The 288,358-nt window shown below is 39.7% G+C and overlaps 11 protein-coding genes, 1 long non-coding RNA gene and 6 pseudogenes across 14 annotated transcripts; 8 read left to right on the forward strand and 10 right to left on the reverse strand.

The window, feature by feature from the left end:
* Positions 1-4,873: 4,873 nt before the first annotated feature.
* ZSCAN16 (zinc finger and SCAN domain containing 16) lies at positions 4,874-21,214 on the reverse strand. 2 transcript variants are annotated; one of them, XM_061398653.1, is made up of 5 exons: positions 20,416-21,214; positions 17,600-17,806; positions 16,375-16,844; positions 14,745-14,883; positions 4,874-7,412 (listed from the first exon to the last, which is right to left on the reverse strand). In XM_061398653.1, exons 3-5 carry the CDS (start codon positions 16,759-16,761, stop codon positions 7,399-7,401), a joined length of 540 nt encoding a protein of 179 aa, XP_061254637.1. In that variant the 5' UTR covers positions 16,762-16,844; positions 17,600-17,806; positions 20,416-21,214; the 3' UTR covers positions 4,874-7,398. The 2 variants fall into 2 exon arrangements, with proteins under 2 accessions (XP_061254637.1, XP_061254636.1); XM_061398652.1 differs by lacking the exon at positions 4,874-7,412 and adding an exon at positions 10,310-10,966.
* A 71-nt stretch (positions 21,215-21,285) lies between these two features.
* On the reverse strand, positions 21,286-48,832 carry ZNF165 (zinc finger protein 165). Its single transcript, XM_061397749.1, has 8 exons — positions 48,091-48,832; positions 41,433-41,915; positions 40,770-40,908; positions 37,864-38,775; positions 29,590-29,910; positions 29,083-29,144; positions 27,200-27,311; positions 21,286-25,807 (listed from the first exon to the last, which is right to left on the reverse strand). The coding sequence occupies exons 2-8, from the start codon at positions 41,841-41,843 to the stop codon at positions 24,783-24,785; spliced, it is 2,982 nt and encodes a 993-aa protein (XP_061253733.1). The 5' UTR covers positions 41,844-41,915; positions 48,091-48,832; the 3' UTR covers positions 21,286-24,782.
* A 5,418-nt stretch (positions 48,833-54,250) lies between these two features.
* LOC133236004 (putative olfactory receptor 1F12P) lies at positions 54,251-55,255 on the reverse strand. Its single transcript, XM_061397750.1, has one exon. The coding sequence runs from the start codon at positions 55,253-55,255 to the stop codon at positions 54,251-54,253; it is 1,005 nt and encodes a 334-aa protein (XP_061253734.1).
* Positions 55,256-71,836: 16,581 nt separating this feature from the next.
* On the reverse strand, positions 71,837-137,754 carry LOC133236583 (uncharacterized). Of its 2 annotated transcripts, none has more exons than XR_009732932.1 (3): positions 137,726-137,754; positions 72,278-72,325; positions 71,837-72,114 (listed from the first exon to the last, which is right to left on the reverse strand). It is a non-coding gene; the product is annotated as an uncharacterized LOC133236583 (long non-coding RNA). The 2 variants fall into 2 exon arrangements; XR_009732933.1 differs by lacking the exon at positions 137,726-137,754 and adding an exon at positions 87,246-87,255.
* Positions 80,605-81,558, forward strand: LOC133235937 (putative olfactory receptor 2B8; annotated as a pseudogene).
* LOC133235938 (putative olfactory receptor 2B8) lies at positions 100,149-102,724 on the forward strand. The gene is made up of 2 exons (XM_061397712.1): positions 100,149-100,162; positions 101,785-102,724. The coding sequence occupies exons 1-2, from the start codon at positions 100,149-100,151 to the stop codon at positions 102,722-102,724; spliced, it is 954 nt and encodes a 317-aa protein (XP_061253696.1).
* LOC133235939 (putative olfactory receptor 2B8) lies at positions 115,647-116,600 on the forward strand (annotated as a pseudogene).
* On the reverse strand, positions 125,272-126,291 carry LOC133235940 (olfactory receptor 2G6-like; annotated as a pseudogene).
* Positions 137,755-138,008: 254 nt separating the features above from the next.
* On the reverse strand, positions 138,009-173,656 carry LOC133236005 (BOLA class I histocompatibility antigen, alpha chain BL3-6-like). Its single transcript, XM_061397751.1, has 6 exons — positions 173,621-173,656; positions 172,891-173,092; positions 171,998-172,273; positions 139,090-139,106; positions 138,642-138,715; positions 138,009-138,222 (listed from the first exon to the last, which is right to left on the reverse strand). The coding sequence occupies exons 1-6, from the start codon at positions 173,654-173,656 to the stop codon at positions 138,126-138,128; spliced, it is 702 nt and encodes a 233-aa protein (XP_061253735.1). The 3' UTR covers positions 138,009-138,125.
* On the forward strand, positions 155,743-156,725 carry LOC133235941 (putative olfactory receptor 2B8). Its single transcript, XM_061397713.1, has one exon. It carries the CDS (start codon positions 155,751-155,753, stop codon positions 156,723-156,725), a length of 975 nt encoding a protein of 324 aa, XP_061253697.1. The 5' UTR covers positions 155,743-155,750.
* On the reverse strand, positions 165,757-167,127 carry LOC133235943 (olfactory receptor 2G6-like). The gene has a single exon (XM_061397714.1). It carries the CDS (start codon positions 166,796-166,798, stop codon positions 165,854-165,856), a length of 945 nt encoding a protein of 314 aa, XP_061253698.1. The 5' UTR covers positions 166,799-167,127; the 3' UTR covers positions 165,757-165,853.
* An 8,184-nt stretch (positions 173,657-181,840) lies between the features above and the next one.
* LOC133235944 (putative olfactory receptor 2B8) lies at positions 181,841-182,794 on the forward strand (annotated as a pseudogene).
* A 12,196-nt stretch (positions 182,795-194,990) lies between these two features.
* Positions 194,991-195,944, forward strand: LOC133235945 (putative olfactory receptor 2B8; annotated as a pseudogene).
* Positions 195,945-205,582: 9,638 nt separating this feature from the next.
* Positions 205,583-206,527, reverse strand: LOC133235946 (olfactory receptor 2G6-like). The gene has a single exon (XM_061397715.1). It carries the CDS (start codon positions 206,525-206,527, stop codon positions 205,583-205,585), a length of 945 nt encoding a protein of 314 aa, XP_061253699.1.
* An 18,186-nt stretch (positions 206,528-224,713) lies between these two features.
* Positions 224,714-225,651, forward strand: LOC133235947 (putative olfactory receptor 2B8; annotated as a pseudogene).
* Positions 225,652-231,239: 5,588 nt separating this feature from the next.
* On the reverse strand, positions 231,240-232,175 carry LOC133235948 (olfactory receptor 2W3-like). The gene has a single exon (XM_061397716.1). It carries the CDS (start codon positions 232,158-232,160, stop codon positions 231,240-231,242), a length of 921 nt encoding a protein of 306 aa, XP_061253700.1. The 5' UTR covers positions 232,161-232,175.
* A 30,963-nt stretch (positions 232,176-263,138) lies between these two features.
* LOC133236006 (olfactory receptor 2B2-like) lies at positions 263,139-264,227 on the reverse strand. Its single transcript, XM_061397752.1, has one exon. The coding sequence runs from the start codon at positions 264,099-264,101 to the stop codon at positions 263,139-263,141; it is 963 nt and encodes a 320-aa protein (XP_061253736.1). The 5' UTR covers positions 264,102-264,227.
* Positions 264,228-284,574: 20,347 nt separating this feature from the next.
* Positions 284,575-286,317, forward strand: LOC133235949 (putative olfactory receptor 2W6). The gene is given in 2 exon segments (XM_061397717.1): positions 284,575-284,925; positions 284,928-286,317. Coding segments are annotated over 2 exon segments (984 nt in total). The 5' UTR covers positions 284,575-284,792; the 3' UTR covers positions 285,779-286,317.
* Positions 286,318-288,358: the final 2,041 nt, after the last annotated feature.

Here is a 288,358-nt window from a genome sequence, read left to right on the forward strand (position 1 = left end):
CTACAATTCAGGAGACTTGGGTTCAATCCCTGGGTTGGGAAGATCCCCTGGAGAAGGAAATGGCAACCCATACCAGTATTCTTGCCTGGAAAATTCCATGGACGGAGGAGCCTGGCAGGCTACAGCCCATGGGGTCGCAAAGAGTCAGACACGACTGAGCGACTTCACTTAAGTTTAGGATTATGACGTAATCTATGACATAAACTTAAGTTGTAGACCCTATTTCCAATACCACAAATTTAGAAAAACCCAAATTCAAATCCATGTTCTTTCCTTATACACCCTTACAATTTTAACTTTTTAGACTACATAGGATTTGGGGGCGGTGGTTGTGGATGCTGGCCTAAAAAATCAAACAGCCAATTATTTTAACAGCAAAATGGGTTTGTGCAGGAAAAGCAGAGAATTGCTATTTGGGTCACGCAAAGCGTGGTGTTTCAGAGGCAAGATCAAGAAACAAAGGGAAGATCAACTTTATTAGTTTGGGGGAGGGCTGTCTTGAATAAAAGTTCGCTGGAGAAGAAGGAGGTTATGGCCGTTTCTTATTAGCTTCAAGCGGTGGTCACTGCATTGCCACTGGGGCAGGGAGGGCTCTTCTTAAAAGCAGGTGATGAAATTCCCTTGTGAAAAATGTCCTCTCGTATCAGAAGAAAAGTTATATTCTTGTCATAAATAAGTTGCGACAGACAGACTTTTATACAAAGAATTCCATATAAGCTGAAATGGACCTTGTTAAATATTTATTTTCCTTATTCTTACTGGTTATGCAGGCTGTAATACTAGTACATGGGTGAGAGCTCTCCTTCAGGGCTTCCTGACTCCATTTTAAAGGAGGTTTTCCTTGATTTATTTTCACATGAAAAATGTCTTACTTTTGTTGCTGTTTTGGTCCCCCGTTTTTATTCCTTTAACATTTTTTTCTAACTATCCATTTATGCTGGGTTTTCAGGTGCCCCTCCAATCTTCATCTTAATTTTCCCTCCTTATCTGATCCTGCTGATAGCCACCACCACCAATGTTTCTATCCAGTCTCCAACCTTAACTTAAAAATATCTTGTCTGTCCTCAAGACTAAGCCTTAGTAGTTTTGATTTGCTTGTAAGAGTTTTGTCAGCTAATCATCACAATAAAACAAATAACAATAAACACAGAAGTTACAGTGTTTCAACTCTTTCAAAACACTTTGGTTATTTCATAGTTTTTGCTTCCCACCAGAGATGAAAACTGAAAATAACTGTCAACAGATTAGAACTATGCTGTTCGTTTTTACATTAAAAAACAATTTTTTAAAATAAAAGTTGTACACATAGGTAGTAGAAATGAAACAGTGTTGTAACCTAAGCAAAGATTTCTCATAAGGCACTAATAATAACAGATAAAATTGCTAAATTTGACTTCATCAAAATTTAAATTTTCTGCTCAGCAAAAAGCACCATTTAGAAATGAAAAATGGAATGGAAAATATTTAGGATGAAAATATTCCATTTAGAATGGAAAATATTTTTTCAATACATATTTCTGACAACTGGTATTCAGAATATATAAAGAACTCTTACAGCTCAATCATAAGAAAACAATGGTAAATAGGCAAAAGTTATGGACACACACTTTACCAAAGAAGATATATGAATTATCAATAAGTTCATGAAAAGGTACTCAAAATCATTATTCATCAAGGGAATATAAAATTAAGACCACCACACATCGATTCAGTTCAGCTCAGTTGCTCCTTCTCCTCCTGCCCCCAATCCCTCCCAGCATCAGAGTCTTTTCCAATGAGTCAACATCCATTAGAATGGCTAAAATGAAAATGACTGACAATACTGAGTGCTAAAAAGGATATAGGACAGCAAGGAAATCCAACCAGTCCATCCTAAAGGAAATCAGTCCTGAATATTCATTGGAAGGACTGATGCTGAAGCTGAAACTCCAATACTTTGGCCACCTGATGTGAAGAACTGACTCATTGGAAAAGACACTGAAGAAAGATTGAAGGTAGGAGAAGGGGACAACAGAGGATGAGATGGTTGGACGGCATCACTGACTCAATGGACATGAGTTTGAGTAAACTCCAGGAGTTGGTGATGGACAGGGAGGGCTGGCATGCTGCAGTCCATGGGGTCGCAAAGAGTCAGACACGACTGAGCAACTAAACTGAAGTGAGGATATGAAGCAACTGAACTCTTATACACTGCTAGTGAGAATGTAAAATGGTACAACTAGTTTGAAAAATAGCAATTTTTAATAAAGTTAAATAATGCCTACATTATAGCCCAGTAATTTCACCCCTGGGTGTTTTTACCTAAGACATAAAACCATAAGTCCATAGCAGCTTTATTCATAATTCATAATTATTCATAGTAGGCCCAAATTAGTTCATCAAAAGGAGAACAGAAAATCAAATACTGTTATGATCATACAACAGAAACTAAACTGATCATACAGTCAGAAACTGAAAGCAGCTACTGATAGATAAGGCTTTCCTGGTGGCTCAGATGGTAAAGAATCTGCCTGCAATGAGGGAGACCTGGGTTTAATCCCTGGGTTGGGAAGATCCCTTGGAGGAGGGCGTAGCAACCCACTCCAGTATTCTTGTCTGGACAATCCCCATGGAAAGAGGAGCCTGGTGGGCTATAGTCCAAGGGGTCACAAAGAGTCAGATACAACTCAGCAACTAAGTACAGCACTGATAGATGAACAACATGGATAAATCCAAAAATATTTGTTATGTTGGTTTATTTCTTTTTTTGGAGCAATGGACCAAAAAAAGTAGAACAACAGACAAAGGAAGATAGACCTTCCATTAGTCCAACACTCCTAAAGGAACCCTCCTCATCCTTCCTTTTGAGCCCTCTTGGCTTCCCTATTTTATACTTCCAGGCTCCTCCTTTTGGTTATACCCAGTGCAAAGTAGGGCTTGTACCCACCACCAATAAATGAAAGGGAATGCCATTGGGCATATACTCAAGGCTGAGTGACAATTATGTTATATGACAGTAAGTTCTGTTGTTTATGTCTTCCCATAATTCTATCTGTTATAATCAGATGCAGAATATTCATGAATCCTTAATTGGCTCCCAAGAGGCAGGTCAGGTGGTCTGGTATTCCCATCTCTTTCAGAATTTTCCACAGTTTTTTGTGATCCACACAGTCAAAGGCTTTGGCATAGTCAATAAAGCAGAAATAGATGTTTTTCTGGAACTCTCTTGCTTTTTCCATGATCCAGCGGATGTTGGCAATTTGATCTCTGGTTCCTCTGCCTTTTCTAAAAGCAGCTTGAACATCTGGAAGTTCACGGTTCATGTATTGCTGCAGCCTGGCTTGGAGAATTTTGAGCATTACTTTACTAGCGTGTGAGATGAGTGCAATTGTGCGGTAGTTTGAGCATTCTTTGGCATTGGCTTTTTTGGGATTGGAATGAAAATGGAGCTTTTCCAGTCCTGTGGCCACTGCTGAGTTTTCCAAATTTGCTGACTTATTGAGTGCAGCACTTTCACAGCATCATCTTTCAGGATTTGAAATAGCTCAACTGGAATTCCATCACCTCCACTAGCTTTGTTCATAGAGATACTTTCTAAGGCCCACTTGACTTCACATTCCAGGATGTCTGGCTCTAGGTGAGTGATCACACCATCATGATTATCTTGGTCGTGACAGAACTGGACATGGAACAACAGACTGGTTCCAAATAGGAAAAGGAGTACGTCAAGGCTGTATATTGTCACCCTGCTTATTTAACTTATATGCATAGTACATCATGAGAAACATTGGGCTGGAAGAAGCACAAGCTGGCATCAAGATTGCCGGGAGAAATATCAACAACCTCAGATATGCAGATGACACCACCCTTATGGCAGAAAGTGAAGAGGAACTAAAAAGCCTCTTGATGAAAGTGAAAGAGGACAGTGAAAAAGTTGGCTTAAAGCTCAACATTCAGAAAAATAAGATCATGGCATCTGGTCCCATCACTTCATGGCAAATCGATGGGGAAACAGTGTCAGACTTTATTTTTGGGGCTCCAAAATCACTGCAGATGGTGATTGCAGCCATGAAATTAAAAGACGCTTATTCCTTGGAAGGAAAGTTATGACCAACCTAGATAGCATATTCAAAAGCAGAGACATTACCTTGCCAACAAAGGTCTGTCTAGTCAAGGCTATGGTTTTTCCAGTAGTCATGTTTTTGGATGTGAGAGTTGGACTGTGAAGAAAGCTGAGCACTGAAGAATTGATGCTTTTGAACTGTGGTGTTGGAGAAGACTCTTGAGAGTCCCTTGGACTGCAAGGAGATCCAACCAGTCCATTGTAAAGGAGATCAGCCCTGGGTGTTCTTTGGAAGGAATGATGCTAAAGCTGAAACTCCAGTACTTTGGCCACCTCATGCGAAGAGTTGACTCATTGGAAAAGACTCTGATGCTGGGAGGGATTGGGGGCAGGAGGAAAAGGGGACAACAGCAGATGAGATGGCTGGATGGCATCACCGACTTGATAGATGTTGAGTTTGAGTGAATTCCAGGAGTTGGTGATGGACAGGGAGGTCTGGCATGTTGCGATTCATGGGGTCGCAAAGAGTCCGACCTGACTGAGAGACTGAACTGAACTGAATGGCCTAAGGTTACTTGGGGAAGTCTCTGGTCATTTGTATCCACTGTGTACCTAGGACCCATGTACAGGAGTTGAAATGTCTCTGTGGTTATTTTGTAGCATATCTGTGAACTCTCCTGGATGTGTCTGGGATGGAGTTTAGAGATCAGATTGCATCCCTTTCAGCCAGGCCTCCCCTCCAGTTACTCATGTCTAACTTCCTACCTATCATGTTGAATAAAAGTAGCCTTGTGTGAGCATTTAAGTAAAATTAATATCAAGATTAATATCTGTGGTGACAGAAGATAAAAAAATGTTTATTATGGGTTGGCGTTGTAGTTACATGGTTGCACATATTATAAAAATTCATTGAGTTGCACATCTGATTTGTGGATTTTGCTAATAAAAAGACATTTTAAAAAAGTAAATAAAATTAATAGTACTCTGAGGCTTACGGTGTGATAAACACAAGGCCTCACTCTTCCCTTTTGTTATCAATATCTATTCCCCAGAGGCAACCACTTTAACTCCTTCCGTTTACTTTTTTATTAACCTCCACATTTAAAAATAACATAACACTACCATTTCTTGAATTTTTCAGGTACAGATATATTATCTATTGACTATGAAAAATAAACTTTTAACCCTTTTAAATCACTACTAGAATTAGCCACACCAGGGTTTAGAACATATTTTAAACTTCCTGAGTCACTAGGTCCAACAGCAATGAAAGACCCACCAGAACACAAAAAAATGTTAAGACTCTGGTCACTCATACTTTCGTTGTTTGTATAAGCAGATGACATGTTTCTAATAAGACTCCAAACATTTTCCACACCTAGGGCCTCAAGGTGTTCCTGCATGTTCCATAGTTGTTCTACATTTTAGTTTCAGAAGCATCACTTCATATAGTGTACGGAATAGCATATTCTCAAATATTTTGGTCTCATGACTCCTTTTATATTCTTAAAAACTAGTGAGGACTCCAAAGAGTTTGTTTACATGGGTCATATAAAACAAGATTTTGCTGTGTTGGAAATTAAAGCCAAGGAATTAAAGTTTTTCTTTAAAGTAACAGTAAGGTACCCATTACATGTTAGGTAACATATTTTATGTTACTTTAATATTTTATGAAGTTTATCTGTATTTTCCAAAAAAGTAAAAGGGGTGGAATCATTTGACATTTCTGCAAATCTCTTTAATGTCTGACTTAATAGAAGATGGCTTGATTCTATCTGCTATTTCACTCAGTATCACACTTTTGCTCATACTGACCCTTCTGGTAGAAGTACATTTCCTACTACTCTGCACTTAACTAAACTCTGTCCATTCTTCAAGGTCTGGCTCAGATTTTACTTTAATCAGAAAGCCTTCTCTAGGAATCCAAAAATGAGGTGTGTAAAACAGCGAAAATGAGAGAAGGTACGGAATAGAAGAACATTACTTATTTCAAGTTCATGTTGGAAAGATGACCTACTTCCTTTCCCTCTCAAGAACCCACTTAAATGACGGAGTTCTTGGATCCCTCAGACGGTTCTCCGCTTCCTCCACCCGGGGTCCTAAGCTCCTTCCCAGGTCACCCTCAGTGCTTCTGGATCCGGGAAAGACCGGCCCCTTTCCTCGCGCTCTCACGCGTCCTGGCCACTTCCGGTAGCTAAAGGTTCCAGAGCTCCCGGGGCCGGCTTCTGCGGCCAGGTAAACGGCACTGTGAGCTGGGCCCAGTGCCAGGGGCTGGAAACCGCCGGGAGACGAGGGCTGGCGGGTGACTGCCCAAGTGAGGGTGACGCGGATGATGTTCTCCGTCGGGTGGGACCGTCCGGGCTGGAATTGGGTTAGGTATTTAAGGAGCAGTTCAGAATTAGGGTAATTGTTAGCATTACGGGAAAACACATACACAACAGCAACAGTTGCTGCAGTGAATTCATGAAGATAAAATACCACTCAACTAGTTTAAGCAGCTTTGAGGGGAAGAAATGCTGAACATGATGCATTTTGATGAACAAAAAGACTTAACAATAGTTAAGAATACTTAAGTATTATTGGCCTAGCCTAATACTAACAGTATTTACTATGTGCAGGTACTGTTCTAAACCCAAGACATTTGGTCCCTTGTGTAATTCCTACTTTTTGAGGTAGACAGCATGTTACCACTGTTTTACAGATGGGGGATATGAGGCACAGAAAATGGATATGCCAAGGTCATATAATTAGAAACAGGAAAAGCAAAGATTCATACCCAGGCAGTCTTCTCTTAACCTCTGCTCTACTGCCTTTCACTGATAACCTGATTTTACCAGTTTAGGAAATGTGCAATCCAGAAGAAAGTTTGTACTGAGACATGTTATTATAGCAGTGTTCTGAATCAGGTTTGTTGACAATTTCTGTCTAGACAAAGAGCTTAACAAAGGGTGCCTTCCACAGAGAGTTTTAAGGAGAAAAGTATACAGATTTTCATTTCACAAATTAATTAGGCCCCTACACAATTTCAGAGTCCTTTTTCCTGTTCCATTTCTCTCTAGATTCTTCTCTGTTCTTATTTTGTTTCTACTAAGTTAAATCATTTGAAATTGCTGATATTTGACTGTACAAAAATGGAATTTCAAATGTTTAACCCAGTATTTAAACATCTTCTTGCGTGAGAATTTAGGGGGTGTATACCATTCTTTTCTTTTAGCAAATTGTTCTGGCTTTATCTCCAAAATATACCTTGAATCTGTTTATTTCTCTTCATGTCCACTTTGGTCAGTGCCACTGCCTTCTCTCATCTGGGTTACTGCAGTAGGCTCTTGACTGGTTTTCTTACTTCTTCTCTTTCCTCACTCTTGGTTCCCTAAAGGGCCAGAAGGGTTTTTTAAAAAGATAAATCAGATCATGTCTTTCCCTTCCAGTGGTGCCCCATGCTTAGAATACATATCCCCTGCTCACCTCTTTAGCCTAACTTTATACATTTCTTATAAGCTAGTGCTTTAGACCCAGTGACTTTCTTTCATTTCCTGTAAACACATCAGATTCATTCCTACCATACAGGCTGTATTAGTTATTCGCTTTTCCTGGCATGGTCTTCTGCAGAACTTCCCAAGGCTGGACATTTATATTTCAGTTAAAATGTCAGCTGTCCGGAAAAGCCTTTTCTGATTACTTGTAGTAGTCAGTCACTCTGTTTCAGTTCATTGTTATATATTCCACATACCATTAATGCTCTTTGATATGTCTTGTCTCCCTTTACTGTAATGTAGGCTTATATAAGTAGGGATCTTATCTTGCTATAGCCCCAATACCTAGAAGAGAGGGTTGGAACACAGCATGCACTAAGCAAATACTTATTAGATTAACGAATAAAAAGAAATAGGTATAGTCTTTGGCACAGCAGAACTTAGCTGTACAGAATTGAGGTGGTTTGGAATACAGTAGTGAATTGGACCTGCCCTGAGAATGAGATCTTGATCAGTGTTTTCCAATAAATAGGAATGTAATGTGATCCACCTATGTAATTTTAAGTTTTCTAGTAGCCACATTAAAAATGTTAAAAGACAGATGAAATTAATTGTATTATATTTTATTTAAACCAGTATGTCCAAAATATTATTTTAAAATCTAAACTTATAAATGAAAGTTAATACCTTTTTTCATTCTAAGTCTTTGAAAGCCAGTGTTTACACTTATTACACATCTCAATTGTTATTAAATTTTCATTGGAACTACTTGATCTATATTGAGATGGCATAAAATTCAGTGGAAAAAATAGATTCCTATACACAAATTACTCTAAACATACTTAAAGGTTTTCCAATATCTGAATTGAGTATCAGTTTTTAAATTTAAATTAAAGTGAAAAAAAATTTAGTTCCTCAGTTGCATAGCCATCTTTCAAGTGCTAAATAGCCACATGTACGTAGTGGCTAATGTATTGGACAGCACAGATAGTTAAAGGATAAAATGTCTGTTCATTGTTGGATCAAAAGGGGCAAAGGAGAGGGTAGTATCAGAAGTATGGTAGAGGGAAGAAGGTCTAGAAAAATGCAATTGTAAGCTCTTTATACAGGTCATATTTGAGGAGATTCCTCTGATGCTCAAAACTAAGTGAGGTATGGCTTCCTAAAGTAGACTACTTTAGCATGTGTGCTGCATAGATTTTAGGTATTCTGGGAATCATTTTGTGGGGTAGAAAAATGGTCTAGCAGTGCTGGTCATATATATTTCTAAATTGAATCTTATATGATGTGGGACAGTCATGGAAATCAGATTATTTTCCTACACAGCAGTGATTCTTCAACTAGGCTGGTGGGGTAGGGGAAAGGTTTTGCCTTTCAGGGAATATTTGCATCTCTTAAGAAGTTTTTGCTTGTCACAAGTTGGGGCTGCTGGTGGCCTCTAGGGGTAGAGGCCAGGCAAACTGCTAAACATCCCATAGTGCAGAGACAAATTCACAAGGAATCGTCTGGGTGAAAATGTCAGTAAAACCAAGGTTGAGAAACTGTGCTCTAGAGGATTTGAGTAAGAAAGACTGAGAGATCTATTCTTTTAGAACCTTAATCTCTCGCGATATTACTAAGAGGAGAACAGGTTGTTTTGAAGCATTTCAAAGTTTCTAGTAGGTTTTCACTGTTGATGGACTTTTTGGTTAGACTATAAATAATTTCATGCTCAGGATGAGACTGTGGACTCAATAAAGATAACATAAATAACATGTGCATGTATGACTCAATGACCTTGGGATAAGCTATCTGTTCACCTTTGCATGACTTGTGACATGTGCCCCACAGTTTCAAATATAATTGATGTCAATATTAGAATTGTCACCCTTTTCTCTTCCCCATCACCATCTCTTATCTTTGTTCCTTTCCTTATACCTTTATTCCTTTTTTATCATTCTCTTTTCATTCCATCCCTTTCTGTTCTATCTTGTTTCCTCTCTCTTCACCAATGCCTGTGCATACCTCTGACATCTCCTCCTCCCCAACCGTCAACCATTTCTTCCCTTCATAGCTATTGCTTCCCCATTCAGAATCACCAGTTTAACCACCACCCCCACCTGTGTCTGAAAGAACTGTCCCCATATTCCCTTTAGGTGCCTCTTAACTGTCACTGTCTGTTCTACTAGTTCATGAAAACTACAAGTTCTTGCCTCCCTCCAAAAATGATGGGAGAAGTGATACATGTTTCACAACAATTTGAGAAACTGCCTTCCATGTTTAGGGTTCTTTTAGAAGAGGTGCCATCATTCCACGATGGCTTTCTGCTAGAACCCAGTGATTCTGGATTACAGTGTCTAACATATAACATCTTCATTTCCAGAAACTGTGGCTGTGATTGGACTCAGAGCTCTTCTTTCCAAATGGTCGTCTCCTCATCAATTTTTTGTGGGTTTCTACAGACTTACTAGGGCACTGACTAATCCTTCATGGTACTAACAACTTAGATCTCCTTTAATACCATGCCTCCTTTGCCTTATGGCAGCAGTTATCTCAGGTCCCACTGGACTTTCTTTTATTGCCACTATCACTCCAGGCTGTCTCTGCCCTGAAATCTTTCTGTACCTCCCTGACTCTTATCCTTGCCCTCTGGTCAAGATCAGATGTAGACACTGTGGTAACAATCTGGAATCAGCATCAGACTGAAAAAGGGTAGCATGGTCTCAATGCTCCAAACTACTTTTCACGTTAAGACTTTGAGGGTGTACAACTCTAAGACAAATTTAGAAATAAAAGGAAATTTTACTCAGGTAGATTCTTTGGTGCCAGAGCAATTTTTAATGATGATTGAAGCTTTGCCTACATTTAGGATACTCAAGGTCTCCAAGGTAGATTTCTCTGATAACTAATTTGGCCTGAGTGGCTAAAGAACTTTTGTTACTTACACCATATTAGTAGAGTTTATTTGCTGTATGAATTCTTTGATGTCTAATAAGGGCTGAACTTACACGGAAGGGCCTCCCACACTCATCACATTCATAGGGTTTTTCACCTGTGTGGATTCTCTGATGCTGAATGAGACCTGTGCGCCCACTGAAATCTTTCCCACATTCTTTACATTTATAGGGTTTCACCCCACTGTGTACTCTATGATGTCCAATGAGATGTGAGCGTTGAATGAAAGATTTTCCACATTCATCACATTTATAGGGCTTTTCTCCAGTGTGTGTTCTCCTGTGTTTACTAAGGTCTGAGCTATGACTGAAACTTTTTCCACAGTCATCACATTTATAGCATCTTCTTTTCCTCTGTTGCCACTTGAAAATGCCCTCACTTTCAAAAGCATCTTTGGATTCAGGATACTGAAGAATATCTTTGTTAAGTCTGTCATTTATCTTCCCAAAGAATTCCATGTCTTTGGATTTATCTTCCTTCTGGGACAACTCTTCAGTGTTAGTCTTGGTTTCATCACCTGTAACAAATGTACAGTATACAAATAGGTCCTATTCTAGGTTTGAGAAGCAAGAAACCCATGGAATAAAGAACATGTAAATATTAAAAATGTTATAAAAATGAAAAATCACATACAATGCACAAATTAGATAAATGGCACCATCAAAACATATATGGGCAATATAGGGAAGAAATTTACAAAGAGGCCACTAAGAATGACATCAGAATTATTATTTGGGAATAAACTAGGAGGAAAAGAAAAAGCAAAAATGTGGACAAGGCAATCACATGCAAACGCAGAGTGGTAAATGGGAACTCCAGATACACCAATGATAATTAAGAAGGATAAACAGATTAGAAAACAAAGAAGGTGAGGGAGGTACTTTGGGAGAAATTTAAGGAGTCTGAAACATAGGTAGTAAGTGGGAGTAAAACCAAGTAAAAGTGATTGGAGAGGGTAATGGGATGAGGGATTTGAGAGGAATGTACTGAGTAGGAACCATCGAGGGAGCAAAGTGTGCATAAATAATAGCTAAAAGCGGAGAGAAAACATGGTCAGGATAAATAGAGGGAGGAAGATAAGCAGGAAGTGACAGTAGATGGTCTGGCATATGTTCTGGGTTGAATCCTTTCTTCTGAAACTGATGTCCTCGCTATCATCTCGTCTTGTCTAAATCCTAGCTTGGTGGTTCTCAAACTTTATTGTGCATCAGAATCATCTGGATGGCTTAACAAAACAGATCGCTGGGCTCCCTACCACCAGGGCTTCTGATCTGATAAGGCTGGAGTGCAGCCCAGGAATTTGCAGTTCTTGGTATGATAGATACTGCTGGTCTAGAGACCACACTTTGAGAGCCACTGACCTACCTATTATTCAAGGTCCATCTCAAATGCTGTCTCCTCCAGGAAGTCTTCCCTAACCTCCTAAATTGGATGTGCTCTTTTCCCTCTTCCCAATCCCATATCCTCAATCCCAAGCTTAGCATGGAACTTGACACACAGCAAGTAGTCAATAAATTTTATAAGTAAGTAGGTGTTTTAATGATTTGGAGGGGATAATCCTATGTGGTCTAATGTTGGATGTCATCTGTTTGGTTATGCTGAAACCTCCATCTCAACAGGTCTAGGAATCCCAACTGTGCAACAATCATTTAATCACATGGTTTACAGTGGTCCACTCGGCATGACGGGAGAAACAGCAAGAACTACCAGAACATTTCAGTGCCTGGGCTGGGTATGGAAAACACTGGCTCTGGACTGAGTGAACTCCACTTTTCACTGTCATCACAATATCCTCTTGCTACCAAATCTTCCTCAAATTTTACCTTCTTCTTTACAATACATATTTTTAATCAGGCAATAGATTTTTTTTTTAAGTTTGATTATTTGCTCTAAAATAATATTGTTTTGGAATCTAAATACCATTTTATCTCTGGCTAGAATAAAAGGACTGGATTAGAGCCAGAAGGTCAAGATTTCAGTCCTGGCTCTACTGAAAACTCTTTAAATGTTGGCAGATCATAACCATTTGGTTCCATATCATCTCTGTACCCTCCTCCTTACCTATTGTTTGATTAGATGAGGAAATGTATGATAAAGCATGTGGAAAATTATAATGTGTGGCAGAAGTATTGCTAAGTTAGTAGGTTAATGATCATTAAACAAATCATGGAAATTAGAGATACCACCATACCATTAAGAAAGTGTTTTCAAACATCAACACCTTGGCTCAGTTGCTGCTTTTACATACTGGAGGCACTGACAGTTGGTTTTTGGTGGCTTACTGATGAAGATGAGTTTTTTTTCTTTTTTTTTTAAAGAACACAAAGAGTTTGCACCTGTGGTCAGTTACTACCTTCAGAGGAATCTACCAGTCTTTAGGATGAATCTCTCTCGCATGACTTCAAGAAAAGTCTGGAGAAAATCCCTCACCAAGACTTCAAAGAATTACAAAAAAATATATAGGGTTAGCAATTCAAATTATAACCCTCTCCATTATATCTGCAATTAAACAATGTAAAGAAAATTGTATGGAAACTGTCAAATGTGAACTTTACTCATCTCAGGGACCTGCAGTTTACTTGGCCAACTGGAATTTCAGGGCTCTGTTGATGTATCTTTTCTAATTGCCAGCTAATCCCAGGCTAATATGATATAAGGTGATCCTGTTTCAGAGACAAGATTAGGACTATTTCATTTTTGCATCTTCTGCCAGGGCTATTCTTCCAATTTTATTTTGGTACATCCATGAATTGCCTTATCACTCCAGATGAGCCCAGTCCTGCTGGTCACTGGGATGAGGATATGTCCATAAAAATCATCTGATTACCATATGTACAACTTGGTTGACAGTATAGAGGGAAAGGACACGGTTAAATGCCGAGTGAAGTGAAACAGGAACAAAGTTAGGGAGACTATCACTTCTACCAGAGAGTCAGTGTTGTGGGTTAATAGCATATCCAAAAAGTTTCCTTTGAAATACCTGACAATGTGTTAGAAAGAACTGCAAGACACTCAGTTCTCCAAGTTCTCTCATATATGAAGATAATTCTGTATTAAATGACCTCACTTATAATTCCAAGTTATGTTTACAGAGCTGAGTTTCATTATCCTAGCCAACAGATAATATTCATAATCTTGCTGATATGGATAGAATGAAAATTTTAAAACAAGATCCTGCATAAAAAGGTCTATTTAATAATAAATTTATTTTAAAAGACACTGGCTTTATTGGGTTATTACTATGATGGTTTTAAAATATTGTTCTGGACTAGTAGGCAGGAGCCCCAGCTCTCCCTGTGACTCCTATGGAAACTTGGAAAAGTCATAGCCACTGTGGGTATATCTGTTCAATTGTAAAATGAGGATTTGGACCAGATATTATATTATTTTAATAAAGTTGAGAGGCATTTCTTCAAATGTATTTCCTGTGATTTCTACAGGGTTTGTGTGTGTGTGTGTGTGATAGTTGTTTTGTTCTTCCCTTGTCTGTTTTTTGGTGGGGAGCCTGGTTGGGGGGTATATAGATTAAAAAAGTTGCCAGGGTGGTACTTTAGAAAAAAGTCATATTCACACTGTTCAATGCAGACAAAATGGACTTCCCTAAGAATCCACAGGCCTCACAGGATAGCTAGATTTCATGAGGCATCTTTCAGCTGATTAGAATTAGAAAATACAATTCATATTTTAACTGCATAGTATTCTCTTGAAATGGAATATTTTGGTAGCAGCACATACGTAAACCTCTACAATTTTAGGTATAGTATGTGTGTATTTTTCTGGACTTACACTAATGAGAAGCAGAGTGAAACTGTCCAGAAGTATTTGTATAAAAACATAAGGAAAGACCATCTAGAATTTAAAGTTTTGCACAGACAAGCCATTAATCATCATAATAATAACCTGTGTTATACACAATAGAATTTAGCATGTTGACATGTTATTATTGTGTACTATTTTATAAGTGCATGTCCTGTCATCTCCCAAAGGTGAGGAGAGAAACTTATTATATGGCTTCTTACAGAACATAAGTGAAGATTCCATAAAGTTAAGCTTACTAAAGCTTATTAAAATGGTCTGAATCTTTCAGCTTCTACCTCCTGAAACTCCTGCCCATAAGACTCATTAAAAAATAGCACCTAAGTCTAATGATAAGGTCAAGGGAGGAAGGGAGATAAAATCTTCCACAATGAAGTGAAGGACAAGCAGAAAAACTTAAAAAGGAGAAGAAGAAAATGAAGAAGCTCATCTCTAAGGAACCAGCTCTTCCTTCATATATACAAACGCCTGTACATTACCATTCCTTTGGGCCTCCCCAGATTTCTGCTCCTGACAGGTCTTCTTGGGATGAAGCTGGATAGTCAATGACTCATGTGGCCTTCTCAAGGGGGCCAACTTGTCCAAAAGTGCGTCCTGTCTTTCTGAATTGCCTGGAACCTGGGAAAAATGAAGTATGTTTGGTGCAACCACAAAATCACAAAAAGTAGATTTTGTGAAAGAACAGAAAGAACTTCAGAGCTAGATCAGAAGAAATGTGCCAGGAACCAGGGCCACAGAAAAGAGGACAAATTATCATTTAACTGCAAATGGCAATAATGACTAAAAACGAGACAGAGGCTAATCTACACTTCAGGACACTGGAGAGTAAAATTCAGTGTCTCTAACAGTGATCTGCAGAGGCCCAGAATCATAGTCTTGGGACTTGAGATACCTTAAATATCATTGAACTCAACTTCCACCAAATGGGGGCATTCCTTCTAAAACTAGGAGAAGGAAATGGCAACCCACTCCAGTACTCTTGCCTGGAAAATCCCATGGATGGAGGAGCCTGGTTGGCTACAGTCCATGGGGTCGCGAAGAGTCGGACACGACTGAGTGACTTCACTTTCACTTTTCACTCTCATGCATTGGAGAAGGAAATGGAAACCCACTCCAGTGTTCTTGCCTGGAGAATCCCAGGGAGAGAGGAGCCTGGTGGGCTGCTGTCTGTGGGGTTGCACAGGATCGGACACGACTGAAGCAACTTAGCAGCAGCAGCAGCTTCTATAACTGTGTGGTCCAGGATGATAGCCACTAGTCAAATGTGGTTACTGAGCACCTGAAATATAGCTAATACAAATTGAGATATATAAAATACATACAAATTTTGAAAACTGAAAAAAAAGAATGTAAAATACCTCATGTTTAATATTGATTGCATGATTACATATTTTTGGTAAATATATTTCACAAATGTGGGTACTAAAAATTTAAATTACATATATGCTCATATTTAATTACCATATATTAAATGTATATTTAATTATAGGTATTAAATGTGAATGGGTCACAGACAGTGCTGTTCTGCAATATCCTTGTTATCTACTTGAACCCCTCCTCGAAGGGGAGTTTTTTATTACAAGGTAGCCTATTTTATGTATGTGCTGTGCTTAGTCGCTCAGTCATGTTCCACTGTTTGCTACCCCGTGGACTGTAGCCCACCAGGCATCTCTGTCCATGGGGATTCTCCAGGCAAGAATACTGGAGTGGGTTGCCATGCCATCCTCCAGAGAATCTTCCCAACTCAGGGACTGAACCCAGGTCTCTCCTGCATTGCAGGCAGATTCTTTACCATCTGAGCCACCAGGGAAGCATTTTGTGTATAGGTAACCATGAATATTAGAAAATTCTTTGTTTTCCTCTGACACCTATTTGCCTTCCTATAGCTTCTCACTGATCCTAGCCTTCCAAACTGACAGAATTGGCCTAGTGTCTCTTTTTACTCAGTCACACTTTAGTTATTTGACACGGGTAGTGCCAGTCCCTAAGCCTTGTTCTTCCCTAGGGTAACATATTAAAATATTTTCAGGTATTCTTGCATATGCCTTTTGCCTCCGCTGGGTGCATATACCCTGAATACTCATAGGCAAATGATTACCGCCTTCCCACCTGCTTTCGAGGTTCATCAAGCTCTCTCTCCAGATCCTCCAGCACAATCACCGCCTCCTCTCCAGTCTCCGGATGGTGTGCCTGCACCCATGCTTGCAGGTCCCTGGGGAGAATGCTCAGGAATTGTTCAAGCACCAGCAGGTCTAAAATCTGCTCTTTTGTGTGGCATTCTGGCCTCAGCCACTGGCGGCAAAGGTCCCAGAGCTGGGTAAGAGCTTCACGGGGTCCAGGTGCATCCCGATAGCAGAGCTTCCTGAAGTGCTGCCTGAAGAGTTCCCTTCTGTGAGGACTGGACTTTTGTGAGATGGAGTCCTGTCCCCTGTAATGGTCTTCTGCTTTAACTATTAGAAGTCTTTTTTGTTCTTCAAGTTCCAGAAATGTGGTCATTCTGGGCTGTTTTTCAGGAGATTAATCCTCTATCTGGGACTGAGTCAAGGGGAATCTCTCAGAATCTTGTCTCAGAGAAAAACCTATTGCCATAGAGAAATGACAATAACTGCTGTGAACACAAACACTAATAAAAGGAAGCTACCAGAGCTGAGTAAACAATCTGTTGCTCAGTCATGTCCGACTCTTTTCAACCCCATGGACTGTAGCCCACCAGGCTCTTCTGTCCATGAGATTCTCCGGGCAAGAATACTGGAGTGGGTTGCCATTCCCTTCTCCAGGGGATCTTCCCTACCAAAGGATTGAACCTGGATCTCCTGCATTGCAGGCAAATTCTTTACCGTCTGAGCCACCAGAGAAGCCCAAACAGTCTGATATGAGGCTGTAAATAAGAACACTGAAGCAGGAGCATGAATTTGAATCTGGGCTGTTGTGTAATTTAAAGCAAGTTACTAGATCCTCATCTGTAAAAATTCTCAGGTTTCTCATAGGGTTGATGTGTAAACAAGTAGGCAAAGCCCTTGGCCTGGCAGCAAGCATTGAGTAAACGCTGAGTATTTGTTAAGAGGCTTTTTCATTCCACAACCTGAGGTGGACCGGTCCGTAGGATTCAGTGGTTGTGGGGGTACATGCTCCAATTTAGGAAGAGGGTTATAAGAGTACCCTCGCAGAGCAGCTCACAATCAGTGTTCCCCTTTAGCTCCGTCCTCCGGGCATGTAAGCCCTAGTCCTCCCTCGTAGCTGTTTGAAGAGGCAGCCTGGAAGGGGGAGGTGTAGGGAGGGGGTTGCTGCCTACAACTGTGCCCTGTCCCCTCCTCAGGAGCCGGGAGAGACTCACCTCACGCCTGGAGAACAGCTAGCGTTCTTTGGGGCGGCACGAACAAAGACTGACTGACCAATCGACGCTCCGCTGCTTTCAGCCAGGCACTTCCGGGCCGCTCTAGGAAGCCTCGCCTCGGTGGAGCTAGTCAGTTCTAGCTCGCGGAGGACCCCACTTGTGAACATTTGATTTATGGGACTTCAGCGCTGGCTGAAGTTTTCTTTGCTTTAAAAAAAAAAAAAAATTCCCTCTCAAATTTTTTGACTCAATTATTAAACAATATGAATATGTAATGCATTCACAGCGTTCAATATTTATAAAGAATTATGACCTATAGTGGAAACGAATCTGAAAAATGTGTGTGTGTATATATGTATATATATATATATATATATATATATATATATATGTAAATAACTGAATCACTGCTATACACCTAAAATTAATACATTGTAAATTACACACACACACACACACACACACACACACACACACGGTAGCAGTTCTGCAACTTTTTTTCCTTCTACTAATTGATTCTGGATTTTGTACATAAAAGACTTCTTTCATTTTGCTCTTTTTTCTTTTAAAGAAAAATAATCACATAGGGTTCAACTATGCCATAATTTATTAATAATGACCCTGTTGGTGGTTATGTAGGTTGTTTTCTTTTTCAATAAATTACTCTGCACATAACTTCTTGTGTATAAGGGTATATCCATAGTATATATTTCTAGAGCTAAGAATTTACTAGAGCACAGAGTTGGAGCATTTGTATTTTTGTTACTGCCAAATTACTAATCTTGGAACCCACTTGTGATGTTAACCTATACTTGTCAACATGTTACAAAATATTTTGATCTTTATTAATATGATGGGTAAGAAAGCTTAGGTGTTTTTTTTCCTTCTTCTCTTTCTTTCACAAATATTGCTTATTCACCTACCACGCCAGGCAATGTTCTGCAAGCTGGAACTTTAGTTTAAAGCAGAACAATGCCTTTGACTTCATGGAATTTATAATTCGGGGGATGGGGGGGGGGCGGCAGAAAGGATGGGGAGTGAGGCAGGCAATAAACAAGAAAAATATATTGTTAGGTGGTAGATGTTAGTACTCAGGAGAAAATAAAGAAAATATGGAGTTTGGGATGAGAATGAAGTAGTAATGCAATTCTAATAGGGTGGTCACCAAGGACCTCACCAGTACACTGACTTCTGAGCAAAGACTCAGGAAGATGAGTAAATGAGCCATCAGAGGCAAAGGTGTTTCTGGGAGAGGGTTAGAAAATGCAAAGGCTGAGAGTGAACTGTGTTTGAAATAATCTAAGAACAGGAAGGAGATTTCTGTGTCTGGAGCTGAAGGAACAAAAGGGTGTTGGGAGTAAAGAGAGAGAAATGTGATTGTCGGTGAGTCTAAGGATATTACTTTGTACTCCAAAAGGAGAAGCCATTCAGAATTTCTGAGCAGAGGAGTAGCATGATCAGACTTAGGCATTAAAAAGATTTCTCTGCCTGCTGTCTTAAAGATGAACTTGTAAGTGTGAAACTACTGCTACCTTGGAGTGGGGAAGTGTGGCATAAAGACCCTAAAGACATAACTGAAAAGTCACGAAGAGAAAGATAAATAGAACTTGTGATGTAAAAATTTAGAATTTTTGAATGGGGGAAAAAAACCCCCTAAAATATAAGCTCAGTGTGTGTGTGTGTACACACACACACATATATATATAAATATAATATGCCACACATCTCAAAAGACACAGGGCTGATTTTCCTAATAAGCAAAGATCCCTGAAAAAGAAAAGAAAACAAGCCAATAGAAAAATTGGCAAAGGACATAAGTCAGCATTTTTAGAACAGTTTTTGATCGACAACAATGACTGTTAAAACGTATTCAAAATTGATAAAGAATTTACATTAAAACAATGAGATTTCTAAAATCCTGAAGATTATGAAAGACAAAGATTGATAATATTCAATATTGAGAAGTATGTGGAAATAGAGGCACTGTCAGTTGTGTATTTTTGGAAGGCAAGAGCTGTTAAAATTAGTATGTCCATACCTCTTGATCCAGCAACTTAGCTTTGAATTATCCATATAAAATAGTTTTACAAATGTTTGAACATGTACACAAACATTTTTTATATTGGAAAACCCAAACATCTAACATTTGGGAATTTTAATTTCTACATGCTCAATCATTTTTAAAAGTAAAAACTACAAGATGCTAAAGGCATATGAGTAAACAAATAAACAGTATATGATCTGATCATTTTTGTAAAATAATCATCTTCAGTGTGTTCTCAATGATTATCACTTGGGGTAAACTTACAGAGAACCAGCACTTTTTTTTTATACACTATATTTAATTTTTTTTATAAAAGCCTAATACTAGTGTAAACAGAAAAAGATAATTTTTTAAAACCTTATTTTTCACAACTTACAAATAATTTTCCTGTTTGCAATATCTCTTTTCTCTGAAACTCTTTGTCTGATAAGTTATTCTGTAAAAGAACGTAACTCCTTTAAGATGAAAATCAGATCCAACTTCCCTGTGCTTCTGAAGGGTAAATATAAGTAATCAAGTAAACCTAGGTGGAACATTTAGAAAGGGTGTAAAATGAATTATCAGGTAAGCTTTATAAAATTTAGACAAAGGATAACCCTTGCTCTGCATAATATGTCTCGCATAGCCAATTGAGCAAGTAGAAAACCTAGAAAATGCTTAAGTATTTTTGTTTCCCCTTCAGTGCATGACGGACTATTAGCATGTCTCTCCTTCCTTATTTAATGTTTGTTCTATCAAATTCTTTTACCAGGTTTTCAAACACAAACCTCACCTCAGGCCATGAACTTCCTGAGTAGGTCTGAGTATTCTTCAGATACCCCTGGCTTCAGTCACTCGTCAGCTTCAGAGAATCAACTCACCAGTCCTTTGGAGCACTGGCTGTGGTTGAGTGGTTGAACACCAAAATGAGGCTTCCATCCATTGTCACCGATATCCTGTTAAAATCCTGTCTCTGCTGTTGGCTTAGGTATGTCCTTCCTCTATTGGGATAAAGCCTCTCTGACCTCTTTACCAAGACATAAGCAGACAGTTTCTGTATGACAAGGAGAGCCTTCCCTCTTCCCCCTCTAGTTTATCTCCCAGAAAGACTAACAAACAAAACAAAGCAAAATAAAAACCCAGAGAAAACAATAGTTGACAACTAAAAAAAATCAGTACTTGGTAGATATATACACTCACTTGCTTTCACTGTTTAAACAGAAACAAAATGAACTAAGAATTCAACTCAAGAAATCAGAAAAAGAACGAGGAAGAAACCCCCAAGGAAAAGGTTAGAGAAGAAATCAAAATAAAAGGAGAAGTAAATCAATTAGAAAATAGAAAAAAGTCATGTTAATAAATAAATCTAAGAATGAAATCATTGTAAACAAGCCCATAAAAACAACAAACCCATGGTAAATCCAACTGAGAGAAAAATTATCAATGTTTCCTCATCAGATAATATCAGTATCTCCTCATCAAATAATAGCAGGTGAGGAAATAAGTATGCTACTGAAATTTTTAAAAATCTTAATGAAAAACCATTAGTTCCAAAATTCATTCAAGAAATTTATAAATCTAAGTCAATACTAAATAACTGAAAAACAAACAAACAAACAAAAACACAAACACAAAACTATTAAAGAATCATCTCCAGGAAGGCTCAGATATTCTGTAGCACTTTAATTTTTTAAAAGTTTACATGTATAGATGAATTCTAACTTTTCCATTTGGAATATAAAAGAAATAGAAAGAAAAGGAATCTATTTTCATCACCTATATGCAGTTACTGTTGACATTTTGTTGTCATTTACTTCCAATTTTTGCTATTTTAAATGTTTAAAATAGTTGTGTGACCTTATTCTATAAACATTTTAGTAGGCTGCTTAACTGTAATAAAACTTTTCATTTAAAAAATTATATGTAGACATTGTTTGATATAATAGTGCTTATAGAAGAGATGGAAAGTTTACATGAGATATATAATAAGGTGCCTGGTACAGTGTCTGGGACACTGGCGTTCAACAAATGGTAGCTACTATCGTTACAGTTTGTGAAGGGCTTTTCCTTTTCCAGATATTATTTAATTCATAATGGGTATTACTCTCAACATGCTTTTTCCTCCTTAATGGAATAGGCAAGCCTGGAGGCAGTAGGAGTGTTAAGTGGCAAGATCCTGGATATTGTCTGAAAATAGAGTCAAGATAATGATTTGTGGTTGGTTAGGTGAGGGGGAGGGGCTCGCCTGGTGGCTCAGAGCTAAAGAATCAGCCTGCCAATGCAGGAGATGCAGGTTTGACCCCTGAACTGGGATGATCCTCTGGAGAAATGGCAATCCACTCCAGAATTACTGCCTGGAAAAACCCCAGAGACGAGAGCAGCCTGGCAGGTTACAGTCCATGGGGTCCCAAAGAGTTGGATACGACTTAGTGACTGAACAACAATGCATCCCAGAGAGGCCAAGTATTTATTATTGGTCTTCAAGAGAATCCTTCTGCTTTGTTGGTTTTGCTAAGAAAGTACAGTCCAGGCTGAGCAGAGTTCAACAAGTTGGGGCTTAGAGTGTGGTAAAGAAAAGAGAAGTGTCTCATGTCTCATATCTCAGAGACCCACACAGGGCCAGGATCCTGAGTGATTCGTAAAGACATTAGTGAATACAGGTTCAGTTCTTTCATATGAGGGATTTGGCCTACATGGCATGGAAATAAAGGATTGATTATTACTCTAAAGTCACTGGGAGATCCATGATCAAAGCAAGTACACCAGCCTCTGCAAATCCTCAATCTCCCCTTCATGTTTCTTTACAGATTGCTTTTTCACTTATGTTTTCATTGCTTCCATTTCCTGTTTGAAATTTTTGTAAAGTCTCTGACCTTTCCTCTTTTCCTGTAACTTCTCTTTGCTGCTTTCCTTCTCTCAGTTTATCCCTGTCTTTTCCTTTAACTGCTTTTTCTTTTCACCCCTCCCCACTTGCCCATTCAGACCTTAACCCACAGCTTTCCCACAGCTGCTTCTATTACTGAATGCTTCACATTTCGACAGTTCTCTTCCCCAAATGATCTCTACTTTTGGACCTGCATTTTTTCAGTTTTTCACTTAAATGTCGATTCTCTTCATATGTGTTTTTGTTTTTCATCTCACCTGATTAACTGGTCTCTAAGAATTTGGTTTGTTGTTTTTGTTGTTCAGTCGCTCAGTTGTGCCTGACTCTGCGACCCCATGGGCTGCAGCACACAAGGCCTCTCTGTCTTTTACCATCTCCTGGAGCTTGCTCAAACTCATGTCCATTGAGTCGGTGAAGACATCCAATCATCTCATCCTGTCATCCCCTTCTCCTCCTGCCTTCAATCTTTCCCAGCATCAGGGTCTTTTCTGAGTCAGCTCTTTGCATCAGGTGGCCAAAATATTGGAGTTTCAGTATCAGTCCTTCCAATGAATATTCAGGGGTGATTTCCTTTAGGATTGACTGGTTTGATCTCCTTGCAGTCCAAGGGACTCTTACAAGAGTCTTCTCCAACACCACAGTTCAAAAGCATCATCAATTCTTCGGCACTCAGCCTTCCTTATGGTCCAACTCTTACATCCATACATGACTACTGGAAAAACCATAACTTTGACTAGACGGACCTTTGTCAGCAAAGTAATGTCTCTGCTTTTTTATATGCTGTCTAGGTTTGTGATAGCTTTTCTTTAGAAGCGATTATTATTGACTTTCAATAGATTACCTATGCCGCTGCTGCTAAGTTGCTTCAGTTGTGTCCAACTCTGTGCGACTCCATAGACGGCAGCCCACCAGGCCCCGCCGTCCCTGGGATTCTCCAGGCAAGAACGCTGGAGTGGGTTGCCATTTCCTCCTCCAATGCATGAAAGTGAAAAGTGAAAGTGAAGTCGCTCAGTCGTGTTTGACTCTGCAGACCCCATGGACTGCAGCCTACCAGGCTCCTCTGTCCATGGCAGGAGAAGCATTTTCATTTCCTCTGTCCATTTTCTAGGCAAGAGTACTGGAGTGGGTTGCCATTGCCTTCTCTGAGATTACCTATAAATTCTATCTAAAGAAAAATTTAAAGTGGCTTTCCTCTACCTTCAGGTGCTCAAAAGTTACATTTTAAAATTTATTATTTAATCTAAATCTTCAAACTGTTAGCAGAAAATCTTCAGAGAAATCTTATTTGGGAGGCCAATATATAAAACTAATTAAAGTGAAGCTGTTTTGTTGGTAAGGGACCTAGAGCCCTGAAGCCTCCTTGAGAAACCCTTAAGGCAGTGGTAGGGGTCACACAGGCAAAATGAACGAAGGGAGGTATGTAAGACAGTAGGAAGCTGTGCGGCAGTGGGGACCATGTCTCGCTAGACAATAGTCAGCTTTAGTCAATTGTTCTCACATGGGAATCTGGTGCCTGTGTTGCCACATCATGCATTTTTCTGAGAGAATCTGGAAAGTCAGATTTTATGTAAAATCTCTTTAAGTAGTGGCAATAATTTTATATTACCAAGAGATAATCATACTTTGTGAGAAAAATCCATGCACAGGCTAAATAGAACTCATTGGCCTGTTTGCTCTCTCTGGTTTAAGATGTGAAAGGTCACTGGGAAATTGCAAGATAAATCTTGCTCCACCACCCCTAACCTATCCTACCCATGCAAGTCATAGTTCATTCTAATATCACAAAATGGCTTTTGTAGTACACAATATTTTTAGTGTATATAATTCATAGGCTAATACATTTTATCAAGCTAACCAAAAACTCATTTTTTTTTAAAGTGTAGATCAGATATTAATTCTAAATTCATACTTTAGCCAAAAAAAAGGGGAAGAATGGAAAGGGAAGGAGAAAAGAAACAGTAGTAATCTCTAAAATCTCGTTATATGTCTAACAGAACATTTAGATTGCTAGAGCCACTTGCTTCAGAGAAGAAAAGTTTCAGAATAATGAAATGAACCCTTCCAATGTCCTAGTTCATCACATGATGTGCTTAGTGGCAGAACATCAGTGTCTTGTTTGGTAAACCGTCAGGTGCTTGTCTATTGCAGCTTCTATAAGTATTTCCGAGTGACTGCTGAAATTGAATAGTGATCACAGAGTTCCCTACATCTAGCTGTGCTTTTTTGATGTCCCATAGGAATGAGCGTAGATGGAAAATTCTACATAACTCTGGACATTACCAGGGCTTCTCTTCAGTGTGGATTTGCTGATGTACAATGAGGTGTGAGCTCTGCCGGAAAGCTTTTCCACACACATGGCATTCATATGGCTTCTCTCCAGTGTGGATTCTTCGGTGTCCCAGAAGATGCGAGCTATAGCCGAAAGCTTTCCCACACACATCACACTCATAGGGCCTCTCTCCACTGTGCATTCTCTGGTGTCCAACAAGAGCTGAACTATGACTGAAAGCCTTTCCACACTCATCACATTCATATGGTTTCTCCCCACTGTGGCTTCTCTGGTGATGGAACAGGCCTGAGCTCTGGCTGAAGCTTTTCCCACACTCATTACACTGGTATGGCTTCTCTCCAGTATGAACTCTCTGATGTTGTATCAGATGTGAGCTCAGACAGAAAGCTTTCCCACAGTCGTTGCACTGGTATGGCTTCTCTCCTGTGTGGGTCCTCTGGTGTCGAATAAGGCCCGAGTTGTAATGAAAAGCTTTCCCACAGTCATTACACTGGTATGGTTTCTCTTCTGTGTGGGTCCTCTGGTGTCGAATAAGGCCTGCGCTGTAATGAAAAGCTTTCCCACACTCATTACATTGGAAAGGTTTTTCTCCAGAGTGGATCCTTTGATGCTGAACAAGATGTGCCCTGTAATAAAAGCCTTTCTCACACTCATTACACTGATGTGGTTTTAACTGGCTATGTATTCTCTGATGGTCAGTAAGCTGTGAGCTCTGAATGAAAGTTTTGCCACATACATTACACGAATAGGATCTCTCTCCAGGGTGGATTCTTTTATGTCTAATGAGGCTTGACTTTAGAGTGAATCTTTTCCCACATTCATCACACTTGTATTTCCTCTCATTTGAAGTGTTTCTCTGATATCTTTCCATCCATCCTTTATGTTCTTGGGTTTCTCCACATTCAAAAGCCTCTCCATTGATTTGGTCTGATAACTTTTCTTGGGATTCCGTATCTACAGTAAGTTCCTGCTTTATATCCAGTTCTTCTTTCTTTATTCTTATCATATCACCTGAAGTAAAAAACACGGTATTCAAATGTCACTGAAATATATAGGAAATAAAATGAAACATTTATTAGACATACACAGCTTCAATATACTAACAAAATGATTTCACAACATTTGAAGAGGAAATTGGGAGATGGCAAAGGAAGATTAGCAGCCACTGGACGGGGAGGGAGTGATTCAAGAAAAGAGTGGAGAAAAATCAGGGAGGATGAAGAGGGATCCAATGAATAATCACTGTAAACAGTAGAAGAAGATCTCAGATAAGAGTGGGTTCATCAGGGAGGCCACAAGTTGGGTAGAGAGGGATGAAAGAGCAGAAACTGTGGCAGTAACAAAACAAGACAGGAAGCCAGCAGTGGCAGGTATCAAGATGAAACCATGAAACAACTTTGTGCACAGTGTGCTGAGGAATAATGGGAAGACCTTTAGGAATATTAAAACATGAGAGATCAGCCAAAGAGAAGTATCACACATCCAAACATGCAGAACAAGGAGATTAGACTTTAGACACACAGGGTAAAAGAGACAGAAATTGCTTTAGCTCCCAGAGACATTATTACTCTTCTTACAAAGAACACTGGAATCTGTCAAACCTGAAACTACACTCTATGGGTTATTTGAGACTGAGATTCTCAAGAAAACAGCACTAACACAGAGAAGGTTCTTTAGCAGACCCTAGCCTCCCATCTGACCTTATCTAAGGAAAGCATGATCCCATAATTCCTTTGCCTGTCTTTACTACAGAAGTTCCTCTGAGTAGAGTCCCAACAACCCCTACTCTTTCAGGGTGAGAGATGTGGCCACTTCCTCAATGATCAATAGTTTCTGAAAAATAGGTGAGAGATTATCCCATTCAAGCCATGTTCTCCTTGCAGTAATCACATTTTTAGGGCCCAGAGTAAAGGGCAGAATTTATAACCATGTAGAAATGATGCAGGGAAAAGTGGTTTGCTTTGTGTGACAAAGGTGCTAAATGGAGGAAAGGACAGCTTGGAGACAGTCACACTGGCCATCTTTCAAACCCACCAATTTCCTTCCCACTTGATTTTGCACATGCTCTTCTGGCCTATAATGCTTTCTACCTCTACTATTCACTTGGTTGATTCCTATTCTACTTTTAGGATTAGTTACTGTGTTATTTTCTTAAAGAGACCTCTGACTTCTCTCCCCATATACAATCTATCACAGCATAGTTATTTGTGTGGTTATTTGTTTAATGCCTCTGTCATCAGATTGTTGTAAGCTCCACGAAAACAGATCATGTCCACTTTGTTTATTACACCCAGTGCTTTGTACAGTGCCTGGAATATAACAGGTACTTAATATACATCTGCTGAATAATGAACAATTCTATGGTCTTCAGGGGAGCTATATGACCTACGTGTCAACACTAACCACAATCCTGTTGGTGTTGAGGGTCCTGAAGCTGGATTTCCATGGTGTGAGGCTGGAGATATGCTGCTTTCTTAGCTGGATCCAGAGGTACCGATGTCTCAGAAAGCACTTCCTGTGTTCAGGTGTGGGTTGAAACCTGAGGATAAGCAAGCTCATTTAGGCAACTGAAGGGCCCAAAGAGTAAATGATCCCCAGAGATCCCAAAAGGGACCAGCCTGGATGCCCACTTCCCAACTCTGTCCCCACTGAGCACAGGGCCCTTTCCTATCTGCTGGCCTGATTAATCTAACTTCCTCTCCAGATTTTCCAGCATAGCAACTGTCTCCTCCCCACTCTCTGGACTGCTTCTGTATCCAGTCCTGCAGTTCCTCAGGCAGTATGGTTGAGCTGTGCCAGCACCACCAAGTCCAACGTCTGCTCCTTGGTGGGTATCTCAGGCCTTAACCGCTCATAGCAGAATACCCAGAGCTGGCACAAGACCTCAAAGGGCCAAGGAGTCTCTTGGTAGCAGAACTATGGGAAGCGGTGGTGGAATAACTCCTGGTTGTTTTGGCTGCTCTCTTTTGGGCCAGATCTCTTATTCCCAGCATGCCCTTTTTTATTAGTTACTTCAAAGAGCCCTTACTGACTCTTCAGGAACCTCTAGTAGGAAAACAGTGGCCATTCTTGCTCCAATGGGCCAAGAGGAGGATTGTTGCTACAAGTGTTATCCTTTAGGGCACACTCCTGGGGTTACAGAAACCACAATTAAAATTAAAAAATAGGAAGGCTGATTCAACATTTGAGCTCACACACTAAGTTTAATCTTTCTGTTCTAGAAGAAAAAGGAAGCTCAACCCCAAATTAAAGAGAATTCAATAAAGAAAATGTAAAAAATAAAAGTTTAAGGCAATTCATACCTTTTTCTAAATAGGAGAAGGAATGTTTGTCAAGAGACAGCATTTTTGACAATACTGGGAATATTGTTGGATGCCTTATATCCTCCAAATAACAGCAAAACAATTAGTTGATATGACCAAGCTAAGTTTATTCTTATGAGAGATGGAGAGCACTTTGATAGTCTTGCTAGTACCTCCTAGGGGAGAAGGCAATGCAGAATATTTATGAGGTTTGGGGGGCTTACAGCAGATCTTTCAAGGCAGGATAAGGATTGGGCAAGGATAGTAATACAGTAGTATAGGTGAAGATTTTCAGTTGAAGGTTTTGAAAAGTCTAAATCCTATATATTGAAAGTTGAAGTGTTTGATGTTCACATAAATGGACTGAGGGGCAAGTTGTTAAAACACATAATTATCAGCAACTCTTTTCGGGCAAGTAAAGTTATGTTGATAAAGAAACAGAATAGTGAAGTCACACTTAGGGAAGACAGTTGAATACTAAAATTATGTTAGTGTAGGTAGCAGGCTGTGTGGGTGTAGACGCTTTCAGTTTTTCATGTAATAGACTTAAGCAGGGCCTATGGGTTTAGGGAAATGTGGACTAACACTTGATTAGCATGGTGGGCAGTGATTAAGAGCATAGGCTTTGGATTCCAAAAGACCTCGGCTTGAATCCTGTCATGTTTTCTAATATGTGGTAGCTTAACATCTCCAAATTTTTCCCTTCTGTAAAAATACCTTAGAAGCTTTTAAACAGTGTTTTATTTTGAAATGTTAAACTTAACTAAAAATTTTTCAAAAAAGGTACACAACGGTCCCTATAACCCTCACTCAGCTTCCCCTAATATTAACATCTTATATAACCACAGCACAATTCCAAAACCAGAAAAATGTTACAATGCGATTAACTAAACAGCAGACCTTATTATATAGCGTCTTTTTGAGAATAAATTAAATTCAGTGCCTGGCACTTGGTAAGACCTCAGTTTAGAGTGCTGGAGTTACCACTGTGACTTGGTCACCCAGCCGCTGGCTCCAGGCATGACGCCTCGAGCTGAGGTACACTTCTAGGGTTCAGGACACATAACAGAGGACCACGCAAGGAGGCCCTCTAGTGCCTTCTCTGCACCTAGCATCTTTTACTCACTGGGCAGCTTTGGTAAACACCTCCACTTTCCCAGCCATAGGAGAAAGACTGTTTCAGGAATAACTCAAGATAAAGGATATGGAGCCCGCTTACAAGTGTTGTCTTCTACTAGTTTAAATCTTCGAGCGAATAAGACAATATAGTAAGTTAACCAGCCAGACTACAAACCCCTTTCCAGTTTACCGCACCGGCACATCACGGTGGCCCAGCCTCGGAAAGTGTTGACTGTCTGTGTATCCTTTAAGCCACAAGGACCTGGCTGATCATAAAAGGCTTCCGGGAGTAGGCGGCCGAGTTGGACAAACGGATGGCCCCCATAGAACTCGTGTTAACATCAGTGAGCCAGAAGTCCGAGTCTTACAAACTTTCTGGAGCGCCGGCCGGCAGCGGGGCGGGCTCCTGTGGAGTCTCCGCCGGCACTTCCAGCGCCGGCAGAGCAAGGCAGTGACTCCCCCGACCCGCGCCCGACCGACCTGGGGGTCCCGCCGCGACGTCCGGCTGTCTTCCCGCCAGTCTTATCCCGGCCCAAGGGAGGCGGCCGCACTTACCGATCCTGCACCTCGGAGCCTCAGACCTGCCGCCAGCGGAAGTGCGTCCGCGAACCCTGCCCGGCCGTGCGCCCCCGCTTCCGGCGGCTTCAGAGGAAAGGTCCGAGCCGTTTAGTGTGGCCGAGACCCGCGCGAGGTCTGCACATGGGGACACCCATGTCTGTGGCGTTTTGATTCATAACTCTCCTCCTCTTAAAAAGAGGATCTTAACGCCAGCTCCGCGGCTTTGAGTTCCTAGGCCCTGTCCTGTTCGGGGCGGCGGGCGGGGACATTCCCTTGCGTGCTTCCCCTCCGACCACCACTTCTCGGTTCCTATTCACTGACCCGAGTACTCGCGTCCTCCCTGCCAGCCTACCTCTCTCGACAGCATCCGCCACTCCGTCCCGACCTCCATCAACTTGAATATATTTACCAGGCAGACACATCGCTCAACCAGAATGTGTCCGCAGCATTGCCATCAGCACAATCGCTCAGTCTTGACCCGCAAGGAGAGGAAAGGAAAGAAGGATTAAGGCTGATTGATGAATACGGTGTTGTTCGTTCAATTTACAACCCGGAAACAAGCAAAGAGCAAAGTGATCTGCCCAAGTTTGCACAGCCAGGGACAGGATGCGCACCACGCATGCGTGACCCAGACCTGTCTTGGGATCCCTACAACGTGGCCACAGTGAGGGCTGCAAAGCCAGAGACCACTGCTGCTCAAATTAAAATGACAGTTTTCAGGCTTAATGTGTGACATTTAAAAATGAAGCTGTTACAGGGCTCTTTCAGCTGTATGCAATGTAATGTTGCTTAGGAGCTGTTCAGTACTATAATAGGCACCAGGAGTACAGCGAAAGTATATGAAGGAGATGGTTCTTGGCCTAAGAAGCTTACAGTCCAACTGGGGACACGGACTAGCTAGTGCTTAGAAACCTCTGATATAGAGTTGGGCAAGTTGTATTGGAATCCTATGTTCTCCGGATTATTAGCTGAACTTTAATAAACCCATTTCTTCTCAAATTAGAGATACTAGTAATTCGCAGGAGTACTGTTGTCAGGTTGGTTTCTTTCTCTGGACGGACTAAAGAGTTCAAAGCAACAGGCAAGTTACAGCTCAGTTCAGCTCAAGCAGATAGATGTTTTATTAGACACAAACTCTCAAAACACAGGAGCAGGTCGCCTCCACATACTCCTTATGTATTAGCTGTTCAGTCATGTCTGACTCTTTGCAACCCCATGGACTGTACCTGCCAGGCTCCTCTGTCTATGGAATTCTCCAGGCAAGAATAATGGAGTGAGTTGCCACTCCCTTCTCCAGGAGATCTCCCAGACCCAAGGATCTAACTCAGGAATCTGCACGGCAGGTAGATTCTCTACCATCTGTGCCATTAGGGAAGTGCATATTCCTTGGCTTCCCCTCTTTTGTATTTCCTGTCTCTTCTTTTGGTTATGCCCTGTGCAAAATAGGACTTGTACCTGCCACCAATCAATGAAAAGGAATGCAAATAGGCATATGCTCAAGGTCAATTGACATTTGCAAGTTATATAACAGTACATCTGTTTTATCTGTCTTCCCATAATTCACTCTGTTATAATCAGATGTATATATGTGCAGAATATTTATGAACCCTTAATGGGCTGTATATTGTCACCCTGCTTATTTAACTTATATGCAGAGTACATCATGAGAAATGCTGGGCTGGAAGAAGCACAAGCTGGAATCAAGATTGCTGGGAGAAATATCAATAACCTCAGATACGCAGATGACACCACCCTTATGGCAGAAAGTGAAGAGGAACTCAAAAGCCTCTTGATGAAAGTGAAAGTGGAGAGTGAAAAAATTGGCTTAAAGCTCAACATTCAGAAAATGAAGATCATGGCATCTGGTCCCATCACTTCATGGCAAATCGATGGGGAAACAGTGTCAGACTTTATTTTTGGGGGCTCCAAAATCACTGCAGATGGTGTTTGCACCCATGAAATTAAAAGACGCTTACTCCTTGGAAGGAAAGTTATGACCAATCTAGACGGCATATTAAAAAGCAGAGACATTACTTTGCCAACAAAAGTCCGTCTAGTCAAGGTTATGGTTTTCCCAGTCGTGATGTATGGATGTGAGAGTTGGACTGTGAAGAAAGCTGAGCACTGAAGAATTGATGCTTTTGAACTGTGGTGTTGGAGAAGACTCTTGAGAGTCCCTTGTACTGCAAGGAGATCCAACCAGTCCATCCTAAAGATCATTCCTGGGTGTTCATTGGAAGAACTGATGTTGAAGCTGAAACTCCAGTACTTTGGCTACCTCAGGCAAAGAGTTGACTCATTGGAAAAGACCCTGATGCTGGAAAGGAATGAGGGCGGGAGGAGAAGGGGATGACAGAAGATGAGATGGCTGGATGGCATCACCAACTCGATGGGCATGAGTTTTGGTGAACTCCGGGAGTTGGTGATGGACAGGGAGCCCTGGCGTGCTGCAATTCATGGGGCCCCAAAGAGTCGGACAGGACTGAGCCACTGAACTGAACTGAACTGAATGGGCCCCTAACTGCATAAAGTTTCTCAAGGAAGTCTTTATGGTTAGTTTGTATCCACTGTATACCTAGGGCACTGTGCAGGAATTGGAAAAATCTCTGTGGTTATTTTGTAGCATATCTGGAGCTCTCCTGGGTGTGTCTGGGAAGGGGTTTAGAGGTCTCTACAGGATACTTAACTGAACTGAACAGGATACTAGTTTGTATCCTCTTCAGCAAGGGCAACCCTCCTGTCACGAATTAGGAAATATTACACTGCAATGTTACAATGCAACATGTAGTAACATGCTGTTTTCATAAGAATTACAATAAAAACCATTTAGTAATTTGCTTTCTTACCTTTAGGCAAGAATCCTTATTATTTTATTCTAGGCAGTGAGTGAGTGAACTCCTTGAAACTACTGGAAAAAAGTCAGACTCTTCATTTTTGTTATTCCTGCACCCTTGTCTTAAACAGAGTGGCAATTCATTTGTTGCACAATAAAGTTTAATTGTTGTGAGTGGCACAGAGAATGAGTGCTTCAAAACTTCTTTGGTAGACAACACAAAAGGTTTCTTTAAGAAAATTAGGACCCCAGGGAGAGAACAGAATCTTCTGGAAAAATCCAACAGCTGATGGGATGTAACTTGTACAGAATGCTTCCACTCTGCAGGCTTTTTCAGTTGGTAAATGGAGTAGGAAATAAGTGTTGAGGGGAAATTTTTTCTTTCTACATTTCTAAGTTCTTTGGTTGGTCTTATACTTGACATAAAACATTCTCAGGAGAAAAATCAAATTTTGTATGTATAGGAGCCCTGAAAATAAGAGGGGCTTATATGCCATCCTGACTTAATGAATGGAATAGGGGTCTGGGCTTCAAAGGGCAGGAGGGTAATTTACAGGATAAGAAAAGCAGATGTTTGGTAACTCGGTGTTTGCTGTGCCATATATATATAGGTCTTTCTGATTTAAAAACTCATCTCTGGTAATAACTCTTTTTTTTTTTTTTTAGCATAAGCTCCCTATCTAAATTCTTTCAAGTAGTTAAGGGAGAGGTAAAAGTATTTCCTGAGTCTTCCAGGTTGATAGATTTCAACTCAAAATAATTCACATTCCAAAGTGGCACAGGAGAAGGCAATGGCAACCCACTCCAGTACTCTTGCCTAGAGAATCCCATGGACAGAGGAGCCTGGTAGGCTACAGTCCATGGGGTCACTAAGAGTCGGACATGACTGAGCGACTTCACTTTCACTTTTCACTTTCATGCATTGGAGAAGGAAATGGAAACCCACTCCAGTGTTCTTGCCTGGAGAATCCCAGGTACAGGGGAGCCTGGTGGGCTGCCGTCTATGGGGTCGCACAGAGTCGGACAAGACTGAAGCGACTTAGCAGCAGCAGCAAAGTGGCACATTTCAGAGTAGTCTTGTTCTCTCGTTCATACTCACTTTGAGTCTTGCTGAATTCCCACAAATTATGGGTCCACTGGAATTCTGTGCTCATGGGGGATTACAAATGCTACATGTGAATGGGGGCAAATCCTCTGCTCAGGCACATGCTCTGTTGTCCTACAAGTTAAAAGATAAAGTTAAGAATTTCAAGACTGTGACAACAGGGCATTAAACCAAGCTCATGACTTTCTGAAAGCAGGATATTTCTGAGCTCTAAGGCACTGTGTGACTGCATAAGTCAGCTTTGAAGCTAGTACCACACATCTAGCAGACACAGTGGGGAACCTTACAAGGGAGAAAATTGTGGAGCAGGCTTCAAAGAGATGGGTGACAAATGTGGGAAAAATTTCACCTGGAATTCACAGGTTCTGGTTACAGCCTGGAAACAAGATATGGTAGGATTGTGACAGACTTAATGAATGAACTAGAGTTAATACCGTTGAAAGGCATCTTAGAGAACAATTCCCAGGGCACAGAATAGAGAAAGAGTGAACACAGTCTTATTCCATCCTCAAGAGGAAGTAAAAACACAGTGACTATCATATCCAGTCAGGGTGAGTAGAGACTTGCATTCTGCAACCTGCTTCCATGGTAGTATGGATGCTTCTCTCTCTGGCTAGGACTTTCATTCCCTCATGTTCCCCTATTTAATCACACTTGCGGTCCTGTTTCATCAAGTTCTTTCTTTAAATCCTCCAATATGATCACTGGCTCCTTGTCATCCTTTGGCTGATGTTCTGACATCCAGGCCTGGTGCTCCTGGGGCAGGCTGATTAGGAACTGCTCCAGCAGTAGCAGCTCCAGGATCTGTTCCCTGGTGTGGCATCATTCATTGATGGCAAAGTTTCCAGAGTTGGTTCAGAGCCTCACAGTGTTAAGGTGCCTCCAGGTAACAGAAATGCCTAAGTTCTGACTAGCAGCTACCTCCTGGTTGTTACATTTCCTCCCATGTTGCCTATATTCATGGCCCCGAGTGTTGCCCTCTTCTTTCACTGTCGGAGACTTTTCTGTTCCCTTTGATATTTAATAGAGAAGACTGCAGCCAATGCAGCTTCTCTTATTGCACAGGCTCTAGGGCATATAGGCTTCAGTAGCTGTAGCATGTAGGATTGGTAGTTGTGGGGCACAGGCTTAGTTGTTCCGTGGCATGTGGGACCTTCCCAGACCAGGGATTGAACTGGTGTCTCTTGCATTGCAAGGTGGATTCTTAACCACAGGACCATCAGGGAAGCCCTGGTGCCATTTCTAAGGTGAAATACATCATTATTAATTTAGAGAAATGCCTACTGAAATCTTTAGCTGAGGTGAAAGACTAGTCATCTTGAAAACCACCGAATGAACCACTAAAATGTTAATTCAGTGAACCATTAAAATGTAAATTCAAAAGGAAAACTGACAATTCTGGTGAACTGTCACATGTGACAGAAAGCATAAACTAGGTAAGACAGACACTACAACTTGTAATATGGAAACAATGTGAAGCTTGGCCACAAGTGATGAGATTAAAAATACCAAATCAAGCATGTTGATGTTCTCCACTACAAATAAATCTACAGATAAGATTTCTGATCATGATCAGTAAGTGATCAAATTATGTCCAGATGTTTGCTAGCAACATAAACAGGTCTGCATGCTTGTGTGTGAATACACACTCCCCACTGACAAGGTGCCTCTGCCAACATCACTGGAAGACAGAACTTCCTATAGCCGTTGCTGGAGGGAGAGGAGGACAGAAGCAAAGGAGGAGGGTCTTCTTTCCTTCCTCTCCCAGGAGCCTCTGCACGTGTGCATGTGTGTATGTGTGTGTGTGTGTGTGTGTGTGTGTGTGTGTGTATGTGTGTGTGATTTGGGGTGGTGGGTGGGAAAGCGGCTGTGTATTCAAAGTTTCGGCCCCTACCTACAGCTGCTGGCCTCATCTCAAAGCATCTTATAGCAGCCCTGAGGGAAGTTAAACCTTGGGAAACAGGCTCTTACCCCTTTCCAGGCCTGGGCCTGGCAAGCCCGCCAGAAGCCTGCTAACCCTGGGCACAGTGGCTACTGCCTGGCCTCTGTAGGAAGAAGCTCTTGGTGGTTGTTTCCTGGGGCCTCCAGGGCAAAGTCAGCCCAGGCTACCAGGTCCCCACTGCCACCATGATTTTGAAATGTATCACCAATTAGTCTTCTAAAAGGATGATATAGAAACCCCTTCCCCCCAGCTTTGAAGTTGTGTTGCTATGCGGCAAGACTTGTGGGATCATAGTTCCCTGACCAGTGACTGAATGAGGCTGCCCCAAGTGACAGCTCCCAGCCCTAACCACTGGACAGCCAGGTAATCCCCCAGTACTGTATTTTCTGATTTTATATCCATAGTCATATTGTCATTGACATAGTCAAGGTTAAGAACTAGGGCTCTGGAATAATATATATGTTTATATCCTGCTTCCACTGTTTACTATGTATTCCTGTGTCTGCTACTTTACAGCTCAGTTTTCTCAACTATAAAATGGGAAATAAAATAGAAAATATAACCACATGTACAGTCATGTGATAGGATGCATCAGCATAGTGCCTGTAAAAAGAAATTATGAGTTCAACATTACCTTAAAACAAAATACTGGGTTATCTAGATCCTATAGTTCAAGGTCATTGAAACACAATTGCTATTCTTATAAAGCCTCTTTATGGAAAATTTTGTTCTTTAGATTATCATATTTCTAACGTAAAGGTTCTGTTTCTAGTTAGTTTTCATATAAAAACATGAAATTTAATATTTAGACCTCAAATGTTTTTATTTCTCACATTAGTGAAAAGGTACCTCATCAAACAGGTAAAATAAGTAAAGCAGGATTCACCTTTATATCCTGAAATCATTGATAGAGCTCCAACTTGTTGCAGATTCCTCTCCACTCTTTTCTCAGATACCAACCCTTTCTATACTCTCCTCCCGGGCTTTTCTGGAGAGAGCAGCTAGCTGCAATGAAATAGTTTCAGGACTTAGTTTTGTAGTACTAACTTCCTCAGCCCTCTTCCACAGTTGTTAGTAGCCAGAAAACCCTATTTCTGCCAAGAGAGCTCCCCAGAACTACACTATCCTCCCACTCCAGGAAGGTGCCCCAAACCTCCACAGCATGGCAGTAAAGTCCTGGTTATGCTACTGTGTATGTCCTCCAAATTCGAAGGTTTAGTTCAATTTGAGCACCTTTCCTTACCTCTAACCCCAGCTCTTGCCTAATTTGTTTCTACTCCCTCCCTGTCTTCCTTCAATCTCAGGATTATGGCCTCTGTCCTCCAAATTCAAAGGTTTAGTTCAATTTGAGCACCTTTCCTTACCTCTAACCCCAGCTCTTGCCTAATTTGTTTCTACTTCCTCCCTGTGTTCCTTCAATCTCAGGATTATGGCCTCTTGCTTTAAGTGCTCTTCTGGTTGTGTGCTTCCTGGTATGACCACTGGACATAGAGTCTGGCTTACATATTGGAATGCCACCATTGCATACCTCCTCGTTTTTGACATGACTAATTTAGTTTTGTTGTATCTTCATTTTTTAAAGGAATACTTTAAAAGCACTGTTCTGCAGTACCTTGCTCAAACTATTCCACTTTGAGGCTTGGCCTACCTCTTCTCATGGAGAATCATTAACTAGAGTTAATAATAATGATCAGGCTCTTTTTACCTGAATCTTCTTTCCCCCACACTGTAATTCTGGTTATTTCCCAAGAGTCCTCTTTTTCTATTTTCATTGCCATAGACAAACTAATTTATTTGTTATTGTTTTGTCTCTAAGTTGTATTTGACCCTTTTGCGACCCCATGTACACTAGCCCACCACACTCTGCTATCCATGGGATTTCCCAGGTAAGAATACTGGAATGGGTTGCCATTTCCTTCTCCAGGGGATCTTCCTGACCCAGAGATTGAACCTGTGTCTCCTGCACTGGCAGAAAGATTCTTTATTACTGAGCCACCAGGGAAGCCTGACTTATTTATTAGCCTCCCCCAAATTTTGCTCTTCTGGTTTGACTTTAGCAAGCAGACACATGGCAGTAAAGATTATATGCAGAACAGCAAGCTGAAAATGAGAGAGAAAATAAAGAGATACTGGTCTTTCAGTCATTCATCTCAACTGATATTTATTATTTACTCAATATTTTTCCTGTTCTATTTCCTTATGAATTTAAGTTCTTTACATGAATAGGTTTTCCCTCGTGAATTCTCTGATGTTGACTAAGGTGTGAGCTCTGACTGAAGGCTCTTCCACACTCACTGCATTCATAGGGTTTCTCTCCAGTGTGGGTTCTCAAGTGTCGAATAAGGTGTGAGCTCACTCTGAAGGTTTTCCCACATTCACTACATTCATAGGGTTTCTCCCTGGTATGAATTCTCTGATGCAGGATAAGATGTGAGTTCAGGCTGAATGCTCTCCCACATTCTTTGCATTCAAAGGGTCTCTCCCCAGTGTGAATCCTCTGGTGTCTAATAAGATCTGAGCTCCCCCCAAAGCCTTTTCCACACTCATTACATTCATAGGGTCTCTCTCCAGTGTGGATTCTCTGATGCCTAATGAGCTTTGAGCTGTGTCTGAAAGCTTTTCCACACTCATTACACTGATGGGTCTTCTCGCCAGTGAAAACTGCTGCATGTTTAATAAGGTTTGGGTTCTTGAGAGACTTCCCATATGGGTGAATTTTTTCTCCAGCATAAATTCTCTGATGCTTAATAAAATCTGAATTCCATTTGAAACTTTGGTCATAGGTACTGTGTTTACAAGATTTTTGGTGTGTAAATTCATTTGAGTTCAGATTTAAGTTTCTCTCACAGCCATCATGGCTTATTATTTCACCTCTAAGTGTATTTTTGTGGGTGAGGATTTTACTGAAAGCAGCATCCTGAGCAGATGATGATTTCTGAGACTCCCCTGAGTCTTTTTCCTGCTGCCTCTTTATCTTGCTTGCAGACTTACAGATGTCTTGAGGCTCAGCAGATCCTTCTGACACAAATTCTGAAATTCTTCCTGATACAATTTTCTGCGATTCCATTTTCTCATAAATGTCCAGCTTTGGCATGGATTCACTGTTTTCACTCTTGTTATCTAAAAAAATGATGAAAAAATAAAGAGGAAAATACCTGTTTGCTGAACTAAAAGAAGGTAAAACTTGGAGATACACCCAAGATAGTGACAATAATCATAGGAGCCAAATAATCATAGTTACATAGTAGCCATTATTTGGCTACTCTAAAAATGTGACCTTTCAAATGAGAGGAGTGATGGATGAGGATAGAAGAGAAAGAATAATTGGTAAAAGCATATGTATGCAGTAGTTGGCAGAGAGAGGAAACAGACATGTGAGATGAGCAGACAACAGTAGAGAAGACCAGGAAGAGGATCATCACCAGCAAGAATGGAGGTGGGGGGAACAAAGTAAGGAGAACTATGAAATGTGACTGAGAAGGATCTTGGGGAACTTTAGGTCTATATTTCTACTGTTAGAGGGTGAAAGGGAGGCACCATATTAAAGAAGGTATATGAGGACATAGATGCATAGAGAAAAATAAAATTATAAAGACTCTGAGGTATGCATATGTGGTGGGGAAAACCTCCATCCATCTATTATCCAATCCATCTTTCCATTTCTTCTTCATCTTTCATGGATAGTCAAATTCTTTCATTTCTGCTAAATGTCCCCTATATACCTCCCTTTCTTTACATTTCTGTTACTCCAGAACCTCACCACTTCCGATTCAGATAACTGTAACAGCCTCCTTTTGTTTCACTCAGAGCTATTCTTCCTTGTTAATTGCTAAGTTGCTTCAGTCGTGTCCAACTTTGTACGACCCCATAGATGGCAGCCCACTAGGCTCCCCCGTCCCTGGGATTCTCCAGGCAAGAACACTGGAGTGGGTTGCCATTTCCTTCTCCAATGCAGGAAAGTGAAAAGTGAAAGTGAAGTTGCTCAGTCGTGTCTGACTCTAGCGACCCCATGGACTGCAGCCTACCAGGCTCCTCCGTCCATGGGATTTTCCAGGCAAAAGTACTGGAGTGGGGTGCCATTGCCTTCTCTGGCTATTCTTCCTAGTCATCCTAAATACCCTCACCAGACTAATCGTCACTAAACCTTGTCATTCTTACACCCTACTTAGAAATCCTAATCTCCTCTACAACACATCTGAGCTCTTCAGACTCATTTATGATCTAGTTCTCACAAATCCTACCTTCTAGCTCATCAATCTATACTGTACTCATGACTCTATATTAAACCATATTAAACTGGAATTAAAGCTGCCCCTCTTTTTATAGGGTTTCCTTTGTCTAGAATAAGCTAGGATAGGAGAAGGGGTTAGGCAGTACTGGTCTTAGGATGGGAAAATTTACAGTTTTAGATGAGATGGATGGAAATGTTTCCAGAACAAACTCGAAAGCAGAAATTGGGTAATCTTAAAAATTACTGTAATTTATTCTTAGGTTTATTTTTGGGACCATATGCACCTAAAGTGATACTGAGTCCTTGAACCTTTTAAACAATGAGTTTTAGAACAGCAAAGAGGAGTCTATGGAGGTAGTCAGCTCAAGTATGGCCAACTTTCTATAAAAGCATGAGGGCTTCATGAAACCAAAAGTAAAATAAAAAGGCAATAATATGGATCTTGTTTTATGTATCTGTGAATTATATTCTATTTATGAGTGTATTATCACATATTTGTCTTTTTTCCTATCATTATATCTGCTTTCCTATTAACATGTTTATTTCTATGCATGTGTTTCTTTCACTTTTGCTTCTTTTTTCATTCCCTGACATTTTCTCAACCCATTCATTTTCTTTCCGTTAATTAGCTCATAACATGAAAACATCTCATGTTTTAGAAATATTCTAAAAGAACAAATGAAAAAGGAGACATTCTGGATAAAAAACAAAGTTCTTTCTCTCTTATTTTGGATGGCCAATGACACAAAAGGAAAAGAGTTCTCTATTTCTTATTAAGTAATAAAGGAAAGGACCATCTACAGTTACTAAAAATAGTCTGAGAAGGGAGGTTTACTGTCCTAGCACTTCAGGGACATGCACCACATAGAGTATTGCTCCTTACCACAGTCCAGTAGGAGCTGGGGTTCTGAAGAACCATGAAGGGCCGTGGTGTCCACTGGCTGGAACGGGACACTAAGTGCTGGCCCAGGAGATGCCACTTTTCTCCTGAATGGTTCTTGTCCATGTCCACAGACTGGAATCTGAGAAAAACAAAGTACATTTGGGCTTATGAGAGAATCCCAGTTGGAATTAAACATCTTCCCAAACCAAAGAGAATCTTGCAGAGTTATACAAAACTGGGGAAGGAAGAATTAAGTCTGCCTCAATTGTAAAAGGTAGCATAGTATCTAGCAGAGAGGGAAGGAGCCATAAATAAACACTAAACTAAATAAGAGTTCCTACAAAGCTCACTTTGGGAGCCTGGTGCCTCAGATGGTAAAGGGTCTGCCTGCAATGCAGGAGACCCGGGTTCAATCTCTGGGTTGGAAGATCCCCTGGAGAAGGAAATGGCAACCCACTCCAGTACCCTTGCCTGGAAAACCCCATGGACAGAAGAGCCTGATAGGCTACAGTTCATGGGGTCGCAAAGAGTCGGACACAACTGAGGGACTTCACTTTCACTTCTTTTTCATAAAGCTCACTAGATATTCAGTCTCAGGTCCTTTTCTCCCTATGTGGGACTCCATCCATCCTGGAGGTCTTAGATCCCCCAACCCCTTTGTACCTGGAGTACAGCTTCATCAGTGCCTCTCTCTAAATCTTCCAGTAGGGTCACTGCTTCCTCTCCACTCTCTGGATAACGTTCACGCACCCAAGCCTGCAGATCCCCTGGCAGGATAGCCAGGAACTGTTCCAGAATTAGCAGCTCCAGGATCTGCTCCTTGGTCTGGGTTTCTGGCTTCAGCCACTGACAGCAGAGCTGCCGGAGCTGGCTCAGTGCGTCTCGGGGCCCGGGAGAATCCTGGTAGCAGAACTGCCGGAACAGCCGCCGGCAGAGCTCCTGCCTGAGGGGATCATTCCTCTGTAAGCAAGCACCCTGCCTCCAGACAAAATCTTCCTCTTCCATCTTCACTATCAGAAGTCCTTCATCCTCCTGAAGGTTCTGAGCTGTAGCTTTCTTTGATTCAGTTGCCATCTTGAAATAAACTGTATTATCAGAATCCCGCTTCTGCTCTGTGAAGAGCCTTTTTTAGTTTTAAGAACTCTCCTGAGGGATTAAAAAGATTACTATTACTGTTCAGGAAGACAAAAGATCACATCATAGAAACAGTCATTCTCCATTATACAAAAATTGGCTGGGCATTTAAAAGCACTGAAATACCTGTTTTGTGGACTTACAACTGTTACATAATTTCCACCTAAAACCAGCTTAAAATTTAATTTTAAAAATAAGATAATTTAAATTACAGACATTAAATATAAGACAGTATAAATATAAGGCAACTTTGTCACATGCAATTAAATTATATATTACTCATAAAGAAAATAACCATCAAAAAAGAGAAAAATGACAGAAGTGCTCAGTAAGTTGGGGATGGAAAACAGCACAGTAGGTTTCAATGGTCAGCAAAAGCTTAATTAAAAAACTAACTTCTGATGAATGGATAGAATTTGACTAGGATGTTGGGAGAGAGAAACAGGAAATTACAAGCAAGGAACACCTTGAACAACTGGTTAATGGTAGGAACACAAGTGGGAAGGCAAAATGTCAGTAGGTTTGCATAAATAAATTATAGAGACAAAGGTTCTGTTGAAGGAAGATTCAAATGTCAAGCTCATGAATTCAGTTTATCTTTTATGCACTGGGGAGCCAGTGAAAGCTTCTGAGCAGAATGGCCTGATAAACGCTGTTTGTGGAGATAAATATATTGTTCATCTTTAGGATGGACCATAATAGGACAGAAATATAAAGAGGCAACTGCCCTCAAAGTGTGGGGAAAACACAGGCTTAGAATGTTATAATTATTCAGAACACTGAACTAGGATTACTAAGACATTTCTTAAATAATAAAAATCAGGCAACTTTCCTTAAAGGCCGAGGTTAACAATTTCAGTGTAATGAGCTTCTTCTCTCAAGTTCTTAGATAAATCTGTTTCCTTTTGTCTCAACAATTCTCTCTGCCTTCTGAGTTTAATGGCTCAGTCCATGTCCTAGATATTGAGGCCTATTAGATTACCAATAAAGCATAATAAACTGCACCAAGACCTGCTTATCAATCTTTTGTGAATCTTATCGTTAGATATCAGTTCCTCAAGTCCTAACAGCACTTGGGAATGGTCTGTTTTGCATCTGAACTGAAAAACTGAATAAAGTAATTCAGAAGTGAAGCCCTAGTGAAAGGCAAATATCCATCTTTCAGGTCCTTCTACTAAACATTTCACCAAGCTGACTACTGATTGTTGCACAAACATATACTTTATTAAGACCTTATAACGGCAAAGCATTGGGCTAGAAGTTATATGGCAGTGATTTCTAAGAAAGTCTGAATTCAGAACTGGGCTCATTGCCTGTCATGTGAGAACTTTGTTAGAAACAGATTCCTTGGCCTTCTGCCTATGGTGATGCTGATCTGGTTAATACGGGATATGCCAGGATTTTCTGTATTCTGATGTACAGATATAAGGAATTTTAAAAATAGTGTTTGAGTTTCCAAGGAGTTTGCAAAAGAGTTGGAAAGAAATGACACAAAACACATATGGATATGCAACATTTAAATAACAAAACCTGCTTCACATGACACACACTGAAAATGTTTGATAAATGTTGAAAGCTGATGTACTGAACAGATTGTATGGTAGAGACACTGAATAGCTTAATAGTTCCGAGGTAGAGGGAGAATGTGTGTGTATGTGTGCAAATATTTCCTACAGGTAGTGGGGCTTAACCTGTAACAATAAAGGATAAGAAAAATCCAGAAAGGCAAAAAGGAAGGGAGAGTAAAGAGCTGAGAAAGTGTGAATGAACAGCAGATTGATAGTGAGACCAGCTTACAGGGTGTAACTGGAGTGACTAAGAATTCTAAAACCTCTGAGAAAGAATTCATTAACTTGACTTTGAGTTCTAGGTTCCTAACACATAACATCTGTGGATAAAACACATATCATCTTGTATTATTTTCAATGTTTTTTTATGGATTGGAGCCCCATGAAGTGAAGGACCATGCATTATTAATATTTATTCTTAAGTTCTCACTTTTGTTGATTTATTGGATAAAAGGGGAAATTAAGAAGTTTGAGTTTCCTATTGCTTTGTATATTGCATATTTTAGATGCTAATGAGACGTCCACTTACAAAAACATTTCCAAAAGATATTAAGAGATTTAATGGAAAGAAGTTAGGAATGGAAATACAAGTTTAGATAAGATCCATGGAAAGGGAAGTTAAACATAAAAATTGAGGTTATTCTCCGAGAGTATGAAATGAGGCTCACAGGCTCAGACTGAATCTTGGAAAACAAGAGTCTGAGTGGGTGTAAATGAGGTAAAAATTTAGCAATGACAGAGGAGGAAAGTGGGAGTGGGGTTTGGAGCTATGATGTATGTTTCAATTCTTATTAATTTATTGGGACATTCTTTTGCTATAGAGAGCTAATTTAACTTCTTGTTATGTTTTCTAGACGTGTTAACTGTTTACCAGCTAGTGCTGGATCATCAAAAAAGGAAAAGAGTTCTAGAAAAACATCTATTTCTGCTTTACTGACTATGCCAAAGCCTTTAACTGTGTGGATCACAATAAACTGTGGAAAATTCTGAAAGAGATGGGAATACCAGACCACCTGACCTGCCTCTTGAGAAACTTATATGCAGGTAGGGAAGCAACAGTTAGAACTGGACATGGAACAACAGACTGGTTCCAAATAGGAAAAGAAGTACGTCAAGGCTGTATATGGTCACCCTGCTTATTTAACTTCTATGCAGAGTACATCATGAGAAATGCTCAGCTGGAAGAAGTACAAGCTGGTATCAAGATTGCTGGGAGAAATATCAATAACCTCAGATATGCAGATGACACCACCCTTATGGCAGAAAGTGAAGAAGAACTAAAAAGCCTCTTGATGAAAGTGAAAGAGGAGAGTGAAAAAGTTGGCTTAAAGCTCAACATTCAGAAAATGAAGATCATGGCATCTGGTCCCATCACTTCATGGCAAATCGATGGGGAAACAGTGGAAACAGTGTCAGACTTTATTTTTTTGGGCTCCAAAATCACTGCAGATGATGACTGCAGCCATGAAATTAAAAGACGCTTATTCCTTGGAAGGAAAGTTATGACCAACCTAGATAGCATATTCAAAAGCGGAGATATTACTTTGCCAATAATGGTCTGTCTAGTCAAGGCTATGGTTTTTCCAGTGGTCATGTATGGATGTGAGAGTTGGACTGTGAAGAAAGCTGAGGGCCGAAGAATTGATGCTTTTGAACTGTGGTGTTGGAGAAGACTCTTGATAGTCCCTTGGACTGCAAGGAGGTCCAACCAGTCCATCCTAAAGGAGATCAGTCCTGGGTGTTCACTGGAAGGACTGATGCTAAAGCTGAAACTCCAATACTTTGGCCACCTCATGCGAAAAGTTGACTCATTGGAAAAGACCCTGATGCTGGGAGGGATTAGGGGCAGGAGGAGAAGGGGATGACAGAAGATGAGATGGCTGGCTGGCATCACCGACTCGATGGACATGAGTTTGAGTGAACTCTGGGAGTTGGTGATGGACAGGGAGGCCTGGTGTGCTGTGATTCATGGGGTCGCAAAGAGTCGGACACGACGGAGCAACTGAACTGAACTGGCCTAATACTTTATGGGCATTATCTCATTCTACAACATATGTTACCCCTTCAGATAGCTGAAAGTTTTGTCTTCAGATGTTTAATCACTTCTTATCCACTTAAAACAGCCCACAACTCTAGATAAAAATAATCTAATTTGCAAGGATTTTATATATTCTCCCTAAAGCTGGGTTTCAAATGTCTTAATAACCTCAAACTAGTAAACATTTTTTGAGCATCTAGTGCTTTACAATCACTGTGTAGGAGGAGCGTTACAAAGACTAGCTAAGCAAGTTCAGTTCAGTTCAGTTGCTCAGTCGTGTCCGACTCTTTGCAACCCCATGAATCACAGCACGCCAGGCCTCCCTGTCCATCACCAACTCCCGGAGTTCACCAAAACTCATGTCCACCGAGCCGGTGATGCCAGCCAGCTATCTCATCCTCTGTCATCCCCTTTTCCTCATGCCCCCAATCCCTCCCAGCATCAGTCTTTTCCAATGAGTCAACTCTTCACATGAGGTGGCCAAAGTATTGGAGTTTCAGCCTTAGCATCAGTCCTTCCAAAGAACACTCAGGACTGATTTCCTTTAGAATGGACTGGGTAAATCTCCTTGCAGTCCAAGGGACTCTCAAGAGTCTTCTCCAATACCACAGCTCAAAAGCATCAATTCTTAGGTGCTCAGCTTTCTTCACAGTCCAACTCTAACATCCATACATGACTACTGGAAAAACCATAGCCTTGACTAGATGGTCTATGTATGTTATATGTTGTATGTATGTTTGTATGTTGGCAAAGTAATCTGCTTTTGAATATGCTATCTAGGTTGGTCATAACTTTCCTTCCAAGGAGTAAGCGTCTTTTAATTTCATGGCTGCAATCACCATCTGCAGTGATTTTGGAGCCCCCCAAAATAAAGTCTGATACTGTTTCCACTGTTTCCCCATCTATTTCCCATGAAGTGATGGGACCAGATGCCATGATCTTTGTTTTCTGAATGTTGAGCTTTAAGCCAACTTTTTCACTCTCCTCTTTCACTTTTTTTTTTTCCCCTCTTTGACTTTCATCAAGAGGCTTTTTAATTTTTCTTCACTTTCTGCCATAAGGGTGGTGTCATCTGCATATCTGAGGTTATTGGTATTTCTCCCGGCAATCTGGATGCCAGCTTGTACTTCTTCCAGTCCAGCGTTTCTCATGATGTACTCTGCATAGAAGTTAAATAAGCAGGGTGACCATATATAGCCTTAACGTACTCCTTTTCCTATTTGGAACCAGTCTGTTGTTCCATGTCCAGTTCTAACTGTTGCTTCCTGACCTGCATATAGGTTTCTCAAGAGGCAGGTCAGGTGGTCTGGTATTCCCATCTCTTTCAGAATTTTCCACAGTTTATTGTGATCCATACAGTTAAAGGCGTTGGCATAGTCAATAAAGCAGAAATAGATGGGAACTACCCCACGCCCGAGGTCAGGGGCGGCAGCCTAGAGGAGCTAAGTAAATATATAAACAAATATTACAACAGAGTAAGGAGTAATTTAGGCTTCCCTGGTGGCTCAGACGGTAAAGTGTCTGCCTGCCCTGCCGGACACCCGGGTTCGTTCTGGGTTGGGAAGATCCCCTGGAGAAGGAAATGGCAACCCACTTCAGTACTCTTGCCTGGAAAATTCCGTGAACTGAGGAGCCTTGTACGCTACAGTCCATGGGGTCGCTAAGAGTCGGACACGACTGACTGACTTCACTTCAAGGAGTAATTAGTTACATTGGAGGTTTGGTAAAGAGAGTAAGGAGTAATTAGTTACGTTGGAGAACTGGTAAAGTGGAGGTTTCCTGCTGGATGAATAGTAGGTTCTTGTTGGATGGGTAGCTTCCGGGTGTGTACGATGAGTTATAAGTATGAGGTGTGGGGGGCTATACCTCCAGTAGAGGTCACAGAGTGGAACAGGGGATTCACAGTGCGTAATGACGAAGGCTCTCACAGCCCCTTATGTTTCTCACACTGAGGCACTTTCCGGTCTTCCAACTAACTTTCCTGTTTTGCTGTCTGGTCTCTCATTCGAAAACGCGATACTCGTTTCAATATTAGTTTCTAGGCATCCCCAGCACACAGGAAATGCACAGGAAATACTAAATATTTACTGTGTGAATAAATTTCTTGAGGATGCCGGAGCTGTCCCACTTTTCGTACAAAAAGGCGGGTTACTTCTCCCAGAAGGAGAGCAGGAGTCTGGGGCGGACCCTGGGACAGTTTCTTCTGGCAGAACGCAGTCGACCCGAGACAGATGCCACCCTTCCCCGCCTCGCCCAACTGGGTCAGGCCACTTCTTTTCCCAGTGACCCCAAAATCTCAGCCAGCCGGAAGGCCCGCAGTCCCCCAGACCACGCCTTCGCAGCGCTCACGATGACGTCACGCGCGGCGGGGTAACTATGGAAACCCCTATCCATTCCAGATATAGGCCGGCGCAAACGCTTTCCCAACGCCAAACCTAGTTCCACATTTCCTCGGGATTCCTCTAAGGTCCCAGGCCCAGAGTGTCACAGGGCTGTTGCAATCCCGAAGGGAACATGATAGGGACTGGGTGTTTAAAGGAGACAAAGGACCGGACACCTGGGTCCCCAGACCCGGACTCACCTCTTCCACAGGGCTGGTTCCGATCGGACACTTCCGGTGGAAGGACGGCGCTGCACGACTTCTCAAGGCTTCCTTTCACAGAGACTTTTGAGGCTGCGCAGAAGGAGACGGGCTGACTTTGGACTGCACTTCCCAGAAGCCTTCGGGTATCCTCAGGGTCTGGGACTCCATTTCCCAGGCGTCTTCGCCAGTCTTGGAGCTCTCGGAGCTTGGAGGGGATGTTTTTTCTCCTTTCTGTAGCAGTAAGCTTGCCTTTACATCTCATGTGAGCCTCATCCTTAACTTTTTAATGGGCCCATTTCAGTCTCAGTTCAGTTCAGTCGCTCAGTCGTGTCCGACTCTTTGCGACCCCATGAACCGCAGCACGCCAGGCCTCCCTGTCCATAACTAAGGAGTCTACCCAAACCCATGTCCATTGAGTCTGTGATGCCCCATCCAACCATCTCATCCTCTGTCGTCCCCTTCTCCTCCTGCCCTCAATCTTTCCCAGCATCAGGGTCTTTTCATATGAGTCAGCTCTTCGCATTAGGTGGCCAAAGTATTGGAGTTTCAGCTTTAGCATCAGTCCTTCCAATGAATACCCAGGACTGATCTCCTTTAGGACATTTCAGTCTAGACCCCGAAATGAAAGCTCACGCAGCAGGGAAACGGTTCAAACGGTTCAAACTTTGGATTTACAGGAAACCTTTTTTCCGAATCCTTGTTTTATCCCCCCGGGTGCAACGCAGATACATCAAGTCTATAAGAACTAGAATATGACAGTAACTTAACTTTTACAACAACTCTTTCTCTTGTTTCCTTCTGTATCTCCTGTGATCTGAGTTAATCACTATTACAAATTTTGTGTCTAGTCTCAGTGAACTCCGGGAGTTGGTGATGGACAAGGAGGCCTGGCGTGCTGCGATTCATGGGGTCGCAGAGAGTCAGACACGACTGAGCGACTGATCTGATCTGATTTATTGAAAAGATAGTTCTGTTTGGTGCATACTCATGAACGAAAAGTATATGCTTTTAATTTTAGTTGGTTTTGATCTAAAAGGCATTGTCTCAAAGATACTCTGATATTTGTTTCTTTTCATTCAATATGTTATTAAGATATAACCATATTGTTGAGTTAAAGTCATATTCATTACTATATAATATTCCAGTTGTGAGGATAGCATTGTGTGTATATATATATATATATATATATATATTTAAATCAGAATATGGCTATGACAATAGTAACAAGTTCGTTTTATTTTTTAGATTTTACATGTGTGATATATACAGATGTATATTTTGCATACATATTATATATTATCTTTCTCTGATAAAAGATATATATTATCTTTCTCTGTCTGACTTATTTTGCTAGCATAGTTCTCTCCAAGTCTATCTACCTTACTGCAAATGATAAAAAAATTTCATTATTTTCTATGGTTGAGTAGTATTCCATTGTATTTGTATAGTCTTTATATATTTATCTATTGATGTGCACTTAGAAAGCATCACTACAAACAAAGCTAGTGGAGGTGATGGAATTCCAGTTGAACTATTCCACATCCTGAAAGATGATGCTGTGAAAGTGCTGCACTCAATATGCCAGCAAATTTGGAAAACTCAGCAGTGGCCACAGGACTGGAAAAGGTCAGTTTTCATTCCAATCCCAAAGAAAGGCAATGCCAAAGAATGCTCAAACTACTGCACAATTGCACTCATCTCACATGCTAGTAAAGTAATGCTCAAAATTCTCCAAGTCAGGCTTCAGCAATACGTGAACCGTGAATTTCCTAATGTTCAAGCTGGTTTTAGAAAAGGCAGAGGAACCAGAGATCAAATTGCCAACATCCACTGGATCATTGAAAAAGCAAGAGAGTTCCAGAAAAACATCTGCTTCTGCTTTATTAACTATGCCAAAGCCTTTGACTGTGTGGATCACAATAAACTGTGGAAAATTCTGAAAGAGATGGGAATACCAGACCACCTGATCGGCCTCTTGAGAAATTTGTATGCAGGTCAGGAAGCAACAGTTAGACCTGGACATGGAACAACAGACTGGTTCCAAATAGGAAAAGAAGTACGTCAAGGCTGTATATGGTCACCCTGCTTATTTAACTTCTATGCAGAGTACATCATGAGAAATGCTGGACTGGAAGAAACACAAGCTGGAATCAAGATTGCCGGGAGAAATATCAATAACCTCAGATATGCAGATGACACCACCCTTATGGCAGAAAGTGAAGAGGAACTCAAAAGCCTCTTGATGAAAGTGAAAGTGGAGAGTGAAAAAGTTGGCTTAAAGCTCAACATTCAGAAAACAAAGATCATGGCATCCAGTCCCACCACTTCATGGGAAATAGATGGGCAAACAGTGGAAACAGTGTCAGACTTAATTTTTCTGGGCTTCAAAATCACTACAGATGGTGACTGCAGCCATGAAATTAAAAGACGCTTACTCCTTGGAAGGAAAGTTATGACCAACCTAGATAGCATATTCAAAAGCAGAGACATTACTTTGCCAGCAAAGGTTCGTCTAGTCAAGGCTAGGGTTTTTCCTGTGGTCATGTATGGATGTGAGAGTTGGACTGTGAAGAAGGCTGAGTGCCGAAGAATTGATGCTTTTGAACTGTAGTGTTGGAGAAGACTCTTGAGAGTCCCTTGGACTGCAAGGAGATCCAGCCAGTCCATTCTGAAGGAGATCAGCCCTGGGATTTCTTTAGAAGGAATGATGCTAAAGCTGAAACTCCAGCACTTTGGCCACCTCATGTGAAGAGTTGACTCATTGGAAAAGACTCTGATGCTGGGAGGGATTGGGGGCAGGAGGAGAAGGGGACGACAGAGGATGAGATGGCTGGATGGCATTACTGACTCGATGGACATGAGTCTGAGTGAACTCCGGGAGTTGGTGATGGACAGGGAGGCCTGGCGTGCTGCGATTCATGGGGTCACAAAGAGTCGGACACGACTGAGCGACTGATCTGATCTGATTGATGTGCACTTAGGTTGATTCCACATCTTGGCAATTATAAATAATGCTGCTATGAATATTGAGGTGCATGTATCTTTTCTAATTAGTGTTTTTTTTTTTTTTTTTTTGATTTGTTTGTATATAAATCCAGAAGTGGAATTACTGGGTCATATGGCAATTTTTAGATTTTTGAGACGGCTCCATACTCTTTCCCACAGTGCCTGCACCAGTTTACATTTACACCACCAACAGTGTACAAGGGTTTTGTTTTCTCCGCATCCTCATGGTTTTTGTGCAATACCACATTCTTTTGATTTCTGCAGCTTTGTAGTTTTTTCTGAAGTCTGAGAGGGTTATGCCTCCAGCTTTGTTCTTTTTCTCAGCATTGCTTTGGCACTTCCGGGTCTTTTATGGCTCCATATACATTTTAGGATTATTTGTTCTATTTATATGAAAAATTTCATGGGTAATTTGATAGGGATCACATTAAATCTGTAGATTGCTTTGGGTGGTGTGACCATTTTAATAATATTAATTCTTCCAATCCAAGAGCATATGTTTCCATTTCTTTCAGTTTCCTATATTGATAGTCTGCTTCTCCAACCCTTCCAGCAATTTTATGAATTCCTGATGAGTTCATAATGAACAGTACTTCTTCATTAAGCTTTCTATTTAATTAAGAATAATTGATTTCTTATTTGCAACCAGTATATCTGGTACCCACAAAGATCTCTCAAGAGACAGGGAATTGTAAACTGGTTGATTTTTGCTGTTGCTTCTGTCTTTGCACGAGTGCTATTTGCATTGATCTTTACATGCTCCAACAAATTTTTCTGATCTATCTCTCATCATAAAGGAGTAAAAATGACAAAGGTAATTTATAGAAGGTCTTCTTATCATAAGTAAATACATGTTTATAGCAGGATGTCTTTTAAGAAAAAAACCTGTATCTTTAGCTCATCTTTATCTTTTTATCTTTATTTCTGTCTCTCAGTGATCACATCATAAAAATGATTGAACATTTTTAAAAACCAGCTTTGAGGAAATATTTTGGATGGTATGACTTAAAATATGGGACTTATGGCCTATGGAACAATGCTCTTTGCAGGGCTTTGGGGAACATTATGTACACAGAAAATGTTAAATCAGATATGATTTTTAAATCAAAATTCACAAGGGCATATGCTTTCTATTACTGGCAGGGTCTACTCATATAGGCAACTCTATGCATATCAGAGTTAATAACCACACAAAGTTTTAAAATTTAAATTGATAATTAATAGCCACCCAGGTAATTTTTTGTAGAGCATCATGAAGATATATAGGTATACACGTAGACAACAGATATAAATCTTACTTTTAACACAAAGGAATAAAGACTGATTATAGGAAATGCATGCAATATAGCTGTAAAACATGAATAAAACATTGGGATGAGAAATAATCCATCCCCCATTCTCACCAATCCCAATATGGACCCTACACTGCATTAAGGTTAATTTATTCAATACATTTGCTCATACACACCGTGGTCCTCCTTACCTAAAGTTCTTCCTCATATATTTTGAATATTTTCATTATTCCTTTGTAAAACTCATCTGTGGTTAAGACCCAGATTAAAGTACTGTCTTTTCACTGAAGCCTTACTTGACCTCTTTATTAATATCTTTGTTTTTCTTACCTCAACTTGTAGTCATGGTTTGAAACTTTCATTACATAGCCCATTTATTCTCTACTGTTTTTCATGAATGACAATGTAATTACCTATTCCTGTCTACTCTAGGGCAGTCCTAGGGAAATTTTATGTTTTCCCCATGGTATATTCCTGCATTAATCCTAGACATATGGGATGTCTTAATGATTCATTTTAATGCTGATTGCATATTTGTATTGTGATCTTCAGAGACTTAAATATTTGCCAACATTATTAATATCTTAGGGAACTCAAGTGGATAAGTCCTATGATCATGTCATTCCTAGAGTTTGTAGCAAAGTGAGGTAGGTGTCAAGTTTAATTAGGTATTCTGTAGTTCAGTTCAGTTCAGTCGCTCAGTTGTGTCTGACTCTCTGCAATCCCATGGACTTCAGCGCACCAGGCTTCCCTGTCCATCACCAACTCCCGGATCCTCCTCAAACTCTTGTCCATTGCATCGGTGATGCCATCCAAACATCTAATCCTCTGTCGACCCCTTCTCCTCCTGCCATCAATTTTTCCCAGCATCAGGGCCTTTTTAAATGAGTCAGTTCTTTGCATCAGGTGGCCAAAGTATTGAGAGTTTCAGCTTCAGCATCAGTCCTTCCAATGAATATTCAGGACTGATTTCCTCTAGGATTTACAGGTTGGATCTCCTTGCAGTCCAAGGGACCCTCAAGAGTCTTCTCCAACACCACAGTTTAAAAGCATCAGTTCTTCAGTGCTCAGCTTTTTTTATAGTCCAACTCTCACATCCATACATGACTACTGGAAAAGCTATAGCTTTGACTAGATGGACCTTTGTTGGTAAAGAAATGTCTCTGCTTTTTAATATGCCGTCTAGGTTGGTCATAACTTTTCTTCCAAGGAGCAAGCATCTTTTAACTTCATGGATGCAGTCACCATCTGCAGTGATTTTGGAGCCCCCCAAAATAGTCTGTCACTGTTTCCACTCTTTCCCCATCTATTTGCCATGAAGTGATGGGACCAGATACCATGATCTTAGTTTTCTAAATGTTGGGTTTTAAGCCAACTTTTTCACTTTTCTCTTCCACTTTCATCAAGAGGCTCTTTAGTTCTTCTTTGCTTTCTGCCATAAGGGTGGTGTCAACTACATATCTGAGGTTATTGATATTTCTCCTGGCAATCTTGATGCCAGCTTGTGCTTCATCCAGCCCAGCATTTTGCATGATATACTCTTCATATAAGTTAAATAAGCAGGGTGACAATATACAGCCTTGACATACTCCTTTCCTGATTTGGAACCAGTCTATTGTTCCATGTTCAGTTCTAACTGTTGCTTCTTGACCTGCACGCAGATTTCTCAGGATGCAGGTCAGGTGGTCTGGTATTCTCATCTCTTGAAGAATTTCCCAGTTTGTTGTGATCCACACAGTCAAAGGCTTTGGTGTAGTCAATAAAGCAAAAGTAGGTATTTTGTAACAGCTTTTCAATTATGAGAATGAAAATAATGATCTCATTAGGATTTACCACCTGTTGAACTCAGCCAGAATGAATCACTGGGAGAAGATTTTGCTCTGGCCTAAAATCTTCTTTAAAGCCCCCTTTAGCTCATTGTTCCTTAGACTGTAAATGAAGGGATTGACCACAGGGACTATGACCATGAAGATTATTGATGCTGCTGTGTCTTTTTCAGTTGAACTGTTAGATGAGGAACTCATATAGACCCCTGTGATTGCTCCATAGAAAAGAATGACCAAGGCAAGGTGAGATCCACAGGTGGAGAACACCTTGAATTTTCCTTTGACAGAAGGAATTTTCATCACAGCAGAGATAATGAGGCTGTAGGATGCCAGGATACACACTGAGGGTACCACAAAGATTAGCCCCACCACAGCAAGAACCAAGAACTGATTAAGACTGGTGTCAGAACAGGATAGAGGGAGGAGAGCATTGATATCACAGAAGAAATGGTGGATGACATTGTTAGAGCAGAAATGCAGACGGGTCATCATAAGGGTATGCAAGAGGGGGTTCAAAAAGGCAATCACCCAAGGTCCACCCACGAGGGAGATGCAGAGGTGCTGGGTCATAATGGTGGAGTAACGCAAAGGGTGACAGATGGCCACATAACGGTCATAGGCCATCACCGTGAGAAGGAAATTGTCCATGTTGGCAAACATCATACAGAAATACATCTGAACCAGGCAGCCAGGATAGGAGATGGACTGAGTCTGTGTTTGGATGTCCAGGAGCATCTTGGGTACTGTAGATGAAGGAAGGCAGAGGTCCACCACAGACAAAGTGGCGAGGAAGAAATACATGGGAGTGTGGAGGCGATGGTCTGAGGAAATGGCCAGCAAGATGAATATGTTTCCAAACAGCCCTGCTAAGTAGAGACACAGGAAAAGTGCAAAAAGCAGCTCTTGTTGCTCTGGCCAACTTGAGAAACCCAGGAGGAGAAATTCAGAGATGCTAGTTTGGTTTTCCCTTTCCATTACTTGAATGTGTCTGCATGAAGACCAGAGGATGACTTTTTTGGGGGCTGCAACTTGCGGCATGTGGACTTCCCCGACAGAGATCAAACCCGTGCCCCCTGCAACTGGACCACCAGGGGAGTCCTAGAGGATGAAATATTTCTGACAGAAAAAAAAAGTTCCCTTCTCATTTTTTACATACTCACCTAGTCTTGTCTCATTTACTAAATATTTTCTCTTTAGGCCATCCTATTTCCTCTCTGATGCTCTCTACCAAGCCTCAGTGGACTTTGTGTGTTAGTCACAGTCATGTCCGACTCTTTGTGACCTCATGGACTGTGGCCTGCCAGGCTTCTTTGTCCATGAATTTCTACAGGCAAGAATACTGGAGTGGGTTGCCATTCTGTTCTCCAGGGGATCTTCCCAACCCAGGGATTGAACCCGTGTCTCTTGAATTGCAGGCAGATTCTTTACCATCTGAGCCACGAGGGAAGCCCGAGGTCAGTGGACCTTAGGCATGACCATCCATTTCTTCAGTTGATTTACTTACTGGAACGTTTCCTCCTCTGAGGTTTCTGAGGATCTCTGTATATCCCCCCACCGTAGGCAAAGGCTCTCTTCCTACTGTCCATGTTGATACCAACTGTTGCACATTCTCCATTTTGTGTGGCTGCCTGTCAGCTGTGTGTTAGAACATATCTGTGAGTCTGACACACTAAAGGACTCCATGCCAAACATGGAGATATAAATGATGAATATTTTACAGTTTTTTGTCCAATCCCATATGAACCATTGTTCTTGGAAATAAGTCAGACATCTACCATTTAGGATTCATAAGATGTAAACAAACTATTTTGTCTTTTTAAGATAAAAAGAAAAAATATAGTAATGTGCTTGACAAGTGTAAAAAGTTAAACCTCAAAAAATTAGTTTACCTGAACACTGTGAGAAACAGGAAAATATTTATAAATAATTTTAAAAGTTTTATAACACATGTAGTTATAGAATACACTGTTCTTCTTTAGTAGATAAGGCTAAAGAGGAACACATAGAAAAAGTTATGCCCAAATGTGGCTGATTTAAAAGATTCCCTTTTAACAGTTTTGTAATATTTTAACTATAACTACAAAAAAAAAGGCTTCATGTTTATAAAGTGTTGTTAATATTTGTGCTCCTGCATTTCTTGGAGTTGTAGAAAACACGAAATAATAGAAGACAAAGCTCCTAACCCAAGAAACTTGAAATCAGTTTGTGGATGGAAAATACTGTCATTAAATAATTAATAAAATTAAATAATTGTCATAGAAAATAATTCAGAGGACAAATGTTCACATATACATGTGAATAATTTCAGAAGAATGGAGTACTCTCCAAGAGACAGAAAAAATCCTGGAGAGTGTGAGCTCTGAGGTTGGCCACAGTGAAACGAGACCCCAGGTCACGTAACCTCTCTAAATCTTAATTTTCTTATATATAATAATGGCACCTACCTTAAAGGTTGTTGTGAAAATGAAATTAGTTGGTGTATGCAAAGGTTTTAGCAAATAGTGATTACTCAATAAATGCAAACTATGGTTGACAGCCAAACTAGGGGTAAAGCAGGTTTCTTTCTTGTCTTCACAATGGCGATTTTAAATCTTTCTTCTCAAACTTTTTACTCCAACACGTCCCTTCACATCAATTACTTCACTTACTGTCATTTCACAGAAAATAGAAGCCACTGCTAGATGGATGTGCTTGACTTCTTGACACGATGCAGGAAACTTGTCTGCATCTCCGTTTATCCTTCCTTTCCCCCTTCCCTCCTTTTACAAAAAAGCGTTATCTTTCTTTCCTGAAAAGATTGATACCTCCACATATGTACCCCGCCTTTCCCACTTCTCTTAAAACTCCCTTCTCTTTTCTATAACTTCAGTGTTCTCCTGCTCTGTTGGACTCATACTTTCAGCTTCAGTTTCTTCCATCTTCTACATCCCTTTCCAGATCCATGACTACTTCTGGCTTCTTCCTGACTCTCTCTTCCCTGACTCAACCCCTCACATAACTGACTTCCTCACATCCTACTTATTTCACATCTCATGTCATTCTGTCTACTGCCCCAGGAATTTCAATGAATTGCTCTGCCAAGTCTTGAAAGAATTCAGTGGACACTTCTCAGTCCATGTGTTTTTAGACTTCTTAGAATTCTCTCCTAGAGAACTTCTATTCCTCTTTGAATTAATTTTCAGATTTCCTCTAATCTTCCTGGCTATTTCTTTCCAGTCGTTTTGCAGAATTTACTTCTTTTGACAATCCCTGAAATATTGGCATGTCTTTGGTTTTCATCTTACGCCTTGTTTTCTTTTCATCCTACAGATATTCGTGGATGAGTCTATTCACTCCCATGGGTTTCATACTATCTGTATGCCAATCTCTCCCAAATTTGTTTCTCTAGTGCACCTCTCATATTCAGGCTCATATTCCCAGTGCTCTTTGAATGTCAACTTGGATATCATAGACACTTGTATCTAAGATTTCCCAAACTGAATCCATCAAATTCTCCTCCCTGCTTGAAGACTGTTCCTCTCTTCATGTACCCTTTATCAATAAATAGTACCACAGTGTATCCAGTTATTCAAGAAAAGAAAACTTGGCAGTCATCCCAGGACTTCTACCTTTCGTTAACCTGTGCATCTAATCAATTCTTAAGTCTTGTTGTTATTGCTTTTGGGGAAGAAGAACCTTATTATTAAATAAATATATTTTTACATCTACCACAAATTAACACACTGTTTTAGGCATTGAAAAACAGTGGTGACAAGAAAGGCATGGTCTCTACCCTTAAGGAGCTTTCAATAAAAGCCAGAAAATTTAGAATTATCCTTGAGTCACCCAGCGCATGACCAAGCTCCATTGATTCTCACTTTTCGCACACTCATACTCCTTTTCTTCATTCCTAATTATACTGCCGATGTCAGACTTTCATCATCTCTCATCTGAATACACTTGTAATAAACTTAAAATTCATTTTACTTCCTGTAGTCTTCCTCCTTTCAAGTTTTCTTTCATATTTCCTAACGAATACCACTCTAATGGCAGAAAGTGAAGAGGAACTAAAGAGCCCCTTGATCAGGGTAAAAGAGGAGAGTGAAAAAATTAAGATCATGGCATCCAGTCTCATCACTTCTTGGCAAACAGGAGGGGAAAAGTTGAAATAGTGACAGATTTTCTTTTCTTGGGCCCCAAAATCACTGTGGATGGTGACTGCAGCCATGAAATTAAAAGATGGTTGCTCCTTCGAAGGAAAGCTATGACAAACCTAGATGGCAGATTAAAAAGCAGAGACCTCACTTTGCTGACAAAGGCCAAATAGTCAAAGCTATGGTTTTTCCAGTAGTCATGTACAGATGTGAGAGATGGATCATAAAGAAGGCTGAGAACCAAAGAATTGATGCTTTTGAATTGTGGTGCTGGGGAATATTCTTGAGAGTCCCTTGGACTGCAAGGAGATCAACTAGTCAATCCTAAGGGAAATTAACTCTCAATATTCATTGGAAAGAGTGGTGCTGAAGCTGAAGCTCCAACCTTTTGGCCACTGGATTTGAAGAGCCGACTCACTGGAAAAGACCCTGATTTTGGAAAAGATTGAGGACAGGAGGAGAAGGGATTGACAGAGGATGTGATGGTTGGATGGCATCACTGACTCAATGGACATGAGTTTGAGCAAACTCCAGAGATAGCAGAGGACAGAGGAGTTCATGTGGTCACAAAGAGCTGGAAACAACTTACTGAGTGAACAACAACAAAAGAATTATCTTTCTAAAACAAAAATTTCCTCACTTTCCCTTCTTAAGAACTTCTAGTTGTTTTCCATGGCCTTCAACTCCAATTCCAAATTCCTCATTATGGCATAAAAGATTCTTCATAATCCTTTTCTTACCTCTCTAGCACTCTCTCTTGCCATGCTCAATTTCTCGTCCTTAGAATTTCCTAACATACAGTGAAAGTTTATGTCTATCTGGCTTTTCTTGTCTTGAAATTCTCTGACTGCCCCAACTGAAATTTTCCTCAAGATATTCTCTATTCCATTGCCCTTCATTTTTCTTCATGTCATTCATTACTATTAAGAATTTTATTATTTCTTAAAAAATAATTTCTTATTGATTTTCTAACTGCATCGATAAAATAGATGATTTATAAGATCAGGAAATTTGTCTTTTTTTTTTTTTAAATCACTGTGCCTCCTGAAGGCATACTGGAGGCAATCAACATGTATTTGTTGAATGAATGAATATACTTCTTAAAGATTTAGGAAGTTCTTTCATATATCAGATAGAAGTATGTGTTCTCAATGCATATTTTATAGTGACTTTTATTTATATAAAATATACACTATTCAAATATATATGGGCTTCCAAGGTGATTCAGTAGTAAAGAATCTGCCTGCCAATGCAGGAGATGTGGGTCGGATCCCTGGGTTGGACAGATCCTCTGGAGGAGGAAACGGCAACCCGCTTCAGTATTCTTGCCTGCACAATCTCATGGACAGAGAAGACTGATGGGCTGCAGTCCATGGGGTCCCAAAGAGTTGAACATGAGTGACCAACACACACATGTAAATATATATGTGTTGTACTTAGTTCAGTCATGTCCAACTCTTTGCAACCTCATGGACTGTAGCCCACCAGGCTCCTCTGTCCATGGGGATTCTCCAGGTAAGAATACTGGAGTGGGTTGCCATGTCCTCCTCCAGGGGATCTTCCCAAGCCAAGGATGGAACCCAGATCTTCCACATTGCAGGTGGATTCTTTACTGTCTGAGCCACCAGGGAAGATCTATAAATATAAATAATTATGTATTTGTTCTTTTGTTTTTGTGATTCTTTTTCACTTGTAAGATACTTTGGAGAGCACGTGGCCTGGATTTTATTCAGATTTTATATTTGTATAGGGAAACTCAGTTTTATAAGCCAATACTTCTACTTGCCTATGAAGACAGACTGATTTTGGGGTAGAATGAGCTGCATGCCAGAGAATGCAAGACAACACATCTCTGATTCTACTATTGGTATTTAACCCACCCCATTGTCTTATGTCTTAGCCAAAAGGATGAGAGTGTGTGGCAGAAACTAAAGAAAATGGAGGGATTCTGTTAAACTAATTTTTTAATGATTGATTAATAAAATTGAATGGAAAGAGAGAGGTGTTCTACATACAGATAGGCAAAATGGAGAGAGGCATTGGTGCTTTGGACTCCAGAGAACACAGAGCTCATGCAAGAACTTCTGGGGAATTGCCAGAAATAATTAAAGCAATTTTCCTTAGACTGCAGGGATTGTAACAGTAGATGAAAAAACAACCTGTTGTTTATTATCACTCTTGGGCTTCAGGCTGATACAGTTTCAGGAAACACAGGATAGAGTTGTATCATATCACTTGGCATTGCTCTTGCCACATAGGGGGCATTCAACAACGTTCACTGGAAAATTGTTCTCTAATATCTGTGGAGACTACAGCATTTCACCATGGAATATCAAGTGGGCAAAGATGGAGGGGAAGGCAGGCTCTGAGCTTTGCAAGAAGCAGAAGGAAGAAAATTATTAAAAGTCCTTCTTGGGAGGTTTCTTCTCTCTGTAATTTCCCTCACCTCTACATCTGGCTGGCACAAAAGAAATCTCTGCTTTTATCATTTGCCACCGTTTCTATCTAGAGTCCCCAGAAAGTTCTCACATGGACCCTTTCCCCTCACCCTGGTGGATAGAACCCTCTATTTTCTTTCCCTTCTGATCTAAGTCGCTCATCACTACTGTTCTGCCAGTGCCTGCTTTGACAAAAATGATGCTATGTCAGGCACCAATGCTCTCAGAGCTGCCAATGTGACTAATGTTGATGCAGCCCTGAGTTTTCTGGGTCCCCAAACACCAATGACTTTCACCACTTTGCACATAAAGTGTAGAAGGCCTCTCTACCTTGACAGTAGCTACTTCTAGTGTGTAGATCCTTCTCTTCAGCTTAAAGAGAAATCTCCAAGAGAAAATGGCCCTGTGATTATCTCCATCCTTGCATCAAAGTCCCTGCCCTTTCACTCAGGGGTCTTTGAGGGGTGGTGGGGGATGGCCAGGTGAAGTAGGGTTAGTTCTTGGGCAGAGAAGATATGAAAATTTAAAATTTAATCTATTTCCACTTCAAGCTGTGTGGACTGAGCAGCAAAGGAAACCTATCTTCAGCTTGGGAAGGAAAAAGTAGATTTGCAGAAAGAGATAGAGTCACATATTGCTCATTTTCAAGTCTGACTCATTTCTTTTTTTTTTTTTTTTGACTCATTTCTTAATGGCTTTGACCAATTAAAGTTTATTGCACTTACCAGATGCTCATATTAGTAACCTTCTGGGATGAGACTTTTTCTTCCAAGTCAGCCTCCAGGCTAATGGGAAAAACAAAAACAGGAGAATGTTGCATTTCCCGCCCCCCCAGATGTATAAGGATGAGAGATGGAATGGTTCTTGCGGAACATATGTCTGGCTTAGTAAGAATTGCAGTGACCACAATGTGGGTTTCCCTACATTGAAATTTATAGCTCTTTGTAGACTCTGGGAACCCAATCTTGACAAGCTCCCTCCACTCTAGAAATAGTTACTTATCCCCTTGTGGGTTTCCCAGTGGCAACCCTGGGGATAATGTACCTGACAGACAATTCTCCAGGAGATTCAGGGAATTATAAGATGTGGAAGTTGTTTATAGCCTTTCAGGAAGGATTGTAACACATCATTCCCTGAAGAGGCCCCGAGACAACAAATATCAACTATTACATGAATAACAAATAACCTTTTCTGGCATGAGTTGACATTCACTAAATATAGGCTTTATCTTCCCTGCCTGCAGCACTCTATCAGCAATACTGACTGTCCTTGGACTTAAAATTCGTGATCTATCAATGTTGCCTGAGATAAAAAAGGACCCATCTGGGGGCAAAGGAGGTGAGACATCACATGGTCAGGACTCACTTGTCTTACCAGATATCCATCCCTGCGAAGCACTCAGCTAATGTAACAGTGGAATGGTCTCTCTCTCTTTTTAATTTTGTTTATTTTTGGCTGTGCTGGGTCTTTGTTGCTGCACGTGGGCTTTCTCTAGTTTCAGAGAGCAGGGGCTACTCTCTAGCAGTGGTATATGGGCTGCTCACTGCAGTCATTTCTTTTGTCATGGAACAGGGCTCCAGAATAAGCAGGCTCAGCAGTCGTGGCCACAGCCTTAGCTGCCCCATGGCAAATGAGATATTCCCAGACCAGGGACTGAACTGGTATGTCCTGCATTGGCAGATGGATTCCTAAGTACTGGACCACTAGGGAAGCCCCTGGAAGGGCCTTTTAAAGCCTCAGGTAATGTGTGAGCTTAGAGGTAACACCCAGAAATGTGTGGATGCTGTACTCCAAGAGCTGTATATGCACTGAAAAATGACCAACATACAGCTGTGTTTTCCCACTGCTGTAATGTATGTGGGTGTCCATTGCTCTGATGCTTTCTCATCCTGGCCCTACCCTGGCCTCTCCTGGTGGCCCTCTCCTCAGGGGATATAAGAGACAGGACTGTTCACCCTCTGCACACAAGTAAGAAGAGGCTGAGATAATGAGTGTTGGGAGAAGTTATCCTCATCCTCTTGGGAGAAATAAGCAGGAGCCACGTGCCTCTTCCTTCCCAAGATTCTCCCTTACTAAACATGTCAGGTACTGTTTTCAGGTATTTACATAAATTAATTTAAATCTCATAAGAGTCCATGAGATAGGGACAGCTCTCAAGCCCATTTTGCAGACAAGGAAACTGAGGTCTCTGGGAGCTTGACTTACTGTCAGTTGGTTGAGCCATGATTCTAATGAAACAGTCTGACCACTGAGTCCGAGTGTGTACTTACTCTGTTGTGCTGACTCCCATAGACTGTCCACCTGCCTCACTAAGGGTCACATCCTCTGGGCTCTGACAGCTTCCCTTCCCCTCTGGGCTCTGAGACTGGTGGGGAGTCTGTTGTGTTTCCCACACTCACTACAGATGGTCCCAGGGTCTGAAGTGACAGGAGAGTTGGGCCTATGTTGGCTGATGGAGTGTGTTCGCTGGAGTTGGGGGAAGTGGGGCTCACATCTGGGCTGTGGGCCATCAGTGGTGTTTGCATCTGGGTGTGAGCTGGGCTCTCCAGATGCTGAAGGGGGAAGACCAGCAGGCGCCGTGCAGGGTTTCCTCATCACTGTGCTATTTCATAGCCTGAAACACAGCCTCCTGTGGACCTGAGGTCCCAGGGGTGTTCACTCTTCCCCTTCCCATCTCACTGCCCTGACTGCTCTTCTTCCAACTGACTCCCTGGGAACATCTCTCCAAGGAGGGGTCTGGCCACATCCCTGCTCACCAGCACTTCCTCCCACCCTGCCTGCTGCTCCCTTCCAGGGTCTCCTGGATGGAGCGAGAGGAAAGCAACTAGGATAGCCAGAGAACTTGACATTATGCTGTAAAGAGAAAGCAGTGTGTGTGTCTTCAAGAAAGGCAAGGGCTGCCTGAGGGGAGAACACTAAGTGGCTTCCTCTGAGCTGTTAGACTGGAGGCCTTAGTATTCTGCTGGATGTTGGTAGGGGGCTGACCTCAGTTTCGTGAAACAAAGATGTTTCCATCCCAGCTGCTTCCTTCATCAGAGATTGCAAGCAGGGAAGACAAGTAGAAAGTCAGCCAGCAAGATGGGGTTTTGTTCTTCTGTGATCTAATCCCAGGAGTCATGTCCCTGTTGCCATATTCTACTGGTCAGAAGCAGGTCACAGCTCCCACCCACACTCAGGGGAGGAGAGTCCACAAGGTGTGGACCCAGGAGGCAGGGACACTTGTGTGCATCTCAGAGTCCATCTGCACAGGGACTTTCCAGGTCAGAGAAGCAGGAGCACGAGGTGGTGAGCCCTACACCCTGGACGTGGTCACACATGGGTTGCACAGTCACTAAACAATCTTTGTCACTGTGGGTCCACCTTGAGTAGGATAATCTGCAGAACTGATACAGTAAATCTGTGTTCAAACATTGAGAAACTTCCAGAGCGTTTTTCCAAAGTGGCAGCACCATTTTATATTCCCATCAGTATGTTTCATGCTTCCAATATCTCTACAGTTCCCAGGTGGCTCAGTGGTAAAGAATCTGCCTGCCAAAACAGGAGATGCAGTTTCGGTCTCTGGGTTGTGACGACACCTGGAGGAGGAAATGGTTCCGTTCAGCTCATTTCAGTTGCTCAGTCGTGTCCGACTCTGCAACCCCATGAGCTGCAGCACACCAGCCCTCCCTGTCCAATACCAATTCCCAGAGCCCACCCAAACTCATGTCTACCCATTCCTATATTCTTGCTGGGATAATGCCATAGACAGAGGAGTCCGGTGGGCTATAATTTATGGGGGGGCAAAGAGTTGGACACTACTAAGTGACAGAGCATGCATGCAGGCAATATCTCTACATCCTCCCTGAGGATATGAATCCTGGTTTCTGGATTTTCAGGGAGGGGATGCCTCTTAGCTCCCCACGCGAATAAGCTCTGGCTTATATTTACTGTTATAGTTCATAAACTTGAGAAAATCAGAGGTAAGATTTTTCCAGATTTGGCTAACACCCTATGGATAAAAACATATTTTCTCTCTGGAGACTGCCCACACTTATATTTTGGCCTAAAAAAATTATTTCCTTCATATTGTAGTTATGGAAACTTTTTATACTTTATTACTTTTATTTTGTTTCCCTGGAAGTTCAGTTCAGTCACTCAGTCGTGTCCGACTTTCTGCGACCCCACGAATCGCAGCACACCAGGCCTCCCTGTCCATCACCAATTCCTGGAGTTCACTCAGACTCAACGTGCATCGAGTCAGTGATACCATCCAGCCATCTCATACTCTGTTGTCCCCTTCTCCTCCTGCCCTCAATCCCTCCCAGCATCAGAGTCTTTTCCAATGAGTCAACTCTTCGCATGAGATGGCCAAAGTACTGGAGTTTCAGCTTTAGCATCATTCCTTCCAAAGAAATCCCAGGGCTGATCTCCTTCAGAATGGACTGGTTGGATCTCCTTGCAGTCCAAGGGACTCTCAAGAGTCTTCTCCAACACCACAGTTCAAAAGCATCAATTCTTCGGTGCTCAGCTTTCTTCACAGTCCAACTCTCACATCCATACATGACCACTGAAAAAACTATAGCCTTGACTAGACTAGACTAGACTCTTCCCTGGAAGAGGCAGCCTTAAAACCATGCCCACCATGTTACTGGAAATGGAATCTCTATGACCTATTTTTTCACCCTTGCTATTTTTCTGGTGCCAGGGTAGGTCCCTGTGTACAAGTCCACCTCAACAAATGATATTTTTATCTCTTCTGTGAGCCAGTGCTCATTTCTGAGATATTTGCTATCAGGTCACAATAAGAAACATATAGACATTGAAAGTGAGTGTAAGCAAGTAAACTTCTACCTTATTTCAATCCACACTGGTAATTGTCAGCATCAGATACTGACACAGGTTTTTTTTAAGCCAAGATTGAGGCTTTATCTCAGCAAGCACAGTTAGTAGCTGCTGAGAATGAAAAGTTCAAGGTGAAGCTGTCTCAACCATTCCAGAAAACACACAGACTCCAAGAAGGGAGTGAACAGAAAGAGGTTGTTGAAACAGATGTGGCAGATGTGGAAGTGAAGGGTGTAGAACTGGTCATGTCACAATCAAATGTGTTGAGAGCAAATGTTGTCCCAGCTCTGGGGAACAACAGTAATGATATTGTAAATGCTAATATGGAATTAACCATCTGAAAAGAGGACCTTTTTTGGTGTTTCAAAAGAGTAACTGCAGCTGGGTTTGAAATTTGTACTGTTTCTATCAAAAACATTTTGGCTTCTTGTTGGATGAAAAAAATATATATATAATTGGATTTGCTAAGATAGTTGAATCATTAGTTCTCCATGGACCAAGTCCCCATGGTTCAGGTAGACTTGTATTCAGGCACCTGAAAAATAGCAGGAGTGAAAAAGCAGGTCACGGAGGGTCCATTTCCAGTAATATGGTGGGCTTGGTTTTAAGGCTACCTCTTCCAGGGAAACAAATAAAAGTAATAAAGTATAAAAAGTTTCTATAAGTACAATACAAAGGAAATAATTGTTTTGGCCAAAATATAAATGCGGTAGTTTGGTGAAATTAGTAGTTTGGTGTCTGAACTAGTAATTTTTTAAGACTTTGATGCGGGTCACAAACTGATAAACTGATAAATATTATGGATATTTTCTCAGTAAGATGTTCATGTACAAAGGAATATAAAGCAATATAAAATATCAGTATACACACACACACACACACACACACACACACGGGCTTTCCCGGTGGCTCAGCAGTAAAGAAACTCCCTGCAATGCAGGAGCTGCAAGAGATGCGAATATGGTCCCTGTGTTGAGAAGATCCCCTGGAGGAGGACATGGCAACCCATTCCAGTATTCTTACCTGGAGAATCCCATGGACAGAGGAGCCTGGTAGGTAACAGTCCATAGGGTTGCAAGAGTTGGACACGACTGAAGTGACTTAGCAGATAACCCATGAAGATCCATAGATGTTGGATTTTTAATCCTAGAAAGAGACAAAGGCAAGAAAAGGACATTCTGAGTAATCATTTCATCATTCAAAAATGGACTTCACTTATCTAGAAGCTGGATCCCATCACAGAACATTAGAGAAGTGAAAGATGTCATATGGTAATCACTCATTCATCCACCCATGCCCAAGTCCCTAGAATGTACTAGATCAAGTTCTGGTCTAGATCACTGGTCCAAATACTGAAATTTGTCACTTTTTCCCCATCCCTTACCCTTTCCCCTGGGACTTCCCCGGTGGCTCGGTGGTAAATAATCTGTAATGCAGGAGACCTGGGTTCAATCCCTGCGTCAGGAAGATCCCTGGGAGGAGGAAATGGTATCCCCACTCCAGTATTCTTGCTTGGAAAATCCCATGGACATAGGAGCCTGGCAGGCTACAGTCCATGGGGTCACAAAGAGTCAGACCTGACTTAAAGATTAAACAATGAAAACCCTCACCTCTACCTTCAAATCTATACCTACTTCCCAACTGAAGGGAATTTCACATGTAAACATTTTGGTCAGAGTCTGAGATTACCTACCTCCATGAAGGAGAAAAACTTGTTTCCTAAACATTTCTGCAGGTGGACATGGCACTAGGCTCCTCCAGTCACATGGACTCCAAATAAGGACACAGTGAGACAGAGAGAACTAAGATCATGGCATCTGGTTCCATCACTTCATGGCAAATAGATGGGGAAACAGTGGAAACAGTGAGACTTTATTTTTTGGGGCTTCAAAATCACTGGAGATGATGACTGCAGCCATGAAATTAAAAGATGCTTGTTCCTTGGAAGAAAAGTTATGACCAACCATGACAACTTATTAAAAAGCAGAGACATTACTTTGCCAACAAAGGTCCATCTAGTCAAAGATATAGTTTTCCCAGTAGTCATGTATGGATGTGAGAATTGGAGTATAAAGAAAGGTGAGCAGCGAAGAATTGATGTTTTTGAACTGTGGTATTGGAGAAGACTCTTGGGAGTCCCTTGGACTGCAAGGAGATTGAACCAGTCCATCCTAAAGGAAATCAGCCCTGAATATTCACTGGAAGGACTGATGCTGAAACTCCAATACTTTGGCCACCTGATGCAAAAACTGATTCATTTGAAAAGACCCTGATGCTGGGAAAGATTGAAGGCGGCCAGAGAAGGGGACGACAGAGGATGATATGGTTGGATGGCATCTCCAACTTGATGGACATGAGTTTGAGTAACCTCCGGGAGTTGGTGATGGACAGGGAGGCCTGGCGTGCTGCAGTCCGTGGGGTCACAAAGAGTCGGACACGACTGAGAGACTGAACTGAACTGAACTAAGACAGAGAGGCTGGCATCACACTGAAGGTTTTGATCTGCACAGCATGAATCGTGGTAGTGTTATTGAGTTGCCAAGGGCAGCAGAGACAGCAGGCCTAGCACCAGAGTCCATCCTCCAGCTAAGGGAGTGTCTGTTTTGTGAACAGTGGCTTCTGCTCCCCGTGCAGGGGCGGTGGTTCCCATGTGGTTCCCCACCTGGGAGAGACTGTGGATGCTGAGCTGGCTATGAATCCTCAGGCTGTTCTGTGACTTTTCCTGAAATAAAATGACAAATCTCACTCTCTTTCTCTCCTTTGCAACAAATTTTGAAATCCTTTTTCTTTTCACAAAGAACTTTATAAGAATATCACGTAGGGAAACTTTCAGAGATTTTTTTCCTGTGCTTTATTGAGATATGACTGATATAAAATATTGAGTAAGTGTACAACCTGTGATTTGATACTTTTCTCTATTGCACAATGATCAGCAGCAGAACTTTAGCTTATACCTGTATGATGTCACATAATTACCATTTTTTTGTGGTGAGAGCATTTAGATCTGCTCTCTTAGCAACTCAGAGACTTTATGATATCAGACTACTTTATAAAATGTCCAGCTGCCTATCCTGCTTAGAAGAGAAAACATGTATCTCCCAGAAAATGTCTTGACTTTTTCTTCCCATTTAAATGTGGATTTAAGCCCTTCCCCATCCTGGTCACTCTGATCACAAGCCTCAGTGGATCCAAACCTGACTAAGCATGAGGACTGCTTGTCAGGCTTCTTAGAAAATACTCAGGTCTCCTCCTAGACCCAGCTTCTCAGAGTGTTGGGCATGGAGTCCAGGAATCCCTTATGAACAAGTCCTACAGGGGAGGCTGATGCACAGCCATGTGGGAATCCTGGTCTATACCCTCACTACTAAATATGTGATCTGAAAGTCAGCAGCATCAGCTGCAAACTTGTTATGAATGTAGATTCTCAGGCTCTACTGCAAACTGTCTAGATTTAATGAGAGGTCTAGGTGAGCACCAGCATCTCCAGCTTGGTCACCTCACCATTTCCTACAGTTTCCTTTAGTGCATCACTCACCCTTCACCTCCTGATTATGTGTAACAGCCAGACTGAAGCTTCTAAAGAGTAGTCACTATGGATTGTGTTCTGTGAAAAGCATCGTATGAATCCACATCTTACTCAGACAACATCAACACCCTTGTAATATCATCTAGGTCTATATGATCTGGTGAAATATGGGATCTAATCTCAATTCCTCATTTCTCCAGCCGCACTTGCCTCCTGGCTCTTTCTTGAACATAGACACTCTCCTGCCCTCGTGCATTTGCACAGGAGATTCCCCTGCCCAGAGAGAACTTCCTCTGACATCTGTGTGGACATTCCTTCATGTCCTTCACATCTTTATTCAATGGTCACCTTCTCAATAAGGCCCACACTAACCACATGATTGAAAGAGCCACCTTCCTTGTCCCTACACACATATGCTTCCTCAAAACACTTCCTAACCTCTAAGGCAAACATTCCCTCACTTACTAGGCTCACTCTGCCCCTTCTCACCAGAACACACTTCACAAGGCCAACAAGGTGTGTCTGTTGTTAGTTCACTGAGGTTTTCTAATAGTGTGTCATTTCTCTGGCACACAACAAGTATCAGTTGAATGAATGATCAGTGTGGATTGCCTCCTTATTCTAGAGACTGTGTCTTTATTAATGTGACCTCAGGTCATGTGCTCCCTCTTGGCCGCTACAGCACAACGTCCATTCACATTGATGTCAGTGCTGCCTGTATTTTCCCCACAAGGGCTGATGTCCCATCCCTCCCACAAAGATCAGTCTGCACTCTACACATAATGATATTTTCTCTTCAGCAAAGATGATGTCAAATGTATTCTTTTTAATGGCTGAGTAATACTCCATTGTGTATATGTACCACTGCTTTCTTTATCCATTCATCTGCTGATGGACATCTAGGTTGCTTCCATGTCCTGGCTATTATAAACAGTGCTGCGATGAACATTGGGGTACACGTGTCTCTTTCCCTTCTGGTTTCCTCAGTGTGTATGCCCAGCAGTGGGATTGCTGGATCATAAGGCAGTTCTATTTCCAGTGTTTTAAGGAATCTCCACACTGTTCTCCATAGTGGCTGTACTAGTTTGCATTCCCACCAACAGTGTAAGAGGGTTCCCTTTTCTCCACACCCTCTCCAGCATTTATTATTTGTAGACTTTTGGATCGCAGCCATTCTGACTGGTGTGAAATGGTACCTCATGGTGGTTTTGATTTGCATTTCTCTGATAATGAGTGATGTTGAGCATCTTTTCATGTGTTTGTTAGCCATCTGTATGTCTTCTTTGGAGAAATGTCTATTTAGTTCTATCAGTTCTAATGAGGTGGATGAAACTGGAGCCTATTATACAGAGTGAAGTAAGCCAGAAGGAAAAACACCAAATACAGTATACTAATGCATATATATGGAATTTAGAAAGATGGTAACAATAACCCTGTGTACAAGACAGCAAAAGAGACACTGATGTATAGAACAGTCTTATGGACTCTGTGGGAGAGGGAGAGGGTGGGAAGATTTGGGAGAATGGCATTGAAACATGTAAAATATCATGTATGAAACAAGATGCCAGTCCAGGTTCGATGCACGATACTGGATGCTTGGGGCTAGTGCACTGGGACGACCCAGAGGGATGGTATGGGGAGGGAGGAGGGAGGAGGGTTCAGGATGGGGAACACATGTATAACTGTGGTGGATTCATTTTGATATTTGGCAAAACTAGTACAATTATGTAAAGTTTAAAAATAAAATAAAATAAAAAAAAACAAAAAAGAAAAGATGATGTCAGGTTTATAGGTCCTATATTCCAACCTACTGTGAATCTATTAGATACTGCTTTATAAATCCCCATGAGCTTTGATTGAAGCCAGCACTAGGATTACTAGATCTAAGGGCAGAGAGAGGGACCAAGCTGCAGAGAAGGTAGAAATCCAGCAAGAATTAAGACAAGATGTGAAACAACTGGGTCCGTCCTCTATGCTAATCCCCAAATCTGGTTCCTTATAAAGGATGCAGAAAGAATGGGAAGAGGAATCCAGGAAAAAGTCTTAGAGCTGGGAGAGATGAGAATTTCTCTCTTGATACCACTGAGATCCTGTGTGCAGGGACCCCTTCGTCTTGTGAGGATAATCATTAATGAAAATGACTCCTGCTGCTGTCAGAGATGAGGACACCCAGGGCAGAATGAGACCAGAACTCTACACATGAAAAAGAACAGTCATTATTCAGAAATAAACTAAATAAGCAAAATATAAGCATATAAACACAAAGAAAGGCAGGACCTAGCATAAGCTAGGCTGACCTGATTATGGGACGTCTTCACTGCCTATGGTCCTAGAGACAGGACAAGGCCCAGGTGAGTTCTGAGTTTACAAGAACACAGGTCCTGGTGGGGCAGGGAGCGACTGAAAGGACAAAGACAAAGCAGCTGAGAAGATGACCCAAGCAAGACTGACCACATCAAAGCCATGATACACTGACCACCAACTGGGCACAGGCCCCGACTATGCTCAGCTCCTCACAGCCTCCTCCTGTCCCTCTTGCAACAGACTGAGCACAGCAAGCATAACAATTCTGGAAGATTCTCAGTGCTTTCATGTACTTCCTCTCTCAAACTTTAGAATCCTCTCTCTTGCTATCCCTACAAACCTTCACAGCACCAGTTAGAAAAAACATTCATATAAATAGATTTTATTTTCAAAGGAAATATGACATAATTACTCAGTGCACACGAAGTGAAGACAGCGATGGAGAGGGTCCAGCTCTGTCTCTGCTGGAACAGGACAGTGGATCAGAGAGGAGAACACAGGTCAGGGTGGGGAGGGGGTGTAATGGGCAGGTGTGACCAGTCTCCCACCTCCTCACATTATGCTAATAGGAGCACAGACACATTCAGATGCAGCTGCAGAAAGAGGGGTCTGGGGATCTGACATCACAAAGTGGGACCGAGCATCACTCAGTCCCCACAAGGCAGCTGTCTCACACTGTGAGAGAAAAGAATCAGGAAGCAGTTCAGATCAGTCATGTAAGGGCTGACATTCTCCACAGCCCCCAAGATGCTCACATGTCCCACTCAGAGACCCCCACCACCCAGTGTGTCCTCTCTGCCCCAACCCCTCTCCCAATCTAGACGCCCCAGGGTCTCACCTTTAGGAACCGTGAGAGACACATCAGAGCCCTGGGCACTGTCAACGCCTGGGGGAGAAGAAAACCAGGATGTGGTCAGAACTGACAGGAGAGAAACTAGAGAAGGAATTTTGAGGAGGGTCAGTCCCCCATAGCCTTCTGTCTGCACCCTCACAAGGGTCTCAGGAATCACATCCCTTCTGTACTTACTTGCACCCTGAGTGTAGCTCCCTGCTTTTTCACCTGCAAGAAAAAAATATCATGTGAGAGGCCATAGAGAAGACTGAGTCATGAGGTCCTAGAGGAAGCCCCTAGTTCTGGACCCCACAGAACTTTCTGGAACTGTGACCAAAATCCAGGACAAAATCAGGAGAATGAAGAAAGGTGCTGTTGGGGTGACTGCACCAACTACCCTTCTGGAGGTCTGTCCTCAGCAGGGACCCTTCCCTCTGATCTTCATGTGCTGAGAGACAGGCCCCGAACTGGAATTACAAGGTGAAAAATCTGTCTTTCATTTTCACATGTACTTTACAAAAGGGTCAGTGTTAGCATGGAGCTCAGACTCCACATATGTGTGTGGAGGGTACTTTCCAATAACCAGGCAAGTAAACTTTTATCTGGATTTGAAACTCCCAGTGAGACAAGAAAACTCAGATACCTCCGTCCCTTCCCTACCTAAGCGCTTCTTCCTCCATATCCCAGCCCCAGCCACCACAGCCACCACGAGGAGAACCAGGCCAACAATGATGCCTATGTTGGGGACGGCGGGCTGAGGAGGTTCTGTAGAGGAAAGAGAAGGGGCCCAGCATTCATGTTTGAGTCCAGACCTTGCTGAAGGGGTCCAGAAAGGCTTCAGGTTTATCTGAGAAGAAGCTCCACCCCAGCCTCCTCCCTACCCCAGGGTGAGTGTCTCCTAAAGCCCCTTGTGCTGCACTTTGCACCTGTATCTCTGCTCCTCTCCAGAAGGGCCTACCAGAGCTGCCCATTTCTGGATGTTTCCATTCCCTGAAGGCCTGGTCTCCACAAGCTCCATGTCCTGGGTCTGGTCCTTCACATCATGCTGCCAGGTCAGTGAGATATCAGGGTAGAAGCCCAGGGCCCAGCATCTTAGGGGGACCTCATGGTCAGAGATGGGGTGCTGGGTCACATGTGTCTTTGGAGGATCTAGGGTGAACTTCCGATTGTTCAAGCTGGTTTTAGAAAAGGCAGAGGAACAAGAGATCAAATTGCCAACGTCCGCTGGATCATCAAAAAAGCAAGAGAGTTCCAGAAAAACATGTATTTCTGCTTTATTGACTATGCCAAAGCCTTTGACTGTGTGGATCACAATAAACTGTGGAAAATTCTGAAAGAGATGGGAACACCAGACCACCTGACCAGCCTCTTGAGAAACCTATATGCAGGTAGGGAAGCAACAGTTAGAACTGGACATGGAACAACAGACTGGTTCCAAATAGGAAAAGGAGTACATCAAGGCTGTATATTGTCACCCTGCTTATTGAACTTCTATGCAGAGTACATCATAAGAAACGCTGGGCTGGAAGAAGCACAAGCTGGAATCAAGACTGCTGGGAGAAATATCAATAACCTCAGATATGCAGATGACACCACCCTTATAGCAGAAAGTGAAGAGGAACTAAAAAGCCTCTTGATGAGAGTGAAAGAGGAGAGTGAAAAAGTTGCCTTAAAGCTCAACATTCAGAAAACGAAGATCATGGCATCTGATCCCATCACTTCATGGGAAATAGATGGGGAAACAGTGGAAACAGTGTCAGACTTTATTTTTCTGGGCTCCAAAATCACTGCAGATGGTGATTGCAGCCATGAAATTAAAAGACGCTTACTCCTTGGAAGGAAAGTTATGACCAACCTAGATAGCATATTCAAAAGCAGAGACATTACTTTGCCAACAAAGGTCCGTCTAGTCAAGATAATGGTTTTTCCAGTGGTCATGTATGGATGTGAGAGTTGGACTGTGAAGAAAGCCGAATGCCGAAGAATTGATGCTTTTAAACTGTGGTGTTGGAGAAGACTCTTGAGAGTTCCTTGGACAGCAAGGAGATCCAACCAGTCCATTCTAAAGGAGATCAGCCCTGGGATTTCTTTGGAAGGAATGATGCTAAAGTTGAAACTCCAGTACTTTGGCCACTTCATGCGAAGAGTTGACTCATTGGAAAAGACTCTGATGCTGGGAGGGATTGGGGGCAGGAGGAGAAGGGGATGACAGAGGATGAGATGGCTGGATGGCATTACTGACTGGATGGACGTGAGTGAGTGAACTCCGGGAGATGGTGATGGACAGGGAGGCCTGGCATGCTGCGATTCATGGGGTCGCAAAGAGCTGGACATGACTGAGTGACTGAATTGAACTGAACTGATGAAGGATGAATCAGAAAATTCCCATTTAGTGTTACCTCCATGGGTCCCTGAAGCAGCATCCTGTGACCATCCTGAGAATAAACAGGACAGAGGGTTTGAAAAGAAGCAGCACAAACACCAGACACCAGCCTGGACTTGGAGGTCGGGGCATGTTCCCGAGTCCTTGGAAAGTTCTGGAGTCACGGTGAGAGCCAAGGTAGGGGGTACCATGTAAGGGAGTGAATACAGAGTAATGGTCCTGACTTGGGTGGAGGCCGAATGACTCAGAAAAGCTGGAGTCAGGCCTCTAAACACGTTCTCAGGGTGAGAACTGGCATCAGAGACAGTCATGGTTCACAAGATGGCACCCAGGGTGAAGGGGCACCACTGACCAGTTATTTCAGGGATAGTTTCCTGCTTCTTCCTCAGAGAGACTGGATTCCTTAATTGTCCTTCAGAGAAGTGGGGCCACTGACAGGTCACTGTCTTGTACAGAATATGAAAACCTGGGTGGATTTCTCCCTCTTCTGATGAGAAGCCGGGGCCCTATTTCTACAAGCACCCATTTTTTTCTCCTCGTTGGAACCCAGGTCCAGCCTGAGGGAAGATCAGGGAGGCCTCGTGCCCCTTGTACCTGTGTGCAGCAGCGCATCCTTCCTGTTCTCCAGGTGTCTGTGGAGCCACTTTATGCAGTCGCCCTCCAGGTAGTTCCTACTGTGACCTGTAGCACTGCCCTGCTGAAGCTTGAGCTTGGAGGTCTGAGCCACCCTGTCCACTGCGGTCCAGGAGCACAGGTCCTCGTTCAGGGCAAGGTAGGTAATCATTGCCATCATAAGCAATCTACCAGAACCTGAGGCAATAACTTTTCAAATATGCAATTATACTTCTTTCAGGAGAAGACTGGGAGATGGGTGTTTCTGTCTGTTCTCTCCACATTTAATCCTGGGTGGGCGGGTGCAGGTAGCCAGTTACAGGCTGTTTCTTTTTTGCTACTGTCCTGTTGGACCCAGTAACGCAAGCCACTGAACCAGGTGATCAAGGAGTGTGCCCTCTGGCAGCAACCACAACACCTGGGCAGCCATACGTGTGCACAAGCTCCTTTCACAGAGACACGGGTGACCTGGGGTGGGACAGAGGGAGAGCATGATGATGGCACCTGTTGGCTTCTCAGGAGTTTGGTGAAGATTACAGTTGACCCCTAGGTATGTGTTAGAAGTCTTAGCTTTTAAGATAAGGAAATAGGCTTCTTTCAGGGACAAGCTGGAGGTTTCAGTCTGTGTCTGTATGCTATGCCCTGGAGAGATAGCCACAGTGAGTCTGGGTGAACCTGTTTCTTAGTTCATTACAGCCTCATGGATTTCATGGACACAAACTGCATTGACTTTCAGAGGTATGTTTTGGAGGCCTACATCTCCAAATTTCACATCCACCATGACCACTGAAAACTCTGTAGCCTTGACTAGACGGATCTTTGTTGACAAAGTAATGTCTCTGCTTTTTAACATGCTATGTCTAGGTTGGTCATAACTTTCCTTCCAAGGAGTAAGTGTCTTTTAATTTCATGGCTGCAATCACCATCTGCAGTGATTTTGGAGTCCAGAAAAATAAAGTCAGCCACTGTTTCCACTGTTTCCCCATCTATTTCCCATGAAGTGATGGGACCAGATGCCAGGATCTTCGTTTTCTGAATGTTGAGCTTTAAGCCAACTTTTCACTCTCCACTTTCACTTTCATTAAGAGACTCTTTAGTTCTTCTTCACTTTCTGCCATAAGGGTGGTGTCATCTGCATATCTGAGGTTATTGATATTCCTCCCGGCAATCTGGATTCCAGCTTGTGTTTCTTCCAGCCCAGTGTTTCTCATGATGTACTCTGCATATAAGTTAAATAAGCAGGGTGACAATATACAGGCTTGACGTACTCCTTTTCCTATTTGGAACCAGTCTGTTGTTCCATGTCCAGTTCTAACTGTTGCTTCCTGATCTGCATACAGGTTTCTCAAGAAGTTGACCTTTACTATATTTACCTTAAAGATTAGGTAGACACTGCCTAATTGGTTAAAAGACACTGCCTAATTGGTTAAAAGACACTTAGTCCTTGGAAGGAAAGTTATGACCAGCCTAGACAGCATATCAAAAGCAGAGACATTACTTTGTCAACAAAGGTCCGTGTAGTTAAGGCAATCATTTTTCCAGTATTTATATGGATGTGGGAGTTGGACTATAACGACAGTTGAGCACAGAAGAATTGATGCTTTTGAACTGTGGTGTTGGAGAAGACTCTTGAGAGTCCCTTGGACTTCAAAGAGATCCAACCAGTCCATCCTAAAGGAGATCTACCCTGGATATTCATTGGAAGGACTGATATTGAAGCTCCAATATTTTGGCCACCTGATGTGAACAGCTGACTCATTTTAAAAGACCCTGATGTTGAGGAAGATTGAGGCAGGAGAAGGAGGGGATGACAGAGGATGATGAGATGGCTGAATGGCATCATCAACTCAATGGACATAAATTTGGGTAAGATCCGCGAGTTGGTGATGGACAGGGAGGCCTGGGGTGCTGCGGTTCATGGGGTAGCAAGGAGTCGGGCACGACTGAGCGACTAAACTGAACTGAACTGAATTGGTAACTCTGTGCTCCCTAAAAGTTGGTTATGAATATTAGATAAAAATTAATTTGCATCTAAAATTAAGTAACTGATGAATTCTTATTTATATATGGAGATTTTTTTTTGCAATTGTATAAAAAAGTGTCAAATGTTTAGTAACATACCTAAGCCATTAAAAGAGGAGAGCTAAGATAAGTGGGAAGTTTAGGGAATTATCTGGGCTCTGTCATTTATGAGAAGTTATAAAAGAGGCAGATTAAGTTTCCTCTTACATTCTCCTTGATATTCATTCCCCCTGAGGATTGTCATCTCTGGGCAGCTAGGCAACATCAGCTAATTAATGGTACAGGACAAACATTCCCCAGAGACTTCAGCCAGGTAAACCATTTTCACCAGACCAGTTTTGCTGCAGTTTCATACCAATCTCATGCTTTCATAATGAGCTCTCCATCATAGAGCCAAACATTATATTCAGAAGTAATCCTGAGAGTTTGAAATTGCCTTCCTATGTCATCCTACCGGCTAGGCACAATGCCGATCTTGTGTGTGTGAAGTATTGTGTGAAGGTATTTGAAGTCATCAAGAGAAAGCATCTTCTTGCTTAAGGAAAACTTAAAGATATTCCAATGCTGATAGAGTCAGTTTATGCACTCACTGCATGCAACCTGCATCCTTAGTCTGCATACCCAGGTTCCAATGCCCAGGACTGTATTAAAGGTAGGCACTGGAAATGAGGTAGGGAACCAGCTTAGGACACTCACATAAGGTGAATAACACTGAGAGGACTGGAACTCGATCTCTGTGGCACTTTAAGAATTGGTAAGTTAGCTTGTTTTCAGTTGCAAGTGTTCTTTAAAGGTTACATCAAGTAATGTACATGTCAGTTGGTAAAAGAAAGGAAATTCCTATAAAAATTCATCCACTTTAAGAACTTAACTGTTCCTTGTGGAAGCCAACATTTTGTTCTTAGACATTTCATCCTATTGTAGTGTATTCATTATGTCTCAGTATGGATATATGGAGCAATTTAAATTCAGGATATTTGGCTGTCATAAAATATGTCCTTCAGTAATTGAATAATAGCATATATGTGAATGTGAACATATTAGACTATACACTTTCATTTTTTCCTCAGCTCCTATTTTCTCTGAAATTACAGAATGTTTCTTAAAGTGTATTGTCAATATCTGTAGTTTTTAAATGTTCATTTTCTCAAAGAAATGAATGTATGTAATTGTCCAAATGCTACTTTGATAATGACAACAATGAAGGTCCATTTTGTGGTTATTGTGTCAATGCATTTTTGAATTTACTGTTAATGAAAAACGATTATTCTTCAGTTGAGGAGAAATACCAATTTGAGAGGAGAAACATGGGCCAGAAAAGGTGATCTGAATGTTTAATTTATTGGTGAATTAGGCAAATAACAAGGTGATGTGTAATGTACACTGGTGACTGTCCTTCCGTCCTTGCACACACTTATGAATGGACTGTAAATTTTGTATGAATGGACTCTCATTTTTTATGAATGCTTTCAGTGTCCAGCTCAGATATTTTCTACTGGCTGCTGCACTGATCCACACCATATTTGTCATGAGTATTGACTGATAGTTTCACAGCCCTTTCCTTCTTTAGAATATTGCCATCAGTTGAATGGAGCCACACTGCCAGAAGTTCTGAATGTGTTTGGGGCAGCTTGTCGTCAATGACAGACTGGTGGGATTTATAAAAGGCTGCCTTTTTGTCAAGGTGGAACTAAATCTGACACAACCCATGCTCCACAGCTTGTTATTCTGTGTAGTAGTAACTAGTCATATCTAAATAAATAGGTATTTAAATTTAAATTTACCTGAATTAAAATTAAATTTAAAATTCAGTTCTTTATCTGCCCTGCTTGAAACGCTCAGGTAGCAGCGTGTGGGTAGCAGTGATTGTGTAAGTGAAGACACAATATTTTTATCAGCAGATGGCTCTATTTGGAGAGTCCTTTTCCAGCTTTCTATGGGATCACGTTCATGCTATTCCATCTGAGATCACATCTCTTGCTTAACACATTTGTCTGCTCTGTTTTGCTTCCCTGATTCTCTTTGTCTTGAGGACTTTCACTCAATAAACAGCATGCAAAGGAATTCCCATTTCAGTCTCTTTTCCCCAACCTGGCCAAACTCTGTCCATAGTGATTGGAAGTGTTATTTCTGAGACTGTGATAGATCCATTGCCTCCTCATTTATGTGTTTTTCATTGTCATTAGAATGTTGATAGTGAATAATCCTATCTCCTGCAGGAATTCCAGGCATTTTAGTTGTTGGTAATATATGACACTGAAATCAGCAGAAAGAAGAGTAAGTTCTGATCACTGGAGTTTGAAATTCTGTTGTGAAGTGACTACTTTTGTTGTTTAGTCACTAAGTAAAGTCCAACTCTTTTTGACCTCATGGACTGTAGCCTGCCAAGATTCTCTACTGAAGTGGGTTCCATTTTCTTCTTCAAGTTATCTTCCCAATCCAGGGACTGAACCTGCCTTTCCTGCATCTCCTGCATTGGCAGGCGGTTTCTTTACCACTGAGCCAACAGGGGAGCCTGTGAACTGCTTATGCACAGTGAATAAATTTTTGGAGTTCTTGTTAAATTGGTATAGTAATTTTAGGTATCTCAAAGACAAAAGTTAAGCACTGTAATCAAAAGTAGTGTTTTCAGGCTCTGAGCAATTTATTTTTTACTACTATACAAAAAGACAAGGATATAGCATTCACAAATATAATGCATTAGGAGTAGAGATAACTTTTGCCAGAATATATTTATGAGGAAGTATCTTAGTGATACATTGAATGTAATATAATCCTTTGTGTAAGTACATTCTAGCTCATAAATTTCTATATCTGAATACATTTTAGAGATCATTTTGTATTATTCTATTACATGTGAGGTATGTGCAAATCAAGTCATGTAGAATTATGAGATACATATTTAAAATAAACTTTCTCCCTTTGTCTACATTTTCTTACTGTTTCTAATCACTCTCCCTTAATTTTCCCTCATTTCCACTTTCTCTAAGATGTACATAAATAATCATCATGCTTTCATCCTATTAAACTCAATCTAAAACAGGCATTTTATATCTATGATTGATGCAAACCAAGGTTCATTACTTGATTTTATTATTATTATTTTCTTATATTAATTTCAATATATGTTTTGTGAATAGTAAAGAACTAATTGATTTAAGATATATCAATTTCAATGAATACATCATTTATTCAAATAGTTGCATATAAAATCACATGACCATGTCTTTGAACATGATAGATTTTCCTCTTCATCTCTGCACTTTTTTGGAAGATAACTTTAATAAATTGCTAAATGCTTGGTTTGACAGGAGCCATGTGCTAACAAAGGATGGAACAGAAAAATGAAAGTTCTTTTGCTGGATTTATCTTACTGGGCTTCTCTGACAGGCTTCAACTTGAGCTCATCCTCTTTGTGGTCCTTTTGATCTTCTACATCTTCACTTTGCTGGGAAACACAACCATCATTGCATTGTCCTACTTGGACCCACGTCTTCACACCCCGATGTACTTTTTCCTCTCTAACCTGAGCTTTCTGGATATGTGCTACACCACCAGCATTGTTCCCCAGTTCCTATTTAATCTCAGCAGAGCAGACAAATCCATCTCCTTTGGTGGCTGTATAGTTCAAATGTACATCTCTCTGGCGTTGGGATGTACAGAATGTATTCTCCTAGGAGTTATGGCATTTGACCGCTATGCAGCTGTTTGCAGGCCCCTTCACTATACAGTAATCATGCACCCCCGTCTGTGTGCCCTGATGGCTTCTGCTTCATGGGTCACTGGTTTTGTCAACTCCTTATTGCAGACAGTGCTCATCTTCCTTTTACCTCGTTGTGGGAGAAATAAATTAGCCCACTTCTTTTGTGAGATCCCTCCTTTTCTCAAACTTGCCTGTGTTGACACCACTATGAATGTGTATGTGACCTTCTTTGGCAGTGTCATCATTCTTCTCACACCTGTTTCATTAATCATGTTCTCCTATGGTCGGATTGTCAGGGCGGTCTTAAGAATAAAGTCCACTGCAGGGCAAAGAAAAGCATTTGGCACATGTGGATCCCACCTCACGGTGGTCTCCCTGTTCTTTGGCACAGCCATCTATGTGTATTTTCAGCCCAGCAGCAGCGACTCCCAGGATCAGGATAAGTTCATGTCTCTCTTCTACACTGTCATTATTCCCATGACCAACCCCCTCATATATACACTGAGAAACAGGGATGTGAAGGGAGCGATGAAGAAGATGCTTTGGAAGAACTCTTACTCCGGATGATGGCTGAAGAGGACAGTTTAATGGAAAGACTTTGAATGCCAGAACTATTCAGATATATATGTGTGTGCCCCATGAGTCATCTAAAATTTCCTTCGGGAACTCTGCAGGGCATTTGTTTCCTTCATTCCCTTTGAAAAGTGAGTGTTCAAATTCTAGGTTCATGTATTCATTTCAATTTCCAGAGACACAGATTCAGTGTTCCAACAGCATCTGTTTGTAGTTATTGTTTTTTAAGTTCCAGGGTTTTTCTTGTTTGCACTCCCTTTTAGGTACATATTTCCACATCTATTTCCAAAATGACATATGAATATACTACATGAAATCACAGCCAAAATAAGAACAGGAAACCACTGCAATGATGTAAGGAATATTAACATTTTATCATTTCCTAAGAATTGTTACTGCTACAATTCAGATGCCAAAGGGTAGATATCAGTTAGCTTCTTCTGTATAACAAATCACTTCGAAACTTAGTTGCTTAAAACACCAACCATTAATTTATCTCACCATTATGTGTGTCAGCATTTGGGCTAAGTTTAGCTGGACAGTTCCTCTAGTCTTGGCTGCTGCTACACTCCTAAGTCACTTCAGTCGTGTCCGACTCTGTGCGACCCCATAGACGGCAGCCCACCAGGCCCTGCCGTCCCTGGGATTCTCCAGGCAAGAACACTGGAGTGGGTTGCCATTTCCTCCTCCAATGCATCAAAGTGAAAAGTCAAAGTGAAGTCACTCAGTCCTGTCCGACTCTTAGTGACTCCATGGACTGCAGCCTACCAGGCTCCTCGGTCCATGGGATTTTCCAGGCAAGAGTACTGGAGTGGGGTGCCATTGCCTTCTCTGACTCACTGAAATGCCTACAGTAGGCTTCTGGGTCTACTTAGGGCTTCCTGATCTAGATTGCCACGGTTGTCATGGCTTCCATCTCTTTGATGTGGTCTCTTATCTTCCAGTATGATGGCCTGGAATGTTCATACGGGAAAGGCTGATTTCCAAGTCCTTGTGACTGATTTATTGTTTAAGATATGGCTGCTCTCCTGCTTGCCTGTCCCGTCTCTCTTTGTGCATTGTTTACCTCCATAACTAGTAACTGTTAGGGTATGTTCTTTGTTCCACTTGGAGGGTCTAGGAGGTCACAGTGTATTTCCATAGCCTCTTTCCCAGTCAACAATAAGTAGGGCCTTCCCTGGTGGTCTAGTGGTAGAATCCTGCTGCCAATGCAACAAACAGAATTACATTCCTGGTCCAGGAAGTTCCTACATGATGCGGAGCAACTAAGGCCATGTGCCACAGCTACCCAGCCAGCTCTCTAGATCCCATGAGCCACAACTACTGAAGCTGGCATGCCCTAGAGCCCGTGGTCCCCAACAAAAGAAGCCACAGCAAAGAGAAGCCCTTGCACCGCAGCTAGAGAAAGCCTGCATGGAGCAATGAAGAGCCACAACAAAGACCGAGCACAGCAAAAACAAAAGAAAAAGTCCAATCAGTGGGAGGTCTTTCCTGTTGGCCAGGTGGTTAAGAGTCCTCGCTTTCACTGCAGAGGTTGAGGGTTCCATCCCTGATCAGGAACTAAGGTCCACATGCCACGCAGCAAGGCCAAACACTAAAAAACAAAGAAAACAAATCAGTAAGTGGGGACACGGAGGGGTCTGTCACCAGCAAGGGCCGTACATGGGACCGCTCAGATTCAGAGTGAAGATTTGACTAATGGAAAATGGGAGCTGATGAGCAGATTATTTTTCCTTTCTTCTCCTGGGCTGGGGATCTGTTGGATGTCTCCTAAGACATGCTTCAAGGGGACAAAGGTGATTGAGCACCCAGTTACTCCATACTAATGGCAAATTTGATAATGTATCCTTGACAAGCCCGCTTTTCTTCCGCTTGTGTTTCCTTTCTTTCACTCCTGATGCTGTATCTCATTCTGCATTAAGTGCTTGTGCATAAATCTTTGTTTCAAATTCTCTTTTCTGGGAAAGCCTAGGCTATGACCAAGAGTCTGGGGGCCTATAAAAATGTTCTGGTCATAAATAAGAATTTTGGAGTTTTTGACTTGCAAAGACATTTGCACCTGTTACCAACCCTTTGAAGTTGGGCCCTAAAAATGGTCCTTCTGCTGGGTGTTGATCATGTCAATAGAACAAGACAGCGTTCAGCTCAGAAGCAAAGGAAGGAACTTCCCTGGTGGCCTAGTGGCTAAGACTCTGCACTCCCAGTGCAGGGGACCTGGGTTTGATCCTTGCTTGGGCAACTAGGTCCTACTTGCCACAACTAAGATCTGCCACAAACAAGTAAATACATAAAGATAAATAATATTAAAAAAAAAGTAGAAGCAAAGGGAAGTTTTATCCTTTACTCATAAAATGGAGAAATGGGAGCTCACCATCTAGAGTATGCCCTCTGCTGGACAGCCCATCTTCAGGTTGCGTAATTGGGGTCTCTCATCACTGGGAAGCAGGTCGCAGGGTTCTCCCTGGGCAGGCACACCTGCGCTGCCTGTGGCTCCACACCCCAGTGCCAGGTGCAGCGTCTCTGCACACGGCCTGCTACCGCCATCTAGAATTTGTCATTCACAGCCCTTCTGCACACAGTCCCCTGAGCTGAAGTTTAGGGCACAATGCCTCTGTACCAGGTACCCTATGAGAAAGTGAAACAAGACTAAGCACCAAGGAAAAGACAAAAAAAAGGTTAGAGTTTATTCAGTTCAGTTCAGTCACTCAGTCGTGTCCGACTCTTTGGGACCCCATGAATCGCAGCACGCCAGGCCTCCCTGTCCATCACCAATTCCTGGAGTTCACTCAGACTCACGTCCATCGAGTCAGTGATGCCATCCAGCCATCTCATCCTCTGTCCTCCCATTCTCCTCCTGCCCCCAATCCCTCCCAGCATCAGAGTCTTTTCCAATGAGTCAACTCTTCGCATGAAGTGGCCAAAGTACTGGAGTTTCAGCTTTAGCATCATTCCTTCTAAAGAAATCCCAGGGCTGATCTCCTTCAGAATGGACTGGCTGGATCTCCTTGCAGTCCAAGGGACTCTCAAGAGTCTTCTCCAACACCACAGCTCAAAAGCATCAATTCTTCGGTGCTCAGCTTTCTTCACAGTCCAACTCTCACATCCATACATGACCACTGGAAAAACCATAGCCTTGACTAGACAAACCTTTGTTGGCAAAGTAATGTCTCTGCTTTTGAATATGCTATCTAGGTTGGTCATAACTTTCCTTCCAAGGAGTAAGCGTCTTTTAATTTCATGGCTGCAGTCACCATCTGCAGTGATTTTGGAGCCCAGAAAAATAAAGTCTGACACTGTTTCCACTGTTTCCCCATCTATTTCCCATGAAGTGATGGGACCGGATGCCAGGATCTTCGTTTTCTGAATGTTGAGCTTTAAGCCAACTTTTTCACTCTCCACTTTCACTTTCATCAAGAGGCTTTTGAGTTCCTCTTCACTTTCTGCCATAAGGGTGGTGTCATCTGCATATCTGAGGTTATTGATATTTCTCCCGGCAATCTTGATTCCAGCTTGTGTTTCTTCCAGTCCAGCATTTCTCATGATGTACTCTGCATATAAGTTAAATAAGCAGGGTGACAATATACAGCCTTGATGTACTCCTTTTCCTATTTGGAACCAGTCTGTTGTTCCATGTCCAGTTCTAACTGTTGCTTCCTGACCTGCATACAAATTCTCAAGAGGCAGGTCAGGTGGTCTGGTATTCCCATCTCTTTCAGAATTTTCTGTAGTTTATTGTTATCCACACAGTCAAAGGCTTTGGCATAGTCAATAAAGCAGAAGTAGATGTTTTTCTGGAACTCTCTTGCTTTTTCCATGATCCAGTGGATGTTGGCAATTTGATCTCTGGTTCCTCTGCCTTTTCTAAAACCACCTTGAACATCAGGAAGTTCACGGTTCACGTATTGCTGAAGCCTGGCTTGGAGAATTTTGAGCATTACTTTACTAGCGTGTCAGATGAGTGCAATTGTGCGGTAGTTTGAGCATTCTTTGGCATTGCCTTTCTTTGGGATGGGAATGAAAACTGACCTTTTCCAGTCCTGTGGCCACTGCTGAGTTTTCCAAATTTGCTGGCATATTGAGTGCAGCACTTTCACAGCATCATCTTTCAGGATTTGAAATAGCTCCACTGGAATGCCATCACCTCCACTAGCTTTGTTCGTAGTGATGCTTTCTAAGGCCTACTTGACTTCACATTCCAGGATGTCTGGCTCTAGGTCAGTGATCACACCATCGTGATTCTCTGGGTCATGAAGATCTTTTTTGTACCGTTCTTCTGTGTATTCTTGCCATCTCTTCTTAATATCTTCTGCTTCTCTTAGGTCCATACCATTTCTGTCCTTTATCAAGCCCATCTTTGCATGAAATGTCCCCTTGCTATCTCTAATTTTCTTGAAGAGATCTCTAGTCTTTCCCATTCTGTTGTTTTCCTCTATTCCTTTGCAATAATTGCTGATAAGGCTTTCTTATGTCTTCTTGCTATTCTTTGGACCTCTGCTTTCAGCATTTATTACCCATATTCTATTTTCATTTTCTGGCAACTGCTAATGGTCAGTACTCCTGGGAACCAAAAGAATGAAGGACATTACATGAGGAGAGATTTTAGAGAAAGAAGACTGAAGACCAAGGTTTGAGGCACCTAACATTTAATGATTGGGTAACGGAGAATTTTAAGACTCTTCATGAGATTGGGAGGAAAATCCAGAGACGTGACAGGAAAACTCTATTAGTTGAATTAAAAGCTAAGCTTCTATAAGAAGAAGACCCTGAAAATCCAGTAGCTTAAAGAAGAGTCTTTCTCTGTCTACCACTGTCTTTGTCCCCTGCTTTCTCCCTCTAGCAGTGGTGTAGCTTGTCAACAATTGTGGAATATTTCTCTTCCACCTTATTCTTAGTGGCTCCCAACATTTGAAGGTTTGTCAAGACCTCTTAATGTTCTAAAGCAGAGGATCTCAGTCAGCATCTAGGTGGAGGCTGATTGGAAGGTGGCCCATCAGGGGATAACTTCAAATATGTAAGTATACTGCTGACAGCTTACAGTGAATAATGTCAGATTCATGATCTCCAAAGAAGAAGATTTAACCTCGGGACCAGGGACCAGGCTTGATCACTCAAGAGCTTTTGTATATACTACTAAAGAGCTTTTGTATAGCTTTTGTATATACTATTAAAGTATAGTAAGGGACAGAGGAAGCTTCTGACATAGACATCAGAAGGGGGATGGAGAGTGCTCCCTTGCTAGTATTTAGCAGGATGCTTTATGTCTGTTAGAAAGCTATTGATCAGATAAGAGACACCTGAAGGCTGACGGAGTTTCACCAGGCCCCTCTCCCACAATATGCATTTTTGAGATAGGATGACAGGAGGTGTGTCATCCCTCAGCCATAAAACAATTGATACGAATACTGGTTTGTTGAGTGATTATCAGCCAAATGTTAGTCTTAGGTGGAACCATTTAGAAGAAAGGCAAATTCCAAAGCAAAAAAAAAACATGGTTTCATTAACATAGTTTAAGAAAAACATTTCCATAAGAAAAATGCATTCGTTAACTCAAGGTTTGAGAAAAGTTAAATTCAGGTGGAACAAGGTGTCATGGCAACAGAGAATTCTAAGAGAAAAAAAGTCTGACACTTGTAGTTTGTTTCCTCCTGCCTCTTGAGCGAGAGAGGAAAAATGTCTGACACTTGCAGCCTGTCCTCCATTTGGAGACCCCTGGCCTTCCTGCTTTTTACCCTTTCACCTGTTTCAGGAGAAGACTGGGAGATGCGAGTTTCTGTCTGTTCCTTTCACATTTAGCCCTAAGTGGGAGGAGAGGGGGAAGTGCGGGGCACAGGCAGCCAGTTAGGAGCTGTTCCTTAGTTTGCTACTGTCCTGTTGGACCCAGGAACGCAAGCCCTGGAGGGGTCTGGGCTACAGGATAAGGAGTGTGTCCTCTGGCAGCAGCCACAAAACCTGGGCGGCCACACAGGTGCACAAGCTCCTTTCACAGAGACACGGGTGACCTGAGGTGGGACAGAGGGAGAGCACGATGATGGCATCTGTTGGCTTCTCAGGTGTTTGGTGAGAATTGCAGTTGGCCCCTAGATATGTGTTAGAAGTCTTAGCTTTTAGGGTAAGGAAATAGGCTTCTTTCAGGGACAAGCTGGAGGTTTCAGTCTGTGTCTCTGTGCTGTTCCCTGGAGAGAGAGCCACAGTGAGCCTGGGTGAGCCTGTTAAGAACTGTTTCTCAGTTCCTTATAGCCTCATGGATTTCATGAAGACAATCTTCATTGGCTTTCAGAGCTCTATGTTTTGGAGGCCCATGTCTCAGGTGTTGTCTTCAAAGTTAGGGTCCCAGGTGTGGGACACTTTGTTCCTCCGGGAGAAACCGACAGTGGTGACTTTCCACCTGTTTCTATACTGTGGCTCCAAGGGTGGGTTTCATATAGAGATTTTTTCTCTGCCTCTTCTAATGATTTATTTATGTTTTATCTTCTAATGATTTTAGTTTGGGCTTTTCTTATTCACCTTGTGTATAGGATTCACCCAGCTAGTTTCCACATTCCTTTTCATAGAAGTTTTTCTGTGTAAAACTGTAGATTCATTGTGTCCATAGGAGGGGAGGAGATCTGGAGCCAGTATGTCATGAGTGAACAGGAACCTTCTACCCTTTTGAACAGCTTCCTCTCTCCTTTCCTCTCTCTTTGCCATTCTTGTTGCTTTGTGTCTCTGTCTGTCCCTTTTTTCCTCATTCTCTAGTTCTTGTTCTATTCAAGTCTGTTTTCATTTTGAAATAATTGCAGATTGATGGGAAAGTCCAAAGTTAGTAGAGAGAAGTCTTGGATACATTTGATCTATTTTCTCCCAGTGATTTTATATTATATAACTATGCTGTGCTGTGCTTATTTGCTCAGTCATATCTGACTCTTTGCAAACCCATGGACTGTAGCCTGACAAGCACCTCTGTCCATGGGGATTCTCCAGGCAAGAATACTGGAGTGGTTGCCATGCCCTTCTTCATGGACTCTTCCCAATCCAGTGATCAAACTGAGGTCTCATGCACTTCAGGCATATTCTTCACCATCTGAGAGATCAGGGAAGCCCAAGAATACTGGAGTGGGTAGCCTGTGCCTTCTCCAGGGGATCTTCCTGACTCAGGAATTGAACCAGAGTCTCCTCCATTGCAGGCGGATTCTTTACCAGCTGAGCTACCAGGGAAGCCCATTATACAACTATAATACCAATTAAAAACTAGGAAACGGACATAGGTACAATGTGTGTGTTTAAGTCTATGTAATTTTCCCCCCGTTTAGTTTCCTGTATGTACCATCACAATCAAGATATGGATTTATCCTATCACCACACACATCTCCTTTGTGATACACTTTTATAGTCACTTCTAGTCCCTCCCTTCCCCTGAAAGTGAAAGTCACTCAGTCAGCATCGGACTCCTTTTGACCCCCTCTACTATACAGTCCATTTAATTCTCTAGGCCAGAATACTGGAGTGGGTAGCCTTTCCCAAGCCTCTGTATTGCAGGTGGATTCCTTACTAACTGAGGGTCCTCTGTATTGCAGGGTCCTCTGTATTGCAGGTGGATTCTTTACCAACTGAGCTATCGGGGAAGCTCCCCCCATGGCCCCCACCCCAAACCCTCTGTAAAACCATCCCTAACTCCTGGGCAGTACTAATTTGGTCTCCGTCTTTATTATTTTGTTATTTCATGGGTGTTATATAGATGGGATCATATTTCACCTATTAACATAGACTTATTTTCATACAACATAATATCATTGAGATTTATCCAAGATATTGTGTGTATCAACAGATTATTTTTTTTATTATTATGTAGTTTTCCATGGTATGTGTGCACCATCATTTGTTTAGAATATTTTAGTTGTTTTCATTTTTTTGCTGTTACAGATAAAGCTGTTATGAATACTTGTGCACAGGATTTTGTGTGGAATAAAATTTTCTTTCTCTGCCATAAGTGCCCAAGAGCATGATTACTGGGCTGTATGGCAAGTGGATATTCGGTTTTTAAAGAAACAGCCAAGCTCTTTTATCAAGTAGCTGCACCATTTTATATTCTCATTAGTAATGTATGAGTGATTCAACTTTTCCACAATCTCACCAACATTTGGTTTTGTTCCTATATTTTTGATTTTTGTTGTTCTAGTAGGTAGGTGGTGATATGTCTTCATGGTTTTAGTCTGCATTTTGCTGATGATTAGTGATGCTAAACATGTTTTCATGTTTCATCAAGACATCTTCACCATCTGTATATTTACATTGGTGAGTTATCTGCTCAAATGTTTTTTAATTGAGTTATTTTCTTATTGTAGAGTTTTGAGAGTTCATTGTATATTCTAGATATGAGTGTTGTCTATGAGAAGCAGTTTGAAAATATTTTCTTCCAGTGTTTAGCTTATCTTATTATCCTATTAACAGCATCTTTAATAATGATTTTATTTTGATAAATCGTCACTTGTAGATTTTTAAAAAAATAGATCATGCTTTTGTTGTATTATATTGCAATATAAAACAAGAATTTTGAAAAACAACATAGAAAAAAAAGCATGTAATTTCAAGTAAGCATTCCTAGATAATGTCAAATTATTAACCAAAGTTATTTTGCCAATTAATATTTGCAGCAGCAAGATTGAACTGGGAAGAAGTGTTAATAGCAGGTCTGTGATTCTCTCCATCTCTGGACACCCTTTGCCATATTGGTGTTTCCTCGGCCTCCTTATAAATATTATGTTGGGATTTAAATAGTGGAGAGATTACTGAGAAACTTCTAATTAAGACTATTTTAAGAAAGAGATAGTTTCTCCTTATGCATAGGATATTATTAAAAAAAGGATTTATGCTTATATGGGAAATGGCTGGCTATAAAATGTAGTTAATTATTGAAGTTCTCTGTGCTTTTCTGACTAATAACGTATAAAAACCAAGATGCTTCAAACCTAAATAGCTCTCTCTGAGATAGCTTATACTACTAACTAGCAGTGCTCTATTACTCTTAAAAAAAATATGTTCTAGTGGGGAAAAAGAGATTTTATAATTTTTGAAGCTGCATTTGATGGTTAGGCCAAAGCCTTCCATAGACAGATATTAAGCATTCCTGTCTTTTCCTTGTATAGTCAAGTGTATAAGTTGTTTTGAAATTGATTGATTTTCAAACTTCAATACACACAATATCCTTCAAGTTTCTCTTCAATTTACTTTAGCAGTTATAGCTATCTTGTTTAACTCAGTCATTTGTATAGTAAATGCAAAGATGAGTTGAACTGAAGGAAATCATGGCAGTTCCATTTAAAAATTCAATAGTTTTTCTGTTTGTTTAAGTAAATTATTGCAACTCTTGGTAGAAATTGAACAATGTCCTAGAGGAGATGATATTTTTCCTTAGCCACATTAGAAGTTTGGGAGTAAAATGTGGGTGTTGCTGTTTAATATATTACCTTAAAGATTAGAATCTGCCTAAACTTTAACTCTGTAATCTCTTAGAAGTTGGTTATAATTTGCTGTATAACTCAGGGACTCAACCCCAGGCTTTGTAAAACCTAGAGGAGTGAGATGGGGAAGGAAGCTCAAGAGGGAAGGGACATAGGTATACCTATGGCTGATTCATATTGCTATTTGGCAGAAACCAATACAATAGCATAAAGCAATTCACCTTTGATTAAAAATAAATAAATTTAATTATATAAAAAAGAAAAAAACAATTTGATTATGAATATTAGGTGAAATTAATTTACCATTAAATTTGAGTAACTGAGTTCTTATTTCTATATGCAGAATTTTTTTTTGCAATTGTGTGAAAAAATCTCAAGTATTTAGTAAAATATCTAAACCATTAAAAGAGGAGAGCTAAGATAACTGGGAAGTCTAGGGAGTTATCTGACCTCCGTCATTTATGAGAAATTATAAAAGAGGCAGATTAGGTATCTTCTTGTATTCTCCTTGATACTCATTTTCTCTGAGGATTGTCATCTCTGGGCAGCTAGGCAATATCAGCTAATTAACAGTACAGGACATTCATTCCCCAGAGACTTCAGCCAGGTAAACAGTTTTCACCAGACCAGTTTTACTGCAGGTTCATACCAATCTCATGCTTTCATAATGAGCTCTCCATCATAGAGCCAAGACAGTATATTCAGAAGGAATCCTGAGAGTTTGAAATTGCCTTCCTATGTCATGCTACCAGCTAGATACAATGCTGATCTTCAGTACCCTCTGAAGGTATTTGAAGTTATCAAGAGAAAGCATCTTCTTGCTTAAGGAAAACTTAAGGATATTCCAATGCTGATAGAGTCAACTTATGTACTCATTTCATACAGCCCGCATCCTTAGTCTACATACCCAGGTCCCAATGCCCAGTAGTGTATTAAAGGCAGACACTGGAAATGAGATAGGGAACGAGCTTAGGACACTCACATAAGGTGACTAAAACTGAGAGGACTGGAACTCGATCTCTGTGGTACTTTAGGAATTGGTAAGTGAGTTTGTTTTCAGTTGCAAGTGTTCTTTAAAGGCTAAATTGAGTAACATGCATGTCAATTGGCAAAAGAAATAGAAGTTCCTATAGAAATTTATCAAATTAAAGAACTAAACTTAAGTGTTATGGCAGCCAACTTTGTGTTCCTAGACATTTCATCCTATTGTAGTATATTCATTATGTCTTAGTATGGATATATTGACGGAGAAGGCGATGGCATCCCACTCCAGTACTCTTGCCTGGAAAATCCCATGGATGAAGGAGCCTGGTGGGCTGCAGTCCATGGGGTCGCTAAGAGTCGGACACGACTGAGCGACTTCACTTTCACTTTTCACTTTGATGCATTGGAGAAGGAAATGGCAACCCACTCCAGTGTTCTTGCCTGGAGAATCCCAGGGACGGGGGAGCCTGGTGAGCTGCTGTCTATGGGGTCACGTAGAATCGGACATAACTGAAGCGACTTAGCAGCAGCAGCAACAACAGCAGCATGGATATATTGAACAATTTAAATTCAGGATATTTGGCTGTCGTAAAACATGTCCTTCAGTAATTGAATAATAGCATATATGTGAATGTGAAAGTATTAGACTATACACTTTCATTTTTTCCCCAGCTCCTATTTACTGTGAAATTACAGAATGTTTCTTAAAGTGTATTGTCAATATCTGTAGTTTTAAAATGTTCATTTTCTCAAAGAAATGAACATATGTGATCTTCCAAGTGGTAGTTTGATGATTACAACAATGAAAGTCCATTTTGTGGTTATTGTGTCAATGCATTTTTGAATTTATTGTTAATGAAAAATGATCATTCTTCAATTGAGGAGAAATACCAATTTGAGAGGAGAAACGTGGGTCAGACAAGGTGATCTGAATGTTTAATTTATTGGTGAATTAGGCAAATGACAATTTTCTGATGGCCTTGCACTGAGGTGATGTGTATTGTACACTGGTGACTGTCCTTTCATCCTTGCCCACACTTATGAATGGACTCTACATTTTGTATGAATAGACTCTAGGTTTTGTATGAATGCTTTCAGTGTCCAGTTCAGATCTTTTCTACTGGCTGGTAGGTGCACCAGTCTACACCATATTTGTCATGAATATTGACTGATAGCTTCACAGCCTGTCCCTTCTTCAGAAAATTGCCATAAGTTGAATGGGAGCCACATTGCCAGGAGGTCTCCTGATCTTGGTTGGGTCAGCTTGCAGTCAATGACAGATCCTTGGGATATATAAAAGGCTGCCTTTTTGTTAAGGTGAAACTGCATCTGACACAATGGATGCTCCACAGCTTGTTATTCTGTATACCAGTACCTAGTCACATTTAAATGACTAGGTATTTAAATTAACCTGAATTAAATTTAAATGTAAACTTCAGTTCCTTAGCTGCCACCCTTGAAATGCTCAGTCAGCAACATGTGGGTAGCAGTGATTGTATTAGTGAAAATAGAATACTTTATATCCGCAGATAGTTCTGTTGGAGAGTCATATTCCAGCTTTCTCTGGGATCAGGCCTATGCTATTCCATTTGGATCACATCCTTGCTTAGTAGCATTGTCTGCTCTATTTTGCTCTTTAATTCTCTTTATCCTGAGAACATTCGATCAATAAACAGCTTGCAAAGGAATTCCTACTTCAGCTTCTCCTTCCCAACCTGGCCAAATGTTGTCCATATTGATTAGAACTGTTATTTCTGATACCATGATAGATCCATTTGCTGCTCATTTGTAAGTCCTTCATTGCTATTAGGGACCAGTCCTAATGTATCAGAGTTAAGCTGAGACAGAAGGACTATTAAAGCAAAAGTGATTCAGTTACAGCTCTGAGGCTGCAGGGGTTTTGTCTGCACCTTTTCAGGATTCCTTGAGGAACTGGATAGGGTAGAGTTTGAACTTTAAATTTATCAGTGAATGTTGCATAATTTGAGATATTTTAAAGAGACATTATCTTGAGATCTTTTGTCTTTAAAATGGTTTGTGCACCAAGTAGTTAGTTTTCTTTAAATACTTATATTCTTCCACTAAAATTTCAGTTATATTATGTGTCAGTAATATACAGTTATTATAATTGTAAATATACCTCTAGCACTGATGTGTGTCTGTATTAAGCATTTAACCTCTCTCATTTGATGCCTCTTCTCTTAATTAGTATAGTGGAATTGTGTTCTTGTGAGATATAATTTTCTATTATATTCTTTTAAAAAATAATTGTTATGTAAGATGTCATCTTTTATTGTAGAATCTGTTAATTTTACCTACTTAATATTTTCTATAGATACATACATATATGATTTTTTCAATTATTTCTCATTTGTATCCAAATATTTATTGATATGTAGCTTGTATAGCGGAATTTGCCTATTTCATGTCATATCATGATGGTTACCAAGGAAAGTATTTGTTGTTCCTGTAGCTAGGATGAATGTGTTTAATATTTCTAGTTTTTATTATTTATGTTATTTATTTTATTATTTATGTAGTTTGTCTCATACTACTCAGTATTCCTTATTGCGTTAGGTCAGTTGATATGTATTTTAACATAGATGATGATTCTCAATTAAAAAGCAGAATTCTTTAAATGTGGTAGCAAGGAAATAAAAATTTCCCATTTAACCTTAGCCAAGAAATATTCCTTACCTTGAATCATTGCCTTCTGTGGTGGTGCAAACAGCTTTAGGAAGGGTGGGTGCTGAGTAGGGAAGGAGCAAGGGATTGGTCAGCAGAATGTACTCTTGAGATCATTGTGATGATGCGTCTTGCATATTGAAGTTTCCCATGTCTGATTTACTCAGGAAAGGATAACTTCCTGAATTTCTTTAGAGAAAAAAAATTTAAAGAAGACAAATATGACATTGGTATCCTAATTACCTTCCAGTGTAATATACACTTGGACTGGAACCATTGTAACATACAAAGACAATTATATTCTTTTTTTCTGTTTTAGTTGGTGTTACTTTTGTTTGTTGTTGTCTGATATTAAATTTTTCATCATAAAATCATTCATTTTTATACCTGTCAGATACTCGGTCATTTAGCATCCTTTTTCTAATAAATGAATATTATTCTGTATAGTTGCACATGGTTTGAACCACTTCATCTTGACAGGATTTTGTCTTATATCAATTGCCTTATAGATATGATGATAAAATATATCATTGTCTTATTACCCTGGTTCATTATTGTATTGGTGTTTTCCTTTGATGAATTAACATTTTATATTTTCTCTTAACTTTGGTGAATGCTTCCTTTATTAGGTACATTTAGAAAAGTTTTCCAGCAGTTCATCTAGGATGAATGTGTCAGTATTTGTATATATGTTCATGAGACTGAGCCATAGGTTGTATTTGCTTTTCTGAGCAGGTGTGAGTCAGGGAACATATCCTGTCATTGCACATTTAGACTATCTGTCAAAATTTTACAATTCTGTTATAAATTTTTTTCTGTATAGACTTCTGTTGTGGATACCACAGATCACATTCTTATAAGCGATGAATGATACTGGATGCTTGGGGCTGGTGCACTGAGGGGATGGTATGGGGAGGGAGGAGGGAGGGGGGTTCAGGATGGGGAACACGTGTATACCTGTGGCGGATTCATGTTGATGTATGGTAAAATTACAATACAATATTGTAAAGTAATTAACCTCCAATTAAAATAAATACATTTATATTAAAAAATAATATAAAATAAGAATCAGAAAGAAATCAAAGGAAGAATGAAATCTTATGAAATTGTAAACTCTGCTATTGGCAGTGGTGTCCCCTGAATTTTAATATATTCATGTCTGGCAATAAAGCAATGTGTTTCCTAAAAACACAAACTTTGATATCCAAGAGACCTAATTTTTGTTTACAAATTTAGGATTTTAATAATCTTGGCTAAGCTGCTTACCCACTTTAATCTATCTCTTCAAATATAGAAGGGTAACAGTAATAAATGTCAAACTGTTTTGGAGATAGTTGAGATTATGCATGTAAAAGTTGTAGTGCATATCAAACAATCAACAATACCAACAGTGCTGGCATTATTACTATTATTTTCAAAACTATTTCTGTATTTACTCATTTAATTTTTGACTGCACTGGATCTTGGGTGCTGCTCACAGGCTTTCTGCAGGTGCAGCGAGCAGAGGCTACTCTCTAGCTATGGTGCGCCGGCTTCTCAGTGTGTTTTCTTCTCCTGTTGTGGAGCACGAGCTTCAGTAGTTGTGGTGCAGGAGACAGTAGTTGTGGCGGATGGGCATAGCTGCCCCGCGCATGTGGGATCATAGTTGTCCTGCTCATGTGGGATCTTCCTTGACCAGGGATCAAACCTGTGTCCTTTACATTGCATGGCAGACTCTTCACCACTGGACCACCAGGGAATTCCAGCATTATTAGCTGTAAGTAGTATATCATTCCAGCCTTCAAAACTTGGATACTTCAATTTTTCAAACTTTATTTAATTAAGTATTGTTTTTGGAGGTGTGTGAACACTATAGTGCTCTTCCGTACTGTTTTGTGGTTGAGAGTTAAGTTAGATTAGCATAATCCTTCTCATATATGGTGTATTAAATTTCTATTATGTGTTCTTTTTATATTTCAAACCATCTGATCTTTTTTTTCTTTCCTTACCACTAAAGTATGGGACATGGAGGACATTTACGCTATTGATGAAGGAATATTCCCCAGGGCCCCTCCACCACTACCTCTTCTTTCATTTGACTCTTTGTGGTTGTTGTTCAGTCATTCAGTCAGGTTGGACTTTGCAACCCCAGGAATTGCAGCATGCCAGGCTTCCCTGTCTTTCACCATCTCAAGTTCATGTCCATCGAGTCAATGATGCCATCCAACCATCTCATCCTTTGTCGATCCCTTCTCCTCTTGTGCTCAATCTTTTCCAAAATCAGGGTCTTTTCCAGTGAGTTGGCCTTTTGCATCAGGTGGCCAAAGTATTGGAGCTTTAGCATGAGCATCAGTCCTTCCAGTGAAATTCAGTGTTGATTTCTTTTAGGATTGACTGGTTGGATCTCCTTGCAATCCAAGGGACTCTCAAGAGTCTTCTCCAATAGCACAATTCAAAAGCATCAATTCTTTGGTGCTCAGCCTTCTTCATGGTTCAATTCTCACATCCATACATGATTACTGGGAAAACCATAGCTCTGAGTGTACGGACCTTTGTTGGTAAAGTGATGTCTCTGCTTTTAATACACTGTCTAAGTTTGTCACTTTTCTTTCAAGGAGCAAGTGTCTTCTAGTTTCATGGCTGCAGTCAGCATCTGTAGTGATTTTGGAGCCCAAGAAAATAAAATCTGTCATTGTTTCCACTTTTTCCCCATCTATTTGCCGTGAAGTGGTGGGCCCAGATGCCATGATCTTAAGTTTTTTGAATGTTAAGTTTTAAGCCAGCCATTTCACTCTTCTCTTTCACCTTCATCAAGAGGCTCTTTAGTTCCTCTTCACTTTCTGCCATCAGGGTGGTATCATTTGCATATCTGAGGTTGTCTATATTTCTCCCAGCAATCTTGATTCCAGCTTGTGAGTCATTCAGACTGGCATTTCACATGATGTACTCTGTATATAAGTTAAATAAGCAGGATGACAATACACAGTCATGAATGTACTCCTTTCCCACTTTTGAAGCAGTCTACTGTTCCATGTATGGTTCTAACTGTTGCATCTTGACCTGCATATGGGTTTCACAGGAGACAGGTTAGGTGGTCTGCTATTCCCATCTCTTTAAGGATTTTCCACAGTTTGTTGTGGTCCCACAGTCAAAGGCTTTAATGTCGTCATTGAAGCAGAAGTAGATTTTTTGGGGAATTCCCTTGCCTTTTTTTTTTTTTTTTGACTTCCCTGGTGGCTCAGATGGTAAAGCGTCTGCCTACAATGCGGGAGACCTGGGTTCAATCCCTGGGTTGAGAAGATCCTTTGGAGAAGGAAATGGCAACCCGCTCCAGTACTCTTGCCTGGAAAATCCCATGGACAGAGGAGCATGGTAGGCTACAGTCCATGGGGTTTTAAAGAGTCAGACATGACTGAGTGAATTTATTTACTTACTTACTTATTTGCTTTTTTTATGATCCAACTAATAATGGCAATTTGATCTCTGGTGTGATTCCCAGGTGGCACTAGTGGTAAAGAACCAGCCCACCAATGCAGGAGATATAAGAAATGTGGGTTTGATTCCAGGGTTGCGATGATCCCGTGGAGGTGGGCACAGCAACCCACTCCAGTATTCTTTGCCTCGAGAATCCCATGGATAGAGGAACCTGGAGGGCTACAGTGCATGGGGTCACAAAGAGTCGGACATGACTGACTAACACTTTCACACTTTTCCCTTTACTCAGTTTTTATTAACATTTCTTTTATGACAATTTTGTATCAGTTTCTTTCACACAGCAGTGGGTCTACACCCAATTCAGATTCAAATTTTGAAAGCCTTAGAAGAATTAAAAATGTACTAGGTACCTAATCATTTTAATACAATAGAACTGAATTATATACTTTCTTATGCTGCTTAAGTTAATGGATGATCATGAAAAATGAAAGTGAAGTCAGTCAGTTGTGTCCAACTCTTTTCAACCCTTTGGACTGTAGCCCACCAAGCTCCTCCATCCATGGGATTTTCTAGGCAAGAATACTGGAGTGGGTTGCCATTTCTTTCTCCAGGGGATTTTACCGACCCAGGGATCAAACTGAGGTCTCCTGCATTGCAGGTAGACTCTTTACCATCTGAGCCACCAGCGAATCCCAATGATCATGTTTATGCAGTAATAAGTAGTTGGATGAATATGATAGTCAGTTAACCTTAGAGCTGGTATTGTGTTCAGTTTGGTGTAAGTAATGTTTTAAGATAGCTCCCAGAAAGGTGCATATGTAAAATTCAGATCAGATCAGATCAGTCGCTCAGTCGTGTCCGACTCTTTGTGACCCCATGAATCGCAGCACGCCAGGCCTCCCTGTCCATCACCAACTCCCGGAGTTCACCCAGACTCACGTCCATCAACTCAGTGATGCCATCCAGCCATCTTATCTTCTGTCATCCCCATTTCCTCCTGCCCCCAATCCCTCCCAGCATCAGAGTCTTTTCCAATGAGTCAACTCTTCGCATGAGGTGGCCAAAGTACTGGAGTTTCAGCTTTAGCATCATTCCTTCCAAAGAAATCCCAGGGCTGATCTCCTTCAGAATGGACTGGTTGGATCTCCTTGCAGTCCAAGGGACTCTCAAGAGTCTTCTCCAACACCACGGTTCAAAAGCATCAATTCTTCGGAGCTCAGCCTTCTTCCCAGTCCAACTGTCACATCCATACACGACCACAGGAAAAACCATAGCCTTGACTAGACAAACCTTTGTTGGCAAAGTAATGTCTCTGCTTTTGAATATGCTATCTAGGTTGGTCATAACTTTCCTTCCAAGGAGTAAGCGTCTTTTAATTTCATGGCTGAAGTCATCATCTGTAGTGATTTTGGAGCCCAGAAAAATAAAGTCTGACACTGTTTCCACTGTTTCCCCATCTATTTCCCATGAAGTGGTGGGACCGGATGCCATGATCTTCGTTTTCTGAATGCTGAGCTTTAAGCCAACTTTTTCACTCTCCACTTTCACTTTCATCAAGAGGCTTTTGAGTTCCTCTTCACTTTCTGCCGTAAGGGTGGTGTCATCTGCATATCTGAGGTTATTGATATTTCTCCTGGCAATCTTGATTCCAGCTTGTGTTTCTTCCAGTCCAGCATTTCTCATGATGTACTCTGCATACAAGTTAAATAAACAGGGTGACAATATACAGCCTTGACGAACTCTTTTCCCTATTTGGAACCAGTCTGTTGTTCCATGTCCAGTTCTAACTGTTGCTTCCTGACCTGCATACAAATTTCTCAAGAGGCTGATCAGGTGGTCTGGTATTCCCATCTCTTTCAGAATTTTCCACAGTTTATTGTGATCCACACAGTCAAAGGCTTTGGCATAGTCAATAAAGCAGAAATAGATGTTTTTCTGGAACTCTCTTGTTTTTTCTATGATCCATCGGATGTTAGCAAATTGATCTCTGGTTCCTCTGCCTTTTCTAAAACCAGCTTGAACATCAGGACGTTCACAGTTCACATATTAACTTAATGTAAATGAATGTTCTTAGATGTGTATAACACCAAAATGTGCTTTTCTTTATTTCTTCTCTTGTATTACCAATACTTTTAGTATTATCTATCTTTGACCTGTCACTGCATTGACAGTGCATCTGTGTTTGTATGTATTTATGGCACCCCACTCCAGTACTCTTGCCTAAAAAATCCCATGGACACAGGAGCCTGGTAGGCTGCAGTCCATGGGGTCGCTAAGAGTCAGACACGACTGAGCGACTCACTTTCACTTTTCACTTTGATGCATTGGAGAAGGAAATGGCAACCCACTCCAGTGTTCTTGCCTGGAGAATCCAAGGGATGGGGGAGCCTGGTAGGCTACCGTCTATGGGGTCACACAGAGTTGGACACGACTGAAGTGACTTAGCATAGCATAGCATAGCATCTATTTAATTATTTATCATAAGGAGTGTTGTAAAGCATTATACTTTGTGCAGATTACACAGTTGGATATCTTTTGAAAATATTTATCTTGATTAAAATGTTGATAGTGACTAATCATATCTTCTTTAGGAATTCCAGGTGTTTTAGTTGCTGGTAACATGAGAAAATGAAATCAGCAGAAAGAAGAGGTAAGTTCAGGTCACTGGATTTTGAACTTCTGCTGTGAGCTGACTATTTTTGTGGTTTAGTCACTACGTCATGTCTGACTCTTTACGACTCTATGGACTATAGCCCACCAGCTTCTCTGTACTAGAGTGGGTTGCCATTTTCTTCTCCAGTGTATCTTCCCAAAACAGGGACTGAACCAGCATTTCCTGCATCTCCTGCAGGTTCTTTACTGGTGAGTCATCAGGGAAGCTCATGAACTGACTATGCACAGTGAATAAAGTTTTGGAGTTCTTATTAAATTGGTGTCATAATTTTAGTTATCTCAAGGGCAAGCGTTAAGTACTGTAATTGAATGGTGATTTTTCAAACTCTCAACATTTTATTTTTTACTACTATACAAAAAGATTGGTGTATAGCATTCACAAATATAATGTATTAGGATTAGAGAGATAAAAATTTTGTCAAAATGTTTGCATGAAGCACTATTAGTGATACTTTGAATATAACACAATCCTTTGTATAAATATGTTCTAGCTCATAAATTTCTATATCTGAATGCATTTTAGAGATTATTTTCTATTATTCAGTTACATGTGAGGTATGTACACATACAGTTATGTAGAATAATGAGATACATATTTAAAATAAACTTTCTTCCTCTGTCTACATCTTTCTTACTCTTTCTAATCACTCTGCCTTGATTTTCCCTCATTCCTACTTTCTCTAAAATTTACATATATAATGATCATAATTCAATCCTATTAATCTCAATCAGAAAAGACATATTATATCTATGGTTGATGCAAACTAAGATGCATTATTTGATCTTATTATTTTATTTTCTTGTATTGAATATCAATATATAACATTTTGTGAATAGTATAGAACTAATTGATTAAAGATATATCAATTTCAATGAGTACATCATTTATTCAAATAGTTGTATATAAAATGCCATGGCCAAGCATTTGAACATGATAGATTTTCCTCTTTAACCCTGCTCTTTTTTGGAAGATATCTTTTATAAATTGCTAAATGCTTGGTTTGACAGGAGCCCTGTGCTAGCAAAGGATGGAACAGAAAAATGGAAGTTCTTTCACTGGGTTTATCCTACTAGGTTTCTCTGACAGGCCTCAACTTGAACTAGTCCTCTTTGTGGTCCTTTTGATCTTCTACGTCTTCACTTTGCTGGGAAACACAACCATCATTGCACTGTCCTACTTGGACCCACGTCTTCACACCCCGATGTACTTTTTCCTCTCTAACCTGAGCTTTCTGGACATGTGCTACACCACCAGCATTGTTCCCCAGTTCCTATTTAATCTCAGTGGAGCAGACAAATCCATCTCCTTTGGTGGCTGTGAAGTTCAGTTCTTCATCTCTCTGGCGTTGGGATGTACAGAATGTATTCTCCTAGGAGTTATGGCATTTGACCGCTATGCAGCTGTTTGCAGGCCCCTTCACTACACAGTAATCATGCACCCCCGTCTGTGTGCCCTGATGGCTTCTGCTTCGTGGGTCACTGGTTTTGCTATCTCCTTATTGCAGACAGTGCTCATCTTCCTTTTACCACTTTGTGGGAGAAATAAATTAGACCACTTCTTTTGTGAGATCCCTCCTTTTCTCAAACTTGCCTGTGTTGACACCACCATGAATGTGTATGCAACCTTTTTTGCCAGTATCATCATTCTTCTCACACCTGTTTCATTAATCATGTTCTCCTATGGTCGGATTGTCAGGGCCGTGTTAAGAATAAAGTCCACTACAGGCCGGAGAAAAGCATTTGGCACGTGTGGATCCCACTTCACGGTGGTTTCCCTGTTCTTTGGCACAGCCATCTATGTGTATTTTCAGCCCAGTAGCAGCGACAACCAGGATCAGGAAAAGTTCATGTCTCTCTTCTACACTGTCATTATCCCCATGACCAACCCCCTCATATATACGCTGAGGAAGAGGGATGTGAAGGGAGCGATGAAGAAGGTGCTTTGGAAGGACCCTGACTCCAGATGATGGCTGAGGGGGACAGTTTAATGGAAGGACTTTGAAGGGCAGAACTACTCAGATATATATGTGTGCCCCATGAGCCATCTAAGATTCCTTTGGCAACTTTGAAGGGAATTTGTTTCCTTCATTCCTTTTGAAAAGTGAGTGTTTAAATTCTAAGTTCATGTACTCATTTCAACTTCCAGCGATGCTGATTCAGTGTTCTGACAGCATCTGTTTTGAGGTTATTGTTTTTAAAGTTCCAAGGATTTTTCTTGTTTGCACTCCCTTTTAGGTACATTATTCATCATCTATTTGCAAAAAGATATGTGAAATTATTACATGAAAACATAGCCAAAATAAGAACAGGAAACCACTGAAACACTGTAAGGAATATTAACATTTTATCATTTCCTAAAAATTGCTACTTCTACAACACATGTATTCTGATGCCAACAGGTAAATTGGCACCTACAATTGATGAGCTTTTCCTATATAACAAATCACTTCAAAAATTAAGTTGCTTAAAACACCAACCATTAATTTATTCCACAATTATGTGCATTGGCAATTTGGGCTAAGCTTAGCTAGACAATTCTTCAGGTCTTGGCTGGACTCACTCAAATGCCAGCAGTTAGCTTCTGGGTTGACTTAGGGCTTCCTGATCCAAGACTGTCCCAGTTGGCATGGTTTCCATCTCCTTGATGTGGTGTCTTGTCTTCCAGTAGGATGGCCTGGAATGTTCATATGGTGAAGGCCGATTTCCAAGTTCTTGTGACCCATTAATTGTTCAAATTATGGCTACTCCCCTGCTTGACTGTCCTGTCTCTCTCTGTGCAATGTTTACCTTCATAAATAGTAACTGTTAGGGTCTGTTCTTTGTTCCACTTGGAGGGTCTAGGAGGTCACAGTCTATTTTCTCTTTCCCAGTCAACAATAAGTAGGGCCTTCCCTGGTGGTCTAGTGGTAGAATCCTGCTGCCAATGCAGCAAACATAAGTTACATTCCTGGTCCAGGGAGTTCCTATATGATGAAGAGCAACTAAGGCCATGTGCCACAGCTACCCAGCCAGCTCTCTAGATCCCATGAGCCACAACTACTGAAGCCGGCATGCCCTAGAGCCCGTGGTCCCCAACAAGAGAAGCCACAGCAATGAGAAGCCCTTGCACCGCAGCTAGAGAAAGCCTGCATGGAGCAATGAAGAGCCACAACAAAGACCGAGCACAGCAAAAACAAAAGAAAAAGTCCAATCAGTGGGAGGTCTTTTCCTGTTGGCCTGGTGGTTAAGAGTCCTCGCTTTCACTGCAGAGGTCGGGGGTTCCATCCCTGATCAGGAGACTAGATCCACATGCCATGCAGCATGGCCAAACATTATGAAACAAAGAGAACAAATCAGTAAGTGGGGACACAGAGGGGTCTGTCACCAGCAAGGGCCCTACATGGAACTGCTCAGATTCAGAGTGAAGATTTGACTAATCGGAAATGGGAGCTGCTGAGCAGATTATTTTTCCTTTCTTCTCCTGGGCTGGGGATCTGTTGGATGTCTCCTGGGACATGCTTTAGGGGGACAAATGTGATTGAGCACCCAGGTACTCCATACTAACAGCAAATTTGATAATGTATCCTTGATAAGCCCACTTTTCTTCCTCTTCTGTTTCCTTTCTTTCACTCCTGATGCTGTATCTCATTCTCCATTAAGTGCTTGTTCACAAATCCTTGTTTCAAGTTCCTTTTTCTGGGAAGGCCTAAGCTATGACATAGAGTCTGGGGGCCTATAAAAATCATCTGGCTCATAAATACAAACTTTGTCAAAGATATTTGCAACTGTTACCAACGCTTTGAAGTTGGGCCCTAAAAATGGTCCTTCTGCTGGGTGTTGATCTTACCAATAGAACAAGATGGAGTTCAGATCAGGAGTAAAGGAAGGAACTTCCCTGGGGACCCAGTGGCTAAGACTCTGCACTCCCAGTGCAGGGGACCTGGGTTTGATCCTTGCTTGGGCAACTAGGTCCTGCTTGCCTCAACTAACACGTGGCACAGCCAAATAAATACAGAAAAATAAATAAATACTTTAAAAAAGTAGAAGCAAAGGGAAGTTTTATCCTTTAGTTGTAAAATGGAGACATGGGAGCTCACCATCTAGAGTATGCCCTCTGCTGGACAGCCCATCCGCAGGTTGCGTGATTGGGGTATCTTATTGTGAAGTGCGTGGCCGGGTTCTCCCTGGGCAGGCACGGCTGCCCTGCCTGTGGCTCCACACCCCAGTGCCAGGTGCAGTGTCTCTGCACACGGCCTGCTACCGCCATCTAGAATTTGTCATTCACAGCCCTTCTGCACACAGTCCCCTGAGCTGAAGTTTAGGGCACAATGCCTCTGTACCAGGTACCCTATGAGAAAGTGAAACAAGACTAAGCACCAAGGAAAAGACAAAAAAAAGGTTAGAGTTTATTATCCAGATTCTATTTTATTTTCTGGCAACTGCTAATGGTCATTACTCCTGGGAACCAAAAGAATGAAGGACATTACCTGAGGAGAGATTTTAGAGAAAGAAGACTGAAGACCAAGGTTTGAGGCAGCTCAACAGTTAATGATTGGGTAATAGAGAATTTTAAGACTCTTCATGAGATTGGGAGGAAAATCCAGAGATGTGAGCGGAAAATTCTATTAGTTGAATTAAAGCCTAAGCTGCTATAAGAAAGACCCTGAAAATCCAGTGGCTTAAAGAAGAGTGTTTCTCTGTCCTCTGCTGTCCCTGTTCCCTGCTTTCTCTCTCAGGCAGGGGTGTAGTTTGTCAACAATTGTGGAGTATTTCTGCTCCACCTTATTCTTAGTGGCTCCCAGCATTTGAAGGGTTGTCAAGATCTCTTAATGTTCTAAAGCAGAGGATCTCAGTCAGCATCTAGATGGAGGCTGATTGGAAGCTGAACCATCAGGGAATAACTTTTCAAATATGTAAGTATACTGCTGATAGCTTACAGTGAATGATGTCAGATTCATGATCTCCGAAGAAGAAGATTTAACCTCGGGACCAGGGACCAGGCTTGATCACTCAAGAGCTTCTGTATAGCAGAGTTTGATTAAAGTATAACAAGGGAGACAGAAAACTTTTGAGATAGACATCAGAATGGGGACAGAGAGGGCCCCCTGCTAGTCTTTAGCTCTGCGTTTTATGTCTGTTAGAAAGCTATTAATCGGATAAGAGAGACACCTGAAGGCTGACAGAGTTTCACCAGGCCCCTCTCCCACAATATGCATTTTTGAGATAGGATGACAGGAGGTGTGTCATCCCTCAGCCATAAAACAATTGACATGAATACTGGTTTGTTGAGCGATTATCAGCCAAAAGTTAGTCTTAGGTGGAACCATTTTGAAGAAAGGCAAATTGCAAAGCAAATATATGGCTTCATTAACATAGCTTAAGAAAAACATTTCCATAAGAAAAATGCATTGGTTAGCTCAAGGTTTGAGAAAAGTTAAGTTCAGGTGGAAGAGGTGTCATCAGGGCAACAGAGAATTTTAAGAGAAAAAAGTCTGACACTTGTAGTTTGTTTCCTCCTGCCTTTTATTTATTTATTTATTTTTTTATGATTTGGTTCTGTTAAAGTTTCTTTCTTTCTTTTTTTTTTAAATTTTATTTTATTTTTAAACTTTACAATATTGTATTGGTTTTGCCAAATATCGAAATGAATCCGCCACAGGTATTCATGTGTTCCCCATCCTGAACCCTCCTCCCTCCTCCCTCCTCCCTCCCCATACCCTCCCTCTGGGTCGTCCCAGTGCACCAGCCCCAAGCATCCAGCATCGTGCATTGAACCTGGACTGGCGACTCGTTTCATATATGATATTATACGTATTTCAATGCCATTCTTCCAAATCATCCCACCCTCTCCCTCTCCCACAGAGTCCAAAAGACTGGTCTATACATCTGTGTCTCTTTTGCTGTCTCGTATACAGGGTTATTGTTACCATCTTTCTAAATTCCATATATATGCGTTAGTATACTGTATTGGTGTTTTTCTTTCTGGCTTACTTCACTCTGTATAATAGGCTCCAGTTTCATCCACCTCATTAGAACTGATTCAAATGTATTCTTTTTAATGGCTGAGTAATACTCCATTGTGCATATGTACCACAGCTTTCTTTATCCATTCATCTGCTGATGGACATCTAGGTTGCTTCCATGTCCTGGCTATTATAAACAGTGCTGCAATGAACATTGGGGTACACGTGTCTCTTTCCCTTCTGGTTTCCTCAGTGTGTATTCCCAGCAGTGGGATTGCTGGATCATAAGGCAGTTCTATTTCCAGTTTTTTAAGGAATCTCCACACTGTTCTCCATAGTGGCTGTACTAGTTTGCATTCCCACCAACAGTGTAAGAGGGTTCCCTTTTCTCCACACCCTCTCCAGCATTTATTGCTTGTAGACTTTTGGATCGCAGCCATTCTGACTGGTGTGAAACGGTACCTCATAGTGGTTTTGATTTGCATTTCTCTGATAATGAGTGATGTTGAGCATCTTTTCATGTGTTTGTTAGCCATCTGTATGTCTTCTTTGGAGAAATGTCTATTTAGTTCTTTGGCCCATTTTTTGATTGGGTTATTTATTTTTCTGGAATTGAGCTGTAGGAGTTGCTTGTATATTTTTGAGATTAGTTGTTTGTCAGTTACTTCATTTGCTATTATTTTCTCCCATTCTGAAGGCTGTCTTTTCACCTTGCTTATAGTTTCCTTTGTTGTGCAGAAGCTTTTAAGTTTAATTAGGTCCCATTTGTTTATTTTTGCTTTTAAAAGTGAAGTTACTCACTTGCGTCCGACTCTTTGCGACGCCATGGACTGTAGCCCTACCAGGCTCCTCCTTCCATGGGATTTTCCAGGCAAGAATACTGGAGTGGGTTGCCATTTCCTTCTCCAGGAGATCTTCCTGACCCAGAGATTGAACCCGGGTCTCCTGCATTGTAGGCAGAGGCTTTACAGTCGGAGCCACCAGGGAAGTCCTGCCTCTTAAGGGAGAGAGAAAAAATGTCTGGCACTTGCAGCCTATTTCCTCAGTTTGGAGACCCCTGGCCTTCCTGCTTGTTACATCTCACCTGTTTCAGGAGAAGAGTGGGAAATGCGAGTTTCTGTCTGTCCTTCCATATTGAGCCCTAAGTGTGTGTGTGTGGCAGGAGGGGCACAGGCAGCCAGTTAGGAGCCTTTCCTTAATTTGCTACTGTCCTGTTGGACCCAGGAACGCAAGCCCTCGAGGGGGCCTGGGCTACACGATAAGAGTGTGTCCTCTGGCAGCAGCCACAAAACCTGGGTGGCCACACAGGTGCACAAACTCCTTTACAGACAATGGTGACCTGGGGCGGGACAGAGGGAGAGCACGATGACGGCACCTGTTGGCTTCTCGGGTGTTCGGTGAGGATTGCAGTTGACCCCGAGATATATGTTAGAAGTCTTAGCTTTTCAAATAAGGAAATAGGCTTCTTTCAGGGACAAGCTGGAGGTTTCAGTCTGTGTCTCTGTACTGTTCCCTAGAGAGAGAGCCACAGTGAGTCTGGGTGAGCCTGTTAAGAACTGTTTCTCAGTTCTTTGTAGTCTCATGGATTTCATGGACACAATCTTCTTTGGCTTTCAGAGCTCTATGTTTTGGAGGTCATGTCTCAGGTGGAAGTCTTCAAAGATAAGGTGCCAGGTGTGGGACACTTTGTTTCCCTGGGAGAAACTGGCAGTGATGACTTCCCTCCTGATTGTATATTGTGGCTCCAAGGATGGGGTTTATGTAGAGATATTGTCTCTGCCTCTTCTAATGATTTATTTATTTTTTTATCTTCTAATGATTTTAGTGTGGGGTTTTTGTTATTCACCTTGTGTATAGGATTCACCCAGCTAGTTTCTGCATTTCTTTTTGAAGTTGTTCTGTGTAAAACTGTAGATTCATTGTGCCCATGGGAGGAGAGGAGATCTGGAACCAGTACGTCATGAGTGAACAGGAATCTTCTCCCGCTTTGAGCAGTTTCCTCTCTTGTTCTCTCTCTCTTTGCCATTCTTGTTCTTTTGTATCTCTGTCTGTCCCTCTTTTTCTCATTCTCTAGTTCTTGTTCTATTCAAGTCTTTTTCATTTTTAGACAATTCATTTTGAAATAATTACAGATTGACGGGAAAGTCCAAAGTTAGTAGAGAGAAGTCTTGAAAATTTGATCTATTTTCTCCCAGTGATTTTATGTTATATAACTGTGCTGTGCTGTGCTTAGTTGCTCAGTCGTGTCTGACTCTTTGCAACCCCATGGACTGCAGCCTCCCAGGAACCTCTGTCTATGGGGATTCTCTAGGCAAGAATACTGGAGTGGTTGCCATGCCCTCTTCCAGGGAGTCTTTCCAACCCAGTGACCAAACTGAGGTCTCCTGCACTGCAGGCAGATTGTTTACCCTCTGCACCACCAGGGAAGCCCAAGATTACTGGAGTGGGTAGCCTGTCCCTTCTCCATGGGATCTTCCTGACTCAGGAATCGATCTGGAGTCTCCTGCTTTGCAGATGGATTCTTTACCAGCTGAGCTACCAGTGAATCCCATTATACAGCCATAATACGATTTAAAAACTAGGAAACTGACATAGGTACAATGTGTGTGTTTAAGTCTATGTAAATTTTTCCCCATGTAAATTCCTGTAGCTACCATCACAATCAAGCTAGGGATTTATCCCATCACCACACACATCTCCCTTGTGATACCCTTTTATAGTCACTTCTAGTCCCTCCCTGCCCCTTAAAATGAAAGTTGTTCAGTCATATCCAACTCTTTAGACCCCCTGCTCTATACAGTCCATGGAATTCTCTAGGCTGGAATACTGGAGTGGGTAGCCTTTCCCTTCTCCAAGGGATTCTTCCCAACCCAGGAATCGAACCCGGGTCCTCTGCATTGCAGGTAGATTCTTTACCAAGTGAGCTATTAGGGAAGCATCCCCTCTCCTGAACTCTCTGTAAAACCATCCCTAACTCCTGAGCAGTACTAATTTTGTCTCTGTCTCTATTGTTTTATTATTTCATAGGTGTTATATAGATGGGATCATATTTCACCTATTAACATAGACTTATTTTCATTCAACATAATACCCTTGAGATTCATCCAAGATGTTGTGTGTATCAATAGTTTATTCTTTTTATTGCCAAGTAGTATTCCATGGTATAGATGTACCATCATTTGTTTAGAATATTTTAGTTGTTTTCAGCTTTTTCCTGTTACAGATAAAGATGCTATGAATACTTGTGCACAGGTTTTTGTGTGGAATAAATTTTTGTTTCTCTGCCATAAATGCCCAAAAGCATGATTACTGGGCTGTATGGCAAGTGCGTGTTCAGTTTTTAAAGAAACAGCCAAGTCTTTTATCAAGTAACTGCATCATTTTATATTCTCATTAGTAATGTATGAGTGATTCAAGTTTTCTGCAATCTCACCAACATTTGGTATTGTTCCTATATTTTTCATTTTTGTGGTGGGTGGTGATATGTCTTCATGGTCTTAGTCTGCATTTTGCTGATGATTAGTGATGCTAAACATGTTTTCATGTTTCATAAAGATATCTTTACCATCTGTATATTTACATTGGTGAGTTATCTGCTTGAAATGCGTTTTAATTGAGTTATTTTCTTACTGTAGAGTTTTGAGAATTCTTTGTACATTCTAGATATGAGTATTTTCTATGATAAGCAGTTTGAAAATATTTTCTTCCAGTTAGTAGCTTATTTTATTATCCTCTTAACAGGGTCTTTAATAATGATTTTATTTTGCTGAATCCTCATTCGTAGACTTTAAACAAAAATAAGATCTTGCTTTTGTTGTATTATATTCCAATATAAAACAAGAATTTTGAAAAACAGCATAGGAAAAAAAAGCATGTAATTTCAAGTAAGCATTCCTAGATAATGTCAAATTATTATCCAACATTATTTTGCCAAGTAATAGTTGCAGCAGCAAGATTGAACCAGGAAGAAGTGTTAATAGCAGGTCTATGACTCTCACCTGGAGAAGGCAACGGCACCCCACTCCAGTACTCTTGCCTGGAAAATCCCATGGACGGAGGAGCCTCGTAGGCTGCAGTCCATGGGGTTGCAAACAACTGGACACGACTGAGCGACTTCACTTTCACTTTTCACTTTCATGCATTGGAGAAGGAAATGGCAACCCACTCCAGTGTTTTTGCCTGGAGAATCCCAGGGACAGGGGAGCCTGGTGGGCTGCCGTCTATGGGGTCGCACAGAGTCAGACACGACTGAAGTGACTTAGCAGCAGCAGCAGATTCTCTCCATCTCTGGACACCCTATGCCATATTGGTCTTTCCTAAGCCTCCTTATAAATATTATGTTGGGATTTAAATAGTGGTGAGATTAGTGAGAAAATTCTAATTAAGACTATTTTAAAGAAGAGATAGTTTCTCTCTATGGGTAGAATGTTATTAAAAAAATGAATTTATGCTTATATGGGAAATGGCTGGCTATAAAATGTAAGTTAATTATCAAAGTTCTCTGTGCTTTTCTGACTAATAATACATGAAAACCAAGATGCTTCAAACCGAAATAGCTTTCTCTTAGATAGCTTATACTACTAACTAGCAGTGGTCTATTACTCTGAAACAAAATGTGTTCCAGTGGGGAAAAGAGATTTTATATTTTTGAAGCTGCATTTGATGGTTAGGCCAAAGCCTTCCATAGACAGATGTTAAGTATTCCTGTCTTTTCCTTGTATAGTCAAGTGTATAAGTTGTTTTGAAATTGATTGATCTTCAAACTTCAAAACACACAATACCCTTCAAGTTTCTTTCAATTTACTTTAGCAATTATAACTATCTTAATTAACTCAATCATGTGCATCGTAAATGGAAAGATGAGTTGAACTGTAGAAACCCATGGAAGTTCCATTTAAAAAGTCAATAGTTTTTCTGTTTGGTTAAGTAAATTATTGCAACTCTCTGATAGCAATTGAACAATGTCATAGAAGACTTGATATTTTTCCTTAGCCACATTAGAAGTTTGGGAGTAAAATGCGGGTTTTGCCATTTAATATATTATCTTAAAGGTTAGAATCTGCCTAAACTTTAACTCTGTGATCTCTTAGAAGTTGGTTATAATTTGCTGTATGACTCAGGGACTCAAACAGGGCCTCTGTAAGACCTAGTGTGGTAGGATGTGGAGGGAGGCACAAGAGGGAAGGGACATAGGTATACCTATGGCTGATTCATATGATGTTTGGTAGAAGCCAACACAATACTGTAAAGCAATTCTCCTTCAATGAAAAATAAATACATTTAATTATAAAACAAAGAAAAAAAGAATTTTAAAATGAATATTATGTGAATTTTAGGTGAAAATTATGAATATTAGGTTATGAATATTAGGTGAAAATTAACTTATATTTAAAGTTAAGTAACTGAACGAGTTCTTATTTATATATGCAGTTTTTTCTTTTTTTGCAATTGTGTGAAAAAATCTCAAGTGTTTAGTAAAATACCTAAGCCATTAAAAGAGGAGAGCTAAGATAACTGCAAAGTCTAGGGAGTTGTCTGACCTCTGTCATTTATGAGAAGTTACAAAAGAGGCAGATTAGGTATTCTCTTGGATTCTCTTTGATATTCATTTTCCCCGAGAATTGTCATCTCTGGGCAGCACGGTGACATCAGCTAATTAACAGTATAGGACATCCATTCCTCAGAGACTTCAGCCAGGTAAACAGTTTTCACCAGACCAGTTTTACTGCCATTTCATACCAATCTCATGCTTTCATAATGAGCTCTCTGACACAGAGCCAAGGCATTATATTCAGAAGAATCCTGAGCGTTTGAAATTGCCTTCCTATGTTATCCTACGAGCTAGACAGAATGCCGATCTTCAGTACCCTGTGAAGGTATTTGAAGTTAAGGGTTCAGGATGGGGAACACGTGTACACCTGTGGCAGATTCATGTTGATATATGGCAAAACCAATACAATATTGTAAAGTTAAAAAAAATATCATAAAAAAAAGAAAGCATCTTCTTGCCTAAAGAAAACTTAAGGATATTCCAATGCTGGTAGAGTCAACTTATGTACTCATTTCATACAACCTGGGTCCTTAGTCTACATACCCACGTTCCTATGTCCAGTACTGTATTAAAGGCAGGAACTTGGAAATGAGGTCGAGAATGAGCTTAGGACACTCACATAAGGTGAATAAAACTGAGTGGACTGGAACTTGATCTCTGTAGCACTTTAGGAATTGGTAAGTTAGCCTGTTTTCAGTTGCAAGTGTTCTTTAAAGGTTACATCGAGTAATGTACATGTCAGTTGGCAAAAGAAACAGAAATTCCTATAAAAATTCACCAACTTTAAGAACTTAACTGTTCCTTATGGAAGCCAACATTTTGTTCTTAGACATTTCATCCTATTGTAGTATATTCATTATGTCTCAGTATGTATATATGGAAAAATTTAAATACAAGATTTTTGGCTGTAATAAAACATGTCCTTCAGTAATTGAATAACCGCATATATGTGAATGTGAAAATATTAGACTATACACTTTTACTTTTTCCTCAGCTCCCTATTTTCTGTGAAATTACAGAATGTTTCTTAAAGTGTATTGTCAATATCTGTAGTTTTAAAATGTTCATTTTCTTAAAGAAATGAACATGTTTACTTTTCCACACACTAGTTTTGCAGTTACAACAATGAATGTCCATTTCGTGGTTATTGTGTCAATGCATTTTTAAATTTACTGGTAATGAAAAATGATCATTCTTCAATTGAGGAGAAATACCAATTTGAGAGGAGAAACGTGGGTCAGAAAAGGTGATCTGAATTTTTAATTTATTGGTAAATTAGGCAAATGACAAGGTGCTGTGTAATGTACACTGGTGACTGTCCGTCCTTGCACACACTTATGAATGGACTCTACGTTTTGTATGAATGCTTCCAGTGTCAGCTCAGATCTTTTCTACTGGCTGGTGCACCAGTCCACACCATATTTGTCACAACTATTGACTGATAGCTTCAGAGCTCTTTCCTTCTTCAGAAAATTGCCATCAGTTGAATCAGAGCCACATTGCCAGGAGGTCTCCTGGATGTGTTTGGGGCAGCTTGCAGTCAATGACAGACTCGTGGGGTATATAAAGGGCTGCCTTTTTGTTAAGGTGGGACTGCATCTGACACAATGCATGCTCCACAGCTTGTTATTCTGTATAGTAGTAACTAGACTCATTTAAATGATTAGGTATTTAAATTTACCCGAGTTAAAGTGAAATTTAAAATTCAGTTCTTTCTTTACCTCACCTGAAATGCTCAGGTAGCATTGATTGTGTAAGTGAAGACAGAATATTTTTACCAGCAGATAGTTCTATTTGGAGAGTTATTTTCCAGCTTTCTATGGGATCAGGTTCATGCTATTCCATTTGAGATCAATCCTTGTTTAGCACATTTGTCTGCTCTGTTCTTCTTCCTTGATTCTGTCTTGAGGACATTCACTCAATAAACAGCAAAGAAATCCCCATTTCAGCCTCTTCTCCCCAACCTGGCCAAACCCTGTCCATACTGATTAGAAGTGTTATTTCTGAGATTGTGATTGATCCATTTCTTCCTCATTTATATGTTCTTCATTGCCATTCAAATGTTGATAGTGAATAATCCTGTCTCCTATAGGAATTCCAGGCATTTTAGTTGTTGGTAATATGTGAAAATGAAATCAACAGAAAGAAAATGTAAGTGCAGGTCACTGGATTTTGAACTTCTACTGTGAACTGACTACTTCTGTTGTTTAGTTAAGTCATGTCCAGCTCTTTGCGACCCCATGGACACTATCCCACCAGGATTTTCTGTACTGAAGTGGATTGCCATTTTCTTCTTCAAGGTATCATCCCAATCCAGGGATTGAATCCATGTTTCCTGCGTCTCCTGCATTGGCAGGCGGTTCTTTACCACTGAGCCAAGAGGAAAGCCCATGAACTGACTATGCACAGTGAATACATTTTTGGAGTTCTTGTTATATTGGCATAGTAATTTTAGGTATCTTAAGGGCAGGAGTTAAGCAGTATAATTGAAGGTGATTTTTCAGGCTCTGAGCAATTTACTTTTTAGTACTATACAAAAAGACCAGGATATAGCATTCACTAATATCCTGTAGTAGGAGTCGACTAACTATTCTGCCCAAATGTTTACATGAGGCAGTATCATAGTGATACTTTGAATGTAATATAATCCTTTGTACAAGTACATTCTAGCTCATAAATTTCTATATGTGAATGCATTTTAGAGATTATTTTGTATTATTCTATTCCATGTGAAGTGAAAATCATTCAGTCCTGTCTGACTCTTTGCGACCCCATGGACAATATATTCCACGGAATTGTCCAGGCCAGAATAGTGGATTGGTTAGCCTTTCCATTCTCCTGAGGATCTTCCCAACCCAGGGATAGAACCCAGGTCTCCTGCATTGCAGGCGGATTCTTTACCAGCGGAGCCACAAGGGAAGCCCCTATTACATGTGATGTATGTGCATATCCAGTTATGTAGAATTATGAGATACATATTTAAAATAAACTTTCTTCCTTTGTCTACATCTTTCTTACTCTTTCTGATCACTCTCCCTTGATTTCCCTCATTCCCACTTTCTGTAAAATGTACATATATAATGATCATACTATAATCCTATTAAACTCAATCTGAAAAAGGCACTTTATATGTATGATTGGTGCAAACCAAGGTTCACTATTTGATTTTATTATTATTATTTATTATTTTCTTATATTAATTATCAATATATAACTCTCTATATAACTTTTTGTGATAGTATGGAGCTCAATTTCAATAGGTACATCATTTATTCAAATAGTTGCATATAAATCACATGACCATGTCTTTGAACATGACAAATTTTTCTCTTTATCCCTGCACTTTTTTGGAAGATACCTTTAATAAATTGCTAAATGCTTGATTTGACAGGGGCCATGTGCTAGCAAAGGATGGAACAGAAAAATGAAAGTTCTTTCACTGGGTTTATCTTACTGGGCTTCTCTGACAGGCTTCAACTTGAGCTCGTCCTCTTTGTGGTCCTTTTGATCTTCTACATCTTCACTTTGCTGGGAAACACAACCATCATTGCATTGTCCTACTTGGACCCACGTCTTCACACCCCGATGTACTTTTTCCTCTCTAACCTGAGCTTTCTGGACATGTGCTACACCACCAGCATTGTTCCCCAGTTCCTATTTAATCTTAGTGGAGAAGACAAATCCATCTCCTTTGGTGGCTGTATAGTTCAAATGTACATCTCTCTGGCGTTGGGATGTACAGAATGTATTCTCCTAGGAGTTATGGCATTTGACCGCTATGCAGCTGTTTGCAGGCCCCTTCACTACACAGTAATCATGCACCCCTGTCTGTGTGCCCTGATGGCTTCTGCTTCATGGGTCATTGGTTTTGCCAACTCCTTATTGCAGACAGCGCTTGTCTTCCATTTACCTCGTTGTGGAAGAAATAAATTAGACCACTTCTTTTGTGAGATCCCTCCATTTCTCAAACTTGTCTGTGTTGACACCACTATGAATGTGTATGCAAGCTTCTTTGCCAGTGTCATCATTCTTCTCACACCTGTTGCATTGATTGTGTTCTCCTATGGTCGGATTGTCAGGGCTGTCTTAAGAATAAAGTCCGCTGCAGGGCAGAGAAAAGCATTTGGCACGTGTGGATCCCACCTCACAGTGGTCTCCCTGTTCTTTGGCACAGCCATCTATGTATATTATCAGCCCAGCAGCAAGAACTCCCAGGATCAGGACAAGTTCATGTCTCTCTTCTACACTGTCATTATCCCCATGACCAACCCCCTCATATATACGCTGAGGAACAGGGATGTGAAGGGAGCGATGAAGAAGCTGCTTTGGAAGGACTCTGACTCCAGATGATGGCTGAGGAGGACAGTTTAATGGAAGGACCTTGAACGCCAGTGCTCTTTAGATGCATCTGTGTGTCCCGCACGAGTCATCTAAAATTCCCTCTGACATTTCTGAAGGGAATTTGTTTCTTTCATTCCCGTTGAAAAATGAATGTTCAGATTATAAGTTCATGTATTCATTTCAACTTCCAGAGATGCTGATTCAGTGTTCTGACAGCATCTGTTTTGTAGTTATTGTTTTAACAGCTCCAAGGATTTTTATTTGCACTACCATTTGGGTACATTGTTCCATATCTATTTGCAAAAAGACATGCATCTATATTACATGAAGCCCAAATAAGAACATAAAACCACTGAATCACTATATGGAATATTATTAATAATATTTTCTAGGAGTTACTAGAAGATACCATTCATTCTCTTATTTGGATCATGTCTCTACGAAAATTCCATAGTTTGATGGTTTGATCAGATGTTTTTCACTGATGTAGGTGGAGCACTTGTGGGGAAAATAAAGTTGAATCTCAAAGAAAATCTTGCTGCATTAACCCCGGTAAAGCCATTCAGACATCAGGTGCAACTGTAACCTCAGCAGTGCAGCCGCCATATTGTGTACGATCATTTCAGAGAAGGCCGCGCCTAGGACTCACTGAGCGAAGGGTATGATGCACTGCTGGCAGTGACACTGGTCGCCCTTTGTTGGTAAGAACACCAGGTAGTTCTTACATGCCTTTTTGTTCACAGCAGGAGAAAAACACTGATGTGAGGCACAAAGTTGGTTACTTTAATTTTGTGAACCACCTAGTTCCTCTGTTAAATGAGATTTTTAAATGAGGAATTTGCGAGGGCATTATATCTGAGCAGCATATGACCCAAGTTCTACTGCATATTCTACACATTTTACCTCCTGTGATGCAGCAAAAATTTCAAAGGGTAAAATATGTTTAGATTATTCTCGTCGTGCCATTTTATAAATTCTTTGATTTAGGCATCAATTGGTTAAGACCTTAGAATCTCTCCTCTGCCAAACTTCCTGTGAATTTTGGATTTAGTGAAGTATAAAACTATTGGAAATGGCCCCTGATTCCCAGGAAATCCCATGTTTTGTGGAGATGTCCTCAGACCCATCAGAAGGAAATTGAAAAAACAAATATTGTGTCTATTAATTTAAAAATACATGCCTAAGCTTTAGTAGTAGCTGTGTAATTGTGAAATAACTGTCACAGAGTTCTGAATTATGAATAACAAAATAAACATTCCAGAGAAAATTAATCTGACATTCTAGCTCTTAGATCCCCACTCAAGTTCAGTTTACAGCATATATTTATTTTCAGGTATAGATTCTGTTTTTTTTTGTGTGTAAGTTAAGCGTCTCTGTATGTTCTCTCCAGAGGTTTGAGCTTTGACTGTGCCATCATCACAGAAATATTTATGATTTTTGGTAGATTTCCCCAGCATGTACCACTAGGCAAGTAAGTGCATTTGTGTCTCTCAGTGGAGACAAAAGCATGACAACTATCACACAGTTCCCTCTCCTAGCAGCTAACCATCCTCCTGGGCCTTGAACCCTCTCAGCCAATTTGCCTGAGAAGTGGTCTTGCAAGCTGGATATGGCAGTGTGGGTAAATTATATACAGGGTCAAGATTCTATCTATATTCCTAACACACCACACTCTTCACCCTTGAGTTAAATACTTGTGAAACCAAGGATTTTGACCCCACAGTAATGCTGAACATATACCTGATAAAAAGCAGTTTGGAGTGCTCTGTACTCTGAATGGTGAGAAATTTCCGCCTCTCCTTATTACTCAATCAGGTCTTGATAGTTATGCCCAAATAGTCCTCAGTGATACTTTCTTTGGTGCAGAAACCTTCAAGGTCACATAAAGTCACAAAGCCTATTTTCCTGAGTGAGTAGCTACTTGTCTGCTCCTAAGGACTGCCACCAAACAGATTTATTTGTTTTAAGCAAATGCTTGAGTGTCATTTGGATGTGTATATTACTTCAGAATAAATTACAGATAAAAAAAGATATCTAGATCCCAGGCTGCACTAAAAAAAAAAAAAAAAAAAAAAAGATCACTTAAAAAATACCATGTACCCAAAGTTCAGTTCTGTTTTATAATTTTTTCAAATGATATCTACCTTTCCAAGCTTTCCCTCTTTAGTTCCCAGAACAGGAATTGAACCCATGGCCCCTGCAGTAGAAGCGTGGAGCCTATACCCTGGAACGCTAGGGCATTCACTCCTTTTGAATTCTTAATATCTGTGAAATGGCTGCAGTGGGTGTATCCAGGCCTTGGCTAAATTATTTGATCCCATCTGGAGTTCAGAACTGTCAATACGCCCAAGAGCAAGTCATAATCTTTCATCATTTTTGCCTTCTGAGGAACACAAGGTGAACACAGTGTGCTTAGGTAAGGTGTCACCTTGGAAGCCTGAAGTGTCAGTCAGACTCCCATGAAACACAGTTCTTAACCAGCACCAGATTGACAAACAATTAGAAAATAATACAAAACAAGAGCAACAACATGTGCAATGTCTGTGAGGCCCCAAACCAGTCAGACACTGCTTCCTGAACTTAGGTTTTTAAAATGGAATACATAAAATAAATGAGGGACTCTCACTTGTTTAACTTGTATCGTACAAGTCAGCAAAGGAAGGCTTGAGAGTTTCTCACCTGATATGTGTCCTTACCTGTATAGTCATGTTCTGGCTTTTAGGATTTTTATTCATTAGAACAACTGTAGTCTGTATACTGTAAACAGACCCTATCCACCCTGCTAAAAACATGAGTAGAATGGTAATCAGCCTATAGTGACCCCTGTAATATCCTCATTTATCTCCTAGTCAGTAGATTTCAGTGTTAACTGTTTGTTTGCCCAGGGTTCTGCTCTAACCAGGGTCACTGAGGATGGAAGAACAGATTATAGTTTTCTGTCAACTCTTTCCTCTGTAGGTGTGCTCTTTTCTGATGCCTGTTTGTATTATGACTGAGAGCTTCTTCCGTCTTTTAAGTATTGTAGCATAGTTCAAACTTGATATGGCAGACTCGGAACCACAGTGTATGGAAATGTCTTGTGGACGTGGTTTCCTGGGAAGGGGTGCTCTGTGTAAATGCAGAAATGAAAAGTTGTACGTCTCCTGAATCAGAGGGTTTAGGGGAAGGTGTCCCTGAGGCAGCTATAGGGATTGGGTATTCATGCTCCTTTTAAACAATCTATTCTACTGATTTATATTGTTTGGTGGATTCTTTTAACCATTTTGTAGTGAATTAAATCCACAATGTCTTTAGAAGTTGCAAATTCTTCTAATTAGGCGACCATTTCTGAGGATAATTTTAACCTCTTTTGAGAGTAAAACTCTTCAGTTGTGAAAAGTGAAAGTAGCTCCATCATGTCCAGCTCTTTGTGACCTGATGGAGTGTAGTCCATGAGGCTCCTCTGTCCATGGCATTCCTCAGGCAAGAATACTGGGTTTGGTTGCCATTTCTCCAGGGGATCTTTCTGACCTAGGGATCTTTCTTGGGGGTTGAACCTGGGTATCTTGCATTGCAAGCAGATATTTTACCCTCTGAGCCACCAGGGAAGCTGTTGCTGTACCTGTAGCTTTAGTCTCACTGAAGCATCCTAGGCATTTCCAGTGATTAATGTATTGGGGATACTCAGGATCAATGCAATGTCACTGTTAGTTGTTAAAACCTTTCTCAGGAGCCCAGTCCTGATTTTGTGTTAGCCTGTCATAAGTAGTGCTTACTAAATATTTTTCAGTCCTTATTTCCTGCATTTTAGGATTGTTCAATAGTCTCCCAAGATTCTCTTTGGAAAGTTTCTTAATGATGCATCCACTCAATGAGAATTCTGTTTGGTTTAATATAAATAAAGTGAGCACCATAGTCATCAATGTGTCGTTGTTATCACGAGATCAACCTCTCTCTGAGTTTACTCCCCATCTTGGAAAAAGCCTCCAGTACTTCCCAAAGAATATTTCTCCTCATATTCACCGCCCCCACCCAGCATGTTCTATTTTTGTTTCTATTTGGCTTTAAATAACACACATTACTAAGTGATTACACACAGCCAGATGTACACATCCACAAACACGCACTCTGTATGCAACCACTTTTAGATCGATCTCTTAACTCTTTCCTGAGGATGAACAGTAGAAGGAAATGTTTTCTTTAGCTTATATCACTTAGAAGATACAGGTTTATATATGGTGTAATTTCAGTGTTTTCTGAAATAAGTACAAATACACACAAGTCAATGTGGTAATTTTTTATTCCTGCAAGTCACATTAGAAAGAAAACTGATAGAATTTGCTGCACTAAGGAGCTTCATGGAAGAGATCATGCTCCTTTTGCTGTTATGATGGATACACAAAATGTTCAACTTTTAGAAGTGCCATTCTTTCAGGCTCTGGATTGAAATTGGGATCACAAAGAGAGGGCAGTCTTTGTACATAGGCTAGAGTATTTTCCTTTATTAACTATGTAGAAATTTTTGTCTTAAACAATAGTGAAATTCTGAGTTAGGAGAGGAAAAATAAGTAGGATGAAAGAAATGAATAATAACTCTTATTTTCATTTATTTTCCTCTATATCTAATGAGATATAAATTGAGCTAGTTTAAAGAGTACAACGTATGATTTGATAAACCTGTATATGGTAAAGGGATATCTACATAGTGTTAGCTAAGATCTTTATCTTGTCAAATATTTATTCCCCTTAAAAATTTAAAAAAGTTTATTTTTTTGACTCCTCAGAAATTATTAATTTTTAGCTGGAAGTTTGTACCTTTTTGCCAATATCTCCTCATTTCTTCTACCTCTTTGGCCCTGGTAACCACCATTCTTCCCTCTGTTTGTAACAAGTTCAGTTTTTCTGATGCCACATGTATGTGAGATCATACAGCATTTGTCTTTCTCTTCTGCCTTATTTCACTGAGCATAATGCTGTCATGGTCCATCCATGTTATTGCAAAGGGTAATATTTCATTCTTTCTCATTAATGAGTAATATTCCTTTGGATATGCATAGAACTTTTTCTTTAGCCATTCACCTCTTTGGTCACATATGTTTTTTCCATATCTTATCTATTGTGAAAAATGGGGCATTGAACATGGGAGTGCAGATAGTGATTTCATTTTATTTGGTGTACCTAGAATTTGGATTGCTGGATAATATGGAAGTTCTATCTTTAGTTTTTTTTTGATATCTTAATATTATTTTTCATCGTGGCTTACCATCTTACATTCCCATCAACAGTACATAAGTGTTCCTTTTCCAACTTCACCAACTGTTGTTATCCTTTGTTTTTAATAATGGCTATTCTTTTATTTTCTTCCAGCTTCGTTGAGGAATAATATTTTCTTCTAAAAGTTTTATGACTTCATGTCTTATATACAGTATTGCATAAGTTTGTTTTGCCATCAAACCATTTCATTTTCTGTCATTCCCTTCTCCTCCTGCCCTCAGTCTTTCCCAGTGTCAGGGTCTTTTCAAATGAGTCAGCTCTGCGCATCAGGTGGCCAAAGTATTGGAGTTTCAGCTTCAACATCAGTCCTTCCAATGAACACCCAGGACTGATCTCCTTTAGGATGGACTGGTTGGATCTCCTTGCAGTCCAAGGGACTCTCAAGAGTCTTCTCCAACACCACAGTTCAAAAGCATCAATTCTTCTCTGCTCAGCTGTCTTTATAGTCCAACTCTCACATCCATACATGACTACTGGAAAAAAGATAGCCTTGAATACATGGACCTTTGTTGACAAAGTAATGTCTCTGCTTTTTAATATGCTTTCCAGGTTGGTCATAACTATCCTTCCAAAGATTGAGGGCAGGAGGAGGCGTGGACAACAGAGGATAAGATGGTTGGATGGCATCACAGACTCAATGGACATGGGTTTGAGTGGACTCCGGGAGTTGGTGATGGACAGGGAGACCTGGTGTACTGTGGTTCATGGGCTGTCAAAGAGTCAGACACGACTGAGCGACTGAACTGAACTGAATTGAACTGAAGATGTATAGAATAGTGATTTGAGTTACATACATACATACATACATCATGAAATGATGATCACAATATGTGTGTGTGTATATATCGTTTTTCAGATTCTTAACCTTTATCGAGTACAAAAATAGTTACAAAATATTGACTATAGTTTCCTCTGCTGTACAGTTGGTCCTTGTTCTATTCAGCTTTTATCTTGTCTTCTAGAGATACAAGAGATACAATCTTCTCCTGGGTTTTGACAGAAAGTCTCAGAAGTCGTATGTTCTCAGCCCTGAAAGTCTCTTGGAGCTTAAGTTCTGCCCCTCAAAGACATCTAGCTTAGCTACTTAGCCAAATAGCAACCCACTCTAGTATTCTGGCCTGGAAAATCCCATGGATGTAGGAACCTGGTAGGCTACAGTCCACAGGATCACAAAGAGTGGACACGACTGAGCTCCTTCACTTTCATGAAGCTTCAAAATTTGGCAACTGCCTTACCGAAGAGAACTATGTGTTAGAGAAAGGACCCCTTACCCTAGTGAGTTTTTGTTTCCTAAGCACAATGGAGTAGCAGGATAGATTATTCCATATTTTTGAAACTTTCGTCTGCCTTTCTGGCTTCCCGGGGAGTCCTCTGGAAATAGAAATGTCCACTGGAAACATCTGGCCACGTATTTAAGTCTCTTTAAGTTTTCAGCTTGTCATGCTAGCCTTACATGAGTGTTTGGCTTTTCATGTTTTCGTGCCAAAGTCCCTCTCTATGGGCCATGCTCAATCCTCAATTCACACTCACACTCTTCAAATGCTCTATGAGAAAAAAAAAAGGCAGTTGTCCTTCAGCTCACCTCAGAAGTGTTCAGTGCTTTCTGCTACTCATGTCTATATCACCCTCATCACTTTCACAACTTTATAATGGCTTCAAAAATATGGCTGCTAAAGTTAATTTGACCTTTCCAAGTACAATTGTTTCTCAGTATTGGCCAGGGGTTGTTTCAGGCACTTCCTCCCACCCGCTCCTATACCAGAAAAGCTGTATGCTCAAATCCTTTATGGAGAATGACAGATCAAATGGATCCATGTTTGGTTGAGTCTGTGGCTAAGGAGGAGTGACTGGACTTGCAGTGGGAACTGTGTTCAGCTGTAACCTAATGCATCTTATTGGGAAATGCAGTTCACAAAAGGTTACCTTGAATGAAATGATAAATTTTCAGCATTTATTTTCTGAAAAGGAAAAATGTAAGCATCTAGATGACTATAGAGTATGGAACTTTTGTGCCAAAAGATGATATGGTTATCAGTGAAGCTAGCTGTCATGGTTTAAAAGAAAACTCCGAGGGGTTGATATAAAAAACCCATATCTTCTGTATTACAAAAAATGTAATCAGAAATCACTCATATTCAGTACAAGCTGAGGTAAGAATAGTACAGACCTCAACAAGTCATTAATCTATTTTCACTTAAATAAAGAAAAATCCTTTTTCTATTATTTCATTAGGAGTATAATGCATGAAAAACCATCCAACTTACCATTATTAAATAAGAACTATTTAAGAAGAACATATTTGCACAAAGGCACATTGAGCTTACCAGACAATTATTTCTGTTTTTACATTGTTTTATAAATTCCCTTTAGTATCTGCCCTTCTATCATATGCTATTAAATACTGAAAAATCTGTAGTAAGTGAAAATATTTTTGGCTACTAGTAAATTATGCATTCTTGTATGCTACATTATACAAATACAGACATACAAACAAATATTCACAATAAATGTCTTTTTCAGTCAAGATAAACTTAATTCAATGCAATATAATACCCAGTAGTAGAAATTTCATCTGAAAATTATCAGTATGATTTTTGTCTCAAGACCTGGTCACTAAGTATCTACATGGAATGAAGAGACCAGAGAGACTCACAGGACACATGATCTTGAATTGAGATCTTCGTTAAATTGAGATCTTCAAGACAAGGTTCATCTGAGTTGGCCCGAAATTGCTAATATCTAAACACTTTAAATCTATTAAAGATGGTCAATGGATAGAAGAAACTTAGATCACTTAGAAGATAAACCCAAATTTTATTTTATGTGAAAGTAACAAAAATACTTAATGTGATCATTTAGAATCAAAGTATTCTGCTAATATCTGGTTTATTTGAAACTTTTAAGAAGTAAATGATTTGAAGTCCAGCATCCATACAGAAAGTGCAGGTACTTTAAATTTCAGGTTTGATAAATTTTCACAGATTGAATATTTTATATCACCAACATCCAGATCAAGAATCACAACCTGACCAGAACTCCAGAATGCCCCTCCCCCACATATCTTCCAAGGAAGAACTCCCAGTCCCCAGGGGAACCACTGTTTTGACTTTCAATACCAGAGATTCATTGTACCTTGGTTGAATTTTATGTAAATGGAATCATACTGTAGGAATTATTTTGTATCTAGTTTGCTCACTGTAAATCATGTTTGTAGGAATCATTCATGTTTTTGTATGTTTAATTATTGTTCATTCCCATTATTGTGTAGTACATGATATACCATAGTTTATTTTTAGAATTTCTTATTTAACATATATTCTCCCTAACAAAAGGTTTAGCTCAATGGTTTAGCCTCTGTCTCACTGATACGTCTCAAGTATCTAGAACACAGTCTCGCACATGGTTGGTGCTTTATAAGGATGTGTTTAAATTAACTAGTTTTTACTCTCAGAAGTGTTCCTTTGCAGAACTTCCTGGGCCTGCAAGCACTGCATTAACTCTGCCTCAAGTCTAGGATTCTCCTCATTTGTCTCCTTAGTGCCTCTTTGACTTCCTTGTTTCTCAAAGTGTAAATCAGGGGATTAAGCAGGGGAGTCACCAGAGTATAGAACAGTGCAATGCTTTTGTTCACATCCTGTGAATAGCTGGAAGGAGGCTGAAGGTACATGGAGATGAGCGTCCCAAAGAAAATAATCACTACCATTAGGTGAGAACCACAGGTTCCAAAAGCCTTCTGTCTCCCTTGGGCCGACTTTATCTTCAGGACTGCACGGGTAATGTGACCGTAGGATACTAAGATGAGTGACAGGGGCACCACCAAGAAGAAGGTACTGACAGCAAAGACTTCAGCCTCATTGACAGAGGTGTTGGTGCAGGCCAGTTTCAGCATCACTGGAACTTCACAGAAGAAATGGTCCACTTGGTTTTTACCACAGAGGGGAAGAGTCATGGTCAGTGCTGTCTGGACTACAGAACTGCCAAAGCCTGTAAGCCAAGCAGTTACAACCAGCTGCAAGCAAAGCTGGGGATGCACGATCACCATGTAGCGGAGGGGATGGCACACAGCTACATAGCGGTCATAGGCCATGACAGACAGGAGGACACACTCTACTCCCCCGAGTCCCAAGGCAATGAAGAGCTGGGCCACACAGCCGCCATAGGTGATGGTCTTGTCCTTCCCCTTAAAGTTGGCCAGGGTCTAAGGGACAGTGCAAGTAGTCAAACAAAGATCCATAAAAGAGAGGTTGGAGAGGAAGAAGTACATAGGGGTGTGGAGGTGAGGATCCATGGTTGACAAAAGCATAATGGCGCCATTGCCTAAACAGCTCAAGAAGTAGATGATCAGGATGACCGCAAAGAGAGCCGTTTCCAGCTGGGGCTGGTTGGAGAAGCCCAGGAGAATGAATCCAGAGAAGGCGCTGTCGTTAGCTCTTTCCATTGTACTCCGCTTGTTGGAGTTAAGAGAACTCCATACTGTTAAGCTGTTTGTTTAATCCACGTCTTTCCCCCTGAGTAAGTAGAGTTTGTGAGGAAGCTTGAGGCCTTTTCACAGTTACTCTTGTTGACAAACAAGGGGGTGCTAGAGAGTTATATGTAAGAGTACCTTCTGTGTTTCAGGCACTGACCGAAGCAGTTTCTATGCAATTTGTCACAACAACTCTGTGAGCTTGGCATTATCATGATTTCTGCTAAATATGTGAAGGAACTGAGGGTTAAAGAGGTGCAGTGATTTTACCAGAGTGATGTACTTAGTAAATCACAGAGGCAGGATTCCAACAGACTCTAAAATATGAGTTCTTAACTGCTGGGGGTACTGTCTTTATGATATATGAACTACAAAGATAACTCAAGAGTTTCTCAAAAATTAAATCTAGATGTTCGAAATAAGTTACAAATATGTACTGCGTTAGTCCTTCTTTGGACGATTGAAATATTTAGACTGGCTTTCTTGCTTCTGCTTTGTGTAGAGAAAAATATTTCTTTCTGAAAATGCACAGATAATAAAATTTACTATGAACAATTTTATTGAAATGGGAACAATATATTTTAATAAGTAAAGTCATGGAGCCTTTGATATGGAGTCTGTAATCATGTCTATTGATTGGAAAACTTTTATTGGAAGTGATTTAGAATTCACTGTATCCATACTGTATGTTCCAGAGGACTAAGCCTGAGAAACTCTCATTGTTACCATTTTCAGTGAAAACTCAGCAAAGCATCAATGTTTTTTTGTTTTCTTTCTTTATGTCTTTTAAAATTGCTTAATATGATAGAGCAAATACTCTTTTTCAACCTTTTGTGTGCACTTCCTATAAATTCAGACCTCACATTAATCATTCTCTTTTTGATAAAATCATCTGGTCTCATTTTAGAAATCAACCTCTGTCTGTCTGTGTGTCTCTCTGTTTCATAGACGCACGCACCACATACAAATCATGATGCAAATTTAATAGTAAATAATACCTAAGAGGAGAAATATCCCATAACAGTACCACAGCCTGGAAAAGAGTTTAGTATGTATAGTAGATTCACAAAATAATTTTGTCAAGGAAGTGATAATGTGAAAGAAGTTTCAAAACTATAAGGGTTTTAGAAACTGAATTTAGGAGTTATAGCCTTCTTGCATATTGCCAAAAGAATTATCCTTCCTAAAAGAATTGCCTCACTTCCCTTCTCGAAAACTTCCAGTGGTTTTCAATTGCCTTTAACTAAAATTCCAAATTCCTCACTATGGCATACAGGAGCCCTCATAATCCTTTTCTTACCTCTCTAGTATTTTCTCTTGCTATTGTCAATTTCCCATCTTTAGAATTTTTATTTTTAATTTATTCATTATTTATTTTTGGCTGTTTTGGGTCTTCACTGATGTGTTTGGGCTTTCTCCATTTGCAGTGCATGGGTTTTTCTTTTTGTGGAGCATGGCGTCTGGGGCATGCAGTCTTCATTAGTTGTGATGCATGGGCTCAATAGTTGTGGTTCCTGGGCTCTAGAGCACAGGCTCAGTAGCTATGGTGCACGAGCTTCATTGCTCTGAGGCACGTGGGAACTTCCTGGATCACAATCGAACCCATGTCTTCTTCATTGGCAGGCAGATTCTTATTCACTGAGCCACCAGTGAAACCCTCTCATCCTTAGAATTTCCCAACATTAATACCTGAACGTTCATGTCTATCTGGTTTTTCTCCTTTTGAAATTTTCTGACCACCCCAACTAAAACTCTGCTCAAGATATTTTCTATTGCTTTGCCCTGCTTTTTGTCTTCAGATCACTCATTACTATCCAGAATTTTCCTGTTTCTTAAAAAAATTTCTTATTTATTTTCTAATCTGCATCAGTAAAATGACAGATTTATAAGATCAGGAAATTTGTCTTTTTAAAACAAAATCATTATATGTGCAGAATAGTGCCAGACATACAGCAAACCATTGACATGTATTGTAATGCGTGCAGTTGAATCAACATGTAGTGTATGAATACGTTAATATACTTAAAGACTTAGGAAGTGTTTTCTTATATCAGGTAGAAATAAGTGTCCTCAGTGTTTATTTCATAGTGGTATTTATCGCAGGCTATGTGGCAGTTGAGATTATGTATAAAATGTATAATAAATATATAAAATATCATGCTATGTAAATATAGTATATATAAATATCTCTGAATATAAACATTTATGTATTTATTGTTTTTGTTTCAAGACCCTTTTGTGCTTGTAAGATACTTTGGCAATCCCATGGACTGAATCTTTTTTACCTTTCTGTATGGAAATCCAGTTTTATAAACATAGACTTATATTTGCCTCTGGAGAGAGACTGGTTTTGGGGTAGAATGAGATGCACGCCAGAGGATGCCAGACAACACCATCTCTGATTCTATTACTGATTCTTCACCAGCCCCACTGTCTTGTGTCTTAGCCAAAGGGATAGAGAGTCTGGTGGCAGAAGCTAAAGATAGTAGAGGGCCTCTCTTGGGCTATTTTTTCAGTGATTGAGTGACGGAACTCAAGGGAAGAGAGAGGTATTCTACACGGAGATAGGCAAAGTGGAGAGAGGCACAGGTGCTTTAAACTCCAGAGATCACAGAGCTCATGTAAGAACTTCCTGGGAACTGCCAGAAACAGTTCATTTTGGCCAGACTACAGGGCTTGTTGTTGTTTAGTCATTAAGTCGTGTCTGACTCTTTGGTGACCCTGTGGACTGTACCTGCCAGGCTCCTCTGTCCATGGGATTTCCCAGGCAAGAATGCTGGAGTGGGTTCACCATTTCCTTCTCCAGACGATCTTCCTACCCAGGAACTGAACCAGTGTCTCCTGCATTGGCAGGTGGATTCTTTAACATTGAGTCACCTGAGAAGCCCTAGGTGGGGTTGAAATAGTAAATAAAAATAGTAGATAAAACAACAGCCTGTTGTTTATTATCACTCTTGGGCCTATGGGCTGATACAGTCTCAGGAAACACAGGCTGGAGTTGTGTCCTGCCACTTGGCATTGCTCTTGCCACATAGGGGGACATTCAGAAATGTTTGCTGAAAAAGTGTTCTCTGACACCTGTGGAGACTTTAGCATTTCACCATGGATATCAAGTGGGCAAAGATGGAGGGGAAGGCAGGCTCTGAGCTTTGCAAGAAGCAGAAGGAAGAAAATTAAGAAAAGTCCTTCTTGGGAGGTTTCTTCTCTCTGTACTTTCCCTCAGCTCTACATCTGGCTGGCACAACAGAAATCTCTGCTTTTATTATTTGCCACCGTTTCTGTCTAGAGTTCCCTGAAAGTTCTCACATGGACTCTGTTCCTGGTGAGAAGAACCCTCTATTTTCTTCCCCTTCTCATCTAAGTTGCTCATCACTACTGTTCTGCCAGTGCCTGCTTTGACAAACTGATGCTATGTAGGGCACCAGTGGTTTCAGAGCTGCCAATGTGACTAATGTTGATGCAGCCCTGAGTTTTCTGGGTCCCAAAATGCCAATGACTTTCATCACTTTGCACTTAAAGTGTAGAAGGCCTCTCTACCTTAAAGCAGCTACTTCTAGTGTGTAGATCGTTCTCTTCTACTTAAAGAGAAATGTCCAAGAGAAAGTGGCCCCTGTGATTATCTCCATCCTTTCATCAAAGACTCTGCCCTTTCACTCAGGGGTCTTTGAAGGGTGGTGGGGATGGCCAGGTGAAGTATGGCTAGCTCTTGAGCAGAGGATATATTAAAATTTAGAATTTAAGCTACTGTCACTTCATGCTGTATGAACTGAATAACCAAGGAAATCTGCCTGCGGAGAGAGAAGGAAAAGTACATTTGAGAAAAAGGAAGAGAGTCACACAGTGCTCATCTTCAAGTTTGACTCATTTCTTAACAGCCTTGACCAGGTAAAGGTCATCGTACTTACCTGATGCTCATATCAGGATGCAAGTGTCTTCTGGGAAGAGCCTTTGGCTTCCAAGTCAGCCTCCAGCATAATGGGAAAAATAAAAGAAAGAGAATGTTTCCTTTGCCTCCAGATGTACAAGGATGAGAGGTGGAATGATTCTTGAGGAGTGTATGTCGGCTTAGTGAGAACTGGAGTTACCGCAGGACTTCCTTACATTGAAATTTACAGCTTCTCTGTAGCCTCTGGGAACCCAGTCTCCCTTAACACCAGTAATAGTTACTTATCCCCATGTGGGTTTCCCAGTATCAACCCTGGGGATAATGTACATGACAGACAATTCTCCAGGAGATTCAAGGAATTATAAGATGTGGAAGTTGTTAATAGGCTTTCAGGAAGGGTATTAGCACATCCTTCTCCCAACAGGCCCTGAGACAACAAATACAAAACATTACATGAATAGCAAATAATCCTTTCTGGCATGGGTTGACTTATCCCCTAAATGTAGGCTTTATCTTCCCTGCCTGCAGCACTCTGTCAGCAATACTGTCCTTGGACTTAAAGTTCGTGATCTATCAATGTTGCCTGAGATAAAACAGGACCCATTTGTTGGTAAAGGAAATGAGACAATGCACATGGTCAGGACTCACTTGTCTTATCAGATATCCATCCCTAAGAAGCACTCAGCTAATGCAACAGTGGAATGGTCTCTCTCTCTTTTTAATTTTGTTTATTTTTGGTTGTGCTGGGTCTTTGTTGCTGCACGTGGGCTTTCTGTAGTTTCAGAGAGCAGGGGCTACTCTCTAGCTGTGGTATGCGGGCTGCTCACTGCCATCTCTTCTCTTGTTGCAGGTCAGGCCTCTGGAGTGTGCAGCTCAGCAGTTGTGGCCAAAGGCTTAGCTGACCCACGGTTTGTGAGATCCTCCCAGACCAGGGACCAAACTGGTGTTCCCTGCATTGGCAGGCAGATTCCCAACTATTGGACTACCAGGGAAGCCCCAGGAGGGGCCTCTTAAAGCCTCAGCTGATGTGTGAGCTTAGAGGTAACAGCCAGAAATTTTGGGATGCTGTACTCCAGGATGTTGGATATTCAATGAAAAATAACCAATATACAGCTGTGTGTTCCCACTGCTGTAATATTCCTGTGTATTGCTCTGATGCTTCCTCATCCTGACCCCACCCTGGCCTCTCCTGATGCCCCTCCTCCCTCATGGGAGATAAGGGAGATAAGAGAAAGGACACTCCTCCTCTGCACAGGAGTTAAGAAGAGGCTGAGTGAGAGTGTTGGGAGAACTTGTCCTCTTCCTCTTGAGAGAAAGAAAGAGGAGCCACATACCTGGGCTCTCTTCCTTCCCAGGATTCACCCTTAATAAACGTGTCAGGTACTGTTTTCAGGTATTTACGTAAATTAACTTAAATCTGATAAGAGTCCATGAGATGAGTCCATGGGACAGCTCTCATGCCCATTTTGTAGACAAGGAAACTGAGGTCTGTAGACAAGGAAACTGACCCTCAATTGGCTGAGCCACGACTCTAAGGAAACAGTCTGACTGCTGAGGCCAAGTGTGTCCTAATGTTTGTGTTGACTCCCGTACACTGTCCACCTGCCTCACTAAGGGTCACCTCCTCTGGGCTCTGACAGCTTCCTTTGCCCTCTGGGTTCTGAGACTGGCAGGGAGTCTGTTGTGTTTCCCACACTCACTACAGATGACCCTTGAGGTCTGAAGTGACAGGAGAGTTGGGCCTATGTTGGCTGATGGAGTGTGTTCACTGGAGTTGGGGGAAGGGGGCTCACATCTGGGCTGTGGGCCGTCAGTGGTGTTTGCATATGGGTATGAACTGGGCTCTCCAGATGCTGAAGAGGGAAGACCAGCAGGCGCCGTGCAGGGTTTCCTCATCACTGTGATATTTCACAGCCTGAAACACAGCCTCATGTAGACCTGAGGTCCCAGGGGTGTTCACTCTTCTCCTTCCCATCTCACTGCCCTGACTGCTCTTCTTCCAACTGACTCCCTGGGAACATCTCTCCAAGGAGGGGTCTGGCCACATCCCTGCTCACCAGCACTTCCTCCCACCCTGCCTGCTGCTCCCTTCCAGGGTCTCCTGGATGGAGCGAGAGGAAAACAACTAGGATAGCCTGAGAACTTGACATTATGCTGTAAAGAGAAAGCAGTGTGTGTGTCTTCAAGAAAGGCAAGGGCTGCCTGAGGGGAGAACACTAAATGGCTTCCTGTGAGCTGTTAGACTGGAGGCCTTAGTATTCTGCTGGATGTTGGTAGGGGGCTGACCTCAGTTTCTTGAAACAAGGATGTTTCCAGCCCAGCTGCTTCCTTCATCAGAGATTGCAAGCAGGGAAGACAAGTAGAAAGTCAGCCAGCAAGATGGGGTTTTGCTCTTCTGTGATCTAATCCCAGGAGTCATGTCCCTGTTGCCATATTCTACTGGTCAGAAGCAGGTCACAGCTCCCACCCACACTCAGGGGAGGAGAGTCCACAAGGTGTGGACCCAGGAGGCAGGGACACTTGTGTGCATCTCAGAGTCCATCTGCACAGGGACTTTCCAGGTCAGAGAAGCAGGAGCACGAGGTAGTGAGCCCTATGCTCTGGACGTGGTCACACATGGGCTGCACAGTCACTGAACAATCTTTGTCACTGTGGGTCCACCTTGAGTAGGATAATCTGCAGAACTGATACAGTAAATCTCTGTTCAAACATTGAGAAACTTCCAGAGCATTTTCCAAAGTGGCATTGGCATTTTATATTCTCTCCAGCATGTTACATGCTTCCAATATCTCTACAGTTCCCAGGTGGCTCAGTGGTAAACAATCTGCCTGCCAAAGTAGGAGATGCAGGTTCGATCTCTGGGTTGGGACGACACCAGGAGGAGGAAATGGCTACCCATTCCTGTATTCTTGCCAGGATAATCCCATGGACAGAGGGATCAGGTGGGCTATAGTTTATGGTGGGGGCAAAGATTTGGACATATTAAGTGACTGCGCACACTCTCCTTGAGGATATGAATCTTGGTTTCTGGATTTTGAAGGAGTGGATGCCTCTTAGCTCTCCACACAAATAAGCTCTGGCTTATATTTCCTGTTATAGCTCATAAACTTGAGAAAATCAGAGGTAAGGTTTTTCCAGATTTGCCTAACACCCTAAGGATAAAAACAAATTTTCCCTCTGGAGTACTGCCCACATTTATATTTTGTCCTAAACAATTATTTCCTTCATATTGTAGGCATGGAAACTTTACATACTTAATCACTTTTATTTTGTTTCCCTGGAAGAGGCAGCCTTAAAACCAAGCCCACCATGTTACTGGAAATGGAATCTCCATGACCTGTTTTTTTCATCCCTGCTATTTTTCTGGTGCCAGGGTAGCTTCCTGAATACAACTCCACCTGAACTAATGAAACTTTTCTCTCTTCTGTGAGCCAGTGCTGGTTTCTGAGATGTTTGCTATCAGGTCACAATAAGAAACATACAGACATTGAAAGTGAGCATAAGCAAGTAAACTACTTTATTTCAATCCACACTGGTAATTGCCAGCATCAGAATCTGGCATAGTTTTTTTTTTTTTTTTTTTAAAGCCATGATTGAGGCTTTATCTCAGCAAGCAGTTAGTAGCTGCTGAGAATGAAAAGTTCAAGATGAAGCTGTCTCAACCATTCCAGAAAACACCCAGACTCCAACTGTACAAGAAGAGTGTGAAGAGAAAGAGGTTGTTGAAACAGATGTGGCAGACGTGGAAGTGAAGGGCATAGAACTGGTCATGTCACAAGCAAATGTGTCGAAAGCAAACGTTGTCCCAGCACTGAAGAACAATAGTCATGATATTGTCAATGCTAATATGGAATTAACGATGTAACCATCTGGAAAGAGGACCTTCTTTGGTATTTCAAAAGAGTAACTGTAGCTGGGCTTGAAATTTGTGCTGTTTCTATCAAAAAAGTTTTGGCTTCTTGTTGGATGAAAAAAAAGAAAAAATGTCATTGGATCTGCTAAGATAGTTGAATCGTTAGCTCTCCGTGGACCAAATCCCCATGGTTCAGGTAGACATATACTCAGGCCCCTGCCCTGGCACCAGAAAAACAGCAGGAGTGAAAAAATAGGTCATGGAGAGTCCATTTCCAGTAATATGGTGGGCTTGGTTTTAAGGCTTCCTCTTCCAGGAAAACAAATAAAACTAATAAAGTACAAAAAGTTTCCATAACTACGAGACAAAGGAAATAATTGTTTTGGCCAAAATATAAATGGGGTAGTTTAGTGAAGTTAGTAGTTTGGTGTGTGAACTAGTAATTTTTTAAGACTTTGATGGGGGTCACAAACTGATAAACTGATAAATATTATGGATAATGTCTCCAGTAAGATATTCATGTACAAAGGAATATAAAGCAATATAAAATATCAGTATACACACACAAAGACACACACACATGGGCTTTCCTCTTTGCTCAGCAGTAAAGAAACTGCCTGTAGTGCAGGAGCTGCAAGAGATGGGAGTATGGTTGCTGGGTTGGGAAGATCCCCTGGAGGAGGACATGGCAACCCACTCCAGTATTCTTGCCTGGAGAATCCCATGGACAGAGGAGCCTGGTAGGCAACAGTCCATAGGGTTGCAAGAGACATTCATGACTGAAGTGATTTAGCACACATGCATGTATGTATATATCGAACCCATGCAGACTTATAGGTACTGGCTTTTTAATCCTAGAAAGAGACAAAGGCAAGGAAAAGACATTTTGAGTAATCATGTCATCATTCAAAAATGGACTCCACTTATCTAGAATATAAACTAAGTGGACAGAAGCTGGATCCTATCACAGAACATTAGAGAAGTGAAGATGTCATAAGGTAGTCCACTCATTCATCCAGCCAAACTCAAGTGCCTAGAATGTACTAGATTAAGTTCTGGTCTAGATCACTGGTCTAAATACTGAAATTTGTCACATTTCCCCCATCGCTTACCCTCACCTCTGGGACTTCCCCAGTGAATCAGTGGTAAATAATCTGTCTGTAATGCAGGACCCGGGTCCAATCCCTGGGTCAGGAATATCCCCTGGAGGAGGAAATGGTGTCCCCATTCCAGTATTCATGCTTGGAAAATCCCATGGACATAGGTGCTGTGCAGGCTATAGTCCATGGGTCCCAAAGCGTCAGACATGACTTAGAGACTAAACAATGACAACCCTCACCTCTACCTCCAAATGTATACCCGCTTCCCAATTGAAGGGAATTTCACACTTAAACATTTTGGTCGGAGTCTGAGATCACCTCCCACCATGAAGGAGAAAAGCTTGTTTCCTAAACATTTCTGCAGGTGGACATGGCACTAGGCTCCTCCAGTCATATGGACTCCAAATAAGGACACAGTGAGACAGAGAGAACTAAGATCATGGCATCTGGCTCCATCACTTCATGGAAAATAGATGGGGAAACAGTAGAAACAGTGGCTGACTATTTTTGGGGGGCCCTAAAATCACTGCAGATGGTGACTGCAGCCATGAAATTAAAAGACACTTGCTCCTTGGAAGAAAAGTTATGACCAACCTCGACAGCTTATTAAAAAGCAGAGACATTACTTTGCCAACAAAGGTCCATCTAGTCAAAGCTATGGTTTTTCCAGTAGTCATGTATGGATGTGAGAGTTGGACTATAAAGAAAGCTGAGTGCAGAAGAGTTGATGCTTTTAAACTGTGGTGTTGGAGAAGACTCTTGGGAAACCCTTGGCCAGCAAGGAGATTGAACCAGTCCATCCTAAAAGAAATCAGTCCTGAGTATTCATTGGAAAGACTGATGCTGAAACTCCAAAGCTTTGGCCACATGATGTGGAGAACTGACTCATTTGAAAAGATCCTACTGCTGGGAAAGATGGAAGGTGGGAAGGGAAGGGGATGACAGAGGATGAGATGGTTGGATGGCATCTCCAATTTGATGGCCATGTATTTGTGTAATCTCCAGGAGTTGGTGATGAACGGGGAAGCCTGGCACGCTGCAGTCCATTGGGTCACAAAGAGTTGGACACGACTGAGCCTTGAACTAAAGTGAACTGAGACAGAGAGGCTGACACCATGCTGAAGGTTTTGACCTGCACAGAGTAAATGGCGGTAGTGTCATTGAGTTGCCAAGGGCAGCAGAGACAGCAAGCCTAGCACCAGAGTCCATCTTCCAGCTAAGGGAGTGTCTGTTTTGTGGACAGTGGCTTCTGTTCCCCGTGCAGGGGTGGTGATTCCCATGTGGGTCCCCACCTGGGAGAGACTGGATGCTGAGCTGGCTATGAATCCTCAGGCTGTTCTGTGACTTTTCCTGAAATAAAATAAAACCACAAATCTCACTCTTTCTCTCCTTTGCAACAAATTGAAATCCCTTTTCTTCCCATGAAGAACTTGATAAGTCTATCATGTAGGGAAACTATCAGAGACTTTTTCCTCTCTGCTTTATTGAGATATGATTGATATAAAATATTGAGTAAGTGTACAACCTGTGATTTGATACTTTTCTCTATTGCACAATGATCAGCACCACAACTTTAGCTTACACCTGTATAATGTCACATAATTACCATTTCTTTTTTTGTGGTGAGAGCATTTAGATCTGCTCTCTTAGCAACTCAGAGACTTTATGATATCAGACTACTTTCTAAAATGTCCAGCTGCCTATCCTGCTTGGAAGAGAAAACATGTATCTCCCAGAAAATGTCTTGACTTTTTCTTCCCATTTAAGTGTGGATTTAAGCCCTTCTCCATCCTGATCACTCTCTGATCACAAGCCTCAGTGGATCCAAATCTGACTGAGAATCAGGACTGCTTGTCAGCCTTCTTAGAAAATACTCGGGTCTCCTCCTAGACTGAACATCTAAGAGTGTAGGGCACGGAGTCCAGGAATCCCTTATGAATAAGTCCTAGAGGGGAGGCTGATGCACAGCCATGTGGGAATCCTGGTCTATATTCTCACCAGTAAATCTGTGATCTGAAAGCCAGCAGCAACAGCATCAAACTTGTTATGAATGTAAATTCTCAGGCTCTACTCCAGACTGTCTAGATGTTGTCTAGACCAGCATCTCCAGCCTGGTCACTGCACTATTTCTTACAGTTTCCTTTAGTGCATCACTCATCCTTCACCTCCTAATTATGTACAGCAACCAGACTGATGCTTCTAAAGGGCAGTCACAATGGATTGTCCTCTGTTTACACCATCTTACGAATCCACATCTTACTCAGAGAACATGAACACCTTTCTAATATCATCTAGGTCTGTATGATCTGGCAAAACATGGGATCTAATCTCAGTTCCTCATTAGGCCAGCCACACCTGCCTTCTGGCTCTTCCTTGAATGCAGACACTTTCCTACCCTCGTGCATTTACACAGGAGACTACCCTGCCCAGAGAGAACTTCCTCCAGACATCTGTGTGGACATGATGTGGTCAGAACCCACAGGAGAGAAACTAGAGAAGGAATTTTGAGGAGGCCCCCATGGCCTCCTGTCTGCACCCTGGCAAGGGTCTCAAGAACCACATCCAATCTGTACTCACTTGCAGCCTGAGTGTAGTTCCCTCTTTTTCACCTGCAAGAAGAAAACATCAAGTGAGAGGCCATAGAGAAGACTGAATCATGAGATCCTAGAGGAACCCCCTAGTCCTGGACCCCACAGAATTTTTTGGAACTGTGACCAAAATCCAGGACAAAATCAGGAGAATGAAGAAAGGTGCTGTTGAGGCGACTGGACCAACTGCCCTTCTGGAGGTCTGTCCTCAGCAGGGACCCTCCCCTCTGATCATCACGTGCTGAGAGACAGGCCCCCAACTGGAATTACAAAGTGAATAATCTGTCTTTCATTTCACATGTACTTTACAAAAGGGTCATTGTTAGCATCAGCTCAGACTCCACATGTGTGTGTGGAGGGTACTTTCCAATAATTAGGCAGGTAAACATTTACCTGGGTTTGAAACTCCCAGTGAGACAAGAAAACTCAAATCCCTCCGTCCCTCCCCTACCTGAGCGCTTCTTCCTCCAGATCACAGCTCCAGTTCAGTTCATTTCAGTTCAGTTGCTCATTCGTGTCCGACTCTTTGCGACCCCATGGACTGCAGCATGCCAGGCCTCCCTGTCCATTGCCACCTCTCGAAGTTTACTCAATTTCATGTCCATTGAGTTTGTGATGCCATCCAACCATCTCATCCTCTGTCATCCCCTTCTCCTCCTGCTTTCAATCTTTCCCAGCATCAGGGTCTTTTCATATGAGTCAGTTCTTTGCATCATGTGGCCAAAGCATTGGAGTTTCAGCTTCAGCATCAGTCTTTCCAAGGAATATTCAGGACTGATTTCCTTTAGTGGACTGCTTGGATCTCCTTGCAGTCCAAGGGACTCTCAAAAGTCTTCTCCAACGCCATAGTTCAAAAGGATCAATTCTCCGGTGCTCAGCTTTCTTTATAGTCCAACTCTCCAGTTACCACAACTCCAATGACCATGAGTAGAACCAGGCTAACAATGATGTTTATGTTGGGGACAGGGCTGAGAAGGTACTGTGGAGGAAAGAGAAGGGGCCCAGACTTCAGGTTTGAATCCTGTTCTTGCTGAAGGGGTCCAGAAAGGCTCCAGCTTTATCTGAGAAGAAGCTCCACCCCAGCCTCCTCCCTACCCCATCTCAGCGTGAGGGTCTCCTGAAGTCCCTTGTGCTGCACATGGCACGTGTATCTCTGCTCCTCTCCAGAAGGGACCACTAGGGCCGCCCACGTCTTGAAGGTTCCATTCCCCGAAGGCCTGGTCTCTACAAGCTCCATGTCCTGGGTCTGGTCCTCTGTGTCACACTGCTAGGTCAGTGAGATCTCTTCAGGGTAGAAGCCCAGGGTCCAGCACCTCAGGGGGACCTCATGGCCAGAGATGGGTGATGGGTCACATGTGTCTTTGGAGGGTCTGTGGAGGATGAATCAGAAAATTCCCATTTAGTGTTACCTCCATGGGTCCCTGAAGGAGCATCCTGTGACCATCCTGAGAATAAACAGGACAGAGGGTTTGAAAAGAAGCAACACAAACACCAGACACCAGCCTGGACTCGGAGGTCTGGGCATGTTCCCAAGTCCTTGGAAAGTTCTGGAGTCAGGGTGAGAGCCAAGGTAGGAGGTACCATGTAAGGGAGTGAGTACAGAGTAATGGTCCTGACTTAGGTGGAGGCTGGATGACTCAGAAAAGCTGGAGTCAGGCCTCCAAACATGTTCTCAGGGTGAGACCTGGCCCTGAGAGACAGTCATGGTTCACAAGATGGTACCCAGGGTGAAGGGAAACCGCTGACCAGTTATCTCAGGAATGGGTTCCTGCTTCTTCCCCAAAGAGACTGTCCTTCAGACAAGTGGGGCCACTGGCGAGTCACTCTCTTGTACAGAATATGAAAACCTATGCAGATTCCTCCCTCTGCCGACAGGAACTATCTACTCCTTGTGTGAAGTCAGGTCCAGCCCGAGGGGGGATCAGGGAGGCCCCACGCCTCTCGTACCTGAGCACAGCAGCGTGTCCTTCCCGTTCTCCAGGTGTCTGTGGAGCCACTTTACACAGTCACTGTCCAGGTAGTTCCTACTGTTCCCCGAAGCACCGCCCTGCTCAAGCTTCAGCTTGGAGATCTGAGCTGCTGAACAGGTCCTCGTTCAGGGCAAGGTAAATCGTTGCCGTTGTAGGCAATCTACCAGAACCCGAGGCAATAACTTTTCAAATATGCAATTATACCTCTTTCAGGAGAAGACTGGGAGATGGGTGTTTCTGTCTGTTCCCTCCACATTGAGCCCTGGGTGGGCGGGTGCAGGCAGCCAGTTACAGGCTGTTTCTTTTTTGCTACTGTCCTGTTGGATCCAGAAATGCAAGCCACTGAACCAGGTGATCAAGGAGTGTGCCCTCTGGCAGCAGCCACAACACCTGGGCAGCCATACGTGTGCACAAACTCTTTTCACGGAGACACCAGTGACCTGGGGTGGGACAGAGGGAGAGCATGATGATGGCACCTGTTGGCTTCTCAGGTTTTGGCGAGGATTGTAGTTGACCCCTAGATATGTGTTAGAAGTCTTAGCTTTTAAGATAAGGAAATAGGCTTCTTTCAGGGACAAGCTGGAGGTTTCAGTCTGTGTCTGTGTGCTATGCCCTGGAGAGATAGCCACAGTGGGTCTGGGTGAGCCTGTTTCTTAGTTCATTATAGCCTCATGGATTTCATGGACACAAACTTTGTTGACTTTCAGAGAATTTTGGAGGCCCATGTCTCAGGTGTAAACCTTCAAAGTGAAGGTCCCAGACGTGGGACACTTTGTTTCTCAGGGAGAAACTGGCAGCGGTGACTTCCCTCCTGATTGTATATTGTGGCTCCAAGGGTGGGGCTTAGGTAGAGATTTTGTGTCTGCATCTTTTAATGATTTACTTGTTTAACTCCTAATGATTTTAGTGTGGGGTTTTTCTGTGTGTAGGATTCACCCAGCTTTTCTACATTTCTTTTAGAAGCAGTTTTCTGTGTATAACTGCAGATTCAGTGTGCCCCTGGGAGGAGGGGAGATCTGGAGTCTGTATGTCATGAGTAAACAGGAACCTTCTAGCCTTTTGAGCAGCTTCCTCTCTCCTCTCTCTCATTGCCGTTTATGTTTTGATTTGTGTTTCTGTCTGTCCCTCTTTTTCTCATTCTCTAGTTCTTGTTTTATTCAAATCCTTAAAAAAAACTTTTTATTTTGAAATAGTTGCAGATTAACAGGAAGGTCTAAAGATAGTATAGAGAGGTCCTGGTTACCTTTGACCTTTTTCCCAAAGGTTATACATTATATAACTATAATACAATTTAAAAGTGAGGAAACTGAATTGGTACAACATATGTATAGAGTTCCATGTAATTTTTTTTCACATGTAGATTCCTGTAGCTGCAATCATGATCAAAATGTGGAATGACCCCATGACTACTCACATCTTCTTTGTGATACCCCTTTATAGTCACACTCCCTTCCTCCCCTCCCCTGCACTCTCCATAACCATCCCTCATTCCTGGGCACCACTAACTTGATCCCATCTCTATTATTTTGTCATTTTGTGGATGGGATAAAGCTGGGATCATATAATATTTAACCTATTAAGATAGACTTATTTTCATTCAACATAATACCCTTGAGATTCATCGAAGATGCTGTCTGTATTAACAGCTTATTCCTTTTTTATTGCCAAGTGGTATTTCATAGTTTGGATGTACCATCATTTGTTTAGAATATTTTAGTAATTTTCAGCTTTTTGCTATTACAGATAAAACTGCTATGAATAATTGTGCACAGGTTTTTGTGTGGAATACATTTTTTTTCTCTGTCATAAATGCCCCAAAGTGTGATTACTGGGCTCTATGGCCAGTGTGTATTGGATTTTAAAGAAACATCCAAGCTCTTTTATAAAGTAGATGTATCATTCTTATTAGAAATGTATGAGTGATTCAGTTTTTCCACAATGAATCCAACATTTGATATTTTCCCCATATTTTTCATCTTGGTTGTTCTAGTAGGTAGGTACTCTTAATGGTCTTAATATGTGTTTTCCTGATGGTTAGTGATGCTAAACATCTTTTCATGTGCTTATTTACCATTTGTGAATTTGCATTGTGGAGCTATCTGCTCAAGTGTGTTTTAACTGAGTTGTTTTCTATTGCAGAGTTTTGAGAGTTGTTTGTATATTCGAGATATGAGTGTTTTATATGATAAGTAGCTTGAAATGTTTTCTTCCAGTCTGTATCTTAACTTATTATCCTCTTAACAGAGACTTTAACAGACCAATGCTTTTTATTTGGATGAGTCCTCATTTGTAGATTAAAAAAAATAGATTATGCTTTCAGTGTATTATATTCCAATATAAAATAAGAATTTTAAAAAGTAGCATAGGAAAAATGCATGTAATTGCAAATAAGCATTTCTCAGTTCAGTTCAGTCACTCAGCCGACTCTTTGTGACCCGATGGACTGCATCACGCCAGGCTTCTATGTCCATCACCAATTCCCGGAGCCTACTCAATCTCATGTCCATCTCGTTGGTGATGCCATCCAAACAACTCATCCTCTGTGGTCCCCTTCTCCTCCCCTCTTCAATCTTTCACAGCATCAGGGTCACCTTCCAGTGAATATTCAGACCTGATTTCCTTTAGGATGGACTGGTTGGATCTCCTTGCAGTCCAAGGGACCCTCAAGAGTCTTCACCAACACCACAGTTCAGAAGCATCAATTCTTCAGCGCTCAACATTCTCTATAGTCCAACTCTCACATCCATACCTGACTACTGGAAAATCATAGCTTTGACTAGATGGACCTTTGTTGGAAATGTAATGTCTCTGCTTTTTAATATGCTGTCTAGGTTTGCCAGAACTTGTCTTCCAAGGACCAAGCATCTTTTTATTTCATGGCTACAGTCACAATCTCCAGTGATTTTGGAGCCCCCCAAAATACAGTCTTTCACTTTTTAAATCATTTCCCCACCTATTTGCCATGAAGTGATGGGACCAGGTGCCATGATCTTAGTTTTCTGAATGTTGACCTTTAAGCCAACTTTTTCACTCTTCTCTTTCACTTTCATCAAGAGGCTTTTTAGTTCTTCTTTGCTTTCTGCAATAATGATGGTATTATCTGCATATCTGAAGTTATTGATATTTCTCCCAGCAATCTTGATTCCAGCTTGTACTTCATCCAGCCCAGCTTTTCTCATGATGTATTCTGCATATAAGTTAAATAAGCAGGGTGACAATATACAGCTTTGACGTACTCCTTTTCCTATTTGGAACCAATTTGTTGTTCCATGTCCAGTTCTAACTGTTGCTTCTTGACATGCATACAGATTTTCAGGAGGTAGGTCAGGTGGTCTGATATTCCCATCTCTTGAAGAATTTCCCACAGATTGTTATGATCCACAGAGTCAAAGGCTTTAGAATAGCCAAAAAAGCAAAAGTAGATTTTTTCTGGAACTCTCTTGCTTTTTCAATGATCCAGCGGATGTTGGCATTGTTGATCTCTGGTTCCTCTGCCTTTTCTAAAACCAGCTTGAACATCTGGAAGTTCACGGTTACTGTTGAAGCCTGGCTTGGAGAATTTTGAGCATTACTTTGCTAGCATGTGAGATGAGTGCAATTGTGCGGTAGTTTGAGCATTCTTTGGCATTGCCCTTCTTTGGGATTGGAATGAAAACTGACCTTTTCCAGTCCTGTGGCCACTGCTGAGTTTTCCACATTTGCTGGTATATTGAGTCTAGCACTTTCATAGCATCATCTTTTAGGATTTGAAATAACTCATCTGGAATTCCATCATCTCAACTAGCTTTGTTCGTAATGATGCTTCCTAAGGCCCACTTGACTTCACATTCCAGGATGTCTGGCTCTAGGTGAGTGATTACACTATCGTGATTAATCGGGTCATGAAGATCTTTTTGTACAGCTCTTCTGTGTATTCTTGCCACCTGTTCTTAATATCTTCTGCTTCTGTTAGGTCCATACCATTTCTGTCCTTTATTGTGCTCATCTTTGCATGAAATGTTCCCTTGGTATCTCTAATTTTCTTGAAGAGATCTCTAGTCTTCCCTATTCTATTGTCTTCCTCTATTTCTTTGCACTGATCACTGAGGAAGGCTTTCTTATATCTCCTTGCTATTCTTTGGCACTCTGATTCAAATGGGTATATCTTTCCTTTTCTCCTTTGCCTTTAGCTTCTTTTCTTTTCACAGCTATTTGTAAGGCTTGTCAGACAACCAATTTACCTTTTTGCATATCTTTTTCTTGGGGATGATCTTGATCACTGCCTCCTGTACAATGTCACAAACCTCCGTCCATAGTTCTTCAGGCACTCTTTCTATCAGATCTAATCCACTGAATCTATTTGTCATGTCCACTGTACAATTGTAAGGGATTTGATTTAGGTCATACCTGAATGGTCTGGAAAAGGTGAGTTTTCATTCCAGTCCCTAAGAAAGGCAATGCCAAAGAATGCTCAAACTACCACACAATTGCACTCATCTCACATGCTAGTAAAGTGATGCTCAAAATTCTTCAAGCCAGACTTCAACAATATGTCAACCGTGAACTTCCAGATGTTCAAACTGGTTTTAGAAAAGGCAAAGGAACCAGAGATCAACAATGCCAACATCCGCTGGATCATTGAAAAAGCAAGAGAGTTCCAGAAAAAATCTACTTTTGTTTTTTTGGCTATTCCAAAGCCTTTGACTGCGTGGATCACAACAATCTGTGGGAAATTCTTCAAGAGATGGGAATATCAGACCACCTGACCTACCTCCTGAAAATCTGTATGCATGTCAAGAAGCAACAGTTAGAACTGGACATGGAACAACAAATTGGTTCCAAATAGGAAAAGGAGTACATCAAAGCTGTATATTGTCACCCTGCTTATTTAACTTATATGCAGAATACATCATGAGAAAAACTGGGCTGGATGAAGTACAAGCTGGAATCAAGATTGCTGGGAGAAATATCAATAACCTCAGATATGCAGATGACACCACCCTTATGGCAGAAAGTGAAGAGGAACTAAAGAGCCTCTTGATGAAAGTGAAAGAGAAGAGTGAAAAAGTTGGCTTAAAGGTCAACATTCAGAAAACTAAGATCATGGCATCTGGTCCCATCACTTCATGGGAAATAGATGGGACACAGTGGAAATAGTGGCTGATTTTATTTTTGGGGCTCCAAAATGACTGCAGATGTTGAATGCAGCCATGAAATAAAAAGACACTTACTTCTTGGAAGAAAAGTTATGACCAATCTAGACAGCATATTAAAAAACAGAAACATTACTTTGCCAACAAAAGTCCATCTAGTCAAGGCTATGGTTTTTCCTGTGGTCGTATATAGATGTGAGAGTTGGACTGGGAAGAAGGCTGAGCGCCGAAGAATTGATGCTTTTGAACTGTTGGAGAAGGCTCTTGAGAGTCCCTTGGACTGTAAGGAGATGCAAACAGTCCATCCTAAAGAAAATCAGTCCTGAGTGTTCACTGGAAGGACTGATGTTGAAGCTGAAACTCCAATACTTTGGCCACCTGATGCAAAGAATTCACTCATTTGAAAAGACCCTGATGCTGTGAAAGATTGCAGGAGGAGGAGAAGGGGACTACAGAGGATGAGATGGTTGGATGGCATCACTGACTCAATGGACATGAGTTTGAGTAAACTCCTGGAGTTGGTGATGGACAGGGAAGCCTGGCGTGCTGCAGTCCATGGGGTAGCAAAGAGTCGGACACGTCTGAGTGACTGAACTGAACTCATCTGAACAGTCTAGTGGTTTTCCCAACTTTCTTCAATTTCAGTCTGAATTTGGCAATAAAGAGTTCATGATCTGAGCCACAGTCAGCTCCTGGTCTTGGTTTTGCTGACTGTATAGAGCTTCTCCTTCTTTGGCTGCAAAGAATATAATCAATCTGATTTTGGTATTGACCATCTGGTGATGTCTATGAGTAGAGTCTTCTCTTGTGTTGTTGGAAGAGGGTGTTTGCTATGACCAGTGTGTCCTCTTGGCAAAACTCTGTTAGCCTTTGACCTGCTTCATTTTGCGCTCCAAGGCCTAATTTGCCTACTTCTCTTAACTTCCTCCTTTTGCATTCCAGTCCCCTATGATGAAGAGGACATCTCTTTTAGGTGTTAGTTCTTGTAAGTCTTGTAGGTCTTTATGCTATGCTATGCTAAGTCACTTCAGTCGTGTCCAACTCTGTGCGACCCCATAGATGGCAGCCCACCAGGCTCCCCTGTCCCTGGGATTCTCCAGGCAAGAACACTGGAGTGGGCTGCCATTTCCTTCTCCAATGCATGAAAGTGAAAAGTGAAAGTGAAGTCGCTCAGTCATGTCCGACTCTTAGCGACCCCATGGACTGCAGCCTAACAGGCTCCTCTGTCCGTGGGATTTTCCAAGCAAGAGTACTGGAGTGGGGTGCCATTGCCTTCTCCAGTAGGTCTTTATAGAACCATTCAACTTCAGCTTCTTCAGCATTACTGCTTGGGGCATAGACTTGGATTCCTGTGATATTGAATGGTTTGCCTTGGAAGTGAACAGGGATCATTTTGTTAGTTTTGAGATTGCATCCAAGTACTGCATTTTGCACTCTTTTGTTGACTCTGATGGCTGCTCCATTTCTTCTAAGGAATTCTTGCTCACAGTAGTAGATATAATGGTCACTGAGTTAAATTCACCCATTCCAGTCCATTTTAGTTAGCTGATTCCTAAAATTTTGATGCTAACTCTTGCCATCTCCTGTTTGACCACTTCCAGTTTGCCTTGATTCATGGACTTAACATTCCAGGTTCCTATGCAATTTTGCTCTTTTCAGCATTGGACTTTACTTCCATCATCTGTCACATCCACATCACATTCTAGATAATGTCAAATTATTATCCAACATTATTTTTCCAATTAATATTTGCAACATCAAGATGGAAATAGGAAGAAATGTTAATTGCAGGTCTGTAATTCCCTTCATCTCTGGACACCCTATGCAATACTAATCTTTACTTGACCTCCTTATAAATATTACAATGGAATTTAACTAGTAGAGAGATTACTGAGAAAATTCTACTCTTAGAGTATTTTAAGGAAAAGATAATTTCTCCCTATGGGTAGAATGTTATTTAGAAAAAACTAGCATTTATGGTTCTATGGGAAATGCTTGGCTATAGCATGTAAATTAGTTATAGAAGATCTGTATACTTGTCTGATTAATGGCATATAAAACCCAAGATACTTCAAATTTAAATAGCTTTTCCTGAGATAGCTTATACTACTAATTAGAAGTTGTCTATTAGTTTGAAAGAAAATGTGTTCTAGTGGGGAAAAGAGATTATATATTTTTTGAAGCTGCTTTTGATGGTACAGCTAAAGCCTTCCATGGACTGATGCTAATTAATTCTGCCTTTTGCCTGTATAGTTAAGTGTATAAGTTGTTTTGAAATTAATTGATCTTCAAACTTCAAAACACACAATATCCATCAAGTTTCCTTCAGTTTACTTTAACAATTATAGCTATCTTGTTTAACTCAGTCATGTGGAAATAAATGCAAAATTGAGTTGAACTTAAACAAACCATGGAAGTTTTATTTAAAAAGTCAATAATTTTTCTGTTTGTTTATGTAAATCATTACAACTTTCAGATAGAATTTGAATAATGTCATAGAGGATTGGTAGTTTTTCCTTAGCCATATTAGAAGTTTGGGAGTAAAATGTGGTGGCTGACTTTTAATATATTTACCTTAAAGATTAGATAGGAACTGCCTAATTGGTAACTCTGTGATCCATTAAAAGTTGGTTATGAATATTAGATAAAAATTAATTTACTTTTAAAATTAAGAAACTTAATGAATTCTTATTTATATATGGATAATTTTTTTTTGCAAAGGTAGAAAAAAATCTCAAGTGTTTAGTAAAATATCTAAACAATTAAAGAGGAGAGTTAAGGTAACTGAGAAGTCAAGGGAATTATCTGACCTCTGACAATTATGAGAAGTTATAAAAGAGGCAGGTTAGGTATCCTCTTGCATTCTCCTTGATATTCATTTTCCCTGAGGATTGTCATCTCTGGGCAGCTAGGTGACATCAGCTAATTAACAGTTCAGGACATACATTCCTCAGAGACTTCAGTCAGGTAAACTATTTTAACCAGACCAGTTTTACTGCAGTTTCATACCAATCTCATGCTTTCATAATAAGCTCTCCATCATAGAGCCAAGACATTATATTCAGAAGGAATCCTGAGAGTTTGAAATTGCCTTCCCATGTCATCCTACCAGCTAGACACAATGCTGATTTCAGTATCGTGTGAAGATATTTGAAGTTATCAAGAGAAAGCATCTTCTTGCTTAAGGAAATTTAAGGACATTCCAATTCTAAGTTAGCAGAGTCAACTTGTGTACCCATTTCATACAACCTGCATCCTTAGTCTATAGACCCAGGTTCCAATGCCCAGTACTGTATTAAAGGCAGGAACTGGAAATGAGATAGGGAACGAGCTTAGGACACTCACATAAGGGGAATAAGACTGAGAGGACGGGAACTCGATCTCTGTGGTACTTTAGAAATTGGTAAGTGAGTTTGTTTTCAGTTGCAAGTGTTCCTGAAAGGCTAAATTGAGTAACATACATGACAGTTGGCAAAACAAACAGAAACTCCTATAGAAATTCACCAAATTTAAGAACTCAACTTAAGTGTTCCTTATGGAAGCCAACTTTGTGTTCCCGGGTCTCAATATGGATATATGAAACAATTTAAATTCAGGATATTTGGCTGTCATAAAACATGTCCTTCAGTAATTGAATAATAGCATATATGTGAATGTGAACTTATTAGACTATACACTTTCACTTTTTCCTCAGCTCCTATTTGCTGTGAAATTGCAGAATGTTTCTTAAAGTATATTGTCAATATCTGTAGTTTTAAAATGTTCATTTTCTCAAAGAAATGAACATAAGTAATCTTCCAAATGCTGATTTGACAGTTACAACAATGAATGTCCATTTGTTGGTAATTGTGTCAATGCATTTTTGAATTTATTGTTAATGAAAAATGATCATTCTTCAATTGAGGAGAAATATCAATTTGAGAGGAGAAACGTGGGCCAGAAAAGGTGATCTGAATGTTTAATTCATTGGTGAATTAGGCAAATGACAATTTTCTGATGGCCTTGCACTGAGGTGATGTGTATTGTACACTGGTGACTGTCCTTTCATCCTTGCACACACTTATGAATGGACTCTACATTTTGTATGAATGGACTCTAGGTTTTGTATGAATGCTTTCAGTGTCCAGATCAGATCTTTTCTACTGGCTGGTGGGTGCACTGGTCCACACCATATTTGTCATGAGTATTGACCGATAGCTTCAGAGCCCATTCCTTCTTCAGAAAATTGCCATCATTGAATGGGAGCCACATTGCCAGGAGGTCTCCTGAACTTGGTTGGGGCAGCTTGCAGTCAATGACAGATCCTTGGGATATATAAAAGATTGCCTTTGGGTCAAGTGGAGCTACATCTGACACAATGCATGCTCAACAGCTTGTTATTCTGTATACTAGTAACTAGTCACATTTAAATGACTAGGTATTTAAATTAACCTGAATTAAATTTAAATTTAAACTTTCATTCCTTAGCTGCCACCCTTGAAATGCTCAGTCAGCAACACGTGGGTAGCAGTGATTGTATTAGTGAAGATAGAATACTTTTTATCAGCATAGTTGTTGGAGAGTCCTGTTCCAGATTTCTCTGGGACCAGGCTTATTCTATTCCATTTGCGATCACGTCCTTGCTTAGCAGCATTATTTGCTCTATTTTGCTCTTTGATTCTCTTTATCCTGAGAACATTCGATCAATAAACAGCTTGCAAAGGAATTCCTACTTCAGCCTCTCCTTCCCAACCTGGCCAAATGTTGTCCATAGTGATTAGAACTGTTATTTCTGATACCATGATAGACCCATTTGCTCCTCATTTATAAGTCCTGCATTGCCATTAGGGACCAGTCCTAATGTATTGGAGTTAAGCTGAGACAGAAGATTATTAAGGCAAAGGTGATTCAGTTATGGCTCTGAGGTTGCAGGGATTTTGTCTGCACCTTTTCAGGATTCCTTGAGGAACTGGATAGGGTAGAGTTTGAACTTGAAATTTATCAGTGAATGTTGCATAATTTGAGATCTCTTAAAGAGACATTATCTTGAGATCTTTTGTCTTTAAAATGTTTGGTTTGCACAGCAAGAAGCTAGTTTTCTTGAAATACTTCTTCCACTACAATTTGAGTTATATTATTGTCAGTAATATACAGTTATTATAACTGTAAATATACCTCTAGCACTGATATGTGTCTGTATTAAACATTTAACCTCTCTCACTTGATGTCTCTTCTCTTAATTAGTATAGTAGAATTGTGTTCTTGTGACATATAATTTCTATTATATTCTTTTAAAAATAATTGTTATGTAAGATGTCATCTTTATTTTGTAGAATCTGTTCAATTTTACCCACTTGATATTTTCTATATATACACACATATACTTTGATTTTTTCATTTATTTCACTTTTGTATCCAAGTATTTATTGATATGTAGCTTGTATAGCAGAATTTGCCTATTTCATGTCATATCATGATGGTTACCAAGGATAGTATTTGTTGTTCCTGTAGCTAGGATGAATGTGCTTAATATTTCTAGTTTTTATTGTTTATGTAGTTTGTCTCCTACATATCAGTATTCCTTATTACGTTAGGTCAGTTGATATGTATTTTAACATAGATGATAATTCCCAATTAAAGAGCAGAATTCTTTAAATGTGGTAGGAAGGAGATAAAAATTTCCCACTTAACCTCAGCCAAATAATATTCCTTACCTTGGAACATTGCCTTCTGCGGTTGTGCAAACAGCTTTAGGAAGGGCGGGTGCTGAGTAGGGAAGGAGCAAGGGATTGGTGTGACCCAGGCCAGCAGAATGTACTCTTGAGATCATTGCGATGATGCATCTTGAAGTTTCCCATATCTGGTGTCCTCAGGAAGGGATAATTTCCTGAATTTCTTTAGAGAAAAAATATTTAAAGAAGCAAATATGACATTGGTATCCTAATTACCTTCCAGTGTAATCTCCACTTGGACCGGAATCATTTGTAACATACAAAGACATTACATTCTTTTTTTCTGTTTTAGTTGGTGTTGCTTTTGTTTGTTGTCTGACATTAAATTTTTCAGTCTAAAATCATTGATTTTTAGACCTGTCAGATACCTGGTCATTCAGCATCCCTTTTCTAATAAACGAATATTACTCTGTATAATTGCAAATGGTTTGAACAACTTCATCTTGACAGGATTTTATCTTTTGTCAACTGCCTTTCTGGTCCTTATTGATATGATGATAAAATATATCATCATTTTATTACACTGGTCCATTTTTGTATTGGTGTTTTCCTTTGAAGAAATAACATTTTATATTTGCCCTTCACTTTGGTGAATGCTTCCTTTATGAGGTACATTTAGAAAAATTTTCCAGCAGTTCATCTAGGATGAATGTGTCAGTATTTGTATATATGTTCATGAGACTGAGCCATAGGTTGTATTTGCTCTTCTGAGAAAGTGTGTCAGGGAATATATCCTGTCATTGCACATTTAGACTGTCAAAAATGTATAATTCTATTATAAATTTTTTTCTATATAGATCTGTGAATACCACAGACCACATTCTTATAAGAAATCAAAGGAAGAATGAAATCTTATGAAATTGTAAACCCTGCCATGTGCAGTGGTGTCCTCTGAATTTTAATATATTCATGTCTGGCAATAAAGCGATGTGTTTGCTAAAAACACAAACTTTGATATCCAAGAGACCTAATTTTTGTTTACAAATTTAGGATTTTAATAATCTTGGCTAAGCTGCTTAACCACTTTAGTCTATTTCTTCAAATATAGAAGGGTAACAGTAATAAATGTCAAACTGTTTTGGAGATAGTTGAGATTATGCATGTAAAAGTTGTAGTGCATATCAAACAATCAACAATACCAACAGTGCTGGCATTATTACTATTATTTTCAAAACTATTTCTGTATTTACTCATTTAATTTTTGACTGCACTGGATCTTGGGTGCTGCTCACAGGCTTTCTGCAGGTGCAGCGAGCAGAGGCTACTCTCTAGCTGTGGTGCGCCGGCTTCTCAGTGTGTTTTCTTCTCCTGTTGTGGAGCACGAGCTTCAGTAGTTGTGGTGCAGGAGACAGTAGTTGTGGCCGATGGGCATAGCTGCCCCGCGCATGTGGAATCATAGTTGTCCTGCTCATGAGGGATCTTCCTTGACCAGGGATCAAACCTGTGTCCTTTACATTGCATGGCAGACTCTTCACCACTGGACCACCAGGGAATCCCAGCATTATTAGCTACAAGCAGCATATCTTTCCAGCCTTCAAATTTTGGATACTTTAATTTTTCAAACTTTAAATGTGAGAATTTTTAATTAAGTATTGTTTTTGGAGGTGTGTGAACTAGTGCTCTTCCATACTGTTCTGTGATTGAGTGTTAAGTTAGATTAGCTTAATCCTTCTCATACATGATGTATTAAATTTCTATTATGTGTTCTTTTTATATTTCAAACCATCTGATCTTTTTTTTCTTTCCTTACCACTAAAGTATGGGACATGGAGGACATTTACACCATTGATGAAGGAATATTCCCCAGGGCCCCTCCACCACTACCTCTTCTTTCATTTGAGTCTTTGTGGTTGTTGTTCAGTCATTCAGTCAGGTCGGACTTTGCAACCCCAGGAATGCAGCTTGCCAGGCTTCCCTGTGTTTCACCATCTCAAGTTCATGCCCATTGAGTTAATGATGCTATCTAACCATCTCATCCTCTGTTGATGCCTTCTCCTCCTGTGCTCAATCTTTTCCAAAATCAGAGTCTTTTCCAATGAGTTGGCTCTTCCCATCAGGTGGTGAAAGTATTGGAGCTTCAGCATCAACCTCAGTCCTTCCAGTGAACATTCAGTGTTGATTTCCTTTAGGATTGACTGGCTGGATCTCCTTGCAGTCCAAGGGACTTTTGCAGTCCAAGAGTCTTCACCAGTACCACAATTCAAAAGCATCAATTCTTTGGCACTCACCCTTCTTCATGGTTCAATTCTCACATCCATACACGACCATAGTTCTGAGTGTACGGACCTTTGTTAGTAAAGTGATGTCTCTGCTTTTAATACACTATTTAAGTTTGCCACAGCTTTTCTTTCACGGAGCAAGGGTCTTTTAATTTCACGGCTGCAGTCACCATCTGTAGTGATTTTGGAGCCCAAGAAAATAAAATCTGTCATTGTTTCCATTTTTTCCTCATCTATTTGCCATGAAGTGATGGGCCCAGATGCCATGATCTTAAGTTTTTTGAATGTTAAATTTTAAGCCAGCTTTTGCACTCTCCTCTTTCACCTTCATCAAGAGGCTCTTTAGTTCCTCTTTGCTTTCTGCCATCAGGGTGGTATCATCTGTGTATCTGAGGTTTTCAATATTTCTCCAATCAGTCTTGATTCCAGCTTGTGAGCCATTCAGCCTGGCATTTCACATGATGTACTCTGTATATGTTAAATAAGCAGGATAACAATACACAGGCATGATGTACTCCTTTCCCAATTTTGAAACAGTCCATATTCCATGTTTGGTTCTAACTGTTGCTTCTTGTATGAAACCTGCATACAGGTTTCTCAGAAGACAGGTTAGGTGGTCTGGTATTCCCTTCTCTTTAAGAATTTTCCACAGTTTGTTGTGGTCCAACAGTCAAAGGCTTTAGTGTAGTCAGTGAAGCAGAAGTAGAATTTTTGGGGTATTTCCTTGCTTTTTTATGATCCAACTAATATTGGCAATTGGATCTCTGGTTCCTCTGCCTTTTGTAAATCCAGCTTGTACATTTGGCTCTTACTTTTCCTTCATTAATGGGCTTCCCAGGTGGCACTAGCGGTGAACAACCTGCCTGCCAATGCAGGAGACAAAAGAAGTGTGAGTAGAAATGTGGGTTCAATCCCTGGGCCAGGAAGATCCCCTGGAGGGGGGCATGGCAACCTACTCCAGTATTCTTGCCTGGAGAATCCCAAGGACAGAGGAACCTAGTGGGCTACAGTCCACAGGGTCACAAAGAGTTGGACGTGACTGAGTGAGTAACACTTTCACACTTTTTCCTTTACTCAGTTTTTATTAACATTTATTTTATGACAATATTGTATCAATTTCTTTCACACAGCAGCGGGTCTACACCCAATTCAGATTCAAAGTTTGAAAGCCTTAGAAGAATTAAAAATGCACTATGTGCCTAATCATTTGAATGCAATAGAACTGAATTACATACTTTCTTATGTTGCTTAAGTTAATGTATGATCATGAAAAAGTGAAAGTGAAGTCGGTCAGTTGTGTCCAACTCTTTTCGCTCCTTTGGACTGTAGCCCATCAGGCTCCTCTGTCCATGGGATTTTCCAGGCAAGAATACTGGAGTGGGTTGCCATTTCCTTCTCCAGGGGATCTTACCAATCCAGGGATCAAACAGAGGTCTCCCGCATTGCAGGTAGACTCTTTACCATCTGAGCCACCAGGGAATACCAATGATCATGTCTATGCAATAATAAATAGGTAGATGAATATGGTAATCAGCTAACCTTAGGGCTGGTGTTGCATTTGGTTTGATGTAAGTAATGTTTCAAGATAGCTCCCAGAAAGGTGCATATGTAAAATTAACCTAATGTAAATGGATGTTCTTAGATTTTTATAATACCGAAGTGTACTTTTCCTTATATCTTCCCTCGTATTATTAATACTTTTAGTTTTACATCCTATCTTTGACCTGTCATTGCACTGACAGTGCATCTGTGTTTGTATATATTTATCTATCTAAATATTTATCATAGGGAGTGTTGTACACCATTACACTTTGTGCACAGATTACACAATTGGATATCTTTAAAAAATATTTATCTTGATTAAAATGTTGATAGTGACTAATCATATCTTCTTTAGGAATTCCAGGTGTTTTAGTTGCTGGTAACATAAGAAAATGAAATCAGCAGAAAGAAGAGGTAAGTTCAGGTCACTGGATTTTGAACTTCTGCTGTGAACTGACTATTTTTGTTATTTAATCACTATGTCATGTCTGAGTCTTTATGACTCCATGGACTGTAGCCCACCAGTTTCTCTGTACTAGAGTGGGTTGCCATTTTCTTCTCCAGTGTATCTTCCCAATGCAGGGACTGAGCCCACATTTCCTGTATCTCCTGCATTAGCAGGCATGTTCTTTACTGGTGAGTCATCAGGAAAGCCCATGAACTGACTATGCACAGTGAATAAAGTTTTGGAGTTCTTGTTAAATTGGTGTAGTAATTTTAGTTATCTCAAGGGCAAGCGTTAAGCACTGTAATTGAATGGTAATATTTTCAAACTCTCAACAGTTTATTTTTTACTACTATACAGAAAGATTGGAGTATAGCATTCACAAATATAACATATTAGGAGTAGAGAGACAACAATTCTGCCAAAATGTTTGCATGCAGCACTCTTAGTGATACTTCAAATGTAATATAATCTTTGTATAAGTACATTCTAGCTTATACTATTCTATATCTGAATGCATTTTAGAGATTTTTTGTATTATTCAATTACATGTGAGATATATACACATACAGTTACGTAGAATAATGAAAAACATGTTTAAAATAAACTTTCTCCCTCTGTCTACATCTTTCTTACTCTTTCTAATCATTCTGCCTTGATTTTTCCTTACTTCCAATTTCTCTAAAATGTATATATATAATGATTGTACTTCAATCCTATTAATCTCAATCTGAAAGACATATTATATCTATGATTGATGCAAACCAAGTTTCATTATTTGATCTTAGTATTTTATTATTTTCTTGTATTAAATATCAATATATAACTTTTTGTGAATAGTATAGAACTAATTGAGTTAATATATATCAATTTCAATGGGTACATGATTTATTCAAATAGTTGTATATAAAATCCTGTGGCCATGCCTTTGAACATGATAGATTTTCCTCTTCAACACTGCTCTTTCTTGGAAAATACCTTTTATAAATTGCTAAATGCCTGGTTTGACAGGAGCCCTGTGCCAGCAAAGGATGGAACAGAAAAATGGAAGTTCTTTCACTGGGTTTATCCTACTAGGTTTCTCTGACAGGCCTCAACTTGAGCTCGTCCTCTTGGTAATTCTTTTGATTTTCTACATCTTCACTTTGCTGGGAAACACAACCATCATTGCACTGTCCTACTTGGACCCACGTCTTCACACCCCGATGTACTTTTTCCTCTCTAACCTGAGCTTTTTGGACATGTGCTACACCACCAGCATTGTTCCCCAGTTCTTGGTTAATCTCAGTGGAGCAGACAAATCCATCTCCTTTGGTGGTTGTGTAGTTCAAATGTTCATCTCTCTGGGTTTGGGATGTACAGAATGTATTCTCCTAGGAGTTATGGCAATTGACCGCTATGCAGCTGTTTGCAGGCCCCTTCACTATACAGTAATCATGCACCCTCGTCTGTGTGCCTTGATGGCTTCTGCTTCATGGATCATTGGTTTTGCCAATTCCTTGTTACAGACAGTGCTCATCTTCCTTTTACCACTTTGTGGGAGAAATAAATTAGACCATTTCCTTTGCGAGATCCCTCCTTTTCTCAAACTTGCCTGTGTTGACACCACCATGAATGTGTATATGACCTTTTTTGGCAGTGTCATCACTCTTCTCACACCTATTTCATTAATCATGTTCTCCTATGGTCGGATTGTCAGGGCCGTGTTAAGAATAAAGTCCACTGCAGGGCAGAGAAAAGCATTTGGCACGTGTGGATCCCACCTCACGGTGGTCTCCCTGTTCTTTGGCACAGCCATCTCTGTGTATTTTCAGCCCAGCAGCAGCGACTCCCAGGATCAGGACAAGTTCGTGTCTCTCTTCTACACTGTCATTATCCCCATGACCAACCCCCTCATATATACACTGAGAAACAGGGATGTGAAGGGAGCGATGAAGAAGGTGCTTTGGAAGGACTCTGACTCCAGATGATGGCTGAGGAGGACAGTTTAATGGAAGGACCTTGAACGCCAGAACTATTCAGAGATATATGTATGCCCCATGAGTTATCTAAAATTTCCTTTGGCAACTCTGCAGGGAATTTGTCTCCTTCATTCCTGTTGAAAAGTGAATGTTCGGATTCTAAGTTCATGTATGCATTTCAACTTCCAGAGATGCTGTTTCAATGTTCTGACAGCATCTGCTTTGTAGTTACTGTTTTAACAGCTCCAAGGATTTTTATTTGCACTCTCATTTGGGTACATTGTTCCACATCTATTTGCAAAAAGACATGCGTTTATATTATATGAAGCCCAAATAAGAACATAAAACCACTGAAACACTGTAAGGAATATTATTACTAATATTTTCTAGGAGTTACTAGAAAATAACATTCATTCGTTTATTTGGATCATGCCTCTACTGAAATTCCATGGTTTGATGATTTGATCAGACGTTTTTCACTGATGTAGGTGGAGCACTTGTGGGGAAAATAAAGTTGAATCTCAAAGAAAATCTTGCTGCATTAATTTTGGCAAAGCCATTCAGACATCAGGTGCAACTGTAACCTCAGCAGTGCAGCCGCCATATTGTGTAGGATCACTTCAGAGACAGCCGTGCCTAGGAAATGGCACCCCACTCCAGTACTCTTGCCTGGAAAATCCCATGGACAGAGGAGCCTGGTGGGCTGCCGTCTACGGGATCGCACAGAGTCGGACACGACTGAAGCGACTTAGCAGCAGCAGCAGCACCAGCAGCAGTAGGACTCACTGAGCGAAGGGTATGATGCACTGCTGGCAGTGACACTGGTAGCCCTTCGTTGGTAAGAACACCAGGTAGTTCTTACATGCCTTTTTGTTCACAGCAGGAGAAAAACACTGATGTGAGGTACAAAGTTGGTTATTTTAATTTTGTGAACCACGCAGTTCCTCTCTAAAATGAGATTTTTAAATGAGGAAATTTTAAGGGCATTATATCTGAGCAGCATATGACCCAAGTTCTACTGCATATTCTACACATTTTACCTCCTGTGATGCAGCAAAAGTTTCAAAGGGTAAAATATGTTTAGATTTTTCTCGTCATGCCATTTTATAAACTCTTTGATTTAGGCATCAATTGGTTAAGACCTTAGAATCTCTCCTCTGCCAAATGTCCCATGTAATTCGGATTTAGTGAAGTATAAAAATATTGGAAATGGCCCCTGATTCCCAGGAAATCCCATGTTTTGTGGAGATGTCCTCAGACTCATCAGAAGGAAATTGAAAAAACAAATATTGTGTCTATTAATTTAAAAATACATGACTAAGCTTTAGTAATAGCTGTCTAATTGTGTAATAACTGTCACAGAGTTCTGAAGTACGAGTAACAAAATAAACATTCCAGAAAAAAATTAATCTGCCATTTTAGGTCTTAGATCCCCACTCAAGTGCAATTTACAGCATAAATTTATTTTCAGGTATAGATTCTGTTTTTTGGTGTCAGTTAAATATCATGAACAGTGTATTTTTCTCTGGAGGTTAGAGCATTGATTGTGCTATCATCACAGAAATATTTATGATTTTTGGTAGATTTCCCCAGCATGTACCACTAGGCAAGTAAGTGCATTTGTGTCTCTTAGTGGAGACAAAAGCATGACAACTATCACACAGTTCCCTCTCCTAGCAGCTAACCATCCTCTTGGTCTTGAACCCTCTCAGCCAATTTGCCTGAGAAGTGGTCTTGCAAGCTGGACATGGCAGTGTGGGTAAATTATATACAGGGTCAAGATTTTATCTATATTTGTAACAGCACCACACTCTTCACCCTTGAATTAAACACTTGTAAAACCAAGGATTTTGACCCCACAGTAATGCTGAACATACACCTGATAAAAAGCAGTTTGGAGTGCTCTGTACTCTGAATGGTGAGAAATTTCCCCCTCTCATATTACTCAATCAGTTCTTGATAGTTATGCCCAAATAGTCACTTACAAATCCCTCAATGATACTTTCTTTGGTGCAGAAACCCTCAAGGTCACATAAAGTCACAAAGCCTATTTTCCCGAGTGAGCAGCTACTTGTCTGCTCCTAAGGACTGCCACCAAACAGATTTATTTGTTTTAAGCAAATGCCTGAGTGTCATTTGGATGTGTATATTACTTTAGAATAAGTTACAGATAATAAAGGTATCTAGATCTCAGGCTAAAATAATTAAAAAAAAATCATTTAAAAGATACCACATACTCAAAGCTCAGTTCTATTTTGTAAATTTTTCAAATGATATCTACCTTTCCAAGATGTCCCTCTTTAGTTCCCAGAACAGGGATTGAACCAATGGCCCCTGCATTAGGAGCATGGAGCCTATACCCTGGAACGCTAGGGCATTCACTCCTTTTGAATTCTTAATATCTGTGAAATGGCTGCAGTGGGTGTATCCAGGCCTTGGCTAAATTATTTGATCCCATCTGGAGTTCAGAACTGTCAATACGCCCAAGAGCAAGTCATAATCTTTCATCATTTTTGCCTTCTGAGGAACACAAGGTGAACACAGTGTGCTCAGGTAAGGTGTCACCTTGGAAGCCTGAAGTGTCAGTCAGACTCCCATGAAACACAGTTCTTAACCAGCACCAGATTGACAAACAATTAGAAAATAATACAAAACAAGAGCAACAACATGTGCAATGTCTGTGAGGCCCCAAACCAGTCAGACACTGCTTCCTGAACTTAGGTTTTTAAAATGGAATATATAAAATAAATGAGGGACTCTCACTTGTTTAATTTGTATCGTACAAATCAGCAAAGGAAGGCTTGAGAGTTTCTCGCCTGATATGTGTCCTCACCTTTGTAGTCATGTTCTGGCTTTTAGGATTTTTATTCATTAGAACAATTGTAGTCTGTATACTGTAAACAGACCCTATCCACCCTGCTAAAAACATTAGTAGAATGGTAATCAGCATATAGTGACCCCTGTAATATCCTCATTTATCTCCTAGTCAGTAGATTTCAGTGTTAACTGTTTGTTTGCCCAGGGTTCTGCTCTAACCAGGGTCACTGAGGATGGAAGAACAGATTATAGTTTTCTGTCAACTCTTTCCTCTGTAGGTGTGCTCTTTTCTGATGCCTGTTTGTATTATGACTGAGAGCTTCTTCCGTCTTTTAAGTATTGTAGCATAGTTCAAACTTGATATGGCAGACTCGGAACCACAGTGTATGGAAATGTCTTGTGAATGTGGTTTCCTGGAAAGGGGTGCTCTGTGTAAATGCAGAAATGAGAAGTTGTATGTCTCCTGAATCAGAGGGTTCAGGGGAAGGTGTCCCTGAGGCAGCTATAGGGATTGGGTATTCATGCTCCTTTTAAACAATCTGTTCTACTGATTTATATTATTTGGTGGATTCTTTTAACCATTTTGTAGTGAATTAAATCCACAATGTCTTTAGAAGCTGCAAGTTCTTCTATTTAGGTGACCATTTTTGAGGGTAATTTTAACCTCTTTTGAGAGTGAAACTCTTCAGTTGTGAAAAGTGAAAGTCACTCTGTCGTGTCCAACTCTTTGTGACCTGATGGAGTGTAGCCCATGAGGCTCCTCTGTCCATGGCATTCCTCAGGCAAGAATACTGGAGTGGGATAACATTTCCTTCTTCAGGGATCTTCCTGACCCAGGCATCTTCCTTGGGGGTTGAACCTGGGTATCTTGCATTGTAAGCAGATACTTTACCCTCTGAGCCACCAGGGAAGCTGTTGCTTATACCTGTGGCTTTAGTCTCACTGAAGCATCCTAGGCATTTCCAGTGATTAGGTTATTGGGGATACTCAGGATCAATGCAATGTCACTGTTAGTTGTCAAAACCTTTCTCAGGAGCCCAGTCCTGATTTTGTGTTAGCTGGTCACAAGTAGTGCTTAGTAAATATTTTTCAGTCCTTATTTCTTGCATTTGAGGATTGTTCAATAGTCTCCCAAGATTCTCTTTGGAAAGTTTCTTAATGATGCATCCACTCAATGACAATTCTGTTTGGTTTAATATAAATAAAGTGAGCACCATAGTCATCAATGTGTCATTGTTATCATGAGATCAACCTCTCTCAATTTACTCCCCATCTTGGAAAAAGCCTCCAGTACTTCCCAAAGAATATTTCTCCTCATATTCCTCCCCAGCATGTTCTATTTTTGTTTCTATTTGGCTTTAAATAACACACATTACTAAGTGATGACACACAGCTGGATGTGAACATCCACAAACACGCACCCTGTATGCAACCACTTTTAGATCGGTCTCTTGACTCTTTCCTGAGGATGAACAGTAGAAGGAAATGTTTTCTTTAGCTTATATCACTTAGAAGATACAGTTTTATATATGGTGTAATTTCAGTGTTTTCAGAAATAAGGACAAATACACACAAGTCAATGTGGTAATTTTTTATTCCTGCAAGTCACATTAAAAAGAAAATTGATAGAATTTGCTGCACTAAGGAGCTTCATGGAAGAGATCATGCTCCTTTTGCTGTTATGATGGATACACAAAATGTTCAACTTTTAGAAGTGCCATTATTTCAGGCTCTGGATTGAAATTGGGAGCACAAAGAGAAGACAGTCTTTGTACATAAATAAAGTTAGAGTATTTTCATTTATTAACTACGTAGAAATTTTTGTCTTAATCAATAGTGAAAATCTGAGTTAAGAGAGAAAAAATAAGTAGGATGAAAGAAATGAATAATAACTCTTATTTTCATTTATTTTGTTCTATATCTAATGAGAGACAAATTGAGCAAGTCTAAAGAGTACAAAGTGTGATTTGATATACCTATATATGGTACAGTGATTACTATTTAGTGTTAGCTATGATCTTTATCTTGTCAAATATTTATTCCCCTTAAAAATTTTTAAAAAGTTTATTTTTTTGACTCCTCAGAAGCTAATTTTTGGCTGGAAGTTTGTACCTTTTTGCTAATATCTCTCCATTACTTCTATCTCTTTGCCTCTGGTAACCACCATTCTTTCCTCTGTTTGTAACAAGTTCAGTTTTTCTGATGCCACATGTATGTGAGATTATACAGTATTTGTCTTTCTCTTCTGACATTTCACTAAGTATAATGCTCTCAAGGTCCATCCATGTTGTTGCAAAGGGCAGTATTTCATTCTTGCTCATTAATGAATAATATTCCTTTGGATATGCGTAGAACTTTTTCTTTAGCCATTCAACTCTTTGGTCACCTATTTTTTTTCTGTATCTTGTCTTTTGTGAAAAATGAGGCCATTGAACATGGGAGTGCAGATAGTGATTTCATTTTATTTGGTGTACCTAGAATTTGGATTGCTGAATAACATGGAAGTTCTATCTTTAGTTTTTTTCGTATCTTCATATTATCTTTCATAGTGGCTTACCAACTTACATTCCCATTAACAGTACAAGGTGTTCCTTTTCCAACTTCACCAACTGTTGTTATCCTTTATCTTTTTAATGATAGCTATTCTTTTACTTTCTTCCAGCCTCATTGAGGAATAATATTTTCTTCTAGAAGTTGTATGACTTTATGTCCTTTATACAGTATTGCATAAGTTTGAGATGTATAGAATAGTAATTTAAGTTTGAGATGTATAGAATAGTGATTTGAGTTACATACATCATGAAATGATGAACACAATGTGTGTGTGTGTATATATTGTTTTTCAGATTCTTAACCTTTATCAGGTACAAAAATAGTTACAGAATATTGGCTATAGTTTCCTCAGCTGTACAGTAGGTCCTTGTTCTATTCAGCCTTTATCTTGTTCTCTTCTAGAGATACAAGAGATACAATCTTCTCCTGGGTTTTGACAGAAAGTCTCAGGAGTCTTATTTTCTCAGCCTTGAAAGACTGTTGTAGATTAAGTTCTGCCCTTCAAAGACATCTAGATTAGCTATTTAGCCTCTGCTTCATGAAGCTTCAAAATTTGGCAACTGCCTTACCGAAGAGGACTATGTGTTAGAGAAAGGACCCCTTACCCTAGTGAGTTTTTAACAACAGACTGGTTCCAGTTAGGAAAAAGAGTATGTCAAGGCTGTATATTGTCATCCTGCTTATTTAACATATGCAGAGTACATCATGAGAAACGCTGGGCTGCAAGAAGCACAAGCGGGAATCAAGATTGCTGGGAGAAATATCAATAACCTCAGATATGCAGATGACACCACCCTTATGGCAGAAAGTGAAGAGGAACTAAAAAGCCTCTTGATGAAAGTGAAAGAGGAGAGTAAAAAAGTTGGTTTAAAGCTCAACATTCAGAAAACTAAGATCATGGCATCTGGTCCCATCACTTCATGGGAAATAGATGGGGAAAGAGTGGAAACAGTGTTGGACTTTATTTTTTTGGGCTCCAAAATCACTGCAGATGGTGATTGAAGCCATGAAATTAAAAGACGCTTACTCCCTGGAAGGAAAGTTATGACCAACCTAGATAGCATATTGAAAAGCACAGACATTACTTTGCCAACAAAGTTCCGTTTAGTCAAGGCTATGGTTTTTCCAGTAGTCATGTATGGATGTGAGAGTTGGACTGTGAAGAAAGCTGAACGCCAAAGAATTGATGCTTTTGAACTGTGGTGTTGGAGAAGACTCTTGAGAGTCTCTTGGACTGCAAGGAGATCCAACCAGTCTGATTCTAAAGGAGATCGGTCCTGGGTGTTCTTTGGAAGGAATGATGCTAAAGCTGAAACTCCAGTACTTTGGCCCTCTCATGTGAAGACTTGACTCATTGGAAAAGACTGTGATGCTGGGAGGGATTGGGGGCAGGAGGATAATGGGACGACAGAGGATGAGATGGCTGGATGGCATCACCAACTCGATGGACCTGAGTTTGAGTGAACTCCGGGAGTTGGTGATGGACAGGGAGGCCTGGCGTGCTGTGATTCATGGGGTTGCAAAGGGTCGGACACGACTGAGCGACTGCACTGAAATGAACTGAAGCACAATGGAGTTGCAGGATAGATTGTTCCATATTTTTTAAACTTTGTTCTGACTTTCTGGCTTCCCAGGGAGCCCACTGGAAATAGAAATGTCCACTGGAAACATCTGGCCACATAGTTAAGTCTCTTTAAGTTTTCAGCTTGTCAGTTTAGCCTTACATGAGTGTTTGGCTTTTCATGTTTTCATGGCAAAATCTCTCTCTATGGGCCATGCTCAATCCTCATCTGACAATCAAGCTCATCAAATGCTCTATGAGAAAAAAAAAGGCAGTTTCCCTTCAGCTCACCTCAGTGTTCAGTGTTTTCTGTTATTCATGTCTACATCACCCTCATCACCTCACAACTTTCTAATGGCTTCAGAAATATGGTTGCCTTTCCAAGTACAATTAATTTGGCCTTTCCAAGTACAATTGTTCGTCAGTATTGGCCAGGGGTTGTTTCAGGCACTTCCTCCCACCCACTCCTATACCAGAAAAGCTGGATGCTCAAATCCTTTATGGAGAATGACAGATCAAAGGGATCCATGTTTGGTTGAGTCTGTGGCTAAGGAGGAGTGACTGGACTTGCAGTGGGAACTTTGGTCAGTTGTAACCTAATTCACCTTATTGGGAAATGAAATTCACAGATGGCTACTTTGAATGAAATGATATATTTTCAGCATTTATTTGCTGAAAAGGAAAAATGTAAGCATCTAGATGATTATAGAGTATGGAACTTTTGTGCCAGAAAATGATTATGTTATCAGTGAGTCTAGCTGTGATGGTTTGAAAGAAAACTCCAAGGGGTTGATATAAAAAAATCATATCTTCTGTATTACAAAAAATATAATCAGAAATCACTCATATTCAGTACAAGCAGAGAAAAGTATAGTACAGACCTCAACAATTCAGCAATCTATTTTCACTTAAATAAAGAAAAATCCTTGTTCTATTATTTCATTAGCAGAATAATACCTGAAAAACTGTCCAATTTACCATATTAAATAAGAAATATTTAAGAAGAACATATTTGCACAAAGGCACATTGAGCTTACCAGACAATTATTTCTGTTTTTTATATTGTTTTATAAATTCCCTTCAGTATCTGCCCTCTTATCATATGCTATTAAATACTGAAAAGTACTAAAATCTCTGGTAAATGAAAATATTTTTGGCTACTAGTAAATTATGCATTTTTGTATGCTACATTATACAAATAGAAATATACAAATATTCACAATACACATCTTTTTCAGTCAAGATAAACTTAATTCAAGGCAATATAATTCCCAGTAGTAGAATTTTCATCTGAAAATTATCAGTATGATTTTTGTCTCAAGACCTGGTCACTAAGTATCTACATGGAATGAAGAGACCAGGGAGACTCACAGGACACATGAACTTGAATTGAGATCTTCATTAAATTGAAGTCTTCAAGACAAGGTTCATCTGAGTTGTCCAGAAATTGCTAATATCTAAACACTTTAAATCTATTAAAGATGGTCAATGGATAGAAGAAACTTAGATCACTGAGAAGATAAACCCAAATTTTATGTGAAAGTAACAAAAATACTTAGTGTGATCATTTAGAATCAAAGTATTCTGCTAATATCTGGTTTATTTAAAACTTTTAAGAAGTAAATGATTTGAAGTCCAGCATCCATACAGAAAGTGCAAGTACTTTAAGTTTCAGGTTTGATGAATTTTCACAGATGGAATACTTTATATCACCAACATCCAGATCAAGAATCACAACCTGACCAGAACTCCAGAATGCCCCTCCCCCACATATCTTCCAAGGGAGAACTCCCAGTCCCCAGGGGAACCACTGTTCTGACTTTCAATACCAGAGATTCGTTGGGTTGAATTTTATGTAAATGGAATCATACAGTAGGAATTATTTTGTATCTAGTTTGCTCACTGTAAGTCATGTTTGTAGGAATCATTCATGTATTCGTATGTGTAGTTATTGTTCATTCCCATTATTGTGTAGTACATGATATACCATAGTTTATTTTTAGAATATCTTATTTAACATATATTCTCCCTAGCAAAAGGTTTAGCTCAATGGTTTAGTCTCTGTCTCACTGATACATCTCAAGTACCCAGAACACTGTCTTGCACATGGTTGGTGCTTTATAAGGATGTGTTGGATTAAATTAACTAGTTTTTAGTCACTCAGGAGTGTTCCATTGCAGAACTTCCTGGGCCTGCAAGCACTGCTTTAACTCTGCCTCAAGTCTAGGATTCTCCTCATTTGTCTCCTTAGTGCCCCTTTGACTTCCTTGTTTCTCAAAGTGTAAATCAGGGGATTAAGCAGGGGAGTCACCAGAGTATAGAATAGTGCAATGCTTTTGTTCACATCCTGTGAATAGCTGGAAGGAGGCTGAAGGTACATGGAGATGAGTGTCCCAAAGAAAATAATCACTACCATTAGGTGAGAACCACAGGTTCCAAAAGCCTTCTGTCTCCCTTGGGCCGACTTTATCTTCAGGACTGCACGGGTAATGTGACCATAGGATACTAAGATGAGTGACAGGGGCACCACCAAGAAGAAGGTACTGACAGCAAAGACTTCAGCCTCATTGACAGAGGTGTTGGTGCAGGCCAGTTTCAGCATCACTGGAACTTCACAGAAGAAATGGTCCACTTGGTTTTTACCACAGAGGGGAAGAGTCATGGTCAGTGCTGTCTGGACTACAGAACTGCCAAAGCCTGTAAGCCAAGCAGTTACAACCAGCTGCAAGCAAAGCTGGGGATGCATGATCACCATGTAGTGGAGGGGATGGCACACAGCTACATAGCGGTCATAGGCCATGACAGACAGGAGGACACACTCTACTCCCCCGAGTCCCAAGGCAATGAAGAGCTGGGCCACACAGCCGCCATAGGTGATGGTCTTGTCCTTCCCCTTAAAGTTGGCCAGAGTCTGAGGAACAGTGCAAGTAGTCAGACAAAGATCCATAAAAGAGAGGTTGGAGAGGAAGAAGTACATAGGGGTGTGGAGGTGAGGATCCATGGTTGACAAAAGCATAATGGCGCCATTGCCTAAACAGCTCAAGGAGTAGATGATCAGGATGACCGCAAAGAGAGCCGTTTCCAGCTGGGGCTGGTTGGAGAAGCCCAGGAGAATGAATCCAGAGAAGGCGCTGTCGTTAGCTCTTTCCATTGTACTCCGCTTGTTGGAGTTAAGAGAACTCCATACTGTTAAGCTGTTTGTTTAATCCACGTCTTTCCCCCTGAGTAAGTAGAGTTTGTGAGGAAGCTTGAGGCCTTTTCACAGTTACTCTTGTTGACAAACAAGGGGGTGCTAGAGAGTTATATGTAAGAGTACCTTCTGTGTTTCAGGCACTGACTGAAGCAGTTTCTATGCAATTTGTCACAACAACTCTGTGAGCTTGGCATTATCATGATTTCTGCTAAATATGTGAAGGAACTGAGGGTTAAAGAGGTGCAGTGATTTTATCAGAGTGATGTACTTAGTAAATCACAGAGGCAGGATTCCAACAGACTCTAAAATATGAGTTCTTAACTGCTGGGGATACTGTCTTTATGATGTATGAACTACAAAGATAATTCGAGTTTCTCAAAAATTAAATCTAGATGTTCGAAATAAGTTACAAATATGTACTGCCTTAGTCCTTCTCTGGACGATTGAAATATTTAGACTGGCTTTCTTGCTTCTGCTTTGTGTAGAGAAAAATATTTCTTTCTGAAAATGCACAGATAATAAAATTTACTATGAACAATTTTATTGAAATGGGAACAATATATTTTAATAAGTAAAGTTATGGAGCCTTTGATATGGAGTCTGTAATCATGTCTATTGATTGGAAAACTTTTATTGGAAGTGATTTAGAATTCACTGTCCATACTGTATGTTCCAGAGGACTAAGCCTGAGAAACTCTCATTGTTACCACTTTCAGTGAAAACTCAGCAAAGCACCAATGAGTTTTTGTTTTCTTTCCTTATGTCTTTTAAAATTGCTTAATATGATAGAGCAAATACTCTGTTTCAACCTTTCGTGTTCACTTCCTATAAATTCAGACCTCACATTAATCATTCTCTTTTTCATAAAATCATCTGGTTTCATTTTAGAAATCAACCTCTGTCTGTCTGTATGTCTCTCTTTTTCATAGACACACACACCACACACAAACCACGAGACGATATTAATAGTATATAATACCTATGAGGAGAAATATCTCATAATAGTACCATAGCCTGGAAAAGAGTTTAGTATGTATAGTAGATTCACAAAATAATTTTGTCAAAGAAGTGATAATATGGAAGAAGTTTCAAAACTGTAAGGGTTTTAGAAATGGAATTTAGGGGTTATAGCCTTCTTGAATATTGTGAAAATAATTATCCTTCCTAAAAGAATTGCCTCACTTCCCTTCTCGAAAACTTCGAGTGGTTTTCAATTGCCTTCAACTCAAATTCCAAATTCCTCACTATGGCATACAGGAGCCTTCATAATCCTTTTCTTACCTTTCTAGTATTTTCTCTTGCTATGCTCAATTTCCCATCTTTAGAATTTAAAAAAAAAATTTAAGGGGGATGGTATGGGGAGGTTGGGAGGGAGGAGGGTTCAGGATGGGGAGCATGTGTATATCTGAAAAAAACAAACAAACAAAAAAAAACATCAAAAAAAAATTTATTTATTCATTTCACTTATTGTTGGCTGTGGTGGGTCTTCACTGATGTGTTGGGGCTTTCTCCATTTGTAGTGCATGGGTTTCTCTTTTTGTGGAGCACGGTGTCTGGGGCATGCAGTCTTCATTAGTTGCGATGCATGGGCTCGATAAGAGTGGTTCCTGGGCTCTAGAGCACAGGCTCAGTAGTTATGGTGCACGAGCTTCGTTGCTCTGAGGCATGTGGGATCTTCCTGGATCACAATCGAACCCATGTCTTCTTCCCTGACAGACGGATTCTTATTCACTGAGCCACCAGGGAAACCCTCTTATCCTTAGAATTTCCCAACATTAATACCCGAATGTTCATGTCTGTCTGGTTTTTCTCATTTTCAATTTCTCTGACACCACAACTAATACTCCCCTCAAGATATTGTCTATTGCATTGTCCTTTATTTTGTCTTCAGATCACTCATTACTATCCAGAGTTTTCCTTGTTTCTTAAAAAAAAAAAATCTTATTTCTTTTCTAATCTGCCTCAGTATAATGACAGATTTATAGATCTGGAAATTTGTCTTAACAAAATCATTATATGTGTAGAACAGTGCCTGACATACAGGAAACAATCAAGATGTAATGTGTGCAATTGAACAGTTGAATCAACATGTAATGTATGAATACATTAATATACTTAAAGACTTAGGTAATTTTTTCTTATAGAAATATGTGTCCTCAGTGTTTATTTCATAGTGATTTTTATTCCAGGCTATGTGGCCATTGAGATTATGTATAAAATGTGTAATAAATATATAAAATATATGCTATGTAAATATAGTATATACAAATCTCTCTGAATATAAACATTTATGTATTTATTGTTTTGGTTTAAAGACCCTTTTGTGCTTGTAAGATACTTTGACGATCCCATGGACTGAATCTTTTTTGCCTTTGTGTATGGAAATCCAGTTTTATAAACGTAGACTTATATTTGCCTCTGGAGAGAGACTGGTTTTGGGGTAGAATGAGATGCACGCCAGAGGATGCCAGACAACACCATCTCTGATTCTATTACTGATTCTTCACCAGCCCCACTGTCTTGTGTCTTAGCCAAAGGGATAGAGAGTCTGGTGGCAGAAGCTAAAGATAGTGGAGGGCCTCTCTTGGGCTATTTTTTCAGTGATTGAGTAACAAAACTCAAGGGAAGAGAGAGGTATTCTACACGGAGATAGGCAAAGTGGAGAGAGGCACAGGTGCTTTAAACTCCAGAGAACACAGAGCTCATGCAAGAACTTCCTGGGAACTGCCAGAAACAGTTCATTTTGGCCAGACTGCAGGGATTGTTGTTGTTTAGTCATTAAGTCGTGTCTGACTCTTTTGTGACCCTGTGGACTGTACCTGCCAGGCTCCTCTGTCCATGGGATTTCCCAGGCAAGAATGCTGGAGTGGGTTCACCATTTCCTTCTCCAGACGATCTTCCTACCCAGGAACTGAACCCTTGTCTACTGCATTGGCAGGTGGATTCTTTAACATTGAGTCACCTGGGAAGCCCTAGGTGGGGTTGAAATAGTAAATAAAATAGTAGATAAAACAACAGCCTGTTGTTTATTATCACTCTTGGGCCTATGGGCTGATACAGTCTCAGGAAACACAGGCTGGAGTTGTGTCATGCCACTTGGCATTGCTCTTGCCACATAGGGGGACATTCAGAAATGTTTGCTGAAAAAGTGTTCTCTGACACCTGTGGAGACTTTAGCATTTCACCATGGGATATCAAGTGGGCAAAGATGGAGGGGAAGGCAGGCTCTGAGCTTTGCAAGAAGCAGAAGGAAGAAAATTAAGAAAAGTCCTTCTTGGGAGGTTTCTTCTCTCTGTACTTTCCCTCAGCTCTACATCTGGCTGGCACAACAGAAATCTCTGCTTTTATTATTTGCCACCGTTTCTATCTAGAGTTCCCAGAAAGTTCTCACATGAATTCTGTTTCTGGTGAGCAGAACCCTCTATTTTCTTCCCCTTCTCATCTAAGTTGCTCATCACTACTGTTCTGCCAGTGCCTGCTTTGACAAAGTGATGCTATGTCGGGCACCAGTGGTCTCAGAGCTGCCAATGTGAGTAATGTTGATGCAGCCCTGAGTTTTCTGGGTCCCAAAATGCCAATGACTTTCACCACTTTGCACTTAAAGTGTAGAAGGCCTCTCTACCTTAAAGTAGCTACTTCTAGTGTGTAGATCTTTCTCTTCTACTTAAAGAGAAATGTCCAAGAGAAAGTGGCCCCTGTGATTATCTCCATCCTTTCATCAAAGACTCTGCCCTTTCACTCAGGGGTCTTTGAAGGGTGGTGGGGGATGGCCAGGTGAAGTATGGTTAGCTCTTGGGTAGAGGACATATGAAGATTTGGAATTTAAGCTACTGCCACTTCATGCTGTATGGACTGAATAACAAAGGAAACCTGCCTGCAGAGAGAGAAGTAAAAAGTAGATTTGAGAAAAAGGAAGAGAGTCACACAGTGCTCATCTTCAAGTTTGACTCATTTCTTAACCAGGTAAAGGTCATTGTACTTACCAGATGCTCATATCAGAATGAAAGTGTCTTCTGGGAAGAGCCTTTGGCTTCCAAGTCAGCCTCCAGCATAATGGGAAAAATAAAAGAAAGAGAATGTTGCCTTTGCCTCCAGATGTACAAGGATGAAGAAGGAAATGGCAACCCAGTATTCATGCCTGGAAAATCCCATGGACCAAGGTGTCTGGTGGGCTACAATCCATGGGGTCGCAAAGAGTCGGACATGACTGAGCGACTTCTGTGTTCTGTGTACAAGGATGAGAGATGGAATGATTCTTGTGGAGGGTATGTCTGGCTTTGTGAGAACTGGAGTGACCACAGGACTTCCTTACATTGAAATTTACAGCTTCTTTGTAGCCTCTGGGAACCCAGTCTCCTTCAACTCCAGTAATAGTTACTTATCCCCATGTGGGTTTCCTAGTATCAACCCTGGGGATAATGTACCTGATAGACAATTCTCCAGGAGATTCAGGGAATTATAAGATGTGGAAGTTGTTAATAGGCTTTCCGAAAGGGTATTAGAAAATCCTTCCCCTAACAGCGCCTGAGACAACAAATATCAAAGATTTGGTTCAGTTCAGTTCAGTTGCTGAGCCGTGTCTAACTCTTTGCAACCCCAGGGACTGAAGCACGCCAGGCCTCCCTGTCCATTGCCAACTCCCGAAGTTTACTCAAATTCATGTCCACCGAGTCAGTGATGCCATCCAACCATCTCATGCTCTGTTGTCCCCTTCTCCTCTTGCCTCAATCTTTCCCAGAACCAGGGTCTTTTCAAATGAGTCAGTTCTTCACATCAGGTGGCCAAAGTATTGGAGTTTCAGCTTTAGCATCAGATCTTCCAATGAATATTCAGGACTGATTTCCTTTATTGGACTGGTTGGATCTCTTTGCAGTCCAAGGAGTCTTAAGAGTCTCCTCCAACACCACAGCTCAAAAGCATCAGTTCTTCAGCACTCAGCTTTCTTTATAGTCCAACTCTCCAGTTACTACAATTTCAATGACCACGAGTAGAACCAGACTAACAATGATGTCTGTGTTGGGGACGGAGGGCCGAGAAGGTACTGTGGAGGAAAGAGAAGGGGCCCAGACTTCAGGTTTGAGTCCTGACCTTGCTGAAGGGGTCCAGAAAGGCTCCAGCTTTATCTGAGAAGAAGCTCCACCCCAGCATCCTCCCTACCCCATCTCAGCGTGAGGGTCTCCTGAAGCCCCTTGCACTGCACATTGCACGTGTATCTCTGCTCCTCTTCAGAAGGGACCACTAGGGCTGCGCACTTCTGGAAGGTTCCATTCCCCGAAGGCCTGGTCTCTACAAGCTCCATGTCCTGGGTCTGGTCCTCCATGTCACACTGCCAGGTCAGTGAGATCTCTTCAGGGTAGAAGCCCAGGGCCCAGAACCTCAGGGGGACCTCATGGCCAGAGATGGGGTTATGGGTCACATGTGTCTTTGGAAGGTCTATGGAGGATGAATCAGAAAATTCCCATTTAGTGTTATCTCCATGGGTCCCTGAAGCAGCATCCTGTGACCATCCTGAGAATAAACAGGACAGAGGGTTTGAAAAGAAGCAGCACAAACACCAGACACCAGCCTGAGCTCGGAGGTCTGGCATGTTCCTGAGTCCTTGGAAAGTTCTGGAGTCAGGGTGAGAGCCAAGGTAGGAGGCACTATGTAAGGGAATGAATACAGAGTAATGCTCCTGACTTGGGTGGAGGCCGAATGACTCAGAAAAGCTGGAGTCAGGCCTCCAAACATGTTCTCAGGGTGAGACCTGGCCCTGAGAGACAGTCATGGTTCACAAGATGGCACCCAGGGTGAAGGGGCACCGCTGACCAGTTATCTCAGGGATAGGTTCCTGCTTCTTCCCCAAGGAGACTGGATTCCTTAATTGTCTTTCAGAGAACTGGGGCCACTGGCGAGTCACTCTCTTGTACAGAATATGAAAACCTGGGAGGATTCCTCCCTCTTCTTACAGGAACCGGGGCACTGTTTCCACATTGACCTCACTTTCTTCTCTTCGTGGGAAGCCAGGTCCAGCCCTAGGGGGGACCAGGGAGGCTCCACGCCCCTCGTACCTGTGCGCAGCAGTGTGTCCTTCCCGTTCTCCAGGTGTCTGTGGACCCACCCCCCGCAGCCCCCCTCCAGATAGTTCCTACTGTTCCCCGAAGCACCACCCTGCTCAAGCTTGAGCTTGGGGATCTGAGCCTCTGCATGTGCTGTGGTCCAAAAGCACAGGTCCTCATTCAGGGCAAGGTGATTGTTGTTGTCACAGGCAATCTACCAGAACCCAAGGCAATAACTTTTCAAATATGCAATTATACCTCTTTCAGGAGAAGATGGAGATGGGTGTTTCTGTCTGTTCCCTCAACATTGAGCCCTGGGTGGGTGGGTGCAGGTAGACAGTTACAGGCTGTTTCTTTTTTGCTACTCTCCTGTTGGACCCAGAAACGCAAGCCACTGAACCAGGTGATCGAGTGTGCCCTCTAGCAGCAGCCACAAAACCTGGGCAGCCATATGTGTGCACAAATTCTTTGCACAGAGACACCAGTGATCTGGGGTGGGACAGAGGGAGAGCATGATGATGGCACCTGATGGCTTCTCAGGAGTTTGGCGAAGATTGCAGTTGACCCCTAGATATGTGTTAGAAGTCTTAGCTTTTAAGATAAGGAAATAGGCTTCTTTTAGGGACAAGCTGGAGGTTTCAGTCTGTGTCTGTATGCTGTGCCCTGGAGAGATAGCCACAGTGAGTCTGGGTGAGCCTGTTTCTTAGTTCATTATAGCTTCACGGATTTCATGCACACAAACTTCATTGATTTTCAGAGGTATGTTTTGGAGGCCCATGTCTCAGGTGTAAGTCTTCAAACTGAGGGTCCCAGACATGAAACACTTTGTTTCTTAGGGAGAAATTGTTGGTGCTGATTGCAGCCATGAAATTAAAAGACACTTACTCCATGGAAGGAAAGTTATGACCAACCTAGACAGCATATTAAAAAGCAGAGACAGTACTTTGTCAACAAAGGTCTGTCTAGTCAAGGCTATGGTTTTTCCAGTGGTTATGTATGCATGTGAGAGTTGGACTATAAAGAAAGCTGAGAGCCAAAGAATTGATGCTTTTGGACTGTGATGTTTAAGAAGACTCCTGAGAGTCCCTTGGACTGCAAGGAGATCCAACCAGTTCATCCTAAAGGGGATCAGTCCTGGGTGTTCATTGGAAGGACTGATGTTGAACCTGAAACTACAGTACTTTGGCCACCTGATGTGAAGTACTGATTCATTTGAAAAGACCCTGATGTTGGGAAAGATTGAGGCAGGAGAGAAGGGGACGACAGAGGATGAGATGGTTGGATGGCATCACTGACTCAATGGACATGGGTTTGGGTGGACTCTGGGAGTTGGTGATGGACAGGGAGGCCTGGCATGCTGTGCTTCGTGGGGTCACAAGGAGTCGGACACGACTGAGTGACTGAATTGAATTGAAATTGATTTTCGTGTGGGGTTTTTCTTATTCACCTTGTGTGTAGGATTCACCCAGCTAGTTCATGCATTTCTTTTCAAAGGAGTTGTTTTGGGTAAAACTGTAGATTAGGTGTGCCCAAGGGAGGAGGGGAGATCTGGAGCCTGTATGTCATGAGTAAACAGAAACCTAGTTTTTTTTAATTTTATTTTATTTTTAAACTTTACAATATTGTATTAGTTTTGCCAAATATCGAAATGAATCCGCCACAGGTATACCCGCGTTCCCCATCCTGAACCCTTCACGCTCCTCCCTCCCCTCCCCTCCCTCTGGGTCGTCCCAGTGCACCAGCCCCAAGCATCCAGTACCGTGCATTGAACCTGGACTGGCGACTCGTTTCATATATGATATTATACATGTTTCAATGCTATTTTCCCAAGTCTCCCCACCCTCTCCCTCTCCCACAGAGTCCATAAGACTGATCTATACATCAGTGTCTCTTTTGCTGTCTCGTACACAGGGTTATTGTTTCCATCTTTCTAAATTCCATATATATGCGTTAGTATATTGTATTGGTGTTTTTCTTTCTGGCTTACTTCACTCTGTATAATAGGTTCCAGTTTCATCCATCTCATTAGAACTGAGAAACCTAGTTTTTTGGGCAGCTTCCTCTCTCCTTCTCTCTCTTGTTGCCATTTTTGTTTTGCCTTGTGTTTCTGTCTGTCCCTCTTTTTTTCATTCTCTAGTTCTTGTTCTATTCAAGTCCTTTTTAAAAAAACTTTTTATTTTGAAATAGTTGCAGATTAACAGAAAGGTCTAAAGATAGTATAGAGAGGTCTTGGGTACCTTTGACCTTTTCCCCAATGGTTATATATTCTATAACTATAATACAATTTAAAAGCGAGGAAACTGACATTGGTACAATGTATATATAGAGTTCCATGTAATTTTTTCATGTATATTCCTGTAGCCATCATCATGCTCAAAATATTTAATTACCCCTTGACCACTCACATCTCCTTTGTGATACCACTTTATAGTCACACTCATTTCCTCCCCTCCTCTGCACCCTCCATAAATCATCACTCACTCCTGGGCACAACTATCTTGATCCCCATCTCTATTATTCTGTCATTTTGTGGATAGGATATAGATGGGATCATATAATATTTAACCTATTAAGATAGACATTTTCATTCAACATAATACCCTTGAGATATTGTGTGTATTAATAGCTTATTCCTTTTTTATTGCCAAATAGTATTTCATAGTTTGGATATGCCATCATTTGTTTAGAACACTTTGTTTTCAGCTTTTTGCTGTTACAGATAAAACTGCTATGAATAATTGTGCACAGGTTTTTGTGTGGAATACATTTTTGTTTCTCTGTCATAAATGCCAAAGAGCATGATTACTGAGCTCTATGGCAAGTGTATATGTGGTTTTTAAAAGAAACATCCAAGCTCTTTTATAAAGTAGATGTATCGTTTTATATTCTGATTAGCAATGTATGAGTGATTCAGTTTTTCCACAATGATGCCAACATTTGGTATTGTTCCGACACTTTTTGTCTTGGTTGTTCTAGTAGGTAGGTAGTGATATCTCTTCATGTTCTTAATCTGCATTTTCCTGAAGGTTAGTGATGCTAAACGTCTTTACATGTGCTTATTTACCATTCATATATTTGCATTGGTGAGTTATTTGCTGAAATGTTTTTTCATTGAGTTATTTTCTTATTGTAGAGTTTTGAGAGTTGTTTGTATATTCTAGATATGACTGTTTTGTAAGATAAGTAGCTTGAAAATATTTTCTTCCAGTTTGTAGCTTATCTTATTATCCTCTTAACAGAGTCTTTAACAGACAAATGCTCTTTATTTTGACGAGTCCTTATTTGTACAATGGCATTGAAACATGTAAAATATCATGTATGAAACGAGATGCCAGTCCAGGTTCGATCCACAATACTGGATGCTTGGGGCTAGTGCACTGGGACGACCCAGAAGGATGGTATGGGGAGGGAGGAGGGAGGAGGGTTCAGGATGGGGAACACATGTATACCTGTGGTGGATTCATTTTGATATTTGGCAAAACTAATACAATTATGTAAAGTTTAAAAATAAAATAAAATTAAAAAAATAGATTATGCTTTTGGTGTATTATATTCCAAATCAAAATAAGAATTTTACAAAATAGCATAGGAAAAAAGCATGTAATTGCAAGTAAGCATTTCTAGATAATGTCAAATTATTATCCAACATTATTATGCCAATTAATATTTACAGCAACAAGATGGAAATGGGAAGAAATGTTAATTGCATGTCTGTAATTCCCTCCATCTCTGGACACTGTATGCAGTACTAATCTTTACAGTTGAGTAAATATTATCATAGAATTTAACTAGTAGAGAGATTACTGAGAAAATTATAAGAGTATTTCAAGGAAAAGATAATTTTTCCCTGTGGATAGAATGTTATTAAAAAAACTGGAATTTACGGTTCTATGTGAAATGCTTGGCTATAGCATGTATATTAGTTAAAGAAGATCTGTGTGCTTGTCTGACTAATGACATACAAAAACCAAGATGCTTCAAACCTAAATAGCTTTCCCTGAGATAGCTTGGACTACTAGCTAGTAGTTGTCTATTACTCTGAAAGAAAACATGTTCTAGTGGGGAAAAGAGATTATGTACTTTTTGAAGCTGCCTTTGATGGTTAGGGCCAACACCTTCCATGGACAGATACTAATTGTTCCTGCCTTTTGCCAGTATAGTCAAGTGTATAAGTTGTTCTGAAATTAATTGATGTTCAAACTTCAAAACACACAAACCCATCAAGTTTCTTTCAATTTACTTTAACAATTATACCTATCTTGTTTAACTCAATCATGTGGAAATAAATGCAAAGACGAGTTGAATTTAAACAAACCATGGAAGTTCCATTTAAAAAATCAATATTTTTTATGTTTGCTTATGTAAATCATTACAACTTTCAGATAGAAATTGAACAACATCATAGAGGACAGGTAGTTTTTCCTTAGCCATATTAGAGGTTTGGGAGTAAAATGTGGTGGTTGACCTTTAATGTATTTACCTTAAAGATTAGGTAGACACTGCCTAATTGGTTAAAAGACGCTTGCTCCTTGGAAGTAAAGTTATGACCAACCAAGACAGCGTATTAAAAAGCAGAGACATTACTTTGTCAACAAAGGTCCGTCTAGTCAAGGCTACGGTTTTTCCAGTAGTCATGTATATCCATACATGATATGGATATGAGAGTTGGACTATAAAGAAAGCTGAGTGCTGAAGAATTGATGCTTTTGAATTGTGGTGTTGGAAAAGACTCTTGAGAGTCCCTTGGACTGCAAGGAGAATCAACCAGTCCATCCTAAAGGAAATCAGTCCTGGGTGTTCATTGGAAGGACTGATGTTGAAGTTGAAGCTCCAATACTTTGGCCACCTGATGCGAGGAGCTGACTCACTTGAAAAGACCCTGACGTTGGGAAAGATTGAAAGCAGGAGGAGAAGGGGATGACAGAAGTTCGTGATGAGCAGGGAGGCCTGGTGTGCTGCTGTTCATGGGGTTGCAAGGAGTCGAACACGAATGAGCGACTGAATTGAACTGAAGTGAATTCGTAACTCCGTTATCCATTAAGAGTTGGTTATGAATATTAGATAAAAATTAACTTACATTTAAAATTAAGTAACTGAATGTGTTCTTATTTATATATGGATATTTTTTTTGCAATTGTATGAAAAAATATCAAGTGTTTAGTAAAATATCTAAATCATTAAAAGAGGAGAGTTAAGGTAACTGAGAAGTCAAGGGAATTATCTGACCTCTGTCAATTATGAGAAGTTATAAAAGAGGCAGATTAGGTATCCTCTTGCATTCTCCTTGATATTCACTTTCCCTGAGGATTGTCATCTCTGGGCAGCTAGATGACACCAGCTAATTAACCATACAGGACATACATTCCTCAGAGACTTCAGTCAGGTAAACTGTTTTCACCAGACCATTATACTGCAGGTTCATACCAATCTCATGCTTTCATAATGAGCTCTCCATCATAGAGCCAAGACATTACATTCAGAAGGAATCCTGAGAGTTTGAAATTGCCTTCCTATGTCATCCTACCAGCTAGGCACAATGCTGATCTTTAGTACCCTGTGAAGGTATTTGAAATTATCAAGAGAAAGCATCTTCTTGCTTAAGGAAAACTTAAGGATATTCCAATGCTGATAGAGTCAACTTATGTACTCACTGCATGCAACCTGCATCCTTAGTCTACATACCCAGGTTCCAATGCCCAGTACTGTATTAAAAGCAGGAAGTGGAAATGAGATAGGGAACGAGCTTAGGACACTCACATAAGGGGAATAAGACTGAGAGGACAGGAACTCGATCTCTATGGTACTTTACGAATTGGTAAGTAAGTTTGTTTTCAGTTGCAAGTGTTCTTTAAAGGCTAAATTGAGTAACATACATGTCAGTTGGCAAAAGAAACAGAAACTCCTGTAGAAATTCACCAAATTTCAAAACCAAACTAAGTCTTCCTTGTGGAAGCCAACTTTGTTTTCCTAGACATTTCATCCTATTGTAGTGTATTCATTATGTCTCAGTATGGATATCTGGAGCAATTTATTCAGGATATTTGGCTGTCATAAAACATGTTCTTCGGTAATTGAATAATAGCATATATGTGAATGTGAAAATGTTAGACTGTACACCTTCATTTTTTCCTCAGCTCGTATTTCTGTGAAATTACAGAATGTTTCTTAAAGTGTATTGTCATTATCTGTAGTTTTAAAATGTTCATTTTCTCAAAGAAATGAACAAACGTAATCTTCCAAATGCTAGCTTGATAATTACAACAATGAAGGTCCATTTTGCAGTTATTGTGTCAATGCATTTTTGTATTTCTGTTACTGAAAAATGATCATTCTTCAATTGAGAAGAACACCAATTTGAGAGGAGAAATGTGGGTCAGAAAAGGTGATCTGAATGTTTAATTTATTGGTGAATTAGGCAAATAACAAGGTGATGTGTAATGTATGGAGAAGGCAATGGCACCCCACTCCAGTACTCTTGCCTGGCAAATCCCATGGACGGAGGAGCCTGGTAGGCTGCAGTCCATGGGGTCCCTAAGAGTCAGACACGACTGAGTGACTTCACTTTCACTTTCCACTTTCATGCATTGGAGAAGGAAATGGCAACCCACTCCAGTGTTCTTGCTTGGAGAATCCCATGGACTGAGAAGCCTGGTAGGCTGCAGTCCGTGAGGTCGCACAGAGTCAGACACAACTGAAGCGACTTGGCGGCGATGGTGTAATGTATACTGGTGACTGTCTTTCCATCCTTGCACACACTTATGAATGGACTAAATTTTGTATGAATGGACTCTCATTTTTTATGAATTCTTTCAATGTCCAGCTCAGATATTTTCTACTGGCTGCTGCACTGATCCACACCATATTTGTCATGGGTATTAACTGACAGCTTCACAGCCCTTTCCTTCTTTAGAAAATTACCATCAGTTGAATGGAGCCACATTGCCAGAAGTTCTGAATGTGGTTGGGGCAGCTTATAGTCAATGACAGACTGGTGGGATTTATAAAAGACTGCCTTTTTGTCAAGGTGGAACTAAATCTGACACAACGCATGCTCCACAGCTTGTTATTCTGTATAGTAGTAACTGCTGCTGCTGCTGCTGCGTTGCTTCAGTCGTGTCCGACTCTGTGCAACCCCATAGATGGCAGCCAACCAGGCTTCCCCTCCCTGGGATTCTCCAGGCAAGAACACTGGAGTTGGTTGCCATTTCCTTCTCCAATGCATGAAAGTGAAAAGTGAAAGTGAAGTCACTCAGTCATGTCCGACTCTAGTGACCCCATGGACTGCAGCCTACCAGGCTCCTCCGCCCATGGGATTCTCCAGGCAAAAGCACTGGAGTGGGGTGCCATTGCCCTCTCCGATAGTAATAACTAGTCACATCTAAATAAGTAGGTATTTAAATTTACCTGAATGAAAATTAAATTTAAAATTCAGTTCTTTATCTGTCCCACTTGAAAGGCTCAGGTAGCAGCATGTGGATAGCAGTGATTGTGTAAGTGAAGCACAATATTTTTATCAGCCGATAGCTCTATTTGGAGAGTCCTTTTCCAGCTTTCTATGGGATCACGTTCATGTATTCCATTTGAGATCACATCCTTGCTTAACACATTTGTCTGCTCTGTTTTGCTTCCCTGATTCTCTTTGTCTTGAGGACATTCACTCAATAAACAGCATGCAAAGGAATTCCCATTTCAGCCTCTTTTCCCCAACCTGGCCAAACTCTGTCCATAGTGATTAGAAGTATTATTTCTGAGACTGTGATAGATCCATTGCCTCCTCATTTATGTGTTTTTCATTGTCATTAGAATGTTGATAGTGAATAATCCTATCTCCTGTAGGAATTCCAGGCATTTTAGTTATTGGTAATATATGACACTGAAATCAGCAGAAAGAAGAGGTAAGTCTGGTTGCTGGAGTTTGAAATTCTGTTGCAAAGTGACTACTTTTGTTGTTTAGTCACTAAGTAAAGTCCAGCTTGTTTTGACCTCATGGACTGTAGCTCCCCAGGATTCTCTGTATTGAAGTGTGTTCCATTTTCTTCTTCAAGTTATTTTCCCAATTCAGGGACTGAACCTACCTTTCCTGCATCTCCTGCATTGGCAGGCGGTTTCTTTACCACTGAGCCAACAGGGAACCCTGTGAACTGCTTATGTACAGTGAATAAATTTTTGGAGTTCTTGTTAAATTGGTATAGTAATTTTAGGTATCTCAAGGACAAAAGTTAAGCACTATAATTAAAGGTGATATTTCAGGCTCTGAGCAATTTAGTTTTTACTGCTATACCGAAAGATCAGCATATAGCATTCACAAATATAATGCATTAGGAGTAGAGATAACTATTTTGCCAGAATGTATCTATGAGAAGTATCTCAGTGATATATTGAATGTAATATAATCTTTTGTAAAACTACATTCTAGCTCATAAATTTCTATATCTGAATGCATTTTAGAGATCATTTTGTATTATTCTATTACATGTGAGGTATGTGCAAATCAAGTTATGTAGAATTATGAGATACATATTTAGAATAAACTTTCTCCCTTTGTCTACATTTTCTTACTCTTTCTAATCTCTCTCCCTTGATTTTCCCTCATTCCCACTTTCTCTAAGATGTACATAAATAATCATTATACTTTCATCCTATTAAACTCAATCTAAAACAGGCATTTTATATCTAGGATTGATGCAAACCAAGGTTCATTACTTGATTTTATTATTTTTCTTTTCTTATATTTATTTCAATATATAATTTTTCTGAATAGGAAAGACCTAATTAATTTAAAATATATCCACTTTAATGAGTACATAATTTATTCAAATAGTTGCATATAAAATCGCATGACCATGTCTTTGTTTTTTTTTTTTTTTAATGTCTTTGAACATGACAGATTTTCCTCTTCATCTATGCACTTTTTGGAAAGATACTTTTAATAAATTGCTAAACACTTGATTTGACAGGAGCCATGTGCTAACAAAGGATGGGACAGAAAAATGAAAGTTCTTTTGCTGGATTTATCTTACTGGGCTTCTCTGACAGGCTTCAACTTGAGCCAGTCCTCTTTGTGGTCCTTTTGATCTTCTATGTCTTCACTTTGCTGGGAAACACAGCCATCATTGCATTGTCCTACTTGGACGCATGTCTTCACACCCCGATGTACTTTTTCCTCTCTAACCTGAGCTTTCTGGACATGTGCTACACGACTAGCATTGTTCCACAGCTCCTATTCAATCTCAGCGGAGAAGACAAATCCATCTCCTTTGGTGGCTGTGTAGTTCAAATGTTCATCTCTCTGACGTTGGGAGGTACAGAATGTATTCTGCTAGGAGTTATGGCATTTGACCGCTATGCAGCTGTTTGCAGGCCCCTTCACTACACAGTAATCATGCACCCCCGTCTGTGTGCCTTGATGGCTTCTGCTTCGTGGGTCACTGGTTTTGCCAACTCCTTATTGCAGACAGTGCTTGTCTTCCTTTTACCTCGTTGTGGGAGAAATAAATTAGCCCACTTCTTTTGTGAGGTCCCTTCTTTTCTCAAACTTGCCTGTGTTGACACCACTATGAATGTGTATGTGACCTTCTTTGGCAGTGTCATCATGCTTCTCACACCTATTTCATTAATCATGTTCTCCTATGGTCAGATTGTCAGGGTGGTCTTAAGAATAAAGTCCACTGCAGGGCAAAGAAAAGCATTTGTCACATGTGGGTCCCACCTCACGGTGGTCTCCCTGTTCTTTGGCACAGCCATCTATGTGTATACTCAGCCCAGCAGCAGCGACTCCCAGGATCAGGACAAGTTCGTGTCTCTCTTCTACACTGTCATTATCCCCATGACCAACCCCCTCATATATACGCTGAGGAACAGGGATGTGAATGGGGCAATTAAGAAGGTGCTTTGGAAGGACTCTGACTCCAGATGATGGCTGAGGAGGACAGTTTAATGGAAGGACTTTGAACGCCAGAAACTATTCAGATATATATGTGTGCCCCATGAGCCATCTAAAATTTCCTTTGGAAGCTCTGTTCATTCCCTTTGAAACATGAGTGGTCAAATTCTAAGTTTTTGTATTCATTTCAACTTCCAGAGATGTGGATTTGGTGTTCTGACAGCATCTGTTTTGTAGTTATTGTTTTTTAAAGTTCTAGGGTTTTTCTTGTTTGCACTCACTTTTAAGTACATTATTCCACATCTATTTGCAAAATGCCATATGAATATATTACATGAAATTACAGCCAAAATAAGAACAGGAAACCACTGAAATGCTGTAAGGAATATTAACCTTTATCATTTCCTAAGAATTGTTACTGCTCCAACACATGTGTTCAGATGCCAAAGGGTAGATATCAGTTAGCTTCTTCTGTATAACAAATCACTTCAAAATTTAGTTGCTTAAAACTTTAATCATTAATTTATCTCACAATTATGTGCATCAGCATTTGGGCTAAGTTTAGCTGGACAATTCTGGTCTCTGCTGGACTCACTCAAATGCCTTGCAGTAGGCTTCTGGGTCTACTTAGGGCTTCCTGATCTAGATTGCCACAGTTGTCATGGCTTCCATCTCTTTGATGTGGTGGTCTCTTATCTTCCAGTACGATGGCCTGGAATGTTCATACGGGGAAGGCTGATTTCCAAGTCCTTGTGACCAATTTATTGTTTAAGATATGGCTGCTCTTCTGCTTGCCTGTCCTGTCTTTCTTTGTGCATTGTTTACCTCCATAACTAGTAACTGTTAGGGTCTGTTCTTTGTTCCACTTGGAGGGTCTAGGAGGTCACAGTGTATTTCCATAGCCTCTTTCCCAGTCAACAATAAGTAGGGCCTTCCCTGGTGGTCTAGTGGTAGAATCCTGCTGCCAATGCAACGAACAGAATTACATTCCTGGTCCAGGAAGTTCCTACATGATGCGGAGCAACTAAGGCCATGTGCCACAGCTACCCAGCCAGCTCTCTAGATCCCATGAGCCACAACTACTGAAGCTGGCATGCCCTAGAGCCCGTGGTCGCCAACAAGAGAAGCCACGGCAATGAGAAGCCCTTGCACCACAGCTAGAGAAAGCCTGCATGGAGCAAGGAAGAGCCACAACAAAGACCGAGCATAGCAAAAACAAAAGAAAAAATCCAATCAGTGGGAGGTCTTTTCCTGTTGGCCTGGTGGTTAAGAGTCCTCGCTTTCACTGCAGAGGTCAAGGGTTCCATCCCTGATCAGGAACTAAGGTCCACATGCCACGCAGCATGGCCAAACATTAAAAAACAAAGAGAACAAATCAGTAAGTGGGGACACAGAGGGGTCTGTCACCAGCAAGGGCCCTACATGGAACTGCTCAGATTCAGAGTGAAGATTTGACTAATGGGAAATGGGAGCTGATGAGCAGATTATTTCTCCTTTCTACTCCTGAGCTGGGGATCTGTTCGATGTCTCCTAAGACATACTTCAGGGGGACAAATGTGATTGAGCACCCAGTTACTCCATACTAATGGCAAATTTGATAATGTATCCTTGACAAGCCCGCTTTTCTGCCTCTTCTATTCCCTTTCTTTCACTCCTGATGTTGTATCTCATTCTGCATTAAGTGCTTGTGCATAAACCTTTGTTTCAAGTTATCTTTTCTGGGAAAGCCTAGGATATGACCAAGAGTCTGGGGGCCTATAAAAATGTTCTGGATCATAAATACAAATTTTGAAGTTTCTGACTGTCAAAGACGTTTGCAACTGTTACCAACCCTTTGAAGTTGGGCCCTAAAAATGGTCCTTCTGCTGGGTGTTGATCGTGCCCATAGAACAAGACAGAGTTCAGCTCAGAAGCAAAGGAAGGAACTTCCCTGGGGGCCCAGTGGCTAAGACTCTGCACTCCCAGTGCAGGGGACCTGGGTTTGATCCTTGCTTGGGCAACTAGGTCCTGCTTGCCACAACTAAGATCTGCCACAGTCAAGTAAATACATAAAAATAAATATTTTAAAAAAGTAGAAGCAAAGAGAAGTTTTATCCTTTAGTCATAAAATGGAGAAATGGGAGCTCACCATCTAGAGTATGCCCTCTGCTGGACAGCCCATCCTCAGGTTGTGTGATTGGGGTCTCTCATCACTGGGAAGCAGGTTGCAGGATTCTCCCTGGGCAGGCGCAGCTGCACTGCCTGTGGCTCCACACCCCAGTGCCAGGTGCAGCGTCTCTGTGCACGGCCTGCTGCCGCCATCTAGAATTGTGTCATTCACAGCACTTCTGCACATAGTCTCCTGAGCTGAAGTCTGGGGCACGATGCCTCTGTGCCAGGTACCTTATGAGAAAGTGAAACAAGACTAAGCACCAAGGAAAAGACACACACAAAAAAAGGTTAGAATTTATTACCCAGATTCTATTTTTATATCCCGGCAACTGCTAACGGTCATTACTCCTGGTAACCAAAAGAATGAAGGACATTACATGAGAGATTTTAGAGAAAGAAGAAGACTGAAGACCAAGGTTTGAGTCAGCTCAACATTTAATGATTGGGTAATAGAGAATTTTAAGACTCTTCATGAGATTGGAAGGAAAATCTAGAGATGTGAGAGGAAAACTCAATTAGTTGAATTAAAGGGTAAGCTGCTATAAGAAGACCCTGAAAATCCAGTAGCTTAAAGAAGAGTCCTTCTCTGTCTACCACTGTCTCTGTCCCCTGCTTTCTCTCTCAGGCAGGGATGTAGCTTGTTAACAATTGTGGAATATTTCTGCTCCACCTTACTCTTAGTGGCTCCCAGCATTTAAAGGTTTGTCAAGACCTCTTAATGTTCTAAAGCGGAGGATCTCAGTCAGCATCTAGATGGAGGCTGATTGGAAGGTGGACCATCAGGGAATAACTTCAAATATGAAAGTATACCGCTGATAGCTTACAGTGAATGATGTCAGATTCATGATCTCCGAAGAAGATTTAACTTCAGGACCAGGGACCAGGCTTGATCATTCAAGAGCTTTTGTATAGCAGAATTTTATTAAAATATAACAAGGGACAGAGAAAGTTCCTGACATAAACATCAGAAGGGGGACGGAGAGCGCGGCCCCTGCTAGTCTTTAGCTGGATGTTTTATGTCTGTTAGAAAGCTATTAATCAGATAAGAGAGACACCTGAAGACCGAGGGAGTTTCACCAGGCCCCTTTCCCACAATATGCATTTTTGAGATAGGGTGGCAGGAGATGTGTCATCCCTCAGCCATAAAGCAATTCTGGTTTGTTAAGCAATTATCAGCCAAAAGTTAAGTCTTAGGTGGAACCGTTTTGAAGAAAGGCAAATTGCAAAGCAAATACATGGTTTAATTAACGTAGCTTAAGAAAAACATTTCCATAAGAAAAACACATTGGTTAGCTCAAGGTTTGAGAAAAGTTAAGTTCAGGTAGAACAAGGTGTCGTCATGACAACAGAGAATTTTAAGAGAAAAATGTCTGACACTTGCAGCCTATTTCCTCCGTTTGGAGACCCCTGACCTTCCTGCTTGTTACCCTCTCACCTGTTTCAGGAGAAGACTGGGAGATGCGAGTTTCTGTCTGTTCCTTTCACATTTAGCCCTAAGTGGGAACAGAGGGGGAGGTGTGGGGCACAGGCAGCCAGTTAGGAGCTGTTCCTTAGTTTGCTACTGTCCTGTTGGACCCAGGAACGCAAGCCCTGGAGGGGGCCTGGGCTACAGGATAAGGAGTGTGTCCTCTGGCAGCAGCCACAAAACCTGGGTGGCCACACAGGTGCACAAGCTCCTTTCACAGAGACACGTGTGACCTGAGGTGGGACAGAGGGAGAGCATGATGACGGCCCCTTTTGGCTTCTCAGGTGTTTGGTGAGGATTGCAATTGGCCCCTAGATATGTGTTAGAAGTCTTAGCTTTTAAGATAAGGAAATAGGCTTCTTTCAGGGACAAGCTGGAGGTTTCAGTCTGTGTCTCTGTGCTGTTCCCTGGAGAGACAGCCACAGTGAGTCTGGGTGAGCCTGTTAAGAACTGTTTCTCAGTTCTTTGTAGCCTCATGGATTTCATGGACACAAGCTTCATTGGCTTTCAGAGCTCTATGTTTTGGAGGGTCATGTTTCAGGTGTTAAGTCTTCAAAGTTAGGGTCCCAGGTGTGGGACACTTTGTTCCTCCAGGAGAAACCGACGGTGGTGACTTCCCACCTGCTTCTATATTGTGGCTCCAAGGGTGGGTTTCATATAGAGATTTTGTCTCTGCCTCTTCTAATGATTTATTTATTTTTTTATCTTCTAATGATTTTAGTTGGGTCTTGTCCTATTCACCTTGTGTATAGGATTTACCCAGCTAGTTTCCACATTTCTTTTCAAAGAAGTTGTTCTGTGTAAAACTGTAGATTCATTGTATCCATGGGAGGAGAGGAGATATGGATCCAGTATGTCATTAGTGAACAGGAACCTTCTACCCTTTTGAACAGCTTCCTCTCTCCTTTTCTCTCTCTTTGCCATTCTTGTTGCTTTGTCTCTCTGTCTGTCCCTCTTTTCCTCATTCTCTAGTTCTTGTGCTATTCAAGTCTTTTTTCTTTTTATACTTTTTATTTTGAAATAATTACAGATCGACGGGAAAGTCCAAAGTTAATAGAGAGAAGTCTTGAAAATTTGATCTATTTTCTCCCAGTGATTTTATGTTATATAACTATGCTGTGCTGTGCTTAGTTGCTCAGTCGTGTCTGACTCTTTGCAACCCTATGGACTGTAGCCTACCAGGCACCTCTGTCCATGGGGATTCTCCAGGCAAGAATACTGGAGTGGTTGCCATGCCCTCTTCCAAGGAATCTTCCCAACCCAGTGACCAAACTGAGGTCTCCTGCACTGCAGGCAGATTGTTTACCCTCTGAACCACCAGGGAAGCCCAAGATTACTGGAGTGGGTAGCCTGTCCCTTCTCCAGGGGATCTTCCCGACTCAGGCATCTAACGGAGTCTCCTGCTTGCAGGTGGATTCTTTACAGCTGAGCTACCAGGGAAGCCCATTATACAACTCTAATACAATTTAAAAACAAGGAAACTGACATATGTGCATTGTGTGTGTTTAGGTCTATATAAATTTTTCCCCGTGTAGATTCCTGAGGCTACCATCGCAATCAAGATATGGATTTATCCCATCACCACACACATCTTCTTTGTGATAACCCTTTAGGGTATAGTCACAGCTAGTCCCTCCCTTCCCCTGAAAGTGAAAGTCATTCAGTTACATCTAATTCTTTAGCCCCCCTGCACTATACAGTCCATGGAGTTCTCTAGGCTGGAATACTGGAGTGGGTAGCCTTTCTCTTCTCCAAGGAATCTTCCCAACCCAGGAATCAAACCCGGGTCCTCTACATTGCAGATGGATTCTTTACCAACTGAGCTATCAGGGAAGCAGCCCTCTCCCCTGAACCCTCTGTAAAACCATCCCTAACTTCTGGGCAGTACTAATTTGGTCTCTGTCTCTATTATTTTTTTATTTCATGGGTGTTATATAGATGGGATCATATTTAACCTATTAGCACAGACTTATTTTCATTCAACATAATACCCTTGAGATTCATCCAAGATGTGGTGTGTATCAATAGTGTATTCTTTTTTATTGCCAAGTAGTATTCCATGGTATGTATGTACCAGTATTTGTTTAGAATATTTTAGTTGTTTTCAGCTTTTTGCTGTTACAGATAAAGCTGTTATGAATAGTTGTGCACAGGATTTTGTGTGGAATAAATTTTTGTTTCTCTGCCATAAATGCCCAAGAGCATGATTACTGGGCATATGGCAAGTGGATATTCAGTTTTTAAAGAAACAGCCAAGCTCTTTTATCAAGTAGCTGCACCATTTTATTTTCTCATTAGTAATGTATGAGTGATTCAACTTTTCCACAATCTCACCAACATTTGGTTTTGTTCCTATATTTTTGATTTTTGTTGTTCTAGTAGGTAGGTGGTGATATGTCTTCACGGTTTTAGTCTGCATTTTGCTGATGATTAGTGATGCTAAACATGTTTTCATGTTTCATCAAGACATCTTCACCATCTGTATATTTACACTGGTGAGTTATTTGCTCAAATGTTTTTTAACTGAGTTATTTTCTTATTGTAGAGTTTTGAGAGTTCTTTGTATATTCAAGATATGAGTGTTTTCTATGAGAAGCAGTTTGAAAATATTTTCTTCCAGTGTGTAGCTTATCTAATTATCCTCTTAACTGGGTCTTTAATAACGATTTTATTTTGGTGAATCGTCACTTTTAGATTTTTTAAAAAATAGATCATGCTTTTGTTGTATTATATTCCAATGTATTATATTCCAATATAAAACAAGAATTTTGAAAAACAGCATAGGAAAAAAAAGCATGTAATTTCAAGTAAGCATTCCTGCTGCTGCTGCTAAGTCGCTTCAGTTGTGTCCGATTCTGTGCAACCCAATGGACGGCAGCTCACCAGGCCTCCCCGTCCCTGGGATTCTCCAGGCAAGAACACTGGAGTGGGTTGCCATTTCCTTCTCCAATGCAGGAAAGTGAAAAGTGAAAGTGAAGTCGCTCAGTCCTGTCCGTCTCTTCACGACCCCATGGACTGTAGCCTACCAGGCTCCTCTGTCCATGGATTTTCCAGGCAAGAGTACTGGAGTGGGGTGCCATTGCCTTCTCTGAAGCATTCCTAGATAATGTCAAATTATTAGCCAACATTATTTTGCCAATTAATGTTTGCAGCAGCAAGATTGAACCAGGAAGAAGTGTTAATAGCAGGTCTATGATTCTTTCCACCTCTGGACACCCTATGACATAATGGTCTTTCCTTGGCCTCCTTATAAATATTATGTTGGGATTTAAATAGTGGCCAGATTACCGAGAAAATTCTAATTAAGACTATTTTAAGGAAGAGATAGTTTCTCCTTACACATAGAATATTATTAAAAAAAAAGGATTTATGCTTATATGGGAAATGGCTGGCTATAAAATGTAAGTTAATTATTGAAGTTCTCTGTGCTTTTCTGACTAATAACATATAAAAACCAACATGCTTCAAACCTAAATAGCTTTCTCTGAGATAGCTTATACTACTAAGTAACAGTGGTCTATTACTCTGAAACAAAATGTGTTCTAGTGGGAAAAAGAGATTTTATATTCTTTGAAGCTGCATTTGATGGTTAGGTCAAAGCTTTCCATAGACAGATGTTAAGTATTCCTGCCTTTTCCTTGTATAGTCAAGTGTATACGTTGTTTCGAAATTGATTGATCTTCAAACTTCAGTACGCACAATACTCTTCAAGTTTCTTTCAATTTACTTGAGCAATTATAGCTATCTTAATTAACTCAATCATGTGCATCGTAAATGCAAAGATGAGTTGAATTGAAGCAAACCATGGAAGTTCCAGAGAAGGCAATGGCACCCCACTCCAGTACTCTTGCCTGGAAAATCCCATGGACAGAGGAGCCTGGAAGGCTGCAGTCCATGGGGTTACACGACTGAGCGACTTCACTTTCACTTTTCTCTTTCCTGCATTGGAGGAGGAAATGGCAACCCACTCCAGTGTTCTTGCCTGGAGAATCCCAGGGACGGGGGAGCCTGATGGGCTGCCGTCAATGGGGTCGCACAGAGTCGGACACGACTGAAGCGACTTAGCAGCAGTAGCAGCACGGAAGTTCCATTTAAAAAGTCAGTAGTTTTTCTGTTTGGTTAAGTAAATTATTGCAACTCTCTGATAGAAATTGAACAATGTTATAAAGGACTTGGTGTTTTTCCTTAGCCACATTAGAAGTTTGGGAGTAAAGTGTGGGTGTTGCCATTTAATATATTACCTTAAAGGTTAGAATCTGCCTAAACTTTAACTCTGTGATCTCTTAGAAGTTGGTTATAATTTGCTGTATGACTCAGGGACTCAAACAGGGCCTCTGTAAAACCTAGTAGGGTAGGATGTGGAGGGAGGCATAAGAGGTAAGGGACATAGGTATACCTATGGCTGATTCATATGATGTTTGGTAGAAGCCAACACAATACTGTAAAGCAATTCTCCTTCAATGAAAAAGAAAAACATTTAATTATAAAACAAAAAAAATTTGGTTATGAATATTAGGTGAAAATTAATTTATATTTAAAGTTAAGTAACTGAATGAGTTCTTATTTATATATGCAGTATTTTTTTTTTTTTTTACTATTGTGTGAAAAAATCTCCAGTGTTTAGTAAAATACCTAAGCCATTTAAAGAGGAGAGCTAAGATAACTGCAAAGTCTAGGGAGTTATCTGACCTCTGTCATTTATGAGAAGTTACAAAAGAGGCAGATTAAGTAATCTCTTGCATTCTCTTTGATATTCATTTTCCCTGAGGATTGTCATCTTTGGGCAGCTAGGCAACATCAGCTAATTAGTAGTACAGGACATCCATTCCTCAGAGACTGCAGCCAGGTAAACAGTTTTCACCAGACCAGTTTTACTGCTGTTTCATACCAACCTCACGATTTCGTAATGAGCTATCCGTCATAGAGCCAAGCCATTATATTCAGAAGGAATCCTGAGAGTTTAAAATTGCCTTCCTATGTCATCCTACCAGCTAGACACAATGCTGATCTTCAGTATCATGTGAAGGTATTTGAAATTATCAAGAGAAAGCATCTTCTTGCTTAAGGAAAGCTTAGGGATATCCAGTGCTGGCAGAGTCAACTTATGTACTCATTTCATACAACCTGAGTCCTTAATCTACATACCCAGGTTCCAGTGCCTAGTGCTGTATTAAAGGCAGGAATTTGGAAATAAGGTAGAGAATGAGCTTAGGACACTCACATAAGGTGAATAAAACTGAGTGGACTGGAACTTGATCTCTGTAGCACTTTAGGAATTGGTAAGTTAGCTTGTTTTCAGTTGCAAGTGTTCTTTAAAGGTTACATTGAGTAACATACATGTTAGTTGGCAAAAGAAACAGAAATTCCTATAGAAATTCATCAACTTTAAGAACTAAACTTAACTGTTCCTTATGGAAGCCAACATTTTGTTCCTAGACATTTCATTCTATTGTAGTATATTCATTATGTCTCAGTATGTATATCGGAGAAGGCAGTGGCACCCCACTCCAGTACTCTTGCCTGGAAAATCCCATGGATGGAGGAGCCTGGTGGGCTGCCGTCTGTGGGGTTGCACAGAGTCGGACACGACTGAGCGATTTCACTTTCACGCATTGGAGAAAGAAATGGCAACCCACTCCAGTGTTCTTGCCTGGAGAATCCCAGGGACGGGGGAGCCTGTTGGGCTGCCATCTGTGGGGTTGCACAGAGTCGGACACGACTGAAGTGACTTAGCATAGCATAGCATAGCATGTATATATGGAAAAATTGAAATACAAGATTTTTGGCTGTAATAAAACAAGTCCTTCAGTAATTGAATAATAACATATATGTGAATGTGAAAATATTAGACTATACACTTTCATTTTTTCCTCAGCTCCTTATTTTCTGTGAAATTACAGAATGTTTCTTAAAGTGTATTGTCAATATCTGTAGTTTTAAAATGTTTATGTTCTTAAAGAAAGGAACATGTGTACTTTTCCACACACTAGTTTGGCAGTTAAAACAATGAATGTCCATTTTGTGGTTATTGTGTCAATGCATTTTTAAATTTATTGTTAATGAAAAATGATCATTCTTCAATTGGAGAGGAGACACATGGGTCAGAAAAGGTGATATGAATTTAATTTATTGGTATATTAGGCAGATGACAAGATGATGTGTAATGTACACTGGTGACTGTCCTATCCTTGCACACACTTATGAATGGACTCTGCGTTTTGTGTGAATGCACTCTACCTTTTGTATGAATGCTTTCAGTGTCCAGCTCAGACCTTTTCTACTGGCTGGTGCACCAGTCCACACCATATTGGTCACAACTATTGACTGATAGCTTCAGAGCTCTTTCCTTCTTCAAAAAATTGCCATCAGTTGAATGGGAAGCACATTGCCCGGAGGTCCCCTGAATGTGTATGGGGCAGCTTGCAGTCAATGACAGACTCGTGGGGTATATAAAAGGCTGCCTTTTTGTCAAGGTGGGACTGCATCTGACACAATGCATGCTCCACAGCTTGTTATTCTGTATAGTAGTAACTAGACTCATTTAAATGATTAGGTATTTAAATTTACCTGAGTTAAAATTAAATTTAAAATTCAGTTCTTTATCTGCCCACTTGAAATGCTCAGGTAGCATTGATTGTAAGTGATGACAGAATATTTCTACCAGCAGATAGTTCTATTTGGGGGGTCATTTTCCAGCTTTCTATGGGATCAGGTTCGTGCTATTCCATTTGAGATCACATCCTTGCTTAGCACATTTGTCTGCTCTGTTTTGCTTCCCAGATTCTCTTTGTCTTGAGGACATTCATTCAATGAACAGTATGCAAAGGAATTTCCATTTCAGCCTCTTCTCCCTAAGTTGGCCAAACTCTGTCCACAGTGATTAGAAGTGTTATTTCTGAGATTGTGATTGATCTGTTTCTTCCTCATTTATATGTTCTTCATTGCCATTCAAATGTTGATAGTGAATAATCCTGTCTCCTATAGGAATTTCAGGCATTTTAGTTGTGGTAATATACGAAAATGAAATCAACAGAAAGAAAATGTAAGTACAGGTCACTGGATTTTGAACTTCTACTGTGAATTGACTACTTCTGTTGTTTAGTCGCTAAGTCATGTCCAGCTTTTTTTGACTCCATGGACTCTATCCCACCAGAATATTCTGTACTGAAGTGGGTTGCCATTTTCTTCTTCAAGGTATCTTCCCGATCCAGGGATTGAATCAGTGTTTCCTGCGTCTCCTGCATTGGCAGGTGGGTTCTTTATCACTGAGCCAAGAGGGAAGCCCATGAACTGACTATGCACCGTGAATACATTTTTGCAGTTCTTGTTAAATAGGTTTAGTAATTTTAGGTATCTCAAGGGCAAGAGTTAAGCAGTATAATTGAAGGTGATTTTTCAGGCTCTAAACAATTTACTTTTTCAGTTCAGTTCAGTTCAGTCGCTCAGTCGTGTCCGACTCTTTGTGACCCCATGAATCGCAGCACGCCAGGCCTCCCTGTCCATCACCAACTCCCGGAGTTCACTCAGACTCACGTCCATCGAGTCAGTGATGTCATCCAGCCATCTCATCCTCTGTCGTCCCCTTCAACTCTTCGCATGAGGTGGCCAACGTACTGGAGTTTCAGCTTTAGCATCATTCCTTCCAAAGAAATCCCAGGACTGATCTCCTTCAGAAAGTACTATACAAAAAGACCAGGATATAGTATTCACTAATATCGTGTATTAGGGGTAGAGTAACTATTCTGCCAAAATGTTTACATGAGGCAGTATCATAGTGATACTTTGTTTGTTTTTTTTTTTGATTTTATTTTATTTTATTTATTTATTTATTTTTTTACAGTATCATAGTGATACTTTGAATGTAATATAATCCTTTGTACAAGTACATTCTAGCTCATAAATTTCTATATGTGAATGCATTTTAGAGATTATTTTGTATTATTCTATTCCATGTGAAGTGAAAGTTGTTCAGTCCTGTCTGACTCTTTGTGACCCCCATATAGTCCATGGAATTGTCCAGGCCAGAATAGTGGATTGGGTAGTCTTTCCATTCTTTTGGGGATCTTCCCAACCCAGGGATAGAACCCAGGTCTCCCGTATTGAAGGCGGATTCTTTACCAGCTGAGCCACAAGGGAAGCCCCTATTACATGTGATGTATGTGCATATCCAGTTATGTAGAATTATGAGATACATATTTAAAATAATCTTCCTCCCTTTGTCTACATCTTTCTTGCTCTTTCTAATCACTCTCCCTTGATTTCCCTCATTCCCACTTTCTCTAAAATGTACATGTATAATGATCATACTTTAATCCTATTAAACTCAATCTAAAAAAGGCATCTTATATGTGTGACTGATGCAAACCAAGGTTCACTATTTGAGTTTATTATTATTATTTATTATTTTCTTATACTAATTATCAACATATAACTAAATATATAACTTTTTGTGATAGTATAGAGCTCAATTTCATGAGTACATCATTTATTCAAAGAGTTGCATATAAAATCACATGACCATGTCTTTGAACATGACAATTTTCCTTTTTATCCCTGCACTGTTTTTGGAAGATACCTTTAATAAATTACTAAATGCTTGATTTGACAGAGGCCATGTGCTAACAAAGGATGGAACAGAAAAATGAAAGTTCTTTCGTTGGATTTATCCTACTGGGCTTCTCTGACAGGCTTCAACTTGAGCTCATCCTCTTTGTGGTCCTTTTGATCTTCTACATCTTCACTTTGCTGGGAAACACAATCATCATTGCATTGTCCTACTTGGACCCACGTCTTCACACCCCGATGTACTTTTTCCTCTCTAACCTGAGCTTTCTGGACATGTGCTACACCACCAGCATTGTTCCCCAGTTCCTATTTAATCTCAGCAGAGAAGACAAATCCATTTCCTTTGGCGGTTGTATAGTTCAAATGTACATCTCTCTGGCGTTGGGAGGTACAGAATGTATTCTGCTAGGAGTTATGGCATTTGACCGCTATGCAGCTGTTTGCAGGCCCCTTCACTACACAGTAATCATGCACCCCCGTCTGTGTGCCCTGATGGCTTCTGCTTCATGGGTCACTGGTTTTGCCAACTCCTTATTGCAGACAGCGCTTGTCTTCCTTTTACCTCGTTGTGGAAGAAATAAATTAGCCCACTTCTTTTGTGAGATCCCTCCTTTTCTCAAACTTGCCTGTGTTGACACCACCATGAATGTGTATGTGACCTTCTTTGCCAGTGTCATCATGCTTCTCACACCTGTTTCATTAATCATGTTCTCCTATGGTTGGATTGTCAAGGAAGTCTTAAGAATAAAGTCCACTGGAGGGCAGATAAAAGCATTTGGCACATGTGGGTCCCACCTTACGGTGGTCTCCCTGTTCTTTGGCACAGCCATCTATGTGTATACTCAGCCCAGCAGCAGTGACTCCCAGGATCAGGACAAGTTCATGTCTCTCTTCTACACTGTCATTATCCCCATGACCAACCCCCTCATATATACGCTGAGGAACAGGGATGTGAAGGGAGCGATGAAGAAGGTGCTTTGGAAGGACTCTGACTCCAGATGATGGCTGAGGAGGACAGTTTAATGGAAGGACCTTGAATGCTAGTGCTCTTTAGATGTATCTGTGTATTCCACACAAGTCATCTAAAATTCCCTGTGAGAATTCTGAAGGGAATTTGTTTACTTCATTACTGTTGAAAAGTGAGTGTTCAGATTCTAAGTTCATATACTCATTTCAACTTCCAGAGACGCTGATTCAGTGTTGTGACAGCATCTGCTTTGTAGTTACTGTTTTAAAAATCTCCAATAACTTTTCTTGTTTGTACTCCCATTTGGGTTCCACATAACTCCACATCTATTTGCAAAAAGATTGTATGTGTCTAAATTACAAGAAGCCCAAATAAGATCATAAAACCACTGAAACACTATATGGAATATTATTAATAATATTTTCTAGGAGTTACTCTAATATACCATTCATTCTCTTATTTGGATCATGGCTCTACTAAAATTCCATGGTTTGATGTTTTTCACTGATGTAGGTGGAGCACTTGTGGGGAAAATAAAGTTGAATCTCAAAGAAAATCTTGCTGCATTAACCCCGGTAAAGCCATTCAGACATCAGGTGCAACTGTAACCTCAGCAGTGCAGCCGCCATATTGTGTAGGATCATTTCAGAGAAGGCCGCGCCTAGGACTCACTGAGCGAAGGGTATGATGCACTGCTGGCAGTGACACTGGTAGCCCTTCGTTGGTAAGAACACCAGGTAGTTCTTACATGCATTTTTGTACACAGCAGGAGAAAAACACCAATGTGAGGTACAAAGTTGGTTATTTTAATTTTGTGAACCACCTAGTTCCTTTCTAAAATGAGATTTTTAAATGAGGAATTTGCGAGGGCATTATATCTGAGCAGCATATGACCCAAGTTCTACTGCATATTCTACATATTTTACCTCCTGTGATGCAGCAAAAGTTTCAAAGGGTAAAATATGTTTAGATTTTTCTCGTCATGCCATTTTATAAACTCTTTGATTTAGGCATCAATTGGTTAAGACCTTAGAATGTCTACTCTGCCAAATGTCCTGTGAAATTCAGATTTAGTGAAGTATAAAAATATTGAAAATTGCCCCTGATTCCCAGGAAATCCCATGTTTGGTGGAGATGTCCTCAGACTCATCAGAAGGAAATTGAAAAAACAAATATTGTGTCTATTAATTTAAAAATACATGCCTAAACTTTAGTAGTAGCTGTGTAATTGTGAAATAACTGTCACAGAGTTCTGAATTATGAGTAACAAAACAAACATTCCAGAAAAAATTAATCTGCCATAGTAGCTCTTAGATCCCTGCTACTGTTACTGCTAATTCTCTTCAGTCGTGTCCGACTCTTAGCAACCCCATGGACTGCAGCCTATCAGGCTCCTCCGTCCATGGGATTTTCCAGGCAAGAGTACTGGAGTGGGGTGCCATTGCCTTCTCCACTTAGATCCCTACTATAGCTCAGTTTATACCATAAATTTATTTTCAGGTATAGATTCTGTTTTTTGGTGTCAGTTAAATGTCACAAACAGTGATTTTTCTCTGGAGGTTAGAGCTTTGACTGTGCTATCATCACAGAAATATTTATGATTTTTGGTAGATTTCCTCAGCATGTACCACTAAGCAAGTAAGTGCATTTGTGTCTCTCAGTGGAAACAAAAGCATGACAACTATCACACAGTTCCCTCTCCTAGCAGCTAACCATCCTCCTGGTCTAGAACCCTCTCAGCCAATTTGCCTGAGAAGTGGTCTTGCAAGCTGGACATGGCAGTGTGGGTAAATTATATACAAGGTCAAGATTCTATCTATATTCCTAACACACCACACTCTTCACCCTTGAGTTAAATACTTGTGAAACCAAGGATTTTGACTCCACAGTAATGCTGAACATACACCTGATAAAAAGCAGTTTGGAGTGCTCTGTACTCGGAATGGTGAGAAATTTCCCCCCTCTCCTTATTACTCAATCAGGTCTTGATAGTTATGCCCAAATAGTCACTTACAAATCCCTCAATGATACTTTCTTTGGTACAGAAACCCTTAAGGTCACATGAAGTCACAAAGCCCATTTTCCTGAGTGAGCAGCTACTTGTCTGCTCCTGAGGACTGCCACAAAACAGATTTATTTGTTTTAAGCAAATGCTTGAGCATCATTTGGATGTGTATTTTACTTCAGAATAAATTACAGATAATAAAGGTATCTAGATCCCAGGCTAAAATAATAATAAAAAAAGATCACTTAAAAGATACTACATACCTAAAGTTCAGTTCTATTTTGTAAATTTTTCAAATGATATCTACTGTTACAAGCTTTCCCTCTTTAGTTCCCAGAACAGGGATTGAACCCATGCCCCCTGCAGAAGAACAGGGAGCCTATACCCTGGAACACTAGGGAATTCCCTCCTTTTGAATTCTTAATATCTGTGAAATGGTTGCAGTGGGTGTACCCATGCCTTGGCTAAATTATTTGATCCCATCTGTAGTTTGAACTGTCAATACACCCAAGAGAAATTCATAATCTTTCATCATTTTTGCCTTCTGAGGAATACAAGGTGAACACAGTGTTCTCAGGAAATGTGTCACCCTTGGAAGCCTGAAGTATCAGTATGACTCCCATGAAACACAATTCCTTTATGTATTTATTTTAATTGGAGGCTGATTACTTTAAAATATTGTGGTGGTTCTTGCCATACATTCACATGAATCAGCCATGGGTGTACATGTGTTACCCATCCCAAATCCTCCTCCCACCTCCCTCCTCATCTCATCCCTCAGGGTCATCCCATTGCACCAGCCCTGAGCACCCTGTCTCATGCATTGAACCTGGACCGGTGATCTGTTTCACATATGATAATATACATGTTTCAATGCTATTCTCTCAAATCATCCCACCCTCACCTTCTCCCACAGAGTCCAAAAGTCTGTTCTTTACATCTGTGTCTCTTTTGCTGATCCGCATATAGGGTCATTGTTACCATCTTTCTAAATTCCATATAATTGCATTAATATACTATATTGGTGTTTTTCTTTCTGACTTACTTGCTCTGTATAATAGGCTCCAGTTTCATCCAGCTCATTAGAACTAAATAAAATGCATTCTTTTTAGTAGCTGAGTAATATTCCATTGTGTATATGTACCACAACTTTATTATCCATTCGTCTGCCGATGGACATATAGGTTGACTCCATTGGCTATTGTTCTGGCTATTGTAAACAGTGCTGCGATGAATATTGTGGTAAATGTGTCTCTTTCAATTCTGGTTTCCTTGGGAAACACAGTTCTTAACCAGCACCAGATTGACTAACAATTAGAAAATAATACAAAACAAGAGCAACAACATGTGCAATGTTTGTGAGGCCCCAAACCAGTCAGACACTGCTTCCTGAATCTAGGTTTTTAAAATGGAATATATAAAATAAATGAGGGACTCTCACTTATTTAATTTGCATCATACAAGTCAGCAAAGGAAGGCTTGAGAGTTTCTCGCTTGATATGTGTCCTCACCTTTGTAGTGTTCTGGCTTTTAGGACTTTTATTCATTAGAACAGTTGTAGTCTGTATACTGTAGGTTTATCACATTCTAAACAGACTCTATCCACCCTGCTAAAAACATTAGTAGAATGGTAATCAGCATATAGTGACCCCTGTAATATCCTCATTTATCTCCTAGTCAGTAGATTTCAGTGTTAACTGTTTGTTTGCCCAGGGTTCTGCTCTAACCAGGGTCACTGAGGATGGAAGAACAGATTATAGTTCTCTGTCAACTCTTTCCTCTGTAGGTGTGCTCTTTTCTGATGCCTGTTTGTATTATGACTGAGAGCTTCTTCCGTCTTTTCAGTATTGTAGCATAGTTCAACTTGATATGGCAGACTCAGGGAATCACAGTGTATGGAAATGTCTTGTGGACGTGGTTTCCTGGAAAGGGGTGCTCTGTGTAAATGCAGAAATGAGAAGTTGTATGTCTCCTGAATCAGAGGGTTCAGGGGAAGGTGTCCCTGAAGCAGCTATAGGGATTGAGTATTCATGCTCCTTTTAAACAGTCTATTCTACTGATGTATATTGTTTGGTGGATTCTTTTAACCATTTTGTAATGAATTAAATCCACAATGTATTTAGAAGCTGCAAGTTATTCTAATTAGGTGACCATTTCTGAGGGTAATTTTAACCTCTTTTGAGAGTGAAACTCTTCAGTTGTGAAAAGTGAAAGTCACTCCGTTGTGTCCAACTCTTTGTGACCTGACAGAGGGTAGCCCATGAGGCTCCTCTGTCCATGGCATTCCTCAGGCAAGAATAATGGAGTGGGATAACATTTCCTTCTCCAGGGGATCTTCCTGACCCAGGGATCTTCCTTGAGGATTGAACCTGGGTATCTTGCATTGAAGCAGATATTTTACCCTCTGAGCCACCAGGGAAGCTGTTGCTTATACCTGTGGCTTTAGTCTCACTGAAGCATCCTAGGCATTTCCAGTGATTAGGTTATTGGGGATACTCAGGATCAATGCAATGTCACTGTTGTAAAAGCCTTTCTCAGGAACCCAGTCCTGATTTTGTGTTAGCTGGTCACAAGTAGTGCTTAGTAAATATTTTTCAGTCCTTATTTCATGCATTTGAGGATTGTTAAATAGTATCCAAAGATTCTCTTTAGACAGCTTCTTAATAATGCATCCACTCATTGAGAATTGTTTGGTTTAATATAAATAAAGTGAGCACCATAGTCATCAATGTGTTATTTTTATCATAAGATCAATCTCTCTCTGAATTTACTCCCCATCTTGGAAAAAAGCTCCAGTATTTCCCAAAGAATATTTCTCCTCATATTCCTCCCCAGCATGTTCAATGTGGTTTATATTTGGCTTTAAATAACACACATTACTAAGTGATTACACACAGCTGGATGTGAACATCCACAAACTTGCACTGTACATGCAACCACTTTTAGATTGATCTCTTAACTCTTTCCTGAGGATGAACAGTAGAAGGAAATATTTTCTTTAGCTTATATCACTTAGAAGATACAGGTTTATATATGGTGTAATTTCAGTGTTTTCGGAAATAAGGACAAATACACACAAGTCAATGTGGTAATTTTTTATTCCTGCAAGTCACATTAAAAAGAAAATTGATAAAATTTGCTGCACTAAGGAGCTTCATGGAAGAAATCATGCTCCTTTTGCTGTTACGATGAATATACAAAATATTAAACTTTTAGAAGTGCCATTCTTTCAGACTCTGGATTGAAATTGGGATCACAAAGAGAAGGCAGTCTCTGTATTTAGGATTAAGTTAGAGTATTTTCCTTTATTAACTATGTAGAAATTTTTGTCTTAACCAATAGTGAACATCTGAGTTAGGAGAGGAAAAATAAGTAGGATGAAAGAAATGAATAATAACTCTTATTTTCATTTATTTTCCTCTATATCTAATGAGATGTAAATTGAGTAAGTTTAAAGAGTACAAAGTGTGATTTGATATACCTACATATGGTAAAGTGATTACTACATAGTGTTAGCTAAGATCTTTATCTTGTCAAATATTTATTCCCCTTATAAAATTTAAAAAGCTTTATTTTTTTGATTCCTCAGAAATTAATTTTTAGCTGGAAGTTTGGACCTATTTGCCAATATCTCCCCATTTCTTCTATCTCTTTGCCCCTGGTAACCACCATTTTTCCCTCTGTTTGTAACAAGTTCAGTTTTTCTGATGCCACATGTATGTGAGATCATACAGCATTTGTCTTTCTCCTCTGACATTTCACTGAGCATAATGCTCTCAAGGTCCATCCATGTTGCTGCAAAGGGCAGTATTTCATTCTTTCTCATTAATGAATAATATTCCTTTGGATATGCATAGAACTTTTTCTTTAGCCATTCACCTCTTTGGTCACCTATGTTTTTTTCTGTATCTTGTCTATTGTGAAAAATGAGGCCATTGAACATGGGAGTGCAGATAGTGATTTCATTTTATTTGGTGTACCTAGAATTTGGATGGAGAAGGCAATGGCATCCCACTCTGGTACTCTTGCCTAGAAAATCCTGTGGACGGAGGAGCCTGGTAGGCTGCAGTCCATGGGGTCTCGAAGAGTCGGACATGACTGAGCGACTTCACTTTCACTTTTCACTCTCATGCATTGGAGAAGGAAATGGCAACCCACTCCAGTGTTCTTGCCTGGAGAATCCCAGGGATGGGGGGGCCTGGTGGGCTGCCGTCTATGGGGTCGCACAGAGTCGGACACGACTGAGGGGACTTAGTAGTAGCAGCAGCAGAATTTGGATTGCTGGATAACATGGAAATTCTATCTTTAGTTTTTTTGGTATCTTCATATTATCCTTCATAGTGGCTTACCAAATTACATTTGCATCAACAGTACATAGGTGTTCCTTTCCCAATTACACCAACTGTTGTTATCCTTTATCTTTTTAATGATAGCTATTCTTTTATTTTCTTCCAGCCTCACTGAGGAATATTTTCTTCTAGAAGTTTTATGACTTCATGTCTTATATACAGTATTGCATAGGTTTGAGATGTATAGAATAGTAATTTGAGTTACATACATCATGAAATGATGATCACAATATGTGTGTGTATATATCGTTTTTCAGATTCTTAACCTTTATTGGGTACAAAAATAGTTACAAAATATTGACTATAGTTTCTTCTGCTGTACAGTAGGTCCTTGTTCTATTCAGCCTTTATCTTGTTGTCTTCTAGAGATAGAAGTGGAGAAGGCAATGGCACCCCATTCCAGAACTCTTGCCTGGAAAATCCCATGGATGGGGGAGCCTGGTAGGCTGCAGTCCATGGGGTCACGAACAGTCAGACACGACTGAGTGACTTCATTTTCTTGGCAACCCACTCCAGTGTTCTTGCCTGGAGAATCCCAGGGATGGGGGAGCCTGGTGAGGTCTCACAGAGTCGGACACGACTGAAGTGACTTAGCAGTAGCAGCAGCAGAGATAGAAGAGATACAATCTTCTCCTGGGTTTTGACAGAAAGTCTCAGGAGTCTTATTTTCTCAGCCCTGAAAGACTCTTGGACCTTAAGTTCTGCCCCTCAAAGATGTCTAGCTTAGCTTTTTAGTCCCTGCTTCATGAAGCTTCAAAATTTGGCAACTGCCTTACCCAAGAGAACTATGTGTTAGAGAAAGGACCCCGTACCCCAGCGAGTTTTTGTTCCCTAAGCATAATGGAGTTGCAGGATAGATTGTTCCATATTTTTGAAACTTTGGTCTGGCTTTCTGGCTTCCCAGGGAGTCCACTGGAAATAGAAATGTCCACTGGAAACATCTGGCCACATAGTTAAGTCTCTTTAACTTTTCAGCTTGTCACTCTAGCCTTACATGAGTGTTTGGCTGTTCATGTTTTCATGGCAAAGTCTCTCTCTATGTGCCACGCTCAATCCTCAGCTTACACTCAAGGTCATCAAATGCTCTAAGAGAAAAAAAAAAAAAAGCCCTTGCCCTTCAGCTCACCTCAGAAGTGTTCAGTGTTTTCTGTTATTCATGTCTACATCACCCTCATCACTTTCACAACATTTATAATGGCTTCATAAATACGGTTGCTAAAATTAATTTGACCTTTCCAAGTACAATTGTTCCTCAGTATTATTGGCCAGGGGTTGTTTCAGGCACTTCCTCCCACCCACTCCTATACTAGAAAAGCTGGATGCTCAAATCCTTTATGGAGAATGACAGATCAAATGGATCCATGTTTGGCTGAGTCTGTGGCTAAGGAGGAGTGACTGGACTTGCAGTGGGAACTTTGATCAGCTGTAACCTAGTGCACCTTATTGGGAAATGAAATTCACAAAAGACTACCTTGAATGAAATGATAAATTTTCAGCATTTATTTTCTGAAAAGAAAAAAATTAAGCATCTAGATGATTATAGAGTATGGAACTTTAGTGCCAAAAAATGATATGGTTATCAGTGAAGCTAGCTGTCATGGTTTGAAAGAAAATTCCAAGGGATTGATATAAAAAAATCATATCTTCTCTATTACAAAAAACATAATCAGAAATCACTCATATTCAGTACAAGCAGAGATAAGAATAGTACAGAACTCAACAATTCAGTAATCTATTTTCACTTAAATGAAGAAAATCCTTGTTCTATTATTTCATTAGCAGAATAGTACATGAAAAACCATCCAACTTTCCATTATTAAATAAGAACTATTTAAGAAGAACATATTTGCACAAAGGCACATTGAGCTTACCAGACAATTATTTCCGTGTTTTACATTGTTTTATAAAGTCCTTTCATTATCTGCCTTTTTATCATATCCTATTAAATACTAAAAATATTAAAATCTCTGGTAAAAGAAAATATTTTTGGCTACTAGTAAATTATGCATTTTTGTATGCTACATTATAAAAATGCAGATATACAAACAAATATTCACAACAAATGTCTTTTTCAGTCAAGATACACTTAATTCAAGGCAATATAAACCCAGGAGTAGAATTTTCATCTGAAAATTATCACTATGATTTTTGTCTCAAGACCTGGTTACTAAGTATCTACATGGAATGAAGAGACCAGAGAGACTCACAGGACACATGATCTTGAATTGAGATCTTCATTAAATTGAGATCTTCAAGACAAGGTTCATCTGAGTTGGCCAAAAATTGCTAATATCTAAACACTTTAAACGGAGAAGGCAATGGCACCCCACTCCAGTACTCTTGCCTGGAAAATCCCATGGATGGAGGAGCCTGGTAGGCTGCAGTCCATGGGGTCGCTGGGAGTCAGACACAACTGAACGACTTCACTTTCACTTTTCACTTTCCTGCATTGGAGAAGGAAATGGCAACCCACTCCAGTGTTCTTGCTTGGAGAATCCCAGGGACAGGGGAGCCTGGTGCTGTCTATGGGGTTGCACAGAGTTGGACACGACTGAAGTGACTTAGCATAGCATAACATAAACACTTTAAATCTATTAAAGATGGTCAATGGATAGAAGAAACTTAGATCACTGAGAAGATAAACCCAAATTTTATGTGAAAGTAACAAAAATATTTAGTGTGATCATTTAGAATCAAAGTATTCTGCTAATATCTGGTTTATTTAAAACTTTTAAGAAGTAAATGATTTGAAGTCCAGCATCCATACAGAAAGTGCAAGTACTTTAAGTTTCAGGTTTGATGAATTTTCACAGATTGAATACTTTATATCACCAATATCCAGATCAAGAATCACAACCTGACCAGAACTCCAGAATGCCCCTTCCCCACATATCTTCCAAGAGAGAACTCCCAGTCCCCAGGGGAACCACTGTTCTGACTTTCAATACCAGAGATTTGTTGTGCCTTGGTTGAATTTTATGTAAATGGAATCATACAGTAGGAATTATTTTGTATGTAGTTTGCTCACTGTAAGTCACGTTTTTAAGAATCATTCATGTTTTTGTACGTGTAATTATTGTTCATTCCCATTATTGTGTAGTACATGATATAGCATAGTTTATTTTTAGAGTATCTTATTTAACATATATTCTCCCTAGCAAAAGGTTTAGCTCAATGGGGACAGGAGCTTCTGTCTCACTGATATGTTTCAAGTACCTAGAACACTGTCTCGCACATGGATGTGTTTGATTAAATTAACCAGTTTTTAGTCACTCAGAAGTGTTCCATTGCAGAACTTCCTGGGCCTGCAAGCACTGCTTTAACTCTGCCTCAAGTCTAGGATTCTCCTCATTTGTCTCCTTAGCGACCCTTTGACATCCTTGTTTCTCAAAGTGTAAATCAGGGGATTAAGCAGGGGAGTCACCAGAGTATAGAACAGTGCAATGCTTTTGTTCACATCCTGTGAATAGCTGGAAGGAGGCTGAAGGTACATGGAGATGAGCGTCCCAAAGAAAATAATCACTACCATTAGGTGAGAACCACAGGTTCCAAAAGCCTTCTGTCTCCCTTGGGCCGACTTTATCTTCAGGACTGTATGGGTAATGTGACCGTAGGATACTAAGATGAGTGACAGGGGCACCACCAAAAAGAACACACTGACAGCAAAGAGTTCAGCCTCATTGACAGAGGTGTTGGTGCAGGCCAGTTTCAGCATCACTGGAACTTCACAGAAGAAATGGTCCACTTGGTTTTTACCACAGAGAGGAAGAGTCATAGTCAGTGCTGTCTGGACTACAGAATTGCCAAAGCCTGTAAGCCAAGCAGTTACAACCAGCTGCAAGCAAAGCTGGGGATGCACGATCACCATGTAGTGGAGGGGACGGCACACAGCTACATAGCGGTCATAGGCCATGACAGACAGGAGGACACACTCTACTCCCCCGAGTCCCAAGGCAATGAAGAGCTGGGCCACACAGCCGCCATAGGTGATGGTCTTGTCCTTCCCCTTAAAGTTGGCCAGGGTCTGAGGGACAGTGCAAGTAGTCAAACAAAGATCCATAAAAGAGAGGTTGGAGAGGAAGAAGTACATAGGGGAGTGGAGGTGAGGATCCATGGTTGACAAAAGCATAATGGCGCCATTGCCTAAACAGCTCAAGGAGTAGATGATCAGGATGACCGCAAAGAGAGCCGTTTCCAGCTGGGGCTGGTTGGAGAAGCCCAGAAGAATGAATCCAGAGAAGGTGCTGTCATTAGCTCTTTCCATTGTACTCTGCTTGTTGGAGTTAAGAAGACTCCATACTTTTATGTTTAATCCACTTCTTTTCTCCTAGACTTTGATTAGAAGCTTGAGGCATTTTCACAGTTACCCTTTTGTTGACAAAAATGGGAGTACTAGAGAGTTACTTTGTAAGAGTACCTTCCATGTTTCATGCACTGACCAAAGCACTTTCTAGGCAATTTGTCAGAACAACTCTATAAGCTCAGCATTATCATGATTTCTACTAAATATATGAAGGAACTGAGAGTTAAAGAGGTGTAGTGATTTTATGAGAGTGATGTATTTAATAAACCACTGAGGCAGTATTCCAACAGACTCTACAATATAAGTTTTTAACTGTTGGGGACACTGTCTGTCTTTATGACTGTATGAACTAGAAAGATAACTCAAAAGTTTCTCAAAAATTAAATCTAGATGTTCTAAATAAGACACAAATATGTACTGCCTCAGTACTAGCTTCCCCTCCCCGCCACCCCGCCCCGGAGGATTGAATATATTTAAAGACCAGCTTTCCTGGTTATGTTTTGTGTAGAGAAAAACTTTATTTTTCTGAAGATGCAAAGATAATAGAATTTACTATTAACAATTTTATTCAGTTGGGAACAATACATTTTAATGTGTGGAGTAATGGAGACTTTGGTGTTGAGTCTGTAATCATTTCTTTGATTGGAAACGTTTTATTGGAAGTGATCTAAGATTTTATTGTATCCAAACTGAAAGTTCCAGAGGGACTCAGTCTGAGTAACCATCATTGTAACCACCTGCAGTGAAAACTCAGGAAACCATCACTAGCTTTTAATTTTCTTTCACTTTATAAGTCTTTTGAAATTGTAAAATGGACTGGAATGGGTGTATTTAACTCAGAATACCATTATACCTACTCCTGTGGGTAAGAATCCCTTAGAAGAAATGGAGTAGACATCATAGTCAACAAAAGAGTCCAAAATGCAGTACTTGGATGCAGTCTCAAAAATGACAGAATGATCTCTGTTCGTTTCCAAGGCAAACCATTCAATATCATGGTAATACTGAAGAAGCTGAAGTTGGATGGTTCTATGAAGACCTATAAGACCTTCTAGAAGCAACACCCCCAAAAGATGTCCTTTTCATTATGGGGGACTGGAATGCAAAAGTAAGGAGTCAAGAGATACCTAGAGTAACAGGCAAATTTGGCCTTGGAGTACAGAATGAGGCAGGGCAAAGGCTAATAGAGTTTTGCCAAGAGAATGCACTGGTCATAGCAAACACCCTCTTCCAACAATACAAGAGAAGACTCTACACATGGACATCACCAGATGATCAGTACCAAAATCAGATTGATTATTTTCTTTGCATCCAAAAATGGAGAAGCTCTATAAGGTCAGCAAAAACAAGACCAGAAATTGACTGTGGCTCGAATCATGAATTCCTTATTGCCAAATTCAGACTTAAATTATAGAAAGTAGGGAAAACCACTAGACCATTCTGACCTAAATCAAATCCCTTATGATTATACAGTGGAAATGACAAATAGATTCAAGGGATTAGATCTGATAGATAGAGTGCCTGAAGAACTATGGACAGAGGTTCATAACATTGTACAAGAGGCAGGGATCAAGACCATCCCCAAGAAAAAGAAATGCAAAAAGGCAAAATGGCTGTCTGAGGAGGCCTTACAAATAGCTGTGTATAGAAGAGAAGCAAAAGGCAAAGGAGAAAAGGAAAGATATACCCATTTGAATGCAGAGTTCCAAAGAATAGCAAGGAGAGATAAGAAAGCCTTCCTCAGCAATCAATGCAAAGAAATAGAGGAAAACAATAGAAGGGGAAAGTCTAGAGATCTCTTCAAGAAAATTAGAGATACCAAAGGAACATTTCATGCAAAGATGGGCACAATAAAGGACAGAAATGGTATGGACCTAACAGAAGCAGAAGATATTAAAAGAGGTGGCAAGAATACACAGAGGAACTACACAAAAAAGATTTTCCTGACCCAGATAATCACCATGGTATGATCACCAACCTAGAGCCAGTCCTTCTGGATTGTGATGTCAAGTGGGCCTTAGGAAGCAGCACTACAAACAAAGCTACTGGAAGCGATGGAATTCCAGTTGAGCTATTTCAAATCCTAAAAGATGATGTGGTGAAAGTGCTGCACTCAATATGCCAGCAAATAGGGAAAACTCAGCTAGTGGCCACAGGACTGGAAAAGGTCAGTTTTCATTCCAATCCCAAAGAAAGGCAATGCCAAAGAATGCTCAAACTACCACACAATTGCACTCATCTCACATGCTAGTAAAGTAAAATTCTCCAAGCCAGGCTTCAGCAGCACATGAACTGTAAACTTCCAGATGTTCAAGATGGATTTAGAAAAGGCAGAGGAAACAGAGATCAAATTGCCAGCATCTGTTGGATCATTAAAAAAGCAAGAGAGTTAAAAAAAAAAAAATCTACTTCTGCTTTAATGACTATACCAAAGCTGTTGATTTTGTGGACCACAACAAACTGTGGAAAATTCTTAAAGAGATGGGAATACCAGACCACCTGACCTGCCTCTTGAGAAATCTGTATGCAGGTCAGGAAGGAATAGTTAGAAATGGACATGGAACAACAGACTGGTTCCAAATAGGGAAAGGAGTATGTCAAGGCTGTGTATTGTCATCCTGCTTTTTTAAACTTATATGCAGAGTACATTATGCAAAATGCTGGGCTGGATGAAGCACAAGCTGGAATCAAGATTGCCAGGAGAAATATCAATAACCTGAGATATGCAGATGAACCACCCTTATGGCAGAAAGTGAAGAGGAACTCAAAAGCCTCTTGATGAAAGTGAAAGAGGAGAGTGAAAAAGTTGGTGTAAAACTCAACATTCAGAAAACTAAAATCATGGCATCTGGTCCCATCACTTCATGACAAATAGGTGGGGAAACAATGGAAACAGTGACAGACTTTATTTTTCTGGGCTCCAAAATCACTGCAGATGGTGACTGTATCCATGAAATTAAAAGACGCTTACTCTTTGGAAGGAAAGTTAGGACCAACCTAGACAGCATATTCAAAAGCAGAGACATTACTTTGTCAACAAAGGTCCATCTAGTCAAGGCTATGGTTTTTCCAGTAGTCATGTATGGCTGTGAGAGTTGGACTATAAAGAAAGCTGAGCACCAAAGAATTGATGCTTTTGAACTGCCCCTGGACTGCAAGGAGATCCAACCAGTCCATCCTAAAGGAGATCAGTCCTGGGTGTTCATTGGAAGGACTGATACTGAAGCTGAAACTCCAATACTTTGGCCACCTGATGCGAAGAGCTGACTCATTGGAAAAGATCCTGATGCTGGGAAAGATTGAAGGCAGGAGGAGAAGGGGACGACAGAGGATGAGATGGTTGGATGGCATGACTGACTCTGGGAGTTTGGGTAGACTCCAGGAGTTGGTGATGGACAGGGAGGCCTGGCGTACTGTGGTTCATGGAGTCGCAAAGAGTCGGACATGACTGAGTGACTGAACTGAACAGATTACCTAAAGAAGAGAAATATTTCATAATAGCACTGCAGCCTAGAAAAGAGTCTAGTATATATAGGAGGTTTACAAAATAATTTTGTTAAATAAGTGAAAAGGAAGTTCAAAAACTGTAAAGGACTTTAGAAACTGAATTTAGGAGCTATAGAAATTTATAAACGTACAAGAGGAAAAAAAATGAATTTTTGAACAAGAGTTAAAAGCAGTCTTGACTGTTCTAATTTTATATTTTTTAATTGCTAGGTTTTATGGAAACTTGTAGGACTCCAACTTTTGTAAACATCACTTTTTTATTAACAAAATCCATGACCAGGCAGGAGCATCTTCTGCTGCCTCTCAATTACACATTTTCTGTTGGTTCTTAGTACTTCAATTCCTTTTATTACAAGTTTTTTAGTGATTATTTTGTGGCTTGGTGGCTGTTGTTACTGTGGTGTCAAAACGTTAAATTAATTTGGAATTAAAAGTTCTAAAACGCAATTAAATTGGAACAGGATACTTGGTCTAAGTATCAGTCTACTGCTAATAATCTCTGAGATTTTAAAGGCTGCCCTCCAACCCATGCATCTTGGTCTTTTCTGCTTCCTAATAATAGAAATAACATTATTAGCTTTTAATAAGAGATAATGTCTTTAGTTCTTTACTGAAAGCTGGTAGGTTTGTGTTCCAAGAGATCTATTGTCATATTTTGAGTAAGCTCTTCTCATTCTTTTCACATTTTTTAGTGATCCCATGATTAAGATCCCATGGTTAAGATTAAGGTCCCATGGTTCTTAATTCCGGTATCCTCTAGATTATCAGGCCCTTTTTTCAAAATATCCAGAATCATAAAACTGGCATTAGTTACTACAATTTGTTTTATCAAATGTATTGTTCTTACTTTTGCTTCTTCCCTCTATCCTTGTACTTTAAGAGTCACAGAGAGTGACCTTTTCCTGTCCATCATGGTGCCAGCTGAAGTCTTTGGCAATGTTTTTGAATAGGCTATTTCTCATAGATCACTGAAATGTCGTAACATTCAGTCTGGAACATGATGGGAAATGATTTTGTTTTTCTCAGTGATTCACAGAATGTGATCTGAATTAAGAAAAAGTTCATTCTGACAAGAATATGTAAAATTCTTTGTAATTACAAAAAGTAGAATCAAATTGACATGAGCATTTAAAACAAATTTCCATGCTGCTGCTGCTAAGTTGCTTCAGTCGTGTCCGACTCTGTGCGACCCCATAAATGGCAGCCCACCAGGCTCCCCCATCCCTGGGATTCTCCAGGCAAGAACACTGGAGTGGGTTGCCATTTACCTATCTGCTATACAGAATACCACAATTTAGAGATTTAAAACAGCAGAAATTTATCATTTTACAATTCCGGAGGTTAGAAGGTCCAAAATATAGGTCCTCCAGGACCTCTGAAACCTGTTGGGGAGAATATATCTTTGCAACTGTCTAGTTTCTGGTGCTTTGGTGATAATTTTAGGGGTTTCTTGACTTGCAGCAGCAGCCTTTCAATTACTTTCTTGGCAGTCACATGGCAGTGTCCTTGCTTCTCTGTTCTGTGTTTCTTTATATTGTATTAGGGATCACACTAGTGAGTAGAACCTCATCTTAACTTCATTACATCTGCAGAGATTCTACTTTCAAATAAGGTCACATAAACAGGAATTTGGGTTTTGGATTTCAACCTACCATTGGATGGGAGAGGGGACACAATTCAACCAATAGCAAGTATAATGTAATCATGCCTGTTAACTTGTAACAATTCTTTACTGTAAGTGCCTAGTATGCAGTGGTAAGCCTAAGATGCAGGTATTAGTTCTATCTTAGTCTAAGTTCATAAATGAGGTGCGTTTGGTCATGATAATTGCTAAGCATTATGGATAATGTTGCTATTTCTCATTCTAAGTTCTGTGTAGATAGCAGAAGTCTACAATAATAGGGAAAAACTGATTTCCTTTACTTGGCATGAATGTCCAATGAAGCTTATTTTCCCATACACACTTTTGTTACACTTTACAAATCTAAAATATCATTACAGATTGCATGATAATAAGATCTAACATTTTGTTTGAATTGGTAGAGAAAATACTTACCTCCTTTCATTTCTCCTTTCATCCATACCACTATTCTCCAAGTCTGGAGTTCAGATTCCTCTTCCAGTCCAGAACTTACTTTAAGTAAATAGCAAACTGATGCATAGACACTATCTCTGCAGATATCACCAGAACATTTTTGGGTCAAAGAAACTATGTCTTGTGGCCTTAGAGACACTTGAATGGGTGTTGGACTAAGAATATGGTGTTTTCTTTAAGAGAAAATAACAAGATGAAAGATTTAAAACTACTTCTAGAAGAAACAAGACGGTCTTGAAGGATCACCATAGTTGTATGAAATCAGAGGCTTGGTGTATTGATGAAAATGTTAATGTCAGACAGATGAATCACATAACTACTTGTCCCTCATGAAAGCTAGTAATTCAGTGGTTATCAAGTGAGTGTGGTCTTGGAATTGAGGAAAGGTATTTGAGGTATGCAGATGACACCACTCTCATGGCAGAAAGTGAAGAACTAAAGAGCCTCTTGATGAAAGTGAAAGAGGAGAGCAAAAAAGTTGGCTTAAAGCTCAACATTCAGAAAACTAAGATCATAGCATCCGGTCCCATCACTTCATGGCAAATAGATGGGGAAACAGTGGAAATAGTGGCTGGCTTTATTTTTTGGGGGGGCTCCAAAATCACTGCAGATGGTGATTGCAGCCATGAAATTAAAACACACTTACTCCTTGGAAGGAAAGTTATGACCAAACTAGACAGCATATTCAAAAGCAGAGACATTACTTTGCCAACAAAGGTCCGTCTAGTCAAGGCTACGGTTTTTCCAGTAGTCATGTATGGATGTAAGAGTAGAACTATAAAGAAAGCTGAGTGCCAAAGAATTGATGCTTTTGAACTATGGTGTTGGAGAAGACTCTTGAGAGTCCCTTGGACTGCAAGGAGATCCAACCAGTCCATCCTAAAGGAGATCAGTCCTGGATATTCATTGGAAGGATTGATATTGAAGCTGAAACTCCAATACTTTGGCCACCTGATGCAAAGAGCTGACTCATTTGAAAAGACCCTGATGTTGGGAAAGATTGAAGGCAGGAGGAGAAGGGGATGCCAGAGGATGAGATGGTTAGATGGCATCACTGACTCAATGGACATGAGTTTGGGTAAACTCCAGGAGTTGGTGATGGACAGGGAGGCCTGCCATGCTGCAATTCATGGGGTCGCAAAGAGTTGGACACGACTGAGTGACTGAACTGAACTGAACTGACTTGAGGTGAAGCAGATAGGACAGAATTCTTAGGATAAATACAGAGCCATGCATTTAAATATATTTTAAAATATGCTAAACTTGAAAGTGATTAGTTCTCAAAGGCAAGGAAAATGAAAATTATAACTCACTCAGGCTCCATTGAAGGTAGAACCAGTTCTTTTAAAAATTACATTTACTGTAACTTTTGTCATCCGCAGAGTTTTCCCAGGAGGAATCTATGAGTGCACTGCATGTTTCAGGACATATGAGGCATATAAATCAGAGTAGACAGTTAATTCTGTAAATAAACAGATGTTGGAATCTGTAAAATCTATGGAAACTGCCTATAAAAGGGCTAATATTATATCTGAAGGATATTTTTATAAGCACCAGAGTCAAAGCATGTGCTTTAAGAGACTGAGATACTTGAAGATGTGTTTATTTTTAGTGGCCCCAAGAGTGTCCTGCCCCATGTAACTCATTAGCTTCAGTTCAAGTATCCAGAGTTTGACTGTCTCTAGGGTTCAAGGAAAGAGGGAGTCTCTGGAGAGGTGACATCAACATAGTCCATCTTTTCCTTCCAAATTGATTAGGAGTGAACCTATTGTTTCCACTTAACTTTCAAATTTCAAATCTCGTATATTGATTGCAAATTTTTTTTGGCTAGTCTTTTAAAAAAATTATTTAATTTTGTCTGTGCTGGGTCTTTGTTGCTGTGCACAGGCTTTCTCTAGTTGTGGTGAGCAGGGGCTACTTTCTAGCTCAGGTGCTTGGGCTTCTTACTGCAGTGGCTTCTCTTGGGCTGTGGTTGCACAGGATTCAGTGGTTGTGGCACACAGGCGTTGTTGCCCTAAGGCGTGCGGAATTTTCCCTGACCAGGGATCAAAACTGTGTCTCTTGAATTGGCAGTTGGACTCTTGATCACTGGACCACCAGGGAAGTCCTAGTCTTTACATTTCTTTATAAGTTGAGATATCGTTGACACTTACATTAGTTTTGGGTGTGCACCATATTGATTCAATATTTGTACGAATTTAGTTTTCATGTAGACTCTAATTGTGGTGGAATGAGAAAAAATACTCAAATTATCTTACTCTCTGTGTATATATTGAAGGTCCATGTATATCCTTCAAGTGGATATTCATTTAAGATGTGAGATTGTGAATGTGGACTTGAGGAATCTCCTTAATGTTTAAAAGTGAGAATTCCTTTTCTGCTCAAATTTCTTTGTGCACTATTTTCTTCAGTAAAGTGTATAAACTCTTAAGCATCAGAGTCAAGGTTCTTTTTCTTGTCCTGTTGGTTCCTTATTGTTTAGTTTCACGGTTCAGCTTTTCCCCTATGATGCTTCTTTTGCTTTGAGTGTTTTGATATAGTGTATTTCTTTCAACCGTCATACTTCAGTTCAAGCTCTGGTTTCTCTTCAGATTGAGTAAATCTTTTGCCTTTTACTTTTTTTTTTTTTTTAATTTAAAGTTTTTTTAAAATTTAAAGCATTTTTTTTTTCCTCTTTGAAGTGTGTCTTCTTCCAGGTAGATAGGGAAAAATTGGAACTCAAAGGGCTTCAAAAGAAAGCACCAGCTCTGTGATTTTGGAAAAATAAATGTTATTGGACATCTCAGTAACTTAATAAGTCTAAAATGATTCAACATTAAAAAAAAATGTAGCTTCCCAATGTACTTAATCTTTATGTAAGTTGAATGTGTAAAGTGACTAGGGGAGAAGGAATAATATGTGATATTTACAATATAATCAAAGATTGGCTTGTTGTACTGGCTCAGATAGTGAATAATCTGCTGCAGTGCAGGAGAACTGGGTTCAATTCCTGGTTTGGGAAGATGTCCTGGAGAAGGGAATGGCTACCTACTCCAGTATTCTTGCCTGGAGAATTCCATGGACAGAGCCTGGTGGGCTGCAGTCCATGAGTTGCAAAGAACTGGACATGACTGAGTGACTAACACAACAACAACAACAAATAAACACATCCATTTATATATACATACACAATATTTTGTAAATATTGGCTTTCTACTTACAAAATATGTTCTTTGGAGAATTATGGAAATCATTCTCTTTACAGTAGACTGGGGAACAAGGTAAGTGAAATGGGAAAGAGCCAACATATTGAAAGCAGATGGGAGAAAAGAAGTTGAGGGGTGGGAAAGAAGCGATAAAGAAATTGAAAAGACTGAGATTTTGAGGGGGGGATCTCTAACTCAAACATCCATACAAGATAGATTATTAATAAAATAAATTGGGCAAGGTATAAGAAACACCAGCATAAAAATTAAAACATAACAGAAGCTATGGTTTTTCCAGTAGTCATGTATGGATATGAGAGTTGGACGGTGAAGAAAGCTGAGTGCTGAAGAATTAATACTTTTGAACTATGGTGTTGGAGAAGACTCTTGAGAGTCCCTTGGACTGCAAGGAGATCCAACCAGTCCATCCTAAAGGAAATCAGTCCTGGCTGTTCATTGGAAGGATTGATGCTGAAGCTGAAACTCCAATACTTTGGCCACCTGATGCGAAGAGCTGACTCATTTGAAAAGATCCTGATGCTGGGAAAGATTGAGGGCAGGAGAAGAAGGGGACGACAGAGGATGAGATGGTTTGATGGCAAAACAAACTTATGCAATACTGTATATAAGACATGAAGTCATAAAAATTTTAGAAGAAAATATTATTCCTCAACGAAGCTGGAAGAAAATAAAAGAATAGCTATTATTAAAAACATAAAGGATAACAACAGTTGGTGAAGTTGGAAAAGGAACACTTATGTACTGTTGATGGGAATGTAAGATGGTAAGCCATGAAGTGATGGGATGATCATGGCATCTGGTCCCATCACTTCATGGGAAATAGATGGGGAAACAGTGGAAACAGTGTCAGACTTTATTTTTGGGGCTCCAAAATCACTGCAGATAGTGATTGCAGCCATGAAATTAAAAGACGCTTACTCCTTGGAAGGAAAGTTATGACCAACCTAGATAGCATATTGAAAAGCAGAGACATTACTTTTCCAACAAAGTTCCGTCTAGTCAAGGCTATGGTTTTTCCTGTGGTCATGTATGGATGTCAGAGTTGGACTGTGAAGAAGGCTGAGCACCGAAGAATTGATGCTTTTGAACTGTGGTGTTGGAGAAGACTCTTGCAAGTACCTTGGACTGCAAAGAGATCCAACCAGTCCATTCTGAAGGAGATCAGCCCTGGGATTTCTTTGGAGGGAATGATGCTGAAGCTGAAACTCCAGTACTTTGGCCACCTCATGTGAAGACCTGACTCATTGGAAAAGACTCTGATGCTGGGAGGGATTGAGGGCAGGAGGAGAAGGGGACGCCAGAGGATGAAATGGTTGGATGGCATCACTGACACAATGGACATGGGTTTGGGTGGACTCTGGGAGTTGGTGATGGACAGGGAGGCCTGGCGTGCTGCGATTCATGGGGTCGCAAAGAGTCAGACACAACTGAGCAACTGAACTGAATTGAACTGATGGGACTGGATGCCATGATCTTTGTTTTCTGAATGTTGAGCTTTAAGCCAATTTTTTCGCTTTCCTCTTTCACTTTCATCAAGAGGCTCTTTAGTTCCTCTTCACTTTCTGCCATAAGGGTGGTGTCATCTGCATATCTGAGGTTATTGATATTTCTCCCGGCAATCTTGATTCCAGCTTGTGCTTCTTCCAGCTCAGTGTTTCTCATGATATACCCTGCATAGAAGTTAAATAAGCAGGGTGACAATATACAGGCTTGACGTACTCCTTTTCCTATTTGGAACCAGTCTATTGTTCCATGTCCAGTTCTAACTGTTGCTTCCTGACCTGTATACAGGTTTTTCAAGAGGTCTGATACTGGGAAGGATTGGGGGCAGGAGGAGAAGGGGACGACAGAGGATGAGATGGCTGGATGGCATCACTGACTCGATGGACGTGAGTCTCAGTGAACTCTGGGAGTTGGTGAGGGACAGGGAGGCCTGGGGTGCTGCGATTCATTGGGTCGCAGCACCCAGACACGACTGAGTGACTGATCTGATCTGATCTGATCTGATAACTTTTGACTATAACCATAGTTGTTTGCCACCTGTGTTTGCATTCATAAGCAACAATTTGTTTTACCACTTTTCAACTTTATGTCAAGGGATTGATTACTTGGTGAATTTCAAATTTTTCTCAGCTCTTTTTGGAAAAAGACCTCATTTTGACTTGTTTAGCTGTAGTTTGTGTAGTACTCTGTTGTATGAAGAGGTCAAAATTTACCTATTTTGTTGTTGATAACATTTGGATTGTTTTCAAGTTTTGGTTGATACAAACAATGCTTCTTTGAGCATTCTTATATATGTCACTTGAGGTAGGTGACCAAGAATGACTTTAGAGAAGAATATTGTATCCAGGAGTGTAATTGCAGGTCAGCATTGCTAGATAACAGCCAAACTATTATCAAAAGAGACTTTGCTAACTAATACTTGCAACAGTAAGAGTAAACTGGGAAGAAATGCATTAGTAGCAGGTTTCTATTCAATCCCTCCTCTGGACGACTTAAGCAGAGTTGTCTTAACTAGACCTCCTTATAAATATGATGAGATTTAACTAGTATTACATAACAGAAAAATTTTAATCTATGAATGTTTTTAGTAATGGGTAGTTTAGCAGAAAATTATCAAGAAAACTGAAATTTATGAATATATGGGAAGCAGTTGGCAATAAAATGTAAATTATTCACAGAAGCTCTCGATGCTTGTCTGACTAGCATGTGGAAACTGAGATGCTTCAAACCTAAATGGCTTTCTCTGAGCTAGCTTGTACTGCTAACTAGCAGTCATGTATTACTCTGAAACAAAATGTGTTCCCATCTTGAAAAGGGGATTTAATTTCACTTTTGAAACTGCCTTTGAAGTTTAGAGCTAAAGTTTTTCAAAGTCAGGTGTTGTTTATACCTGCCTGTTCCCTATATTGTCAAGATAAACTGTTTTGAGATAATTTAACTGAATTAACTTTGAACTTGACTTAAACAGACACAAGGCCCATCAACTTCCTTCTGTTTTTCTTTAGCCGAAATCATGTGAAACGTAAAGGCAAAGACTAGTTGAATTTAAACAAACCATGTCAATTTTGTTAAAAAAATGATAATTTTTCTCTTTATTGTTTGAGTAGATAATTAAAACCTTTGGGTATAAACTGAGCAATGTATACTTCTATACACTGATTTTTTTTTTTCTTAGCCACATTAGATGTTTAGTAGTAAATATAGTGGTTTACATTGACCATAAAAGATAAGAATGTGCCTAATTACTGCATTAGCTCTATGATCCCTTATAAGTGGTTATGAATTATACTAAGTGAAAAATAATTTGCATATTTATGTTTAATATTAAGTAACTGAATGAAGTTTTCATTATATATTTATATGTAAAAGTTGTTTTTGCAATTGTAAGAGAAAATCTCATGTTTTGTGAAACATCTAAATTATTCAAAGATGAGAGCTAAGATAACTGGGAGGTCTAGGAAATCATCAGTCATCTGTCAAATATGTGAAATTATAAAAGAGGCAGATTTTGTGTCCTCTGCTATTTTCCTTGATATTCATTTTCCCTGATGGTTGGAATCTCTGGACAGTGAGGTGACATCAGTTGATTAACACTTTAGGACACACATTCACCAGAGACGTCAGCCAGGGTTGGTTTTTTTCTCTGTGCCAACCCAGTCACAGTGCAGTTTCATACCACCTTCTCTTGTTGCCTACATGGGTCTGTCAAAACAGCCAGGTCATTGTATTCAGGAGGTAATACTAAGAGTTCAAAACTACCTCTCTTTATCTTCCTACCATGAGATAGAATACATATCTCCAGTACCACATGAAGATATGTGAAGTCATCATGAGAAAACACTTTATGGCTTAAGAAAAATTTCAGGTTAATCTGGTGCTTGATTGCACTCATTCCAAACAACCTGCTTTCTGATTTTATATATCCAAGTTCCAGTCCCCAGTACTGTGTTAAAGTAGCAACTTGGATATTAGCTAGGATAAGAGCTTTGGTTCCACAGATAAGGTTAATAAAAGTAAGTAAAGTGGAACTAAGTTTCTGTTGCTTTAGGAATCTGCAAATTAGATTATTTTCAGTTGTGATTGTTCTTGAAAAGCTCAGTTGGTTAGGCTATATGTCAGTTGGCAAAATGAACAGAAATTCCTACAGAAATTCAACAACTATAAGAACTAAACTCAATTGTTTATTTTAGAAGCCAACACTTTATTCTTAGACATTTCATTCTATTTTAGTACATTCATTATAACACAGTATGTACACATGAAAATAATTTAAATACAGCATATTTAGCTGTAGTAAAACATGCATTTAGAAACAGGATAATAATGCATGTCTGAATGTAAAACTATTAGACTATATGTTTCCATTTCTTCCTCTGGGTCCTTATTTTCTGTGAAATTACACAATATTTCTCAAAATCTACTGTCACCATCTATGTTTTTTAATGTTCATTTTTTTCAAAGAGGTACAAAAATATCTAAAATATACATGGAATCTTCCAAATGCTAGGTTGACAGTGACAAGGAATATTGTGTCAATGCCTCAAAGCAATAGTAACTCAGTCATAGCCCTGAGGCTGCAGAAATGTTGCCGAGACTTCAGGATTCATTGAGAAACTGGATAAGACAGAGTCTGAATGTTTAAAATATGTGAATGCTGTATAATTTGAAATATCTTAAAAATTATTATCTTGAAATCTCCTGTCTTTAAAATGTGTGGTTTACCTACTGAGTAACCAGTTTTATTAAAATACATATTCTTCCACTCAAATTTTAGTCATATTATTTGTCAGTATTGTACAATTATTGTAATTGCAAACTATTATCTCTACCACCTGATGTGTGTCAGTACTAAGCATTTAACTTCTTTTATTTGATGCCTATTCTCTTGATTAGAATAGTAAAATTGTGTTCCTGTGAGATATCATTTTCCATTTTTAAAATAATTGTTACACAGAATGTCATCGTTGTCTTATAGAATCTATTTATTTTAATTTTACCTATTTAAATTTTTCTACATAAACTTTGTTGTTTTTCAATTATTTCTTTTTTGTATCCAAGTAATAACTTATATATAATTTTTATGGCAAGACTTTCTTATATCATGTCACATAATGATGGTTAACACAGACACCATTTTTTGTTCCTGTAGTTAGAGTGAATGTGTCTAGCATTTCCAGTCATTATTTACATAGTTTGTGTAATATAGATCAAGATTTCTTACTGCATGAAGTCAACTGATGCTTGTGTTAACATAGATGACGATTCCCAGTGAAATTACACAATTCTTTAAGTATGTAGGAAAGAAATGAGAATTTCTAATTAACTTTATCCAAAACATATTTCTTCCTTTGGAAGACTGCCTTTTGTGGTGGTGTGAATAGTTTTAAGAGAAATTGATTTTGAGTAGGAAAGTACAAAAGGAGCAAAGTGACCCGGAACAGCAGAATATGTTAGAGAATTAATGGGTTAATGCTTCTAGCACCAAGAGATTTCCCATATCCAACTTTTCTAAAGGATAATAATTTTCCTGAATGTAAAAAAAAAAAAAAAAGAATTAGTATCTTAGTATAGTATACATTAGGATACATTATAGTATACAGTATGTATATTAGTATACATTATTAAGATATATAGTATCTTAGTATACATTAGTCAGAGCAGGCTATGGCACCCCACTCCAGTATTCTTGCCTAGAAAATCCCATGGACGGAGGAGCCTGGTAGGCTGCAGTCCATGGGGTCGCAAAGAGTCAGACACGACTGAGCGACTTCACTTTCCCTTTTCACTTTCACACATTGGAGAAGGAAATGGCAACCCACTCCAGTGTTCTTGCCTGGAGAATCCCAGGGATGGGGAGCCTGGTGGGCTGCGGTCTATGGGGTGGCACAGAGTCGGACACGACTGAAGCGACTTAGCAGCAGCAGCAGTATACATTAGTATCCTAATTATGTCTCAGTGTGCTCTCTATGTGGATTCAATTTTAACATAAAGAGAATGTTATATTCTTTATTCTATTTTAGTTGGTGTCTTCTTTGCCTGACACTTTATATTTCAATCTAAAATCATTCATTTTTATCTGTCATGTAGGTAGCCATTCAGCATGCTTTTTTGTTTATCCTATAAAGCAGTAAATGGTTTATGCAACTTTATCTCCCCAAGTATTTTTTTTTTTTTTCAAATAGAAGAGTAGTTGACTTGTATATTCACTTCAGGTATATAGCATAGTGACTTTTTATTTTCAAGATTATACTCCACAAAAAGTTATTTTAAAATATTGGCTTTGTCCCCTATGCTATATGCTCGTATCTTGTTTATTTTATACCTAGTAGTTTTTAACCTCTTCATCCACTGCCCCTGTCTCACTCTTTTCCCTCTCCCTTTCCCCACAGGTAATCACTAGTTTGTTCTTTGTATCTTTAAGTCTGTTTTGTTTTGTTATACTCATTTGTTTTACATATAAGATTTCACATATAAGTAAAAACATAAAGTAGTTGTCTTTCTTTGTCTGACTTTGCTAAGCATAATACTCTCCAGGTTTGTCCGTGTTGTAAATGGCAAAATTTCATTCTTTTTCATGGCTGAGTAATATTCCATTGTACCTATCTATCTATATAAATATACACCACATCTTCTTTATCCATTCATCTATTGATGCATACTTTCATAGGTTGCTTCTATATCTTGGCAATTGAAAATAATGCTGCTATGAAAATTGGAGGATTTTACCTTTTGTCAGCTGCCTTCTTGGTCCTTATTGATATGATAATGTTCAAATAAATTATTATTTTATTATACTGTGTTATTATATTAGTGTTTTCCCTGAATGAATTAGCATTTTATTTTTTCCCTCCTTTACTCTGCTAAATACTTATTAGGTACATTAAAAATAATTTGCCAGCAGTACATTTCAGATGACTATATTATATTTATATATGTGTTCATGAGACTGAACCATGATTTTTAAATTTGTTCTTCTGAGCAGGTGTGAATCAGGGGGATGTAGAATGTCATTGTACATGGAAACTGTAATGGTACTTTTTTCTCATACTTTTATGATTAATTTTATTATGAAATTTTTGGACCCAGATTTTTATGTGGATACCATTGATCACATCATTATAAAAGTCAAAGAAAGTATAAAATACTACATCCTCTATACCACATGTACTGCCTTTGAATTTTAATATATTCATTTGCTTGATGATAAAGTAATAGCTATTTAAAAGCACAGACTTAGATATTAAAAGGACTTGGGTTTCTATAAAATGGGAATTTTATGATTCTGGTTAAGTTAGTTAACTACTTTAACCTATTTCTTCATATGTAAAAGGGAAATGGTAAATTTCAATTTTTTGGAGTTGTGATTATGCTTGTAAAGGTTTTAGAACATAAAACAGTAATACCAGTAATTATATTGTTAATTGATATGTAGGTAGCATATCTGTCTAGCATTCAACCTTTGGATGCTTTATTTTCAAACTTTAAATGTGAACATTTTTTTTTTACTAATTAAAGATTGTTTTTGCAAGATATGCATGTATTCTTCCATACTGTTGTCAGGTGATTGAGTGTGAAGTTAAATTAGTTCAATCCTTCTTATATATGAAGTATTAAATATTGTTTTGTGTGCTTTTATATTTTAAACCTTATGATATTTTGGTTGTTTGCTTTCCTTGCAACTAACTAAATTATGGGACAAGGAAGATATTTATGTGATGGAGGAATATTTCCCAGTGGCCTTTCTATCACCGACTCTTTTTTTGTTTGCCCTTTACTTTTCCCTTATGCAGATTTTATTAACATTTATTTTATGCTAATTTGGTATCAATTTATTTAACACATCAATGGGTTCTACACTCAAACCTGATTCAAATTTTTAAAATTTTGGAAGAGTTAAAAATTTACTTTATGTCTAACAATTTGAACATGATAGAACTGAATTATTTATTTTCTAATGCCACTTGGGGTAGTGTATAACCATGCTTATGCAAGGACTTTCCTTGTAGCTCAGCTGGTAAAGAATCTGTCTGCAATGCAGGAGACCTGGGTTCAACTCCTGGGTTGGGAAGATCCCCTAGAGGAGGGAAAGGCTACCCACTCCAGTATTCTGGCCTGGAGAATTCCATGGACTCTATCGTCCATGGGGTTGCAAAGAGTTGGACATGACTGAGTGACTTTCACTTCACTTCATGCTTATGCAAATACTAAATAGTTGGATGAAAATGATAATCAACTAACCTTAGGAATGGCAATGTGCTTGGTTTAGTATAACTGATGCTTCAAGATTGCAAATATAAATTAGCCTATTGTAGATGGAGGTGCTTAGATTTTTATAATAACATAATATCCTTTTCTTTATGCCATTCCTTATATTAGTTTTAGTTTTATATTCTATCTTTGACCTGTCAGTGCACTGACAATGTATATGTCTTTATCTCTATGCATTTAATTATTTATCATAGAGAGCAATGTAGAGCATTATACTTTATGCACAGATCACACGATTAGATAGCTTTAAAAATGTTTATCTTGATTAAAATGTTGGAAGTGAATAATCCTACCTCCGTTAGAAGTCCATGCCCTGTGGTTATTGGTACTTTGTGAAAATGAAATCAACAGAAAGAAGAGGTAAGTGTTGGTGACATCAGTGAAATTTTGGAGTTCTTATTATGGTGTAGTAATTTTAGTTATCTTGAGGACATGAGTTAAGCATTGTAATTATTGTAATTGAATGGTCATATTTTTAGGCTCTGTCTATTTATTTGTTTTCCTACCATACCAAGACCAAGGTAGCATTCACAAATATGTGAAAAGAGTAGAGAAGCAATTTTGCCAAAAGCTTTATGTACAGCATTGCTTCTCTACTGTATATTCTTACAGTACTTTAAATCCTATTAAACTCAATCTGAAAAATACCTTTTATATCTATGATGCATGGAAACACAAGGTCTACTATTTGATTTTTCTTATATTAAACATCAATATCATTATTTTTGGTAATGTAGAACTAAGTTGATATGCCACGTCATGCCATGCCATGCTAAATCATTTTAGTCGTTTCCTCCTCCAGGGGATCTTCCCAACCTAGAGAGCGAACCTTGATCTCTTACGTATCCTGCATTGGCAGATGGGTTCTTTACCACTATGGCACCTGGGAAGCCCCAAATTGGTATAATATATGTCGATTTCAATGAATACATTATCTAACCAGATAGTTGCATATAAAATCCCGTGGCCCTGTCTTTTAACATGATAGATTTACCACCTCCTTAGGCCCTCCCCCTTTTTGAAGATACTTTTTAAAATTTTAAATGCTTTGTCTTGACAGGAGCCATGTGCTAATAAAAGATGGAACAGAAAAATGGAACTTCTTTCACTGGGTTTATCCTACTGGGCTTCTCTGACAGACATCAACTGGAACAAATTCTCTTTGTGGTCCTTTTGATCTCCTACGTCTTCACTTTGCTGGGAAACACAGCCATCATTGCATTGTCCTACTTGGACCCACGTCTTCACACCCCGATGTACTTTTTCCTCTCTAACCTGAGCTTTCTGGACATGTGCTACACCACCAGCATTGTTCCCCAGTTCCTGGTTAATCTCAGTGGAGCAGACAAATCCATCTCCTTCGGTGGCTATGTAGCTCAGTTCTTCATCTATCTGGGATTGGGATGCACAGAATGCTTTCTTTTAGTATTCTTGTCATTTAACCGCTGTGAAGCTTTTTGCAGGCCCCTTCACTACACAGTAATCATGCACCCCCGTCTGTGTGCCCTGATGGCTTCTGCTTCATGAATCATTGGTTTTGCCAACTCCTTATTGCAGACAGTGTATATCTTCCTTTTACCATTTTGTGGGAGAAATAAATGAGACCACTTTCTTTGTGAGATCTCTCCTTTTCTCACACTTGGCAGTGTTGACACCACTATGAATGTATATGTGACCTTTTTTGGCAGTGTCATCATTCTTGCCTTATTCACGTTCTCCTATGGTCAGATTGTCAGGGCGGTCTTAAGAATAAAGTCCACTATAGCGCAGAGAAAAGGGTTTGGCACGTGTGGATCCCACCTCATGGTGGTCTCCCTGCTCTTTGGTACAGCCATCTATGTGTATCTTCATCCCAGGAGCAGCGACTCCCAGGATCAGAAAAAGTTCATGTCTCTTTTCTACACTGTCATTATCCCCATGACCAACCCCCTCATATGTACACTGAGGAATAGGAATGTGAAGGGAGGATGAAGAAGGTACTTTGGAAGGACTCTGACTCCAGATGATGGCTGAGAAGGACAGCTTAATGGAAGCAATTGAACATCAGAGCTCTTTAGATGTATGTGTGTGTCCCCCATGAGTCATCTGAAATTTCCTCTGATAACTCTGAGGGAATTTCTTTACTTCAGTGTGGTGCATCGGTGCTCAGTCATATCCAACTCTTTGACCCCATGAGCTGTAGGACACTAGGCTCCTTTGTCCATGAAATTTCCCAGATAAGAATACTGGGGTGGGTTACCATTTCCTTCTCCAGGGTATCTTGCCGACCCAGGGATTGAGCCTATGTCTCCTGCATTGGCAGGTGGATTCTTTATCACTGAACCACAAGGGAAGCCCTTTTGCATTACATTCTTTTACAAAAATGAGTGCTCCAAACCTGGTTAATGGATTCATTTCAACCTCCAGAGATGATGATTCACTGTTCCTGGAGCATTTATGTTTTTTAAAAAAATTTTTAAGCAGTTTGAATTAATGCAGAATATTCTCATCCTAAAATATACCTAAAGAACATAGAACATATTTTGAGCTGAAAGCAACTAAGCAGTAAATGCTGAAAAAACTCACCGTTTTCTGCCTAAAGCAGTACATATTCTCCTTTTCATATAGACTCTTATCAACCCAGAGATGGCACCAGAGGAGTCTGTAGACAAGGTTTGTAAACAAACCTTGTTAAACTAACCCTTATTGCTATTAAGGAAGATAAGTACTACCTAGCTATAGTTGGGCCACCTCTAGTCCAGACCCCTTTGTCTTGTCAATTTTTCACAAATATATTGGTTCTTTGTCTAAAAGGAGCTTACTGGTTTGCCCTTCTTGGGTTTTTCATTCTCTTGTGAAAGCTCCTATGAACACGTAAAAGTTCAATAAGATTTGTATGCTTTTCTCCTGTTTATCTGTCTTTGTCAGTTTAATTTTCAGACCCAGCCAGGACCCTAAGATGGTGGAGGAAAATTTTTTCCTTCCCTACAGGCTGCACTGGTTTTTATTATTTGCAACCGTATTTGGGAACATTATCCCATTTCTACTTGCAAAGAGGCATGTAAGAACATACTATGAAGTACAGCAAAAATAAAAGCATGAAACCATTATAAAAATAAAAAATAAAATCAATATAAAAATAAAAGCAAGAAACCAATAAAAGCACTGTAAGGAATACTAGTATTTTAGCATTTTCTGACAATTGCTAAAGAGATATCACTTTTTCTTGCATTTTGATTGTGGCTTTATTATAAAGTTCATGGGTTGAATGCATTAGCTTTTTCAGAGAAATAGGTGGAGGCAGCTGTGAAAAGAAAGTTTAGGCTCAAAGAAAAACTTTTCTAACACCAATCCTGATAAAGCCAACCAGAAATTAGGCCCAACTGTGATTTCACTAGTGTGGCAGCCATATTATGTAGCATCTATTTTGGAGAAGGCTGTAGACAGGAAGCACCGAGTGAAGGGTATGATTCACTGCTGCCAGGGACAGCGGCAGCCACTAGCTGTAATAACACCAAGCAGTATTTACATATAGTTTTGCGTATAGCCTGAAAAATGCTGATGTGAGGCATGGGAGTTGGTCATTTTAACCTTCTTCCTTTTTAAAAATGACCTTTAAGAACATTATCATGTCTGAATAGTACATGACCTAAGTTCTATTTCATATTCTACACATTTCACTGACAATAATTCAGCAAAATTTCAAACGGTAGAATATATTTAGATTACTGTCCTCATACCATTTTACAAATTCTTTGATTCAGGCATCAATTGGTCAGGGCCTTTGTATCTTACATCTAGCAAAGGCCCCATATATATTCTAAAAGTATGAAAAATAGTCCCTTATTTCCATGAATCCCCATGTTCTGCAGATGCTTACTCAAATAAATTTACCTGGAAAAAAATGTAAAGAATAAATAATGTACATATTAATTTTGAAAGATTCTGTTCACCTAAGCTTTACAAGCAACCATCTCCCTACGAAATAAACTCTTAAACAATTCGGAATAATAAATATAAATATCCCAGAAAAATTTAATCTGACAGTCTAGCCCTTAGATCACTGATCAAGCTCAGTTTGTAATGTAAACTACAACATGCTACATTTTGACTTGTACTTGGATTTAATAACATAGAAAATATATTATGGGCTTCCCTAGTGGCTCAGATGGTAAAGAATCTGCAATGCAGGAGACCAGGTTTGATCTCTGGGTTGAGAAGATCCCCTGGAGAAGGGAATGGCTACCCACTTCAGTATTCTTGCCTGGAGAATTCCAACGGGCAGAGGAGCCTAGAGGGTTTACAGTCCATAGGGTCGCAAAGATTCTATTCACCTAAGCTTCACAAACAACCATCTCCCTATGAAATAAACTCTTACAGTTCTGAAATCTGATAATAAATATAAACACCTTAGAAAAATTTAATCTGACATTCTAGCCCATAGATCCCTGATCAAGTTCAGTTTATAGTATACACTGCAATATGCTACATTTTGACTTGTACTTGGATTTAATAACATAAATAATACATTATATGTTAATGTGCTATTGCACACACGTAAATACATATATACACATTTACAAAGCATGCATTACACATGCAATCTCTCTTTTTTTTTTCCACATGCAGTCTCTTGTAGGTCAATCTCTTAACTCTTTCTGAAGATGATTAGGAGAAGAATATATGTTTCCTTTAGCTCTCTATTACTTAGAAGTTATACCCTTACATATAATGAAATTTCTATGATTTCTGAAATAAGTACAAAATACACACAAGTGAGTGTTGGTCCATAGTTTATTCCTGCAAGTCACACTGAAAAGAAAAAACAGTTAACGTGGGGGTGGTAAGTGTATGCTTTTGTTAGAACTTACAACACTAAAGGTCTCCATGGAACAAGTTGTTGTTGTTCAGTCTCTAAGTCATGTCTGACTCTTTGTGACCCCATGGACTGCAGCATGCCAGGCTTCCCTGTCCTTCACTATCTGCTGGAGACTGCTGAAACTCATGTCCAATGAGTCAGTGATGTCATCCAACCATCTCATCCTCTGTCACCCACTTCTCCTCCTGCCTTCAATCTTTCCCAGCATCAGAGTCTTTTCCAACAAGTCAGCTCTTCTCATCACGTGGCCAAAATATTGGAGCTTCAGTATCAGTCCTTCCAACGAAAATTCAGGGTTGATTTCCTGTAGGAGTGACTGTTTTGATCTCCTTGCTGTCCAAGGGACTCTCAAGAGTCTTTTTCAGCATCACCATTCGAAAGTATCAATTTTTCGGCTCCTCAGCCTTCTTTCTTCTTTGTGGTCTGACTCTCACATCTGTACATGAATACTGGAAAAACCACACCTTTGACTATATGTATCTTTGTCATCAAAGTGATGTCTCTGTTCTTTAGTCTACTGTCTAGGTTTATCATAGCTTTCCTTCCAAGGAGCAAGCATATTTTAATTTTGTGGCTTCTGTCACCATCGACAGTGGAACAGATTATACCTTCTATTGTCATAATAAACATACATACATTTTTTGAAATTTTGAAGTGCCATTTTTTCAGGTCCTGAATTGAGTAATATAATAAGCAGAAAAAATGTAGAAATTGAAGAAATTTAAAGTATTACCACATATCTTGGAAAGATGGCAGTGTCAGCAGTGGCATGATTTTTTTCCTTTCCTGTCTCCTTTACTTCCTTCTTTTCCACTTCTTTTCTTCCTTCATTCTTTCCTCCCCCCCTCCTTCTCTTCATTCTTCCATGTTTTCTTTTCACTTTTATTGAGGTATAATTGATGTACAGTAACCTCACATATTTAAAGAGTATAATTTAATGTTTTGATATATGTATATGTTTTCATCAATGCCATTTAAAATGTTGAGGAAAGTTGTTTGTATTACTAGTTTGCTGGGAATTTTTGTCAGGATCAGATGTTGAAATTATCAAATGTTTTTTCTGCATCTATTCAGATGATCACATGGTTTTTCTTTCTTTCATTTGTTAATATGGTGAAATACATTGATTTTCAGGTCAGATGAGGCACATTCAGATTGGTATAGAAATAGACTACTTTAACTGATTTTCAACTGTTTAACTGCATTCCTGGGATATTATTGGATTCTGTTTGTTAAAACTTTGCTTTGAATTTTTGCATCAATGTTTATAAGGGATATTAATCTGTAGTTTTTTTGGACAAATTATACATCTGTGTGGAGAGGGCAATGGCACCCCACTCCAGTACTCTTGCCTGGAAAATCCTATGGACCGAGGAGCCTGGTAGGCTGCAGTTCATGGGGTCGCTAAGAGTCAGACACGACTGAGCGACTTCACTTTCCCTTTTCACTTTCACGCATTGGAGAAGGAAATGGCAACCCACTCCAGTGTTCTTGCCTGGAGAATCCCAGGGACGGGGGAGCCTGGTGGGCTGCCGTCTGGGGTCGCACAGAGTCGGACACGACTGAAGTGACTTAGCAGCAGCAACAATCACTTAGATCAAGATGTAGAGTGCTTATATCACCCTAAAAAATTCCTTCATGTTCCCACCTTGTTAAAATCCCCAAAGAAAATCACTGCTCTGCCTTCCATTATCTTAGCTTAGTCTTTTGACTACCTGGAAGTTCATATAATTAGAATAATATGGTATCCATGCTTTTGTTTTTGACTTCCCATGCAACAGGAAGTTTTTGAGGTCCATCCATATTGTTGCATGGATCAATAGATTATTCATTTTCATTGATGAATAGAACTACATTTGGTGACTTATCACATTGTATCTATTTTTTCATTGTAGATTTTTGCATTGTTTTTGGTTTTGTGCTCTAATGAACAAAACCTCTGTGAGACTTCTCTCACATAAATCTTTTTTATGGACATTTGTTTTCATTTCTCTGAGGAAAATACACAGGAGTGTAAATACTCAATCATAGAGGATATGTGCTTAATTTTATTAAAGAGGTAGCCAAACACTTTCCCAGAATAATTAAATCACTCTATATTTCACGAGCAACATATGAGGGTACCAGTTGCTCTCCATCTTTATTAATATTTGGTATTTTATGTTTTAATTTAGCTATTTTAATGATTATAAAGTGGTATCTTGTGGTTTTAATTTTCATGAAGATGAAAATAACGAGCACCTTTTCATGTGTTTTTTGCCTTACATACATCTTACTTTGTGAAAAGTCTGGTTTTAGCTTTTTTCCCCTTTTCATTCAGTTGTTTGCCTTTTCATTATTTGTACACATTCTTGATATATTCTGGATACAAATCTTTATATATATTGATTCATGGTTTTAATGATTCATGGTGTTGCAAAGAGTCAGACACGACTAGGTGAATGAACTGATTGTTTTATTGGATTTCAGTTAGATGAGGACAACTGAAAAGAAGGAAAAAAGATGATTTGAAGTGTTAAACATAAGATATATTGAAAATTAATTTTTACCTAAATTTACCTGTTATCTAATCAGGATCATATTTGGCCTTTATAGTACATGTTTCCAAATTCCATTCATGGAAATTTTTATTGGGTTGGTAGAGGTGTTTAAATAAATTAAAAATTTTTACTTTAAGAATTATTTATTTCTATTAACTGAATAAAAGAAGTAACCAGAAAACTGGTCACTGTCACCTTACTTTGTAGACACAAGTCTCCTGAGTGCACCCTTTACATCCTTATTTCTCAGTGTATAGATGACAGGGTTCAACATGGGAGTCACCAAGTTGTAGAAGAGGGTAAGGAATTTCCCTTGGTCCTGAGATGAATTATTTCCTGGTTGCATATACATGTAGATAATATTCCCATAAAACAAGGAGACTACAGTGAGATGGGACCCGCATGTGTTGAAAGCCTTCCTCCTTCCTGCCGCCGACTTCATCCTCAGCACTGCAAGGGCAATGCAGCTATAAGAGATGAGGATGAACGACAGGGGCACCAGAATGATGATCACTGATAGGATGAAAACAGTGCTCTCTACAGCCACTGTATCCACACAGGCAACTTTTATCAGAGCCGGCATCTCACACAGGAAATGTTTCACCCTGCATCTCCCACATCGTGGCAGTTTCATAGTCACTGGAGACATAACCAGGGAGTTGAGAAGTCCAACTCCCCAGGCCACAGACACCAACTTCCAACAGAGCTGAGGGTGCATGAGGACAGAATAGTGGAGGGGCTTGCAGATTGCAGTGAAGCGGTCATAAGCCATGACAGCCAAGAGAACACATTCTGTGCCACCCAGTCCCAGGAACATGAAGAGCTGGATGGCACAACCCACATAACTGATGGTCTTATCTGGGCTGCCTAAGTTGAAAAGCAGCTGGGGGATAGAACTGGTGGTAAAGCAGAGATCTAGGAAGGACAAATTAGTGAGGAAGAAGTACATGGGCGTGTGAAGGCTGGGGTCTAAGCGGGAAACCAGGATGATGACAGCATTGCCCACCAAAGTCACAAGGTAGAAGATGAGGACAAACACGAAGAGGATCTGCTCTAGCTTGGGTCTGTCTGAGAAACCCAACAAGATGAAGCCTTCCTGGCAACTCTGGTTGGTCATGACAGAGGATAATCAGTACACATCTGCAGGGGAGCAAATAGTAACACATTATATTCTTCATGAAGCAGGCTAAGGAATTCACAGAGAGAGGTGGGTCATATCAAGTAATTATGTAAAATAATTACTTAAAATTTCAATATTACATGTAGGTATAAATTATGTATTTTAGGAAGACTATCTTTTAATAATTCTCTTTCTTTTGGATCCCCCCAATTACAATTATTGTGGAATATTAGGAAAACACAGATATACATGAAGGATAGGAAAAGATTACCCACATCCCAGAAACAACCACACTGCAATATTGATTTATTTCTTTTCATTCTTTTGAGTATATGTAATTTATGGCATATATAAATTTATGGCATATTTCCCCCCTTATGGCAGAGAGTGAAGAGGAACTAAAAAGCCTCTTAATGAAAGTGAAAGAGGAGATTGAAAAAGTTGGCTTAAAGCTCAACATTCAGAAAACTAAGATCATGGCATCTGGTCCCATCACTTCATGGGAAATAGATGGGGAAACAGTGGAAACAGTGTCAGACTTTATTTTTGGGGCTCCAAAATCACTGCAGATGGTGAATGCACCCATGAAATTAAAAGATGCTTACTCCTTGGAAGGAAAGTTATGACCAATCTAGATAGCATATTAAAAAGTAGAGACATTACTTTGTCAACAAAAGTCCGTCTAGTCAAGGCTATGGTTTTCCCAGTGGTGATGTGTGGATGTGAGAGTTGGACTGTGAAGAAAGCTGAGTGCCAAAGAATTGATGCTTTTGAACTGTGGTGCTGGGGAAGACTCTTGAGAGTCCCTTGGACTGCAAGGAGATCCAACCAGTCCATTCTTAAGGAGATCAGTCCTGGGTGTTCATTGGAAGGACTGATGCTGAAGCTGAAACTCCAATACTTTGGCCACCTCATGCGAAGAGTTGACTTATTGGAAAAGACCCTGATGCTGGGAGGGGTTGGGGGCAGGAGGAGAAGGGGACGACAGAGGATGAGATGGCTGGATGGCATCACCGACTCAATGGACATGAGTTTGAGTAAACTCTGGGAGTTGGTGATGGACAGGGAGGCCTGGCATGCTGCGATTAATGGGGTTGCAAAGAGTTGGACACGATTGAGCGACTGAACTGAACTAAATTTAACAAAATATAAATAATAGTGTGTTTACAAATTTTATATTCTACATTTCCTTTCATAATTTTACATTGTGAAAATTTGCTTTGGTTTTAAAGTTCTACAAAAATAATCATTAATGTCTGTATGATCTTCCTGTAGCTGTGTCATTATTTCTCCAATCATTGCTCCATAGTTAATTGTTAACAGTATTTCCAATATTTTAAAGGTCTTGATAGAGAGATTACAGAGGTACCTATTTTACTGAACTCTAAAGCAGCTTATTTTTCCTTAAATCTTTGGCAGTTGTTTGGTGTGCGTGTGTTCATGCTTAGTCATGTCTGACTCTTTGTGACCCCATGGACTGTAGCTGGCCAGGTGCTCCTCTGTCCATGGAATTTTCCAGGCAAGAATACTGGAGTGGGTTGCCATTTCCTTCTCCAGAGGACCTTCCTGACCCAGGTGCATCTCTTGCACTGGCAGGTGGATTCTTTTCATTTGGTCCCTGCCCGCACCCCCTAATCTCATATTGTTTAAACTGGGTGATATTAGCTATGAGGTTGATTAATTTTTGATGCTTATTAGCCTTCTGAATTTGGGAAAATGTTTGTCACTGAGCTAGTATGTCACATATCATAGAAAAATTCTATCACTACAACTTGAAAGTGATGTTTTACTTAACAATTAAAATAGGAGTACAAGTTGTTCTTGTTTTTTTTTTAAACTCATTGGAATTCAAGACACAACCTTTCAATTTTTATTCAAAAATTTAATCCATAACAACACATAAATTATTTTGTAAGTGATGGGATTCTTATTTCTAATACTTTATTTTGGAATTCTTATTTTCTTTATTTATAAATATATTCTCTTGTATTTCATAAAAGTTCATTTTTATGAAATTACATAGTTTTCAATGAATACTGTATTTTAAAAATTTCTTTCCTTTATGAATGAAGTGTATAATTATATTTTTAACTGGATATAACTGTGAGACAGACTTATAGTTCTTTAGATTACACAAATTATATAAAATTATCATTTTATATCAATAGAGACATATGTATAAAATGATATAAAGATTATAAATGATATAAAATAGAATGGTATGATTTCATTTATATCATTTAGAAAATTACACATAAATTTTAATTCTATCATGTTGCTTTAAAAAATATGCTTTTTTATCCCCAAGTAAAGACTAATTGTCAAATTAAAAAAAGTCAGATAGCAGATGAATATAAGAAAGCTGTGGTACATATACACAATGGAGTATTACTCAGCCATTAAAAAGAATAAATTTGAATCAGTTCTAATGAGGTGGTTGAAACTGGAGCTGATCATACACAGTGAAATAAGCCAGAAAGAAAAACACCAATACAGTATACTAACGCATATATATGGAATTTAGAAAGATGGTAATGATAACTCCGTATGTGAGACAGCAAAAGAGACACAGATGTATAGAACAGTCTTTTGGACTCTGTGGGAGGCGGAGGTAATGATTTGGGAGAATGGCATTGAAACATGTATAATATCATATGAGAAACGAATCGCCAGTCCGGGTTTGATGCAGGATACAGGATGCTTGGGGCTGGTGCACTGGGATGACCCAGAGGGATGCTATGAGGAGGGAGGTGGCAGGGGGGTTCAGGATTGGGAATGTGTGTACACCCGTGCAGGATTCATGTTGATGTATGGCAAAACCAATACAATATTGTAAAGTAATTAGCCTCTAATTAAAATAAATAAAGTAAAAAAATAAAAATAAAAAAGCCAGATAAATCATTTTTTCATATTTAAAACCTATGGATCAATTCAAAAGTCATAAGCATGTGTTTTATAAAAACTTTTCAAGAAAAATCTCAAAATTCTTTCAATTCTTCCTAGAGCCAAAAATCCCCTTGATTGCATTAGTAATTAAAGAAGTAAAAGTTTTAGATTTACTTGAATGTGTCAGAAACACTTCCAAAATCAGAGAGTTTAAAATGCTCAAAGGTAATTTTATGATCTGACATATAACAGGACATTTCTCAGCACCTTAAATTAACAAATTAATAAAGATGTTTCCATACTCTATGTCCAGAATATGGTGTTTGAGTCAAAAGACTGTGTCAATACTCTGTGTATTGGGCTATGAAATAATTTTAGCCTTATAAGTTTGATGTGAAATTACAGCTTTCAGTGCCACCTCTCCCTCAGGTGCTTAAAGAGTTTATGACTACCAGATACCACTTCAAATTGTTACTGTAACTAGTTCCTACTATAACTAGTAATGTTCTCTGGCCAAACAAGTATAAAACAAGATCCGGGAAGGATAAGAAAGAGTGAAGGAATCACATCTCCATCTCCACTTCTACACCAGTATCTCATACACATTGATCTTTTACACACGATTACACATGTTTGTGAAATACATTGCACATCATAAACCATGTTAGATGTTTGTTATTATGATTACAAACAGAAAAAAACAGGTCTATGTTACACATGATCAAGAAGAGAATCTTTCCCATGCTATTTTGGGTATAAATAATAGTAGTGTTATTACTAAACAGTTTTAGTCAGTTTAAATTAATTAAACCTGTAGAGATGGCCTAAGAAGAAAACTTAGATTTTTTTAAAAATTTGTTTGCCTATTTATTTATGGCTACATTGCATCTTTGTTGCTGTGTGTGGGCTTTCTCTAGTTGTGGTGAGTGGGGCTACTCTCTAGTTGGGTTGCTTGGGCTTGTCATTGCAGTAGCTTCTCTTGTGGAACCTGAGCTCTAGGCACTAGGGCTTTAGTAGTTGTGGCACAAGGGCTTAGTTGTCCCACAGAATGTGGAATCTTTCTGGAGCAGGGATCAAACCTATGCCCCCTGTACTGCAAGGAAGATTGTCAACCACTGGACCACCAGGGAAGTCTCCTGAGAAGAAAATTTTTGACTGAAAGTTATAGTCCAAGTGATTTTAAAAGACTTCTACTAATACATAGATTGATACAACCTCAGATCAGGAAGGAGAAGGCAACGTCACCCCACTCCAGTACTCTTGCCTGGAAAATCCCACGGATGGAGGAGTCTGGTAGGCTGCAGTCCATGGGGTCGCTACGAGTCAGACATGACTGAGCGACTTCACTTTCAATTTTCACTTTCATGCATTGGAGAAGGAAATGGCAACCCACTCCAGTGTTCTTGCCTGGAGACAAGAACAGGGACGGAGGAGCCTGGTGGGCTGCCGTCTATGGGGTTGCATAGAGTCAGACACGACTGAAGTGACTTAGCAGCAGCAGTAGCAGATCAGGAAGTTCAGATTATGATTTTTGGAATAAGAATTACTGAAAATATTTATATTGATAAATAAATACATATTTAGCAAATATTTACTGAACCCTTGTTGTTTGCCAAACACTGTACTGTATGTCAGAGATAAAAGATTACTAAAATAGATAGCAATTTACTTTACGATTTATAGTCTAGTGGGAAAACAATCATCAAAAACTCACACAATTAAATGTATAATAATTATCAGTGATACTAAGCCCTTACACTAGCACTGTGCTATTTTCTTGGGCTGCTTTATTTAATACTCATACCTGAATTTGAAGGATTTAGGCATTAAGTAACTTACCAAGGGTACACAGCTAGGAAGTTCTGGATGTGGAATTCAGATTCAGATTTATTTGACTCTCAAACCAAGTTTCTAAACACCATGGGGCTAAAACAGAAAGATAATGTATTTACTCAATTCCCAAATATCACCTGTTGGATGCAGTTAAGATGGATTGAGTGCTCTGAGTCCTTTAATCATGATTTAGTCCCAATCAAAGAAGAATGTCAAAGTCTATTCAAGATAAATCAAGTTAGGGAAATGTCACCAAAAACTGTCTTCTCAAACAAATTTTAAAAGCATAGTTACTAATTAGCTCAAAGTTTGCTGGATTTTAAGTAGAAAAGTAATCAATTCAAACATAAAGTTATATATCGTGGTGGCAGTTTAGTTGCTAAGTCATGCGGGACTCTTGAGACCCCACAGACTGTAGCCCACCAGGCTCCTCTGTCCATGGGATTTTCCAGGCAAGAATACTGGAGTGGGTTGCTATTTCCTCCTCTAGGGGATCTTCCTGACCCAGGGATTGAACTTGCGTCACGGCTGAGCCATCAGGGAAGCCTAGTGTTATATATAGACCAAGATAAATTGCTAAAAATAGCCTTTTTGGAAAACTAGATATTGCAAGTACAACCGAGAACAATTATTGAAAAGACTTTCAATTATTAATAAAATAATTTAAATAATAAATTAATAAATAATTTAAATAATAATAAAATAAAATAATTTCAATTATTACAAGAATTATGTGACATAACTTGTTTTCCAGTAAAAATAGATAAAATATGCAAAAAATCTAGATTCATTTTAATATTCTAAGTCAATAATTACAGCCAGAATATATATTATTTGGCCCACACACACATGGATACTATTGGTTGCTCCTGTTTTTAAATTTTTTTAAATCTAATTTGTTTATTTCTTACTTATTGAACATTAATTTTCATTAGACAACAGGTAGGTGGAAATGTGTTCAGACATATGGGGAGAGCTCTGATTTTTCTCATAAGCAATCTTGCTAATCTGATTTGCCTTCATTTGTGATGGGTTTAGACGTTAGAAACCTAAGGTCGATGTTGGCAAGGCATGAGTTAATTGCTGACAAGAGGTAGGAGGTGTAGGATAGGAAGAGAAGTGGAAGGAAAGCAAGACAGAAAGTAGTTCTAAATGTGGTGAATCAAAGTATAGAAACAAGTATATCACAAAAGTTACACGATCAATGGAAGAATGACAATAACAATGAAATAGCTGATAGTATTGGTTAAAGCACCATCAATAGATACTAAAATTGGTAAATCAAGGAATCAAGGTATAAGTACAGGTTTAGAATTAGTAAATTGAGCCAAACAAGAAAGAGTTAAAAACTGCATCCTTGGAATGTGCAATTTGATGTTGGAAGATACTGTATAAATATTTTTTTTCTGTTATTATTATTTTGATTATTATATTATTTTGATTAAAATACATGTTTTAAAGCGAAACTTATAATCTAGTTCTTTAGAAAAATATAGATGTAAAATATATAGCTCAAAATAGTATATTAGAACAATCGTTCAAACCATGGCTCTACCCCTTACCAGTCTTATGACCTTGATCCAAATACAAAACTGCTCTGTTTTCACTTTCCTTTTCTGTGAGATAGGGAAGGTAAAGTACAAATCTTATGGAACTTTAGGATGAAAGAATGAAATTATATATGCAGTTATATTGGATAGCATATTGAACTGTGTCATAGCAATGTAACAAAGACTACTTATTGTTTTAGTCTAATTATTTTCATTAACTTATTATCTTTTTTTTTATTCCATTGTCAAGTCTTTTCTATTCCATTGTGAAATGGAACCCAAGAGAACATTTCAAAATTGGCATGGACAAAAATATCAAATGCTGTCAGTATGTCGCACAAAGAAAATAACAAAATCAAGAACCGCTCATATTGCCAAGCACAAATCTTGAGTGCTAGTATTGACATTTCTCATATTTTGGATCTAATTTATTTCATATATTATTCTGAGTAATATATTCTTTATACTTGACTCAAATACCATTCATAAGCTGATGGTTACCAAATCTTAGATTTTTATTCCAAAATATAGACCTGCATATTCTACTTTTTTCTGAATATTTTTACTTGAGTGACTAATAGTTGAGAAATAGATAGCATTCTGATAATGAGCCCAGACACTGGAGCATGGTTTCAGATTCCAGCAGTGCTACTGAATAGCTAAGGGATTCCCTAGTGGCTCAGATGGTAAAGATCTGCCTGCAATTCAGGAGACCTAAATTCAATCCCTGGGTCAGGAAGATCCCCTGGAGAAGGAAATGGCAACCCACTCCAGTATTCTTGCCTGGAAAATCCCATGGTTGGAGGAGCCACTGAATAGCTAAGAGACTTTGGACAAGTTACTTAAACACTCTGTATCCAACTTTATAATCTGTAAAATGGGCATAATAATAGTTCTAAAGAGAGTTGTTTAAAGAGTTAAATATTTGACATGCTTGAAGGTGAGTCACTCAGTCATGTCCAAGTCTTTGTGACCCCATGGACTATACAGTCCTGGAATTCTCCAGGCCAGAATACTAGAGTTGGTAGCCTTTCCCTTCTCCAGGGGATCGTCCTAACCCAGGGATCAAATTGGGGTCTCCCACATTGCAGGTGGATTCTTTACCAGCTGAGCCACAAGGGAAGCCCAAGGGTACTGTAGTGGATAGCTTATCCCTTCTCCAGGGGATCTTACCAACCCAGGAATCGAACCGGGGTCTCCTGCCTTTTAGGCAGATTCTTTACCAACTGAGCTATCAGGGAAGCCTATATATGTACACATATATATACACACTTTTAATTTGTTTGTTGAATTATTTACCAGGACTTGAGTTTATCAGGCAAACTGAGTCTAGACATGCCCAGATACATCCCAAACAGAGGGGCAACCAGGCTTCAGTTTTCACAGAGATTATTGAGGCTATGGGAAATTGTTAGGTTCAGAAGAGCAGACAAATTTTAAAGAACTCCTAGGAAAATCTGGATGTGAAATAGGTTCTGAAATTTGGGAACATGGTATGTAATGTGCTGATGGATGATGCTGACTTGATGCTCTCCTACTCTTGGTATGTCTCCACGTTCTCACTTTTTGCAAAAGCAGCAAAGAATAATGAATAAGGCCACTTTGGTCAGATCAACCTTGATTTAAAGTAAGGCTCAGGCCCTGGTTTGTAGCTGTGTAACCTTAGGCAAGTTATATTCACATGAGTGTCCTTAACTGTCCATTGAGATGAAAACCATAGTAACAATATCCCTCTCTCTGGAGTAAAGATTAAGAAGCTAATTTATGCATTGTTTCTTATTCTGCCTGTACTGTGCTTAGTCACTCAGTCCAACTCTCTGCCACCTCATGGACTGTAGCCCACCAGGCTCTTCTGTCCATGGAGATTCTCCATGCAAGAATACTGGAGTGGATTACCATTTACTCCTCCAGCGTATCTTCCCAACCCAGGGATTGAACCCAGGTCTCCCGCATTGCAGGCAGACTCTTTACCATCTGAGCCATCAGGGAAGTCCTCTTGTTCTGCCTAACAATATCAAATACCTAAAGATTTATTATTATCACAATAGTTATATTCCTTGTAAGTGTTCCTGTCCTCACATAGCTCAAGGACTGCTGGGTTTTAAAGAAGGGTTACTTGTTGTGTTTATATGCAGCATTTTTTTTTTTTTAATATCCAGTCATCCGTTTCATCTAGGCAGTATACTAGAACTAGAGCAGTAAAGTCAACTATGTTATTCAATTGGAGTTAGTGAGTTTGGGGTCTTATAATGTTGGAAGTAAAGAAATGAAGAATATGTCTATTTCAAAGTCCCGTTTGCCTGATCATACCTTCCTGTCTTCTTTTCTTTTCTTTTTCTATTACTATCTGTTCCACTGCAAAAAAAAAAAATATAGTACTGCTTGTCTTCCTGATTTTATTTTTCTTCAATAATATTCTCTTTATTTATAATTCATTCAAAATTTCCAGTCTATATTCAAAAACCTTTGGTAGTTTAGTCAACTAACAAGTAGTCATTCCTACTTGTACAGAATGAAAGCTTGAGGTATATTTAAGAAAAAATAAAATATAAATGTCTACCATATAACTGACACTATGAAAATTTCTCAGGATAATATGACAAACAATATGTAGATGATCCTTGATTTCACAGAGCTTATAGTTTAGAATGGAATGCAGAGAACAATATGGCAACTATAATAGTGATGTAAAATGTGATTAGAAGGTGTATAAGACTTAGATGAGGTACTTACCTAAAACCCAAGGGATGAGGATGTTTCTTGGAAGAAGTAAGGCTTCCCTGGTGGCACTAGTGGCAAAGAACCCACCTGCCAATGCAGAAGATCTGGGTTCGATCTCTGGGTGGGGAAGATCCCCAGGAGGAGGAAATGGCAACCCACTCCAGTATTCTTGCCTGGAGAATCCCATGGACAGAGGAACCTGGCAGGCTATAGTCCATGGGGTTGCAAAGAGTCAGACATGACTGATATAACACAAACTTAGATGAGGTACTTACCTAAAACCCAAGGGATAAGGAATATTTCTTGGAAGAAGTAGTACCTCAGATAAGAGCTTTAACATGAGAGAACTAGAGTCAAGGAAAAGAGTGGCACATGGGAGAAGCTGAAATGGCTTGGTTTTGTGGAATGTGATGAGGGAATGAAATTCACTCAAACTGGAGAAGTAATAAAGGCTAGTGTATGCATGGTCTTGTAGTTCATGTTAACAATTTCTGTCTTTATGTTAAAAAAGAGAGGAGTGCTAAGTAATTTAAAGTAGTTGTTGCAGAAACCAGTACTCGAGAAACCAAGCACCACACTCGGAGAGTTGGAGAACTCAGGTTTATTATGCTGGTGGGCCCAAATGAGTTAACACTCCAAGCTCAGAGCCCCGAACAAAGGGGTTACAGAGTTTTTATAGCCAGACGATAGTGGGCAACACTAGCTGTTAAGAGGCTGGTTTAAACTAAGGGGTTTTGCATGTGCAGGAACAGCAGTCAAGATGGGGAGGGGGATGCCTGACCTTTACATGGACAGGCATGATTAATCATGGTTGCAGGGGCTGGGCAATTGCAAAGAGCAGAACAAAGGTGAGTGAGATAAGCTCCAGTTCCTAGTATTGTAAGCCCCTACTTTCTGAGACTACGTGACCTACATGATCCAGACTTTGCAAGGAGCAAGCTGAGTTACAGAGGCAGAAGGAGCAGGATGTTATGTAAAGTTTTAACTTTTCCTCTTCATAGTTACATGAGTGAATTTGGATTTTAGAACTTATTCTGGCTGCAATGAATTAGAAAAGAGCAATATTGGAAAGTAGGAGACAATCTTGGGATGGCTACAGTTATCTAGGTGAAAAATGTTGGTGATCTGTTATTCTGTGAAAGCTGCAAGAAAAAGAAGTGTACACACCACTATTTACAAAATAGATAACTAATAAAGACCTAAGTATAGCACAGGGAACTTTACTCAATACTCTGTAATGACCTATATGGGAAAAGAATCTAGAAACAAGAGGCTATGTGTATACGTATAACTGATTCACTTTGCTGTACACCTGAAACTGATACAACATTGTAAATCAGCTATACTGCCTCCAACTCTGAGAAAAGAAGTGTACAGCTGGACAAGTGATGGAGAGAAAATCTGCATCACTGGGGGATTTATCAGATGAGAGATGACACAGTGGTGAAGCAAGGTCTTCAAGTTTTTCTGGTGGGCTGCACAGATGCTTAATAAAGTAGGAACACAGAAGGAAAGGAGTACCTTTGAATTAGTGGAAACAACCAATTTAATTTGGGGGCCAAGTAAGTGTAAATTATCTACAGAACCTTGTAGTGAAAAAGCCCAAAGGCAGATGGACATCTGCATCCTTTCCAACTTATGAAATCACTTTTGTTCTTATATATTATGTATATATACATGATATATTTGTTTATCTGGGAAACAAAAAGAATTTTTAGAGACTTTTCAATCTTTTTAAAAAATTAAAAAGACATCCATTCAGGCACTTATTAAGGCAACATGATCTGTAGAATGTTTTAAAGATTTAGGAAAGGATTTTACTACATGGTTATTTTTATTTTGCATTTGCTTATGATTTGCTAAGCACACAAGGTACAGGAATTATCAATCTGTTTAAGAAGTTTAAGATCATTGATTTGTTCTCAAAACTGAATCTGATGTGAAAAAATAAGTAACCAGTCTATATTTAGAGATAAGAATAGTAACGTACAATAAAATTAATAGACTACCAGTATCAAAATAAGAACCTCATTCCACTTTAGCTTGTATTAGTGAAATCTTAAACTCTTAAACTCTGGGAACTTCCTAGACTAGTTAAAATCACAATTGAAGTTGCATTGCTTGCTCAGGTGATAGTGATTTAGAAAAAACTTTGGAAACTGCCACATGGCTTCTGAAAGGTCATTGACCTCTGATCCAATGGAAAACTTGGAAAGGATCATATGGGTTTCTTTTCTAAATAGGTTATGTTACATTGGAGAAGGCAATGGCACCCCACTCCAGTACTCTTGCCTGGAAAATCCCATGGATGGAGGAGCCTGGTAGGCTGCAGTCCATGGGGTCGCTAAGAGTCGGACACGACTGAGCTACTTCACTTTCACTTTTCACTTTCATGCATTGGAGAAGGAAATGGCAACCCACTCCAGTGTTCTTGCCTGGAGAATCCCAGGGATGGGGGAGCCTGGTGGGCTACCGTCTATGGGGTCACACAGAGTTGGACACGACTGAAGTGACTTAGCTTAGCTTAGCTTAGCTTAAACTGATAGAAATTTTATCCAGTGGGATGAATCAGTTATCACTGATGGTTTTTCAAAAGTCTGAAAGATTTTGTCTGTTTATATCAAGTTTCCTTAAAGTATTCTAAACTAAAAACACTTTGAAATATATTTTACCTATATGCTATATCAGCACACATGGATCTTCGGCAAATAGAATATTAACATTATCTAAACAAACAAAAACCTGATGATTTTTAGTATAACTATACATTTCTGACATCATAATTAGCAACAGTTAGTAATTGTTATTTGTGAATGTATAGAATTCTTGAAGTTGGGTAAAAGCTCTGTGTTGGAATCCAGGAATCTGAAATTTATCTGGAATTTCATAAGCCTGGATTTTTTTTAGTACTTCATTTGTTTACATGAATTCTACTTCTATGATTATATATTATTAGTTACATTAAAAGTTATGTTCCAGTCTAGTAGTTGCTTCCTAATGCAATTCTTCCTATTGCCCTCTTTTTTCCTAGATATGTCAAAGAAAAATATAGTCATTATATACCATTAATACCATTAAATATGACTGCAAATTATGTTTTTATGGCTAGGAAACAAGTAGACTAGCATAATAAAAAAAGTCATTGTCAAAAAATAATTCAATTATTAAAATAGAACTTGCCTTCTCTTAAAGTATCCATGAGGAAATATTGTCGGGATTTACTTCTGTTGTAATTCTTCTTCTCTCACTATTTTTTCCTTTCTTCTGAAAATCGGTTTTAATCCTTGGAAGCTGATTTGTGGTCTCTGTTCTTGAGGATATTTGCCCTTCTGTCACTTTACCTTGAAGCTTGCTTCTGAACTTGCACAGATAATTCCTACAAGGAGGCCAGTGTGAGAAAGCAAACACTCACCAAACAAGTGTATGGTTTATACCTACAACCTGGGCCTCAGTCCCTTTGACCCTCAACTTGTGCTGGGCACCAGGATCATTTTCCATTTGTGAAGCCCATGGAAGGTTTCAGCATATTGCACACCAGAAATCCGAGATCAGACCTTCAGACTCTTAAAGGACTATTCTAAAGTAATAAAGACCATTTATACTTTAAAATGTTCCTGAACTTCTCAGATTGGAGATCTAAAAATATTTTACTATCTTCACTAAAGCCTTTGGGAAAACATATTCCAGTGAAGCAATTAGAAAACTTTGCTCTTCTGCCCAGAAAGGAAAACCAGTGGGACATATGTAAGGTAACTGAAATCTGCACTTCCTTTAGTCTTTGAGTATTGGAGTGGAGGGAAGCAGGGCACTTGTTTTTATATTGGATAAGAAGTCTGTCTCCTTGAAATCATCTTTAAGGCTGAGAAGACTTAGTCAAGCCTGAGACCATTCTAAAAACAATTGGTGTTCTTTTAGGTGCCAGACTTTTTTGCTTTTTGTTCTTTTTTTAAAGTATTTTTTAGCTGCTTGCAATTGCCCCGAGGCATGTGGGATCATAGTTCCCCAACCAGGGATCAAACCCATGTGCCCTGCACAGCAAGATTGGACCACCAGGGAAATCCCCAGAAGTTATTTCAAACAAGTTTTGGTTTTGTCATGATTTCAAACTTACAGAAGAGTTGTAATACTATTTGTCTTGTTGTTTAGTCTCGAATTCGTGTCCGACTCTTTTGCAACCCCATGGACTGTAGCCCACCAGTTTCCTCTGTTCATGGGATTCTCCAGAATACTGGAGTGGGTTGCCATGCCCTCCTCCTGGAGTCTTCCCGACCCAGGGATCGAACCCGGGCCTCCTGGATTGGCAGGTGGATTCTTTACCACTAAGCTATCTGGGAAGCCCATACCTACAGAAGAATCATAGTGAAGAGAGTTACTGTGAACCCTTTACCTAGCTTCCCATCATATGAGCACTTTATACAACCACATTTCTCTGTCCTTTTGATATGTCCCTGCCATTCTTTGAACACTTCCTTACTTTTTAGCACAAAATATCCAGGTTAATCTTTTTAAACTTTTCAATTGCATTTCGGATTCAGCCATTTTTCCAAGGGGCCCTAACACACAGGGATAAGTAGCAATTTGCCTCCACTTTTTAAATACAGAATTCTTTGTCCAGTTTCCAGATACGTGCTGGTACTGAGAATCAGAAGAGATCATGGAACTAAAAGGAGACAGTGTCCACTGAAGAAGGACAGCCAATGTCACTACACTCATAAATTGAGGCTTTGTATTGATCTTCAGTAACAATTTCCACTGTTCCTTTCTAAATGGCACTCGAGTTATTTACCAGAATAACTGTGTACTGGGAAATGGAAAGTCTCAGAGATTTCAAGGATTATTGTGTAGAAGAGGTCAAGGTAACACTGATATCAAGCAGACACAAAATACCATCATGGACACTGTTGGAATGGAGCCACACATGAGCCAACTGATGAATGGAGTCCTGGCCTAAGTTGATCTTAAAATTTAGTCCCTATATAGCTCATATTTTTGATACCATTGCAAATTGTATTTTTATTTCAGTTTGAGGATTTAATGCTATTATGTAGAGATATAATTTCTCTATTGTTTAACTTCCAACCTTACTAAATCTACCAATTAGTTTTAATAACTTTTGGGGGGTAGATTCCAACACATATCCTATAGATGATCATGGATCATCTTATCTATGGATAAGGCCAGTTTTATTTCTTCTTTTCCATAATAAGTGCTTTTTATTTTTTTCCCTTATTGGACTGGCCAGAACCTCCAGGACAGTATTGAATTGTAGTGGCCAGAGTTAGCATTTTGCCTTTTTCCTGATAGAGAAAAGTAGAGCTGGAGTTTAATGTTTTGGAAGCTGTTTTTCAGTTTGTGATAGTGCCTTTTATTCTTAGTTTACTGAAAGTTTTAATCATAAATGAATGTTGAATTTTTATGCTTCTATTGAGATGACCATATAGTTTATTCTCTTTTTAGGCAGTTAGTATGGTGAATTATGTTGATTTTAAACTGTAAATCCATCTATCATTCCTGTAATAAACCCTGATTGGTCAAGATATGTAGTTCTTTTTGTGTACTGTGGGATTGAATTTGCTAAAATTTTAAGGTTTTTTTGAATCTATGTTCATGAGGGATATTGGGCTTTTTTGTTTTCTTATGACTTTCTGGTTCTGTTGTCAGAGTAGTGCTGGCCTTAAAGGATGAATTCAGAAGTATTCAGTCTGCTTCAGTTTTATGGAAGAGTTTGTACAGAACTGGTATTACTTTTAACTAAATGGTAGAATTCACCAGTGAAACCATAAATTCCTTGAATTCTTTGTGACTTTTAGCTTCAAATTTAATTTCTTTAACAGATTAAAGACTATTCAGAATCTTATTGAACAAGCTTTAGATAGTATGTATAATTCAAGAAATCTTTCTCATCCCATAAATTGTTGAATTTATTGGAATGATTTTTAGTAATTATTTATTATTTTTTATTATCTGTAGTGTCTGTAATGATATCAACTGTTTCATACTTCATATTGGTAATTGTGTCTCCTTCACCCCAATCATTCTGGGTAAGAGGTTTATCAATTTTATTGATAGTCCCAAAGAACATGCTTTTGGTTTCATAGTTTTCAAAAATTTTGTTTTCTATTTTATTGATTTCACTTATACTGAAATTTGATATTTTGTTATTTCCTTTTCTTCTGTTATTATTGAGTTTCCATTTGTTCTTATTTCCTAGTTCTTTAAAGTGAAAGTTGAGGATTTTTTTTGTATTCTTTCTTCAATTACATTTAATGTGATTATCAACATGCTTGCCTGTAAATCTGTCATCTGTCATACTTATTGTTTCCTATTTTTTTATCTGTTTTTTTCTTTTCCTGCTTTCTTTATATTACTGATTGTTTTATAATTACATTTATTTATTTTCTTTCTTGCCTTACTAGCTGTATCTCTGTTTAATTTATTCATGTAGTAAATGACAACCCACTCCAGTATTCTTGCCTGGGAAATCCCATGGACAGAGGAGCCTGGCAGGTTACCGCACATGGGTTGCAAGAGTTGGACATAAGCATGAATACATCTTTAACTTATGACAATCTGGCTTCAAATAATATTTTACCACTTCATCCATCTATTATGTTATTTTTGTCTTACATTTTACTCCTATGTATATACCTTTAACTTATCAGAGTCTAACTGCCTTTAACTGGTTGAGATGAATCATTTCAAAGATATTCATTTTAGTTTGTAAACAGAAACTCTAAAAATTAGAGAAGGACTTTTTTTTTTTTTCTTCTTCACAAAAAGATATCTGGACAGCTTCAGCTATGCGTCACAGCCTTCTCCAGAAATGACTGCTGACATAAGTGTTAGTTGCTCAGTCCTATCTGACTCTTTGCAACCCCATGGACTGTAGCCCACCAGGCTCCTCTGTCCATGGAATTCACCAGGCAAGAATACTGGAGCGGGTAGCTATTCCCTTCTTCAGGAGATCTTCCTGACCCAGGAATTGAACCTGGGTCTCCTGCAATGTAGGCAAATTCTTTACCATCTAAGCCACCAGGGAAGCCTTAAGGCTTCCTTAACTATCCTGTTTTCCTTTCTGCTTTCCTCAGCAGTAAGTTTCCAGGGCTAATGAATTAGAACTTGCTTGGACTTTAATACCATATTCCTTAAATAAGAACATTTAGTTTTATTTATTCTTTAAATAATAGCATATTTCTGAAGTCCAAGAAATAAGGGCAACCATCGATGAGTAAGCTCCTGTTTCCATAAGAATCCAAATACCCAAGTGTTCTAGATATCCTGGATTTGTGTATGTGTGCAGATGTGTATCTCAAATGTGAGAGAACCATATATATGCCTATGGCATGAGAAGGAGAACATTTTTCTACCATTTACTTTTTGATCTGTCTCTGCCAAATGACATGGACTAGGGAAAATAAGCTTACACAGTATTGAAAAAAAATTTAAAGCAACTGGATTTAAGATATAACTAAAAAGCCGTTCCCATTTTTCATGACTTGCCTTAGTTCACTTTAGAATCATGCTGAATTCTTTCTAGTTTTCTTTACTTCAGCATCATCCAACTCACTGTATCTTTTCTTTTATGTTTATTTTATACAGCGTTCTATAAGAAAATTAGAGATACCAAGGGAACATTTCATGCAAAGATGGGCTCGATAAAGGACAGAAATGGCATGGACCTAACAGAAGCAGAAGATATTAAGAAGAGGTAGCAAGAATACACAGAAGAACTGTACTAAAAAGATTTGCACAGCCCAGATAATCACAATGGTGTGATCACTCACCTAGAGCCAGAAATCCTGGAATGTGAAGTCAAGTGGGCCTGAGAAAGCATCACTACAAAGCTAGTGGAGGTGATGGAATTCCAGTTGAGCTATTTCAAATCCTGAAAGATGATGCTGTGAAAGTGCTGCACTCCATATGCCAGCAAATTTGGAAAACTCAGCAGTGGCCACAGGACTGGAAAAGGTCAGTTTTCATTCCAATCCCAAAGAAAGGCAATGCCAAAGAATGCTCAAACTACTGCACAATTGCACTCATCTCACACGCTAGTAAAGAAATGCTCAAAATTCTTCAAGCCAGGCTTCAGCAATATGTGAACCATGAACTTCCAGATGTTCAAGCTGGTTTTAGAAAAGGCAGAGGAACCAGAGATCAAATTGCCAACATCTGCTGGATCATTGAAAAAGCAAGAGAGTTCCAGAAAAACATCTATTTCTGCTTTATTGACTATGCCAAAGCCTTTGACTGTGTGGATCACAATAAACTGTGGAAAATTCTGAAAGAGATGGGACTACCAGACCATCTGACGTGTCTCTTGAGAAACCTGTATGCAGGTCAGGAAGCAACAGTTAGAACTGGACATGGAACAACAGACTGGTTCCAAATAGGAAAAGGAGTACATCAAGGCTGTATATTGTCACCCTGCTTATTTAACTTATACACAGAGTACATCATAAGAAACGCTGGGCTGGAAGAAGCACAAGCTGGAATCAAGATTGCTAGGAGAAATATCAATAACCACAGATATGCAGATGACACCACCCTTATGGCAGAAAGTGAAGAGGAACTAAAAGGCTCTTGGTAAAAGTGAAAGAGGAGAGTGAAAAAGTTGGCTTAAAGCTCAACATTCAGAAAACGAAGATCATGGCGTCTCGTCCCATCACTTCATGGGAAATAGATGGGGAAACAGTGGAAACAGTGTCAGACTTTAATTTTTTGGGCTCCAAAATCACTGCAGATGGTGATTGCAGCCATGAAATTAAAAGACGCTTACTCCTTGGAAGGAAAGTTATGACCAACCTAGACAGCATATTAAAAAGCAGAGACATTACTTTGCCAACACAGATCTGTCTAGTCAAGGCTATGGCTTTTCCAGTGGTCATTTATGGATGTGAGAGTTGGACTGTGAAGAAAGCTGAGTGCCAAAGAATTGATGCTTTTGAACTGTGGTGTTGGAGAAGACTCTTGAGAGTCCCTTGGATTGCAAGGAGATCCAACCAGTCTATCCTAAAGGAGATCAGTCCTGCGTGTTCATTGGAAGGACTGATGTTGAAGCTGAAACTCCAATACTTTGGCCACCTCATGCAAAGAGTTGACTCATTGGAAAAGACCCTAATGCTGGGAAGGATTGGGGGCAGGAGGAGAAGGGGACGACAGAGGATGAGATGGCTGGATGGCATCACCGACTCGATGGACATGGGTTTGGGTAGACTCCATGAGTTGGTGATGGATAGGGAGGCCTAGCATGCTGTGATTCGTGGTGTTGCAAAGAGTTGGACATGACTGAGTGACTGAACTGAACTGAATAAGGTTTTTTGATTGAAATATAATTGCTTCACAATGTTGTGTTAGTTTCTGCTGTACAACAAAGTGAATCATCTGTAGTATATATATATTCCCTCCCTCCTGAGCCCCCCTCCCCCTGCATCATCCTATCCATCTAGGTCATCACAAAGCACTGAGCTGAGCTCCCTGTGCTATACCACAGATTCCCACCAGTTATCTATTATACATGGTAGTGTATTTATATCAGACCTAATCTCCCAGTTCATCTCACCCTCCCCTTCCCCCACCGTTTCCACACATCCATTCTCTACATGCAGGTCTCTATTCCTGCCCTGGAACTAGGTTTGTCTGTACCATTTTTTCTATATTCCACACACATGCATTAATATATGATATTTGTTTTTCTCTTTCTGACTTACTTTATTCTGTATAACAGGCTCTAGTTTCATTCACATTGCTACAAATGACCTGATTTTGTTTTTAATTGCTGAGGAATATTCCATTGTTTATATACACCACATATGCTTTATTCATTCATCTGTTGATGGACATGGACATCCATGTTAGGTTGCTTCCATGTCCTGGTTATTGTAAATAGTGCTGCAATGAACATAGGGTTACATGTGTCTTTTTGAATTATGGTTTTCTCAGGGTGTATGCCCAATAGTGAGGTTGCTTGTATAGTAGTTTAATTTTTAGTTTTTAAGGAACTTCCATACTGTTTTCCACAGTGGTTGTGTCAATTTACATTCCCACCAACAGTGCAAGAGAATTCCCTTTTGTCTTCTTTAGTATTGATGCTTGAGTTCTTTACAGATTCAGGATATGAGTTTTTCCTATCAGCTATATGAGTTGGACACGACTGAAGCACATGTATCTATTAAGAAGTTGATGTCTGAACACAGTTGAAAGAAGTGGAGTACCAGGCTCCACCAGCAGGGTGTTACCAAGTAGAGTGTGGGTAGCTAGGCAAGGAAGGATGCTTTGTCCAAGGATGGATGTGAGAGGGTCGGGGAACTGAGTGAGGCGGGCAGCCAATCAGAAGCACCAGGAGAGACCTACCAGCGTCACATGGGTCGGAGCACAGCTGGGAACAAAACTGAGGCTGAACCAGAGCCAGTGTGGTGGGCAGAGGCTTGTTTCACAGTGAGGGTGGAACGAACCCTTGCACCCCAACCCTGCTCCAAGCACACCCTGACCCTTCACTCAAAGCAAAACTTCACGCCCTGACCCTTGTAGCAACGACTGTGCCGGCCTTTAAGTTCTCCAGAATGACTGTTGGATCATCAAAGCAACGTTCTTCTGAAGGTGGATTTGAAGAGGCAGGAGAAGGACAGAGCCACATCAGGAAAAGGGTGTGGGAATTCTGTGAGGTGAGCATGAGGGTGGTCTTTGTATCTCACCTGCAGTTTTGGGTCCCTATGCTAGTCCTCTAGCTACAAGCTGGTCAAAGAAAAGAGTAATGCACTTTGGACCATTCCTCAGGGGCACCTGAAAACAAATTTCTCAGAAAGAAAGCTCACTAAAGGATGGATAAAATCTAGCCTAATGTCCTTCATTTACAGGAGGAGAAACTGAGACCCAGAGAAGGGAATTGATCCAGTGGCAATGAGTATTTCTCTTTAGGAGGTAATGTATAATTGAAGGGTTTTGAAAGCATCATGATAATTCACAAAATCACCATCTGCTGAGATCATTTCTGTTACATGCCACTACTAACTTCCCTGAGTACCCATAAAAGAACCTCCAAGGCCAGGATTCTTGTCCCAATGTTTGAGTTGAGGGAGTGGAGAGATTAGGGTTAGCCCCTAGTCACTCGGGTGATAACGAATGAAATCAGGAATTGAATACAGGAATATTTATATTTTATAAATATAAAATATATAATTACCATTCAACTTTATGGAAATCCAGGGTGTCTGAAGCCCAATACCAGGCACCAAGAAGTGACAAAATGAATGATAAAGGAAAAAAACAGTCCCAAATTTCCAGTAACTTAATTATTAGGGAAGAGAGACACCTGGCAAGTGATGCCTAAAGAATGCAATGCAGTGAGTTATGACAGTTCAAAGGGCTGTGGGATACCCTCATGTGAGCAAGGATAGCTCAGTCTGAGGGACATTAAAGAACTTTCCTATATGAAAGTGTAGGATTTTGTTTGTGTTTGGTGTCGGTAGGATCTGAGTATGTATTCTGTTTTGAACAAGACAGCCCCCAACAGCATCCTCTTTGGTAATTTTATCAGAGTAGCTTCTTCTGCACAGGGTTTTACATTTCATATATTTGCAAATTTAAAACTTTAAAAGGTAGAATTTTATTACTTGCATTTTCTTTCTCATGCAGTTAAATGTATTTCCTGTTTCTTAGAAAACATAGTTTGAGAACATGGATCATATCCTTTCTTTGATCCTTTGCAACTTTTCTTTCTTTTTGGGGGGCAGAGGTGCATTAATTTTTTTATTATGTAACAAAAAAATGTCTTTTAAAAAGATAAAAGTACCCCCCTCCAAATGACTGGAAATTCACCACCCAGGTGATCAAGTCACCTGCTCAATGTTTGGTAAACAATACTGTGCCATAACTACTTGCTGGTATCCATTTTGTTCCATGGCAGCCCACTCCAGTACTCTTGCCTGGAAAATCCCATGGACGGAGGGGCCTGGTGGGCTGCAGTCCATGGGGTCGCTAGGAGTCGGACACGACTGAGCTACTTCACTTTCACTTTTCACTTTCATGCATTGGAGAAGGAAATGGCAACCCACTCCAGTGTTCTTGCCTGGAGAATCCCAGGGACGGGGGAGCCTGGTGGGCTGCCGTCTATAGGGTCGCACAGAGTCGAACATGACTGAAGCGACTTAGCAGCAGTAGTCTTTTTTCGTATTCTCTTCTGACATTTGACAATATCTTTAACTTTTCAAAAAATAATTTTTCTCTCCTTAAAATTTAAATTTAGATTTCAAATGTAATCTCCAACTGACAATTCATTGTCAAATTTTGAGTCTTTGGATGCTGGCTCCTGGATGAATCACTCAGAAAGGAGGAGAGAAGATGATTTGCTCAGAAGCAGGGCAGAACTGTGATCCTGCAGGAGCCTGCCCACAGCCAGCAACAGCAGTGCACGTCAGTAGAATTCCTCACAGCACATTCGGCAGAGAACTTCTTGACTACTTTTTGAGCCCACTGGACAAAGAAAACCTGAATTTCCACTCACATGGATCAAGACTGCAGTCTCCCAGAAAAGGACCTCAAACAGTGAGGTTGAGTTTACTTTTCATCTTTCAACAAGCCACACTACTAAGAACTGTGGTGCTGGAGAAGACTCTTGAGAGTCCCTTGGACTGCAAGGAGATTAAACTGGTCAATCCTAAAGGAAATCAACCCTGAATTTTCATTGGAAGGACTGGTGCTAAAGCTGAAGCTCCAATAGTTTGGCCACCTGATGGGAGCAGCCAACTCACTGGAAAATACCCTGAAGCAGGGAAAGGTTGAGGGCAAGAGGAGAAGGGGAAAAGAGAGAATGAGATGGTTGGATGCCATCATAGACTCAATGGATATGAGATAGTGAGATTCTAAGAGATAGTGAAGGACAGGGAAGCCTGGCACGCTGTAATTCATGGGGTCACAAAGAGTTGGACACGACTGAGCGACTGAACAACTACAAGACAGTATTGTACACCAAATAAGTCTGTCAAGTCAGGTACTATGGGCTTGTTTCTCTTCAATTCTCATATGCTTAAATACGGAATTTCCACAGTTGGCAGAACACAGTGGACTGGGAGTCAGAGTTTGACTTTAGCTGTAGATCTGTTACTTTAATGCTGTTAGATAAGCAAATCAGTCAACTCCTCCAAGCCTCAAACTTCTATAATGATTTCCTCCAGCTTGTATGCTCTGTGATTCTTTTGAATTGCCCAAAGCATTTTGGATAGTGCGAGGCACTTGACAGCTCTCAAGAAAAATACCTATAACCTTACTTGTGAAGGTTCTGAAATGGCCCATACTTGTTGAGCCAGGTCTTGAAACTTATCTATATTAGTAAGAATTCAACATATTCAGATGGATTTAAGGATCCTGAAGACTAGATTATTTTAAACTCTGTTTACAACATTAGTATTTAATAGTGAGAAAGAAATTTGAGCTGTTACTAATTTCTACCAGAGATGAATTAGTTCAGTGATTTGTCAGCCATTGATTGCATACCTGCTCTTCATTTATCACTGTGATAAACAGTACAAAAAGATGAAAACAGCCTCTTCTCTATTCTTGAGGTAGTAGTTCATCATCTGGTGGAGACTGTAAGCAAGTTTTGTGTGTTAATCTTATTTGATCTTCACAACAATCCTGTGAAGTAAGTCATATTGCTAGTTCTTTCCTGAGGAGGAAGCTGAGGCACCAAGAGTTAGATGAGTTGCCACATAACACAAAATGGTAACTTGTGGAGCCTAGACCCACACTCAAAGCCTGGGCTTGAAACTGCTTCCCCCAGCACAGGGGAATTAGTCTGTACCACTCATTCCAGATATTCTAGATGCACACCAAGGGGTTCAGTCAACCCTGATCCTTTCCTAAAATCAGATGGAAGATAGGAGGTCAGGACAACCATCCACAACTCCTGTGCAGTGACTTGATGGGAAATAAGAGTAGTTATGTTTGTTCTCTAAGCAGTTATGTTGTCTCATTCTTCTAAGGAAGAATGAAATATACTTACTCCACTAGAATTACTATCCCACATGAACTGTGAATTTTGCCAGGCCACTTTTAAAGGTTTTTTTTTTTTTTTTCTATGCAATTGTGAAAATTGCCTTAACTGCTGGGTTCTCTTAATATCACTGCTGTTTGACCATTTTCTTCTCATCATGTTTTTTTTTTTTAATCCTGATTGAGTGTGTACACTTTTATAAAAACATTTTACTTTTCTGTAGAAAAGAATGCAAGATATAGTTTAAAAGCTAGGCACAGAATTTGACCATCAATTTTTAAAGTTCATTCAGTTATGCAAATCTTCTATATTTATTACTGTGAATGGAGATTTAAAAATACAAGTAGGAATACAAATCTTAATTACAAGCTGAGAAGAAATAGAAGAAACAACTCAAAGTAAATGATGTAGTAGAATAGGATCAGGAAAGCCATCTAAACACTGCTGACTGCCCACATTAGCAAATGTAGCCCAAGCTACAACTCTGTTTATTAATTGAAAGATCTAAGCCACACTGAGTGATCATTGGAATTAGGCAGGAGTTCAGAAAAATGTAAAATCATAACAACAGATCACAGAATTTTTGGTCCAAAAGGAACTTTCTGAACTCTCATTCATTGTTATTTACTGGCTGAGTTTAGTAAAATCACTTTTTTTTTGTATTATCCTATTTTGACATTTGATTAAATGAAATTCAAATAAATTCCCCAGGGTACTATGTTAGGAAATAAGGCATGTTTCCCGTCATCTACGGCAAAAATCTTGGGCACTGTACCTTAATTTGCCATGTCAGGATCTGTGAAAAGGAGGGTAATTCATGGGCCTATGTTAATCTCTTTTCTTTTTTCTCCAGCTATTTTTGAGCTTTCATATTCCTGCTTGTTACTATTAAGGTGACCTAAGATAGAGAGATTGCCGGGAGAAATATCAATAACCTCAGATATGCAGATGACACCACCCTTATGGCAGAAAGTGAAGAGGAACTCAAAAGCCTCTTGATGAAAGTGAAAGTGGAGAGTGAAAAAGTTGGCTTAAAGCTCAGCATTCAGAAAACGAAGATCATGGCGTCTCGTCCCATCACTTCATGGGAAATAGATGGGGAAACAGTGGAAACAGTGTCAGACTTTAATTTTTTGGGCTCCAAAATCACTGCAGATGGTGATTGCAGCCATGAAATTAAAAGATGCTTACTACTTGGAAGGAAAGTTATGACCAACCTGGATAGCATATTCAAAAGCAGAGACATTATTTTGCCAACAAAGGTCCGTCTAGTCAAGGCTATGGCTTTTCCAGTAGTCATTTATGGATGTGAGAGTTGGACTGTGAAGAAGGCCGAGCGCCGAAGAGTTGATGCTTTTGAACTGTGGTGTTAGAGAAGACTCTTGAGAGTTCCTTGGACTGCAAGGAGATCCAACCAGTCCATTCTGAAGGAGATCAGCCCTGGGATTTCTTTGGAAGGAATGATGCTAAAGCTGAAACTCCAGTACTTTGGCCACCTCATGCAAAGAGTTGACTCATTGGAAAAGACTCTGATGCTGGGAGGGATTGGGGGCAGGAGGAGAAGGGGACGACAGAGGATGAGATGGCTGGATGGCATCACTGACTCGATGGACGTGAGTCTGAGTGAACTCCGGGAGTTGGTGATAGACAGGGAGGCCTGGTGTGCTGTGATTCATGGGGTTGCAAAGAGTCGGACACGACTGAGCGACTGAACTGAACTGAACTGAACTGAAGATAGAGAGGGGAAGAGGATGAGAGTGTGAGGTAGCCAAGGAGAAATATCCATCACATTCAGCCTCCCACTTCCTCCTTATCCAGACTTATGCTACTCTGTCTTGGTTGAAGATAAGAGAGGTCTATGAGCTTGTGGCTGCTTTAACCAATAGAGTATGACAAAAGTGATATTGTGACAGGCAAGGCTAGGTCCTAACAGGACATTCAACTTTCACCTTGTTGGTTAGAACTTACTCTTAGAGTTTTGAGTGACCATGTTAAGAAGTCTGACTACCTTGAGACCATTCTGTGAGGAAGCCTATGCCAGTCACGTGGAGAGACTACTAACAGTGCCCTGGTTAACATTCCCAGTAACAGTCTAGCCTTTCAGTTATCCCAACCCAGATGCCAGACTTACAAGTTATGAAAGTTAATAAACAGAAACCTCATTTTAAATGGAGTTAAGAGGCCATAGGGAGAGCTCTAAGCCTTACCACTCCAGGTCAGTTGGTGATCCAATGGAAAGGGATGGTACCTTGGTGTCTCCAAAAGGAAGATGGTTACCACTTGACTACCCAGCAGGAGGAAGAAAGAATTTCTCATTGCCAGGCAACAGCCCAGCCAATAAAAGACTGCCACAACTCAGCCAGAGAAAAGCCAGTATACTTCAAACTCCCAGTTTCTTCCAATGGACTCATGTTTATAGCAGCTCCGCCCTATTGCCCTTCTTTATAAAAGAGCATTCCTCTCATTTGTTCTCTGGACTTGCCGGTGGTTCCCTATAGATTACATGCCAGGAAATGTCATTCTTTACTGTTTCTGAGTAAACCCTTTTTTCTGATAAAATAATTGATTGTTGTATTATTTTAGGTTAACAAAGTGAAGATGCCTCCATATAATTCTAGTCCCTATAGACTAAGTTTTCCCAGACACTGTAGAGCAAAGCCAAACCATCTCCTTTGTGCCCTGTCCAAATTCACCTATAGAATCCATGAGCATAATAAAATGGATGGAATTTCATGCCATTAAGTTTTTTTGCACAGCAGTAGATGACTGAAACATTTACGGGTCTTTGTATCCTATCTCTGCTTCAGTCCCTGATTTGTGAACTGCAAAGCAGAGACATTACTTTGCCAACAAAGGTTCGTCTAGTCAAGGCTATGGTTTTTCCTGTGGTCATGTATGGATGTGAGAGTTGGACTGTGAAGAAGGCTGAGTGCCGAAGAGTTGATGCTTTTGAACTGTGGTGTTGGAGAAGACTCTTGAGAGTCCCTTGGACTGCAAGGAGATCCAACCAGTCCATTCTGAAGGAGATCAGCCCTGGGATTTCTTTGGAAGGAATGATGTTAAAGCTGAAACTCCAGTACTTTGACCACCTGATGCAAAGAGTTGACTCATTGGAAAAGACTCTGATGCTGGGAGGGATTGGGGGCAAGAGGAGAAGGGGACGACAGAGGATGAGATGGCTGGATGGCATCACTGACTCAATGGACGCGAGTCTGGGTGAACTCCAGGAGTTGGTGATGGACAGGGAGGCCTGGCGTGCTGCCATTCATGGGGTTGCAAAGAGTCGGACACGACTGAGCGACTGATCTGATCTGATCTGAGGGTAAAAACGTTCTTAATCCTCTTCACTGAGTATCCCTGTTAACTGACAAGTAATGATTCTCAGTAATTTGGTGTGTAAATAAAACCCTTTCATTGACTAAGTGGAATATGGAGTGAACAAATTTATTTTCTCACATTAAAATTTTTCTAAAATTTTCTACCTTTTAATATATCATTAAATGTTGGATACTGCAGAGCTTGAGCTAATTGTATAGACTCTTCAAACCAAAATAAAGAAGAGAAAAATGCCACAAGTGCAATAAATGTAAAATTTTAACCAAAGAAATACTTATACTATCTTTTGATAATTAACTATCAAGAAAGTTTGAGATCAGTGAAAAATGACTTAAACAATTGAATTATATGTAAAAACACCAATGAATTTTCCTAAAATTAATAGTACACAATAACACAGCTTCTAAAAGTTGTGATATTGCCCACTAATATTTACTAGATGTTTTGTTCACTAGTCATTCCTTCAACCTCTCCCTATCTTAGTAGAGCATGTCACCATGTGGGGATCCAATCATTTATTGGGTGGTGTATAAAAGACTGAATTTGGTGTGTGAAAGGGTGATTTAGAGTTGTCAGAATATAATGTTTAAAAGGGCTAGCTGTCTCAAATCTAAATTACAAGGAATCCCTTCACATAACCTGAGACACAGTATGCTCATCTTATTAAAATAGGGACTATCAAATCTTATAATAAACCATAAGATTAGAGCACTATTGATATCAATTCCAGTATTCCTTCCAGAATAATCCCATAGACAAAGGAGCCTGGCAGGCTACATCTATGGGGTGGCAAGGAGTCAGACACAACTGAGCAACTAAGCACACACAATATCCATTTCAGGGTTCTCGTCTGGATAAAATCAAATACAAACAAAAAAAGATCGTTGGATAGGTTTTTCATACAAAATATATAATTTTATATCCTTAACAGTTGTTGTTATTGTTCAGACACTCAGTCGAGTCTGACTCTTTGCAGTTGCAACTCTTTGCAACTCTTTGCAACTACAGCACCCCAGGCTTCCTTGTCCTTCACTATCTCCTGGAGTTTGCTCAAATTCATGTCCATTGAGTTGGTGATGCCATCCAACCATCTCATCCTCTGTTGTCCCCTTCTTCTCCTGCCCTCAATCTTTCCCAGCATCGGGGTCATTTCCAATGAGTCAGCTCTTTGCATTAGGTGGCCAAAGTTGGAGTTTCAGCTTCAGCATCAGTCCTTCCAATGAATATTCAGGGTTGATGTCCTTTACGATTGACTACTTTGATCTCCTTGCTTTCCAAGGGACTCTCAAGAGTCTTCTCCAGCACCACAGTTCTAAAACATCAATTCTCTGGTGCTGAGTCTTCTTTATGGTCCAACTCTCACATCAGTACATGACTACTGGAAAAACCACAGCTTTGACTATCTTAACAGTGAATTATGGAAATAATATCAAAACAGTCTCTGTCTCCAGGTTGCCCCTTTTGTCACATTAGCTCATTACTCTGCTTTAAGTACTGTGAAAATGAAAGAAGCCTCATTTAAAATGGAGTTAAGAATGGGACTTCCCTGGTTGTTTAGTGGTTAAGACTCTGTACTCCCAATGCAGCGGAAATAGGTTCTGTCTCTGATCAGGTAAGATCCCACACAGCGCAGCCAAAAAATAAAAAAATGTAAAAAGAAGCACCAAAGGAGGAACTCTCCCACATGTACCCCTCAACACATTTAATGAAGAAAATCTTCAGAAGCTAATGTTACTCTTCATTTTTCATGGCATGATGGGCTACATCACCCTGAACATTATAGATGATGTAGTAGCTTGAATGACTTCCCAAAAGATATGTCCACCTCATAATCTCCAGAACTTTGGATGTTACCTTCAGTAGCAAAAGATGTGATTACTCAAGGATGTTGAGAAATTTATGCTAGTTTACCTGGGTGGACTCTACCTGCCATCGCATGTGTCCTTATAAGAGAAAGGCAGAAGGAGATTAGACTGAGGCACACACAGAGGAGGAGATATGAAAACAGAGGCAGAACTGAGAGTGATGCGACATGAAGCATGCCAGTAGCCACTAGAAAGCAAAAAAGACAAGGAACAGATCCCACCAATTACCCCTCCCGTGCCCCCCCACACACAGCTTCCAGAGGGAGCATGACCTTACTGACACCTTGACTTTAGACTTTTGAGCTCCAGAACTGTGAAAGAATAAATTTCACTGTCTCCTTTATTTATATATTCCATTATATCACAAATTTTATCTTCAGGAGGTTGTTTTTTATATCTAATCAAATTCTCCTAATTCTTACTGACTTAGCCACAGACTTCCTGGATCAGAATGATCTTATAAGTCATGTAGTCCAATTCCTTCTAGAACTGAAAATCTTGTCTCCACAGATATATTTATTCATTTAAACTCTCTCTTTTTTTTTTTCCAGTGTTGACTCTTATACACTGAATCACAGTAGCTTCCACCTAACTCTTCCCTTAGAAGCCACAAGAATCAATTTCTACATGATATTTTTCTAAAGGCGTGGTTATATCTATCATTTTCTCTGTGTCTACATTTATTCTTTGGTGATTCACAGATGGTTATGACATGTGATCTAACTACAGAAAATTTATAAAGCATATTTTAAAAAGGAAAAGCCTTAGGTAGACTAACTGAGTCTCTATTTTATATAGATTTCCATTTTCCCATATTGCCAGAGATGTAACTATTTCATCATGGTATGATGTAAATTTTATTGTCAATCCCTTTTTATATAATACCATCTTTATTTTTACCCATTAATATGAATCCTATCCTTCACAGAACAGACAATACTCTACATGACTGCCCTTAATATGCGTGAAGAGAACTATTGCATCAAACATTGACAAAGCATTTTCACTCCATGTTAAGTAAACCTAGGCCTTCAGTAGTTCTTCAAGAGACATGATGTTCTGATTCCTCATTTCTCTAGTCATTATTCTGCAGAGGCATTTTGGTTTTACAATATATGTATCTCTCAAAATGTGAATCCTAGAACAGAAGTCAGTGATTTGTATGTTTAATTAACAACAGTTGGTTTATACTGGCTTCTCAGCCTGAATTCCTTATCTGCGGTGATCAGGGTGTCCTCCTACCTCCAGATGTGGAGAGTGTACCTTTCACATGAGAGATTTGTTCCCTGTTTTCCGGGAGAGAGAGGAGGGTCAGAGTTTCCTCCTTGTATCTGCTGCTTCTCAAGCAACTTCAACTCAAAATAATGCCATTGTGATATTTTAGGAGGTGGCCCACCCTGAGCTCCAGGACTGGCAAGACATCTTTATTCATTTTAACCATTAGCACAGCAGTCCTTAAAGTGCAGTCCCTGATCTGCACAACCTGAGAATTGATTAGAAATGCAATTCCCAGCCCCTCCCTCCAGACCTCCTACTTTAGAACTCTAGGAGTGTAGGTGGGTTGACTCCCAGGGATCTTGGATTTTAAAAGCCCTCCAGGTGGTCTTGATGCAAGTTGAAGTTTTAAGATACACCATGTTGTGTCAGAAAATTACACTGAGGCAGAAATGTACCTTGTTACTGTAAGGTATTCAAAGGAAACAAGCTAATTGTGTTTCTTAGTTACTGTATTTTCTGTTTTTGGATTTAGTAGAAGAAGTAATTAGAAAAAGAAGCAGTTAAAGTTATTACAGTGGAACTATTCATCAGTTCAGTTCAGTCACTCAGTCATGTCCAAGTCTTTGTGACCTCATGGACTGCAGCACGCCAGCTATTCATTAAATCAGCCAAAAACCAACTCACAGTGTGCAAATATTTTTCTCAGCACTTTGATGAGCTCTGAAGGCCATGTGGAAGAAGTATAAATTATAATCTATGGTACCTAAGGGAGGTAACATAAGGTTTTATTCTTACACAAGAAAAGTGCATTGAATAAGCAATGAATGTCATTATATACTGTGCTAGTTTTATGATTTAGATTCTAATTGCTTTAAGGCTTAAAAGGAGACAGATAACATAGATGGTAAGGGAATCATGAAAAAAATTCCAATAAAGAGTGTGTGATTCAGGTCTAAAATGTAGCTACAAATTTATTTGGTAGATGGAATAGGATAAGATACTTCAATTTAGGATAAATGGAAAGTATAGACATGAGAGAAGATCCAGATAAAACTGTGGAAGTAAAATCATTGTGGAACCCAAATATTGTGTTGATGTGGGAATAGTGTTAAAATTTAAGCTATTATCATTAACTTTATATCTATAAGAGGAGGGGGCTTTGGATGGCTTTATGGACTTCTGTCTCCTGTAATTAAGAAAATATTTGTGGTGTGTGTAAGCATATTTGAACGTGTATAAAAATTTTATGTTTCCTAAACTTTTATTCTAGACTCACAGAAGTTTAAGAATCTTTACCAAGTACACAAGCCAGTGTTATAAAGCCTGAGACTTTAAATATTTCAAGCTTGCACTATTTTAGGGGATCATAATGCACCAGTTCTCAGGACTTGTGCAATGACTATAGGTAGACAGTAGGAAATAAGTGTAATTTTTTGTCAGTGACATTTTATTTAAAGAAGTTCATGATAATAGTTCTAACAGTAGTCAGACTAAAGCAACTTCAACATATTTCATTTAACTTTAATTAAATTAAATTTATTAAATTTATTAAATTATTAAAATAGTAAACTTCAAGGCTTTAACAAGGCCTATCATTTGGATATTTCTTGATTAAGAGAATCCTTGCAATCAGCCTCTTAAATGCACCCTTTACATCTTTGTTCCTAAGTGTGTATATAAGGGGGTTCAACATGGGTGTGATGATTCCATAGAAAAGGGATACCATCTTTCCCCGATCCTTGGAGGCAGGGGATGGTGGTTGCAGGTACATATAGATAGCAGTGCCATAAAAAAGAGACACCACTATCAAATGGGAGCCACATGTTCCAAATGCCTTTCTCCGACCTTCCACTGATTGTATTCTCAACACTGCTTGGACAATAAAAGCATATGATATCAGAATGAGTGTCACAGGTATTAGAAGGAATAGCACACTGATAAAGAATAGTTCAGCTTCATTTGCTGTTGTGTCTACACATGACAACCTGAGCAGAGCAGGAACTTCACAGAAGAAGTGATCCACTTCATTGTGGCCACAGAGTGGCATCTGCAGGGTCAAGGTGGACTGCAATACTGAGTTGCTAAAGCCACTAACCCAGGACATAGCTGCCAGCTGGAGGCAGAGCCTTTGGTGCATGATGACGGAGTAGTGGAGAGGCCGACAAATAGCTACAAACCTATCAAAGGACATGACAGCCAGGAGGAGACATTCAGTGGAACCCAAAGCCAGGAAAATGAAAAGTTGTGCCACACAGCCGCCATAACTAATCACCTTCCTGATGCTGCATATGTTTACCAGCATTTGTGGAACTGTACTTGTGGTGTAGCAAAGGTCCAAGAGTGAGAGATTGGTAAGAAAAAAATACATGGGGGTATGGAGCTTGGAATCCAGACGGGACACGATAATTATTGCTAGATTGCCCAGGATGGTCAAGATATAGGAAATTAGGAACACCACAAAGAGTGGAAGCTCCAGCCATGGTCGATCTGAGAAACCTAAGAGGATGAACTCTTGGGGGACACTGTCATTGATCCTATTCATGTTAAATGGTCAGCTCTTGGTTCTCTGGAATATAAAAAGTAAGTTAACAAGCACATTTATTTACTGTCAGTTATAAGCATTTTGCTAATAGTTTGTATAAACTTATAGAATGATGCTATTAATAATGTGAAAATATATTGACAAAAATATACATATTTATCTTTCCAAGTATTTCAAGTGTTTCTATTTTTAAGTGTATTAGCAAAATAAATTTCAAAAATTTTAAAGTATCATCAATTTCTGTATTCATAGAACTTATTCTTTATAAAATATCAAAATTTGATCTTTTGTTATTCTGTAAATTCATTGTTCTCACTTTTTTTCTACCCTGGGTACCTACTATTAGATAGATATAGACACAGTTCCTGCCATTTGAATTCATTCTCTGCATGCCTGCTGAGTCACTTCAGTTGTGTCCAACTCTTTGCGACCCCATGGACTGTAACCCGCCAGACTCCTCTGTCCTTGGGATTGTCCAGGCAAGAATACTAGAGTGGGTTCCCATGTCCTCCTCCAGGGGATCTTCCCAACCCAGGGATCGAACCCACATCTCCTGCGTCTCCTTCTTTGGCAGGTGAGCTCTTTACCCCAATCGACATCTATTTTCTCCTAATGCCAATGAGATTCCCTGTTTAAAAATTGTGTAAATTAAAATTAATTAAAATTGTGTAAATTTCACACCCCTCCCCCCCAAAAGAACATGTAGAAAGTATCAATAATGGACACAACTGAGAACATATATATATTTTTTTATTTTAGAAGCTCAGAATTCATAAGGGATTATTTAATAATATGGAACTGGACTTGGGCTCATAGGCTACCTTGACTAATTAGTTACATTACACTGGGAATGTTTCTTATCCTCTGATCTTCATGTTCTTCACTTGTGAAAATAATCCTGCATTTTTAGGTTGTCTTGATATAAAACATATACACATATTATTTAGTCTAGACCCTGGCCCTTAGAAACAGAGCAGTGTGGATGAAAGAAGTTAGAGTGTTTCAAGGTTTCTGAGGTTGCTCAGAGAGGAGTTACTTATGGTTTATAAAACTATAAATTTTCTAAGTTTACCAGTGAAAGATGGTTCTGCCAGTTGAAAACTCACCTTCCTTTTTCCTCCTTAGCCCCCAAACTATCAACCCTCAAAGTAAGGATCCTAGTAACCACCCGCTGTGAAGTATAAATGTGATTTTTCAGTGAAAATTGGCTGGCATAGTGCCTGGCACATAGAAACACAGTTATGTTAGTCAAAGTATGATAGTGATGTGGGAACTCTGAGACACTTTGCCCAGTCACTTCAGTCATGTTTGACTCTGAGATGCCATGGGCTGTAAGCCTGCCAGGCTCCTCTGTCCATAGAATTCTCCAGGCAACAATACCAGAGTGGGTTGCCATACTCTCCTCCAGGGGATCTTCCCAACCCAGGGATCAAACCTGCATCTCCTGTGTCTCCTGCATTGCAGGCATATTCTTTACCTCTGAGCCACACAGGAAGCCCTCTTGAGATGTTTTAAGCAAAAGCTATTCAGCGCCCTGAATTTCCTAAAACTGCTGATATGTCAGTTCCACCTGCTAAACATGTATTCATCCTGAAGAAATCTTAACAGGACACTCTAAATTATTTTATTATTTTATCAATATCAGAATACAAAATTTCATGATTATTCAGGTTCATTTGAAAGATAGCAATGTGTATTTTAATTTTGTTCTACTTTTTCTGGGACTACTAGTCCCCTAAAAATGGCTTTACTCTCATTTGACAAAAACTTTGAGAAACATAGTCATAGATATAGACGTAAAATGATGTTTAAATGTATCTTTAAATGAAAAAAAGTAGTTACTGAACATTTGTATAGCATAATTCTATCAATTTATAAAACAGTATTTTACACATACATGCATAAAGATACTAATACATAAATTTAAAATTACCTTGAAGTATACAGAAGAAAGTGTTACTCCTGAGAAATGGGGATGGTGGAGAGTAAGCAGAATTATTTATAAATTTATGTGTTTTTTGTTCTAATTTTTAAAAAGGAGACATTATTCTTTTAACATTAAAAAAAAAATCTTCACTTAAAATTCCATGGGCAGGAGAGTCTGGTGGGCTACAGTGCTCGGGGCCACAGAAGTTGGACATGACTGAGGGACTGAGAGCACACACACACACACACACACACGCACATATCAATTTACTCGCTGTATTTAACTCTCAGAGCAGCATTGCTTTAGTTTAATACTTTGATCCTCATTAGGGTGCAGATCTTTGCAAGAAAATTAATTTTTTAACCTCCTCATGTTTTCTTAAAATTATATCTGAATCTGCAAGGAGTTTTTCTAAGGAATGGATTGGGGGCGGTGGTGAAGGGCATTTTGAATTTTATTGGGGAAAAAAAAAATGTTGCCAAGGAATGGAGGAATCAGGTTAAACAGCATAAATGGCCTCAGTAGAGAGATTTCACACAATCCATAATTTCCTTGAGTTGCATAAGTGTTGAACAGATCCACTCTGGTCCATGTAACTGGGGTGAATGACACTCCCCAGTTTACCCAGGACTGCTGCGGTTACTCCTACTGTGCTTGCAGTTTGGTAATAGAGCCACTTTCATTCTCAGTATTCCTGTTTGGATAAGGTGCAGTATCTCTTTAAATGTAATATTGCAGAATGACACAATTCTTTTTTTTTTTTTTTGTATCCTTATTTTATTTATTTTTTTTAAATTTTATTTTATTTTTATATTATTGCTCAGGAGGTATCTCATCATGGAGGACATTGCATGTATTTTCTTCTCTCACATGGGCAATGTCCTTTCCTGACTGATCCTAGATAGGATGTTACTTCCTGAAACTCAGTCAAGGAAGTCCTCTCTATGGAATATTACAGTAGAGGGAATCAGTTAATTTTATTTTAATCAACTGACCCCTCTCCTTCTGAGATTCGCTACTTACAAACATGATAAACTGCTTCTGCATCAATATGATATATTAGTTCACATATCTTGTCATATGTAATATCTTCTCATATCCTGTACTCAGTGAGGGCACAGTAAGGGGGAAAATATTTATCACTCCAGCACAAAGCACTGGAGCAGAATAAGATCTACAGATGGTGGAGCCAGAAAGTAATGAGGAAATGGGAGATTTCAGAGCATTGAATTCTTGTATTTTGCTTTACTCTTTTTTTTTTTTTCTTTTGTCCATTCACTCACCTTTCAAACACACAGTAACCTCAAATGTTTATCCATTCTTGAAAGTATATCTTTAGACTAAGTAGTTGTGCTATCATTTTTACATTTTAGAAGTTTTAAGTAATTTGAATTCTGATTCATATTCCCAGTGTTAGGACTGAAGTGTTTATTAACAAAACAAAAGAACAAAAACCTAGGAAGTCCTTATCTGCTTCTCTGAAATTATATCAGACAGGCTCCTGAGTATTACCTGTGGACATCTCTATAATTGCTTGCAATTGTGGCTAATTCCTGAAAGGACACTGAGAAGATTCCTCTGCTTTTGAGTAAACATACATTGCCAGAATCTCAAGATACTGTTCATCTCATTTTGAGTGGCATTCAAGAGGGCAGCAGAAGGAAACATTTGAATTATGAGAGATATCAAGGAGATCAGAAAGGGAGTATAACTGGGATAATACAGATGTTACTGGAAGTTGATAGAAGGAGTTTAGAAAGCTGCTGATGAGATATTAATAAATTTTATCTGTGATGTATTAATCTTATATCTATCATCTCTGTACTGAATTCTCTTATCCCATATCTGACCTTGAACATTCAAAAAGGTAAAGTTCAACAGTCTTGGAAGCATCATTTTAAGCAACACTATGGAAAGAGCCTTGAGACAACAGAATTAACAAGAATTTTAGTCCCCATATAGTCAGTAAATCATTGTATAATAGAACAAGTTAATTAATAGCTTTGGATATCAGTTACCTTCAGTAAGACTATAGGAATCCTACTTTCCTTTTAGCATGAAAACTGTTTACTGTTACATTTTCTTAAATTATTTCATATCCCTATAATGTAGGCTTCCAAATACCACATAGATACCATATTCTTCCAGGAGTAAAAGGATGAATATGCTTATGTTAGTCAAAGTATGATAGTGATGTGGGAACTCAGACACACTTTGCCCAGTCACTTCAGTCCTGTCTGACTCTTTGTGACTCAGTGGTCTGTAGCCCACCAGGCTCCTTTGTCCATGGGGATTCTCCAGGCAAATATACTGAAATGGGTTGCCATGCCCTCCTCCAGGGGATCTTCCCAACCCAGGGCTCAAATCCAGGTCTCTCATATTGTAGGAGGATTCTTTATTGTCTGAGCCACCAGGGAAGCCCAAAAAGATAAATAATAGGAGTAATTTTTCACACAGCTAATACATTGTAGATTGGCTTATCAACACAAGGAAGTTTGTCAAAAAATTTTTTCATTTTATTAAGATTAAATTTGCAAGCAGGAACTGAATTTATATGCTTAGAAAAATTACTTTCCTCAGGTCCTGGAGCTAGTAAATAACAAACTAAAGATTAGAACCTAAAACCGACCTGCTCTAAAGTTCTTATTTCCTTTAGATTTTACAGATATGTTCAAAATACATTTGTATAAAAAACATTTGAACATATTTGTACATAATATATAATATAATTTGTATGTACATGTGTAGTATATTCTTAAAACATATGATTAAAATATAAACTATATCACATATAAAATATATACTTTTACAAAATATATAAAAAAGATTTTTAGAAGCTGAAGCTAGATAAACCAGATTTTTTCTAACAGATAAGTTGTTGGTCTTTTCTGAGATCTGAAATATAAACAGTCCATGAAACACATGCTTAGAATACTCAAATTTTAGTGTCATTTTTTTGAAATATATGCTACTTACCTCCATCTTAAACATTGGTGATAGATCAATTTTAAGTTCAAAATAGGACTAATTTAAAGTGCACAGATAAAATGACGTCTTCATATACTATTTAGCTGTATAACTGATTTGATGAAATTCATTCAGCTTCTTTTAGTTACACTCACAATGTAGCAAGTCATGATGTCTCCATTCAGAGTTAACTGGAAGATAAGAATGAAGTATTACAGACGATCTGAATGATGTTCTGGCATCACTTTTAATTAGTGCATCAACTGCTGTTTTCAAGTTTGTTTGTTTTTTTCCAGCTAGTTTTTCAAAATAAATGTGCTTTCTCTATCAATATTGGTATTTGTTTTGGTCTCTGGCAGAGATCTCAAACACTGAATTGCAAGAGTCTTCCCCCATAGTTTATAGCAAATACCCAGTGGGAAGAGAGAAAGAGGACAGCTTTATGAAGTGATATTCCTCTTTCATCACTGATTTACTCAGCAAACTCTTTCTCCAGGGACTGAATCCTCAACTTTGTCTAAGACAAAATGACAGTGGGGACTAAAATATCTTTCAAAGACAGTTTGGACTTTCTGTTATTGAATTGGAATTTGTTTTCTAGTCTAAAGTTACTTACTTATTTCTCTCATGAAGGAATTTTTATTCTGTGTGTAAATTTTCTGAGAACTCATCTGAGGTTATGCTACCAATCCTTTGATTTGTGTATCAGAAAATAGACTTCAATTTAATTTCTCTTAAGAAAATTGCCTAACTTGGTTTATGACACATTTTATGTAAATCAGTTTTAAAGAGTTTATGTAGAACCAATATATTCTATATTTTTTATGGATTTTTAAAATTTCCAGGCTTAGTAACCAAGTTCTTCTTCAACTCACAATTATATAGATTGTCTTGTAATTTAAATGTTTTATATTATAGTATTTATTCTGGCCAAAATATTATATTTCTATTTTTATGTGCTATCATATTCAAGTTCTTTTCAATTTCTTTTCCAGGTGAGTAGATTTAGAAGACATATATTTATAATTCTGAAAAAAAGATTATGATTTTAACAAACATGGGAAAACCCCACAAATATCCCAATAGGAAAGCAATTATATGAATAGACAATTTGTTGTTGTTGTTTAGCCACCAAGTCATGGCTGACTCTTTGTGATTTAGAATACAAAATCCAAATGAACAAGATATATAAGAGTGTGACCAAATTCTCAAATAGAGAAAGATATATTAAAATAATGATGATAAATCTCTTCATACTCACCAGACTGGAGGCAAAAGAATTGAATTTTATTGCCAATGAGAATGAAGGAAAAGTGCTACTCACAGATTACTGGTGGAAATTCAAAGAGTTACAAGTTTTCTTGGGGAAAATATGGCAATGTCTTCTAAAAACTACATAAACTCTCAATCTAGTGCTGTTATTCGCAGGAATCATTCCCCTAGAAAGGACAAATGAACAATAATGTTTGATGTAGAAATACTTTAATGACCAATGATGAAGAAAAATATATGGTCCTTTGATAGCAAATTTACCATCTAATATATTCACAGAATGGAAAATATTCATTCATCTGAAACAAGGAATTATAGCACTAACACATGTCTTGGAGATGTTTTCCTGAGGTTTTGCTGAATGAGGAAATCAAAAATGCTGAAACAAATACATTACATGGCCCTACTTTTATAAACCAATAATTTAAGACACTGAGATATAATTTTATTATGTATTGTGTGTCAGTATGAGATTACATGAGAAAATATCTAGTTTTTTTTTAAGAATAATAAGAATGACTAATTCTTAACATTATAATCTAAATAACATGAACATGAATGATCTGGAAAGGGGCAGAGGGTAATATCTAGAGGAAGATGGGGCATGAAGTAAAGCTAGAAAAGAAACAAATTGAGACTTTGTGTATATTTATAAAAGTTTTAAAAATTAATGACACTGGTTACTTCTCTATACAAGAGTAGGAGTAAGGTTGAAGATGGTTAGGGGACAAATTGAACTAGAGTATAAATTATCTTTATAGTTTTTTTTTTTAACAGATTGCATTTAAGTGAACAAAAATCACAATTTAAGAAGAAAGTAAAGAAAGGACTAAAGAAAATATGAATAAAGGTAAATATTTATTCTGCAGAATGGACCAAGTATATACAAATTGAAATTGTTTCAGAATTCTTTAAATTTAGAAAGTACCAAGTAGTGCACACTTATTGGAGATCTTAGAAATAGGGAGGATCTATTAAGGTTATCATTATTATCTAGACACCAGTGCTGAGTGCTTTGAAAGGATTGTTTCACTCAGTCCTCATAAGTGCCCTGTGAGACAGTCATTCATTATTTCCAAAGATACACAGATACAGAAATAGAGGCTTAAAGTGGTTAAAATAAAATGTGTTAGGAAATTGGTTACATAAGTGGAAGTCCCACTTCTGTTCTTTTCTTCTTTTTTAACCTTCTGGCTCTGCTACCAAAGAGTTATGGGCCTCCCTTCTTAATGAAGATGAAAGTGGAATCCAGCCACTCCAACACTCAAAAAGCCAATAAAGAAGCCAGGTGGTGGAAAGGAAAGTTTGTTTTATTTTGGATGTTGGCAACCAGCGTGGGCCAAGGAGGGGGCAGACTCCTGTTCAAAGGCCAACTTCACTGACAATCAGTGGGCAAGAACTTCTATAGGCTAAGGAAGGGCCTACACGCAGAAACAGCACAGCCATCTTGGAATGGGTCATCGGTGGTTTGACTAGCATCATCTTGACTTTTTTAAGTAGAGTCAATCTTCACTTTCAGGGTATGTTTGTTTCCATTTCTTGAGCAATTGTGGCAGCTTATGTCATGGCTACAGTCTCGTCACCATGTAGTGAACTCTCCACCTGGTGGGAATTCAGTATCTATAAAATAGTTCCCAGGATATGGTTAAGAATACTATCTATATCCCTTGAGAAGGAACTAAAAGTCTTTGACTATGCTTAATGACTAAACCAAAATCATGGCAGATGGTGATTGCAGCCATAAAATTAAAAGATCCTTACTCCTTAGAAGAAAAGTTATGACCAACCTAGACAGCATATTGAAAAGCAGGGATATTACTTTGCCAACAAAGGTTCATCTAGTCAAGGCTATGGTTTTTCCAGTAGTCATGTATGGATGGGAGAGTTGGACTGTGAAGAAAGCTGAGTGCCGAAGAATTGATGCTTTTAAACTGTGGTGTTGGAGAAGACTCTTGAGAGTCCCTTGGACAGCAAGGAAATCCAACCAGTCCATCCTAAAGGAGATCAGTCCTGGGTGTTCATTGGAAGGAGTGATGTTGAAGCTGAAACTCCAATACTTTGGCCACCTCATGTGAAGAGTTGACTCATTGGAAAAGACCCTGATGCTGGGAGGGATTGGGGGCAGAAGGAGAAGGGGACGACAGAGGATGAGGTGGCTGGATGGCATGACCAACTCGATGGACATGAGTTTGAGTGAACTCTGGGAGTTGGTGATGGACAGGGAGGCCTGGCGTGCTGCAGTTCATGGGGTCGCAAAGAGTCGGACATGACTGAGGGACTGAACTGAACTGAACTGAACTGAATGACTAAACCATTACTTGGTCTCCTTTGTTTTCCTTATTTCCTGTGTGTTCTCACTTCTCTGATTTAATTTATTCTTCAGCTAAAGTTTTTCCACAGACAAAAGGTAGACAGAGGACATGATAGACCAAGAGCATAGAGTCCTGCTCTGTTTCATTACCACCAAGACTCATTTTTAAGAAATCAATTTAATTAGTGTAGCTCTCTCCTTTTGCTTGGAAAGAACCTCTAGAAGAAGATTATTTGGTATGTTACTTTTTGACTATGTGACATTTTAATATTGCATATTGGAACAAAAGCCTGCAATGGTGAGGTAGGCAGGGAATAAAAGTCTGCAGTAGCAGCGTAAGCAAACCAGCTGTGTTTTCTGTAAGAGAAATGTTACAAAAAGCTGGAGATAATGGCTTATCTAGGAGGAAAGGGGGGTAGAGATATATTCAAACTCTATTAAAGTTTAAAATATACTTTTAGGGACTTCTCTGATAGTTCACTGGTTAGAACTCTGTGCTTCCAATGCAAAGGGCAAATCTGTGATCCCTGGTCAGGGAACTAAGATCCCACATACCACATAGCACAGCTAAAAGATAAATAAATAAAATGAAATTTTAGCATTAGAGTCCCAAGAGAGTGGTAGTATTCTAATAAATAAAAGGGAATGCTGAAGCTTGCCCCAAGGACAGACATCACAATGATTTCCTTGCCTAACTGCATTCTGCCAAAAGAAACATATATTTAGTACACATCTTCTTTATCCATTCATCACTTGATGAACACTTAGATTGCTTCCATATCTTGGCTATTGTAAATAATGCTGCTATAAACACTGGAAGCATGTATCTTTCCCAGTTAGTGTTTTGATTTTTTTTTCAGATATATATATTTATATATATATATATAAAATATATATACACACACACATATATATATAAAAGAATAAAATTCAACATAAAAAAGAATGAAATCCTGCTATTCAGAACAATGTCAATGGACCTAGACAGTATTATGCTTCTGGATTAATCATAAACTTTAAACTTTAACTTCTCAGTACCAATTGACTTCTCAATCTTTTGAGAGATTTTGACATAGTTTTAAAATTCCCCTCCTTATTTAAAGGCTTGTCAAATACCTTTAGGGGAAAATTGCCTTATAGTTCAGGCTTTCAATTCTTTTTTGTCACTTTGCTTTACACAAACAACAAATTTCTGAGTTTTTTCCCCCTGTATTCTTTTCTAATAGTCCTTTACCAGCTAAAGGCATCAGCTTCTTATTTGCATACAGAATCAGTAAGTTTAGGGAAAAAGCAACGTCAGCTCACTTTTTCACAAGTTCTTCACTATGGAGCATTAATTGAATCTTAATATTTTTATCTTTGTTGTTCCCATGGCTCCCTGATATTTTAACACAAATGATTTTATTTTTATGTCTTTTCTAGTTCTTGAGGACTTCTGAAAGCAATTTTATCTTTCCTGAAAACAGAATTCTTGTAGCAGATTTGAGCTAAGTCTGTAGTTAACAGCACAGATTTTGCTGATGTGGGTGGCTTCATGAGCAATGTCAGAGATGGATTTACCATGAAACTGATCGAGCTTAATCTTCAGACTATCATTTCCATGGGCCCTTTCTAAGAATCTGGGAAGGCAGGATTCTAGCAATGTGTTCACCTAAACCCATGTATTCGCAAAATTTGTAAAAACAAAAAACAAACCAAGGCAAAAAACTAATCCATAATTAGTTAAAACCACTAACTCCAACTTCCTCCTGTCATATTCTCATGTAAACTGGTAATGAAGTAGCTGTAAGAATTTTTGTCAACTGACTAAGAGAAAGTTGTTTTAGAGATATTGTTATAAAGTTCACAGTCATTTTCTACATGTAAGTTAGTAGCTGTTAGCCCTTCTGATATAGGAATGCTCTGATTTCTGACTCTGCTGACTTACCAGCACCATGATGTAGGGTTAGGATGTGGAGATGTCTGATGATGCCAGTCACCTGAAGTACATGGACTGCTGCTACTGCTGCTGCTAAGTTGCTTAATTTGTGTGCAACTCTGTGCGACCCCATAGACGGCAGCCCACCAGGCTCCCCCGTCCCTGAGATTCTCCAGGCAAGAACACTGGAATGGGTTGCCATTTCCTTCTCCAATGCAGGAAAGTGAAAAGTGAAAGTGAAGTCACTCAGTCGTGTCTGACTCTTAGTGACCCCATGGACTGCAGCCTACTAGGCTCCTCCGTCCATGGGCTTTTCCAGGCAAGAGTACTGGAGTGGGGTGCCATTGCCTTCTCCGAAGTATATGGACTGTGTATAGTTATTATACAGCTGTCCAAGTCTTAAAATGCATACATAATCATTGTAAGGATTCTGACTAATGAAGGAATATATTTTCAGGGAATTAAAAGAGAATCCAGAACACAAATGAATACAAGCAACTTTTTCAAAAAGTTGGCAATGCTCATGTGAAATTTGAAAGATTTTTGCAATGTTCAAATAAAATGAGTGACTTGGTGCACAAGTACAGTGCAATCTCTGGAGAGAGTAGCAGCCTAGAACTCAGGCCTACCTGCCATCCTTACTCAACCCCTCACCCTCACCCCCCCCCCCCAAGCCATGCACAGCCCTCCCTGTACCATCTTTGGAAAGGAATGAATAACTGAGGAAAATAGAAAGTAGAACACCTTAAGTTAGTGCTTTAAAGGGTAACTAATATAAGTTGGGAAAGGAGTACGTCAAGGCTGTATATTGTCAGCTTGCTTATTTAACTTAAATGCAGGGTATATGAGGCCAAATGCCAGGCTCGATGAATCACAGCTGGAATCAGGAGAAACATCAACAACTTCAGATATGCAGACGGTACCACTTTAATGGCAGAAAATCAACACAAACTAAAGCGCCTCTTGATGAAAGTAAAAGAGGAGAATTAAAAAGCTGGCTTAAAACTCTACATTCAAAAAACTATGTTGGCATTTGGTCCTATCACTTCATGACAAATAGATGGGGAAAATGTGGCAACAGTGTCAGATTTCATTTTGTTGGGCTTCAAAATCACTGCAGACAGTGACCGCAGCCACAAAATTAAAAGATGCTTTAGCTGCTTGGAAGAGTAGCTATGAAAAAGTTAGTGTATTAACTAGTAGAGACATCATTTGCTGACAAAGATCCATATAGTCAAAGCTATGGTTTCTGCAGTAATCACATATGGATGTGAGAGCTGGATCATAAAGAAGGCTGGGTGCCGAAGAATTGATGCTTTTGAATTGTGGTGCTGGAGAAGACTCTTGAGAGTACCTTGGACAGCAAGAAGATCTAACCAGTCAATCTTAAAGGAAATCAACCCTGAATATTCATTGCAAAGACTGGTGCTGAAGCCGAAGCCCCAATATTTGGCCACCTGATGCAAAGAGCTGACTCATTGGAAAAAAACCCTGATGCTGGGAAAGACTGAAGGCAGGAGGAGAAGGAGGTGACAGAGGATGAGATAGCTGGATGGCATCACTGATTCAATGGACATGTGTTTGAGCAAGCTCCTTGAGATAGTGAAGGACAGGGAAGCCTGGTGTGCTGTGGTTCATGGGGTCACAAAGAGTCGGACACAACTTACCAACTGAAAAGCAACAAAAATAATACTAAAATAATAAAGACTCAGTTAAAATATTCTTCCTGGAAAATTCTCTTATTCCTCATTGTTATATTTGGCTAAACTTCTGAAAGCTTATGGTGAATGATGTCAGATTCGTGATCTCTGAAGAAGATTCAGCTTCGGGACCAGGGACCAGGCTTGATCACTCAAGAGCTTTTGTGTAGCAGAGTTTTATTAAAGTGAAAAAGGGACAGAGAAAGCTTCTGACACAGACATCAGAAGGGGGTTGGCGAGTGCCCCACTCATTAGTCTTGTCAATATACTTTTAGTATAGTATAGTCTTATATACTTATAATAAGTATATATAAGTTTATATACTTATATACTTATAATTAGTCTAGTCTTATATACTTTTACCAGACCCATTCCCACAATATAAATCTTAAATTAACAAGATTAGAACTATCAACAGAAAGGTCTCACCAGACCCACTTCCACAACATACATTTTAAGATGACAGGATTAGTCAGAAGGTTCTCAAGAAGGAGAAACATATCCTCAAGCAGGATACATTGTTGTTATATAATCATTGGTACAGAGTTTAAGAGAAAGTATATCCTTGAGCAAGATGAGTTGTTTTGTTGTGCAATCATTAGCTGTGGGCTTAACGAAAAAAACATTTGTCCTTTTCTCCTCCTTGAGAATTCCAGACCCCTCTCTCTTCCTCCAGGACCCCAGACTTTTCTTATCAACCTACCTAGGAATTGGCTCTCTCACTTCCATTTGGGTTCCTGTGTATCTTGATTGTGGAGGTATGCATTGAACTACACACACACACACAAATGAGTACATGTGAGACCAGTGAAATCTGAAAAAAAATCTGTAAATTGTAGCAATGTCAATTTTCTTTTTTGACATGGTACTATATTTATGTTAAGTGTCCCAATGGCCCATTTGGTACACAGGACCTCTCTGTATTATTATTGCTGCAAATTCCTGCAAATATATGATTTTTTTCAAAATAAAGATAATTTAAAGTAAGATAAAAATCTGTATAAACTATTGACTGTTACAGGTTATACTGTTAACTTAAAAAACAAAATACAAAGACTGTGTATTATATGTTACCTTTCATATAAGAAGGGGATAAGAGAGGAGTGACCCTTTTCTGAATACAATGTTTTATATAATTCTTAACCTTGTAACCATGAAAATGTTTCACATATTCAAAATTTAAATAAATAATTTAAAGTCAACCAGAAGGTGAGGTACCTAAAAGAGATACAAATGGTAATAAATGAACCCACCAGTGTTACAGATGAACAGCATAACCATGCTAAAGAAAGTAAAGAAGAAAAAAATTAGCCTAAATTAACTTTCTGAAAAAGCATTTGACTCCCATGCCCAGTATAGACAACTCTAAGATGAAACAAAAGTTGTGGAAAAAAACCACAACTATGCACAAGTTGTGTTCTCTAGTTAGTGAAGTTGTTATTGGCAGGAGTAGGGGTTAGAACTTCTGAAATTGCTTGCATATTAGAACTGACAAAGTAAGTAAATAAATTACAGATCATGAGAGCCAACTTTCCACAGTCAGAGAAAAAGTTACAAATAAGGAAACAATGGAGGCTAGAACAAGCTCTGTGATATTTTACTGGAATTGGAGGCATCAGTAGGAACTTGTGGTTATACACACACACAAATATACAAACATGAATAAATGTAAAGAAATAAAAATATATGTGTGAATGTATATATGAGTATACATAGATATTTCTAAGCTCTGTTAGCTGAGAGAGCCTAGAAGGAATAATAAAATAGCAATGAGCATACTTAGCACCCAGATTTTGATTTCTAAATACATTCTCTAATACAGGAAAAGGAACCTGGGGTCCTTGGTAAAACGGTTGGCTTTAGGGCTTGGACTGCAAAAGCACAAGATGATCTTGGAATATCTGATGATGCCACAGAATAGTGTTCAGCAATGTTTTTGTTCAGTCCCTAAGTCAGATCCTACTCTTTGCGACCCCATGGACTGCAGCATGCCTGGCTCCTCTGTCCTCCACTATCTCCCAGAGTTTGCTCAAATTCATGTCCATTGAGTCAGTAATGCTATCCAACTATCTTATCCTCTGTTGTCCCCTTCTCCTCCTGCCTTCAATCTTTGCCAGAATCTGGGTCTTTTACAATGAGTCAGCTCTTTGCATCAGGTGGCCAAAGTAGTGGAACTTCAGCTTCAGCACCAGTCCACCCAATGAATACTCAGGGTTGATTTCCTTTAGGATTGAATGGTTAGATCTTCTTGTTGTCCAGGGACTCTCAAGAGTCTTCTCCAGCACCACAGTTCAAAAGCACCAGTTCTTTGGTGCTCGGCCTTCTTTATGGTCCAATTCTTATATCGGTTCATGACTACTGGAAAAACCATTGCTTTTTTGGCAAAGTGACATGTCTGCTCTTTAATATGCTGTCTAGGTTTGTCCTAGCTTTCCTACAAGGAGCAAGCACGGCTGCAGTCACTGTCTGCAGTCATTTTGGAGCCCAAGAAAGTAAAATCTATCAACATTTCCACTTTTCCCTCTTCTTGTTGCCATGAAGTGATGGAACAAGAGGCCAGTAATGTTCAGGGCACATTAAAAGAACATGGGAATCAACTTGAAGGAGCTCCCAAAGGCCAAAGTTTGGACAATTTGAGCAGCAGTATAAATAGTGATATTAATTAATTACAACAATAGGATAAAACACAGACTGAACAGGTTATATCTTATAGTCCCAAGGAAATGCTCGTGAAGTAACATAACATGTTGGAAGGATGAGCCACCTTGAAGGAGCTTTAAAGGCCAAATATAAGACAATTTCTGCTGCAAAATAATGGTAGTATTGGACTGTAACCAGTACAATAGAGTAAATATTCACAAGTCTATACTGATTAAATAATGATTTAATGAAAGATTAAACAAACAGAAGGAGAAGTAATAGCTCTTCTTTACTAGAATTTCAATTATTAAGTGGAGAAAGAGTAATGGAAATAGAAAATAGATGCAATAGAAATATTTGTTGTAGGGAAGAATCACTGATGAATGCCAAGATAAATGTAAAAACATGATCAGATACAAATGTTTGCATAATTTCAACACATTCTCCCACAAGATAATCCTTAGTTACAAAAGGAAAATGGTAACTTCATGATGGAGCAACCTGGTAGAAATTACTTTAACCAAATGATCAAAGTTAACATCATGGTCACTTTATTACTCTTCGTAAGTGTCCAGGTCATGAAAGACAAAGAAAGGATAAACAACTGCCCCAAGTTAGAGGAGACTTAAGGAGATGTGACAACTAATGCAATGTGGTTTCCTGGATTGGATCCGAGAGCAATGAAAGAATATTAGTGGGACAGTTTGCAAAATTCTAATACTCTTTTATCAATGTTAATTTCCCATTTTTTGGGAAATGATTATGCAAGATGCAACATTAGGGGAAGATAGAGACTTCTCTGGTGGTCCCATGGTTAAGAATCTGCTTTCCAATACAGGGGAGGCAGGTTTGATCCCTGATTAGGAAGCAAAGATTCCCACATGCTGCAGGGCAACATGTGCCACAACTAGAGAAGACTTTGCACCACAAAGAAGACCCAGTGCAGGAAAAAAAAAAAGCATTAAGGGAAGATAGTTGAAAGGTGTACAGTAACCGTCTGAACTATTTTTGCAGTTTTGTTGTAAGTCTAAGATTATTTCAAAATAAAAAGCTAAAAAAATCAAGAACATATATTATCAGTTTTTTTTTCTTTTTTTTTTTAATGCATAGGGGGGCTTCCCTGGTGGCTCGGACAGTAAAGAATCTGCCTGCAATGCAGGAAACCCAGGTTTGATCTCAGGGTCAGGAAGATCCCCTGGAGGAGGGCACAGAAACCCATTCCAGTGTTCTTGCCTAGATAATCCCATGAACAAAGGAGCCTGGCAGGTCCCCAGTCCATGGGGTCGCAAAGTGTTGGATGTGACTGAGCAATTTACACTTTAATTCACAAAAAATACATGTATTTATCTATATACATGTATATTTAATCTGTATTTCTTAAGAAAATTAAAAGTGTAAGAATTTATATTTGTTGTTCAGTCACTAAGTTCTGTCCAATTCTTTGCAACATCATGAACTGCAGCACACCAGGCTTCCCTGTCTTTCACGATCTCCCAGAGTTTGCTCAAACTCACGTCCATTGTGCCAGAGATGCCATCCAACCATGTGATCCTCTGTCGTCCCCTTCTCCTCTTGCCCTCAAACTTTCCCAGCATCAGGATCTTTTTAAATGAGTCGGCTCTTTGCATCAGATGGCCAAAGTATTGGAGCTTCAGCCTAAGCATGGGTCCTTCCAGTGAATATTCGCGGTTGATTTCCTTTAGGATTGACTAGTTTGATCTCCTTGCTGTCTAAGAGACTCTCAAGAATCTTCTCCAACACCACAGTTCTAAAGCATAAATTAATAATTTGGAACCAGTCCGTTGTTCCATGTCCAGTTTCTAACTGTTGCTTCTTGTCCTGCATACAGGTTTCTCAGGAGGCAGGTAAGGTGGTCTGATATTCCCATCTCTTTAAGAATTTTCCAATTTGTTGTGATCCACAAAGTCAAAGGCTTTAGCATAGTCAATGAAGCAGAAATAGATGTTTTCTGAAATTCCCTTGCTTTTTCTATAAGTATTATTTTTTATAGAACAAGTATCCTCATCAAAGAGAATGTAATAAGAAGACATATAGTTGGGAAAAATCACAACTATTAAAGATCTACTATATATTGTCAGGGACAACATTCAATATTTAATATTTCTTTAACTTTCACAAACATTCTTCAAAGTAATTTTTCTCCCTAGTGATAGTAAATGAAGCTTTCTAGTTTTTAAGCCTGTATTGTTTCTGATCTGGAGTTTGAGCCATTCTATCTCCAAAGGTTATTCTCCTTCCCATTTATTCAAAATTATTTTCCAGATATAATTCAATTTTTTGTTGTTTAGGGGAAATGTTGACTAGTTCAAAATATTTGGAATATAAAATAAACAGAATCCCTTTTAGAAAGAGCTGGAAATGTAAATTTGTCCAGAAGTAGCATTAATATTAAGAAATGTGTATATTTCTCTAGACAATGAGTCATTTCAGGACCTGAAGTACTGGCAGTATAACATTTATATTTTAGAAAGATTCCTTTTTTAGCACAGAGAAATACAATAAGTTCCCTACATACAAACAAGTTCCATTCCAAGAGCATGTTTGTGAGCCCAACAAAGTAATCCTAGGTACCAGCTAACACAATCAGCTATGTAGTACTGTAGTGTATAAGTTTATAATACCTTTCACGCAAATAATACCTAAAAACAAACTAACACAAAAAATAAAGAAAACATTTTTACTCTTATAGTGTAGGACCTTGAAATGTACAGTGTAGTACGACAGCTGGCATACAGGGGCTGGCATCAGTGAACAGGCAAGAAGAGTTCCTGACTGGAGGAAGGAGAGGAGGTGGGAGATGGTAGAGCTGAAGGATCATCAGCGATAGGAGATGGAGGGCAAGCTGGAATTACACTCAAGCCTGACATTGATAGCACAGCTCTGATTCCTGTGGTCATGTGCTTCAAAAACTAACAGTGCCTCCTCAAGTAAAGAAAATCCCTTTGCCATTTCCTGCATCGTGAATCTCTTTGGTTCTTCAGTTACAGTACTTCTTCCTCATTCTCCTCATCCTTTCTGTGGGCCTCCAATTCTATCTTTTCATCCTTTTTCTCTGATAACATTCTATGATGTCATATCACAACTGGGAAACATCTTTTGTAATCACTGTAATGCTTGGATTGTATTATTTTATTTCACAGAAAATAACATTCTGTGACTGTATTATTTCCATCAGTTACAAGTTTAAATGTATTTGTAATGGGTTAGGGAGAAGGCAATGGCACCTCACTCCAGTAGTCTTGCCTGGAAAATCCCATGGACGGAGGAGCCTGGTAGGCTGCAGTCCATGGGGTCTCGAAGAGTCGGACACGACTGAGCGACTTCCCTTTCACTTTTCACTTTCCTGCATTGGAGAAGGAAATGGCAACCCACTCCAGTGTTCTTGCCTGGAGAATCCCAAGGATGGGGGAGCCTGGTGGGCTTCCGACTATGGGGTCACACAGAGTCGGACATGACTGAAGCGACTTAGCAGCAGCAGCAGCAGGGTTAGTGATGGGCCAGGTGTGACTAAAATGGATAAGAATGAGGTGGCAAAAAAATTTAAAGATTGCTTCAAAATTTTCTTCTATGGCTAACAATTCTACATCCTTCATTAAGTGCTCCATGAGGATCTCATCTTCATTTCTCAGAAGGACTTATTATCTCAGAAAGGAAATTCTTGAGAGCATCAAATTATCTAGGTATTTCTCCCTACTTTTCATGAGAAAACAGTAGGTTGAGATGGTACACAAGCTGCTTACACTTAGTGTAAGTAAAAGAAGCAGTTCTCAGGGGAATGGGTCACCCCACTGTGTCAAGAAATTTGCTGGAATTCAGAATTAATGTTGATTTGCTTTTATTGCTCATCTATGTATTTCAGTGTTTGCTGACAGAAAACAATCATTGCATGCCATTTGTTTATAAATTAAAGGAGATGATAATACTATCACTGTTTCTAGCTAGTATATTCCATCTCTACCAATATAACTAGTGGTATTAAGATTATACTATATGACATTAATATTTGTATGTTTAAAACATAGTATTTGACCTGATAATGATCAAATATGTTCTGCTTTTACTTGAGAAAAATCTATAGAAATGGTTACTGAAGTTAGTCAGCCATAGGATATTAATAATATTGGTTACCAAAATCTAACAATATTTTCAATGTATAAAGCACATTTATACATAGTATCTCATGTATACCAGCTGAAATCTCTGGCTGTCGAGGTGAAACATGAGATTCATCTCCCTTAGAAGTCTTTGAAAGCTAAATATAGAAAACATTTTTGAGATGCAATAGTTTTCATATTGTTCACCTTATGATTGTAACAGATAGTTTGTGCATTAATTTTGAATGTCAAAATTAGTCTCTCTTTTTCAAGTTAAGCTTTATTGTTATGGACCTTAAATTTGCATAGAAAATTAATCTTCAACAAAATTTTAAAGGGCTATGAATAGTATTTCTCTGCACAAATGCTCTAAAAATGCAATATAGATTCTTGTGCATCTTTTCATTGATTCTAGGTTCTATTCTGAATTATGAGGTGACCAAGTTCCATGCCTTAATGCTTATCACTAACTACTGGTATTGACAAAACCAGGAGGGAAGATTTGGTGCTCTCTCTCCATCTCTCTCTAGGATGAATCTGTAGTGTGTGGTGTGTGTGTGTGTGTGTGTGTGTGTGTGTGTGCGCGCGTGCGCATGCGCATGTGTGTGTGTGTGTGTTAGTAAAAGTGATATTTCCTCTGAGACCATATACTCTCCCATTGCTTGTTAGAGATAATTAGTTCAGGGAATTTTGAAAGGAAAGTTTTACTCCATAGGGTGAGGCAGAAAAGGAAGAATCGAATCTGATATCAACTCTGAAACCAATATAAATTCTTCCTTTTCAAATGTGAATCCTCCGATTTTCAAGTGTTTCCTGTACAGAGCGTACATCAGAGTTACCCCTGGCCTGCTCCTTCTCTGACTCCTTATCTGAGTGGGAGGGGGCATGTGGATATTTGGGGGCTTCAAGTGGTATAACTATTGTGTACTTATCAATATTCTCTCTTCATTTGGATTTGCCTCTGCTGGGTATTGTTGCCTTCTTACCGTCTTTCCCTCTCATAGATTTCCTAAATGTCATCTTTCTCTTCTCTTTGTTTTCACTCTGGTCATCTCACTTGGACTTCCAAGTAAAGTCCAAAGAAAGAGAAGCAACTGTGGACATGGGATTTCTGAGGTTGCAGTCAAATTTGGTAAGTTAGTGATTCTGTGTAGGAAGAAATATAACCTAGGCCTCTTTCCTATCATTTATGGGTTTTTGTTTTGTTTTGGTTTTGTTTTTATTTTGTTTTGGGCTGATATTTTTTTGAACTTTAGACCATAACTGTATTATGGGCAATTTGATCTATTATGCCAATACTTCACAGCCTAAATGCTTATGCACTTTATTTACATAAGCTTGATCAAATCCTCATTCTACGAGGAAGCTGGAGAGAGATTTTGAACTTATCCATGGAGTTCTATCCATTAAACATACAGAATGAAATTTCACCCATTAGCAAACTGGTTCTCTGATCCAAAGACATAAGCCACTATTCCCATCCATATATTACATGCGACTAGAAGAACTCAATGCTTCCTTTAAAATTTTTTTTAAAGGTGGATAATTTTGTGTTCATTCCCTTGTAAAATAACCAGCATTTGAAAGTAGGTTTTTATATCCTGCAGAACTAAAAAGAGTGATGCAAAATATTGGTAAAAAATTCATAGCCCAGAGCCTGAAAATTTGCAAATAATATATTTTCAGATCCAGTAATGACTTAACTAACACCTATTGAAATTCTGGGTCAAGCATTCAGCATTTCCAAAGAAGTTTCTGTTCTACCATTTTACCAGTCATTCCATTTCGAGGGAGTGTATCTATGGCCTTCATAGATACTCATCTTTCTCCTACCAGGTAACATGTGGTCACAGGTGATGGAAAATGACAGCACAAGTGCTTTTGAAGGCTTCATCCTGGTAGGCTTCTCTGATCGTCCCCACCTAGAGCTGATCCTCTTTGTGGTTGTCCTCACTTTTTATCTGCTGACTCTTCTTACAACATGACTATCATCTTGCTTTCAGTTGTGGATCCCCGGCTGCACACACCCATGTATTTCTTTCTGGCCAACCTCTCATTCCTAGACATGTGCTTCACCACAGGTTCCATCCCTCAGATGCTCTACAACCTTTGGGGTGCAGATAAGACCATCAGCTATCTGGGCTGTGCCATCCAGCTGTACTTCGTCCTGGCTCTGGGAGGGGTGGAGTGTGTTCTCCTGGCTGTCATGGCGTATGACCGCTACGCTGCAGTCTGCAAACCCCTGCACTACACTGTTATCATGCACCCGCGTCTCTGTGGGCAGCTGGCTTCAGTGGCATGGTTGAGTGGCTTTGGCAATTCTCTCATAATGGCACCCCAGACGTTGATGTTACCTCGCTGTGGGCACCGGCGGGTGGACCACTTTCTCTGTGAGATGCCAGCACTAATTGGCATGGCCTGTGTAAATACCATGACCCTTGAGGCACTGGCATTTGCCTTGGCAATCTTTATCATCCTGGCACCACTCATCCTCATCCTCGTCTCTTATGGTTATATTGCACGAGCTGTGCTAAGGATCAAGTCAGCTGCCGGGCGAAAGAAAGCCTTCAACACCTGTAGCTCCCACCTCATTGTTGTCTCTCTCTTCTATGGTACGATTATATACATGTACCTCCAGCCAGCAAACACTTATTCCCAGGACCAGGGCAAGTTCCTTACTCTTTTCTACACAATAGTCACTCCCAGTGTTAACCCCCTAATCTACACACTGAGAAACAAAGATGTTAAAGAGGCCATGAAGAAGGTACTAGGGAAAGGGGAGGCAAAAGTGAGTAAAAAGTCATCAAATCTGGGGACTGTCTTTTGATCCACCTTCTATATATACTGTTCGACCTAGCAAATAAAGGAGTGTTCTGACATTACAGACTGAGAAGGGACTTAATGAGATGCGGGAATTCAATGGTTTAGCTAGGTTGAGAAAGTGCGAATTCCTGAGCTGACCATCACTTTTATTCCTCTAAAGTCCTTCTAAGTCAAGGATTCATCACTAGGAGATCTCCAATATAGGATCAGACAGTGACCTATGCTTGCAAAATACTAGCCATGAATGTAGACACAAGGCATTTTGTACCTATTCCAGCTTCCCACACAATGATCTGTACTGATTAGGTCCTCAGTATGGGATTCCCTCACTTCATGGGAAATAGATGGGGAAACAGTGGAAACAGTGTCAGACTTTATTTTTCTGAGCTCCAAAATCACTACAGATGGTGACTGCAGCCATGAAATTAAAAGACGCTTACTCCTTGAAAGGAAAGTTATGACCAACCTAGATAGCATATTCAAAAGCAGAGACATTACTTTGCCAAAAAAGGTTCATATAGTCAAGGCTATGGTTTTTCCTGTGGTCATGTATGGATGTGAGAGTTGGACTGTGAAGAAGGCTGAGTGCTGAAGAAATGATGCTTTTGAACTGTGGTGTTGGAGAAGACTCTTGAGAGTCCCTTGGACTGGAAGGAGATCCAACCAGTCCATTCTGAAGGAGATCAGCCCTGGGATTTCTTTGGAAGGAATGATGCTAAAGCTGAAACCCCAGTACTTTGGCCACCTCATGCAAAGAGTTGACTCATTGGAAAAGACTCTGATGCTGGGAGGGATTGGGGGCAAGAGAAGAAGGGGACGACAGAGGATGAGATGGCTGGATGGCATCACTGACTCGATGGACGTGAATCTGAGTGAACTCCAGGAGTTGGTGATGGACAGGGAGGCCTGGCGTGCTGCGATTCATGGGGTCGCAAAGAGTCAGACACAACTGAGAGACTGATCTGATCTGATGGGATTCCCTGGTGGCTCAGATGGTAAAGAGTCTGCCTGCAATGCAGGAGACCTGAGTTCGATCTCTGGGTTGGAAAGATCCCCTGTAGAAGAAAATGGCAACCTACTCCAGTATTCTTGCCTATTCCAAGAGGAGCCTGGCAGGCTACAGTCCATAGGGTTATAAAGAGTCAAACAAGACTGAGTGACTTTATTTTCACTTTCAGGTCCTCAATATATGTGAAAAGAATGAACTTAGAGTTAGTGAAGAAAAATTCCTAGAAAGTTCAAATGTGCTTTTATAGTGCCAAATGTCACAATAAGATGAACTGTGGGGAACTTTTGGGATATTTATGGTTGAGTGTTTTCTGTATGTTGAATGTTTCAGTTACATAATAATTGTAGTATCTCACCAGTTATAAGGAAAATATATTTGACCCTTAAAGGCAAGCATGTTTCTTCAGACATGAAATGTTTTCAATCAGATAAATCCCATTTCATAACCTAGGAAAACATATATGATGTTAAAATTTCATGACAAGTGAATAGGATTCTGAAATTTGGGAGCATGGCCAGTATTATCATTAAGAACTGGATAAAGCATGGGTTTAGCAAGTTCTCATTTAAACTTACCCAAAAATATTTAAGAAACCTTAGACTGATCTAGAGAAAAAATACCAAATATCTAATAATTTTTTCCCATAACATATCGTTTTTAGATATAAAGTGAAAAATTTCCTATTTTGAGCACTAACTCTTATACTTTGTCCAAATAGATTAGTTTTTATTTTAGATTAATTAGGGCTTATAAGAATGAATTTTAGGTTTATTTTTTATTATTCCCACAAGAAGGTAGAAAATATGGAATATAATTGATTGTTCCTAATTTATAAACTAAGTGAAAGGTGATGCTAAGCTGTGATGATGTTTACTAAGGACATTATTAATGCTGCCCATGTACTGAATATAAATATTCCTGATTTATCATTTCTCATGTCTCTCACTAAAAACAACTTTTAGTATGTGTCCTACTGCCATAAAAATATACTATATGTTGCGTGCATGCTATGTCACTTCAGTCATGTCCAGCTTTGTGCAACCCAATGTACTGCAGCCTGCCAGGCTCCTCTGTCCATGGGATTCTCCAGGCAAAAATACAGGAGTAGGTTGCCATGCCCTTCTCCAAGAGTTCTTCATGACTCAGGGATATAGATGAAATGTCCTTTTAAAATCATTCCCTATTGAACAATGATAAAAATTAACTTTCTACATCATCTCTACACTATTTAGATATGCATTACTCTAGAGTGAATAATATCTTGAAGTGGAAGCAAGAAATCAAGACACAGAGTATAAATCTCTATGAATATATCAATTTTGGAAGCTCCCTATGGAATTCTCACTTAATACTTTTCAAATTTTCCCCTTTTTCCCCCACAAGGAACAATTTTCATAGCACTCTTCTCTAGAAAATTTAGAATCATTGTTATAGATTATAAATGTTGAGTGTCATATCTCAAAGGGAAAAGGTCACTGTGTCCTTAATTACATTACTATGGTCCAGAATCACCTTTTACTTAATTTATAATGTAGTTTAAAAAGTTTACCTATTTACATATGAAGTAGGAATAAT

This window comes from Bos javanicus, chromosome 23 (genome assembly GCF_032452875.1).
Source record: "Bos javanicus breed banteng chromosome 23, ARS-OSU_banteng_1.0, whole genome shotgun sequence".
Lineage (NCBI taxonomy): Eukaryota > Metazoa > Chordata > Mammalia > Artiodactyla > Bovidae > Bos > Bos javanicus.

Excerpts from the sequence above, each read along its gene's own strand:
- LOC133236004 (XM_061397750.1), bottom strand. The coding sequence starts at position 55,255 with ATGCCGCAAGTTGCAGCCCCCAAAAAAGTCATCCTCTGGTCTTCATGC.
- LOC133235943 (XM_061397714.1), bottom strand. The coding sequence starts at position 166,798 with ATGGAAAGAGCTAACGACAGCGCCTTCTCTGGATTCATTCTCCTGGGC.
- ZSCAN16 (XM_061398652.1), bottom strand. The coding sequence starts at position 16,761 with ATGACCACATTTCTGGAACTTGAAGAACAAAAAAGACTTCTAATAGTT. Across the intron at positions 14,884-16,374 it reads TTGATGAACCTCGAAAGCAG|GTTCCAGGCAATTCAGAAAG; the intron begins GTGGGAAGGCGG and ends CATTTTTCCCAG. Across the intron at positions 10,967-14,744 it reads TGGGGAGGCCCAAAGGAATG|GTGATGAAACCAAGACTAAC; the intron begins GTAATGTACAGG and ends CATTTGTTACAG.
- ZNF165 (XM_061397749.1), bottom strand. The coding sequence starts at position 41,843 with ATGGCAACTGAATCAAAGAAAGCTACAGCTCAGAACCTTCAGGAGGAT. Across the intron at positions 40,909-41,432 it reads CTGATGAAGCTGTACTCCAG|ATTCCAGTCTGTGGACATGG; the intron begins GTACAAAGGGGT and ends TGTTTTTCTCAG. Across the intron at positions 25,808-27,199 it reads TCAACACCAACAGGATTGTG|GTGATATGATAAGAATAAAG; the intron begins GTTAGTGTTGAC and ends TTTTTACTTCAG.
- LOC133236006 (XM_061397752.1), bottom strand. The coding sequence starts at position 264,101 with ATGAATAGGATCAATGACAGTGTCCCCCAAGAGTTCATCCTCTTAGGT.
- LOC133235941 (XM_061397713.1), top strand. The coding sequence starts at position 155,751 with ATGCCTGGTTTGACAGGAGCCCTGTGCCAGCAAAGGATGGAACAGAAA.
- LOC133235948 (XM_061397716.1), bottom strand. The coding sequence starts at position 232,160 with ATGACCAACCAGAGTTGCCAGGAAGGCTTCATCTTGTTGGGTTTCTCA.
- LOC133235946 (XM_061397715.1), bottom strand. The coding sequence starts at position 206,527 with ATGGAAAGAGCTAATGACAGCACCTTCTCTGGATTCATTCTTCTGGGC.
- LOC133236005 (XM_061397751.1), bottom strand. The coding sequence starts at position 173,656 with ATGGGCCTCCAAAACATACCTCTGAAAATCAATGAA. Across the intron at positions 173,093-173,620 it reads TACCTCTGAAAATCAATGAA|ATTGCCTGTGACAACAACAA; the intron begins GTTTGTGTGCAT and ends GGGTTCTGGTAG. Across the intron at positions 172,274-172,890 it reads GGACACACTGCTGCGCACAG|ACCTTCCAAAGACACATGTG; the intron begins GTACGAGGGGCG and ends CATCCTCCATAG.